General features: G+C 36.7%; 36 protein-coding genes and 1 pseudogene across 58 annotated transcripts; 19 read left to right on the plus strand and 18 right to left on the minus strand.

Moving 5' to 3' along the window:
* Positions 1-9,051: 9,051 nt before the first annotated feature.
* On the plus strand, positions 9,052-19,937 carry LOC120016990 (DNA-binding protein SMUBP-2-like). Its single transcript, XM_038870017.1, has 7 exons — positions 9,052-9,912; positions 10,182-10,490; positions 10,672-10,955; positions 11,496-12,527; positions 13,077-13,245; positions 17,323-17,480; positions 19,428-19,937. Exons 1-7 carry the CDS (start codon positions 9,210-9,212, stop codon positions 19,668-19,670), a joined length of 2,898 nt encoding a protein of 965 aa, XP_038725945.1. The 5' UTR covers positions 9,052-9,209; the 3' UTR covers positions 19,671-19,937.
* Positions 19,938-22,376: 2,439 nt separating this feature from the next.
* On the minus strand, positions 22,377-24,874 carry LOC120016071 (protein BOLA4, chloroplastic/mitochondrial-like). Its single transcript, XM_038868651.1, has 3 exons — positions 24,487-24,874; positions 23,478-23,545; positions 22,377-22,802 (listed from the first exon to the last, which is right to left on the minus strand). The coding sequence occupies exons 1-3, from the start codon at positions 24,841-24,843 to the stop codon at positions 22,649-22,651; spliced, it is 579 nt and encodes a 192-aa protein (XP_038724579.1). The 5' UTR covers positions 24,844-24,874; the 3' UTR covers positions 22,377-22,648.
* Positions 24,875-26,409: 1,535 nt separating this feature from the next.
* On the minus strand, positions 26,410-28,272 carry LOC120016516 (benzyl alcohol O-benzoyltransferase-like). Its single transcript, XM_038869330.1, has 2 exons — positions 27,761-28,272; positions 26,410-27,610 (listed from the first exon to the last, which is right to left on the minus strand). The coding sequence occupies exons 1-2, from the start codon at positions 28,205-28,207 to the stop codon at positions 26,690-26,692; spliced, it is 1,368 nt and encodes a 455-aa protein (XP_038725258.1). The 5' UTR covers positions 28,208-28,272; the 3' UTR covers positions 26,410-26,689.
* A 9,075-nt stretch (positions 28,273-37,347) lies between these two features.
* On the plus strand, positions 37,348-79,498 carry LOC120016513 (dual specificity protein kinase YAK1 homolog). 4 transcript variants are annotated; one of them, XM_038869324.1, is made up of 18 exons: positions 37,348-37,808; positions 70,574-70,773; positions 72,014-72,167; positions 72,250-72,359; positions 72,489-72,558; positions 72,637-72,719; positions 72,840-72,918; positions 73,009-73,049; positions 73,677-73,799; positions 75,111-75,261; positions 75,493-75,607; positions 75,719-75,801; positions 75,915-75,989; positions 76,443-76,517; positions 76,643-77,502; positions 78,154-78,291; positions 78,691-78,998; positions 79,169-79,498. In XM_038869324.1, the coding sequence occupies exons 1-18, from the start codon at positions 37,632-37,634 to the stop codon at positions 79,243-79,245; spliced, it is 2,919 nt and encodes a 972-aa protein (XP_038725252.1). In that variant the 5' UTR covers positions 37,348-37,631; the 3' UTR covers positions 79,246-79,498. The 4 variants fall into 4 exon arrangements, with proteins under 4 accessions (XP_038725252.1, XP_038725255.1, XP_038725251.1 ...); XM_038869323.1 differs by lacking the exon at positions 37,348-37,808 and adding an exon at positions 67,309-67,882; XM_038869325.1 differs by lacking the exon at positions 37,348-37,808 and adding an exon at positions 67,310-67,882 and having other exon boundaries at positions 76,688-77,502.
* Positions 41,536-43,349, minus strand: LOC120016515 (benzyl alcohol O-benzoyltransferase-like). The gene is made up of 2 exons (XM_038869329.1): positions 42,830-43,349; positions 41,536-42,606 (listed from the first exon to the last, which is right to left on the minus strand). Exons 1-2 carry the CDS (start codon positions 43,274-43,276, stop codon positions 41,686-41,688), a joined length of 1,368 nt encoding a protein of 455 aa, XP_038725257.1. The 5' UTR covers positions 43,277-43,349; the 3' UTR covers positions 41,536-41,685.
* LOC120016514 (benzyl alcohol O-benzoyltransferase-like) lies at positions 48,696-50,503 on the minus strand. The gene is made up of 2 exons (XM_038869328.1): positions 49,990-50,503; positions 48,696-49,766 (listed from the first exon to the last, which is right to left on the minus strand). Exons 1-2 carry the CDS (start codon positions 50,434-50,436, stop codon positions 48,846-48,848), a joined length of 1,368 nt encoding a protein of 455 aa, XP_038725256.1. The 5' UTR covers positions 50,437-50,503; the 3' UTR covers positions 48,696-48,845.
* A 538-nt stretch (positions 79,499-80,036) lies between the features above and the next one.
* Positions 80,037-84,335, plus strand: LOC120016040 (RNA polymerase sigma factor sigA-like). Of its 2 annotated transcripts, none has more exons than XM_038868612.1 (10): positions 80,037-80,173; positions 80,837-81,683; positions 81,921-82,119; positions 82,242-82,334; positions 82,884-83,012; positions 83,137-83,190; positions 83,275-83,352; positions 83,485-83,547; positions 83,918-84,030; positions 84,124-84,335. In XM_038868612.1, the coding sequence occupies exons 2-10, from the start codon at positions 80,989-80,991 to the stop codon at positions 84,230-84,232; spliced, it is 1,533 nt and encodes a 510-aa protein (XP_038724540.1). In that variant the 5' UTR covers positions 80,037-80,173; positions 80,837-80,988; the 3' UTR covers positions 84,233-84,335. The 2 variants fall into 2 exon arrangements, with proteins under 2 accessions (XP_038724540.1, XP_038724541.1); XM_038868613.1 differs by having other exon boundaries at positions 80,064-80,237.
* On the minus strand, positions 84,300-85,677 carry LOC120016041 (pentatricopeptide repeat-containing protein At3g14580, mitochondrial-like). The gene has a single exon (XM_038868614.1). It carries the CDS (start codon positions 85,635-85,637, stop codon positions 84,465-84,467), a length of 1,173 nt encoding a protein of 390 aa, XP_038724542.1. The 5' UTR covers positions 85,638-85,677; the 3' UTR covers positions 84,300-84,464.
* Positions 85,678-89,751: 4,074 nt separating this feature from the next.
* LOC120016672 (histone-lysine N-methyltransferase ATXR7-like) lies at positions 89,752-102,147 on the minus strand. Of its 8 annotated transcripts, none has more exons than XM_038869565.1 (20): positions 102,022-102,147; positions 101,793-101,932; positions 101,017-101,554; positions 100,801-100,917; positions 99,109-99,417; positions 98,690-99,025; positions 98,260-98,556; positions 97,644-98,141; positions 97,094-97,508; positions 96,858-96,992; positions 96,318-96,739; positions 96,112-96,234; positions 95,859-95,939; positions 95,219-95,272; positions 94,983-95,134; positions 94,732-94,776; positions 94,588-94,644; positions 92,436-92,492; positions 92,174-92,276; positions 89,752-91,013 (listed from the first exon to the last, which is right to left on the minus strand). In XM_038869565.1, exons 3-16 carry the CDS (start codon positions 101,476-101,478, stop codon positions 94,755-94,757), a joined length of 3,423 nt encoding a protein of 1,140 aa, XP_038725493.1. In that variant the 5' UTR covers positions 101,479-101,554; positions 101,793-101,932; positions 102,022-102,147; the 3' UTR covers positions 89,752-91,013; positions 92,174-92,276; positions 92,436-92,492; positions 94,588-94,644; positions 94,732-94,754. The 8 variants fall into 8 exon arrangements, with proteins under 8 accessions (XP_038725493.1, XP_038725488.1, XP_038725492.1 ...); XM_038869560.1 differs by having other exon boundaries at positions 92,174-92,284; XM_038869564.1 differs by having other exon boundaries at positions 92,174-92,284; positions 92,436-92,552.
* A 926-nt stretch (positions 102,148-103,073) lies between these two features.
* Positions 103,074-107,570, minus strand: LOC120016008 (tyrosine--tRNA ligase 1, cytoplasmic-like). 2 transcript variants are annotated; one of them, XM_038868553.1, is made up of 10 exons: positions 107,380-107,570; positions 107,101-107,269; positions 106,441-106,730; positions 106,248-106,344; positions 104,943-105,048; positions 104,762-104,844; positions 104,498-104,643; positions 104,136-104,241; positions 103,518-103,577; positions 103,074-103,386 (listed from the first exon to the last, which is right to left on the minus strand). In XM_038868553.1, the coding sequence occupies exons 1-10, from the start codon at positions 107,475-107,477 to the stop codon at positions 103,366-103,368; spliced, it is 1,176 nt and encodes a 391-aa protein (XP_038724481.1). In that variant the 5' UTR covers positions 107,478-107,570; the 3' UTR covers positions 103,074-103,365. The 2 variants fall into 2 exon arrangements, with proteins under 2 accessions (XP_038724481.1, XP_038724483.1); XM_038868555.1 differs by having other exon boundaries at positions 107,101-107,279; positions 107,380-107,566.
* Positions 107,571-107,978: 408 nt separating this feature from the next.
* Positions 107,979-115,004, plus strand: LOC120017179. Its single transcript, XM_038870310.1, has 8 exons — positions 107,979-108,589; positions 108,791-109,317; positions 111,397-111,447; positions 111,531-111,638; positions 114,049-114,144; positions 114,254-114,352; positions 114,442-114,501; positions 114,613-115,004. The coding sequence occupies exons 1-8, from the start codon at positions 108,073-108,075 to the stop codon at positions 114,676-114,678; spliced, it is 1,524 nt and encodes a 507-aa protein (XP_038726238.1). The 5' UTR covers positions 107,979-108,072; the 3' UTR covers positions 114,679-115,004.
* A 611-nt stretch (positions 115,005-115,615) lies between these two features.
* LOC119980019 (probable folate-biopterin transporter 7) lies at positions 115,616-119,412 on the plus strand. The gene is made up of 2 exons (XM_038822663.1): positions 115,616-116,128; positions 118,076-119,412. The coding sequence occupies exons 1-2, from the start codon at positions 115,852-115,854 to the stop codon at positions 119,128-119,130; spliced, it is 1,332 nt and encodes a 443-aa protein (XP_038678591.1). The 5' UTR covers positions 115,616-115,851; the 3' UTR covers positions 119,131-119,412.
* A 246-nt stretch (positions 119,413-119,658) lies between these two features.
* On the plus strand, positions 119,659-121,442 carry LOC120017182 (cytochrome P450 89A2-like). Its single transcript, XM_038870313.1, has one exon. It carries the CDS (start codon positions 119,774-119,776, stop codon positions 121,307-121,309), a length of 1,536 nt encoding a protein of 511 aa, XP_038726241.1. The 5' UTR covers positions 119,659-119,773; the 3' UTR covers positions 121,310-121,442.
* Positions 121,443-124,446: 3,004 nt separating this feature from the next.
* Positions 124,447-126,235, plus strand: LOC120017233 (cytochrome P450 89A2-like). The gene has a single exon (XM_038870392.1). It carries the CDS (start codon positions 124,536-124,538, stop codon positions 126,081-126,083), a length of 1,548 nt encoding a protein of 515 aa, XP_038726320.1. The 5' UTR covers positions 124,447-124,535; the 3' UTR covers positions 126,084-126,235.
* Positions 126,236-128,119: 1,884 nt separating this feature from the next.
* On the plus strand, positions 128,120-129,649 carry LOC119980036 (cytochrome P450 89A2-like). The gene has a single exon (XM_038822683.1). It carries the CDS (start codon positions 128,120-128,122, stop codon positions 129,647-129,649), a length of 1,530 nt encoding a protein of 509 aa, XP_038678611.1.
* Positions 129,650-132,836: 3,187 nt separating this feature from the next.
* On the minus strand, positions 132,837-134,825 carry LOC120017100 (cytochrome P450 89A2-like). Its single transcript, XM_038870170.1, has one exon. It carries the CDS (start codon positions 134,770-134,772, stop codon positions 133,210-133,212), a length of 1,563 nt encoding a protein of 520 aa, XP_038726098.1. The 5' UTR covers positions 134,773-134,825; the 3' UTR covers positions 132,837-133,209.
* A 1,369-nt stretch (positions 134,826-136,194) lies between these two features.
* On the minus strand, positions 136,195-138,107 carry LOC120017285 (cytochrome P450 89A2-like). Its single transcript, XM_038870460.1, has one exon. It carries the CDS (start codon positions 138,078-138,080, stop codon positions 136,416-136,418), a length of 1,665 nt encoding a protein of 554 aa, XP_038726388.1. The 5' UTR covers positions 138,081-138,107; the 3' UTR covers positions 136,195-136,415.
* Positions 138,108-141,478: 3,371 nt separating this feature from the next.
* On the minus strand, positions 141,479-143,161 carry LOC120016951 (cytochrome P450 89A2-like). The gene has a single exon (XM_038869965.1). It carries the CDS (start codon positions 143,130-143,132, stop codon positions 141,612-141,614), a length of 1,521 nt encoding a protein of 506 aa, XP_038725893.1. The 5' UTR covers positions 143,133-143,161; the 3' UTR covers positions 141,479-141,611.
* Positions 143,162-148,141: 4,980 nt separating this feature from the next.
* On the minus strand, positions 148,142-150,172 carry LOC120016956 (cytochrome P450 89A2-like). Its single transcript, XM_038869971.1, has one exon. It carries the CDS (start codon positions 149,988-149,990, stop codon positions 148,470-148,472), a length of 1,521 nt encoding a protein of 506 aa, XP_038725899.1. The 5' UTR covers positions 149,991-150,172; the 3' UTR covers positions 148,142-148,469.
* A 4,582-nt stretch (positions 150,173-154,754) lies between these two features.
* Positions 154,755-158,581, plus strand: LOC120016957 (putative mediator of RNA polymerase II transcription subunit 26). 2 transcript variants are annotated; one of them, XM_038869973.1, is made up of 3 exons: positions 154,755-154,988; positions 155,058-155,428; positions 157,738-158,581. In XM_038869973.1, the coding sequence occupies exons 1-3, from the start codon at positions 154,923-154,925 to the stop codon at positions 158,372-158,374; spliced, it is 1,074 nt and encodes a 357-aa protein (XP_038725901.1). In that variant the 5' UTR covers positions 154,755-154,922; the 3' UTR covers positions 158,375-158,581. The 2 variants fall into 2 exon arrangements, with proteins under 2 accessions (XP_038725901.1, XP_038725900.1); XM_038869972.1 differs by having other exon boundaries at positions 154,755-155,428.
* Positions 158,582-159,152: 571 nt separating this feature from the next.
* LOC120016222 (probable tocopherol O-methyltransferase, chloroplastic) lies at positions 159,153-162,135 on the minus strand. Its single transcript, XM_038868883.1, has 6 exons — positions 161,700-162,135; positions 160,841-161,010; positions 160,411-160,515; positions 160,032-160,235; positions 159,747-159,849; positions 159,153-159,569 (listed from the first exon to the last, which is right to left on the minus strand). The coding sequence occupies exons 1-6, from the start codon at positions 162,052-162,054 to the stop codon at positions 159,466-159,468; spliced, it is 1,041 nt and encodes a 346-aa protein (XP_038724811.1). The 5' UTR covers positions 162,055-162,135; the 3' UTR covers positions 159,153-159,465.
* Positions 162,136-166,166: 4,031 nt separating this feature from the next.
* Positions 166,167-168,008, minus strand: LOC119979947 (protein CDI). The gene is made up of 2 exons (XM_038822567.1): positions 167,796-168,008; positions 166,167-167,237 (listed from the first exon to the last, which is right to left on the minus strand). Exon 2 carries the CDS (start codon positions 167,209-167,211, stop codon positions 166,441-166,443), a length of 771 nt encoding a protein of 256 aa, XP_038678495.1. The 5' UTR covers positions 167,212-167,237; positions 167,796-168,008; the 3' UTR covers positions 166,167-166,440.
* Positions 168,009-180,438: 12,430 nt separating this feature from the next.
* LOC120016503 (growth-regulating factor 4-like) lies at positions 180,439-184,968 on the plus strand. Its single transcript, XM_038869312.1, has 4 exons — positions 180,439-180,961; positions 181,934-182,282; positions 183,951-184,361; positions 184,444-184,968. Exons 1-4 carry the CDS (start codon positions 180,736-180,738, stop codon positions 184,445-184,447), a joined length of 990 nt encoding a protein of 329 aa, XP_038725240.1. The 5' UTR covers positions 180,439-180,735; the 3' UTR covers positions 184,448-184,968.
* A 975-nt stretch (positions 184,969-185,943) lies between these two features.
* On the plus strand, positions 185,944-189,683 carry LOC120016375. Its single transcript, XM_038869113.1, has 5 exons — positions 185,944-186,068; positions 187,121-187,256; positions 188,351-188,444; positions 189,158-189,238; positions 189,324-189,683. The coding sequence occupies exons 1-5, from the start codon at positions 186,035-186,037 to the stop codon at positions 189,459-189,461; spliced, it is 483 nt and encodes a 160-aa protein (XP_038725041.1). The 5' UTR covers positions 185,944-186,034; the 3' UTR covers positions 189,462-189,683.
* Positions 189,684-190,499: 816 nt separating this feature from the next.
* On the plus strand, positions 190,500-196,144 carry LOC120015915 (dnAJ-like protein slr0093). Of its 4 annotated transcripts, XM_038868420.1 has the most exons (7): positions 190,522-190,881; positions 192,296-192,457; positions 192,565-192,642; positions 192,769-192,844; positions 193,316-193,389; positions 193,525-193,595; positions 195,838-196,144. In XM_038868420.1, exons 2-7 carry the CDS (start codon positions 192,452-192,454, stop codon positions 195,881-195,883), a joined length of 351 nt encoding a protein of 116 aa, XP_038724348.1. In that variant the 5' UTR covers positions 190,522-190,881; positions 192,296-192,451; the 3' UTR covers positions 195,884-196,144. The 4 variants fall into 4 exon arrangements, with proteins under 4 accessions (XP_038724347.1, XP_038724348.1, XP_038724346.1 ...); XM_038868419.1 differs by lacking the exon at positions 192,296-192,457 and having other exon boundaries at positions 190,500-190,881; positions 192,772-192,844; XM_038868418.1 differs by lacking the exon at positions 192,296-192,457 and having other exon boundaries at positions 190,566-190,881.
* Positions 196,145-197,177: 1,033 nt separating this feature from the next.
* On the minus strand, positions 197,178-197,934 carry LOC120017096 (putative gamma-glutamylcyclotransferase At3g02910). The gene has a single exon (XM_038870163.1). It carries the CDS (start codon positions 197,880-197,882, stop codon positions 197,301-197,303), a length of 582 nt encoding a protein of 193 aa, XP_038726091.1. The 5' UTR covers positions 197,883-197,934; the 3' UTR covers positions 197,178-197,300.
* A 3,136-nt stretch (positions 197,935-201,070) lies between these two features.
* LOC120017018 lies at positions 201,071-203,108 on the plus strand. Its single transcript, XM_038870057.1, has 4 exons — positions 201,071-201,231; positions 201,324-201,539; positions 201,856-202,071; positions 202,531-203,108. The coding sequence occupies exons 1-4, from the start codon at positions 201,184-201,186 to the stop codon at positions 202,738-202,740; spliced, it is 690 nt and encodes a 229-aa protein (XP_038725985.1). The 5' UTR covers positions 201,071-201,183; the 3' UTR covers positions 202,741-203,108.
* A 2,546-nt stretch (positions 203,109-205,654) lies between these two features.
* On the minus strand, positions 205,655-208,498 carry LOC119979786 (annotated as a pseudogene).
* On the plus strand, positions 208,403-218,610 carry LOC119979993 (V-type proton ATPase subunit H-like). Of its 2 annotated transcripts, none has more exons than XM_038822629.1 (12): positions 208,403-208,473; positions 208,940-209,027; positions 213,109-213,234; positions 213,458-213,560; positions 213,642-213,714; positions 214,588-214,653; positions 214,743-214,860; positions 214,953-215,114; positions 215,255-215,380; positions 216,327-216,452; positions 216,590-216,769; positions 218,098-218,610. In XM_038822629.1, the coding sequence occupies exons 2-12, from the start codon at positions 208,998-209,000 to the stop codon at positions 218,344-218,346; spliced, it is 1,359 nt and encodes a 452-aa protein (XP_038678557.1). In that variant the 5' UTR covers positions 208,403-208,473; positions 208,940-208,997; the 3' UTR covers positions 218,347-218,610. The 2 variants fall into 2 exon arrangements, with proteins under 2 accessions (XP_038678557.1, XP_038678558.1); XM_038822630.1 differs by having other exon boundaries at positions 208,409-208,473; positions 208,944-209,027.
* A 6,015-nt stretch (positions 218,611-224,625) lies between these two features.
* LOC120016786 (WEB family protein At3g02930, chloroplastic-like) lies at positions 224,626-228,438 on the plus strand. Its single transcript, XM_038869702.1, has 3 exons — positions 224,626-224,907; positions 225,333-225,564; positions 225,868-228,438. Exons 1-3 carry the CDS (start codon positions 224,891-224,893, stop codon positions 228,181-228,183), a joined length of 2,565 nt encoding a protein of 854 aa, XP_038725630.1. The 5' UTR covers positions 224,626-224,890; the 3' UTR covers positions 228,184-228,438.
* An 876-nt stretch (positions 228,439-229,314) lies between these two features.
* Positions 229,315-234,268, plus strand: LOC120016062. Its single transcript, XM_038868641.1, has 7 exons — positions 229,315-229,578; positions 229,842-229,943; positions 230,050-230,164; positions 231,577-231,692; positions 232,356-232,544; positions 232,777-232,919; positions 233,842-234,268. Exons 1-7 carry the CDS (start codon positions 229,457-229,459, stop codon positions 234,021-234,023), a joined length of 969 nt encoding a protein of 322 aa, XP_038724569.1. The 5' UTR covers positions 229,315-229,456; the 3' UTR covers positions 234,024-234,268.
* Positions 234,269-236,513: 2,245 nt separating this feature from the next.
* Positions 236,514-237,392, plus strand: LOC120016605 (norbelladine synthase-like). Its single transcript, XM_038869452.1, has 2 exons — positions 236,514-236,765; positions 236,858-237,392. The coding sequence occupies exons 1-2, from the start codon at positions 236,582-236,584 to the stop codon at positions 237,130-237,132; spliced, it is 459 nt and encodes a 152-aa protein (XP_038725380.1). The 5' UTR covers positions 236,514-236,581; the 3' UTR covers positions 237,133-237,392.
* A 160-nt stretch (positions 237,393-237,552) lies between these two features.
* LOC120016604 (protein unc-13 homolog) lies at positions 237,553-257,222 on the minus strand. The gene is made up of 27 exons (XM_038869451.1): positions 256,886-257,222; positions 256,565-256,672; positions 256,284-256,459; positions 256,132-256,196; positions 255,507-255,882; positions 254,626-254,692; positions 254,279-254,432; positions 252,183-252,350; positions 251,918-252,028; positions 251,168-251,377; positions 250,734-250,835; positions 248,836-249,054; positions 247,597-247,671; positions 247,328-247,408; positions 246,854-247,036; positions 246,572-246,727; positions 245,656-245,748; positions 245,335-245,406; positions 244,850-244,967; positions 242,835-243,013; positions 241,642-241,723; positions 241,043-241,147; positions 240,159-240,265; positions 239,095-239,172; positions 238,924-239,019; positions 238,479-238,574; positions 237,553-237,948 (listed from the first exon to the last, which is right to left on the minus strand). The coding sequence occupies exons 2-27, from the start codon at positions 256,570-256,572 to the stop codon at positions 237,775-237,777; spliced, it is 3,351 nt and encodes a 1,116-aa protein (XP_038725379.1). The 5' UTR covers positions 256,573-256,672; positions 256,886-257,222; the 3' UTR covers positions 237,553-237,774.
* A 4,073-nt stretch (positions 257,223-261,295) lies between these two features.
* Positions 261,296-262,173, plus strand: LOC120017184 (norbelladine synthase-like). The gene is made up of 2 exons (XM_038870314.1): positions 261,296-261,636; positions 261,725-262,173. The coding sequence occupies exons 1-2, from the start codon at positions 261,456-261,458 to the stop codon at positions 262,012-262,014; spliced, it is 471 nt and encodes a 156-aa protein (XP_038726242.1). The 5' UTR covers positions 261,296-261,455; the 3' UTR covers positions 262,015-262,173.
* Positions 262,174-265,927: 3,754 nt separating this feature from the next.
* LOC120017186 (norbelladine synthase-like) lies at positions 265,928-266,942 on the plus strand. The gene is made up of 2 exons (XM_038870317.1): positions 265,928-266,251; positions 266,340-266,942. Exons 1-2 carry the CDS (start codon positions 266,071-266,073, stop codon positions 266,627-266,629), a joined length of 471 nt encoding a protein of 156 aa, XP_038726245.1. The 5' UTR covers positions 265,928-266,070; the 3' UTR covers positions 266,630-266,942.
* A 399-nt stretch (positions 266,943-267,341) lies between these two features.
* On the minus strand, positions 267,342-271,997 carry LOC120017185 (THO complex subunit 7A-like). Of its 2 annotated transcripts, none has more exons than XM_038870316.1 (3): positions 271,865-271,997; positions 271,153-271,749; positions 267,342-267,744 (listed from the first exon to the last, which is right to left on the minus strand). In XM_038870316.1, the coding sequence occupies exons 2-3, from the start codon at positions 271,744-271,746 to the stop codon at positions 267,613-267,615; spliced, it is 726 nt and encodes a 241-aa protein (XP_038726244.1). In that variant the 5' UTR covers positions 271,747-271,749; positions 271,865-271,997; the 3' UTR covers positions 267,342-267,612. The 2 variants fall into 2 exon arrangements, with proteins under 2 accessions (XP_038726244.1, XP_038726243.1); XM_038870315.1 differs by having other exon boundaries at positions 271,854-271,977.
* Positions 271,998-273,140: 1,143 nt separating this feature from the next.
* Positions 273,141-281,591, minus strand: LOC120016006 (ubiquinone biosynthesis O-methyltransferase, mitochondrial). 5 transcript variants are annotated; one of them, XM_038868548.1, is made up of 11 exons: positions 281,440-281,591; positions 281,091-281,296; positions 277,554-277,935; positions 276,921-277,010; positions 276,699-276,777; positions 276,398-276,475; positions 275,249-275,297; positions 274,511-274,560; positions 274,234-274,383; positions 273,551-273,631; positions 273,141-273,459 (listed from the first exon to the last, which is right to left on the minus strand). In XM_038868548.1, exons 3-11 carry the CDS (start codon positions 277,751-277,753, stop codon positions 273,352-273,354), a joined length of 885 nt encoding a protein of 294 aa, XP_038724476.1. In that variant the 5' UTR covers positions 277,754-277,935; positions 281,091-281,296; positions 281,440-281,591; the 3' UTR covers positions 273,141-273,351. The 5 variants fall into 5 exon arrangements, with proteins under 5 accessions (XP_038724476.1, XP_038724477.1, XP_038724475.1 ...); XM_038868549.1 differs by lacking the exon at positions 281,091-281,296 and having other exon boundaries at positions 277,554-277,665; positions 277,761-277,935; positions 281,440-281,587; XM_038868547.1 differs by lacking the exons at positions 281,091-281,296; positions 281,440-281,591 and adding exons at positions 279,011-279,108; positions 279,200-279,236.
* Positions 281,592-282,044: the final 453 nt, after the last annotated feature.

The following is a 282,044-nucleotide window of genomic DNA, read 5'->3' on the forward strand; positions in this document are numbered from 1 at the left end:
GGCTTTGCTTGATTAGTCTAGAAGAAAGCCCCTGCAATTGGATTGGAAAAGCCAAAGAGCATGATGCTTCGTGGATCCGACATAGACTTGATCGGAGATTGGTTCCCTGCCCCCTATCGATGTGAATGGATTTTTAGACTAAACCCAAGACTATGCTGCTGCACATGAAAAGAATCTGCTCTTAGGTGCCTAGCCCGAAGAAGGGAAGACGAGGCATAGCAAAGGCTAAGGCGATGGAAGCAAGACTGAGTCCCTGTGGAGAAGGCCCATTTTTCTTTGATACGAAGGAGTTCATTAGCTGGTTGGTAGGCTGCTTCTTGTTCAGTATTTGTATTGGATTTTTTTTCTGCTTTGCTTTTTTGGGTCCTCCCCCACTAACCGAGAAAAAGGCTGAAATTTTCTATATACTCCTAGCTGGGGAAGACCTACACCAGACTTTACTAGCTTATAAACGTCCAGTCCAGGGACTGCTCTTGATTTGATAGTCCACTTTCTTGAACTAGCGGAACTGGAACTGGCTTTGGATCCACCATTGCTTCTCCTGCTCTCACGGCAACATTGACGACATCGTGTATATGGAACTTGTAGTTGTTAAAGCATTGATTTTTTGCATCAAACCCTAACCCTAACTCTCTTTTTTTTCGTTAGAGAATTTTGATGTAAACTTAATAGTTGAATTATGTTAATATAATTATTTTTTTAGTTAAGGGCTAATATGTCATTCTAAATAAGGATATTTATGTAAAAAAAATAAAAAATAAAAGTGGTGTAAACTTAGTATATTAGTGGTGTGTAAATAAAATTTCTCAGCACCAAAATAGTCCAGTTATAAAAGGATAATTTTTATTAATTTTAAAAAATATATAGGAAAAGCGTCATGGAACAACATACAATTTTCCTATTTATCCATACACCCATAACACTATTCAACTGTTCTTTTAATATGGCATAAACCAATCAACTAAACTATGATGTTGAGTGACTTTAAAGTCAAATATTGAAAAACTATTATTTTTAGTGAATTTAAAATCAAATATTGGAAAATTATGAATACAGAATACCTCTTGTAGATGGCCCTTTTAGAGTATGTTTGGATTGAGGGATTTGGAGGGGAGGGGAGGGAAGAGAAGTTTCCTTCCAATTCCCTTATTTAGATAGTTTATTAAAAATTAAGGAGAAAGATTTGAGACGATTTGGGAGGAAGATTTTATTAAATTTTTGACAAAATTCTTCCTCCCCAAAATGGAGTCATTTGGAGGGAATGGATGACTAATTAAGTTATTTATAAGTTAGAAGCCTATTTTACCCTTATACATAATACTTAAACATAAAAAGTAAGGATAAATTAGTAAATTAAACCACTTTTCTTTCATTTGTTTTTTATTTATCCAAACATGATAGATGGATTCTTCCTTCACTTCTCTCCAAATCCTTCAATCCAAACACACTTTTAAGGATAAGATTGTGTTGACCTTGAGGCCCAAAGTGCGAAATACATCTACAAGTTGTTTGGTAGTAACAAAATTTAATAAATGTAGTGGCCAAAAATCATCCGTCCCATTTCTATAGGCCCGTGACTACTCGACAAATACGATTCTTGTAACCATGATCCTATTATATTTCTCGGATACGGCCTCTTGATTCACCTTGACATCAACCCACACATCACCTCGACATCGACCTTCTTGTAACCTCGACTCTCGACCCCTCGACCCCTCATCACTTTCAATGGCATACCTGAGTTTTGGGGGGCTCCGGACGAACTCTAAAAAAGTGACCCTCTTGAAAAAATTTAAATGTCGTATATTACTTAAATATGACTATTGTAGAATTTTCAAATGTAAAATAACTAATTTCATTGGCATAATCAACTTTTGTTTGCCAAATCATTTTCAACAGACAAATATAACTAACTCATTTAACATTTCTTCTAACTACTACAATACTAATAGTCTAGTTTTATCAAAAAAAATACTAATAGTCTAATGTTTTTTTTAAAAAAATATGAGGCCCTAAGAATTTGGGGGCCCTGGGCGACGACCCAGCTCTCCCCACCCTAAGGATGCCCCTGATCACTTCGACTTCGGATTCTATTGTCAACCCTTTAGATTGACCCAACATTCATACTACCTCATACATCCCCAAAAGCAACCTTGATACTTAAGTCAATCTCGCCTCTTAAACCAAAAGCCTTTATCCCATATATTTGTAACACCTCAAACTCTTAAGTGTGGTTTAATTAAATGAAAGTATGATATTGTGGAATAAAACAAGTGAGGGTTTATTAGGGATTTCAAATTTATAAGGTGACAATGTTGTAATTGAGTTGAATAAAGTTTTATCTTAAACAAAAGGCCACCTCCTCTCTTGTATGTATATATCAAAGAGTAGAAAATCAAATAAAGGAAAAAAAGAAACAAAAGGAATATGAAATACCTTCTAGTTCTTTCGGGGTGGAAAAAAGAGTCCTGGGTGAGAAAGGTGCCCTTTGTGATATCACACTCTGATTTTCAATCATGGGAAGTCGTGGATTGGAGATGGGCAGTATTTTGGTGTTGGCTACTCAAATGAAAAAGCGGGAGCATTAAGTTTGGGTGGAATCAGATAGTTTTTACACTACCAGGAAGGGCAATCGTCAGTGAACCCTTGGATTTGGTATCTCAGGTAATTACTACTTCAATTTATCATGTATAAATCCAACAGAGCAATTGTACCTAAACCCAAGTGTTGGGTTATGGAGGAAGTTTGGACTTGAGGTTTGTTATTCTGTTAGGTTCAATTTGATTAAGATAACATATTACTTATAAGACAAGTGTAGGTTCTGCAATTTTAGAAGTTTGATAGTTTAAACCCAGAGTATGTATGATGCTTTACATGAGGTTGTAGGATAACAAGGATTTGATTGGGAAGTTCCTGTACTTGGATTTCCGGTGAGGGCCACGAATTGCGTATACGTCCGGAATGAATCTAGTGGAGCTAAGCAAGATTTGGCTTATGGTGAGTTGATACCTAAACTAATATTATTTTCACTGAATGAATGTTTTCAATAGAAAGTGTGTGGCTATTACCAATATTTAAAGATAACTTTCTTATATGAAAAAGATTTGCTTGAAAACATGGTTTGGAAGAGTTTGAACACTGATATTTTACGTGTTGGTATATACTTGGTATTTGAGCATTTTATGGAATGGTTTAATATGAAATGTCTTATATATATTCAAGTATGACATGTTATGGCGGAGTATGGGTTACAAAGGTTTTTGGAACCGCATTTACTGTACAAAGAGCCTTTGTGGCGTACAATGAGTGTTTATGCTGTCTACGCGTGTATGATGAGATTTATGAAATTATATTCGCTCTAGTTTTTGATCCATCAACCCAAATGCGAGAGATTGATATGAGTTGTCCATGGCCAAATTATGGTATTTTGATGTATAATGTATGTTGGAATACTTTTGTAAAGTGACTATGAGATATTTGATCTCATGGATTCTTCATGGAATATTCAATATCATGGTTTTCATTGGAATATGCAGTTTCATGAGTTTTCACTTCGTGTTGCCTATGAAAGGTTTCTATGTTTGAAAATCAACGTGGCAGCACTATAACAGATTTCAAATGCTATACTTAAATTTATCTCAGATTTCAGATATGTTTTTAAATAGTATACATAACTGTCAAAATTGTAATAATGTATTTCACAATTGTACGACGTGTAATTTCTGAATCATTCTATACACAATCCATTCCTCTAATAGCTCCACATCCTGTTTTCTGATCGAGACATCTCACGACTTGTATGCCTAAATCTTCGTTGTGAATCTAATATCTCAACCTTCACTTTGATAGAATCTTGAAGGTTGATATACATATAGATTGGTGGAGACAAATTTAACTTGGCCGTCACAACCTCCAGAACCATCTTTTTAGACACTAACGAGTTCTCTCTCCATGTCAAATTGTTATTCTGGTTTGCTATGAACTCTGAACTGTTACTTTCATGTCAATTTATATAGAAAAGTTGTCGTCAAAATGTAACCTTATCTTTATTCTCACAAAACTAAGCATGTGCCACTACTCCAATTCTTATGACTCTTTCAAATTCATTATCACCAATACTGACACAAGTGTTCAACAACTTGTATGCGCAACTACTTGACACCTTATACATTTAACACATGTCCAACTAATTCATATACTTCCCTATTCATATAAAGCTTTCTCAGCTTTCACATACTGTAATGTATCACCAATGTAACACATATCATTCTTCTTGAAGTTTATCTAATTACTTATAACAATATCAATATGTCTCCCAATTATCTTTAATATAGGATTATCCTCTCAAAACTATAGTTGTTCCCATCAGCAATCATGAAATCACTGTACGCAAGATTGGTAAACATGCGAAGTATACCAATATAGCTATATAAGAATTATATCCAAACTTAATAGATCAACTTCTAAATTAAAGTAAACTTTGTGTACATATAGCATCCTTCTTATTCATATGTACAGTCAGTACACATCCCATACTTCCAAACTCGATACATATATTCACACAATATCTAACAATATCTAACATATTCACATCCAACGCCAATCCCGTGAAACTTATAAACTATTTCAAAAAGATCCAGTACTCGAATCAGTACTCGTTCTGATAACATTCCTTTTTAGGTCATTATACTTTCTTTGTACCTTCTCGAGTTGTTGGATAAGTAATTCATTCTCGTTAAGATAACTACGATTTGTTTCTTCCTTGATCTCCATTTCCCACTGTAAATTTTGAATCTCGATATAAGCTTCTTCCAATCGCAGATTGGCCCTGTCTAATCCGTCATAATAATACATATACCTATCCCTATTGTAGTCGTGAATCTCACAATTGTGCACTATCCGTAGTTTATCTATCATCGCACAGGAGGCTCGTTGCTCTATTAACTCAACAATTTGTTCACTGGGCCTGGATTTCTCATGAACTATATGATGGATCCCTCAATGGTCATCAGTAATCTCTAACATCAGCTTTATTGAGTCACAAAGAGTAGTGTACATAAAGCTAGGTGGAGAAAGGTTTAACTTGGCGACTACATCTTATAGTATCATTCTCTTAGACACTATAACAAACTCCCTCTCCATTTCGATCTTTGATTATATTGTGCTATGAATTTCAGACTATTACCTTATGGCTAATTTATATAGACATGTGCAGACAAAATGCAATCTTATCCTTGTTCCCGCAAATCCAAGCATGTGCCACTACTACAATTCTTACCATGCCCTCTAATTTACCTTTAGAGGGCATGGTAAGAATTGTAGTAGTGGCACATGCTTGGATTCGTGGGAACAAGGATCATATTGCATTTGGTTTGCACTTGTCTATATAAATTAACCATAAGGTACCGGTCTGAAATTCATAACACAATCTAATCAAAGATCAAAATGGGGGAGGGAGTTGTAATAGTGTCTAAGTGGATGATCCTATAAAATGTAGTCGCCGAGTTAAACCTTTCTTCACCTAGCCTTATGTACACTACTCTGCGTGACTCAATAAAGCTTACGTTAGAGATTATTGATGCCCATCGAGGAATCCATCATATAGTTCATGAGAAAACCAGGCCCAGTGAACAAACTATCGAGCTAAAGGAGCAACGAGCCTCTTGTACGATGATAGATAAAGTACGGATAGTGCACAATTATGAGATACATGACTACAATTGGGATAGGTATAAATATTATTACGACGGATTAGAAAGGGCCAATATGCGATTGGAAGAAGCTTATACCGAGATTTAAAATTTACATTGGGAAATGGAGATCAAGGAAGAAACAAATCGCAATTATCTTAACGAGAATGAATCACTTATCCAGCAACTCGAGAAGGTACAAAGAAAGTATAAGGACCTAAAAAGGAATGTCACTGGAACGAGTACTGATTCGAGTACTGGATCTTTTTGAAATGGTTTATACGTTTCACGGGATTGGTGTTGGATGTGAATATGTTATATATAGTGTGAATATTGTGAATATTTGTATCGAGTTTGGAATTATGGGATGCGTATTTAATGTACATATGAATAAGAAGGATGCTATATGTACACAAAGTTTACTTTAATTTAAAAGTTGATCTATTAAGTTTGGATATAATTCTTATATAGCTATATTGGTATACTTCGCATGTTTACCAATCTTGCGTACAATGATTTCATGATTGCTGATGGGAACAACTATAATTTTGAGAGGATAATCCTATATTAAAGATAATTGGGAGACATATTGATATTGTTATAAGTAATTAGATAAACTTCAAGAAGAATGACATGTGTTACATTGGTGATACATTTACAGTATGTGAAAGCTGAGAAAGCTTTATATGAATAGGGAAGTATATGAATTAGTTGGACTTGTGTTAAATGTATAAGGTGTCAAGTAGTTGCGCATACAAGTTGTTGAACACTTGTGTTAGTATTGGTGATAATGAATTTGAAAGTGTCATAAGAACTGGAGTAGTGGCATATGCTTAGTTTTGTGAGAATAAAGATAATGTTACATTTTGATGGCAACTTTTCTGTATAAATGGACATGAAGGTGACAGTTTGAAGTTCATAGCAAACCAAAATAACAATTTGAGATGGAGAGAGAACTCATTATAGTGTCTAAAAGGATCGTTCTTGAGGTTGTCACGGCCAAGTTAAATTTGTCTCCGCTAATCTATATGTATATCAACCTTTAAGATTCTATCAAAGTGAAGGTTGAGATATTAGATTCACAACGAAGATTTAGGCATACAAGTCATGAGATGTCTCAACCAGAAGAACAGGACATCGAGTTATTGGAGGAATGGGTTGCATATAGAATGATTCAAAAATTACACGTCATACAATTGTGAAATACATGATTACAATTTTGATAGTTATGTATACTATTTAAAAACAGATATGAAATATGAGATAAATATAAGTATAGCATCTAACATATGTTATAGTGCTGCCACATTGATTTTCAAACATAGAAACCTTTCATAGGCAACACGAAGTGAAAACTCATGAAACTACATATTCCAATGAAAACCATGATATTGAATATTCCCTGAAGAATCCATGAGATCAAATATCTTATATTCACTATATAAAGAATTGTCTGCAATCTCAAATATTTCAACATACATTATACATCAAAATACCATCATTTGGCCATGGACAACTCATATCAATCTCTCGCATGTAGGTTGACGAATTAGAAGCCATAGCGAATACAATTTCATAAATCTCGTCATACGCGCGTAGGCAACATAAACATTCACTGCACGCCCCAAAGGCTCTATGTACAGTAAATGCGGTCCCAAATACCTCTGTAACCCATACTTCGTCATAACATGCCATACTTGAATATAAGTATCACATAGGCCCAAAACATTTCATAGTAAACCATTCCATAAAATGCTCAAATACCAAGTATAAGCCATCACGTAAAATATCAGTGTTCAAACTCTTCCAAACCATGTTTTCAAGCAAATCTTTTCCATATAAGAAAGTTATCTTTAAATACTGGTAATAGCCATACACTTTTTATTGGAAACATTCATTCAGTGAAAATAATAATAGTTTAGGTATCAACTCACAATAAGCCAAGACTTTTCTAGCGCCCTTAGACCCTTCTAAGCGCGTATATAACACTTGCCCTTCACCTAAAAGAATGGGGTATGTGCATGGTATTCCACCCTTCTGGAATTCAAGGAGCACTGCTTGTCGAGCTGTCCACGTGGAACCAGTAGGATATCTGTAATGTCCTTTTACATTTGTAAATGATGATTTAATTAGCGAAGGTTGGAAATCTGGGGGTAGGTGTTACATATCTCTTGGCCAAACCTGCTACGTCATACCTTACTTTTGACGCACAAAACCGGCCCTCACTTTATCCCTTTCATCAAACTAAGCGATCACCAATGTTTTAAATACCGATCGACACGTACTAGTTCAATTGATTAAGCTGGGTATCGAAACCCTCACTGGCACAATTCAACTTAAAATACTAAGTTGGTCAAAATCGGTTGAATATATCATTTTTATCGGTATTGAACCAGTTTACACATATTTTTAAAAACTAAATTATAATTTTGTTAAAACTAAAATGAATTTTTTTTTTTAGTTTATAGAAATAACAAACATATAACTAATGCTGGAAATATCCAAAAGGAGTCCTCCAATTCATTTTTAAATAATGACTTTTACGAGAATCTAATACTTTATTTACAAGAGTCATAGTTGTCAAATTCTCTCAATTTTTCTATGTGAAATGTTTGTTGTACGAGTTGAAAAAATATGTTAAAAATACTATTAAAAATATGTTAAAAATTGACACTTAAATAAGAAATTATAAGTCTTAATCACTAAATGCAACACAATTTTTGATATCCCTATCCTCAATAGTGTATATATATATACACACACACATATAGGGAAATAATAATGTGTGCACGTAGGACACTAGATAAAAATGAAAAATGTGTGTTGGAATTTGAATATGATATGTATTTTAAGTTTAAAAAATTAGGTGAGAAAATGTACATCACAGATGACATACTTTGATTTGCTTTAGTCAATCTTAACATGTGCTATTAGGACACACTTTATCAATAGCCATATATATGTAGAGAGCGATGCTCTAGTGCAGCATTCCCGCACTTTATTTATCCATCATCATACACGCACGGCCCCATCACATGTGGGCCCACACTTACATCAACGTGTATGATGTGAGATTGAGCAACATTGTCTGTGTATATATATATATATATATATATAATCCTTTTACCGTTTAATCGGTTGAACCGATTGTACCCCACCCCAATCGTCATGATTCTATTTATAGTAAACATTGGGATCACTCCTTTTACCTTGGGGAGAAAATTAAGATTCAAAATTTAATGGCCAGCAATGAGACACGCGTACTCTTCACCGGAACTAGATTCTCCTAGTCACGACATCGAATAGAAATTCGACACGTCAACAACACCCTCAACCTATAATTCCCTTCAAACCCTTCACAGCCAATCACACTCTACGCTCCTCGATCTCCTTGTCCCCACACACTTTGTTACTGAAAACGAGCTTCATTCATTTCATCGTGACTGATTTTTCTCTCAAAATGGCGTCGTCTTCCTCGATTCCTGTTCGTCGCTGAAGAAATCAGAGCCAGACTGCGCGATGGATACGGCGTCGTGCATCTCCGCGGCGACTACATGGACTGTGCCTCGCCTTCGCCGTCGTTCTTCTACTTCTTCGTTCTCCTCGTCCTTTCAGTCTATCCGATGGTCGTACAGTTCTTCTTCTTGCTTGCAATTAGTTTGCAACAACAGCAGCGGCAGCAATACTACGAGGTTCAAGTCTAAGTCCAGTAACAAGAGAAGAACTAGCGGCAAGAATGGTAATACCAGTAATAATCCTACTGGTTCTAGTAGCGGCGGCGGTGGTGGTGTAAAGAGTGTAAAAGAAGAACTGAGACAGATAAAGGAGACTCCGAAGAATGTGCGCACTTTGTATCAGAATGGGGATCCGTTGGGGCGGAGGGATCTCGGGATGAGCGTGGTGAGGTGGATATCACGGGGAATGAAGGCGATGGCAACGGACTTTGCGGAGGCGGAGATGCAGGGGGAGTTCTTAGAGCTCAAGCAACGGATTGAACCGGGCCTCACTTTTGTGATCCAGGCACAGCCTTACCTTAGTGCCATTCCAATGCCACTGGGGCTGGAGGCCATCTGCTTGAAGGCTTGCACTCACTATCCCACCCTCTTTGATCATTTCCAGCGGCAATTGCGGGATGTTCTTCAGGATTTGCAGCACAAAACGGTTCTTGAAGATTGGCGGGCGACAGAGTCTTGGAAGTTACTGAAGGAGCTAGCGAAATCAGGTTATTCGTTGCTCTTCTCTTGTGGATAATTCATTTGTAGTCTGATTAGGTAGTAGAAATAGTTTGGTTCCTTAAGAAAAAGTCAGTTTTTTTCCCCTTTTTAGTAAGTTTAATTTGATTGTTTGTGTAATATGGTTGCAGAGTGTTGGAAATCTAAGAGATTGGTTGGTGATCAATTTTTTAACTCCTCTCAGTAATGGATTTTCTATGTTTGTATAATTTGCTTCAAGAATTGTATGGTGAGTTTGAAAGAGATGTTGTATATGCAGCTCAGCATAAATCTATTGCGAGGAAGGTACCCCAGCCAAAACCTGCGCAAGGTGTTTTAGGTATGGAGTTAGAAAAGGCCAAGGCTATACAAAACAGGATCGACGAGTTTACGAAACAAATGTCAGAGTTGCTTCGTATAGAGAGGGATTCTGAACTAGAGTTTACACAGGAGGAGTTGAATGCCGTCCCTATGGCAGATGAGACCTCCGATCCTTCAAAACCAATTGAGTTTTTGGTTAGTCATGGCCAGGCTCAGCAGGAACTCTGTGATACCATCTGCAATTTGTACGCAGTTAGCACATCAACAGGTTTTTCTCTAATTTATCCTTATATTGAGTTATTTTGTATTTTATTTTCCCCATAACTTGTTTAGATATACATTTGAATTCAAGGATCATTATTCTCCTTCGATTTGTTCTCTTATCACAGTTACATGCTTAATGCCAGTTTAACTTAATGTATGTTACGTGGATCGGGATTTGGACACAGGGTTAGGAGGAATGCATTCAGTATTATTTAGGGTTGAGGGAAATCACAGATTGCCGCCCACTAATCTTTCCCCAGGAGACATGGTCTGTGTGAGGATTTGCGATAGCAGGGGTGCAGGTGCAACTTCTTGCATGCAGGGCTTTGTTAACAACCTTGGGGAAGATGGTTGCAGCATCAGTGTAGCACTAGAATCTCGTCATGGTGATTCCACCTTCTCTAAGCTCTTTGGGAAAAGTGTACGCATTGATCATATACATGGATTGGCCGACACACTCACGTATGAGGTATTTAATAAATATATTTTTCCATGATTAAGTTCTGCATCCGAGTTCATAGTGACAAAGACATTGCATATTCAGCTCAAACAGAATAGGCGCATTCATGTTCCCAAACTCTACACTTGGTACTCTGCACTCTATGGTGGCAGTTATGTGAATCTAGAGACTTCCATGATATGTACTACGAGAAGGGATGTTATGATGACATTAGAAGTTTCGGAAATCTGCAACTTCCTAGCCTTTTGCATAATCTTTTCATCTATTGTCTCAACACTCCCTCATATTCTGAAACTATAACTGCTCTCATGACGTTTCTCAATCAGCCTGTTTATAGCAATACAGGCCGCAGATGCTGAAAAATATTTCTTTGTTGTGGACGCTTCCTACGAATCCTACCTATATATAGACACTATCAGTATGGCCTGATTTGTTATGGTTAAATCTTAATGTGTACCCGAAGTTCTCCTTTCTGTATGTCTATGTTTCTCTTCTAATAGGCTTTGGCGATGTGCGTCATATTTATAGCTTGTCATATTCTTTTTGAAGCGCAATTGTGAAGCCCTGATGCTGCTTCAGAAGAACGGTTTGCAGAAGAAAAATCCTTCAATTGCAGCTGTAGTTACCCTATTTGGAGACAAGGAAGATATTCAGTGGCTGGAGGAGAATCATTTTGTGGACTGGGAAGAAGCAGAGTTGGACGGACTGTTGGGAACTGAAACTTTTGATGATTCACAGCGAAGAGCAATTGCCTTAGGGCTGAATAGAAAACTACCTGTATTGATAGTCCAAGGGCCTCCTGGCACTGGAAAGACAGGTTTGCTGAAGGAACTTATAGTACTTGCTGTTCAACAAGGAGAACGGGTGCTTGTAACAGCACCTACTAATGCTGCTGTTGACAACATGGTTGAAAAACTTTCAAATATTGGGTTAAACATTGTGAGGGTTGGCAATCCAGTTCGTATATCTCCAGCTGTAGCATCAAAGTCTTTGGGTGAAGTAGTGAAGTCTAAACTCGCTGATTTTGTAACAGAGTTTGAAAGGAAGAAGTCTGACCTGAGGAAAGACCTGAGACATTGCTTAAAGGATGACTCATTAGCTGCTGGCATTCGCCAGCTTCTTAAACAGCTCGGAAAGACACTGAAGAAGAAGGAGAAGGAGACAGTGAAGGAAGTTCTATCTAGTGCACAGGTGGTGCTTGCCACTAACACTGGAGCAGCAGATCCATTGATACGGAAACTGGATACTTTTGACCTTGTTGTTGTTGATGAAGCAGCACAGGCAATTGAACCGTCTTGCTGGATTCCAATATTGCAGGGGAAGCGGTGTATTTTTGCTGGTGATCAGTGTCAGCTTGCTCCAGTAATTCTTTCCAGAAGAGCCTTAGAGGGTGGGCTTGGTGTATCTTTGATGGAGAGAGCTGCAACTTTGCATGACGGCATACTTGCAACCAAGTTAATGACACAGTATCGTATGAATGATGCAATAGCTCGGTGGGCATCAAAAGAGATGTATGGAGGATTATTAAAGTCCTCACCGAGTGTTTCTTCTCATCTTCTCGTAGATTCCCCATTTGTCATGGTATTACTACATGTCTAACTAAAATTTATTTATAAGTGGCATCAGGAGTGTTTTCATGTTTTCCTTCAGTGTCATGGGCTTCTTGAGATTCTGTATTATGTTTGACAATTGCCCAAACTTACCGCATTGGCTTATGATTGATTTATTTACTAAAATACTTTAATTTTGAGGAAACTTTTTACCCATGGAAATGCAAATGGCTTGAGTTAAGTATTAGATATACAAGCAGACCCTTAGTAGAATATAAAAATTGAAGTTTTATTAGATCTCATATCTTCAATTAATCTTGTAGGTCTTCTTTCTGTGAGCAAATGCTGTTATTATCTTATCTTGTTAACTTTTAATTCGATGTATGTTCTGATATGTAAAGTGAGTCATGGCTTATAGAATGACCCTGTATAAAATTATAAAACTCATTAAAATTGATACTCTTTGTTTAATGTCTAAATTAATAGATGTATTTCTTGAATTTTTTACCCTTGTGATCTAATCTTAATTTATGGCGTATCTTCAAAGCATCACATACAAATTTCTTTGTTGATACTGCAGCCCACATGGATAACGCAGTGTCCATTGATGTTGCTAGATACAAGAATGCCTTATGGAAGTTTGTCAGTTGGTTGCGAGGAGCATTTAGATCTGTCTGGCACAGGCTCATTTTACAATGAAGGGGAAGCAGATATTGTTGAGCATCTTGTGTTTTCATTGCTTTATGCTGGTAAATCTTCTTGGCCCTTCATTACTGCTATATATTCTTGCATTGCCATTTTTACCATTTTAGATGGATTATCTAGAAAAATGTACAAGGATGTTATGATCATTTTGACAAGCAAATACATTTATAGTTGTTTTGAGTTTGATAATTTTATTGACAATGTGTGTGTGATTGATATTTAGCTTGAAAACTGTTGGAATTATGAGAGAATATTACGTTTCTTGTAATTATGGGTTGTAAATATTCCCTTTAATTACTTTGATTTAGTTTCCTAGAATTAGGTTGATTTGATTGATTTAGTTTCCCTAATTTAGGGCTTTCAATGTAACTATATAATGTACAACCTCACAACATGAATATACAACACAAATTATTCAATTCTTCTTGGTATCGGAGCCTTAGGGTTTTCTTTATCATCACTGTTCACGGCACTGTTCACCGGCACTGTTCATCGGTGCTATTCAGACTGTTCACGGTACTGTTCACGAGTACTGTTCACGGGCAGTTTTCTCGGCTTTTTCTGGCAGCACGTATCTCTTTTGTTTTTCATTGGCTTCGGCAGCTCTTTATCTCAAGCGTGACTCTGTTCGCACCTGTCTCTTTTCGCACACATCTACCTCAAACATATTTGTGTGTATCTGTCTCTGCGCGCACCCGTCTCTTGTCGCGCATGTCTATCAGCTTCTCTTAGTGAGTGTTGCAAGTATCTTTGTTGGGTTATCTTTGGTAAATCTCTGTCTTGGCGTATCTCTGCCAGTCGTGAGCGCGTGTCTATCAGCTTCTCTTAGTGAGTGTTGCAAGTATCTTTGTTGGGTTATCTTTGGTAAATCTCTGTCTTGGCGTATCTCTGCCAGTCGTGATTATTTCACGAATTGATTCGACTACTGCCTAACTTTGGATAAAATTTTGCGATTTCTTGGCTTGTACTGCGGCAATTTATTTTTGCCGAGATGGATTATAGTCATCTTTCACCAGATTTGAGCCAGCTCCAGTCCCAGATTGCTCAACTCCAGTCCCAGATTGCTCAGCTACAGTCATTAGCTGTTATCGCTACAGGTACTCCTACTGCTTTCCATGGTAAGTCAGGGAATCCCACTTGGATTTTGGATTCTGGGGCTAACAACCACATGACTGGTGAGCTTTCCACCTTCACCTCTTTTGTTACTCCTATCAACCAATCTGTCTGTATTGCTGATGGTACTTCTCTCCCAATTCATAGTCAGGGCAGTGCCCGTTTGTCTTCGGATATTACTCTTCCTTCAGTTTATTATGTTCCTAAATTTACATGTAATCTTCTCTCTGTCAGTCGCCTTGCCAAGCACCTGAATTGTGCTGTTGTCTTCTTATCTGACCGTTGTTTTTTACAGGACCTGACATCTCCCACTACTGCTTTTTCTCAACATCGTTATTATGTTACCTTTATTGATGACTACACTCGATGTACTTGGGTTTATCTTATGAAAAACAAATCTGAAGTCTTTGATCATTTCACTAATTTTCTTCACATGGTTAAAACTCAATACAATACTGTTGTTCGTGCCATTCGGTCTGACAATGGCGGTGAATATCTCACCAATGAGTTTCGCACTCAACTTGCTCAAAATGGGATCCTTCAACAGCTCACGTGCCCCTACACACCTGAACAAAATGGTGTCGCGGAACGCAAGAACCGTCACATCATGTCTGTCGTTCGATGTCTTCTTCGAGGTATGAATGTCCCCAAAACTTTCTGGCACTTAGCTGTTCTTACTGCCACGTACCTTATCAATCGTACTCCGAGTCTCCGCTCTCCAGAATCCTAAGTGGGTCTCTGCCATGGAAGCAGAGATGGATGCCCTACAACGTAATCGTACTTGGGACCTTGTTGATCTTCCTTCTGGTGAGAGCACCGTTGGTTGTAAGTGGGTGTTCACTATCAAGTATCAGGCTGATGGTTCGGTTGATCGCTATAAGGCTCGTCTTGTGGCCAAAGGATTCACTCAGATTCCCGGCAAAGACTTTGGAGCCACGTTTGCTCCAGTTGCGAAACTTACTACAGTTCGTCTCCTTGTTTCTCTTGCTGCTACATACTCTTGGCCTCTCCATCAGATGGATGTTAAAAATGCGTTCCTCAATGGGGACCTTTCCGAAACTATCTACATGGATCCTCCACCAGGTTTTCACGGCCAGGGGGAGTATTCGGGGAAAGTATGTCGTCTCCGGAAATCTCTTTATGGCCTTAAGCAGTCTCCTCGGGCATGGTTCGGCCGCTTCAGTGAAGTTGTGCTTGCTATGGGGTTTGTTCAGTGTCACTCGGATCACACATGTTTCATTCGTCGCCAGTCTCAGGGCAAGTGCATTATTATCTCAGTCTATGTTGATGATATCCTTATTACTGGAGATGACTCCCCAGGTATTGTTCAGGTAAAGGATGATCTGCGAAAATCCTTTGATACTAAGGATTTAGGTCCCCTCCGATATTTTCTTGGCATTGAGGTTGCTCGTTCTCGCCGTGGCATATTTTTATCCCAGCGGAAATATGTTCTTGATCTTCTGCAGGATACGGGTATGCTTGGTTGTAAACCTGCCTCTACTCCTATGATTCCTAACCTCAAGCTATCACCAGACTCAGGAGATTGTTTATCAGATCCATCAATGTATCAGCGTCTTGTGGGACGTCTTATTTATTTGACAAACACAAGACCAGATATCACGTTTGCTGTTAGTGTTGTTAGTCAGTACATGCATTCTCCACGCACTTCCCATTTGGATGCTGTTTATCATATTCTCAGTTATCTCAAATCTTGCCCTGGTCTCGGATTATTCTATGCTTGTGGAGAGATGTCAGGTCCACCATCTAGTCTCTCATGCTATATACCATCTGATCTCTCGGGCTACACTGATGCTGATTATGCGGGTTCCATAAGTGATAGGCGTTCTACCTCTGGCTTCTGTACTTTCCGGGGTAATCATCTTATCTCATGGAAAAGTAAGAAGCAAGCAGTTGTTTCTCGATCATCAGCTGAATCTGAATATCGTGCTATGGCTCAAGGTACATGCGAAATCATGTGGCTTCGTTCTCTCCTCACTGAATTGGGTATTTCTGTAACAGACTCGTCCTCTTTATTCTGTGATAACAAGTCTGCCATCATGCTATCATCCGACTCAGTTCTTCACGAAAGAACTAAGCATATAGAAGTTGACATCCATTTCATTCGGGAAAAAGTTCGGTCTGGCATTATCACTCCTAGGTTTGTTCCTTCATCGGCTCAGACTGCGGACATGTTTACTAAACCAATAGGTCCTTCTTTACTTAAGTCATCTCTTGTCAAGCTGGGTCTCGTCAATCTCTTCGCACCAGCTTGAGGGGGAGTGTTGGAATTATGAGAGAATATTACGTTTCTTGTAATTATGGGTTGTAAATATTCCCTTTAATTACTTTGATTTAGTTTCCTAGAATTAGGTTGATTTGATTGATTTAGTTTCCCTAATTTAGGGCTTTCAATGTAACTATATAATGTACAACCTCACAACATGAATATACAACACAAATTATTCAATTCTTCTAAAACTAGTTAAACAAGCTACCAAATTTTATACATGGACAACAACTGTTTGGTGCATTGTTCTACCTTCCAATTTGGTGCATATTCATGCACATAAATTTTTCTTGGAACCATGGGTGTCTGCATATGTAGGAAAGCTATGGTTATTGCTGTTAAAAGAGGATCTAAAGGCGATTAAGAAAATAGATAAAAAAAATTTTCACTGCTAATATCCATCTTTTTCAGTTATATACTGTTGAGACTTGCATTCTTATGTGATTTTGGACCACTGATAACTGTCTCATCTAATGCACAGTGAATATGTAATTAAAAGACCAATATCTAGCCATCTGATGTTATTTATTTTCTGTAAATGATACAAAGAGCCTTGAAGATATTCATACTAACTTTTAACTGATAACTGTCTCATCTAATGCACAGTGAATATATAATTAAAAGACCAATATCTAGCCATCTGATGTTATTTATTTTCTGTAAATGATACAAAGAGCCTTGAAGAAATTCATACTAACTTTAACCGGAGTATGTTACATAGGTGTTCATTCGACAGCAATTGCAGTCCAATCACCATATGTGGCTCAGGTACAGCTCTTGAGGGAAAGGCTGCATGAGCTTCCAGAGGCTGCTGGTGTTGAGGTTGCAACAATTGATAGCTTTCAAGGTCGAGAAGCTGATGCTGTCATTATATCAATGGTATAATTTTAATCTTATAATTCTGCAATTTCATTCAATGTCCAGCAGTTTTCGTTAAACATGCTATATTTTGAGTTTGTGAATTTGGCTTGTGGATCATGAGGGACAAAGGGTGGCCTGTTTAATAAGTGGGTCTAGGGTGGTGGATCTTTTTCATCCCTCTGAACATAGAACAGTAGGCTTCCATCGAGAATCTGTGCATGCTCAAATTCAGTAACAGTGGTAGTGAATTTCATTATGGAGAAGAGATTTGTGCACCATCAGTTCTTACCATTAACGTTTAACTTTCGAACGTTCAGCCCTATGAGTTCTCTACTGCCCTAGAAATCCAACAACCTTGATCAGTACCATATTTAGCAACCGTAACTTTCCTCCAAAGATGGTCTCTCCTTTGGAGAATCTCCACTATGGTTTATCCAACAAAATCAAAACAAGGTTGATGGATTTCATTCCCAAGCCTCCTTTATTTTGGGGGAGCTTTACCAACTCTAAATAAACAATTTGGTACAGCTTTCCCCTTCTAAGTATCCTCAAAGAATATGACATTGAATGCTCTCCATTCTAGAGGCAAGTGAGTTTGGAATGGGAAATGAGACAAAAAGAAATTGGGGGAGCTGAGAGTATACTCTCGAGAAAGGAAGGCTTAGCTATATTTCATATCCACCCCACTAGTCTTCTCTCAAGCCTCTCTATAATGGCTTTTCACGTATATCAAAACTGGTTCCTGGGAGAAGTTGGCTATTTTTGCAATGATTGACATTGAGGCGTGAAATCACTTTAAAGATGTGATTAATGTTTCTCAAAGTTAAAAATTATTTTCACCTCCACCCCACAATAATGTGCAAATAGCAAATCAGATTTTTCACCTCTCTATCATCAACTCCATTTTAGTTTTGAATCTTTCAATGAAACCTACCATAGAAGCACGAGCAAGCATTTTATTTAAAGCATCCATACCCACTATGAAAGAAAGGGAGGAGGGTCGTCTTGGGATATTCCTCTATAAGCATTTTTATTTAGAGTAATGCTATATCCTCCCAAAATAAGATCTTCATTTTACCTCCAAATCTATGTGGCATGTGAAATAGCATTGATTATAATTTATAAACACACATATAGGACACACTTAATATCCAACACGCCACATTAATTGGGCGTTAAATGGGGATCACATTTAGGGTGGATGAAGCATTATTCTTTTATTTAACTCTTTAATAGATTTTACAAGGCTCCCTTTCATGTGAGCTCTTGCTTCAAAACCTTCTGCATTGCCTGCTACATATTTCTTGTCTTTTTTTACAAGAAGTACAATGGGTTAAGTGCTTTGTATTAATTGTCGTAATTTTGTTGATGTAATGTTTTTCATTTTGTTTGACTTGGCTGCAAAATTCTGGGTGTTGAATACATGTTCTTCCCATCAGGGTTCTTTTTTTTTCCATTTCACTTTGTTCTAAGATTGACCAGGGTTTTTGACCTACTCGGAATGTGTATTTCGTCTCTCTCATGATATTTCAGTTACTTTATTATTTGGAAATTAACTTTTGCTATCAGTAACTTTATATTTTTATGTCTGCATGTTTGGCTATCATATCAAACCATCTACTTATTTGGCAGTTTTTATGTCGGATAAAATATATTTAGTGTAATCTGTATGACTGTATGTTCTATACTTTGCTTCTATATTGTTCAAGTATGACTTTAAAATAGAAAACAGAATGTCAAAATTTGGAAACTGTTTTGTGTGCTGCGATTGTGTTACTTGATATATCCCAAATACATCTGTTTGTTAACCTGAAACAAGTTAAACCGTACCGGGTCATTGGTTTATTGAATGGTGGTAAATTATAAATCTTTGATCGGTAAGTCTATGAAGCCCAAAATTCATACATGTTTTGTCTTTCCAGGCTTATGAAGTCATAACTCATAAAAATCTGTTTCCTGTTATAGGTCCGGTCAAACACATTAGGGGCCGTTGGATTCTTGGGGGACAGTAGGCGAATGAATGTTGCCATAACAAGAGCAAGGAAACTTGTTGCAGTTGTCTGTGACAGTTCAACAATATGTCATAACACCTTCCTGGCTAGGCTCTTACGTCATATCCGTTACTTTGGCAGAGTGAAGCATGCGGAGCCTGGTTCCTTTGGGGGATCTGGGATTGGCATGGATCCGATGTTACCTACCATTAGTTAGCATTGGATAAACCATTCAATTATGTAAGTTTCTATTACACGTCCAATGATTGTTTTGGAGGACAACTGTATCTAGCAATATGTTCTCTCCCCCATTTGCTTCTGCAACACTGTATGTACAGCAACAGCAAGCCCTCCCCTTTCTTTTTCTTTTTTTCTTTTTTTTCACATTGTAATAACTGCCTCTCCCAACTATTCTTGAAACTTGTATATAGAATCATGTCATACAGTACATAATTTGAATCTTCTAATGGAAGGTTGGATATAATGCAGTTGATACTTATCAGTAGCATTTCACTTTACAGTCCTGCCTTCTCTTTATATTGTTTTATCTGAACAGATTACATTTATTGCTCCTTGTTCTTACTTTTGTGACTGATGTATGATTGTTACTTAGAAGTTATGCTAGACAGAATGAAGAAAAACCTAGCAACACTCCAGCTAAAGAATTCCAGCTCCTCTTTACTTCTGAAATTGCAACCTAGATGGCCTAGATTAGGGCGGAGAAGGAACGATGAACGCTGGATCTTGGATTCGGTTAGTTCAGTGTCTTCTTCATTTTATTAGAGTTACTAGTAAGTAAATTTTGTCAAGAGATTAATGTAAGTAAATCATGAATATATATTTTTACTCATTCTCAGATTTTATGAAACAGTGGAGGTACCTAATATCGCAAGACCCATGCAGATAATAATTGGACTAGTAAGACCCAGGAGGCTTCACTTGCTTGAGGACTATTACATCACCTAAAAAGTTTAAACGTAAGCAAGCAGGGGGTGTCCATCTTTACTGAAGTCAACACATAGAAATACATGCATGCATACATGTACACATACACATATAAATAAGAGAGGAGAGAAAGTGTCCAATGTCAGGCAACAAACTTATAAATGAGATTCCCTTTACAACTCTCTCTGCCTGCAAAACAAGCACTCCCTGTGGCAAAACCAGTTTGAACCTCATTAATACCCAGTTTGTCTTGTACCACTTATCAGAAAACCACCATTAATTCAACTCCCTCTTCCTCTCTCAGTTTCCGTTACATTGCAAACCCTTTTTGACATTTCCTTCATCTCTTTCTCTATTTATAGTTTTTCTCTTATAACTTTGATCTTTCTGGATTCCATCACTTGTTTGATTTGCTTCTGAACACCACAACAAACAGATACATTCATAACCACAAGAAAACAGAAAGAAAAGGAAAGCACAATATGATCATTCTTTTCTTGCTCATTTTTCTTCTCACATGTCCTGCAAGTAATTCAGTTGTGCATAGGATTCGCGGTGTGAACACCCGAACCGAGCACAATTATAGGTTTTCATCTTTTGGTTACCTTCCTAAAGCTGTAGCAATTCCACCTTCAGGTCCATCAAGGAGACACAATGACTATTTGGAAGGTGAAGGTCCAGTCAGTAACTAAGACTACAGACTACTAAGAAACCGAAGTCTGAAGAGCAGAGGCTGTTGCAGTGTTTGAGGTAGGTAGTATGGTAAGACAAGTCTTAATCTGTTGTTGTATTAATTTAATTAAGCTTTGTGATTTCTTGATTTTACATTGCACGAGTAAAGCAAGTTATGCTTTCTTGAATGGTTTGTACTTAGAATGTTAAAAACATACGTAATTAAAATCTCTGTGTTCTTCTTCTGCTTCTAAATTTGGTTATTTGATTTTTCACTTGTGAGAAACCAATTTTCCATACAATTTGCTGGTTCTAAACTGATTCTACTCTTCTTTTGATGTCAAAAATCTGCATGTTTTGTTTGAAATAGAGTTGTATCTGTGACAAATGGATGGCAGAACCTGCAATGGTGATCCTGAAATCATGCTTAATTACGTAAGAAAATTAATGGAGTTAAATCGTAGAATTAGATTGAAAACAAGCCAAACTAGAGATTCATCTACGGCATGCTTTACAGCTGGGAAGATATCTCTGTGCATGCGTGTGTGTGTGCATATATATATTTGCATATCATCTTTGTCGTTTAATACTTGTTTTAGGTTTGACTACTACTTGTATGATTGAATCTTCAAACACTTCCATGTCCTTCAACTCCCTATCAGCTTCTGTACCTGGGTAAGGAAGGATGTACGAGTACGCAAGTTAGCCAAATGTCTCTTCATAGTTCATACTCTTTCAATAATTCACCTCCTTTTTCTCTCGTCTCCTCAATCTTTCCCTTTGTGGTACCACCTACGCATACATACACATATGGATACATAAATCGTTCATAACTATATCAATAAAGAAGCTTTAGTTGGAACTTGGGATGACGAAGTTGATTGTGTAACTCCTTACAAATGCAGGAGGTCGCAAATTCAACTCCCAATCTCCCACGCTTAGTAGTTTCGGTTTTATTTCCTTGCATGGGCCAAAAGCCCATTAGAGGTTCTCCCCGCACAGGCTTCAACAAGTCTTAACTAACTCCAGCATTAAGCCCATTCTTAACTAACTCCAGCGTGAAGTGGATTGGATTGACAACCCAACTTTAGAGTTGACTCAATTTTTCGACGAACATGTTGGGCTAAAGAATTTTCGGTTACCATAAAAAAAAACAAACATTTCGGTCATTAGTTTGCAAACGACGAATGCACAAATGGTAACAATTAAGTAGCCAATGAAATAAGACAACTCAAATATCCTAATATGTTGTTGAGGCAAAACGATAAAGGTGGGTCAAGATCCAGTTATTTGTGGTGTACTTGCATAATGTCAACCTAAAGAACTGCACATACCCAGAAATTTCTTGAGACAGCTATTCCTATTTGACACAAGCAGACATACAATGGATGGCATAATACTCATATGTCTCTTATTTAGACTCTAGAGTATGAACAAATACTGCTAGGAACAATCTGTTTCAAAAGAATTTAGAGTACCAAATGATATGAAAAACAGTCTAACATGCAAAAGCAGGCTACAGCTTTATTTTGAGACTGCGAGAAAATTTGCAGCCTCTGACATTTTGGCTCGAGTTGTTCACTTCCCTGTTGCCGCTTCAGAGGGGGTTGTAGTAGTCATCTGGTCAACTGCATTCACTACGTTTTCTAGCTCCTCCTGTATTGCTTTGTACACCATCCTCTGCCTATCGACATCTGATTTTCCCTCAAAGGCTGTAGAGACAACATCAATGCTGCAAACACATGAGAGAAGGAAAATAAATTTGTAACCACCCCTTGTCCACAATGATCACCTTATGATCCTAACAAGAAGATTTTAAACATGCATGCATGAACAATACTATGTAAGATGGATCTCATAATGAAGATTTCTTAAGCCAAGTTTACGAGAGGATTTCTGTTTTCCCTCCATTGGTATGCAATGTGGTTGTAAGACTATAGGTCTACGAATATTGGTAGACTTGGATTTCATACTGGAGTCACGGATTCAATTACTGGAAACAGTCTTCCCATATATTATGTGAGGGTGAGATTTGCATACATCCTGCATGTTCCCGACCGCACCCACTGCCGGAGCCTTCAATGCAGGAGTTCTTTACTTACAAACATGTAAAGTGCGTGCTCACAAGTAATGATGTCTGATGTGGAGGACTACCTAATATTCAAGAATAAATGTGGAAACAAAATGATTTAAGACTTTCTAAAAACATCATGTTCGTGACAAGAGTACTGCACAAACATATAATTTTTACAGTTTACATAAAAATATCTATCACTATTCACTGCTGAAACCAAGAATTTATTTCTACCGAAAAAAAGAATTGCTAACAGAAGAAATAAGTTCACAATCCATTTTCCATGTTCTTTTACCAGTTACCAACACATGCCAGAGGAAGATGTGAACTTACGTCACATGTCGGCCATCACCATAAGCATCTATAACAGTGACTGATTCTGCATTTAGTTCTTCCTTGATCTGTGAAAAACACATTAAAATTTTCAAGAAGACAAAAGTAAACATAATCACTTTCATTTAACCTTTTTTCAGTTTAGCATTCCATAACTTGCATAGAATCCCCCAACTTTGAAAAATAAAATAACTAAGATCAATTTTGTTAAAAAGTGTTGATTCTCATAATCATTAAGAACTCTAATCAGTTTCAAATAATTCAACGCAACAACATTCTCCTAGCAATTTTCAATATATATTTCTATCCATTAAGGGTTATGGAAGCCGTTCAATGAAAAACACACAAAAAATGTAACAGAACTCATAAATTGTAAGCATCATAAGCTTATCTTTATTTGGGTTCTTTGAAGTGGAAGATAGAATTAATCCATGACTGAAAATAGCTGTACTATTCTCCTAGTTAAATTTCACATATTTTTTGTTCTCAAATAAAAAATTCAGCAAACAATAGAGCCAGGGGGTGGGCTCTCAAATTTGGGCAAAAAATTAGCAAGTACACTACTGAATATCCAACCCCAAGATAAGCCCGCTTATTCTTAATACAAACCAAGTCCACCTATTTTTAATATAAACTAAACGATATAAATCATACATCTTTCGCAAAATGTTCTTTAAACATTATAAATAGACTATAAAAAGCCTAAACAAATTTCCGACAAACATTGTCCACCTCCTATAATTCCCTGGCTACGGCTTGACCATTTACCAAGCCCCTCAATGGCTCAATCCATTATTTAGATCCGCCCCGTGTAGGAGCAAATAGCAATTCCTACACGATTTTTGGTAACTACACCCCGAATAGAGCAACAATATTGATAAAAGACTTTAACTCGGGTCTCTATTAATACTAATATGAGTATTTGACTAGGAAGTAGGAAGTTTAAGAAAAAAACATTCAGTAGAACCTAGAACCGAAAATTTTGCACAAGAAAGTAACAAAAAGGTACCTTCTTCTCCATGGACTGCATGAGAAGGGAGTCAATGGATCCCGCCTCATTAACATGAGTGGCTCCGGTGGTGAATTTGCGATGACGGACAAGCCCAAACCCTGATCCACTGACGTAATCTGTTTTGATTGGGACTTCGGCTCTCGAGCTGCGCGTATTGCCAGATGAGATTGAGATTGTGGAGAGTGAATCGAAGCGTGTCGTAGGATTTCGTAGAAACGAAGGGAGAGCTTGACGAAGGAGGAGGCGCGTTCTAGACGATCGGTGGACGTACGGACTCATCGCTAGGGTTTTGGTAGCCATTTTTAACGCCGCACGCAGAATGTCGTAGGTATCTGAACGGCGGTGAAGACGCATTGGGCTCTCTTGTTAGAGGCCATTTAAGGGTTTTTTCGAAAAAAAATTTCCTTACGAGGATAAAATCGATATGTTCCTAAAAAAATCCGAATCCTGCAGGTTCTTTCCCCAACTAAACAAAATGTGAAATTGAGCACAATTGTTTTAAAATTTGCATTTTGTACCTTGGAGATATCTCTTAATAAATGTTAAGACCATATGTACCAGATCGGTTGTTGTGTACGTCCCAACTCCCAACCAACTGATATATATTGGTGGGGTAAAATACTAAAATGTAACATTTACTCTCTTAATTATATCACTAGTTTCTCTTTCGTCCTTAATCGTTTTTGCTCTTAACTTAGTGCTTCAACTATTTAAAGGTATCTATTTCATCATTCAATTGAGAGTGTAGCCGAATAAATCCAATGTGTCATCTATTTGGCATACCGAAGTAATTCTAGTTGACAAACTTTGACAAACGTGAATGATATTATCCCTAAATTATTAATGTCTCGCACCTTTAGCGCTTAAATTATACAACAAAATAGTTTGACAATTTTGAAGAGTTAAGTATTCTGGGGATTTTGTGATATGACAGGTGTAAAATCTAAGGCAAGTTGGATGATAGGTGTAAAAATTACACCAACTGAGATGTCACGTATGATTTTTCTAATGTCAGAATCATTTAAGGGACGAATTGGATACCTTTGAATAGTTAAGCGACAATTTTAAGAGCAAAAGAAGTTTAAGGATAAAAATAAAATCAATGGTATAATTGAGGGACCAAATATATATTTTTGCCTATATTGGTAAAACCCCTCCCTTGCACTCAATAGGTATTTTCATGGGTTTAGTGACTTAGACTAAGGCTTAGTTGTTGGGTCTATAAAGAGTAAACCCTTGAGGATAATCTGATGTATATAGGGAAATCAAAACCCCAAAACGAACAATATAGTTTGCATATATACGGGTGTGAATTTCTTATATGGTATCATCGAAAATGATACATTTGAATATTTGATGATAACGATGGCAAACCATAATGTATTTATATAGTTATATATATAATACAGTTCTCATTGTTATATCATTTTATAATCATTTTTTTCATTTTATAATCAATTAATCGTCCTTTCTGTGATATCCGATAAAATTTTATAATAAATTAGTTAACTCTATTTCACCTGTAAATGGAAAAAATCATGATGTATTTGTTGAATTTCATAAGTAAAATTCCAAGTCATCAAGTAATTAACACAGATATTTGTGTTATTGTAAAAGTATAAAATTGTGTCTATGACACAAATAAACAATGCTTAAGTAGGGCAAGTAAGCTGGTACAACTTACACTGTACAACCTAGTCCTACCACAGTATTTGATGGGGTTAATACAGTTTGTGGCCATCAAAAGATAGTATGTGTTCGAATTTGACCATCGAGCTTTTAATTGTTCCAAATTGAACATCGACAGTTCAATTATTCCAATTAAGCCATCCGGGCAGAATTGGGTAATTTCGGTCAGTCAACTTACTGAGGTGACAGTATTTCTCTAATGAATTCAATAATACATGACTTGAAAACAGATTCCCCATGAATGGTTCATTTATTTTTTGCTCATAGCATATATGTTATTTAAAATTATGTGATAAATTACATATAGAGATATTATGCATTTCACTATAATTCATTATAGGATGATTATAATTAGTGCATAATACTCATGTTAATTCTGAAACATATGGATGACACTACAAAATAATTCTCAATGCACTCTCAATCTAGCTCAAATACACATCAACAATTCAACACTACTTCCCCCCCCCCCCCCCCATCCCTTCCCCTACATACCACTAATTTTCTTGACCTAAAGTGCAGAGACAATAAAACTTGATCCGGGGGTATTTTGCTCTTTCAACATGCTGCCCAGTTCTTGGGCAAATCTTTCCATAGCTGGAGCCGGCAAACCTAGTTGGATCACAATCCCATCCTCTCCTTTCTTGTTCTTCAACGGTATATAAAAGCTAATCACACCTGGTATGGGCCCCACCCCTTTTGCGGGCCCACCATACGCGGGCATACCCCACCCTATGTCCACCTCTCGAAACCTGACACGTGTCACATCAGATACCAAATACGACCCCACCACCGTGAAGTTTGGCCTCCCCTTCAGCACCATCAGATTGGCCACAGACTTCATGTATTCTCCGTCTATTTCCGTCTTCACCTTCCTTACTTTCTCTAATGCGAACCCTAGCGGATTCTTGCCGAGTTCTTCAGCGGTCGCGATTGCTGCTGGAATTACGAACGCATTCCCGTAGTATCCCTCCGGCACGGGAGAGTACGACTTGCTGCGTGCGTTGATTATGAGGATCATTCGCATCTCTTGTTTAGGGTCAGGTCGGAGCGCTATGGTGCGTAACCGCCAAATGCAGGCGATTATTATTTCGAAGGTGGAGCAGTGGCGAAGATGAGGCGGGATGAATCTTCGAATCGAAGAGATTTCTGTGGGCCCGAAGGAGAAAGACCGGTAAACCATGTCATCGGGTGGGATGATGGTGCCCTTGGTGTCTGGAACCTCATCGTATTCCCTATGCGTGTGTGTTACGCACGGTGGGTCTCTAGCTTCAAAGATGTGTCGGTTCCAAACTGGCATCACAGATGGAACACTCGCGCCACGCGCCATCTCTCCTACGGCAATCATGAATTGGACGAGGCCTGGTGCGTCTGCCATTGTGTGGTTGAGACGGAGAGCAAGAATGAAACCACCGCATCTTAGTCGCGTCACCTGTCATCGATTTACATTAGCAAAAGCTCTCTATCAGTATACCAACAGTTCATTTACTAATTATAAAATTTCAAGATATTTGGAGAAAATAAATTAAACAACCCAAATATATTCATCAAGAAAATTTTGAAAAATATAAAAAGGAAGTACCTGAACAAGTATCAGGGGGCAGTTGAGAATACCAGAAGAGCCAGGAACATAAAAAAGAAGCTCTTCCAAGCAAGGAAATGGAGGGTGAAGTGCATCGCCAAATTCATCAAGACTAACATCAACATCACCTTCAACAAACATGATACCCTCACCATTACAATCCACCATAAGCTTACGCCCAGGGCCTTCCCTAAGCCTCCCAGCGAGTGGGTAGTAAAAGACTAACGCTTTTGCTATTGCTTCCTTAACGATCTTAGCAGGGTCTTTCCCTTTCATTGAAGGATTGTAACGATAAAATTGTATAGACGGGATCTGGAATCTGAGAGCTTCTTGGTCATCAATGTCCGAAAGCGGCTTTAGCTCACAAGGAGTTGGTTTTGCTGGGGAAATTAGTTCAGGTTCATGTCTATGGACCTTGAACACTAGAGATGTTGGTGCTGATTCCATGCAGGTAAGGGAGGAAGTTTTTTTTTTTTTTTAAAGGGAGTGATTCGGTGGAGTTTGTTCTGGTTGAGGTTGTGTGTGGAGAGCCGTAACATATACATGGGTATTTATAGTGACAGTGATAAAAGTGGGGACTTTCTTTTTTACAAGCGATTGTTGAGGGTGAAGTTGCAATGTGAAGCGCATTCATGGCTGAAAAGTTGTTTAAAGACTACATGCATTTGACTTGTTGAATCTAACTTGATTCACATGATAATATTTGTATTAATTTTATCTTGTCTAGTTGTCTACATGTGAATCACGTTGGTATGCCTGTGTTTTGGAGGTTGAAATGTCAATAAGAATTGTCCTTGTGAATACTGCTTGGTAGTTGTCAAATTATTGGATAAGACTATTACTGTCTTCCACTTGTATGTTGTTACTACTTTTAATTGAATAGTGCTAATTTTTACACATGAACATGAGTAAAAGTTAATGATGTTGGAAATGTCATGCTAAACATATGTATCATGATAAATTAAGAGTAGCTATAGCATTTTATAAAAACCTTGGTATATTATAGTATATATGGCATTATCTATTGTAATTTGGCTATTTCAACTTATTGCTACACCCACAAGAATTGCTTATTCTATCTTTAATTCATGGGTATATAAATTCTTTTTCTTTCTTTAACGGTGACATTACATTGAAATTGTGTCAACTCATTGATTATTCTATTGATTTATAATAATGGATTAGTTAGTCTATTGATTTCAGTACGTCATTTCACTGATTTTAGTGTCAGATATATAATTATTTAATTGTTTTAGAAAATGATTTAGTTATTCCATTGATTCTAGTATGTTATTCCATTAAATTTTTTTTTCAGACATCTGGTTATTCAATTGATAATTGATGTAAACCAATAGATTTAGTTATTCTATAGATTTTGGATGTCATTCCATTCCTTTTATTGTAAGACATATAGTTATTTCATTGATTTAAAAAAATAATTTATTTATTCATTGATTTTAGAAATGACATTACATTGAAATTATGTCAACTCACTGGTTTGGTCCATTGATTTATAACAATGGCTTAGTTATTCCATTCATCTTAATATTTCATTCCATTGAAATTGTGACAAACCTCTGACTATTCCACTGATTTAAAATAACATATTTAATTATTTCAGTGATATGTCATTCCATTAAAATTGTTCCAGAAATGATTATTCCATTTATTTAAAACAATGGATTAAGTATTCCATTGATATTAATATTTCATTGAAATTGAAATTGACAAATTGTATTGGACCTTTGATTACTTCGTTGATTAAAATAATGGATTTAGTTATTTCATTAATATTAATATGTCATTCATTGTTTTAACCATGAATTTAAGCACAAACAATGGAATTAATAAGACAAAAATAATGGATTTCAATTAAAAAAGAATGGATCTTAGTTTACGAAGCAAATGTTTTGAAAACCGTTCATTTTCAAATTTGTCCAATCATGTATGCTTTGAAAACAATTTCTTTTCAAATTTACTTAGTCATTTGCGGAGTCAGTTTACCACTAGATCTCATTCCAATTTCAACTTTTTATATAATTGGCAATGATCAATGTTTTTGGGAAGGACAACGTTAGAGGCCCCCAAAATATGACCCCTAAAAGTCCCTCAAATCTATGTGACATTAAAATGGCCATTGAGTAAAAACACACATGTAGAGCTCACTTCACATCCAACACTCCACATTAAATGGGGGTATTTTGGGGGTCACTTTTTGAGAATTTCAAACATTATACTTTTGGGAATACATATTATAATATTCTTTGAAAACATCTCGGGAACCTAAAATTTTTTCAAAGTCTCAATCTGCTTGACTTTTAAGGTTGACCTACAACAACCCTTTTTTTGGCATGACTTGAGATGAGAGAGTATATTACATTGAGGCCTCAAATAGCTTGATTTTTTGATATATAAATGTTATTAATGTCTGTCCATACATGTAGACTTCAAAACCATATCCCCTAGCTTGGATGATATATATATATATATGTGTGTGTGTAATTGATATATAAATGTTATTAATGTCTGTCCATACATGTAGACTTCAAAACCATATCCCCTAGCTTGGATGGCATATATATATATATATATATGTCTAGTTATCTGAACCAACTTTCCCTTGATATAACATTACCTGTCTTGGACTCTTAGTAAACTGTTGCAAAACAGGTTACTCACAAACAATCACATATTATAGAATAATATAGATAGAGAAACAATCAAAAAGAGAGAGAAAAGAACAACACAAAATTTACGAAGTTCGACAATGTACCTACGTCCTCAGGGTTTGCGGTTGTTTTCAATATATGAAATTCCTTAATACATTCGGCTAGGGTTTTCAACCCTTATTTACCAACGACTTAGGCACCTGAAAATTACAATTTTACCCCTATACAAAAATAATCAACCCACATCAATAATAACGTATCATACCACGAGAACTCCGCACCCCCTGCCCATATTGATAGTAATGAACAACTAGTGACCACAATAGGGTTGTGCTCGAATGGTACTTTACGCTCCTCTCTCACACAACTTTCCTTTTCTTTAAAGCTTTTAAGTGATAGATAATACTTCTTATATGAGCCATTATTTAATACAAACATTAGAGGGCGTCCTCGTTTAAAAGATGTGGAGTTTGATTTTTTGAAAGGCATCCCCATTAGTTTTCCTACCCAAATATGTATACGTGCACGAATTTGACCCTCATGTTTTCCCCCATTTCAATGCATGTATTAATTGCAGCTTGGTTGGTGACACATAAACTTCAAATGTCAGTATTATTGTGTCTTTTCATGTTCATTTTTTTTAATGCTCAAGTTGTAAGCTTCAATGGCCTGAGAGCAGCCACAACAATCTCATTTTATTGGGGCATGAATTAAAATATTGGCACAGCAAGGCCAGTTTGATGGTCTCATTTTGTTGGCAACAACATATAGGCATGGACTCATGTTTGTCCACATGTTAGCTTCATTTGGGATCCACATCTTCTACGACACTCACAAATACACAAAAATTAATATTGGACTCTACCTCTATTACACCAAAAATCAAGTCAACAAATTTACACCATTGTACCAATACATTTTGTTGCCCCAGTCACATCAACAAAACACATTTCCCAACCCATTTTGTTGTCTCGAGCAAAAAACTACCATAGTCCTTTGTGCAAATTCTCTTCTTGTTTATCGAAGGATATAAACACAAAAAAGACTTGTAAAGTCAAAAAAATAATAATAAAACATAAGTTTGACAATTATAAAGTGTATATTTTGAAAAACAAAATTAATAATTTGTCTACTAGAAAAAATTTGGCCAACATATTACAATGGAATTGGAGAAAATTCTCATTTGAATCCTTACATCTATTAAATTATATTCAATGTAATATAAAATAATCTAAATATAAAGAAAAAAATTAGTATTTTTTTATGAGAACGCAGAATAAAGGGAGGATATGAATAAAATTAACCCCAGCAGTTGGAGGCAATATGCAAAATATCTCAAATATAAAGGACTATTAGTGAAAATGATAAAGAAAATAAATACTTTGATGGATAATCCTAAGGTTAATACCACTTTTATACGCCGAAAGATAGTCAGTGTTTCAATTTACACATCATTGTTTAAAATGTTTAAATTTGGTCACCCAATGATAAAATTCTTTCAACTTATTCTCTCGAACAGATTTTCTCACTTTGGGACAGTCAAACTGCACATGTGACATGTTGACTGCCCAAATATTGATTGCCACATATACAGTTTGACTGCCCCAAAGTAGGAAAATTTGTCCTTAAAACAATTTTATCATTGAGTGATCAAACTGAAATACTTTAAACAACGGTGTGTAAATTGAAACACTGACTATCTTTTGGTGTCCAAAAGTTGTATTAACCCAATAATCCTGAGAAAGACGTATGATAGGAATAGGATACATCGTCCTTTTTGATGAACATTATTTGCATCCCATTTTTTATTAAGTACATCCCACTCTAGTGTGTTTTTAAATGGTTAATGGAGTGTACTTAGTAAAAAAATGGGTGCAAATAATATTCATCTCGTTCTTTTGAATCAGACGGAGACAAACAATCCAGACTAATCAACATTAAACTTGAAGATAACATTAGAATCCACTAATAGAGATAAAATATTATCAAGTTTTGATTAATTTTTTCAAAGATAAAAGATAATGAAATCTCCTTAAATTATAAAAAAAATATTCCTAAAATCTTAAAGGCCACTACTTTTATGAAGCCCAGTCTTCAATTTTATTTTTTAAGAGGAATAGTTTTTTTCACATATAAATATAATGGAACTATTCATCTTGGACAAGACCGTCTCTGTTTATTTACAAGATCCCATCACTAGCGATGTCAAAAATACCCGTACCCAACCAGTACCCGCATGACCCGCCTCAAATGAGACAGGTATGCCCCGCTAGTTAATGGGTCAGGGACGGGTATGAGTATTTTGTGAAAAAATAACGGGTATGGATACAGGGATGGGTTTGTCGAAATCCAACCGCCCCACACCGGTATATGTTATTACTTATAATATATATTATTTATAATAATCATTGTTTACTTATTCACTTGACTTAGCTATATATATATTACACACATGTTAGTTGACGGGGACGTGTAAAGGGGTGGGGATTCCCCGCACCGACGGGTATTAGGATGGGGTGAAGATTTAAATACCCAACGAGTGTTTTAGCGAGGATGGGTAAGGATTTTTCTAACGGGTATAAAGACGGGTTAACATCCCTACCCATCACTCTCAACTTTCTAAGAGGAATAGCTTTTTCAATTGCGTGCTAGCTAAAACATCCGTGGAGGTTACAACCACATAAATTTGAATAAAGATAAAACTAGGCTAACAAGTGGTGATTGGAGTCTTGCTAAGTAAAAAAGATAAAATTTGTAGACGCGGAGTCTATATTTGATATGAGGTATGTGTTTGACGAGGGGTCCTTTCAACTTCTGTTTTTGTTTGTTTTTTTATAAGCCTTTGATAAGTGGTGATGTGGTCAACTTCTTCTGTCTTTTAGGCATGCTCTTGGCACGATGTGATGTGGTAGATCATGGATAATACTTAATGACTTTTTCTTCTCTTCAAGTCGCCAATCTAGTCTTCCCTATAACCTTCATGCCTACAAAGTAAGTGGACCAATGTAATTGATTTATATCATGGGTTTCGCTCATTGAGTATTAACTGCCCCTCTACAGAAGGACACGGTATATATGAAGTATAAAATGACTTCATACTTTTATGCTTCATACATCCATTTGTTGGTAACAAGTTGTCCCTCTATAGAAGAACACAGTTTCATAGATAAATTCTTAGATTTTAACCTTCTTAGAAAATTTATCTTTTCATCAGCCTAATCCTAAATTCCAAACTAAACGTTATCGGAATCCTTGCAAAAATAGAGAAACATCATCATCATTATTATTTGAGTCTTTATCCCAAAAGTTTGTCATGTGTCGTCTTATGGTTCGTTGAGAGTATCTATGGTGGGCTTATATTGCCACGTGTCAGAATATGACTATAAGTCATTTTGGTACAAACACTATGATAACATTTTGGACTCTTCATTTTAATTTAAAAATTGAGTGTTAATAAATTTTTTATGCGTAATCAAGGATTAATAATTAATAGTACATAAATGGAGATAGAGAGTGTGGTATTCTTTCGTATAGACAGACAAGGAAGGTAGTGTTTGGTTAAACTTTTGCTGATAACAATTATACTGAGTAGCAATTATACTGTGTAGTATATTGTGACAAATTACATGTAGAAGTATTATGCATTTTAGTTGTAATCTGCATCAGTTTCCCTTAACAGATTCCCTTAACAGATTCCCTAAAATACAAACAAAATGACACTTTCCCATATTTTACAGATTACTTATCTAGCCAACACTGCATCAGATTATCTATTATATTCTCTACATCATTAAAATAATATATTTTTTCTCCTTTGTTAATATAATAAATCTTATTAAAAAAATCTAAAATCATACATATTATCAGAAGGTCTCAATCTCATAATAAATTAATATCATATTATCTAAAATAATAAAAAAAATTAAATAATAAATCAGAACAAATAGAAGGTCCCGATTTCCTTCAACCCTTCCTTCATCTGCTTCAGTCCAAGATCCACATTAAACCCACTGATAATCTCAAGAACATTTAGAAAGCCAAAAAAGTTACCATGAAATTGGTCTCTGCTCCACACCCATCTCATTTGGGCTTGATGACCGTGAAAAATTCTTAGCATTCTCCTGTGGATGATAACGTGCACTCCATCTCTCTCTCTCTTTAGAGATCTCTCTGTGTGCGCATCTCTTAAAGAGAGGAGATGGGACTGCCCTTATTTTTCGATAATCAACATCGAGAGGTACTTATCATTGTTTCTAGTTCAATTTCGTCTTAGATTCTACAATTGCAAAGAGGGGATGAACATCTGCATATACATGGAGGAAGTTCAGTACTCCATTCGATCTCATCAAAATTAGATTTGTGTAGAGGGTAGAATCTATAATTAAAGATTTGTAACGTTGAGCCACCAATAATATGTGAACTGGACAAATGAAACAAGATGAGATTTGAGCACCGGTGAGGTACCTGCCAAAGACATTCCAACGCACAAATTAGTAAGGAAATCAAATGCTCTTTCCAATAAATAAACTAATGTTAGAAGAGTAAATGGGAACTGATCTAGAATGTGGAAGGATGACTAGGATGAGTGCAGTGTCGAAGAGAACTTCAGAGAGTCAACCTTTTTTCCCTAGAAAAGAAGATCCTTACCTTTGGTGAAATTCTGCTATTTAAACTGTAATATTGGGAACACGTGTCCAAATAAGGTCATCCGATCCTTGTTCAGGTTACCGTTAGAGACAAGCTGCCTTCTCCTGCAAATCTCTTGACTCTTCTGACGCCACCCTATGATGTGACGCGAGGCCTCTTCTTGTGTCAGGGGTTAGCTAGGTCATGTCAGCGGAAGAACGAGAAAATCCTTTTGTGTCAGAGACAGATAAATTCAAATGTTTCTCCTATTTTTGTTGTCATATTCAAGTATGTCAGAGATAAAGCAACGATAATTTTGGATTGAATAACAGGGAAGTTTCTTAATTGAGTTTGACATCGGATCTTAGATCCTCGATGGTCGAAGACACGTGTCTTCGACCAAGCTATTTGGCCCGACTTCGACTTGGGCTTTGGAAGTGCCTTCGTTGTTAGGCTCGTGTTATTTTTTGTCACTACAATTTTTTCTCACCAAAGTGGAACTTTTATTAACCAGCTCGAGATGAGGAGCAAGGATATATGTGTTCGGCGAGTGTTGACAATGAACAGAGAAAGAAGAGGATGCCGACGAAAGATCTAGAGAGAAAGAGACGAGAGAGAAGACGATGATTTTGGGTTTCTGACAAAGGTTATTATTTTATTTCATTTTATTTGTACTGAAGAAATAAATAATATTATTTTAATCTTATAGATTGCTATCGTGGTTCTCTAATGTGGGGAACCATTGTACCAAGTTTTTATAATGGGGAAAATTTAGGGAATCTGATGTAGAGTGTTTTTTTGATAAGTTCTCTGTAATTGTTCTCTATACTTGTTCTCTATTTTACAGACGAACTCATGTTTAAGTAATCTGATATTTTTTGACAAGTTCTCTATAATTGTTCTCTATTTTAGAGACAGACTCACGTTTAAGTAATCTGATGCGGATGCTCTAATGGAGACATATAAATGTATTTAAACATAAAAATTAAATATACAAAATAAAGATAATTATTTAAAAAAAAGAGTCAAACAAAGGGAAATTGAGGCACTACAACTATGCAATCACACTAATCCTGAGGCATGTTGAGGCACTAACTGAGGCAAATTGAGGCAAACATGTGAGATATTCTTGTTTTATGCAGGGCATGGGAAGAGTTGAGATTCTTGTGGTTTCATTTTGTAAAATATTTCTGTGGGGGATTTTTCTGGGCCTGGGGATCCATCCAACTCTAGTTGGTAACTTGGGTACTTACTCTCCCAACTCTAAGGAGCCATGGGTTATAGCAGTGAGGGAGGCGAGGATATTAAATTATCTTGAAATAAATGCGTAGGGAATTGATGGGTTGTAGAGGCGTGGACTAGAGTCACGACCTTGCCTAGCCCGGAACGCACAATAACTGGGTGTGGGTTGGATGGGTCCCCAGGCCTAGAAAAATCCCCCACAATTTCTGTATTTCTTTAAACCATAAGCAATCGCTCAAACAAGAACACATGTTTGTCATCTCACCTTCGTACGGTGAAGAGCATAAATTAACCTAGAATCCATGGGGTAATCCACTGTGAAGATAATAAATCAAGAAACATTGCACATAAACCCTAAACGATCAATAAACCCAGATATGTGAAATGGTACAGATTCTAATATCAACCCTAAACTATCGATCAATCTATCCACGGAGAGAGAGAGTAGGAGAGATGGTCGCACATTACCTTTGTTGGTTGGAATTTTCTTCTTCTGGCCGGTTGTATCCTCGGTGGTCATCGCTTTACCAGTTGTCGTTTGAAATAGGCAAAGATGAGCTTCACTCTCCAATACGGCGCAGAGAAGATAACCCTAAAGATTTGTTGTTCTTGCGTTAATAGGTAATAGTTAGGTTATAAAATGAATAAGAACAAAATAATGGGGACAAAATAGACAATATTAGTCAAATGCTACTAAAATACTTTAAATTGTAGTATTTTCAAAAAACAATAATATGCTAGTACAAAATCCTCTTGAATTACGTGCATAAAAAGGTTTGCTTGGATGACTCAATGCTTGTAAAAAACCCTTACCAAAGGGGCCGAAATCAAACAAACGCATGTTTTTATTTTATCTTCTAAATATTATATTATATTTAAATAAAAAAATATCGTCATTCAGCATGAAAAAAACACGAAAACGAAAATAATTTCACAATTTTCTCTTTTCAAAAAAAAAAACTCTCTCTAAAATTCTTCTTCGTCCTTTTGTGTCGCCCGCAATCCTGTCTCTATTCATCTAATCAGATGTACGGATACATAGACGTATATCATACTGGTTGGTCTTCTTTTCAATCCTTTCTGCAGTGAGAGATTGGTTGTTTAGTTGACAGTGATATGATCCATGGGCGGCGATGATTCTTGTAAATGAGCGTAAATGAGATATGGGATTGGAGTCCGTTGGTGAATTTTTTTTTTCATCGCCATCGTCTTCCATAGCAAAATCCGAATCTCGATCCCACCAATCAATTGGGATTTTGGGTTTCTTGGAGTGTTGTTGTTCATGCTGATATTAAATTGTGGTTGTTGTTAGTGGTAGTGGAGGGGTTAGTGTCATGGACGATGCGAGCCCGAGCAACAGAAAAGTAGGCGAAGCTAGAAGAACGACGGAAGTGGGAGCTGAGTCGTCGCGGTGGCTCCCCAAGGAGGTGGCTTTTGCACCGTATTTGCGACAGGAGATTGAGTCCTCGAACGACAAGGCTCAAAATTTGCGCGTAGTTGTTCGAAAACCTGTGAGGATGCTATGTGTTTTCCTTGTAAATTTTAATGCGGATTGAATTGGATAACAAATGCTTGTTGTGGGAATGCTAGTGTTCGGAAGTTTATGTTTTAATGCTGAGAAATGAAGTAGAAAGTCGAAAAATTTTTTAGTGAATCTTATGGGTTTATTCATAGCTAGCTTTCTGTACGAAGCAGAAAAGAGTCACTGGTTCTACATTCATACAGAAAATCTGTTCTTCTTTGCAATGCAAGTTGTTTAAGTGAAGTTTTGAGGACGTATGAAAATTATGTAGTCTGAGGTGTAATGGCAGTAATGCTATAGCTTTCATTATTTGATAGAATTATCATAGCTGGATGAGATTTTCTTCCGTATTTTATCAGCTAGGAGAAGGATTAGATAACTATTATGCTGTGTGAATAATGCTACTTACAGCAAAAGTCAAAATTTGCTAGTTCCTGAAGCTTGTTGGACAATGTCCTTTACTGGAGGTATTTTAGTAGGTATTTGAATTGCGTGCCAGGAGTCTAGACAGTTAACCAGAGTGAGTCCAGAGGATGCCATCTTGGGTGTGGGCATGGTGATGGATGCTTGTGCCATTTCTTGTTGAGAACATTTTGCATATGTGATTGACCACATCTGACAAATTCTATCACCTGTCTGTTGAATTGTTATGCCTTATGTTTCAATTAAGGAACGAAGTTCTTGAATACAAATTGCGTAAATCCCCAACTGTCATGGTGTATAATGAACCTTGATCCCACTAATTATGGATGTTGGATGTAATTAAATTAACAATGCTATAGCAAGAAACTCAATGTAAGTCTTCTTATTAACCTATCATACATTATAAAATGTGAATCTTCTAATGGAAGTTTGGATATAATGCAGTTGATACTTATATCCAAAGGTTAAAAATAACTAAGATCAATTTTGTTAAATAGTGTCAATTCTCATAATCACTAAGAACTGTTGATTAAATCTAATCAGTTTCAAATAATTCAATGCAACAACATTCTCCAAGCAATTTTCAATATATACTTGTGTCCATTAAGGATTATAGAAGCTATTCAACGAAAAACACAAAAAAAAAAATGCAACAGAACTCATAAATTGTAAGCATCACAAGCTATCTTTATTTGGGTTCTTTGAAGTGAAAGATACAATTAATCCATGACTGAAAATAGCTGTACTATTCTCCTACTTAAATTTTCACATATTTTTTGTTCTCAAATAAAAGATTCAGCAAACAATAGAGCCAGGGGTTCTTATTCTTAATACAAACCAAGTCCACGTATTTTTAATATAAATTAAACGATATAAATTATACATCTTTCGAAAAATGTTCTTTAAACATTTTATTTAATTTTTTAATTGTGATGTGTAATTTAATGACGACTATATGAAAAAGCCCAAGAAAATTTCCGACAAACTTTGTCCACCTCCTATAATTCCGTGGCTTGACCATTTACCAAGCCCCTCAATGGCTCAATCAATTGTTTAGATCCGTCCCGTGTAGGAGCAACAATATTGATAAAAGATTTTAATTCGGGTCCCTATTAATATTAATATGAATATTTGAATAGAGAACGGTTATTGGTTATTGTTCTCCTCCTTATGATATAAAATTTTTGGTTTCTTTAAAAAAAATAAAATAATATTTGACTAGGAAGTAGGAAGTTTAAGAAAAAAATTCATTGAGTAGAAGTAGAACCTAGAACCGAAATGTTTGCACAAGAAAGTAACAAAAAGGTACCTTCTTCTTCATGGACTGCATGAGAAGGGAGTCAATGAATCCCGCCTCATTAACATAAGTGGTTCCAGTGGTGAATTTGCGATGGCGGACAAGCCCAAACCCTGATCCACTGACGTAATCGGTTTTGATGGGGACTTCGGTTCTCGAGCTGCGTGTATTTCCAGATGAGATTGAGATTGAGATTGTGGAGAGTGAATCGAAGCGTGTCGGAGGATTTCGTAGAAACGAAGGGAGAGCTTGACGAAGGAGGAGGCGCGTTCTAGACGAGCGGTGTACGGACACATCGCTAGGGTTTTGGTAGCCATTTTTAACGCCGCACGCAGAATATCGTAGGTATCTGAACGGCGGTGAAGACGCATTGGGCTCTCGGTTAGAGATCATTTAAGGGTTTTTTTTCTAAAAAAGATTTACTTACGAGGATAAAGTGGATATGTACCAGATCGGTTGTTGGGTCTGTCGCAACTCCCAACCAAGTGATGTATATTGGTAGGGTAAAATGTTACATTTAGTCTCTAAATTATATCATTAGTTTTGTTTTCGTCCTTAAACGTTTTTGCACGTAACTTCATCCTTCAATTATTTAAAGATATTTATTTCATCCTTCAAGTGAGAGTGTAACCGAATAAATCCAATGCGTCATCTATTTGACATACCGGAGTAATTCTAATTGGTAAACTTTGACAAACGTGAATGATATTGCCCCTAAACTATTAATGTCTCGCACTTTTAGTGATTAAATTATATAACAAAATAGTGTGGCGATTTTAAAGAGTTAGGTATTTTGGGGGATTTTACGATATGATAGGTGTAAAATCTAAGCCAAGTTGGATGGTAGGTGTAAAAATTACGTCAACTGGGATGCCACGTATGATTTTTCTGATATCGGAATCATTTAAGGGACGAACGGGGTACCTTTGAATAGTTAAGCGACGATTTTAAGAGTGCAAAAAGTTTAAGGACAAAAATAAAATCAAGGGTATAGTTGCCTATAATGGTAAAACCCCACCCTTATATTCAATAGGTATTTTCATAGGCTTAGTGACTTAGGTTAAGGCTCAGTTGCTGGGTCTATGAGGAACAAACTCGTGAGGATAATCCGATGTATCTATGGAAATCGAAACCCTAAAACGAACAATATAGTTTGTATATATACGGGTGTGGATTTCTTATATGGTATCATAAAAAATGATACATTTGAATATTTTTTGATGATAAGGATGGCAAACCATAATGTATTTATATGATAATAAATTCAGTTCTCATTGTTGTATCATTTTATAATCAATTAGCTAACTCTATTTCGCCTTTAAATGGAAAAAATCGTGATATATTTGTTGAATTTCATAAGTAAAACTCCAAGTCATCAAGTAATTAACACAGATATTTGTGTTATTGAAAAAGTGTAAAATTGTGTATATGACACAAATAAACAATAGTTAAGTAGGGCAAGTAACCTGGTACAACGTACACTGTACAACCTAGTCCTACCACAGTATTTGATGGGTTAATACTTAATACAACTTGTGGCCACCGAAAGATAGTCTGTATTCCAATTTGGCCACCGAGCTTTCAATTGTGCCAAATCGATCACCAACGGTTCAATTTGTTCCAATTAAGCCATCCGAGCAGAATGGGTAATTTCAGTCAGTCAACTTGCTGAGGTGACCGTATTTCTCTATTGAATTCAACAATACATGACTTGAAAACACATTCCCCATGAATGATTCTTTTTTTTTTTCTCATAGAATACATGTTATTTAAAATGATGTGATAAATTACGTATATGATTATTATGCATTTCACCATAATTCATTATAGGATGATTATAATTAGTGCATAATACTCCTGTTAATTCTGAAACATAAGGATGACACTAAAAAAATAAGTTTGAATGTCATAGATTTATTAACTCTCCAATGTGAGAAGAAAAATAATAACAACATAGACATGTAGAGGATATATCATAAAATGAGTGCATTGTCAATTTTTTTTTTATTCTTGCAGTTTAATACTTAATTGGAGGAGCCATAATTAACAGAAACTCAATTTAGTTTTATTGCCTATGTTTGTATAGTACACTCATTCCAACACTACTTAAGGCCCCCCTTCCCTACATACCACTAATTTTCTTGACCTAAAGTGCAGAGACAAGAGAACTTGGTCTGGGGGTATTTTGGTCTTTCAAGATGCTGTCCAGTTCTTGGGCAAATCTTTCCATAGCTGGAGCCGGCAAACCTAGTTGGATCACAATCCCATCCGTTCCTTTCTTGTTCTTTAATGGTATATAATAGCTAATCACACCTGGAATGGGCCCCACTCCTTTTGCGAGCCCACCATACTCGGGCATACCCCACCCTATGTCCACCTCTCCAAACCCGGCACGTGTCAAGTCAGATACCAAATAGGACCCCACCACCGTGAAGTTTGGCCGCCCCTTCAACACCATCAGATTGGCCACAGACTTCATGTATTCTCCGTCTATTTCCGTCTTCACCTTCCTTACTTTCTCTAACGCGAACCCTAGCGGATTCTTGCTGAGTTCTTTAGCGGTCGCGATTGCCACTGGAAATACGGACGCGTTCCCGTAGTATCCCTCCGGCAAGGGAGAGTACCACTTGCCGCGTGCGTTGATTATGAACATCATCCGCATCTCTTCTTCAGGGTCAGGTCGGAGCGCTATGGTGCGTAACCGCCAAATACAGGCGATTATTATGTCGAAGGTGGAGCAGTGACGAAGATGAGGTGGGATGAATCTTCGAATCGAAGTGATTTCTTTGGGCCCGAAGGAGAAAGACCGGAAAACCATGTCATCGAGTGGGATGATGGTGCCCTTGGTGTCTGGAACCTCATCGTATTCCCTATGCGTATGTGTTACGCATGGTGGGTCTCTAGCTTCAAAGATGTGTCGGTTCCAAACTGGCATCACAGATGGAACATTCGCACCACCCGCCATCTCTCCTACGGCAGACATGAATTGGACGAGGCCTGGTGCATCTGCCATTGTGTGGTTGAGACGGAGAGCGAGAATGAAACCACCGCATCTTAGTCGCGTCACCTGTCATCGATTTACATTAGCAAAAGCTCTCTATGAATGTGATCTAGTAACCTTTAATCATGTCGATGATTCAACGTAAGTTTTACGACGAGTAGGTTATCAGTTATCAGTATACCAACAGTTCATTTACTAATTATAAAATTTCAAGATATTTGGAAAAAATAAATTAAACAACCCAAATATATTCATCAAGGAAATTTTGAAAAATATAAAAGGGAAGTACCTGAACAAGTATCAGGGGGCAGTTGAGAATACCAGAAGAGCCAGGAACATCAAAAAGAAGCTCTTCCAAGCAAGGAAATGGAGGGTGAAGTGCATCGCCAAATTCATCAAGACTAACATCAACATCACCTTCAACAAACATGATACCCTCACCATTACAATCCACCATAAGTTTACGCCCAGGGCCTTCCCTAAGCCTCCCAGCGAGTGGGTAGTAAAAGACTAACGCTTTTGCTATTGCTTCCTTAACGATCTTAGCAGGGTCTTTCCCTTTCATTGAAGGATTGTAACGATAAAATTGTATCACCGGGAAATGGAATCTGAGACATTCCTGGTCATCGATGTCCGAAAGCGGCTTTAGCTCACAAGGAGTTGGTTTTGCTGGGGAAATTAGTTCAGGTTCATGTCTATGGACCTTGAACACTAGAGATGTTGGTGCTAATTTCATGGTAAGGGAGGAAGATTTTTTTTTTTTAAAAGGGAGTGATTCGGTGGAGTTTGTCGTGGTTGAGGTTGTGTGTGGAGAGGCGTAACATATACATGGGTATTTATAGTGAGAATGATAAAAGTGGGGACTTTCTTGTTTACAAGCGATTGTTGAGGGCGAAGTTGCCATGTGAAGCGCATTCATGGTTTATTGATACATAATGCAATCACAAACATGCATGACGTAATGTTTTTGAAATTTCTTGAACATATGAATCACGTTGGTATGCATGTGTTTTGGAGGTTGAAATGTGAATAAGAATCGCCCTTGTGAATAGTGCTTGGTAGTTGTCAAATTATTGGATAAGACTATTATTGTCTTCTACTTGTACGTTGTTTCTACTTTTAATTGAATAGTGCTAATTTTTGCACATGAACATGAGTAAAAGTTAGTGATGTTGGAAATGTCATGCTAAACGTATGTATATCATGATAAATTAAGAGTAGCTATAGCATTTTTTAAAAATCTTGGTATTATAGTATATATGACATTATCTATTGTAATTTGGCTATTTCAACTTATTGCTACACCCACAAGAATTGCTTATTCTATCTTTAATTCATGGGTATATAAATTCTTTTTCTTTCTTTAACGGTGACATTACATTGAAATTGTGTCAACTTATTGATTATTCTATTGATTTATAATAATGGATTAGTTATTCTATTAATTTCAGTACGTCATTTCACTGATTTTAGTGTCAGATATATAATTATTTAATTTTTTTAGAAAATGATTTAGTTATTCCATTGATTCTAGTATGTCATTCCATTGAATTTTTTTTCAGACATCTGATTATTCAATTGATGTAAACCAATAGATTTAGTTATTCTATAGATTTTGGATGTCATTCCATTGCTTTTATTGTAAGACATATAGTTATTTCATTGATTTAAAAAAATAATTTATTTATTCATTGATTTTAGAAATTACATTACATTGAAATTATGTCAACTCACTGGTTTGGTCCATTGATTTATAACAATGGCTTAGTTATTCCATTCATCTTAATATTTCATTCCATTGAAATTGTGACAAACCTCTGACTATTCCACTTATTTAAAATAACATATTTAATTATTTCAGTGATATGTCATTCCATTAAAATTGTTCCAGAAATGATTATTCCATTTATTTAAAACAATGGATTAAGTATTCCATTGATATTAATATTTCATTGAAATTGAAATTGACAAATTGTATTGGACCTTTGATTACTTCGTTGATTAAAATAATGGATTTAGTTATTTCATTAATATTAATATGTCATTCATTGTTTTAACCATGAATTTAAGCACAAACAATGAAATTAATAAGAAAAAAATAATGGATTTCAGTTAAAAAAGAATGGATCTTAGTTTATGAAGCAAATGTTTTGAAAACCGTTCATTTTCAAATTTGTCCAATCATGTATGCTTTGAAAACAATTTCTTTTCAAATTTACTTAGTCATTTGCGGAGTTAGTTTACCACTAGATCCCATTCCAATTTCAACTTTTTATATAATTGGCAATGATCAATGTTTTTGGGAAGTACAATGCTAGAGGCCCCCAAAATATGACCCCCAAAAGTCCCCCAAATCTATGTGACATTAAAATGACCATTGATTAAAAACACACATGTAGAGCTCACTTCACATCCAACACTCCACATTAAATGAGGGTCTTTTGGGGGTCACTTTTTGAGAGTCTCAAACATTATCCTTTTGGGAATACATATTATAATATTCTTTGAAAACATCTCGGAAACCTAAAATTTTTTCAAAGTCTCAATCTGCTTGACTTTTAAGGTTGACCTACAACAACCCTTTTTTTGGCATGACTTGAGATGAGAGAGTATATTACATTGAGGCCTCAAATAGCTTGATTTTTTGATATATAAATGTTATTAATGTCTGTCCATACATGTAGACTTCAAAACCATATCCCCTAGCTTGGATGATATATATATATATATATATATATGTAATTGATATATAAATGTTATTAATGTCTGTCCATACATGTAGACTTCAAAACCATATCCCCTAGCTTGGATGGCATATATATATATATATATGTCTAGTTATCTGAACCAACTTTCCCTTGATATAACATTACCTGTCTTGGACTCTTAGTAAACTGTTGCAAAACAGGTTCCTCACAAACAATCACATATTATAGAATAATATAGATAGAGAAACAATCAAAAAGAGAGAGAAAAGAACAACACAAAATTTACGAAGTTCGACAATGTACCTACGTCCTCAGGGTTTGCGGTTGTTTTCAATATATGAAATTCCTTAATACATTCGGCTAGGGTTTTCAACCCTTATTTACCAACGACTTAGGCACCTGAAAATTACAATTTTACCCCTATACAAAAATAATCAACCCACATCAATAATAACGTATCATACCACGAGAACTCCGCACCCCCTGCCCATATTGATAGTAATGAACAACTAGTGACCACAATAGGGTTGTGCTCGAATGGTACTTTACGCTCCCCTCTCACACAACTTCCCTTTTCTTTAAAGCTTTTAAGTGATAGATAATACTTATTATATGAGCCATTATTTAATACAAACATTAGAGGGCGTCCTCGTTTAAAAGATGTGGAGTTTGATTTTTTGAAAGGCATCCCCATTAGTTTTCCTACCCAAATATGTATACGTGCACGAATTTGACCCTCATGTTTTCCCCCATTTCAATGCATGTATTAATTGCAGCTTGGTTGGTGACACATAAACTTCAAATGTCAGTATTATTGTGTCTTTTCATGTTCATTTTTTTTAATGCTCAAGTTGTAAGCTTCAATGGCCTGAGAGCAACCACAACAATCTCATTTTATTGGGGCATGGGTGTGATTTTATTGGGGTATGAACTAAAATATTGGCACAACAAGGCCAGTTTGATGGTCTCATTTTGTTGGCAACAACATAATGACATATAGGCATGGACTCATGTTTGTCCACATGTTAGCTTCATTTGGGATCCACATCTTCTACGACACTCACAAATACACAAAAATCAATATTGGACTCCACCTCTATTACACCAAAAATCAAGTCAACAAATTTACACCATTGTACCAATACATTTTGTTGCCCCAGTCACATCAACAAATTATACATCTTTCGAAAAATGTTCTTTAAACATTTTATTTAATTTTTTAATTGTGATGTGTAATTTAATGACGACTATATGAAAAAGCCCAAGAAAATTTCCGACAAACTTTGTCCACCTCCTATAATTCCGTGGCTTGACCATTTACCAAGCCCCTCAATGGCTCAATCAATTGTTTAGATCCGTCCCGTGTAGGAGCAACAATATTGATAAAAGATTTTAATTCGGGTCCCTATTAATATTAATATGAATATTTGAATAGAGAACGGTTATTCTTCTCCTCCTTATGATATAAAATTTTTGGTTTCTTTAAAAAAAATAAAATAATATTTGACTAGGAAGTAGGAAGTTTAAGAAAAAAATTCATTGAGTAGAAGTAGAACCTAGAACCGAAATGTTTGCACAAGAAAGTAACAAAAAGGTACCTTCTTCTTCATGGACTGCATGAGAAGGGAGTCAATGAATCCCGCCTCATTAACATAAGTGGTTCCAGTGGTGAATTTGCGATGGCGGACAAGCCCAAACCCTGATCCACTGACGTAATCGGTTTTGATGGGGACTTCGGTTCTCGAGCTGCGTGTATTTCCAGATGAGATTGAGATTGTGGAGAGTGAATCGAAGCGTGTCGGAGGATTTCGTAGAAACGAAGGGAGAGCTTGACGAAGGAGGAGGCGCGTTCTAGACGAGCGGTGGACGTACGGACACATCGCTAGGGTTTTGGTAGCCATTTTTAACGCCGCACGCAGAATATCGTAGGTATCTGAACGGCGGTGAAGACGCATTGGGCTCTCGGTTAGAGATCATTTAAGGGTTTTTTTTCTAAAAAAGATTTACTTACGAGGATAAAGTGGATATGTACCAGATCGGTTGTTGGGTCTGTCGCAACTCCCAACCAAGTGATGTATATTGGTAGGGTAAAATGTTACATTTAGTCTCTAAATTATATCATTAGTTTTGTTTTCGTCCTTAAACGTTTTTGCACGTAACTTCGTCCTTCAATTATTTAAAGGTATTTATTTCATCCTTCAAGTGCGTCATCTATTTGACATACCGGAGTAATTCTAATTGGTAAACTTTGACAAACGTGAATGATAGGTGTAAAATCTAAGCCAAGTTGGATGGTAGGTGTAAAAATTACGTCAACTGGGATGCCACGTATGATTTTTCTGATATCGGAATCATTTAAGGGACGAACGGGGTACCTTTGAATAGTTAAGCGACGATTTTAAGAGTGCAAAAAGTTTAAGGACAAAAATAAAATCAAAGGTATAGTTGCCTATAATGGTAAAACCCCTCCCTTGTATTCAATAGGTATTTTCATAGGCTTAGTGACTTAGGTTAAGGCTCAGTTGCTGGGTCTATGAGGAACAAACTCGTGAGGATAATCCGATTTATCTATGGAAATCGAAACCCTAAAACGAATAATATAGTTTGTATATATACGGGTGTGGATTTCTTATATGGTATCATCAAAAATGATACATTTGAATATTTTTTGATGATAACGATGGCAAACCATAATGTATTTATATGATAATAAATTCAGTTCTCATTGTTGTATCATTTTATAATCAATTAGCTAACTCTATTTCGCCTTTAAATGGAAAAAATCGTGATATATTTGTTGAATTTCATAAGTAAAACTCCAAGTCATCAAGTAATTAACACAGATATTTGTGTTATTGAAAAAGTGTAAAATTGTGTATATGACACAAATAAACAATAGTTAAGTAGGGCAAGTAACCTGGTACAACGTACACTGTACAACCTAGTCCTACCACAGTATTTGATGGGTTAATACTTAATACAACTTGTGGCCACCGAAAGATAGTCCGTATTCCAATTTGGCCACCGAGCTTTCAATTGTGCCAAATCGATCACCAACGGTTCAATTTGTTCCAATTAAGCCATCCGAGTAGAATGGGTAATTTCAGTCAGTCAACTTGCTGAGGTGACCGTATTTCTCTATTGAATTCAACAATACATGACTTGAAAACACATTCCCCATGAATGATTCTTTTTTTTTTTCTCATAGAATACATGTTATTTAAAATGATGTGATAAATTACGTATATGATTATTATGCATTTCACCATAATTCATTATAGGATGATTATAATTAGTGCATAATACTCCTGTTAATTCTGAAACATAAGGATGACACTAAAAAAATAAGTTTGAATGTCATAGATTTATTAACTCTCCAATGTGAGAAGAAAAATAATAACAACATAGACATGTAGAGGATATATCATAAAATGAGTGCATTGTCAATTTTTTTTTTATTCTTGCAGTTTAATACTTAATTGGAGGAGCCATAATTAACAGAAACTCAATTTAGTTTTATTGCCTATGTTTGTATAGTACACTCATTCCAACACTACTTAAGGCCCCCCTTCCCTACATACCACTAATTTTCTTGACCTAAAGTGCAGAGACAAGAGAACTTGGTCTGGGGGTATTTTGGTCTTTCAAGATGCTGTCCAGTTCTTGGGCAAATCTTTCCATAGCTGGAGCCGGCAAACCTAGTTGGATCACAATCCCATCCGTTCCTTTCTTGTTCTTTAATGGTATATAATAGCTAATCACACCTGGAATGGGCCCCACTCCTTTTGCGAGCCCACCATACTCGGGCATACCCCACCCTATGTCCACCTCTCCAAACCCGGCACGTGTCAAGTCAGATACCAAATAGGACCCCACCACCGTGAAGTTTGGCCGCCCCTTCAACACCATCAGATTGGCCACAGACTTCATGTATTCTCCGTCTATTTCCGTCTTCACCTTCCTTACTTTCTCTAACGCGAACCCTAGCGGATTCTTGCTGAGTTCTTTAGCGGTCGCGATTGCCACTGGAAATACGGACGCGTTCCCGTAGTATCCCTCCGGCAAGGGAGAGTACCACTTGCCGCGTGCGTTGATTATGAACATCATCCGCATCTCTTCTTCAGGGTCAGGTCGGAGCGCTATGGTGCGTAACCGCCAAATACAGGCGATTATTATGTCGAAGGTGGAGCAGTGACGAAGATGAGGTGGGATGAATCTTCGAATCGAAGTGATTTCTTTGGGCCCGAAGGAGAAAGACCGGAAAACCATGTCATCGAGTGGGATGATGGTGCCCTTGGTGTCTGGAACCTCATCGTATTCCCTATGCGTATGTGTTACGCATGGTGGGTCTCTAGCTTCAAAGATGTGTCGGTTCCAAACTGGCATCACAGATGGAACATTCGCACCACCCGCCATCTCTCCTACGGCAGACATGAATTGGACGAGGCCTGGTGCATCTGCCATTGTGTGGTTGAGACGGAGAGCGAGAATGAAACCACCGCATCTTAGTCGCGTCACCTGTCATCGATTTACATTAGCAAAAGCTCTCTATGAATGTGATCTAGTAACCTTTAATCATGTCGATGATTCAACGTAAGTTTTACGACGAGTAGGTTATCAGTTATCAGTATACCAACAGTTCATTTACTAATTATAAAATTTCAAGATATTTGGAAAAAATAAATTAAACAACCCAAATATATTCATCAAGGAAATTTTGAAAAATATAAAAGGGAAGTACCTGAACAAGTATCAGGGGGCAGTTGAGAATACCAGAAGAGCCAGGAACATCAAAAAGAAGCTCTTCCAAGCAAGGAAATGGAGGGTGAAGTGCATCGCCAAATTCATCAAGACTAACATCAACATCACCTTCAACAAACATGATACCCTCACCATTACAATCCACCATAAGTTTACGCCCAGGGCCTTCCCTAAGCCTCCCAGCGAGTGGGTAGTAAAAGACTAACGCTTTTGCTATTGCTTCCTTTACGATCTTAGCAGGGTCTTTCCCTTTCATTGAAGGATTGTAACGATAAAATTGTATCACCGGGAAATGGAATCTGAGACATTCCTGGTCATCGATGTCCGAAAGCGGCTTTAGCTCACAAGGAGTTGGTTTTGCTGGGGAAATTAGTTCAGGTTCATGTCTATGGACCTTGAACACTAGAGATGTTGGTGCTAATTTCATGGTAGGGGAGGAAGATTTTTTTTTTTAAAGGGAGTGATTCGGTGGAGTTTGTCGTGGTTGAGGTTGTGTGTGGAGAGCCGTAACATATACATGGGTATTTATAGTGAGAATGATAAAAGTGGGGACTTTCTTGTTTACAAGCGATTGTTGAGGGCGAAGTTGCAATGTGAAGCGCATTCATGGTTTATTGATACATAATGCAATCACAAACATGCATGACGTAATGTTTTTGAAATTTCTTGAACATATGAATCACGTTGGTATGCATGTGTTTTGGAGGTTGAAATGTGAATAAGAATCGCCCTTGTGAATAGTGCTTGGTAGTTGTCAAATTATTGGATAAGACTATTATTGTCTTCTACTTGTACGTTGTTTCTACTTTTAATTGAATAGTGCTAATTTTTGCACATGAACATGAGTAAAAGTTAGTGATGTTGGAAATGTCATGCTAAACGTATGTATATCATGATAAATTAAGAGTAGCTATAGCATTTTTTAAAAATCTTGGTATTATAGTATATATGACATTATCTATTGTAATTTGGCTATTTCAACTTATTGCTACACCCACAAGAATTGCTTCTTCTTTCTTTAACTCATGGGTTTATAAATTTTCTTTCTTTCTTTAACGGTGACATTACATTGAAACTGTGTCAACTCACTGATTATTCCATTGATTTATAATAATGGATTAATTATTCTATTGATTTCAGTACGTCATTCGACTGATTTTAGTGTTAGATATATAATTATTTAATTGTTTTAGAAACAATACGAAACAAATGTTTTAAAAACGTTCCTTTTCAAATTTGCCCAATCATTTATGCTTTGAAAACAATTCATTTTCAAATTTACTTAGTCATTTGGTGAGTCAGCTTACCACCGACTCCCATTCAATTTCAACGTTTTTATATAACCGACAATTGTTTTTGTAAGTCTCAATCCACTTGACTTGTTATTTCTATTTTGCATTGAGAGGTGAACGAACGTTGACCTACAACGACCCTTTTTTTGGCATGACTTGAGCTGGGAGAGCATATTACATTGAGGCCACAAATAGCTTGATTGATATATAAATGTTATTAATGTCTGTCCATACATGTAGACTTCAAAACTATAGCCCCTAGCTTGGATGGCACGTGTATATACATACATGGCTAGTTATCTAGACCAACTTTATGTTGATATAAAATTACATCGTCTTGGACGCTTAGGAAACTGTTGCAAAATAGGTTTCTCACAGCCAATTGACATATTATAAAACAATATAGAGAAACAATCGAAAGGAGAAAGAGATAAGAAGAATACAGGATTTGTGAGGTTCGATAATGTGCCTACATTCTCTGTGTTTGTGACTGTTTTCAATATAAGAAATTCCTTAATACATTTGGTTAGGATTTTCAACCCTTATATACTAACTACTTACGTATCAGAAAAATACAATTTTACTCTCCATACGAAAATAACTAATCCACGTCAGTAATACCATACCATACCACAGAGGCTCCCCTCCCCCGCACCCCTGACACATACTGACAATAATGAACAACTAGTGACCACAATGGAGTTGTGCTCGGCTAGTACACTACACTCCCCTCTCACATAACTTCTCATTTTTTTAGAGCTTTTAAATAATAAATAATACTTTTAATGTCAGTCATCATTTAGCACAAACATTATGAGGGCGTCCTCGTTTAAAAGATGTGGAGATTGATTTTTCAAAGGCACTGCCATTTGTTTTCCTACCCAAATATGTATACGTGCACGAATTTGACCCCCATGTTTTTGGGTGCCCGGGACCTGCTGTAATTTTATTACAGCAGGTCCCGTTGTAATGTATTTTATAGATAATAAAAAATTTTATTTTTATTTTTAAAAATCATAAATATGTAGTATTTTTCATAACGAATCCAACGGTATATTTTTTGTTTGAAACAAAAATCAAATTCATCGTGATCAAAACATTGAATATTTTGAGTTTATATCCGATGGTCTAGAATTGTTGTGTCTTTTTCATGTTGAATTTGATTTTTGTTTCTAACAAAAAATATATCGTTGTGTTCGTTGCGATGAACACTACATATTTATGATTTTTAAAAATAAAAATAAAAATTTTTAATGTCAAAAAAGTACATTACACTGGGGCCTGCTGTAAAAAAATTACAGCAGACCCCGGGCTTCCCATGTTTTTCCCCATTTCAATGCATGCATTAATTGCAGCTTGGTCGGTGACACATAAACTTCTTTTCTTTTCTTTTTTTGAGAAGAAAACTTCCATTAACAAGAAAGAATGAGACAATCAGTCTCAATTACATGACGGAGGAAGGCAGGCTTCTCTCCCAACCACTCATGAGAAACATAATTAGATAAAGCATACTTAGCTAGTGTAAACTTCAAATGTTAGTATTATTGTGTGTCTTTTCATGTTCATTTTTTTTAATGCTCAAGTGTTAAGCTTCAATGGCCTGAGAGCAGCCACAACAATCTCATTTTGTTGGGGTATGGGTGTGATTTTATTGAGGTATTGACTAAAATATTGGTACAACAATGTCATTTTGATGGTCTCATTTTATTGGCAACAACATGTACGCATGGACTCATGTTTGTCCACATGTTGACTTCATTTGGGACCCACATCATCTACTACACTCACAAATATACAAAAATCTGTTTTTTTGTCCCCAACAAAAAACTATCATAGTCCTTTGAGCAAATTCTCGTCTTGTTTATCGAGGGATATAAACACAAAAAAGACTTGTAAGGTCAAAAAAATAATAATAAAACATAAGTTTGAGGCCTTAATTATAAAGGGTATATTTTGAAAAACAAAATTAATAAATTAATAATTTGTCTACTAGAAAAAATTTGGCTAACATATTACAATGGAATTGGAGAAAATTCTCATATGAATTCTTACATCTATTAAATTATATTAAATCTAATATAAAATAATCTAAATATGAAGAAAAAAAATAGTTCTTTTTAATGAGAACGCGGAATAAAGGGAGGACATGAATAAAATTAACACCAGTAGTTGGAGGCAATATGCGAAATATCTCAAATATAAAGGACTATTAGTGAAAATGATAACGAAAATAAATACTTTGATGGATAATCCTAAGAAAGACTCGTACCCAGTGGGTATCTACATAACCCCCAAATGAGACGAGTACACCCGCTAGTTAATGGGTCGAGATCGGGGATGGGTATGAGTATATTTACAAGAACCCTCAACACTAGAAATGTCAAAAATACTCGTACCTGATGAGTACCCGCATGACCTGCCTCAAATGAGATTGGTACGCCCCGCTAGTTAATGGGTCGGGGTACGAGTATTTTTGTGGAAAAAATAACGGGTACGGATGCGGGGATGAGTTTGTCGAAATCCAACCGCCCCACACCGGTATATGTTATTAATTACTTATAATATATATATATATATATGTTAGTTTCACTTATATATTCATATTTTAATTTTCACACTTATTGAAGTTCCCACAATTACAGTTAACGATATTTTACAATTACAAGAATTCTCAAAATTAATGTTGACGGAAACAGGTAAAGGGGTGGGGATTCCCCGCATCGACGGGTACTGGGATGGGGTGAAGATTCAAATACCTAGCGAGTATTTTAGCGAGGACGGGTAAGGATTTTTCTAACGGGTACAGAGACGGGTTAAGATATCCCCGTCCCAAACCCACCCCATTGACATCCCTACCCATCACTCTCAACTTTTTAAGAGGAATAGCTTTTGTCAATTGCATGCTAGCTAAAACATCAGTGGAGGTTACAATCACGTAAACTTGAATAAAGATAAAACTACTTTCTAAGAGGAATAGCTTTTTCAATTGCGTGCTAGCTAAAACATCCGTGGAGGATACAACCACATAAACTTGAATAAAGATAAAAGTAGGCTAACAAGTGTCGACTGGAGTCTTGCTAAGACGTGGAATTTGCTATTTGACATGGGTTATGTGTTTGACGAGGGGTCCTCTCAACTTCTGTTTTTTTTTTTATAATCCTTTGATAAGTGGTGATGTGGTCAACTTCTTCTGTCTTTTAGGCATGCTCTTGGCACAATGTGATGTGGTAGATCATGGATAATACTTAATGACTTTTTCTTCTCTTCAAGTCACTTGTCTAGTCTCCCCTATAACCTTCATGTCTTCAAAGTAAGTGAACCAGTTAATTGATTTATATCATGGGTTTCATACATTCATACTTCATACATCCATTGTTGGTAACAGGTTGTCCCTTTATAGAAGAACACAGTTTCATAAATAAATTCTTAGATTTTAACCTTTCTAGAAAATTTATCTTTAGAAATTTTCATCAGTGTAATCCTAAATTCCAAACTAAACATTATCAGAATTCTTGCAAAAATAGAGAAACATCATCATCATTATTATTCGAGTCTTTATCCCAAAAGTTTATCGTGTGTTGTCTTATGGTTCGTTGAGAGTATTTATGGTGAGCTTATATTGTCACGTGTCAGAATATGACTAGAAGTCATTTTGGTACAGACACTATGATAACATTTTGGAATCTTCATTTTAATTTAAAAATTGAGTGTTAATAAATTTTTTATACGTAATCAAGGATTAATAATTAATAGTATATAAATGGAGATAGAGAGTGTGGTATGCTTTCATATAGACGGACGGACAAGGAAGGTAGTGTTTGGTTAAACTTTTGTTGATAATAATTTTGCTATGTAGCAATTATACTGTGTAGTATATTGTGACAAATTACATGTAGAGGTATTATGCATTTTAGTTGTAACATGTATCAGCTTCCCTTAACAGATTCCCTAAAATACAGACAAAATGTCACTTTCCCATATTTTACAGATTCCCTATCCAACCAACACTGCGTCAGATTACCTATCATATTCTCTACATCATTAAAATAATATATTTTTTTTTCTCTTTCCTTTGTTAATATAATAAATCTTATCAAAAAAATCTAAAATCATAAATATTATCAGAAGGTCCCAATCTCATAATAAATTAATATCATATTATCTAAAATAATAAAAAATAAATAAATAATAAATCAGAACAAATAGAAGGTGCCGATTTCCTTCCATCCTTCCTTCATCTGCTTCAGTCCAAGATCCACATTAAACCCACTGATAATCTCAAGAACATTTAGAAAGCCAAAAAAGTTACCATGAAATTGGGGCTCTGCTCCACACCCATCTCATTTGGGCTTGATGACCGTGAAAAATTCTTAGCATTCTCCTGTGGATGATAACGTGCACTCCATCTCTCTCTCTCTTTAGAGATCTCTGTGTGCGCATCTCTTAAAGAGAGGAGATGGGACTGCCCTTATTTTTCGATAATCAACATCGAGAGGTACTTATCATTGTTTCTAGTTCAATTTCGTCTTAGATTCTACAATTGCAAAGAGGGGATGAACATCTGCATATACATGGAGGAAGTTCAGTACTCCATTCGATCTCATCAAAATTAGATTTGTGTAGAGGGTAGAATCTATAATTAAAGATTTGTAACGTTGAGCCACCAATAATATGTGAACTGGACAGATGAAACAAGATGAGATTTGAGCACCGGTGAGGTACCTGCCAAAGACATTCCGACGCACAAATTAGTAAGGAAATCAAATGCTCTTTCCAATAAAGAAGAGTAAATGGGAATTGATCTAGAATGTGGAAGGATGACTAGGATGGGAGCAGTGTCGAACAGAGATTGTAGAAGAGAACTTCAGAGAGTCAACCTTTTTTCCCCGAGAAAAGAAGATCCTTACCGTTGGTGAAAATTTGCTATTTAAACTGCAATATTGGGAACACGTGTCCAAAAAAGGTCGTCCGATCCTTGTTCATGTTATCGTTAGAGACAAGCTGTCTTCTCCTACAAATCTACTGACTCTTCTGACGCCACCCTATGATGTGACGTGAGGCCTCTTCTTGTGTCAGGGGTTTGCTAGGTCATGTCAGCGGAGGAACGAGAAAATCCTTTTGTGTCAGAGATAGATAAATTCAAATGTTTCTCCTGTTTTTTTTGTCATATTCAAGTATGTCAGAGATAAAGCAACGATAATTTGGGATTGAATAACAGGGAGGTTTCTTAATTGAGTTTGACATTGGATCTTAGATCCTCGATGGTCGAAGACACGTGTCTTCGACCAAGCTGTTTGGCTCGACTTCAACTTGGGCTTTGGAAGTGCCTTTGTTGTTGGGCCCGTGCTATTTTTTGCCATTACAATTTGTTCTCACCAAAGTGGAGCTTTTATTAACAAGCTCGAGATGAGGAGCAAGGATATGTGTTCGGCGAGCGTCGACAATGAACGAAGAAAGAAGAGGATGCCGGCAAAAGATCTGGAGAGAAAGAGATGAGAGAGAAGACGATGATTTTGGGTTTATAACAAAGTTTATTATTTTATTTCATTTTACTTGTACCGAAGAAATAAATAATGTTATTTTAATATTACAAATTGATACCGTGGTTCTCTAATGTGGGGAACCACTGTAGAAAGTTTTTATAATAGGAAAAATTTAGGGAATCTGATGCAGACTGTTTTTTTGATAAGTTCTCTATAATTGTTCTCTATTTTACAGACAAACTCATGTTTAAGTAATCTGATTTTTTTTGACAAGTTCTCTATAATTGTTCTATATTTTAGAGACAGACTCATGTTTAAGTAATCTGATGTGGATGCTCTAATGGAAACATATAAATGTATTTAAACATAAAAATTAAATATATAAAATAAAGATAATTATTTAAAAAAAACAGTGAGTCAAACAGAGGGAAATTGAGGCACTACAGTTATGCAATCACACCAATCCTGAGGCATGTTGAGGCACTAACTGAGGCAAATTGAGGCAAACATGTGAGATATTCTTGTTTTATGCAGGGCATGGGAAGAGTTGAGATTCCTGTGGTTTCATTTTGTAAAATATTTCTGTGGGGGATTTTTCTGGGTATGGCGATCCATCCAACTCTAGTTGGTAACTTGGGTACTCACTCTCCCAACTCTAAGAAGTCATGGGTTATAGTAGTGAGGGAGGCGAGGATATCAAATTATCCTAAAATAAATGCGTAGGGAATTGATGGGCCATAGAGGCGTGGATCAGAGTCGCGACCTTGCCTAGCCCGAAACGCACAATACCTGGGTGTGGGTTGGATGGGTCCCTAGGCCCAGAAAAATCCGCCACAATTTCTGTATTTCTTTAAACCGTAAGCAATTGCTCAAACAAGAACACATGTTTGTCATCTCACATTTGTACAGTGAAGAGCATAAATTAACCTAGAATCCATGGGGTAATCCACTATGAAGAGCATAAATTAACAAACATTGCACATAAACCCTAAACGGTCAATAAACCCAGATATGTGATTGTTGGAGAGTGTGCACTAAAGTCAATCATATGATGATTCTTTAACACATTATATTATCATCAATATTTTATTAATAAAGTTATTTTTAGTTATTGCAATTATTTATATCTGTGTAGTATGAATTATTGTAATAATGTCCCTAGAATATAATGTATATTCTTAAATGTCCTTAGCCAAATATTATTGTTAACAGGGACGACAATAATATGTAGAGGCTAATATGTGGTTGATTAATATATGATATTAAGTCAACACGTAGGTACATAAATTGGAGAATTTATGTACTGGATCGACCCACCATGAAATCATTACATGGATCGTGTTATGGATGTCATCAATAATTTCATAGTGATGATGGTGTTATGTAGTCCTTCGACCTGAGATCACCATTGTTTTCGACATAAGAAATTGTTCATTTTGACACTGTCAAACGTTGCCCTTATAAAGGTGGCTATAAAGGTGGTGATCAGGTGTATAATAAATTATGTAGAGGGATATAAGTGATCAAGATGGAATTTATCCTACTCATAACACGAGATTGATATCTAAGGCCTCTTGAATGAATAGAGCTGATAAATGCATAGCCATGCTTAAATGAGTTGATATAATGATATCAATGTCATTTGTTTTGATTAGCTTATTCGGGAATCAGGAAACATTGATTGAGCTATACGAGGGTGACATATCCATGTCTTGTGTTCAATCAAGATATCGAGGATAAAATGATTTTACAACACGGTAACATTAGTCGCGGTAAAGGTTGAGTCAAAACATTGACTTTCTCGTAATTTGGGTAGCAGTGATATGTTGCTAGACATCACTCACTGCTTGTAATTCTAAAATAGGATTTTATATTTACTACCAACATTACGGGAACCTACAGGGTCACACACTAAGAATGATAAGCAATACGGAACGTAAAATTCAGGAGATAAATTTCATATTTAATGTGAGCATTTTTCGGTCTTAGTTGGACTAGGATATTTTGACTTTGGGATTAATAAATTTCTAGAAACCAAGAGAAGTATTTGAGTAGGACTCAAACATTTTTTGGAATTCTATTTTATCTTATTTTCTTTATATATATAAAGAGATATATATATATATACACACACGTTATATATATAGATATATATATAAACACAAAAGGTTTGAATGTGTTATATATGTATATATATATATATATATATATATATGTTTACAAATATATATAAAGATATATATAATACATATATATAGTACGTTGTATATATATATATATATATAGAAAAAAAAACCACAAAAGTTTTGAACGTGTATATATATTTATGTTTACAAAGAGATAGAATTCTAGGTTGAATTGTCATCCATTCTTAATTATTATTATATATAATAATTTTATTATTAAAAAGAATAGTTTTTGTGAAAAATATAGAAGTCATACGTGAGTTTTTCTAAGAAAAAAGGCTGAGAGTCTTTCGAAAAGAGTTCTCCTATTTTGCTCACTGTACTGATTCAAGGTGTTGCATTGGATTTGAATACGGCGGGTTCGTTTCGGTCTAGCAACCGGAGGGCTCGTGAGTTTCGTTCGTGGACGTGAGACGTACACGAAGATTGCATCGTTCGTGTGGATACCGTAGAGGCACGATCAGAAAGTTCGTGTTCGTTGTATGCTTCGATAGTACGAAAGGCACGCTACAGGGGTAACTATTCTAAACCCATAATCGAATGTTGTTTTTAAACAGATCCTCGGATTAGGAATCGAAAATTTTTATTTTTCTGCTGCTTGATCGTTGTTCGATTCCTTTCAAGTGGTATCGGAGCCATGTTTAAAACATATTCGATTATGTCTGGAGGATTTCATGTGTGCTTTGATTGATTCAAATATATATTAGATATATAATATTTGATTAATTGAATTGGATTATATATTTAATCTAATAGTGCAAAAGTTGCATATGTAAGGATCTGGTAAAATCCAATTGGCCATAAAAGATTATTTTAAAGGTTAAAATGAATTGATTAGTTTATGCATTTTTGTGTGCTTGGTGAAGCATGGTGCATGATTATAGCCCTAAAGACCCTTGTGAATGATTTACTTTATTCAATATATTTTTATGGAAAATACGGCTTGCATGTCGTGCCTTACCTCCTATTTCTCGTTGTAATTCCTTTTCTCATCTCTTCTCCCCTCGAATGTAACTCAAGGTTTTCTATTACATATGATGTAATTAGAATTAAGATTAAAATAGGATTAAAGCAACGGAGAATTCCCTTGGAGGATGGAGCCTTGGAGGATGGAGCGTTTTCTTAACCATATGAAGAAAAGATGACCGAAAGAAAGGACTTGCGAAGTTTTACCTAGGTTGACTTGTCGGTTCTCTCATTGGCTTGGGAGGACTGATGTAGCTAGGCTATAATCATGTCACGTTTAAATTTTATTGTTTTATTATTATTATGTGATAATAGATAATGATAGTGCATGCTAATCCATCTAGTTTAAAGGCCAATTAGGTAATATGGACTAAATTTGTTGAGATCAAATTAATTAGAATTAATGAGATTAATTCATGATATGGTGAGATGAAATCCCTCAATAGAATTATTAAGTTGATGCCTTCCAATGATCAACACTTGTCAAGCTCTCGATCGAACATAAGTAGTTTCCGCCAAAGCGGGGTGCTTTATTCTATCTTGTAGAAGGCATGAAGGAAAAGGTAGAGTCTGCCAAAGCAGGATGCCTTGTTTCGCTTGTTAATCATTGGGTTCAACTTAACTGGGACAAGTCCAATAGGATTGGAAGCCTGGAGGCAAAGAGTTGGGTTTAATCCATAAGATGAGATTAAACAAGAATTGTTTACCCAACTGATCCAAGAATTGCAAGGAGATGCAATTAGCAAAAGTTGCTTACCTAAATAGCTTAGTCTTGGGTTTTTCAACCAAAGCTGTCTCAAGAGTAAGTGAAATATGGATCTTGGCCCACTAGAAAGTTTAGAACTTTCCGAATTAATGTGAGGGTTATTAATTCGAATTAAATAGTGGGAGCATCATTTAATTAAAGTCCTATTAGATGATCTTAAAGCATTATATTTATTTTGCATATTTTCTGTTGTAGATCACTATGGCATCACAAAATCCAAATAATTTATCTCTACGATCTGTCCTTAAGAAGGACAAGCTGAATGGGACAAACTTCATCGATTGGTACAGAAATTTGAGAATTGTTCTCAAACATGAAAAGAAGTTGTCTGTCCTAGAGCGTGTTGTTCCTGAGGAACCTCCAGCTACTGCCCCTAGGGTAGAAAAAGATGTTTATAAGAAGCATCAAGATGATTCCTTGGATGTTGGATGCCTCATGGTGGCTACCATGAACTCTGAGCTTCAAAAGCAACATGAGAACATGGAAGCTTTTGAGATGATCGAGCACCTCAAGAAATTGTTTCAAGAGCAGGCTCGACAGGGGAGGTATGACATTTCCAAGGCATTGTTTCAGTGCAGAATGGCAGAAGGAAGCTCTGTCAATTCTCATGTGCTTAAGATGATTGGGTACATTGAGGATCTTGAGAGATTGGGCTTCAAGCTAAATAAAGATTTAGCCACTGACTTAGTGCTGCAATCGTTGCTGGACAATTATAGTCAGTTTGTTCTAAACTATAACATGAATAGTTTTGAAAAAACTTTGCCAGAGCTTCTAAATATGCTGAAGACAGCTGAGCCTAGCATGAAGAAGCAGAAGCCCGGGTCCATCATGATGGTCCAAAAGGGCAAAGGCAAGGGCAAGAAAATGGATAAGGGCAAAAAGAAAGATAAAAGGTCCAAATCCAAATCTGCTGCACTGAAACCCAAAGGAGGGGTTGCTAAGGATGCAAAATGCTTCCATTGCGGTGAGACTTCTGCAAGAAGTACTTGGAAGATCTTAAGAAGAAAAGAAGTGAGACTTCTGCTACAGGTATTTATATTATTGAGATAAATCTTTCTGCCCCTACATCATGGGTATTAGATACTGCATGTGGTTCTCACATTTGTCAAAATGTGCAGGAACTGAGAAGCAGTAGGATTTTGGGCAAGGGCGAGGTGGACCTACGAGTTGGGAATGAAGCAAAAGTTGTTGCCCTAGCTGTAGGAATTTATCTCTTGTCTTTACTCACTGGGCTTGTTTTAGAACTTAATAATTGTTATTATGTTCCTTCAATTACTAGAAACATTATTTCTATTTCTTGTTTGGACAAGGATGGTTTTTCATTTATAATAAAGAACAAAAGTTGCTCTATTTATTTCAATGAAATGTTTTATGGTAATACTCAACTGTCGAATGGTTTATATGTTCTAGACCTTGACATGCCCATTTATAACATAAATACAAAGAAGGTTAAATTAAAAGATTCAAACCCAACCTACCTTTGGCACTATCGCTTGGGCCATATAAATGAGAAACGTATTTCCAAGCTTCATAAAGATGGATTTTTGGACTCATTTGATTTTGAATCATATGAGACATGCGAATATTGTTTATTGGGAAAAATGACTAAAGTCCCATTCACTGGACACAGTGAACGAGCCACTGACTTATTAGGCTTAGTACATAGTGATGTATGTGGGCCGATGAGTACACAAGCTAGAGGAGGTTATTTGTATTTCATTACATTTACTGATGATTTCAGTAGATATGGGTACGTGTACCTAATGAGGCACAAGTCTGAATCATTTGAAAAATTCAAAGAATTCAGAAATGAAGTACAAAACCAACTTGGCAAAAGTATTTAAGTACTTCGATCAGATCGAGGTGGCGAATACTTGAGCAAAGAGTTTCGTGACTATCTAAAAGATTGTGGGATTGTCCCACAACTCACTCCACCAGCTACACCACAGTTGAATGGTGTATCTGAAAGGAGGAATCAGACCTTGTTAGACATGGTTCGATCCATGATGAGTCATACAGATCTTCCTATCTCTTTTTGGGGATATGCTCTGAACACAGCTGCTTTTATACTGAACCGAGTTCCATCTAAAGCGGTTCAAAAGACGCCATACGAGTTATGGACTGGGAAACGTCCCAGTATGTCTTTCATCAGAATTTGGGGTTGTGAGGCTTATGTAAAACGTCAAGCCTCCGACAAGCTTGCACCCAAATCTGATAAATGTTTTTTTGTAGGATATCGTAAGGAAACCAAAGGATATTATTTCTACAATCCTTCTGAGGGTAAAGTGTTTGTCGCTAGAACTGGAGCCTTTCTAGAGAAACAATTTGTATCTCATGGTAACAGTGGGAGGAGAGTGGAACTTGAAACAGTTCAAGAACCACAAGAAAACAATGAACCATTGATGGAACCTGAGTTAGCTTCACAAATAGTTGTGGAACCTGAGCCTGCTCCACAAGTAGTTGTGGAACCTAAGCTCGCTTCAAGAGTAGTTGTGGAACAGGAAACGTCTCAAGATACACAAGGCTCGCGTAGGTCACGTAGGTTGCCTATGAGATATAATTTTCTCATTACACAACCTGGAGACGTGTTACTCATGGAACAAGATGAGCGTACAACTTACGAATAAGCAATAACAGGCCCGGAGTCTGAGAAATGGCTTGAAGCCATGAAATCCGAAATGGAGTCCTTGTACACCAACCAAGTTTGGTTCTTGGTTGACCCACCTGAAGGAGTAAAACCTATTGGGTGCAAGTGGGTTTTCAAAAAGAAAACCGACATGGACTTAAATGTGCAAACCTACAAAGGGCGATTGGTGGCTAAGGGTTTCAAACAAATTCATGGTATAGACTATGATGAAACTTTTTCATCAGTCGCGATGCTTAAATCCATTCGGATTTTGCTTACTATTACAGCACACCAAGATTATGAAATTTGGCATATGGATGTCAAAACATCTTTTCTTAATGGAAAGCTCCTTGAGGATGTGTACATGACACAACCTGAGGGTTTTGTAGCTCCAGACGCTACTGGAAAGGTGTCAAATTGCAACGATCCATTTATGGATTGAAACAAGCTTCTCGGAGCTGGAATCTTCGTTTTGATGACGCAATCAAAGAGTTTGGTTTCATCAAGAACGAAGATGAACCTTGTGTATATAAGAAGTTCAGTGGGAGTACCATTATATTCCTGGTGTTGTATGTAGATGATATACTGCTCATCGGGAATGATATTCCAGCCTTACAATCTGTTAAGTTTTGGTTAGGGAATTGTTTTTCGATGAAGGACTTAGGAGAGGCTACCTATATTTTAGGTATCAAGATCTATAGAGATAGATCAAGGAGATTGTTGGGCCTCAGTCAAAGTACATACATTGACAAAGTGTTAAATCGGTTTAACATGCAAGAATCCAAGAGAGGACTTCTCCCCATGTCACATGGCATTACTCTCTCAAATGGCATGTGTCCTAAGACACAAGATGAGAGAGAACGCGTGAGTAAGATACCCTATGCGTCAGCTATAGGGTCTATCATGTATGCCATGGTATGTACACGTCCTGATGTCTTGTATGCACTTAGTGTAACGAGTAGGAACCAAGGAAATCCTGGTGAATGTCACTGGATGGCCGTTAAGACAATTCTTAAGTACTTGAGAAGGACTAAGGATATGTTTTTGGTTTATGGAGGTGAGGAAGAGCTCAGGGTAAAGGGTTACACTGATGCCAGCTTCCAGTCTGACAAGGACGACTCCCGATCACAGTCAGGATATGTGTTTTGCCTAAATGGTGGTGCTGTGAGCTGTAAGAGTTCAAAACAAGAGACAGTAGCTGACTCTACAACAGAGTCTGAGTATATAGCAGCTTCCGATGCAGCAAAGGAGGCTGTTTGGATCAAAAAGTTCATAGTTGAACTAGAGGTTGTTCCTAGCATTGCGGATCCGATTGAGCTATATTGTGACAATAATGGAGCAATAGCACAGGCTAAGGAACCCCGATCTCACCAACGATCCAAACATATACTTCGGCGCTTCCATCTTATTCGAGAGATCATTAATCGAGGAGATGTGAAGATATGCAGAGTTTCCACAAATGAAAATATTACCGACCCACTGACCAAGCCTCTGACACAGCAGAAGCATGATCAACACAACAATTCACTAGGTATTAGATACATGAGTGATTGACATTAGTGCAAGTGAGAGTTTGTTGGAGAGTGTGCACTAAAGTCAATCATATGATGATTCTTTAACATATTATATTATCATGGATATTTTATTAATAAAGTTATTTTTAGTTATTGCAATTATTTATATCTGTGTAGTATGAATTATTGTAATAATGTCCCTAGAATATAATGTATATTCTTAAATGTCCTTAGCCAAATATTATTGTTAACAGGGACGAAAATAATATGTAGAGGCTAATATGTGCTTGATTAATATATGATATTAAGTCAACACGTAGGTACATAAATTGGAGAATTTATGTACTGGATCGACCCACCATGAAATCATTACATGGATCGTGTTATGGATGTCATAAATAATTTCATAGTGATGATGGTGTTATGTAGTCCTTCGACCTGAGATCACCATTGTTCCAGACATAAGAAATTGTTCATTTTGACACTGTCAAACGTTGCCCTTATAAAGGTGGCTATAAGGTAGTGATCAGGTGTATAATAAATTATGTAGAGGGATATAAGTGATCAAGATGGAATTTATCATTCTCATAACACGAGATTGATATCTAAGGCCTCTTGATTGAATAGAGCTGATAAATGCATGGCCATGCTTAAATGAGTTGATATAATGATATCAATGTCATTTGTTTTGATTAGCTTATTCGGGAATCAGGAAACATTGATTGAGCTATACGAAGGTGACATATCCATGTCTCGTGTTCAATCAAGATATCGAGGATAAAAGGATTTTACAACACGGTAACATTAGTCGCGGTAAATGTTGAGTCAAAACATTGACTTTCTCGTAATTTGAGTAGCAGTGATATGTTGCTAGACATCACTCACTGCTTGTAATTCTAAAATAGGATTTTATATTTACTACCAACATTACGGGAACCTACAGGGTCACACACTAAGAATGATAAGCAATACGGAACGTAAAATTCATGAGATGAATTTCATATTTAATGTGAGCATTTTTCGGTCGTAGTTGGACTAGGATATTTTGACTTTGGTATTAATAAATTTCTAGAAACCAAGAGAATTATTTGAGTAGGACTCAAACATTTTTTGGAATTCTATTTTATCTTATTTTCTTTATATATATAAAGAGATATATATATATATATACACACACGTTATATATATAAACACAAAAGGTTTGAATGTGTTATATATATATATATATATATATATATATGTATATGTATATGTATATGTTTACAAATATATATAAAGATATATATAATACATATATATATATAGTACGTTGTATATATATATATATATAGAAAAAAAAACCACAAAAGTTTTGAACGTGTATATATATATTTGTTTACAAAGAGATAGAATTCTAGGGTGAATTGTCATCCATTCTTAATTATTATTATATATAATAATTTTATTATTAAAAAGAATAGTTTTTGTGAAAAACATAGAAGTCATACGTGAGTTTTTCTAAGAAAAAGGCTGAGAGTCTCTCGAAAGGAGTTCTCCTATTTTGCTCACTGTACTGATTCGAGGTGTTGAATCGGATTTGAATACGGCGGGTTCGTTTCAGTCTAGCAACCGGAGGGCTCGTGAGTTTCGTTCGTAGACGTGAGACGTACACGAAGATTGCATCGTTCTTGTGGATACCGTAGAGGCACGATCAGAAAGTTCGTGTTCGTTGTATGCTTCGACAGTACGAAAGGCGCACTACAAGGGTAACTATTCTAAACCCATAATCGAATGTTGTTTTTAAACAGATCCTCGGATTAGGAATCGAAAATTTTTATTCTTCCGCTGCTTGATCGTTGTTCGATTCCTTTCAGTGATATGTTTCAGATTCGAATATCAACCCTAAACTATTGATCGATCGATCTATCCACGGTGAGGGAGAGTAGGAGAGATGGTCGCACATTACCTTTGTTGGTCGAAATTTTCTTCTTCTGGCCGGTTGTATCTTCGGTGGTCATCGCTTTGTCGATCGTCATTTGAAATACACAAAGATGAGCTTCACTCTCCAGTACGGCGCAGGGAAGATAACCCCAAAGACCTGTTGTTCTTGCGTTGGCAGGTAATAGTCAGAGTATAATATGGATAAGAACAAAATAATGGGGACAAACTAGACAATATTAATCAAATGCTACTAAAATGCTTCAAATTGTAGCATTTCCAAAAAAACAATAATATGCTAATACAAAATTCTCTTGAATTATGTGCATAAAAAAGCTTGCTTGGATGGCTCAATACTTGTAAAAAACCCTTACCAAACGGAATGCTTGTAAAAAACCCTTATCAAAGGGGTCGAAATCAAACAAACACATGTTTTTATTTTATCTTCTCAATGTTATATTATATTTAAATAAAAAATATAGTCATTCGCATGAAAAAAACTCGAAAACGAAAATAATTTCACAATTTTCTCTTTTCAAAAACAAAAGAAAAAGAAAAAGAAAAAACTCTCTCTAAAAATCTTCTTCCTCCTTCGTGTCGCCCGCAATCCTGTCTCTATTCATCTAATCAGATGTACGGATACATAAACGTATCTCACACTGGTTGGTCGATTTGTCTTCTTTTCAATCCTTTCTGCTGTGAGAGATTGGTTGTTTAGTTGACAGCGATATGATCCATGGGCGGCGATGATTCTTGTAAATGAGCGTAAATGAGATATGGGATTGGAGTCCGTTGGTGAATTTTTTTTTCATCGCCATCATCTTCCATAGCAAAATCCGAATCTCGATCCCACCAATCAATTGGGATTTTGGGTTTCTTGGAGTGTTGTTGTTCATGCTGATATTAAATTGTGGTCGTTGTTAGTGGTGGTGGAGGGGTTAGTGTCATGGACGATGCGAGCCCTAGCAACAGAAAAGTAGGCGAAGCTAGAAGAACGACGGAAGTGGGAGCTGAGTCGTCGCGGTGGCTCCCCAAGGAGGTGGCTTTTGCACCGTATTTGCGGCAGGAGATTGAGTCTTCGAACGACAAGGCTCAAAATTTGCGCGTAGTTGTTCGAAAACCTGTGAGCGTGCTTTGTGTTTTCCTTGTAAATTTTAATGCGGATTGAATTGGATAACAAATGTTTGTCGTGGGAATGCTAGTGTTCGGAAGTTTATGTTTTAATGCTGAGAAATGAAGTAGAAAGTGGAACTTTTTTAGTGAATCTTATCGGTTTATTCATAGCTAGCTTTCTGTATGAAGCAGAAAAGAGTTACTGGTTCTACATTTATACAGAAAATCTGTTCTTCTTTGCAATGCAAGCTGTTTAAGTGAAGGTTTGGGTCTATTAGCTTAGTTAATGGATATAAAACAGAAGTTATGTAATAAGCTACTTCATATCCTATTATGTAGTCCGAGGTGTAATGGCAGTAATGCTATAGCTTTCATTATTTGATGGAATTGTCATAGCTGGATGAGATTTTCTTCCGTATTTTATCAGCTAGGAGAAGGATTAGATAACTATTATGCTGTGTGAATAATGCTACTTACCGCAAAAGTCAAAATTTGCTGTATTATGAACTATTGACAGTTCCTGAAGCTTGTTGGACAATGTACTTACCTGACACAATCCGTTATTGTTCCTAAATTTGTCTTTATGTCCTTTACTGGAGGTATTTTAGTAGGTATTTGAATTGCATGCCAGGAGTGTAGACAGTTAACCAGAGTGAGCCCAGAGGATGCCATCTTGGCCGTGGGCATGGTGATGGATGCTTGTGCCTCTTCTTGTTGAGAACATTTTGCATATGTGATTGACCACATCTGACATATTCTATCACCTGTCTATTGAATCGTTATGCCTTATGTTTCAATTAAGGAACGAAGTTCTTGAATACAAATTGCGTAAATCCCCAACTGCCATGGTGTATAATGAACCTTGATCCCACTAATTATTGATGCTGGATGTAATTAAATTAACAATGCTATAGCAAGAAACTCAATGTAATTCTTCTTATAACCTATTTAGTCAAATAGCAAAGTGATAGCTACAGCTAGCATAAATTTCTCACTCTTTTGGCTTCAACATACGTTTTAAAGCCCATTTTCTAGAACCTTTGGATGACTTGAGAATATACACCACCTTTCCAGGGTTGGAATCCGCCTCAAAATATTTTATTTTCTTGAGTGGAAAAGATTTAGTTAAAAGTTTCATTGAGTGTAGATATCCCCTCACGATTTTTGAAATATGCAATGCTAGATTTCTCAGGTCATCTTCAAGAAAATGCTAAGGTTATTAAAAGATTTCACTGGGTGTAGGTATTCCCTATGGGTTACCCTCGAACAGTAAAAGTTAACCCATAGCCTAGTGGTACGGTTCTGACAAAAACCTAGAGATCAAGGGTTCAAATCCTAGACACAACCTGACGTTGGACAACGTTTGAAGTTGTTATACGATTAATTAAGGCCGGAAGTTTAAGGAAATTTATGGGTTAAAGAATGAAAACAGTTGGCATTCAGATCTCTGTGAACAGTGACATTAATAGTAACTGGGTAATTTTAATGGATTTTGGGTGTTGTATGTAGAGATTGATTAAACCACAAAGTAGAATAACCTTAGAGTTTCTCTAAGGCATATGAATCTCTCCTTGGAAGAAAATTCCTTGGAGTCTGACCACCAAAAATAAAGCACCCTCGCAAGAGAATTGAATCAAAGTCAAAAAAAGCATTCTATTATTTGCTATTACAGGGGTCCCTTACATAGAGAGCGAAATCCTAATTCTATGTGGAAATGTAAAGACTTCTACTTCTTATTGGAGAAGAAAAATAGCAGCCCTAATAAGAATTTGACTTCCTATAATGAAAACTAAGCAGTAATTAAACTTCTAATTACTATAGGAACCTTCTATATTGTGGAGGTAAGACTATGTACATCTTGTCTTTACGTGACCCCCTGTCCATTGCGGGAGCATTGTGCATGTAAGTAGTTTATCCCTTTTAATCACTTATATCCTTGTCAACTCAACCATACTGGGTTCATTAGTAGTTTAGCATTCAAATTTTTTCACCTTGAAATTATGGAAGAAATTCCTGTTTGATATTAGTATTGGCCATTCATGCTTTACCATTTTCTTTCGCATAGTGTAATTTCTTTAGGCTGCCCTCTCCAAACTATTTTGAAGTATCAGACTACATGGAATATGAATGCTTAAATTTCAGATAACTGACTGCCAATCAATGCCCTTTATGTTCATTCCTCTGGGTAGTGTATTTTTCTCGAGTTCTTTTAATATTAGGACTCTTATGTGCAATTACTTTTCTAATATTATATTTTTTCCCCTGTTTTCATTTGCTGTAAGGATTTCTATTAAGGTTTCAAGTTGCTGACCCCTCATATTTGGGATTAAGGGTCTCGTGATAAAGATGATTTTGTTTGACATCTGCTGGAAAAGACATTCTTGGAACTCACCAAAAGTTTGTAGATCTGTAAAGCACTGTATGATACATTGATACTGCATCTCAGGACATCTGAGTTCCTTTTGTTGTGACATATAGGAATTCCAGTCGAATTAAGCAGTTTTATAAACAGTAATAGAGGTGTAGCTTTATGGATACAGGTTATCATCCTTGTTGCAAGACTTGATCTTAACTATCATACAGTTATTGATGTTGTACACCAAACACCATTGTTCCCTTCGATAAACAGTTGAAGCACTCTCTAGATTCTAAACTATTTGAAGTGGATTTTTCTGCTGACTTGCAGCTTTTCTTTTTGCAGCTTTTAGCAAGGCTAACGAAGGACATTGTTGCAACTTACCAAACATGCAATCCACAGTTCAAGTATTCAGAAGAGTTGAATCCAAAAAGATATTTAACCAGTCCTTCAATCAGTGTCTACAATGATGGCTTTGATAATGTGAACTCAGATCTTATTCTGGCTGTGAACTTTGCGTTGGTCAATTCAGATAGGCAGAGAAGGTATTTTGCTGCGGGCCTATTCTTTTCTAAATTTGACTTCTTTTGGTATGATATTGTTTGCTACTGCATTAGATTAGAAAGTCACCGTAAGAGTACATACTTTAGTTTATAGATGTAAGTATTAGCTTGTCTCACTGAATGTGAAAAGTGTTTGTTTAGTATCTCCTGAAATTAGGACACTGATATCCTTAATTTTGTTTTGTTTTAGCTTATACAGAATTCTGTCTCCATCTGACCGCATTTCTCCTAGATATTTCTTTCCTCTTTTAGGCATCCCCAGTAATTTGGGAAACTTTTACTCCTGATTTGAATGCGATGGAACATAAATTTGTACTCATTGCTTGGCCTAGTAATAACGTTGCTTCACCATAACATTGAGATTACGGGTTCAAACCCTAGAAGCAGCCTTTGATAGGCAGGGATAAGGTTGCCTACATCTTATACTTCCCTGACCTCACCTATGCAGGAGCCTTGTGAACGAAAGTTGTTCGACAATTAACCTTTATCATAATGGTTAAAGCAAATATTATTTATGCTGTTTTTTATTACAATATGTACACAATCGTTTACAGCTTTTGGGTTTGTTGTACTAAAATTTACTTTTGCACTAATTTTTTTTCCTCATTAATGGATGGCTGCATGACAATGCAAGTATTTATTTATTTATTTTTGGATGGAAATGCAAGCATTATTACTGTGAGGCGATATTTATCTCTTAATTAATGGGTCTTTCGGGGACAGTTAAAGTGGAACAGAGCCAAGAGGTTATTAGTGCAGTTCTGTTTCTCATATCATTTCTGCGGATGACACAGTTATTTTTTGTGAGCTGGAGGTTGCAAGAGTAGTACTTAAATGCAAAGTTTCATCTTCCATTAGTTTATTTTTTTGGGATAAATGGTTTTTTCACACAGGCGAACATGTGGCTCTGTAATAGTGCTGCAGTGGTGCAACCTAGAGGTGTTGTTTTAAAAAAATGGTTTTTCACAGTATTGGAGCCCATCGCTATTGTCAGGTCTTAGAGTTCAAAGTTGACTCCTCCATGATATATTTAAATATCGCACGTAAGGGTATGAGTTTGCCCACACGTTTCTTTTTGTGAGGAAGGAGGTGTAAAGTTGATAAGTGAATTTTTAGTATCAATGCACATTAATAATGTTAACCTGAATGACTGACTATTACCACCGTTTTGTTTTACCCTCCTATATTAAGTACTTTGTTGGATCTTTTAAATCATTTTCAGGTATGTAGTCAAAGATGTTCTTGGTCATGGGACTTTTGGGCAGGTTGCTAAATGCTGGGTTGCAGAAACAAGCAGCTTTTTTGCGGTGAAGATAATAAAAAACCAGCCTGCATATTATCAACAGGCACTGGTTGAAGTGTCTATTTTGACTACGGTAATCAAGCTTTTGGATAGTCTTAGATCTTCCAGTTGATATTGGTGAAGTATTTCTTCGTTATATCTTTCTCCTTCTGCAGTTGAACAAAAAGTATGATCCTGAGGATAAGCATCACATTGTTCGTATTTATGATTACTTTGTATTTCAACGTCACTTGTGCATATGCTTTGAGCTGCTTGACACAAATCTGTAAGCTACTGGAGCTGCTTTTACTGTCAGTTCCTGTGTGCTTTGACATAGATGTACCTTTTAAAATATATGCGTCTTTTCTGTTAGTTTTTTTTGCAGCATGGTTTTGATATTCATCACTGTATTTAGGTATGAGCTTATCAAGATAAATCATTTTAGGGGATTATCATTGAGCATCGTCCAGTTGTTCTCCAAACAGGTATAGAAACATTTTGTTGGATAGAAAGAAACTGCAACTTTTTTTTCGTGATTATCATGCTTTATATGTTATGGACAGATTTTACTTGGGTTGGCTCTACTAAAGAATGCTGGGATAATCCATTGTGATTTGAAGCCAGAAAACATTCTTTTGTGCACAAGGTAAAATTTTTCTTCATAACGAGTTTTGAAATTTAGTCTGTCCAGTATATATCTTTCCCTGTTCCAACTTGATTGTTAGCTTTTCTATTCAAATTTAACTGTATAACTTTAAATTACCAGTGTGAAACCAGCAGAAATTAAGATAATTGACTTTGGATCAGCATGCATTGAAGATCGTACTGTTTACTCATATATTCAGGTTTGCGTCTATGGTTATTCTTAGGTCTTGTGTTGCATTATTTTGATGTTTTGAGAGGTCTTCTGATCGCGTAAACTCTCTTTTTTACAGAGTCGATACTATAGATCTCCTGAAGTTCTTCTTGGGTATCAGTATCCTTTTAAATGATGTTAAAGCTTTACTATTTTGTGTCTTTTGCCTTTCTGATGATTTTTGCTTTTGCGTGTTCCCTCTTTTGTGATAAGGGCACACTTCGTCTGCTCAGTATTTTATGCTTCACACTGATAAATACATAGTAAATTGAGCTAGATACTTTTATCTTAATTAAAAAATGTTCCATAATTTTACCAAGAATATTAATTTGTTTCTCCGGTTCTATGATTTTTTTTTAATTCTATTTTATTTTTGAGCATGTCGTGATCCTTGAGGTTGTTGATCTGTTGCACTAAATTCATTACTCCTCTAGTCATCTGTCATATTATGTCACTAATTTGTTTGACCTAATTCTGGTGTACTAATAATTTTATTTGGAGTTTGCTTCTCTTTTCCATGTCTTGATTGTCAAAGACTATCTCTCTGTTTCTTTAATAATATTTTTTAAATAATTTACTCTTACCAAAGCTTGATTACTGCAATTTCAATAACTCTGTTTTTGGTGGGGAAATGATTGGCACAGCTACCATGCTTTTAATTATTGTTTTAGTTAATGCATCGGAAAATTAATGATTGCAATCTCCCTAATAATCATCTTTGCATGATTTTGCCTTAATGCTTTCCAGCTACACTACAGCCATTGACATGTGGTCCTTTGGATGCATAGTCGCTGAATTGTTTCTTGGGTTGCCTCTCTTCCCTGGAGCCTCAGAATTTGATCTTCTGAGAAGGATGATTGAAATACTTGGGTATGTCTCTCTCATGTTGCAAGTGGTACATATTTTCAGTTTCTGCGAATCAGTTTGCTTGGATGAGTTAGGGTGAATTTTCTGTGTCTTAAATTATTCGATTGCCCTGTGGATTTGTCCTTTTTTTTTTTCTAGAACAATGAGTGATGAATGAGAAACAAGACAGTTACTTTTTTTAATCTGATGGAAGTCGTTCATTTATCTAATTTTTTGGCTCTGAGTATCCATGAGATTTTGCTCTCACAAATTCTACACATCTGACAGTGACACTAGAGGGATAGTTTTTGAGTTTCAATTTTTAATGTTTAGGTTTCTAGTGAGAGTTGACATGATTTCAAAACATGTCATTTATTGCAAAATTCTGAGATTTCTGGTTTTGGAAGGCATAGTTCAAGAAAGTGGTGAAGAAGTAAAGGCAATTTAACATCAGTAATGATGCTCCTCAGGCATCCAATCAAAACTCATATATGGGGATGAAAGGTTTTGATATATTTTGGTTATGATAGCTAATTGAATTATGATTCTGGGAGTAAAGTCATTTGGGCACCTTCTTTTTATGCCTTGTGCCTTTGCCATTAGATTGGCTTGGCATGTGTCTTTTTCTTGATACTGGGCATTCATAACTGGCGCTGCATCTATATGGCATTACCGTCTGTGGTAATTAGCTAACAATTCTACTTTGTTGTGAAGAAATTTTTGTAATTAAGAATTTTTCTATTTGTTACTCTTCAGAACTTTCTTAACTTGAGTGTTCCCTTGAGAATTTTTTGAGAATCCTTTTGAGGTCTTTAATCAACATTCTCCTTTTAATCTGATCAAACATACCTTTAAGATACTGTGGAGAAGACTTATTACATGTGCTCAACAAGCTTATTAGTTATTAGTATGCAGTTAGGCACTAATGTGTAGGGATTTTAAACCTTGAAATGAAAATCAATTATAAGATAGTTTCACTTTACCCTAAAGGTTAGTTTTGGAGCAAAATTATTTGAGGGGGTATCGGATCATGATGATGATATCCACTCTTTCTTGTTTTGGAAGTTGCTTTCCTGTTTCAAAATTCAAATACAAGCACATAAACAATGGTTATCATAGTTAATTTATTGTGATAGCTTAAACTGGTTTATCCTCGGTTGTTCTTGTCATTGCTTTGTCTCTTTTCTGTTTTTTTCTCCTTAAAAAATTTGATAGTTAGTCATTAAGTTATGCAAGCTGAGTTAAGAAGCAGCTCTTGGTACTCATTACCTATTGGTTGGTTTTCCTTTTGCAATTTGTTTGAACATCCTTTTATGTATGGTTAAAATGTTGTAGAGGACAACCCCCTGATTATGTACTAAAGGAAGCAAAAAACACAAGTAAGTTCTTCAAATGCATCGGGACTGTTCACAATCTAGAGAATGGTGAAATTTCCAGGGAGAGCAGAAGTGCTTACCAAGCATTAACAGTGGAAGAATATGAAGCAGTAAGTTTTCATTTTATGCTTTTCCAGTAAATAGGAATTGATGAAATGAAGAAATTGTTCGACTTGTAGATAGAGGCCTTCAACATATTCGTTGCCAGTCTTGCTTCTAGCACCTGAGTAATTTAACAATATTGCTATCCTTTTTTTCTTTTGTTTAATTTTATTCCCTTCACAATTTCTTATGTTCTTGATAGATATTCTAATTCTAGTGGCTGCTTGTTTTTTGTCCAGAGAGAGTTAAAAAGACCAGTGATTGGAAAAGAGTATTTCAATCATATGAACCTTGAAGCGATTGTCACAAATTATCCTTGCAGAAAAAACTTACCTGAAGAAGATGTCATTAGAGGTTAGATCCTATTCGTTTATTCAAGGTAGTGGATAGGTTCATACGTTCTCTTAATGTATCAGATGTTTTGATGAAGTAATTTACAGCTGCCATATTATTACTTTGTAACAGAAAGTCAAATAAGATTGGCCTTGATTGATTTCTTAAGGGGACTTGTTGAGTTTGATCCTGCCAAACGTTGGTCACCTTTTCAAGTAATAAAATTTGCTCCTGTCAGCAATTTTATTTTCTGAGACTTCATTCTGTATCTATTGAATATAATCTCTTTAAGCTATGGACAATTACATTTTGTACTTTTTTCCTGCAGGCTTCAAAACATCCTTTTGTGACAGGGGAACCCTTCACATGCCCTTACAAGCCTCCCCCAGAGACACCTCACATGGTTAGTGGGGTAGTGTTTGCACTTGTTGAATTGGCTTTTCAACTTCAATATGCATTCTATTGCAACAATTTACAAACCTTATCCCAACTGTTGTTCCATGTGGTGTTTTTGATGAATTTTGGTAATATTAGCAGGACTTTGTTCAAGGCTCCTCTTAATTGTAATAATCTGCTTATGAGACCAAATAACTGGGTTTTGAAATAAAGTATTTCAGTATTGGAAAATATATGTATCCTTATTGCTGTTCTTTAGGCCTTTTTGCTTAGCTTCATATATATATAACTTTTTGATGCCAGTATTTCCTTTAAATTGAAGCCATAAACATAAACATGACAGGTTTTCTTTTGGGTGCGCTTGACGACCATGATCTCAGTTTAAGTTAAATCTTCGTCATTATTAGTTTACCATTCTGACTTACACAGTCCTTTTTCTTCCTCCTAATCCCTTCTGTAGCCTGTAGCTCAAAATCTCAAGGTGGATCATCACCCTGGTGGAGGGCATTGGTTTGCCGCAGGTCTCTCCCCCAATGTGAGTTTAATGTCTTTATAATCCGTGAATTTAATTATTGCAGGTTGAATGCATTTCTGATCAATTTCTTTTTCTTGTAAAACTTACTTAATTATACCCCTGTCCGCTCGAACTTGTGGAAAAAGAAAAAGAAGAGGAAACTCATAGTAGTACCCTTACTTATTATGCAGCTTCTGGGCAGGAGTAGAGTTGCCTTGCATAACAGTCCACATATTCAGATGGGGCCTTATGCACATGCTAACAGTTATGGTAGTATAGGAAGCCATGGTAGCTATAATGATGGTATTGGGTTAGGAAGCAGCTATGGAAGTTATGGGGATGGTAGCAATATGTTTGCATATTATTCACCTGTTGGTCCATCTGGAATGAACATGTGCGCACAGAGTAGCATGTCCATGCTTGGAAGTAGTCCTGATGCAAGACACGGGATTATTTCATACTCTCATGGAAATGGACTAGGTGTTAACCCATCGGCAGGAAGCTTTGCTCGACTACCCCTTGGCACGAGTCCTTCACAGTTCACTCCACCAAGCTCTTACGTTCAAGTTTCAGCTGGCTCTCCTGGACATTATGGACCAACCTCTCCTGCAAGAAGCAGTTGTCATGGGTCACCTTTAGGTAAAATGGCTGCAGTCAGCAATTTTAATAGAAGAAAAAGTTGGGGATATTCTGGTTGTTCTCAAACTAAGGATAGTTCATCGTCAAATTGGCAAGGACAAATTACCGAGCCTGCAAGCTCTAGCCAAGCTGATGGGAATCCTCAAGTACTTGGCGGTTCACCCTCACATCTGCAGTCGAGTTCTGGATCTGCGAGCTTGAAGCTACAGCAAGGTGGCGAAGTTAGTGCGGGTTCCATTCAAAATATGCCAGGTTCCTTTAGACTCGGTTCCAGTATGCAACTTTCTCAAAGCACAGGGGAAAATCATGACAAGCCTGATGTTTCTCAGTCATTGCCGGATCCTGGAGATTGGGATCCGTACTATAGGTAAACCAACAATACCCACCCAAAAATATAAACATGAAAACTTGATTTGAGATGTGCTGGATTCCCGATGTGGTACTGTGCATTGCCGTCTTGTTTGCAAGCACAATTGGCATATAAGGGGTGCAAAATACTGCATTTTTAGTGTTTGGTCAATTAGCAAAAGGCCAAAAAGAAACAGACGATTCTGGATTCTAAATTATCAAATGAAGTATTTGTGAGGGTAGAATATTTTAGCCTAAAACCAGTGTTTCCCACAGGGCATTTTACGACATATAATTGAATGTTATGCATAAGAAATTGAATTTATGAGTTGCTTAATACAACTTGTTGGTAGAGAAAGAGTGTTATGCTGTGATCCTTAGATTATTGAAAGCTTTAGGACTACTTTTCATGGAACTAGCTGTTCCCCCCATAAAATGCATGGGACTTGAAGAAATATAACAAATGGATGGAGAGATTATTAACTAAGTGAATATCAATTTAAGCGCTAGGAATCATATCTTTTCAATTTTTTTAAGCAGGTTTCTGGTCAAATTAACTATGAAGCGGTGTCCAGGATTTAGTCATGAAAGATGAATTAAGGTCTTGATGATTGGTGATAGAAAACCAACAAAATGTATAGTCATTGACACATATCTATATCTTTTCCAGCGAAGAACAACTTCTTCAAAATGATGGCTCAGATGTGAGCTTAAGCTCTGAGTTCAGCAAAGGCATGCACCTTGGTTCTTCTGATCCACTTACTGGATTTGAAAGATTCAGCAGGGCCTCAAATATGAACGCTTACAGGTTTTTTTTCCTTTTACTGGGGTACGGGGTATTGTCTGCGTGTTTTCTCATGCCTCCATATTGGTAACTATACTTGAAATGGTTGGTTTGGTTTTTTCCTTCTCTATAATTGAATCAGCTTGAGAAGTCAGATACAGAGATGCACATGTTGACCGATATGCTCTATGCCAAGAAAATATTAGGATTAATCCTGCCGATATAATGTAGACATGTTTGCTTGTGTGTGTTTAATATTTTGAGTTACAATTTTGAGTTACAATTTTGAGGTTGATTTATATTTTTTTTCCCCGTTTGTTCTTTGTGCAAATGTGGAAGGTATTATGTGTGCTTTACCATAATGGGGTTTCTTTTGGATACTCATTCAATTTCGTTTTCTGGTTTTATATTGTGGGTTTGCAGACAAAATGGACCTATTCAAACATTTTCACATGTTGAGGTGGGTCGTTCAATGGACCTATCCACTCACAATCACGATACTGGATATGGTCATTCAATGTCTAAACATACTCAGTTCATGCCTCATATCTCACAAAATTCTCCAAGCCGTTTTGGACAACAGCCGGTTCAGCGGTTTAACCAAGGGAGACACTCCGCTGTACGGGGTACCGAATGGAATCATATGAAGGTCCAGCTCCCTCCATCTAGCTTCCACTCTGGGGGCCAGCACTCTCCTGGAAGTAATTCATTTAACAATGGCATTTCATGGGGTACTTCCTCGCTAATCACTTGAAAAGATACTCTGATGAAATATTTCTATTTTCCCCTTATTCATTTATGCTTATCTGAGGTTCATGAGTGGATATTAATTTCTGTGTGTGAGTATAGGATGGGAGGCGTAAGCTGGCAATGCTTTAACATGAATGCCATTCTGTTGTAGGGCATAGAGCTAATCATCCAGCCACAAGTATTCCACCTGCATCTCGAGGAAGAAAGGACTATGGCCGGATTTCATAGTGCTGAAAGCAGCTTAATTTTTTTTTTACGGGGAGGGATTGTGTACTGAGTGTTCACAAGAAAGTTGGACTTCAACAGTTAACATGCCTAGTTGGCTTCACGCTAAGAGCTTATAATCTGTCAGGGCATGTCAATTCATTGTGCTTGCTTCAATATAGTTTATGGTTTTGATTTTTTTTTTCTTTTTTATTGCCTCTCTTGGTACACAGTCGATTATTTTTGCTATGAGCAGCTAATATGGCCTTCTATTCAACATTTCTTTTCCTTTGTCCATAATTTCTATTGCATACTCTACTTCTATCAGTGTTGCATATTCCATGTAGAAGCTAACACTCTGAATTGAGGCATGGATTGCAGATGCTGAGCATTTCATGTACGGAAGAGTATAGAGAATGAGATCATCATTTGATCAACAAAAGTGTCGTGGTGTAGTTGGTTCGAGTCCGGGCGACGCCATGTTTTTTGGCACAAAATTAAGATTTAAAAAAAAATAAAAATCAGCAATGGCAAGGTAGCTTATTGCGTGCGCTGTGGCCTTGTGGGGACCCACGCTTTATCGATAGCTCAAATGGCAGTTGTGTTTTGGTTGTGTGTGGTGTGCCCAACCCAACCAAACTACCTGAATCAAAAACATTATTTTAATTTTTACCAAAAAAAGAAAGAAAAAAGGAAAACAGAGAGGGAGTTTGTAGACCACTCAAGTGAGGACCCAATATCTGTTCCAGCCAATCCCATCTCTCCTTCTCATATCTTCTCTACCCATTTTAGGCTTCTTCTTTTTCTTTTTTTCTAGTAAAAAAATAAAAACAAACAAACCATTTTTCTTTGCTTAACAAATTGAGGCCTTCACTTCGATATCACCGTCTTCTCTTCTCCTTATCTTTCATCACATTCTCTCTTTCTTTCTGTTCTGATACCATTTCTTCAGGTACTTGTTCTATAATTGTCAGTCTGAGCTCTTCTTTGATTCTCTCAATATATAAGCACATTTGGTTAGTTGCTTCTTTCTGTTAACTTGTTGATTTTTTCAGTTAATGGGTTTTCTGCATTGATTTGCCTTGAATTTTTTTGATTCTCGATCTGTCTTGACCATCTTATGTAACTTGATGTTGAGTGTCTCAGTAGCAGAAGACCAAGGTTTTCCCAATATGGTTTTAGATTAACTATGTGTTCATTTATTCATTCCAGTGGCAAATGTGTAATGGGTTCCTTGCGAAAATGCTCCTGCTCAATGAAATAATAAGTGGGTCGATCGTTTACAGCTTTAATTCATGGTTTCATTTTAATGTTTTGAAGGTTTCAAGCTTTGTAGTGTAAGACTATATGTCATAGCTATGGAAAATTTATGCTGTAATTACATATTGTTGAATCTGCCATTTGAGTAATTTTCAAGTTAAATTGATACTTTTGTGGTTATTGAATATGCATCTTCTGCCGCTGCATATCTCCCACTAGCTCTGGTGTATGAAATGTTAAGTACCATCACTTCACCTTTGCTATGATATGCTTAAAAATGGGTGTACTTTGCATCGATGAATCGAAATGGGAGAATCCTAAGGTTTCCCTTTTTGCTCTTTTTTTGACCCTGCAGCAAACCGACAAAGTAATCTTAGGGCAAGTTTATAGCAATCTTCTTGGGGCCTAGAAACAATCTACTGTTGAAGCATTACATGATATTGTTTTGATTCATCACTCTTGTTGAAAACGTGTGTGGATAACTGCACCTGTGCTAGAAGAAGCCATATGATGGCCACGGCAGCTGTTATTGGACTTACTGCAGGAAAGAGGCTTTTGAATTCCTCCTCCTATTACTCTGATATTACTGAGAGGCTCTCTTATGTCGGTGATCATGGATTCACGCATTGCCAATCCTGTTCGACAAAGAATGTGATAGTTGCCAAGAGGGATTTGAACTACAGCCCCAGTTTTCCAGCATTGGATCAGAACATACAGACGATTAAGGCCCTTAAAGAGCACGTCGATACTGCTGCTGTCCCTTCAGCTGAGGAGATGTGGTATCAGAGGTCCAATGAGTTTGAAGATGAAATCTCTGATTTTGACTCTTCATTGGAGGCTCTTCTTTTGCTGCAAAAGTCTATGCTGGAAAAACAATGGAACCTTTCATTCGAGAGCGCAGCAATAGCTGAATCACCAAGAGAAAAAACTCACAAGAAGATACCTATCACTTGTTCTGGTATTTCTGCTCGGCAACGGAGAATAAATTTTAGGAGGAAAACTTCAAACCAAAATAAATCATTAGTGCAACCTAATGGCCGTATGCAGCTAAAATCAAGTATCAGTCCAGAGTTGATTCCAAATCGTTCGAAGGGGGGCTATGTGAAGGGTGCAATAAGTGAGCAACTTCTCCCACATGCAGAAGTTGTGCGGCTGTCTGAAATAATTAGAATTGGCCTTTCCTTAGAGGAGCGGAAATCCAGGTAAGCCCTTTTCTATTAGGGATTGAAGATACTATATCATTCAGCAAATTGCTTCCTTGTCAAAAGTTTCTTCCTCAAATCTTATAATTAAAAATATTCTCTTACGAACCAATGACAAGAGGGAAAAAAGAAAATGAGTCTATGATGAATCTCAAGAGATCTCTCATTCTTACCAGCATATTTTTCATGATCTTGTACTAGAAAATTTCTGTTTAATCTTTTGCATTGGGTTTCCAGGCTGAAGGAGAGATTAGGGACTGATCCTACTGATGAACAACTTGCAACTTCCTTGAGAATCTCTCGCTCTGAACTACAATCAAAACTGATGGAGTGTTCTCTGGCAAGGGAGAAGCTGGCAATGAGCAATGTTCGGCTAGTCCTGTCTATTGCACAAAGATACGAGAACATGGGTGCTGAAATGGGAGACCTTGTTCAGGTACTCTCTTTTTGGACAGCGATCATGCCTTAAATTAATCATTGCAACATAGTAACCAACATAAGATAGAGTTTATGGTTCTTTCCTCCCTGATACAAGTAACTTTTATTTTTTCAATACAGGGTGGCCTGATTGGACTATTGCGGGGCATTGAGAAATTCGAATCTTCAAAAGGGTTCAAGATTTCAACTTATGTGTATTGGTGGATACGTCAGGTAAGGATAGTCTTTACATTCTTTCTGGCAACTAACTAAACCCATTTATGATGTGCATTGTCTTTAAAATGATTACATTTTCTCAACCTAGAAACAGGTTTTGATTTGATTAGATCATGAAGGAATTTTCTAGCTTCTTCATTTAGCAATTATAAAAGTTTGTCTGCATTAATATTGAGAACCACCCTTTCTCTACTTATGTTAATAGTCTATACTACTGTTATCGGTGTCTTTATAGATGTCATTTGAATGATCTCCAAATGATCACTTAAGCAATTTGTCTATTACCTCAACTGTGAAATAAATTGCTTCTTACCGTCCTTGTTTGGGATGTGTCGAGTGGTTCTGAACTGATATATCAAAAAAAACTGATATATGAATCTGTAAAGTATCCATTCCCTCAAACCTTTGTCTTAAACATAAATAGAAAAAAAAAAGTATGCTGTTCTTGTCTATAATTTGTAGTAATCTCACAGTGAAATGATTCTGCCCCGTAATCAGCATCAGTGGAGAACTGATCTTTGATATATTTATTTTCTTCTTCACCAGGGTGTTTCAAGAGCATTAATTGACAACTCTAAAACTTTAAGATTGCCAACACATTTACATGAACGGTTAGGACTAATTCGGAATGCTAAGATTAAGCTGCAAGAAGACGGAATAACTCCGTCTATTGATGTAAGTCATTACTTGTACATTTTTGTATATGCTAACTGTCAGTCAGTGCTTCACTAGCTCGTTTTTTTTTCTCTCTCGTTGTTTCTGACGTGTCTGCTCTACTTATTATCTTCTTTTTGTTTAGAGAATTGCAGAATCCTTGAAAATGTCACAAAAGAAAGTTAGGAATGCTACAGAGGTACTGGATTTTGAAATACCTATGTTTCATCATTTCGGGGTTCGTATTTTCTTGTAGCTTACTCTATAACATCCTTGTATGCAGGCAATTAGTAAGGTCTTCTCCCTTGATAGGGATGCATTCCCGTCACTGAATGGTCTTCCTGGAGAGACGCATCATAGTGTAAGTAGGAATTTAATTTACGAAAATCATTCGAGGATGACTCTTTGACCATGCTGGCCTCTTTTCCTTGTTTTCCCCCAACACATGATTAACTATTTGTTTTCTTTATTTGCCTTTCTTTGTTTTCTGAAGTACATTGCAGATAATTGTCTGGAGAACAATCCGTGGCATGGAGTAGATGAGTGGTTGCTTAAGGTAAACCAAATAAATAATATAGAGATAGATAAAAGCTAGAGATGGTATGTTGAATTGAAATGATGTTGTTGTCTGCAACCACTAATTGAGCTTTATTTATGCTTTTCGTCATGTCACTTAAATTTCCGTTACTGATAATATAGGTTTCACCAACATGTGAAATTCTAATAATCCCCATATGGAGTCTTTTACATGACCCAAATTAGTTCAAGTAGTTTATGCTCTTGCATGAACTTATGGTTTTAACAGGTGCATTACCTTGTCTGTATTTGTGATTTGAACTTTGTTTTCTAATGATGTGAACGTCTAAAGATCTAGTGATGTAATGAGCAAGTCAAGAAAAGTAACACTACCAGTGATTTATCTGCAGGAAGAAGTAAACAAGCTCATCAACTCAACACTTCAAGAACGGGAGAGGGACATTATACGTCTTTACCATGGTCTGGACGACAAATGTCTTACATGGGAGGACATTAGTAAACGGTAAGTTGACGAAAGTGCTCGACTTATTTCTTCCCTCAAAACTTCCTTTCTGTTTAAGTTTTGTTGATAATCCCGTCGTATAAACATTTTCAGGATAGGTTTGTCAAGAGAAAGAGTACGGCAAGTTGGACTTGTCGCACTAGAGAAACTAAAAAACGCTGCAAGGAAGAGAAACATGGAGGCTATGCTAATGAAACATTAGTTTTGCGCGTTTCATCGAGGGCTCAACAGTATGATTGTATATAGAGAGAGAACTGAATCTGCATTTCTTTATCAGAAATATTGATACAAGGTATTGAATGATAGATAAAACCAACATTTGATCCGTTTTAACTCAGTAATCCAAAGTTCAAACGTTCTAATCTAGTCACAGAAAATTTCAAAACGTAACTCGGGCAGATTTCTCAGCCCTCCAGGCAAAACAGCAAGGATGATTAGGTACCGCCAGCATAGTTACCGATAATTGTGTCAAAAACAATGCAACTAGCAGTGTCATTCCTTGAAACTGTGCTCCAAAGAATCTGCTTCCACATTCCCATCTTCGGGACAAACCCCTGCTTCACCATTTGCTTCAAAGCCCAATCCACATCTCCTGGCAGCTTTTCTTCACAAAGACCATGAATTAACTTCTTGTATGACACAAAACTAGGACTTGCACCCACCAAAATCATCCTACTCATCAACTCCTTCGCTTCAACAATTTTCTTCGCATCAAGCAAAGTATACAAGACCTCATGATAGGACCCTGCATCCGGTTCACACCCCTTTCGCTTCATCCCATTCAAAAGATTCACCCCTTCTTCGACCCTGCCTTGCTTCCGAAGCCCAGATATCAAAACATTGAATGTAATCGTATCTGCATCAATTCCTTCACTCTCCATTCTATCAAGCAGTTTAATTGCTTCCTCCACCCTCCCATTTTCACACAAACCGCGCATTAACGTTGAGTAAGTCCTAACATTAGGCATACACTTTTGCTTAGGAAATTCGTCGAGCACATAGAATGCAGCATCCATGTTCCCACTCTTACACAACCCTTTAATCAATATGTTGAGGCAACAAGCATCAATCGCAATACCCAGCTTGGGAGCACCCACATAAACCTCATGAACCACATCAAACAGCTGTGCGCACACAAGCAAATTCAATACGAAATTGAAAGTTCTAACAGATGGCCGACACCCAAAGCTTGGCATGTCAAATAAAGTGTCAATTGCAGCCTTGATTCGACCAGCCATGTTTCCATAAACCTTGATTACATTGTAGAAGAACTCATCGGACAAACGGTAGGTTCGTTCAGCCTTGACTCTCTGCATCACAAATGCAACGGCATCGAATTGCTTGGCAATTGCAAGCTTGTTGATGATGAGAGTGTAGAGAGCTTCATTGGGTTTGTAGTCTTTGCGGGTGGAGTACTGGTTCAAGAATGAAATAACGGATTGTGGGTCGTGGAGGTTGTCTAGGATTTTCAAGACTTGATTCGGCGACAACCAGTCTTTGTGGGTGAGTTTGTATTGCTGGTGTTCGAGTGAGGAATGGAGTGAATTGAAGAATGATTGGTGGAATGGCCATCTATAAGCGAGGAGTCGGAGTGAAGGAGAAATCATAGTTTAATTGTCGAGGAAATGGTCATCACCGGAGGATCGTTGCTGCTACTGCTGTGCAAGGAAGCATTGCTTGGTGCAGGTTTCAGTTATAGACGGTAACTTAGATCGTTAATGGGCCTAGCGTTCTCAATAAAAAAAGCCCGTAACATAATTGCCTGATTGGTCATAGGTCATATTAATGCCGTATAGTCGGCCCATTTTTGGGGAGGAAAATGGGATATTATAAATGTGTGGGGATATTGTAAAAATGATTACTAATTTTGAAAAAAATAATAATAATGAATACCAAAATTTTCATGTGAGCAATCTTTAACAGAGAAAGATCATAATAAAAACCATATTCTAGCCGAAATACTTTTACTAATATGTACAACTTCTTTCCGTAGCAATTTACACAAACCTCAATTACATTAGTGAAAATATCTCACTCAAAGTTACGGGTGTAAACGGTCAGATTTTTTTTTCTTCAGTTTTTTGACAAGAATTTAATCGACCGACCAATCAATTATCGACGGTTATTATCGATCCTCATGAGAAGAAACCTACGAAGAATAACAAGGCCCAACTCAACTAGCTAGACTCAGCCCATTAGTCTAGGTCCAATTGATTCTTATTTGAATTAGACAGTTGCCTCAATACTCACATGCTCTTAGACTCTGTCAGTCATGTACCTGGTCTAACTCAGTAGCCTTCTATCCGTTACTCATTACGTTTATATCATTTTCAATTAATGAAAATCATAGATTCAAACGCACATTGGTCAATTCTATTAAAGAGATATGTAAATTTTTTTTTTAATTCAAATCTTCATAGCCCTACTCAGTGTCATATCTTTGGCACAAACTTTTTTCGAGCCCACTCGTAATATTGAGTGTTCGTGCCTGTTTGTTTTATATTTTGCACATTAAAATTGTAGCAGCTATTTATAATAGTATTGGTTCGTAAGATTGGTTAGTTGCCATAACTTTATTCAAACTTGTGCAGCACAAGAACATAGAAATCCATGGACAAATCTCCTTTCATTTAAAGCATGCAAAACTCATATATTTTTTGACTTTGTTGTGCCAATTAAAACATGCCAACTTGTAATCAGTTGGACCAACTCATTTCATGCACATTAAAATGCTATTGCTTGAGATCTATATCTCATTCTCATCTCACAGCCGCCTTTACTAACAACTAAGAGCAAAACAGGTTAAGGTAGTGTCTCTCTCTCTCTCTCTCTCTGTGTATGTTCTTTGTGATCCATTTGTGAGTATCAGAAAGCACTCACTACCACCTCTTCACTGCGACCCTCCTCCCAACCTTAGTTTTAATGTTGTGGGCAATATTGTCAAAAGGACAGATTTGTGTTTTTTTGGTTTGAAATTACTGCAATAAATGACATGATACAGTTCAAGTCAAGTCATATCATCAAACTCTAATTCAAACTTAATACTATATGACACCCAAATAACAAACATGTCAAAAATACATCCTCCAACAAGAGGACCCCCACCCCAACCATGTCACACACACACACACACACGTGTATATATATATATCATCTATTGCAACCCTCCTCCTTTATCCGGGCTTGGGACCGGCTGTGCCAAAAACATAAAAGAAGATAAGCAAAACACAGGCGGAGTTACTTCTGATCGAGTTTACTAAGAGTATATGCATATGATCATGTACATAATTCACAAAAAAAGAGACGGGTGAATTCAAAAATATTTTTATTGTAAATACATCGCATTTCCAATAAAGAGATGAGATTTTTTTATGAAGCCTTCCAATAAAAAGCATTTGGTAAAAAAAAAGATACAAATACATCCACACATTCACTCCTAAATGTGCAAAATTAGAATCAAGATTTCATCTTATAAAATAATGCACGCTAAAAATAACACTCATTAAAAGTATGGCCCTTTAATTAACTTCACATCCTCGGTGAGTCTAAAACTACTCTGACAAATTACAGACTTTTTTTTTTGATAACTAGGGAAATCCCCAACCTGACGACCACTTTGCGAGCCCTGGGCCATATCCAAACCCCGGGCGACACCCCCACCCACTATGCGACAGGCTTGACTGGGCTGAAACCTTGTGAAGAAATACCACAAAGAAATGTACTACCAATTGGAATTGAACTTTGGGCGCAATTGCGCTTGACCTAGCCTACAAAAAACACACTAATCATGACAAATCCAACAATTAGGTCTTTAAAAAATATAACAATAGGAAAAAAGAAAACTCGATTAAAAATTTTTGGTCTTGCTTGGCAATAAGAACATAAGGTGTTAGGTAGGGTTTAGGTCTTGCTTCGCAATAAAAACCTTACACTTTTTTTTTTCTAACGTGGAACCCACCCAGTTGCCCATTAGACAATTGACTGGTAAACTCCAAATCATATGAATATCCAGCAACCCACATGGACCAATTGAGACCTGAACCAAGATCAAGTGTGAGAGATAATGCAAAGTGACATTTGCACACATTGGGCTGAGCAAGAGCCCATCTCACAAATTGTAATAATGGAAACATTAATGTGACTTGAACTCACGACCTCCCGCTTGTGCTAAGAATTACCGGTCAAATTCACCTAAACCCTAAACTTGAAAACCCTAAACCCTAAACAACATACACACTACTAAATTTTACAGAGGCATCCCAACCCACTACTCTCGCAAGCTTTATACTCATAAACTCAACCCCTATGAACCCCACTGCTAAGCGGGCCCTAACCTAAGACTAAACCCCCTACCCGTAAGACCAACAACCTTTTGGTGGTCATGAGTTCGATTCCCCCCAACAACCATAAACACAAATAAAAAAGCATACAACTCGGAAGCCAAAAGAATACCTCTAGAGAATATATAGATGCACAAGGAAAAACTCAATAAAAATCTTATTTGGCACATGTGCTACAGCTAACATCCAAAAAACAAATTCTAGAAAAAGAGAGCACACAAGAGGGAAAATTTAAAACGAAAATAGAAAATTTTTTGTTGTATTTTTCCACCCACAGGATGAAGGCTAATAAGTCTTCCAAGTGTCTAAAAAAGGTCGAAAAGACTATTCACAACCGCTACTTATCTAAATCCCCTACTTGCCTAAAAATGTATTTTTGGCACTTACCAAACTAAAACCAACAAAAATTTAACCAAAAACTTATTTTAGTGGACCCTCCAACCCTGGCACCATTTGTACCTCATTTCAACATCACATCTTATATTTTAATATTTTTCAATATTTATTATTACAAATGTAAGTAATAAAACATTATATGGAAAGGAGGAGGAGAGATTAATTTTAGGGATGATGGTGCATATGCCAACTATGGGATATGCAAGTCACCCATCCCCATTTTAGCTTTTCATCCATTTTTTGGGGTACCTATTGGAAATGTTCTAAAACAAGAATTGACATGACAAAGCAACATTTGACATCTAAGCTTGTACCATCTTCAAGCAAGTGAGCTATTAGTTGAACGGCAATCACATTGCATGTAAGGGACCATCCACTCATTAGGTCGTGAGTTCGAATCATACCCTCTTCCCAAACCCCTGTTTCAAAAGTTGTACAATCTTCAAAATTGCACAATTTTGTGGTCATGCATTAAATACTAGATTGGGCTCCAAAAATCAATGTTATAAAAATCGTGTTGAATATCAACCCAAGCGAGGGATTGAGTTGCTAGTTCAACCAATGGATTATCAATCAAACCGCAAGCTTAATTAAAAAATAAAATATATTAATATTAAAAATAATGCTAAAAATAAATATCATAATAATATCATATGGTCATTCATCATTTTTTTAAGAAATTAAAAAATTAAGTTCACATATCTAATACAGGACAATACACCCAATAAATATAGAAATCAAGTTTCACATCATAAATTAAGAATATATAATAAATAATTCAAAAAACATTTTCTAATATTTTGAAAAATCATCCTGTTTTACCAGCACGGTTCAACAATTTTTATGGAAAATCATCCGCCTTTATCGGTTTTATCTGGGTCACTTGCGTGACTAGTATTTTACCAGAACCCTACCAACTTAGTGACCGATTTTACGGTTCAACCAGCCGGCATGGTCCGATTTTGGAAAGTTTAAGAAGGGGGTCTTTTTTTTTACTCCGAGAATGGAAAAGCACAAACTTGTTGGTAGCTTGCCCCGCCCCTCTACCTTCATTTTGCTTTGTATTTGCCATTTGATAACATGATTGGGCAAGGAGAGTTTCCATAATTATTACAATCCAAGCCAACAAAGTCTAGTCACCTGTGAAGTTGATAAAGAAAGGAGGGGGCAGCGGAAACATACCAGAGGGCCTGGAGACACCTTCCCCCTAGCCCCAGCAGCTAAGACGCTGTTTCTACTTGGTCTATCCCTGCAAACAACGAATTGAACAAATATAGTAAATAACTAGAAGTAATACATACAAGGTACATCCAAACTTTGGAAGACATGATATGCAATCATTCTCATGATGCTGCTGCCTAAAGCCATTGTCAACTTTCAACCGCTAGTTAATGAGTATTTCTCAGTCTCCATAGGTAAATTTGGATTCTTATCAACAAGAAGAATTTTGTTGTCTGAGTCTTGTTGAAGACATTGCAAGTGCTACTTCCTTTATACACATTTTGTAGCCACCGTCATCCTAAAAACAATAAGATAGTATCACCTCATCAACATTGGGCTATTGCTTATATATTTAATCAGCAAGTCCCCCAAAGCCCCATCAGCAAGATGCAACAACAGTCTTTATTTTCACATTTTAAATGGCCACATAATCTACGCAAAAGTAAAACGTAAAAAAGAATTCACCAACAAGCTTGTTAAGTTTAACCGTTATTGTGGGAGCTCATGAAGAATACTTCAATTTCATGGATCAATCAAATCCATTCTGTAAAAACAAATGGTTTGCTACTAGCCCTCTTGATTAAGCCTTGCTGCCGTTTATATTGGTTATGGGACATCGGGGTGAAGATATATCAGATTTCTTCACTCAGATTCAGCACACAGCTTTGAGATTAAGATGTAATGAGTTGCAAGGGTATATAACTCTTCAATATTAATAGAAATTACTTACAGAACCATCAAAGTCATCTGCAAAGTTTTTCAAATTTTTGTTAAAAGTTCATTTATATTGCATAGAGAAATAATGCATGTCTGTACACAAAAATTGGAATTCCAAAAGTCTGACTTTAAGTAAGAAAACCATGAACTGATTTAGAGTTCCCGGGAGAAGAAACTCATCTGCATCAGGAAAAGGCCTACTAGAATGCAGTAGCCTATAAATCACCTCCAACAAGTCGGCTACAAAAATCAAAGCAATAAGATTGCCACTATTAGATACCCGGCCTTTTGACTGATGCAACCAAAAACCTGAAAGAAAAAGCATAATTGCATCAGCGCCCACAGCATTACACAAGATATGCTAACAACTAGGATTTGTCCCTCTTTGATTAACAAATCAAGACGAATAAAAGTAAAAAAAAATGAAAATCAGAAAAACAGAATTCAGCAAGATGATAACTTGATATCATTAAATTCGTCAGGATTTTACACTTCTCAGTAGAACATAATACCACACATACAAAGGGCTTTTTGTGGTTCTATTTTCAAAGATCATAATTTCACAAAGATAACACCACCCAGGGCCCACCCCACGTCTTCGACTTCTAAGTCCATTCTAATTCCCTCATTGTTCATCATTGTTCAATTGTGTCAGAAAGCCAATGAATGAAAAAACATGAGCCACTCAATGACAACAAAGGGGCACTCAAAATGACAACAAAGGGGTGCCTGACAAGTAAATTCAAAGATTATAGAAATCAGGAGTCTTGCCCATTTGAAACTTATGAGTGATTCGCTTCCACAATTTTACTAAACACCAAACCTTAAACATCATTTTACCCTAAGAACTCCAAATTTCCCACATTTTACAGTTGATGAGACCATAAACTCCTTTTCACAGACCCAATCCATCTAAAAACCATATTGTAAGCTAAAAACTCCAATTTTCTCTCACTTTCCTATTGATGATACTGTTCAAGGCAAAGAGTAGACCAAAATACTTTGCATTATTTCATCATTGACTGAAATCAATCTAATGGAAACCATAGAATTCCACGTTTGCTAGCAACCTGGAAGAAACCCCAAGAGATGCATTGTTACTCCTGTTTTATGTCAACTACATAAGACTGGAAAGCAAATGAAGCAATTTCAAAGCAGACAGTTTCAAACTTGTGATGTGTACACTCTGAAGAATCAACTTGTTGAGAGGCTGGATCTGGAGTTCCAACTTGTGATGTCTACACTGTGAAGAATCAACTTTAGTATTATGCTAACTGACCCCATTTCCACGATAAACTATAATACAACTTTCTTTCAAAGTTCCTAAATCCAATGCTAGACAGGTATGGTCCTACAACTAACCAAGCTACCAAGATAAGTGTTAATAATCAAAAACATTGAGGCAATGGAGCTAAACAGAGCAGTAATATGATGTTACTACTTACTATCAGATAAATAGTTAAAAGTACCTATGAGAAACGTGGCTGACGTATTTGCAATCAAGTGTGGAAGTATCATCTACGGTTTCTCACTGCACTTGTAACTACATTTTCTTCTACCAAATTCATGTTCCTATACACCTTCATGCAACCACAAAACAAGTCCAAGTACCCAATCACAAACCCAGAATTAAGTCTAATTACTGTACAAATTTTTCAAACAAAGAAACACATAAATTGATTGCTAAGTACTCAGATTTATTCAAAGAGAGTTTCGTCATCTGGAACATACAAGGAATGAAGAAACCTGGCCATATCCACTCTGAAGCTTACTCGGCAGTCAAGTCATCTGGTTACAACATCCACCAAAATTTCAGAGAACCAGCCAAATTGTTCCAAGTGGATGAAGCTATTATAGAAAGAGCATATGACATCAAAATGCACATTCACCAAAGCTAGCAGCATATGCATAGTCAAACATTTACTGAAAGGTTACAAATGCTAAGGAATTCTTCACCACATTTGCTTCTCTACAAGTCCTTGGTGATCTATGTAATACATTGTTAAATGGGCATCCATAGTGCCAACAAAACATGACCAATCTATGGTGGCTCCAAATCCTCCTTAGCGCTAAAAAGAAATGAGACACGATCTACCAACATGCAACTATATGAGTCACCCCATAGCATGCAAACTTATCCCTGCACACTGCACATGATGCCAAGGTCAAAATGGAGCGAGCTTACCACTGAGTCCAAGGCTTATCTCTATACACACGCAGTGCACAAGAGGAAGGAACACACCGTGTCTCAAGATTCTTGAGAGAACATTTATGTAACTTGAACTCAATAAATCAACGTTATGATATGGAAAACTTACAGCTGATCTAAGCTTATGATCCTCTAAAGACAAACCTAGGGCACATGAAAAGAGATAATTTCCATTATTTAAAGTTATAAACCATTCCCACAATGGAACACAAGCTTAACACTGCACCAGTAATTGCCTTCAAAGACAATAAGTGCAAAATGCTCTCCAATTGTTGCGCCTACGAAAAATAAGCATGCACATGCTTTGGACTATACCACCAAGGTCCCAATGAGAAACTTCACCATCATGTCAAAGCCCGCAAGTAGTTGTATTTTAACTTCATAATTAAGTTGGACATGGACTTAAACTGTAGGAAAAATAACAAAGAATAATAACCAAGAGGCACATGAAAGAGAGAGATTACAAATTGTCTCCAAAACACATATGGCCTTGAAATAACTTAACTTCAAAACACCAAGTGCCATGTACAATCCACTTAACCGCAATTCAGAGCCAGTATTAGATGCAAAAAGAGTCTCTTTTCGTAAGTGACCGGCCCATACAAGTAAAAGGGTCATTTGCAAATTGTATTTGCCCCATGTACAACACATTATATCTATATAAATAACTCTTATACTGACAATGATACAAATCATCTCATCAAAATTCAAATGACCACGTGTGAAGTCAAAACTCATACTTGTTGAGTTGATTATGAGGCTGCACATTTTTAGGGTAAAAGGTAACGGGAGTAAGTTAAATGGATAAAAATTCATAAAAGTAAATGGAAAATCCAAAGTTGCAAGAACTACAGAGGAATCAAGACTATGAGTCGTACATGAAATCTCGGAAAAAGTAGTTAAACGAATATTACACGTCGGAAAAACAAAAGTTAAATCTAATAACAAAAAAAACCTTCGGCGGTTAGTGTATTAATTTGCTTGAGGGCAATGAGCCCTCAGCGAAGCGCCGGTGATTTGCTAGTATTGTAAACAGTGGCAATGGTGGCAAAGCACCAAATGGTTTAATCCTTATAACAACAATCCACAATGGAGGCTACATTGCCACTAAGACAACTAAGGCACCAAGGGGGCGTAATCTAAAAAGACTACAAGGATGAGAGAATCATACTATCAAGAATAAAAAATGAAGGTAAACAATTCCCGTACACAAAGCTCCCTCAGTGGGGGTGGTCGGAGATAGGCAGGATGCATGCATACCTTATCCCCACATAATATGTAGAGAGGCTATTTCAAAAAATTGAACATGTAACCTCTAGGTTGCACCATTTCAACTCTACCATTGGACCACATGTTTGCTTGTAATTATATTATCACGAATATTCTAGAAAAAAGAGGACAGAAACCCACACTAGGATTCTATCAATCTAGAGTCTCTAGAGAAGCTCTGAATAGGAAGTTATCTTTGAATGCAAGTGATCGATGGTTTATGGTGTCACCTAAAATTGTTTTATGCCAGATTGTAAATGTCAACACTAAGAATGCACTTGGAGCTCAGCAACCGCGATACATTGATTGACAGTCACTGAACTTGAATAACTTGCGGGTTAAAGTATGGAAAAGCTACATGGAAGAAATATAAAATGTTAAATGATAAGACACACAATTGCATACCTAAGACACCAATAATTGGCAAAATGGAACACCCGGGGACTGAAACCAAGTCATGGCCTTGCAACAATATTGAACTAAAGTTGGTAAGATACTAAGATATATTTATGGAACTTCAGAAACAATTTTAAGAAAGAATGTACATACCTCAACTTGCAAACCACAATACTCTAATTCAGAGATCCACGACACCTGACGAAAACAAATAATCATCAACATAAATTCATGTTACAAGGATCAACCTTTCCTAGGCTTTATATCTAACCCAGAAATTCATCAAGCCATTCCTCTAGCCTAAATGCAATCAAAGCTATCAAAAAAATGCGAAAAATTAATAATGAATAAATAAATGAAATAGAGAAATTTTTATTTTCAATGTAATATCCATTCCATCTCACCTCCTAGAACCACAGTTGCAGGGTATCTTTTTCTCCTCCAAAGGAAATTTGTAATTATAAGTAATTTCTTCTCCTGCAGCTATATGTCGTTTCGCATAGATGAAAATCTTCTTTTGACTTTCAACGCTTATAACCTTTGTGTAGCAGTTGGGCTGGCATAAACAATAGAAACAAATAATAGGAAACCATAGCCTTTGATTGATATGATGAATCAACATATAATTTCATCCAGATACCTCGCAAGAATGGTTTATAAATCTAGCAATGCCACCACGCTTTGTCGCATCAACCTAAATATTTCATAGATAAGTAATAACGAGTAAGCTATTGTGTCTCCAACAAGCTATCAAACATCATTGAAAAGGCAAGCAAGAGATGCATGGCACTCCCAATGGGTGATAAAAGCACACAATCAAAACTTACAAACCAACCCAACTGCTCAGATAGACAAAAGGCTAACAACTCAATACTACGAATGTTATCCCAAAAAAGGGACTTGATCAAAAGAATAGCACAATGAAACAGGTTTCAAACAAAATGAAGAAAACGAAATTAAGAGGCATCCTAAAATAATTTAGACCTCATTAAAAAACCATTTTGCAGATTAGTTAAAGCAAGGAAAAATCAGGAATTTCATCTGAGGAGATTCGGCAGGGTTTAATAACAAACAAATGGACTTCATAACTGTAGTTTAATTTCTTAACTTCAAGACTGAAAGCTGAAAGACATCTATCCAACCATAAGGGCAAAAGGGAGTATACAGCTCGGTTTCACATCAGCAGCACAGCTTCTTTAATGCATACCCGAAAATGGAGGCCAAATAAAGGCCAAAAAATAAATGTTGATTGAACAGAACAATGAAGTTTTTTTACTGACCACGTAACCATCATCAAGTCTAAAAAGATAACTGCTGCCAATACCCATCTTCTCATAAAGACGTTCACGTATATCGGATATCTGCAAAAATAAAGAAACCTTATTATTACTCTAGAAACAACTAGGGATTGCATATAAGATTTTTTTTGTGAAATGAAATCGTTACAAAGAATGAAATGAAGCTAAAACAAATATATTATAAAGCCATGCAGCATGCTGCAACCAGCAAGCAAAATAACTAGGTCAAACTCACTCGCGGACGAATTAATTCCCCGACGTACTCAATGACAAAGTCCTCAGCCTCAATTGGCTCTAGCGCAACAAGACCCCAATCGTGTATCTTGCTCTGCTGGAAACGCAAGCGCTTTTTTCTCGCCTGACAAAGAAAAACATAAACACTCCAATAACAACAAAAGGTAGTATGAAGACTTTGAAACATTAACTTTGTTTTCCAATCACCTTCAATTGAGTGGCTTTCAAAAGGTCAGCTCCTTCAGCAGCAGCAAGAAGATTGCGCATTTTGACCCTGTTTGTTCTTGCAGAAAGAGACTTGCTATTTGACAACTGAGATGAACTAGCCTCAGAACCAAAATTCTTGCCATAAATGTACTGAATTCCTCTAATGCGAGCTCTTTCAGCAGGACTTGCTTTTATTGACCATTTACGCCACTCCCAGCCATTAATTGAAGACCTTGCACATCCATCAGACCTAGGGCAAATATTTGGTTTTTTCAATTTATCGGACTTGATTTTCCCTAACGCAAACTTTTTACCAGCTGCTTGTTTAGTAGCCCCATTCACTGCTTTAAAAACCTTTGCAGGATAATGACCCAGCGAACCATCCATTGCCCGCTTCCGTTTCAGCTTTGGTAATTTAGTTGCTTTACAAGAACAAAATGATCCAAGCAAGTACAAATCAAGAAAAAAAATCTTTCAACCATAGCAATGTAGTTGTTAACTTGTTATTAAAGGCAAGTCTGGATATCATACGATTCATACCATTTAGTTTCTTTTCTGATTGCTCATGAGTACCCAATTCATCATTTCTGAGATCATGGTTATGACTCTCAAAGTCACTGTCCTTTGGAACACTCTTCCGAAAGCGTTTCACTGCATCTTCTTTTATCTCATCCCCTGGATACATATGGATCCAAATTACACTCAGAGTTACCTCCATATAATCAAATATCAAAACTAGAGTACAGATACATATATCAATGGCAAAAATGACATACTTTGAACTGAATGAGAAAACTTGATAATTTTTCGGAAACCAACATTTCTGAGTACTGGGCGATCACTTTGTGAACTACTTTTAACAGTGGTTTTCAAAGGCCAGGCACTAAGAGATGGATCAGTACAGCCATTTCGTGTTTCAGTCCTCCTTGGACTTGCATCTCTCATAACATCCAGCTCCCTCGACCTCTCCACAGATAGATTTTGTAACGTATTGCCACATGGAGTAGTGCACAAGGAAGATGATCCTACCTTCTTCAATGATGACTTTTTCTTGCGGTAATATGTATATTTCCCAGTAGTAGTGAGAGACCCTTCTGAACAACCTGAACTGTAAACTTTCTTTGATCTTTCCCTTACTTTCTCCGGTACACTAAGAATATCACCATGATGCTCTTTGTTGCAAGTTATTTCCTTTTAGGGAAAAAAAAACTCAAGACTCAATGAGAACAAGGAACTGAATATTTCCATTGATTCGAAGATACTAGAACAACATGAGCAAATAAGTCATCACAAAACCTTCTATAACAAAGATTAATAAATCCATACCTGACTGAAATAGAGATCATGGCACTTTCTAGAAGTATGCCAAGATACTAGATATTGATGAAGAGCACCACCAAGGAACAATGATTTGCATTCTTCAAGAACACAATCATGCAATTTAAGTCGGCACATTGCCATGGCAAAATATGCTCCAATCTTAGGAGCACACTCATTTGATCTTGAAGGGCAGACTTTAGCAAGTGATGGTGCAATAGTCATATTATCGTTTTCCAAACCTGGTGGTGGTGGTTCATCACCTTTTGCATTGTAAACCACTTTGTCTACATGCATCTGTGATTTTCTAAACGCACTTTCCAAAATGTTAGACATAGAGCTTTCAGGTACAATTTGATGCACGGGATCATGAAATCCACTTAGAGAATTATTGGTAAAATTTGCCTCCAAACCCAATCCGTCAGAATCAATCGTTAATTCATCATGCATGCTTAAAGAACTGGGGTCACTAGCATTCAGACCATGAATTGAAGACTTGACAGTGTCCTGCGATCATAGAACAGATAAACAATTTGGTACACAGACACAAAACATATGCAATAGCGAGCAATTTTCACCTCATTTGAAAAATATAAATGAAAGGGAACAAAAGCTCTTCCGTTACCTTATTCAGATTCTCATCTTGTGAAATATTTGTTACTTTCATTACTTCTTCCTCAACAAGAATTTCAACAAACTCAGGTATGAAAACCTTTGCAGACAGATGGAGCTCCTCTTCAAGACTCTCAAAAATGGATATTACATCGTCATACACAATGTTCTTGTGCATGCTACTCCAGTTAGGAGACTTTTCTTCCACAAGCGTAGATGAAGCCATGACAGATGACTCTGCGTTATTATCTCTTTCAATTGTCATTGGCTCAAAACCAGGTGGGCAATCAATATCAGAAGCAGAGGACTCCTGCCCAAATAGTAATTGTTAGATCAATGGACATGACTCATTTTGTTCATAGATAACATACCTCCAATATTACCCGGAGCATAAAAAAAATTTAAAAACAAAAGTTTAAAACTCCAAATGAATGGTCACTTACTGCTTCGTCAAGGAGTTTATTGATGCCATAACATCCACTATCAGAAGGTAAACTAATATTCGAAGGACCAAACCAAATCTTTCTCCTCCTCCAAGAAGAGGAAAACTCAGCGATAGTATCATAAAAGACAGCATTCCACATCACTTGAGAGCAGTAATCAAAAAGCATTCTACAAACAACAGCACAAGACCCCAAGAGGTTGTCAAAACTTCCAACAGATTTTGTGATGGATGGAGACCACGAAGATGTCTCATTAACACATGTCTGATCATAAACAGAGGGACAGGCTGTGTCAGACCCAGCAGATTTACATATCCTTTGACCAGCAGTTTCTGACTATTAAACAAAAAAAAAACCATAAATTTCAGAGGCATGTGTGATAATCACATAAGCAACACTTCAGCAATTTTAAGCATTACCTTTCTGATGACAGGAGAGCTAATAATTGCAGGCAGATGATCCAGTTTTCTCTGTGCTTTCCTTGCAACAATAAACTCTGAAATTATAGTGCCAAAGACCTCATCCAATACAACTCTACGAGCTGCTTTCATTATTCCAGAATAAAGATGACAAGAAACTTCCTCAGAAATTTCATCTATGAAGCTCATCGAAGAGCCAAAATTGTTTTCAGCATCAGAAGCAGATGGAAAATCAGGTTTACTTTTCTCCCACGCATTTACGACGGATTGCAACATAGAGGGCTTAAACTTATTCTCAGCATGGTATAACTGAAAAGAAAATTGTAAGCCCAGAGTGTGAAGCAGCATAACAATAGGACAGCAAATAAATAGCATGCGCTAAAAGTAGACAACAAAGAAGTCAAATGGCCCATTAGCACAACAAAATCAAAACTAATATAAGAAACATTAATGTGGGTAAGCCAACTATCAAACAGGTTCCTAGTCACTTGAGCTGACAATGGAGGTGATGACCTGAAACGTATGGAAAATAAACTAGGAAATGTTCATAAAATAGGCTGCTCTGAACTGTATTGGAATGCACATAAGATTGAGATGGAAAACTACAATAATCAGAGTTAAGTAAAATTAGTGAATTAATAATCCGTAATCATTTCCCGAAACTTACTGACTCGACTGAAGTACCAAAAGTCTAATTACACTCTCCATTTCATTTCTGCTTGCCCGCTTAATTGCCACTTTGCCACGTTAAATTAGAGTAATAATGTAATATAATATATTAATATCATGTTTGATTATTCCTTGAATGTAATTATCATGTTTAATATTAGAATGACAAGATTATCTATAGAAAAACACAGAAAAGTGATATCTTCATTCCAGAAAAGGAAAGTCAACTCATTAAATAATATGCCACAAGTGATTTTCTTTGGTTTTTTTTACATTCTTTTTAAAAATCAAGATTAAATGTCATATATATCTTAGTAGATGCTCAAATGACATTACCAATGAACCTCCTATAAAATAGCGGTGACAAAAAAAGGAGTATACCCCAAAAAATGTAAAGGTAACATACACCATGGTAAGAATCTTATTTTCCTTAATATGTGACTGTTGGTGGGGCATCCCCTTCAACAATATTAAGAGGACGAGAAACAATAAAGGAGAAGACTAAGCTTCAACTCTCCAAATAGTTAAATGATCAAAGATGAAGCTGCTTCATTTCTTTGACGCCACTAGTCTAGTTGCTTGCAGGTCCTTAGTGCCTCAATAAACTTAATTTCCACTCAAAAAAGATAGAAAAAAAATAAAGCAGCTTACACATCAAATCAGAAAAACCATACTTATGTGATGATTATATGATACCCGAATTTATAGCAACTGTGGAAGCACTATTTGAAATAACAAAGACGACTATAACATTACTTCATTGAAACGAGTAAGGCTTCCAGATCAAGATTCAACACACGTTCTTTTTATGCACATAGAGTCAAAAACAAACACATGTCCAGGTGCAACCACAACTTAACAAGAGTTGAACTCCCTAAACCCCAGAAGATGTATAACCATTAATATCAAAAATCCCTACGCCTGCTCTTTCCAGAGGAACCACACTGCCACAAAATTCTACACAACGTAACTGGCAACAGTATTGAGTACATCCATTTTCACACATTAATAAATAGAAATTACCATTACTAAGTCAGATAGATATCCATAGTGATGCCAAGAATAAATTTCTAGAAGAGAATGCGGTCCATGTTTCCTCCCCTCATCATCCTCAAACAACCAACAACGATCTTCACCAGACTGAAACACAAGATAAGAGTAAGCAGAAAAAAAAAACTACCCATGACTCAAGAGACGCTTTCAAAAGAAGGAAAGGCAGAAAATAGAAGGCAATAATACCAGCAGCGAAAGTTCTATGCTTTGGTTAGCTGCCTCAGGGTTTGACTTAGACTGGTGCAGATTCTTGTAGTTGCCAAGCAAGTCGGGTACTAAATCTGAGTTCTGATGAACAGAAGATTTAGGTGAGATCATAGTTGAGGTGCTGGACCTCAGATATGCAAACCCTGTGGCAACATGATCAGGGAACTGCTTGAAGTACTTCAGTGGGATGGGGTTGATTAATGTTCCATTAACCACAGGATACACGGGCAGCTCATCAGGAAGGAAACCAGTCAATAAACCTTCATATAACTGCTGCTGAATATAAGGACCACACATTTGGCCACTTTCATTAACATACATCCATCCACTAACAAAAACAGGTGATGCATAACCAGAGCAACCTTTGTCCTCCGATAAAGTCCCCCCATTATTCAAAGACTCTGGAGCATCACCACTACTGCCACTCAACTGGCAGCTCATCTCTAATGCAGAATTGGAACAGATGCTTTCATCAAAGTTGAAGCAAGATGAAGAAGACTGACCAGTACTAAAGCATCTGTGGAAACATACAAGCTTGCATTTAAAAGGGGCAATTAAAACTGGGGACAAGGTAGTAAAAAAGTATGCATTAACCATGAGTCGAACACCCTTCAACCCGCACGTAAAACCAGTAATACATAATGTCCATGGCCAAAGAACCCCAAAAACCATAGCAATATAAAGCAAGATATGAGAACAGAACATACAATAACATCAACATCAACATCAATGGAAAAAAGAAAGAAAAGAAATACCATAAAGAGATAAAGATTGGGGCAAATTAGCAATAGAAACTGATTTTCGCTTGTGGAAGCCGATTGAGATCAGAAGCAAATGAACCCACCAGAGAAACCGATTTTTCAATCCAATAATCAAAAACGGATTAAGGTGAAATCTGCAGTAAAGAGTCCTCGATTCAACCAAAATATAGGGATAAAATTAAATTAAATCACATGTATGAAAAGCGATAGGCATGAAAATTACCCGTTCTCGGGCACTCCACGGTCGAAAAGGCTAAAGGGTTCGATACCTCCGCGAGAGAGAGAGAGAGAGAGAGAGAGAGTTATCTTGGCGTGGAGGAAACAACTGAAAGGCGGAAGGAGGTCGTGGCCGTCGTGCGGCCTGCGAGGACTGACTTATTCTTGCTGGGGGGTTCTCATTGGGCTTGAAGTTGACAACCACCATCGGCCCATCGCACTGCTTCGGCCATGTAGCCCAATTACTTCATGATGAATTTACCACAGAGCCCATATATTGGACTCTTTTTTTGTTTTTTTTTTTTTTGGGAAAATTTCAGTTAACTCAAAACTTATCAAAAAATTGTCTATTTAATTGTACAAATTTGTACGTTTGGCTAAAACACATAAATATTTGTACATTTTTGTTTCTAAACTTGTATATACAACAATAGACGAAGATGTACATGTATTCTATCTAATGTACGAGTCACTTGATATTAAACTTTTTCAAAATTTAGGAATCTAAAACATTGTCAAATCAAATACACTAATTTATAAATATTTTTTATGGAGGCAAAATAAAATTAATTTCCTTTTTTTTTTTTTTTTTGTGTATTGGCCTCTACATTAGTATTAGAATACGTTGAAGTTAAGTTAATAGTTAATGCAACAAGACAAAATACACCCATCCAAGAATAACCCCAGCCAAGAACCACGAATAGCTTATATGATAGTTATTATGTGTGTGATATCTCCTAGAGGTCTCGAGTTCGTACCTCCCCTCCCCCTCCCTGTATGCAGAAAAATAATAACCCCACCTAAGATTCACCTCTGCCACAACTGCATACTCAATTCATCACTTACTCTAATAAGTCATTACAAAGGAGGCTTTGAGCAAGAAGAGACATGGCAGCTTGAAAATGCTCCCATCACAATGGCCATATTTCTATGAGATTGTTCTACCTTGTAGTTTCTTTCCCAATCCCTTCATTTAGATGTTAAGTTCACAAGCTGTTGCAGTACCTATCCGAACATTGCAACTCCGGTTTACTGGCTAAAATATAAGGAAAAGTAAAGTACAATAAAATCCACTGTTATTGATAATGCACTTCCGTTGAGAAAAATTCACAATCTGACATGATATATCTCAGTACCATTAGCAACATGAACTAAGTTTATCTCCGTAACCTCTTTTCATGTAATCAGCAAAGTTCATCTCAATATAGAAGTTTAAAAAAAAAAAAAGTTAACCACTTGAACAAAGGAAAACTTTCACCATTTAATTTGCCTTCAACATCTAAACATATGTAGTAATAGGCATTCGTTTGAGCAGAAATCAGTGAAGGAAGAAAACAAATCTTCTTCATAATCACCTGGTTAGCCTATAACCCTGCATACCAATAAAGCAGAAGGAAATCAGATTTGCTGAAGAAAAGGATACGGCATTATAAGAAGTAAAGAAAAGGTGTTTATCTAATCTTATTCTTAGACAAAATAACAAAGCATTACAAATGCACAAACCTTGACCCGTATCAAAAGATCCTTAGCATTAGCATCGCATTTGAAATGATCACGTACAGGCTGCAAGAAACATAAGAATTATGATTAGCTAACAAAATACAGAAAATTGGAAGGTTAACATGTGCCATCAAAATATCAAATTGGCCAACTATGTTTCACCAAATAAAAGTCATCCCCGTAAATCAACAACCTCTAAACTAGTCCACCTTTGGTTTGAGAATGTACTTTGACCTATTGAGGTGAAAAGATACCAAGCTTGGGGGTGATCCTCTGATGCTTTTCCGGAAGTTTCATGGCCAAGAGCAAATCTTGGGTACAATAATTTGATTCCAATTAGATATGGCTTTGATCCCACTATCATGGGTTGTAATGTTGTGTCTTCCCCCCCATTCAAGAAAGGAAAAAAACACTCAATGGATTCTCTATAAAATTTTCGAACATTCAATTCTTTACATCAGCACACAATTCAAGTCAAAGTAATTTGATATGCTTTATTTCTAACACAATATCCACGAATCTAACTTTTTTTTAACGCAGAGAAGAATTTAAAGGTCTGAGACTTTGCACAGCAATTGATTACTCCGTGATTAGTCATAAAAGGGTATTAGAAATGCTTACTTGCAAAATCCTGTTTAAAGCACCTTGCAAAGCAATTTTCAGGTCAGCTGGATGTAATTGACCCTTTTCATAGTCAGCAACAAGTTCTTCATAGATATTGTAGGTCCTGAGTTTATACAATATCACATGAACTCATTAGATTATCCATCTTCATAGCACCATTGCATCAGCATTGTCAGAACAGATGGCACATGAAGAAAAATGATTAGAAATACTAGAAACTATATCAAGTCTTGAGAGTTTAGATAAGTGAATGAGATCGAAGAATTGCACACAATGGTCCTGACTCTATCCAAGAGAAAATAACTAATAAGATATAAAGTAGAGGCACCTAATTTAGTTCAGAATTCAACACAACTCACTTGTTTCCACCATTTTCTACACTACGCTTCACGCTGAACTCATGAAACCATGGAAAGATGATGTATTTGATATACTCCAGACAAGGATTTCCTTCAACAATCATTGGCGGACAGTACGCTTTCTTTATCTTCGCATTTACTTCTGCCTATGACATCAATAAAAAGAAGAATCACAGTCACAACATCCAAAATGAAACATGATATCAAATTATCAATTACGAAAATTGGCAAACAAAAATTCCCTAGCGCAAAACAACCATATACCTCCTCATCTTCCATGTAGATGGAAGAGGATGGGTCACTTTTTGACATCTTTTCTTGCCCTTGCTGCAATCCCGGTAGCATGTCTGCATTCACAATAACCAAGTCCATAAACGTTTCCATAAAGAACCTACAGAATTCACAATGTATTTTCGACAAATTAGCATGAAGTATTGAACCATACGATGGGATAAGATTATAGGCTTGTTTTTTCTCTTTATGTCATCACAGTACTCTCTTGCAAGTACATTAACTTTTCTTTGATCCATGCCCAACTGGCATATATCAGCCTGTAGGTCAAATCAATTCGATGATGAGTACAATAAAACAACAGCAGATATATACCACAAAAGCACATAAAAAAGAATATAAAAGAATAAAATGCATTCACGGGTTATATATTATGGGCCAACATAAAATTTCATCCATCGCATGCAGTCAATCAGTCTTTCTACAAAGCCGTAATGATTTTATAACAAAGTCATAGACGGTACCATCACATGATTGACTTGAGAAACAATGGATATCTTGTATTTTCTCTATGCCGAGCCACCCCCACCAATGTAAATGTAAATTCGGGATTAGCATGATATGCCCATATTTATGCAGGGAAGCAACCTAGAGGTTATGGGTTCAATTCCTGTAACCAACCTCTCCATATATTATGTTGGGTAAGTCTACATACATCCTATATGTCATTGACCCTGCCCACTGCGGGAACCTTGTGCACAGGAATTGTTTAACCTTTTTTTTTGAATGTAAATCCAACCTTAAACTAAATATCAAGAAAATTTTCCTGCCCTAGTTTAGTAACCATGCCTATATTTGCACAAATATTTTCCAGATTTTATACTATCACATCAACTACTATTATTATTACTTGGAAAAGAAAAGGAATACACATTGCTGGCCAACAGAAAATTGATTATCATGTAGAATGAAACATTTTGTGCAGGTTTTAAAGTTATATGCCCAATTGCCCATCCATATTCACCATAAAGTTGATCACTATAATATGACTGGGGAAAGCTGCAGCATCTCAAGTTATAATGGTCATATCACCACTGACAGAAAATAAAGTTAATAACGAGTAAAGATCAAATCACAATCACCACACTTAGCAAAGACTGGTATTAGGTTTGTGCAAAAATAACAATTAAATTGGAAGGTCCAAAAAAATAAAGAAAATAGAAAAGAAAAAAAAACCTTCGAAAAGTGTATCAAATATTACTGAGCCATGTTTGAAAGAGGTTGTCGGGTAGATTATAGAAGCAATGGTAAATAACAAGAAAGAGAAAACCTCATAGAATGCATGAGATGAGTTGTGTGACAGCACATGAATTTCAAAAAGTTTCTCTGCTTTATGCATTTACGCAATCTCAGAAGTCAGAATAACACCTATTGCTAAAATCCAAACGATTTCATCGAAATATTACCATGCTAGCAAGCAAACTGACATCCACCAGATCATCACAAAAACTACTTGTACCTTGAGGAAAAATATGTCGGCACACTGCATGCAAGGGTAGAATATCTGGCTTGCTGCCAACTCATCTGTTTCGCTGCGACCCATAATTTGACAACACCTAGGATAGGACATAATCATACTTTGAGTTCAAGCTTCATGGATATTTTGGGGAAACTGAAAAAGATAGGGGAAAATAGGAATCTTAACCCTACACCTCATAATTCTAGGAAGCTTATTCCTGCGAGCTATATCCATAACTAGAGGCCAGTACTCAGCTGCCCTGGAGTTGATTTCTTCAGAAGACCACAAGAATTCAACTTTACCATCCTCAAGTTTCATGCCAACAGCTTTCCAAATCTCAATCAAATAACGACCAACTGTTTGAATCTTCTTTAAGTCGCCCCCCACTTTGTTGTTTAGCTGTGCAAACCAATCTGCAATCCATATTTTCACTTTGCAACCAGCACCGGTCAGTTTATTTACATTAATTGCCTTCATTACTCCCTGTTCAGTAAATAAAAACAGCATTAAGGAAAGAAAAAATATACACTCAAAAATATTTAGGGAAAGATTCAAACTCATTGGCATGTACGACTACCCAACTAACAAGCATAGTCTTAAAATCGACGTTAAAGGATCATATTTCAATGATCAAACCATTGAACCCATTTTGAAATGTTCCAATTGCTTTTATTTCAATCAAATCTTGCAGCAACATTTTTTTCCATTTCGTTTTTTTAATTAAATACGCGATTTAATGATCTCTGGCACAAAAACTTGATCTCTACTGTGCAAAAGCTAAGCTATGTAAGCCAATGCGAAGATAAAACGAGAATGAGAACTTTCAAATACATACAGAGTAATGACGACATACCTGGGCAATATGCATTCTTCCGGACGGCTCAAATCCGTCATAACAGATTGGTTGATCTTTCTTGGCAAGAAGATTGAAGAGCTCGTAATCCTGAATACACTCCTCACCTACGCTAAATACCTGATCAAACCTCCTCTCTCCTCTTGCTCTCTCCTCCTCAGTCAACGACCTGATCATCACTAAACCATCGTCAAACCCTAAATTCAATTCAAAACCCCTCCAAGCCACAACAACAACACATTCATTACAAAGATTATAAGTTTACAGAATACAGCTTACAGAGTAGGGAATCTTGGAGCCTGTTCATTGATGGCGAGAGACTGCACTTCCTGCGTCGGCGGGGTTCCATCGGAGATCTTCTGCTCCTCCGACGACATTTTCCTCTCCCCGACTGCAGAGTATAAACACAGCTAATCCAATTTTTACGCAATATGTTGGTGTTAGGGTTTGCTGTCCTTCCCTTACTCGCTTACTTTACTCAGGCCCAGCCTATTGTAGTATTGTCCATAAATGGGCCGGGTTTGACCTGTAGGGTCGTTGAAATTTTTCTCGAGACAAGATCCGGTCCACCGGCGTTTCTTCTTCTTCATTAAATATCTTCACAAGATCACGTGCATACTGCATACATGTGCCACCTAAAAGAGATTCGGTGCGGTTATCTAGAATGATGAACTCGGGAGATGGGCAAACAATGGACTTGTGATGGGCCGTGACTCATCATAGGCCCAAATGAAGAGTCTGCCCATTGGGTCACTTTAGACAACTATACTAAATGGTCCAGAACTCCAGGGGCTTGACCGAGAGAAACCTAAACGGTGTCGTATTTTGGGAAATAAAAGCCTAAAACCCACAAGGTTAAAACCCTGCGTACCCTAGAGGGTGCAAGTGTGCAACTTCCTGTTAGAACTTTCCCACAGTCTCAAATTTTCTTTGTTTTTCTGTCTAGGTTGAAATGAGCACGAGCAGATAGCAATGCCTCCCAAGTCCCATCCTTTCACTTGGTCCCGCCTTCTCCTCCACCACCATTTTGTTCTCAAGAGACACCCGAAACCCTCAGTTCCAATCCCCACCTTATTGTCGCGTCAATGGTCCGCTTTCACTCACTTTCCTTCCCTCCAAACACCTGGATTCTCCAAATCATTCTCCATGTCTTCGGCTGCATCATCCCGTGTTGTCCAGGACCTGTTGGCGGAGGTTGAGCGCGACAGGCAGCGTGAGCGCGAGTCCAGGGTAAGAGCTGGTTTGGACACCACGGACATTGATAAAGAAGATGAGGAGGATTACATGGGGGTGGGACCCTTGATAGAGAAGCTGGAGAAGGAGAAACTCAAGGAGACTGGTGATTTGAATCAATATGAGGAGCCTACAGATTCGGATAGCGATGATGACGATGAGAGGTTCTCCAGGGAAGCTGTGCAAAAGCGGCGCGAGCAATTTGAAAAGAAGTTTAAGCGTCACGAGGATTTGCTCAAGCACTTCGCTGATGCTGGTACGTTCAGAGAAATTTTTTTTCTTCTGACTCAACTATGTCTATATGTATATTTGTATGTATTTATTTGTGTATAAGAAGAATGTCTGTGATGCTCTTATTTTTGTTTGATGATTGTAGCATTGCTTCTTTTCCCTGTTCTTTGACTAATTTCTGTTGTGCTTGAAATGAATTATATTCCACTTGGATGCTTTTTGACAGAAACACTTGATGATGCTTTCAAATGGATGAATAAAATTGACAAATTTGAGGAGAAACATTTTCCACTTCGCCCGGAGTACAGGGTAATTGGTGACCTGATGAATCGCTTAAAAGTTGCAGAAGGAAAGGATAAATTCATCCTTCAACAGAAACTGAATAGGGCAATGAGATTAGTGGAATGGAAGGAAGCCTACGATCCCAATAACCCTGCCAATTTTGGACTTATACAGCATGAGCAAGGTGGCCCTGATGCCGATATGTCAGAGAATGCTGGATTTGAAAAGGAAAAGCTAATGATACGAGGGGCAGCTGATGAAGATGAGGATGAGGAGTTTGATGATATGAAAGAGAAGGATGACATATTGCTCGAGAAACTCTATCGTATTGACAAGAAACTTGAGGAGAAGCTAGCAGAGTTGGATCATACATTTGGAAAGAAGGGAAAGCTTCTGGAAGAGGAGATCAGAGACCTTGCAGAGGAGAGGAATGAATTGACAGAGAAGAAAAGAAGACCTATGTACAGAAAAGTAAGTACATGCGCCATCATGCTATGTACACAGCTGTTTCCTAAACTTACTCTCTACTTCCTAGTTATTCTAGGTGCAAGACAAGGACCATATTGCCATATTCTTTATTTATTGAGTCCTGTATTAGAATAACGTTTGACATAACTGTTCGAAATTAGGGTGAGTTTGCCACTCCCGTCTCCTTCTATTTCTTAGCTTTCACTGGCCTTACTCAACTATCAGGAAATGAAGGAATTCCTAAACAACCAGTGGGAGTTATGATAAGCTGGGATGTTTTAATGCAACAGGGACATGGCTTATTGTACTTACAAAATTTTAAAGATTTAGGTCCTATAGGATGTGAAATTGATAGATGTGTGATATGTGCGCCTGAAGATAGATGTGTTGCTTTCTATTGCTTCATGTGAGTATTGATTTTTTTTTTTAAATCTCCCGAAATACCAAGGTGGAGTCATTGAAGTTGCCTAACCTACCACCCAAAAGAAATTTTATACTGATAGAATAATCTTCATGTGCATTTATGTGCGATTATACCCGATAAATATGGTGTATTTGAGAAATATAACTTCAATATGAGTGATCCTGTAAGTACATGAAGCCATACAAATGCACTGAAAAAGTGAAAAGTTTCTTACCATCAATTAGGAGAGTATCATGTGGGTCATAGAAAGATTCTGTGAGACCTGCAATTGCTTACTTATATGTTTAGTTGTGAAAATGTAGCTCCTGTGCTAATGGGCTAAATATATTTGAGACAATAAACTATCAATGATGCAGATAGACCTTAAAAATAGCTTTTAGATGATATTTTTCTAAATGCAAGTTACTATGAGGCAATGATGTATTGTGAGGCTAGGGAATAATAAGTTCAAATGGGTCTATCCTTGGGTTCCTTCCTGGAAAATGGTGGGAAAGAATTAAAAGTTTATTTGTTATTTGGAGATTCAGTTAGTAAAAGCTTTGGATGAATTTTTTTTACAACTTTTGAAATTGTAATTAGGTTCCTCGTGAAAGTAAGGTTTCCGATGCCCTATAATACCATGATGTATCTTAGTTTTGTTTTTTCTTACCGACTTGCACTTTTAGGGTGGTATACTGGCACCCCCCCCCCCCCCTTGATGCCCGGCAATAAATTTCCATCTTCATTCAAAAGTTCAAATGTAGTGAAGGGCATGCATCTAACCTGTCGTTGAAAAGTACTCTACATGTTGGTTTGTTTAATAGAGTTGAGGGATGAGAACTTGATAACCTTGCTGTTTGCATGCTGCTGGATGAATTGCCTTTCCAAGGATTGATTTTTCTTCTAGGCAGGTTTCCTAGATCTGTCCTCTTCACAATCATTTAACTTGAATAATGTTTTCTTCTTGGCACTTCTCCTGTTGGTGCATTGAGGAAAATTGCAATTTTAAATGCATTTAACAATTTCATCTATAGTCTTAGACTCTTAGTTGATTAATTTGTCTCTAATGTTGCCAAGTGATAACTAATTCAATGGGTGATTTATTGAAAATTATTTTCTTAGATACATGGAGCCATGTATACAGATAAACTTACCATGACCTTTTATATCATGGTCTTTGTAAAACACCTAATGGCATGGAATCCCCCATCGCTGTTGAACAGTAGAAGAAAAGTGAAAAGGAGAACATTTTTTCTTCCGAATGATGAGATAGCCACATAAACATAATGTTTGATGGAATACGTAGTAACTTTTTTAGATTATGCTTTTTAGGGGAGTTTAATGACAAGGAGTATGGTCGGCTAAATTTCTTTCTTTATGTTGGATATCTCAACTGTATGAACTGTTGAACTTCAAATGATGGCCATGCAGAGGTAACTTGTACCTCTAGTAGTCTAGTTGATAAAAATTCTCAGGCATCAGCATTATGTTGATGTCTATGCCTAATTGCCTTTTACTTGACCTCTTCTTTCACATTCTGGATCATATTTTATCAGAATTTTTCTTTGTTTAAAATGGTTCCCTTATTTAGTATATTGTTGGGCTTTCTTCATTCTAGTTTTCTGCATCTTCGTAACTCAATTGTATAGATAATTCAAGTTGCGGTTGATTATTGCCAGGGGTTTGATGTGAAACCGATAGATGTCATGCGAACCTGTAAAGTCACCAAGGTATTGTCCTATTACCTTTCATCTCTCTCTCTTTCTCCAGAAAAAAAAAAGGTTGATTCTAAGTTCTCTCGTATATTTTCCAGGGTGCGAGAATATTCAAGTATACTGTTTTGTTGGCTTGTGGTAACTATAACGGGGTTGTTGGTTTTGCAAAAGCCAAAGGCCCAGCAAGTCCTATCGCTCTACAGAAGGTATCATATTTAGGCTCTGAGGCCCGCATATTTTCCGATTGTTTTGTAGGTTATGATGTGCATGATAGCCAGTGCCAGGCTCTTAAACCAATCATTGAATTATCCAATCACTATTTGTTCATATACATTTGGCTGCATATTGTTTGATCTTTTCATCCATACCTGAAGCATATGTTGTTGTTAGCCTTATGTGTATTACATACGCTGCTTCTGGGACGTACTGCACTTAATATGTATTTTTCAAAATAAAAAGTTAGAGTTTTCTTTTCAATTCCCTGGATACTCCTAGATCAGTGTTGGACTTTGCTTGTAGCATGTAATTTAATAGGTTCAGTATGTGACTGGATGACAAGATAATAAGAAAAACAACTTAAATACATGCAATGTGACCCTTTTGGGGTGCAAATGATCCTTCTCTTGTGATTATGGCAATCTTAATTAAATTAGCTGTATTAACAGCTTGACTCCTCATCTCTCTCTCTTCTGGTCTCTCTCTTCTGGTCTTACTTACCTATCCTACATGAGTGTGCCTGTCCATGGACAGACAATCTTTTGTGTGTGTTTGAGATGTATATGATATGAAACTTTCTTGTGTCTGTACCAAGGAATTCTGTTAATATTAATATTCAATACTGGTGAGTGAGAGTATTTCGCAATCAAAAAAGGAGGAAACGTATCTGTGTAAATGGAAAGAAGTATTTGAATTATCTGTAAACAGATTTTAAGATAGCATTTATAAAACTACTAGGATTAAACTGGGGGAAGCTGACTAGGCTGGCTTGCAAAACCTTCATTAGTAGCAGATAGATCTAGTTGCACTTGTAAGGAAAGAAAGCATTAATGGTTGGTGTTGTAAATTCGCAGAAGGGCCAATCTATTTATTGATGATTCACATAGTTATGCTTTATCTATGGTGCAGAAGCATAAGTGAGACAGCATTAATATTATTTTTAATCTCTGAAGTCAGTCCTTTAATTTAGTTTAGCAGCTCTGATATAAGTCATTGTCAAATTGTTTCCAGTCAAAAATCCAGATAATCCATGTGGATTTTGTGCAAAAGGCTGATGTTTTTCTAGGCCCTCTCATATCTTGATGCTTGAAAAAAGCTTGGATTCTCAATAACATTTCTCAGTTTGTCTGCTTTTAAAAAGAAAAAAATAGTAGAATCAGATATTCTGATATAGTATATTTTAACAAAATTGCTTTCCCAAATGTTGGTAGACCATTGAAGATGGTGCATCTGTTTCGGTTGATTTTTCACTATTACAACTGGAATAATTATGTTGGTACAACGTGATTCATAATATTTTTGCATGCTCTCAAACTTGTACATTTGTATTTGCTTACTCACCTGCACACATAGGAAGGTGGAAAAAGATTGCATCTATGGCTTATGAAATGAATTGTTCAAACAGCAAATAGTCATTAAACTAATCAACTCATCGAGTTTTTTATGTTAATTTTCATTGCAAACATCTTTATAATGTAAGTTCACATAGAGTAGTTATAATGTCAAATCTATTCTCACTTTTTTCCTCCTAATTTTTAATCATTGATGTTATTGTATTGCATTAAAGTTTGCTTTTAGAATGTTGGGCGGAGTGGGAGTTTTGAAACCTCTTTACGAGATATGTTTTTCTTGAAAAAAATGATTGCATCTGATCAATTAATTTTGCTGTATTAGCTACATATATTCTCTTGTGCAACCTCTAATAATGCCCTAATATCTTGATTCAGTTAAGGCAGAAGCCTGTCATTTGCGGAAATTGAAAAGAAACATGACAAAAATTTTAATTGCAATCGGAAATGAGAATATTTTTGAGTATGGAACTTCAGGGATTATGAAATCCACAGTGTTTTAGAAACCAGCCAACTACTGGGTGGATTAGGTCTAGCATATGTTCTCTCATTTGTGGGTCCATATGAGTATGTCAAGTGGGTTCTTTCTTAGTTTCTTGTTGATATGTTTTGAAAGATGAAAAAATAGCTTAATGTTTGCTGCTGTGAACACATGACGGAGACAAATTAATTTCAAAAACTTATTGTCTTCATGCAAATTAAGGTTCTAAGTTGGGGTTTCAACCATAGTTCTCTAGACCTAGGTCATCCTGTAAACAGCCCGCCATTTGATCTTGTTGCTGAAATCTTGTAAAAGGACGGGTTTTGTGTTTAAATAAGCTTGTCTACTCCATCTATTGCATGTTTGCACAAGATATGACCTTTCCTCCACTGGTAATTCTGGGCCATGTTAGATTTTGTGCTTTAATGAGCATTTCCCAATTACTGAGTGTGTCATTTACCTGGAATCTACTGACTTCTTGTTTGACCATGTGCTCTCCAGTTGTCTTCATTTTAGTTTTATTAGCAAAGTTATTGTTTACATTTGCTGATTTGATTCAACAACAAACAGGCCTATGAGAAATGTTTTCAGAACCTCCACTATGTAGAACGGCATGAGAACCACACAATTGCACATGCAGTACAAACTGAATATAAGAAAACTAAGGTATTCGCTTAATCTCACTGATCTCTTCGTGCCTTTCCCTTCTCCCTCCCTGCTTCAAAAGTCGTTTTCGGCTCCTTTTAGTTTGGTTTGAACTTTGTACTTTCCTCAGGTTTATCTCTGGCCAGCCTCAACCACGACAGGTATGAAAGCTGGAAGAATTGTCCAAACTATTCTGCATTTGGCTGGTTTCAAAAATGTAAAATCAAAGGTAATGGCTCGATGATCTGAATCTCGATTACTTGGTTGTTTGCTATTGCTTGCATTATTCTCTTTTTCTTACCTCAACCTTCTTGCTAGGTTGTCGGCTCAAGAAATCCTCATAACACAGTTAAGGCAGTCTTTAAAGCGTTGAATGCTGTAAGTGCCTGGACTTATAATTCCACGAGTGTCATTTCCTTCCATCCGCGTTTACTTTTCCACAGAATTTCATGCTGAACAATTTTACTTTTTTTTTTTTGAAATTTTCAGATTGAAACTCCAAAGGATGTTCAAGAGAAGTTTGGTCGTACTGTCGTTGAGAAATACTTGCTGTAATATTTTTGCAGGTTTATGCTTAAATTTTTCATGGGTTGAATCTTCATTCACAAATTAAAATAAGGGGAAAATGGAAAACTTTGCTCTGATAGCCGGATTTAGTTATAATTTATTTTAATCCTCGCTATTACGTTGATTTTGCTTTGTTGGCTGTTTTGGCGTCGCGATTATACAAAGGAAAGCAATATTTTTTGGGGAACAATTTGTACCCTATTATGTTATGTTTGTGCTTGTGACATCCTCTGGATCATTGTTGATTCCTTGTGAAACGGTTTGTAATATATTTTGTACCTTCCACATATTCATCAATCAGTTTTTACTCCCTATTTTTGAAAGTTTGATGGTGGGAATGTTCCTGCAAATTGTCTGGTTAAGGGAGTGAGTAGGCATGCAAGTCACATTGTGGTCTTTCCTCTAGAGAGAGACCACCAAAGCAAAGAATCTCCAGACCTTCATAGCCAAACTCAATGTGTAAATTTATTTTTCTATATTTCTTTTTCCTCAAAATCAGCAGATGTTGTAATGATATTTATAAATTATAGTGACCCTGTGGAACTTTTTACCCTTCTCTTTTCTTTTTCATTCTATGGTGGTTCATTATTTTAAGATATAAAAATGTTGCTAAAGTTTTGGATAAGTTCAATCATTTTTATTCTTATTTTTGATAAATTCCAGTAATGAAGGCTCCATTTTCCTTCAACTTTCGGCAAAGCTACTTTGTATTGTTCCATTCTCTTTGGACATTACCATAAAGTACAATTAAAGTTGATCAAAGTCTTTATTGATCTATTTCACTATACTAAGTAGACTGTTTTGTGGGCTAAGTTGTGGTAGTCAATGTTACTGCAAAGAAACCATAGGCTGAAACCAGTCTTTCTAATTGCGAGATCAAACTCTAATTCTCCATACTTTAAGTCTTTAACACCATACTTGTCTATCTCATTGGGTTTAAAGGCGGTGACACATCACCGCCGCCACGTGTCGTCACCATAGACCGCCACTAACCTTCCAAAAATATAAATAAAAGCGCCACGCACCACCTTATCAGATAACCTCTCTTTCATTCTTACAAACCTTCCAAAAAAATTGGGGCAAAACCAAACCACCGGCAGCAATACCATCTCTGATTCTGTAGTACAATTTTTTATTTTTTTTTTACGAAATTAAAGAAAAATGGTATCGACTTCTGGTGCAACCGACCGTAAAGGAAGCACCGAGATTCCGATCCGGAGGCTTCTCGGGTTCGGATTCTGGGTTCAGGGGTTCAGGTGCTTTCCATGGATGGCTGTTAACTTTTTCTTGAAGGATGGTCTCAATGTGGACCCCTCGACTCTGCAGATCCTCCAGAACTCCGCAAATCTCCCCATGGTCGGCAAGCCCCTATACGGCGTCGTCTCTGATGCCGTCTACATCTCAGGCCAGCACCGGGTTCCTTATATCGCAATTGGAGGTGACTAGAATCATTGAATTTCTTTTTTGATTTCTATGCATATTTTTCTTTTTCACTTGTTGTCAATCTTGAATTGAATTTCGCATGATTTTGATTCATTTCGGTGGTTACTTTTATTTGGTCGTATAAATTGATGGCAACAGCGATGCCTATATTAGTGATTGTTTTATATATTCTTTAATTGGGAAGTCAGTGTGTACATGCTACTTTAGCAGAGATTCAATTCCTCTAAAAATGTTTTAATTACTCGCAAATCATAGGAAAGCCAGGAATTTTAGGTGCTGGAAGGAAGATGTATGGTCTTGACCCCAATATTAATGAGTTTCTTAGCTTCTAAAATTCTTGTTAAATTTAGGGCAAAATGAAAATCTTAGTGAAGCTTTGGAAACCCTAATCTTTGTGTATTAGAATCTAGTTGACATTATCGCGGAAGGTCTTGGCATCCCATAGCAACTTTGGATACGAGTGAGTTCATCACCTCCTGTATTCCATATTGTGGGAAGCTCCTTTGCTGGTTTTCATACAATGATGCTTGCTCGTTGATGAATTGAGGGAAATGGCTCTCTTCTTTGTGGGATATGATTTGCTTAGAAAGATACATGTGTTGATGAGAGTCTGTGATAGAAGTTTTTAAGTGTTCAATTTAGAAGTCCCAAAGATTGAGATTAATGCCCTTACCTACTTGATTGGAGACATTTATTTATTTGTGATTTCAGCACGACAAGCAAAGACACTTTTTTTTTTCGAACTACACCAAATCTACTTAAAATTATATTTTTCGTACAATAAATCAATATCTCTTGGCTTAATAGGTTTTGCAGTCACGCTTTCACCATGTTCTGGTATCTTGGCCTTTCGCTGTTCTTAGTATTAGCTATATCTTTTACTTAGTTATGTCTTTCCACAATTAGGTTTCTTTGTCCCATCTCTCTTTACATATCATTGTCTGCATAATTTGTTGTGTGGAAGTTGGTTATCTTGTCTTTGGGATTGGCTTTGGACCAGTTTCACTGATGTCATAGTATATGATACCATTATACCAAGACAACATAGAAGGAGATTTAATTTGATGTTGTCTTCTTCTCTTCTTCTTTCCTTTTTTGTTTTAAGTTTCCTTTCTTGTCAAATAGGATACCACTTACCAGGATAACAAAGAAGCAGATTCAATTCTACTTCGTCGCCTTCTCCTTTCCTTTTCTTTTTTCTCCTTTTGGGAGGCTGTCTATCCTTCTGTCATTATTTTTTTGGCAAGAATTTCTTTTTGGTTCTTTTTATGTTGAGACTACTTCATAGTAGAAATACTTTAGCCTTCAGCGGTTTTTTATTTAGATAATGCTGGATCATAATGCCATCCTGGACTGCATGTGGAGAAACATAAGCCTTTAGGAGCAGCTTCTTCTTGTGATTTGCATACCCTGCCCATTTAACCTTTTTTTTTACTACTGGTAACTGGACATTTGTTAGGAATACTGAAGAGAAGATGACTAGTATCAGGCATTTGTGTTAAGTGATTTGTATATGTGGCCTTAGAAACATTTTGAGGTTCTTTCCTTGGTCATTATATGGGATGTGACTTGTGAGTTAGAGAAATAATGTGCTTTTTAATAACACGATTCATGAGTTAGCAGAAACGAGCATGGTTTGAGGATCTGAGAGTCACTTCCAGATAAAACAGTCTAGTGTCTTCTGAATGTTTTAAGAATTTTTATTTACCTACAGACACACAGTTTTTTTAGTGCCAGTATCCACAGTCGTACTGAATCTTGCTTCCCCTTGGTACTGACCTATCTGGCAAATATGTGCTCACTCGGAATTAGTTTTCTGAAACGATGCCTTTGAATTTTTAGTCCAATTATGAGCTAGCTGGTTGAGATTCCTCCAGATGTGTATTTTGTATTTTATTGTATATTTCCCACTCCTAATTGTTACTGCTCATTGTTGCTGCAGCTTTGTTACAAGCAGTGTCATGGCTCGCTATAGCAGTCCTTCCAACCTCAGGCATTTCCATCTCCACCATGAGCTTGTATCTCCTCCTTAGTAACCTGGGTGCTTCAATAGCGGAGGTTGCAAATGATGCAATTGTTGCTGAGATGGGAAAAGAAGGTGGTGCATCATCTGGAAAGTCTCAGTCATCTTCTTCAGGTGAGCTTCAGTCATTTGTTTGGATGGCATCCTCTATTGGTGGAGTTATTGGAAACCTAGTAGTTGGTGTTGCCATTTCGAGATTCTCTCCTCGTTCAATGTTCCTCTTTTTTGGTCTTCTTGTTGCAATCCAATTTTTCATAACAATCACTGTTAGTGAAAGCTCCCTTGGCCTCCCAAAAAGTTCATCTAAGGTTGGGATTAGAAAACAACTTTCAGAGCTGTCAGTTGTGCTAAGAAAACCTGAGATTGCATACGCAATAGGATGGTTTGCTGCATCTTTTGCAATAATTCCAGTACTGACGGGCACAATGTTTTTTTACCAAACGCAACACTTAAAGATTGATTCCACAATACTGGGGATTTCCAAGGTGTTTGGCCAGGCAGCAATGCTTCTGTGGAGCATCATTTATAATGGTCGCTTAAAATCAGTCCCACAACGGAAACTAATTGCAGCTATCCAGGTACTGATGGCAGTATTCATGGTTTCAGATGTGTTGTTTGTGAGGGGAATTTATCGGGAGATGGGGGTGCCAGACTCATTCTACGTTGTCATTTTTTCAAGCCTTTTAGAGGTTCTGTTCTTCTTCAAGATCCTTCCATTTAGTGTTTTGATGGCACAGCTCTGCCCACCAGGTTGTGAGGGATCCCTCATGGCATTTGTAATGTCTGCGATAGCCCTGGCGTTTATAGTAAGCGGATACCTTGGTGTTGCACTTGCATCTTATCTTGGGATCACGGAGAATGATTTTTCTGGCTTTCCGCTTGCCCTTCTGATACAGGCAGCATGCACCCTTGTGCCACTTTATTGGTCATCTTGTATTCCGGACGATAAAAAGCCCAAAACAAGGAAGGAGTAGTAGCAGCAGCAGTTTGGGAGCAGAAGAACTGGGATTTGGACTTGTTTCAACATTCTTTTAGATTCTACATATATATATTACATATAATTTAGAAAAAGGGTTTTGAAATGTTATCTATGGTGCTGAAGAGTAGAGGAACAAATAAATCAGTGGTCAGTTTGTAGGAATTGTTACGTAAGATTCAATTCTTGAAAATAGTCTTGCAGTATTATCGGAGCCTTTTATTAATATATGTTTTAAGAAAAAGAAATAATTGAATTTTGAAATTTGTTCATTGGGTCCCATCATGTTATGTTCTAACTTCTAATGTTAATTTTTTTTCTTTTAAGGAAAATCTGAGATTTTTTTTCCCCTTCAGAAATAGCAATTTTAGAAATACGTAATATATATATATATATATATATATATATAGGTTTTATTACCAAACTTGACATATGTGTTATCTTGATTTTTAAAATTGTGTTAGTTCAGAAAAAACATAAATAAAATCTAATGGTGTGATTTAATCACATACCACAACTCACAAATCACTCTTCCACACGTAACACACTCTCATGCCTTGACGACCACACAAAAACATCTGCATAAAATCCAATATCAAGCCTTGACAATCACTCACACTCACCCAGTCTCTGCGCAAAAAATGAATTTCTGGTTTGTTGTTTTGATTTCATTCTCCGTTGCTGTTCTTCTCAAAGCTTTCATCAGCCTCTTGTCCCCCAATCACAAACTCCCTCCTGGCCCTCGGAGGATTCCCATCATCGGCGGCCTCTTCTGGCTTCGCAAAACTTCAACAGACGTCGAATCAATTCTCCGGTCACTCCATGCCAAGCTCGGTCCAATAGTCACTCTCAGAATCAGGTCTCGCCCCGCCATCTTCATCGCCGACCGCTACCTCGCTCACCAAGCTTTGGTCCACAACGGTGCCGTTTTTGCGGACCGTCCACCGGCTCTCACCACGGGGAAGATACTCAGTCGCAATCAGTGTAACATCAACTCCGCTTTCTACGGCCCTAATTGGCGTCTCCTCCGGCGTAATCTCACTGCAGAGATTCTCAATCCGTCTCGCGTGAGAACTTATTCTCACGCCCGCAAGTGGGTTTTGCAAATCCTGATGGATCGGCTTGTCTCGGATTCCAAAACTGGTGAGCCAATTCGTGTGATGGAGCATTTTCAATTCGCAATGTTTTGCTTGTTGGTGCTTATGTGTTTTGGTGACAAGCTTAGCGAAAGCAAGATTAAGGAAATCGAGGAGGTCCAGCGACGCTTGATCTTGAATTTGGGTATATTCAATGTATTGAATTTCTGGCCTAGTGTGACTAAGTTTCTGCTTCGGAAGCGGTGGGAGGAGTTCTTGAAGCTCTGTAAAGATCAAGAAGGAATACTGATTCCTCTAATTCGGGCACGAAAGACTGTAAAGCAAGAGAGTTTGAGTAAGTCAAAGGAGGACAAAGAAGAGTATGTGTTGTCGTATGTCGATACATTGTTCGATCTGGAGCTTCCGCAAGAGAAGAGAAAGCTTGATGAAGGGGAAATGATAGCTCTGTGCTCGGAGTTCTTGAATGGAGGCACCGATACTACTTCGACTGCATTGCAATGGATTATGGCTAATTTGGTGAAATACCAACACATACAAGAGAAGCTATTCAGAGAAATTAAAGGGGTTGTGGGAGATGGTGAAGGAGATGTGGTGGTAAAAGAAGATGACTTGCAGAAGATGCCATACCTTAAAGCAGTGGTTTTGGAGGGCTTGAGACGTCACCCTCCCGGACATTTTGTGCTGCCTCATGCGGTGACAGAGGATGTGGTGCTGGATACATACTTGATACCCAAAAAAGGAACTGTCAATTTCATGGTAGCAGAGATGGGTTGGGACCCAAAGGTGTGGGAAGATCCTATGGAGTTCAGGCCAGAGAGGTTTTTGAGTAGTGATGGTGAAGTGGTGTTTGATATAACAGGAAGTAAAGAGATTAAGATGATGCCATTTGGGGCTGGGAGGAGGATGTGTCCTGGATTTGGATTGGCAATGCTTCATTTGGAGTATTTTGTGGCAAATTTGGTTTGGAATTTTGAGTGGAAAGCTAAAGATGGAGATGATGTTGATTTATCTGAGAAGCAGGAGTTCACTATTGTGATGAAGAATCCATTGCAAGCACTTATATTGCAGAGGTCAAAATAGCTGTTGCTTAAATGCTTATCTTAGTATAATAAATGTTGTTTATTCTCTCTATAGCTACAAACAACATGCCTGGTTTGTTCTTTGTTGTGGTGGAATGTTTATAGAGCAATATTATGGGGCAATTATAAGACTTTTTTTTCTTTTTTTTAAAGATCCACCGGTCACACACACGCTAAGCCACCACAACACATGGAAAACTAATCAAATCCCAAACCCCCTGATGAGAATAGAACCCCCGCCACCACAACACATGGAAAACTAATCAAATCTCAAACCCCCTTGATGAGAATAGAACCCTGCTATCCAAATCCCAAACCCCCCTGATGAGAATAGAACTCTAGATCTCAAGGTTCTGGGCAGATAACCTGACCAACTAAGCTATCTTTCATTCTCGGGCAATTATAAGACTTATTCCAACAAGAATGGCTAGAACAAACTTATTCCAATAACAACGGTTAGGAAAAAAATTCAAGAATAAGGATAGAAATTACAAAGTTATATATATATGCCCTTTTCATTTAAAAGAATTACAACATATGCATCGGTGCCTCACATTTTTCTCATGGCATTTGTTAGGTGTGTGTTTGACAAAGCGAATGTGTTGATTTTCAACGCTAACTGTTAAGTTGTGGAAAATAGTTGAGCTTAAAGCTATGAAATAAGTTGTGAAGTGTTTGCTAGAACGATGAACTGTTGATAGTCGTTAAGTTGTGTAAAATGTATTTTGTTTGTATTTTTTAATTTTAAATATTTTTTAGACAAATTTAATTTACTAAAAATTACAAATAAGTAATTTATAATTTTATTTTTTGAATTAATTAATTTTGTGAACAATATTTATAATATTTGTATACAATATGTATAATATTAATATACTAAAATGAATAAAATAATATGCGTTATAATATTTGTATATAAATATAAAAGAACGAATGTAAAAACTTTAATTTACATTAAGTAATATTTTTATTTTTTAATTACTTAAATATGTGGGGTCCACGCCCAAAAATATTAAATTAATAAAAAATTGTAGCTTTTGGACGTAGGAGCCACGACCAAAAGCTATACGCTTCGCAACAAACTCCTAATGGGAGCTTGTTTTTGTTGGACGGTACCATCCGCTTATGCGGGTGGTATCACCCAGTTTATTGGGTCATTTGGCGAAACGGTCCCGCAAAGTGAGTTCGCTAGCGGTACCGCTGGACAGACTGCCTCACCAAACATAGTCTAGGTCATTGATAAGAGCAAGTTTCAATTCTAAATTTTGAAGAAAGAGAGAAGATTTATTGGAGACGAAGCTTTCGGAGAGTTTACCAACTATTACTTTCACTAGAAGAAGAAGAAAAAGTATCACATATCGTTCGTTCAGTGGTTTGTGCGCATCACAGCAGCTGAATGATGTGGTGTGTACAAACCACTTAATATTTTCTCTTTTATTGGTCATCTTGTACTCCTGACGACAAATACCCCAAAACAAGGAAGGAAGGAGTAGAAGCAGCAGCAGTTTGGGACCAGAAGAAGTGGGATTTGGACTTGTTATAAAATTATTTTATATTCTAAATATATTACATTTACCTTAGAAAAGGGTTTTGAAGAATTATCTATGGTACTAAAGAGTAGAGAAATAGTCTTTCCACATTATCCGAGTTGTTTGAGAACTTTTAGCCATTTGGTTATTAGATGTTTTAAGAAAATCTGAGTTTTTTTAGAAATAACACAATTTCAAAAAATAAATACGTAAATAACATATCTATCTATACTTATATCTATAATTGTAAGTTTATGCGTGATTCCGTGACGATATATATCATCATCAATCTATCTATCTATATCTATATATCTATATATATATATATAATAGAGGATCCAAAAGGCTTCTCCTTGGTGCCACGTGGATGCCTATAAAAAAATCTACACAAAAAATTTATATATATATAATGGAGGATCCAAAAGGCTTCTCCTTAGTGCCATGTGGATGCCTCTAAAAAAACCTACACAAAAAACAAAAAAAAAATAAATATATTGAATAACTTGGACCCACAAACACCTACAATTAATAATATACAAATAATTTTAAAATCGTATTTAATAATACAACAAATAGTCATATCAATTATCACCTATTAATTGCATATAAAAACAAAAAGATAAAAGCTTAAATGAAACATATTCATAATATAGGTATAAAATAACACACAAAAACATACAAGATCACAATAAAGTTCTAAGAGATACTACAAAAACTTCATAGGAAAAATGAACAATTTCAACAAAATTCTTAACGATATATATGACCCTACAAATCATGGAATTAGTTGTCAAACGACCACCAATGATGATGAAAAAGATCCAGTTTAGGATGCATTCTTAGGAGATTTCATAGAGGATGATCCCAATGATCCCGTATAAGATAATCCCTTAGTGGATGATCGTACAAATAAAGAATTTAATCAAATGTGAGATACAGAGTACAACAAATTATATATTATATATGCTTATTGACATAGTATGAAAAATTGTGGCTTGCTGACATAAGAAACAATAATAAATTAGGTGTAAAAACTAGGAGACAAAAGAGGTGCACTATATTTTCTATAGAATTTAGAATTTATGAGATGTTTTTTAGTTATTTTACAACTTTGTTCAAAAAATCAACGCAAACAATAATTGTTAAACTCTTAGCATATTTTTTCCGTATGAATCAAATTTTTCGCTCACTCTTAGAAAATTATTTATTAACATATTGAAAAAAAGGTATTGTAGTTATTTGTTTATCTCATAATTATTTTCATTTTCCATAATTCAAGCTCTGTTATTCATTATGATAATAAAGTATCGAAAAATTATCAAAAATTTTTATTTTTTAAATTAATTATATGTCGCGAAACGCGAGCATGCAACTAGTATATATATATATCCAATACCCTTGTTCAATCAGGACTCTATATCCAATACCCTGTTTAATTAGATAAGATTCTCCTGTATGCATATATATCCAATACCCCTGATTAATTAGATAAGATTCGATTATCTCAATATTTAATTTTATCTTAATAAACATTAATTAAATTCTTTACAATATTATTTTGGTAATAAAAATTACAAATCGCTCTTCCACTTCCACACGTGACACTATCATGCCTTGCGGATCATACAAAAACATCTGCATAAAATCCAATATCAAGCCTTGGCAATCACTCACACTCACAAAGTCTCTGCGCAAAAAATGGATTTCTGGTTTGTTGCTTTGATTTCAATCTCCATTGCTGTTCTTCTCAAAGCTCTCATCAACCTCTTGTCCCACAATAAAAACCCGAATCACAAACTCCCTCCTGGCCCTCGGAGGATTCCCATCATCGGCGGCCTCTTCTGGCTTCGCAAAACTTCGACAGACGTCGAATCAATTCTCCGGTCACTCCATGCCAAGCTCGGTCCAATAGTCACTCTCGGAATCAGGTCTCGCCCTGCCATCTTCATCGCCGACCGCTACCTAGCTCACCAAGCTCTGGTCCACGACGGTGCCGTTTTTGCGGACCGTCCACCGGCTCTCACCACGGGGAAGATACTCAGTCGCAATCAGTGTAACATCAGCTCCGCTTTCTACGGCCCTAATTGGCGTCTCCTCCGGCGTAATCTCTCTGCAGAGATTCTCAATCCGTCTCGCGTGAGAACTTATTCTCACGCCCGCAAGTGGGTTTTGCAAATCCTGATGGATCGGCTTGTCTCGGATTCCAAAACTGGTGAGCCAATTCGTGTGATGGAGCATTTTCAATTCGCAATGTTTTGCTTGTTGGTGCTTATGTGTTTTGGTGACAAGCTTAGCGAAAGCAAGATTAAGGAAATCGAGGAGGTCCAGCGACGCTTGATCTTGAATTTGGGTATATTCAATGTATTGAATTTCTGGCCTAGTGTGACTAAGTTTCTGCTTCGGAAGCGGTGGGAGGAGTTCTTGAAGCTCTGTAAAGATCAAGAAGGAATACTGATTCCTCTAATTCGGGCACGAAAGACTGTAAAGCAAGAGAGTTTGAGTAAGTCAAAGGAGGACAAAGAAGAGTATGTGTTGTCGTATGTCGATACATTGTTCGATCTGGAGCTTCCGCAAGAGAAGAGAAAGGTTGATGAAGGGGAAATGATGGCTTTGTGCTCGGAGTTCTTGAATGGAGGCACCGATACTACTTCGACTGCATTGCAATGGATTATGGCTAATTTGGTGAAATACCAACACATACAAGAGAAGCTATTCAGAGAGATTAAAGGGGTTGTGGGAGATGGTGAAGGAGATGTGGTGGTGAAAGAAGATGACTTGCAGAAGATGTCATACCTTAAAGCAGTGGTTTTGGAGGGCTTGAGACGTCACCCTCCCGGACATTTTGTGCTGCCTCATGCGGTGACAGAGGATGTGGTGCTGGATACATACTTGATACCCAAAAAAGGAACTGTCAATTTCATGGTAGCAGAGATGGGTTGGGACCCAAAGGTGTGGGAAGATCCTATGGAGTTCAGGCCAGAGAGGTTTTTGAGTAGTGATGGTGAAGTGGTGTTTGATATAACAGGAAGTAAAGAGATTAAGATGATGCCATTTGGGGCTGGGAGGAGGATGTGTCCTGGATTTGGATTGGCAATGCTTCATTTGGAGTATTTTGTGGCAAATTTGGTTTGGAATTTTGAGTGGAAAGCTAAAGATGGAGATGATGTTGATTTATCAGAGAAGCAGGAGTTCACTATTGTGATGAAGAATCCATTGCAAGCACTTATTTTGCAGAGGTCAAAATAAGGGTTATGGCTGCTGTTGCTAAAATGCTTATCTTAGTATAATAAATGTTGTTTATTCTCTCTATAGCTACAAACAACATGCCTGGTTTGTTCTTTGTTGTGGTGGAATGTTTATAGAGCAATATTATGAGTCAAATACCAATGACAACAAAATCAACAAAACTTATTCCAATAAGAACGGTTAGAAAAAAAATTAAGAATAAAGATAAAAATTATAAAATTACATATATGCATCTTTTCATTTAAAATAATTACAACATATACATTGATGCAAAAGAATTACAGCATATGCATCGACGCCTCTGACATTTTTTTTTTCAATGCATACATTTTTTTCCAATGCATGACATCATCTGTTGTTACTTTTTTTTTAATTTTCTTAAACGAAAATTTAAAATGATTTATTTTTTAAAATACATGATGGAAGTTGAAAAAATATATTATATATTCTCATTTTGAAAAACATTACTCATCGATATATTCTGACATGAAAAACTCGTCGATATATTATAACATGGAAAAAAAATCTTGCATGTAAATTTAATTTATTTGCACTACAACAAATTTATCTTATTTGCACTGTAATAAATTTATCTGCACTGTATATCGATATATTTTGCGATGAAAAAAAATATCGCATAAATTTAATTTATTTGCACTGCATATAAATTTGATTTATATGCACTGCATTACAACTATTTATCTGATATAATTTATCTATCGTGCATGTAATTTATCTGCATAGCCTATAATTTATCTGATATAATTTATCTAGTGTGACTATGATTGTGCTTCGGAAGGGGCGGGAGGAGTTCTGGAAGCTTTGTAAAGATCTAGAAGGAATACTGATTCCTCTAATTCGGGCACCAAAGACTGTATAGCAAGAGAGTTTGAGTAAAACAAAGGAGGACAAAGAAGAGTATATGTTGTCGTATGTCGATACATTGTTCGATCTGGAGCTTCCGCAAGAGAAGAGAAAGCTTGATGAAGGGGAAATAAGAGCTTTGTAATCGGAGTTCTTGAATATTTTGTGGGATAAGTATGGAAATGGTCAAAAAAAAATGATGGATCAAGCCCCTTCACTTTGTTTCGGGTTAAACAAACTCTTGTATTTTGAATGTTGTTATGTTGGGCTAAACAAAACCTCTGACGTGGTCATTAAATATATGAAATGTATTTTTTTGTTTTTTTATTTATTATTAATGACGTGACAGGCACATGTCATTGATCAATAATTTCACGATACATGTCATTAATTAATATAATTTTTATACTTATATTTTTTACACATCATTGAAGTTTTTTAACTTGTTATTTTAAGAGTGTACAAGTCCTTGTACTTAAAATGGTACAATTAAACCCTTATACTTTAAAGAGTAGAATGACTTGTTTAGCCCGAAACAAAGTAGAGAAACTTGATCGACCATTTTTCTAAAGTACATGAATTATTTTGATCCAAGTAGGAGGGTCCGCCCAATTAAAAAAAGCCTGGTCTGGCAAACAAGAAATTGACATTCCCTCTAATTTTAATAAAATTATTAACCGGAACGTGAAAGATGTTTTTGCCTTTTGGCATGGTTCCTTATAAATTAATCCCAAATTGGCTTTCTCCACGTCAGTGCTTAAAATGTCAAAAGTCCAGTTCGTAGTGGGAATCCAACGAAGACTTTCTAAATCCATATCATTTGTCCCTTTTTGACATGGTTGCGAATAAAGTAATCCCAAATTGGCTTTATCCAGGTCAGTGCTTAACACACGCCACTTGATTTGATTAAATGTTAGCCTCGTTATCAATCTTTGACCTCCATTAATTAAAATGTAGGCTGTGACAAAATGACAATGTTGTGCCAGTTAAATAGTGTTGGTCAACTTTCCTGTCAAAGAAGAGCATCTAGCCTTCTGCAAAAACACACAAACCAGAAACAAACAGATGTTGTCTGCATACACAAGCATCTGCACATAACTACACCAAGTACAAGGCTCAAGGAAGACTGCTTATTTATACAACATTTCATTACTTCTCTGAGAAAAATAAACATGGAGGCCTGGTTCATGCTACTTGTCTCCCTCTCCATAGCTGCCATTCTCAAAGCCTTCTTCAAGATCTTAATTCCCACTAAACAACAAATCCTCAACCTCCCTCCAAGCCCTTCTACCATTCCCATCATCACTGATATCCTATGGCTTTTCAAATCATTGACTGGGTTAGAGTCGATTCTCAAGTCTATCATTGCCAAGTTAGGCCCTATTGTAACCCTCGACATTGGTTTTCGCCGTATAATCTTCGTCGAGGACCACTCCATTGCCCACCAGGCTTTAGTTCGAAACGGAGCAGTTTTCGCCAGTCGTCCTCCCAGTCTTGCCACCACCAAGATAGTCAATAGCAATCAGAGCACTATCAACACGTCTTTATACGGCCCAACATGGCGCCTTCTGCGGCGTAATCTCACTTCACAGATTCTTCATCCTACGCGCTCGAGAAGTTACTCTCATGCGCGCAAGTGGGTGATCCAAATCCTCATGGATCGTCTTCTTTCAGAGTCTCAATCCGGTGAGCCAGTTCTAGTCAAGGAACATTTTCAATTCGCAATGTTTTGCTTGTTAGTGCTCATGTGTTTTGGCGACAAGCTTAGTGAGAAACAGATCAAAGAAGTCGAGGAGGTTCAGCGCCGCTTCGCTCTAAACCTGCTTAGATTCAATGTGTTCAATATTTGGCCAAGCGTGACAAAGATTTTGCTCCGCAAGCGATGGCAGCAGATGCTGAGTCTTCGTCGAGACCAAGAAGCTGTACTGATTCCTTTAATCGAGGCACGCAAGAAGGCAAACAGAGAGGGTATCAACAAGGTGGAAGATGAAGACTATGTCCTGTCGTACGTCGATACTTTGTTAGATTTAGAAATTCCTCATGAGAATAGAAAGCTTGATGAAGGGGAAATGGTTAGCTTGTGCAATGAGTTTCTAAATGGTGGCACCGATACTACTTCGACTGCCTTGCAATGGATCATGGCTAATTTGGTGAAGTATCCACATATACAAGAGAAGTTATTCAGAGAAATTAAAGGGGTTGTCGGAGAAGGAGAAGTCGTCGTCAAAGAAGATGAGTTGCAGAGAATGCCATATCTCAAAGCAGTAGTTTTGGAAGGCTTGAGGCGTCACCCTCCTGGACATTTTGTGTTGCCACATGCGGTTACAGAGGAGGTAATGCTGGATCAATATTTGATACCCAAGAATTCAACTGTCAATTTCATGGTAGCACAGATGGGTTGGGACCCAAAGGTGTGGGAAGATCCAATGGGGTTCAAGCCAGAGAGGTTTATGAGTAGTGATGGTGAGGTGGTGTTTGATATAACAGGGAATAAAGAGATTAAGATGATGCCATTTGGGGTTGGTAGGAGGATTTGTCCTGGACTTGGATTGGCAATGCTTCATTTGGAGTATTTTGTGGCAAATTTGGTTTGGAATTTAGAATGGAAAGCTAAAGATGGAGATGAAGTTGATTTGTCTGAGAAACAAGAGCTAACAACTGTGATGAAGACTTCATTGGAGGTCCACGTTTTCCCAAGATAAACGTAAGTAAGAGTCAGGATGTATAATAAATTATGTAATGGAAAACTTCAGTCCTCCTTGCTTTTTACCTTTGAAGTGTGCCAGCAGCTGTAAATGTATTTCTATCTTGTCTAATAATAAAGCTCCTACCATATATAGTATCATTCAACTTATCTCAACAACAGTATCATTCAACTTATCTCAACGAGGCGCATCTTCCTCAACCAATTTTTGACAGAAATATGGTTGTCGGAATTCAAAGAAGAAGTGAGTTTGACCATGGGTGTAAACGGTTGGTCACAACTGATTTTTTAGACATTAATTTAACTGATCAATCAATCAGTTATTGGTGAGTTTTCTATTGCTCCTCCGAACTCATGGACCGACAATATTGCTTGTCAGTATAATCCATTTGCAAAAATTCACATTAAACACTTTTTTTTTGAATTCTTTGAATCTAAGATCTATATTGGACACTTGAATGTTTTTCAAAATCCGTTGTTTTGATAATTTTTTTAAATGAGTCGAAATAAACCATTATTATCTAGGGTTAATTAGCAATAGTCAATCAAAATAATTTTTTTATTCCAATAGGTCTATTCTAATTTATTTTAACTCATAAGATACATAAAAAAAAAATTATTCCATTAAGGATAAATTATTTAAAATATCTTTTTTCTTGACTATCGTCTAAATCAACCCTTGTTTTACTCTTAAATTTCACCAATCAAAGATATTTTCTGATGTCAGTGTGATCAGACAACCATAACTTACTTGTTTAAGCTTTGATTTAGATGACTTTTATGGTGTTCGAAAGAAAACTCGAAGACCCACAATAAATTTTTGGAGATTCAAACATTTTAAAGGTCAAATCTAGACCCAACATTTGCACATAGGAGTTGTATTTCTGACATTAGTGTGTTCGACGTCATTATAATCAGATAGCCATAACTCATTCGTTTGAGCTCCGATTGAGACTATGTTTGTGGCTTTCAAAATAAGACTCTAAGACCCACAAAAATATTTTTAATATATATTAGAGATTCGAACATTTTAGAGGTCAAATAGAGGCTCAACGTTTACGTATCTGAGCTTTGTTTTTGACGTTAGTTTTGAGGTCAATATGTTCGGACAACCATAACTCATGGGTTTGAGCTTTAATTGAGACAATTTTTAATGCTTTCAAAAGAAGAATCTAAGAACCACATAATTGTATCTAATATATTTTTTGAGATTATAACGTTTTAAAGGTCAAATCAAGGTTCAAAGTTTGCATATTAGAGTTGTGAATTATATAGACATAATTTTGCACTAAATTTATCTACACTATTTGTTGTGGTTTTGTTATTGTTAGTACATATTGAAATTTATCTGTGTTTGTTGATTTGCATTATTTGTTGTGATATTGTGTCATGGTTGTTACTATATATTGAAATTTATCTACACCTAAAGATAAATTATATACACTGCAGATAAATTATATGCAATGCAAATAAATTATATGTGATATTTTTCTCATCTCAGATCGACAATGGACCTAGCTTATTTGAAAGAGTTTTTCACGCTGATTTAGTATATATATATATATTTTTTCAAATTTCGTCATATATTTTAAGAGATAAATCGTTTTGAAGTTTCATTTGATGATGTCATGTGTGTGTAGAGAAAATGTAGAAGAGAAAGACTGGAAAAGCGTCGATTGCAATTTTATTAAATGAAAAAGGTATATACGTACTTTAATGAATTGTGTCCTTATTAATAATTTTTTTTGATTGTCCTTATTGGAATATATCTTTTCAATTATGTCATTATTGATAATTGCCCCATTCTTTATTACCTATCAAAAATGGGTTGGTCGATAATAATAAGGAGTTGGTAATACATATAGGGATTTAAAGAAAACCAACAATATGAATATTTTGAGTAGTGTTTTAAGATTCATTGAATAACCTTTTTACTCAACAAATCATCCCACTAGAAGCATTTTATAAGTGATTTCCACTGAAAAAGAACCGGAAAAGGATTACTATGTTGGAAGCTTTCTGGAAGGACTCACCGAAAGAGATGTTTTCTCCATGATTGTTTCTAAAATAATCCCAATTGATGGCTTCGTCTTCAAGGGTTAATTTACTTCACTTAATTAAAATGTTTGTTTCCTTATCAAGTGTTAATGAAGGGTTTGTCTTGATTCAATGTCCTTTTACCCGTATCAATTTCAAATCGAGTATATTAAATGTGATGATGATTAAACACTGATAACAGCCCGTAAACCACGCTTGTCAGGCAAACACATGATATTTCTTATACGAGCTAGTCGTAAGAGCATCCCAACAGCTATTGTAAACTGATACTGAATCCTCTTTTATAGGATTAAAAGTAAAGAAAAGTCGAAAAATTCACCCCAGAAGCTCCTGTAAACTTCCGCTAAAATGAAGTTGTATTATAGTGATCCGCTAAGTTTGGCAAACCACTGTAGTAAAATGAAGTTGTACTACAGTGATCCGATAAAGTTATGAGCTATAAACACACCTCATTGGTACTATGTATTTAAGTATGAGTTTGAGTCAAATTAAGAGTAGATCTAGTTGTGGCCCGTAATGGGGCCCATATAAAGTTTATTAAAGGGGTAGGTTCCCTCTCCACTCTAACACTCAGACATCGTGCCCAAAGGGGTTAGAGAAGCAGAGGAAGACCACCCACTATTTTGTTTGTTTTGTTCTCTGGTTTTGTAGGTTGTTGATCAAGAACAAATCCATAGCTGAAAGTAGTATGTAGTAGATTATAGCTTTTGAATGTTGATCATGCTTTCAAGTTGTGGTTTAAATTCTTTGATCTAGCTAAAGTTCTTATACTATATACATTTTTCCTTCCAATTTATAACTTATAATACTATCACCATGAATATGAATCTTCTTGGCGTGCCGCTCAAACTGAATGATTCAATCAATAGAAGTGTCATTTACAATCAAACAAAGAACTATAGTCAATTACACTGTTCATCATCAGTTACCAGGAAATGAAGAGCAACCATTAATCCTTATATTAATAGTCAATTAGAAACTTCCTTTAAGGAAGCTTCCCTTTCATTTCTTCAAGTGGGTACATACTTTTTTAACTTTTTATACTGTGCATGATGTCTATGGTTTGATTATCCTCCCTCAAAAAATTGATCATATATATAACTCAACAATTATATCAAGCAAAAGTCTCAAGCAAGTACAGTAATATAATATGCTGAAAGTAGATCACAGTATTCAATACATAAGAACTTTCGAAAAATTACTCAATGATTCTGGTACATCATGTTATATGCTAATGTGCATACGAGAATCAATAGGATAATGTCAATTCACGAGCGGTTGATGACAATTCATGAGTAGTTAAAAATGAAGATAGTTACTTTGTAATTCAAATTTCAAGAATACACCAAATGCATATGAGTTGACATCGTCCCGTTGATTATGGTGCACCACATCAACGTATATATGGCGTGGTATGCCAAAACCATTGAATAGTTACTCAGAAACTTCGATCCAACGCAAAAGGAAATTTCAACCACAATACTTAGTAAGATCCACAAATTAAGGTAGATATTTTGACCTAGGAGAAATGCATGCCTGCAATGGATTCTTCATCACCACCGTGAACTCGAACTTCTCGGACAAATCAACACAGTCTCCATCTTTAGCTTTCCACTCGAAATTCCAAACCAAATTCGCCACAAAATACTCCAAATGAAGCATTCCCAATCCATAAGCAGGACACATCCTCCTACCAACCCCGAATGGCATCATCTTAATCTCTTTACTCCCCGTTATATCAAATCCTTCTCCTGCTCTGCAACCATCGCTACTCATGAACCTCTCCGGCTTGAATGACATCGGGTCTTCCCACACCTTGGGATCCCATCCCATCTCCGCCACAGCGAAATTGATAACCCCATTCTTGGGTATCAAGTAATTATCCAGCGTTGTATCCTCTGTAACTGCATGTGTCAACAAAAAATGTCCAGGAGGATGACGCCTTAAGCCTTCCAAGATCACAGCTTTTAGATATGGCATCCTCTGCAAGTCGTCTTCTTTGATCAAAAATACCTCCCCATCTCCAACAACCCCTTTGATTTCTCTAAATAGCTTCTCTTGTATTTGTGGGTACTTCACCAAATTAGCCATAATCCATTGCAGTGCAGTCGAAGTAGTATCTGTTCCTCCATTTAAGAACTCAGAGCACAAAGTCATCAGTTCCCCTTCATCAAGCTTTCTCTTTTCTTCCGGAAGCTCTAAATCGAGCAAAGTATCGACATACGACACCACATACTCTTCTTTGCCTTCCTTAAATTTACTCAAACTCTCTTCCTTCGCCTTCTTTCGCGCTCTTATCAAAGGAATCAACACATCCTTTTGTTCTTGGTGAAGCTTATAGAACTCTTGCCACCACTTATGCAGCAAAATCTTTGTCGCAGTCGGCCAGAAATTTAGCACGTTGAATTTTGTGAAACGCACAAGCAAGTTTCGCTGAACAGACCCAATTTCTTTAATCTGATTTTCACTAAGCTTGTCCCCAAAACACATAAGCACTAACAAGCAAAACATAGCGTAATGAAACTCGTCCACCACACGGATTGCCTCACCGGGTTCAGACTTTGATCTTAACCTATCAAGTAGAATTTGCAGCACCCATTTGCGCGCGTGCGAGTAGGATCTCACTCGCGAAGGATGGAGAATCTCTGCAGACATGTTACGCCTCAGGATGCGCCATGTCAGGCCATAGGAAGCAGAGTTGATGTTGTGTTGATTGCAAGTGAGTATCTGTTCAGCAGCACCAGCGGGTGGACGGTCAGCGAAGACTGCACCGTTCTGGACTAATGCTTGGTGGGTGAGTAAGCGATCAGAGACAAATATGGCGGTGCTAGGGCCGATGTGGAGAGTGACCACAGGGCCTAATTTGGCGTAGAGAGAGCGAAGAATTGGCTCGAGGTCTAAAAATGATTTGCGAAGCCATAGGATGTTGGAGATGATAGGAATGGTAAAAGGAGAGGGAGGGAGTTTGTTGGTTGGTTTGTTAGTAGGAATTGCGAAGTTGATGAGAGCTTTGAGAAGGGCAGCTATGGAGATGGAGATGAGGATGATGAACCAGAATTCCATTCTTTTAGCAGATGACAAAATGGTTTGGGTAGTGGAGTTGGTAATTGAGGACATAAAATAAATACTTGTCCATTTTTGTCATTTATTGACCATTTTCGTAAACAAATCGCAAAGCAAACAAAAGGTCATCTAACGGTTATGGTCATCTAACCGTTATTGTCTTGAATTTGATCACAAATTCCACCTAGGATGATGATCTTTCAACACATCCAGGTGCTAAGAAAGGTATTTATGATGCAGATGTACAATGTATTAAAAAAAAAAACAGAGAGAAATTTTATTTGCACAAGTACTAATTTTATACCACTTATAAATTTTTTAAATTTTACATAAATATCTTTATTTAGAATGACATATTAACCCTTAAATTAAAAATAAAAAAATAAATTTATATTTACGTGTTAAATTAGAAAATATTAAGTTCATCCTATAATTCTCCTAAAAAAAAGTAGAGTTTAGAGAGGTCAAGAAACTTTGAATACCAAGATCGATTTCATTGGAAAATCGTAGAAGATGACGAGCTACATAAGGATTATAAAAAAGGAACTTTCCTAAAAAAATTTATAAATATTGTATGTTACTTAAATGAGTTTGGGTCTACTATAACACTAATAGACAATTTATCATTCTCATTTTATCTTCAATCTTATGTGGCATGTGTCATAGTCATTGATTAAAAATACACATATATGACCTACTTAACATCCAACATTGCATATGTATTGTAGATAAAATGAGGGTTATAAATTGGGGGTCTTAATCATTTTTCACAAGAGGATTACTTTTTTTGGGGTTTTTAATACACATGGGGTGTTCAATAGAATGACTATAAAGAGCATTGTGTTTTTTTTTAAATACCATTGAAAAATTTGTTTCTCATTGAAATCGAACATTAGGTACACATATGTCCATCCATTCCCAAACCCTGTTTCAAAAAAATCAATTTAGAAAAAAATTATTCAAGTGATTATAATTTATAATACTATCACCATCAATATAATAATCTTCTTGGCGTGCCGATCACTTTGAATTATTCAATCAATAAAACTGACTTTTACAAGTAAACAAAGAACAAATTAAAATAGAAGTCAATTACACTATTCATCAATATCACTTACCAGGAAATGAAGGATGAGTTCATTATATTAATATTAAACTTCCTTTTTGTCTGCACTTGAATCAATTAGTCAGGAGCAAGAGTTGGTCAAGTGGTGACACACTTTTGCATTATGTATATGGTTTAATTATCCTCTATCAAAAAATTAATAATATATCTTTATTATATCAAGAAGAAAAGTCGGATTTGGCTTGTCAAGCAACTATAGTTATATAATATGCTCAAAGTAGATCACATTATTCAATACATGATAAAGAAACAAAATGATAATGTCAATTCACGAGAAGTATAGTGATATGTTGATCTGATGTACCAAAATCAATAGCATAATTTCAATTAACAAACCGTTGTTGGCAATACATGAGTGGTTCAGAATGAAGATAGGTACTTTGTAATTCAAATCATATACACCAACATGTATATGATGTGGTGTGCCAACACCACTAAATAGCTACTCAAAAACTTCAATCAAAAGCAAAAGGAAATTTCTACCACAATACTTACTAAGATCCACAACTTCAGGCAATTAAGCTAATTTTGACCTGGGGGAAATGTATGCGTGCAATGGATTCTTCATCACCACCGTGAACTCCAACTTCTCAGACAAATCAACACCATCTCCATCCTTAGCTTTCCACTCGAAATTCCAAACCAAATTCGCAACAAAATACTCCAAATGAAGCATTCCCAATCCATAACCAGGACACATCCTCCTACCAGCCCCAAATGGCATCATCTTAATCTCTTTACTCCCCGTTATATCGAATGCTTCTCCAGCTCCACCATCATCGCTACTCATGAACCTCTCCGGCTTGAATGACATCGGGTCTTCCCACACCTTGGGATCCCATCCCATCTCCGCCACCGCGAAATTGATAACCCCATTCTTGGGTATCAAGTAATTATCCAGCATTGTATCCTCTGTAACCGCATGTGGCAGCACAAAATGTGCAGGAGGATGACGCCTTAAGCCTTCCAAGATCACAGCTTTTAGATATGGCATCCTCTGCAAGTCGTCTTCATTGATCAAAAATACCTCCCCATCTCCAACAACCCCTTTTATTTCTCGAAATAGCTTCTCTTGTATTTGTGGATACTTCACCAAATTAGCCATAATCCATTGCAGGGCAGTCGAAGTAGTATCTGTGCCTGCATTTAAGAACTCAGAGCACAAAGCCTTCATTTCCCCTTCGTCAAGCTTTCTCTTTTCTTCCGGAAGCTCTAAATCGAGCAAAGTATCGACATACGACACCACATACTCTCCTTTGTCTTTACTCAAACTCTCTTCCTTCACCATCTTTCGCGCTCTTATCAGAGGAATCAACACATCCTTTTGTTCTTGGTGAAGCTTATGGAACTCTTGCCACCACTTATGCAGCAAAATCTTTGTCGCAGTCGGCCAGAAATTTAGCACGTTGAATTTTGTGAAACGCAGAAGCAAGTTTCGCTGAACAGACCCAATTTCTTTAATCTGATTTTCACTAAGCTTGTCCCCAAAACACATAAGCACTAACAAGCAAAACATAGCGTACTGAAACTCGTCCACCACGCGAACTGCCTCTCCGGGTTCAGACTTTGATCTTAACCGATCAAGTAGAATTTGCAGCACCCATTTGCGAGCATTCGAGTACGATCTCACCCGCGAAGGATGGAGAATCTCCGCAGATATGTTACGCCTCAGGATGCGCCATGTCGGGCCGTAGGAAGCAGAGTTGATATTGTGTTGATTGCAATGGAGGATTTGGTCAAAAGCACCAGGAGGTGGACGGTCAGCAAAAACTACACCGTTTTGGACTAATGCTTGGTGGGTGAGGAAGCGATCGGAGACAAAGATGGCGGTGCGCGGGCCGATGTGGAGAGTGACCACAGGGCCTAATTTGGCGTAGAGAGAGCGAAGAATTGGCTCGAGGTCTGAAAATGATTTGCCAAGCCATAGGATGTTGGTGATGATAGGAATAGTAAAAGGAGAGGGAGGGAGTTTGTTGGTTGGTTTGGTAGTGGGAATTGCGAAGTTGATGAGAACTTTGAGAAGGGCAGCTATGGAGATGGAGATTAGGATGATGAACCAGAACTCCATTTCTTTTAGCAGATGACAAAATGATTTTGAGTAGTGGAGTTGGTGATTGAGGATGGCACATGATAATGTGAAACCTGCCAACCTGAGACATAAAAAAATATTTGTCCATTCCATCAATTCTTGACTTTCGTATTGTAAATCGTAAGCAAAAGATTATTTAAAGCTAATTGTATTGATTACAAAATCCAGGTAGGATGATAATCTTTCAAGACGTCCAAGTGGCTAACAAAGGATTATGGGTAGTTATATACAAACCCCCTCCCATGTAAAGTAGTACAAACCCCCCTATATGGCTATATAAGGTACAAATCAGGGGAGACATAGATTCATTTCATTCATTGATTGACTTGTCTCTTAAAAAAAATTAAAGGTTCATTTTTCGAAGTCTGTTCCAATTTGTGGATGATATAAAAAAAATAATCTCATTACCCACATAAATAATATAACACTTATAACATGTGTGGCATTTTTGTTGTGTGATGCCCAATAAATGTGAGATTCCTTTGCTTCAATTCAGGTGATATCATTTCACATATACAGGTGCAACTATAGTTGATTCCGAAGGAACTAAAAGCTAGCTAGCTATGGCTACTATACAAGCTCCATTATAGTGCAACCCACACCTCCCATATACACCTATATATATCTCCCATTTTTCCTTGCATCTCTTGGAATTTCTCTTGTAACCCAACCTCGTCATTCCTGCTGAAATCTCTTCCCAAAGTGGGCCTTTAGGACCCATCTCTTGTTACCGATCTTACCTTGTTACTTTATTTTTCAATAACTGGTCTTATATATGCAGAGTTTTGGGTAGTCCATTGGAACCTATTAAGTGCAGTTGAAATCTATTATGGATATGAATTACTTCAGCGATCTTTTCGACTATCATTTGCCAAGCAGTTTAAGTGAACATGTAAATACGTATACTGATTTAATATTTTTAAGTAAATATTTTTTATTTAGTGCAATTGTTATTTAGTGTATTTTTTATTTGATAGGGTGATTTTATCTCAGCCGAAATAAAGCAAGAAGACGAACAAGCGGACGAGATGACAGATAATATCAAAGTTGATGATAGATGTGAATTTGAAACTGATATGGTATAATGTTTTAGTCAATCAAAATATGAGCTCTTTTGTTATGTTGAATGAATATTCTCTATAGGGCACGTAAATGGTAATCACTATGTCAAAGTTGGTTTGACAAGGGATTATCCAATGCCTGTTATCACACCTTAATGGGTTCACTATAGGCATACTTGCACAGCAGCATAAGCTACTTCGTATACGGAACGATTCGATACGTACATGCATTCATATGGATTCATCAAATCTTCTTTCAAAACTTTTGTTTATGTGCTTGAAAATATAAATTATTGTCTATCTTGAAAAACTATCAAATTAATATCAAAAAATATAATTTATCTTTTATTTATAGAAAAATTAAAAAGGAAAATGATAATTTGAAAAATTAATAAAAACCAAAAATATTAATCAAAATAAATAAAAAAATGGGTGAAAAAATATGAAAAAGATACAATTAAGAATGTGATTTTTTTTAATCTATATATGTTTTGTGTGTGTGTGTGTGTTTAGTGTATATATACATATATATATATATATATATGTAATAATATATGTTTAGTATATATATATGTGACAAGAAATGAAATGAAAAGAATATAAGACACGGAGGGAGGTTTAAAATAAGGGGTTTAAATATCCTAAACTAACAATTATTTATGATGCAGATCTCTTAAATTTGGATCTTTCAGCTAATGTGTCCTATGTGCAATAAGAATGGAGAAAATATCCAGTGGGAAGCGCACACCAAAGCTGATTTGGTGCGGCGCATATCCCGCTGTAGTTATATTTGCTATAGTTGGTTGTATTTTTTTAATCCTAGTCATTCATCAAATCTGATGGCTGAGATCAAAAACAACTCATCACCATTAACTCTGGGTTTCTCTTCTTCCCTCCTAAAATTGATATTCTCCGACTTAAAAGGCTAAAATTTTGAGAGACCGCCCACGAACCAGCTCTTTTGAAAATTGGTACTCTCGCATCAAACAACCTGGGAGCGACAGCAGGACAGGACAAACAACTCTTGCCATGGTCGACATCTCTCACGTCCCTCCTCATACTGCTCTTCTGATGTGCTATTCTTGTATTCGATTTCAGGCTTCTTTGTTTAGGCTCCTAAACCTTGCTCTTTAAGCGTCATAGTGATCTAACCGAATGGGTATTCTATAGTTTGCTTTGTCGCAAATAAATTTGCGAAATTTTTGAAATTTGTTGAATTGGAACATCAAAATTGGGAGAGAAAAACAAGCATGGGTAGAGAGAGAAAGATGTGAGACAAGAATCGATCGGAGAAGGGTCTCTATACGGAGAAGAAACGAAAGGGGAGAGAGGCGTGATCTTAACAAGGAAAAAACTCAAAGTTGATGGTGATGAGCTGTTTTTTCTTATCTCAGCCATCAGATTTGATGAATGGTTGGGATTAAAAACACTACAGCCAATTGTAGCAAATATAACCACAGCGCCCCCATTCCCACTAAATGCATGACATGTGTCTATAAGGGCCCCACAAAAAAGGCCAGAAGAAAGTGGACGAAGACTGCAAGTCTGCAATTACTGTGGCATAAGAAACTCACCTAAAAAACCAATTCCAACCCCCCCGATCTAAGGGCAAATGCAATGGTGAAGTGGTATTGGGCCAACAAAGATATTGTATTTTACTGATGTGACTGTATTGTAAAATGTGTTTTGCTTATGTGGTTGTATTGGGATAAGTGTTTTGCTAATGTGGATGTATTGATATTTGATGTTTTGATGTAGTTTTGTTGTGGATAATATGGAGGAATGGAATGTTGTTGGGTTGGGTGGAAAGAGAAAGCGTGTGGGAAGAAAAACTTTAAAGAAATTTGTGTTTTGCTGATGTGGCTGTATTAGAATTCGTGTTTGACTTGACTTTTTGTGTAATAGAGATGAGACCAGCAAATTAATTCCCATTGCATTTGCCCTAATCGGGAATCTTTCCTTCATTGCTCTAATCTCCATCATGGAGAACAGCTTTTATAACTCCCTATCTTTCCTTCATTGCTCTAATCTCCATCATGGAGAACAGCTTTTATAACTCCCTACTTATTGACTTTGCAAATTTATGATCTGAAATAGTAGTGCTAGATAATCCAATCTTGGTAGCCCATTTAGACAAAACTGTTTGGTTTTATAAGTTCAAGTCTAGCTCTTCCCAATCGTAACCTCGTAGACAACCCTTTTAAGGACAAAATCGTTTGAGTTACCTGTTATTGGGAGTTTAAGTTTATGACATCGTGAGGATATTTTTCATGACAATTTTTCCGGTTAGCTTTCCTTTCTCTGTTTGAATTCTCCACGTGAGGACATTTTTTACACACTAGAAGTTCTGCGTAGGCCAAAAGAGGTACTCGGAGCATTTTGTGTCAAAAGCACAGAAAGCCCAAGATGGATAGGTTTTGTTTCACATGATTACAGAAGTAGTTTTCTATCATTGATTCATCGTCATGAACTCATTACAATACACACACTAATTGAAGTTGTAGCACAATTTCAAACAAGATAGTTCAATAAATTTGAACTTTAAAAACTTGTACTTTTATCTTTATTTTGACCTTGGGGAAATGTAGGCTTGCAATGGATTCTTCATCACCATTATGAACTCTTGCTTCTCAGACAAATCAACATCATCTCCATCTTTAGCTTTCCACTCAAAATTCAAAACCAAATTTGCCACAAAATACTCCAAATGAAGCATTGCCAATCCAAATCCAGGACACATCCTCCTCCCAACCCCAAATGGCATCATCTTAATCTCTTTACTCCCCGTTATATCAAACACCACCTCACCATCACTACTCATAAACCTCTCTGGCTTGAACCCCATTGGATCTTCCCACACCTTTGGGTCCAAACCCATCTCTGCTACCATGAAATTCACAATCGCATTCTTGGGTATCACATATTTATCAATCACTACATCCTCTGTAACTGCATGTGGCACTACAAAATGTGAAGGTGGGTGACGCCTCAACCCTTCCAAAATCACTGCTTTAAGATACGGCATCCTCTGCAATTCATCTTCTCCGATCTCCACCGCACCTTCTCCCACGACTCCTTTAATTTCCATAAACAATTTCTCTTGTACATCTGGGTACTTGACCAAATTAGCCATTACCCACTGCAGGGCAGCGGCAGTAGTATCGGTTCCTGCATCAAGAAACTCAGAGCACAGACTCACCATTTCCTTTTCATTTACCTTTCTTTTCTCTTCTGGCAGCTCTAAATCCAATAAGGTATCCACATAAGATAAGACTGCATCTTTTAAACCCTCTTCTTTCGCCTTTTTTCGCGCCCTTATCAGAGGAACCAACACAGCTTCTTTGTCCTGTTGAAGCTTCAAAAACAGCTGCCATCGCTTGCGTAACACAATCTTCATCAGACTTGGCCAGAAATTTAGTACTTGAAACTTACTATCATTGAAAAGAAAGCGAAGCTCAACGTCCTCGATTTCCTTTATCTGATTCTCATTTAGCTTGTCCCCAAAACACATTAGCACTAACAAGCAAAACATTCCATACCGAAAATGGTCCATGACGATAACAGGATTACCTGATTTTGCTGCCTCGGACTTCAGCCTATCCATCAGAATGTTCAGAACCCAACTCCGGGCGTGTGAATACGATTTCACACGCGAAGGGTGGAGGATCTCAGCGGTGAGATTACGGCGCAGGAGACGCCACGTCGGGCCGTAGGCAGCCGAGTTAATATTATGCTGATTACTATTATTTATCCTGGCTACAGGGCCAGATCGCGGACGATCGGAGAAAACTGCACCATTTTGGACCAAAGTTTGGTATGCAAGAGCGCGATCAGAAACAAAGATGGCGATGCCTGAGCCGATGTGAAGTGTTACTAAAGGACCCAACTTGGCGTGGAGTGGCCGAAGAATGAGCTCGACGTCTGGACCTGCTTTGAAAAGCCATAAAATGTTGCTGATGATGGGAATTGTAAAAGGGCCCGGGGGGAGGTTGTTGGGGAGCTTTTTGGGAATCAAGAGGTTGATGAGGGCTTTGAGAAGAGCAGCCGTGGAAAGAGTGACAAGAAGGATGCACCAGACCTCCATGATTTTTGTCTTCTTTCTTTTGGTTCAAATTGATTGCGGATGATGTCTGGATATGTATAGACGTGCTTCTGAGGTTTACGTAGGCAATGACGATGTTGTGGAAAACTTTTGTTGCACTTGATTGGATTATTGTTTCTTCTTTGACAAGGATAATAACTTTTAAAAGTGTTGACTGAAAGGAAGTCTTGGCCTTTGGATTTTTTATACCCGATGTGATAAAGATAAAAAGAACTCTATCACTAAGGCGATCCACAGCAGAAGCGGGATACCGAAACTGGACTCCAAATTTAGAGTCTCACTTTTGTCCTTTAGTGAAAATTACTTCACACCAGTGACTGAAAATGGAACTGCAAATTTCTTGTGTGCTATGTTGACAAATGAGTTGTAATATACTTCGTATATGGCAAGTGTATCGTTGATTGATGGAGTATTTTGTTGTGTAATTAGGACTCAAATTAGGAGAGAAATTCAGAGATTGTATATTGTAATTGATTTGTATACCTAGAAATAAAGTAATCGTTATAAATATATATTAGACTTCTCAATGAAATACAAATATTCTCTACATTCACCATTTTCAACATTCTACAGTAAAACTCTACATTCATTGTGCACCTATAGCAAACGGAAGGTTATTTGAGAATTTTTTATTGATGTGGGTCCCGCAACAATTAAAGTTTTTAACTCTTTTATAGTTGTTTTATACTTTATTTTTTTCCTTCCATATATTTTACCTCTTTGGTAGCACGCTGCCACACTCAATTACTTTATTTTTTGTTCATTTTTTTTTAATTTAATGATTTCAACAAATTACAGATTAAATCTTCTTGACACAAAAAAATAAAAAAAAATATTGAATAAAATAAATACTGTAACTATTTACGTGATATATAGTTTTAGAAAAATATTAATGTTAAATCATAAAAAGTGTTATAGAAATGAATATTTAAATTATTTAGAATATGATTTAGAGTTTCTGTTGCGTGATGGTACTGTTAAAGAAACTGTAAATCTGTGAAAAATATATTTTTACTGTAAATTTAGAGTCACTGTTGTGGATGGTCTAATACCAAAGAAACTACGCATGTCACATGCTGATGTGGTGTGTCATGGCTAAAAAAAATTAAGACACGCTAACAGCTCATGTGTCACACGATAAATGATTTCACACTCTATTTTCAAAAATCAAAAAACAAAAATGACGAAAATCAAGCGGAGACTATTCATTTTTAGTTCGTGAAGTCCACCGAAAATCCTCTTCTCCTTCTCTTCCTATCTCCCTTTCCAATGCTTCGCTCCAATCGCTAGCTACTCAATGTCCTAATTCGCGCCTTGGCCAGATCACTGTGACGTTGATGGGATTTGGGGGCTCCGCAATATTCTAGAGTTTACAATTCATATATAATGGTGGAGAAAAAGTCGCACCAGTTTTAAAAATAGAAAAACAAAAGGTGGGGGCTAGTTGCAACCCTCATTTCCCCATCTACACCCCTTTACTAGAAAACTCCATTAACAATTCACTTGTTTCTAAGTCCATCCCTTTTTCATGGTTTTTCAAAAAAAACTAAAGACACCCCTTGACAGAAATCTGCATATGCAAGAACATAACCTTAAAACTTGAGATCACAAGACTAGAAGTCACAATACTTGAAGAGAATTCTACGATTAATGAGGAATTCAAGAAATTACTCTCAACATAAGCAAGAGAGAAGGAAGAAAGTGAACTCCAATCACTTGTTTCAATTTCATGAATTCTCTCACTCTCCCATGACTTCACCGTACCATTTTCAAACTCAAACTCTGAGACCCTCCACTTCCCTATAGCAACATCATGAATAATCTCGAAGAAGAACTGAAGTCCTCATGCCTGAAAATCTCAAAAACATGTGGACGAAAGGAAGAAAGGGCTGACCAAGAGAGAACAGGGTCAACGACGCGATCGACGATAAGAGCAGAGTCGACAACGCGGGCAGCGAAGCTCAGGAAAAGGATGAGCTGGAAGGGACAAAGACTTCGTTGGGCGGCGCGGGAAAGAAAGGAATGAGAAGAGGTTGGCGGCTTGGGGTGTTATTCAGACTAGAGGGTTTTTTGTGTTTTTAAGGGTGTAGATGGGAAAAAGTGTAGTGTAAATAGTTCCCATCATGCAAATATGATATGATGTGGCGCACCCCCCAAAACCATTAAATTCAAATTACAGACTCTATAATTTTAAACAAATTAGAGAGCCATCAAATCCGATGTGATGTGCCCAAACCACCAAATAATTTATGATAAGATCTTTCCTTTGCAGTCTATTACAACATGGATTGCTGGAACTAATTACGTGTCCGCACTTCTTTAGACCATAAAGTGTTGGTAGTTATTCTTGTAAACTAGGAGTCTTTAGCTAGGCATTATCAGTTGCTCAAGGCTTATTTGTAGCTAATTGCCAAGCTCTCGTACTGCCATCAAAGCATATATCTTATATGGAAGATAATATGCAATCTTCCAGTCACATTCATTTTTGAATCGATTAGGAGGATAAACCAAATTCTCAGTAAAATATCGTTTGTGACGTTTAATAAAGTCTAGATCGATGTACAATTATGAAGTACGTGATGCTGAATGTCTCACCATTTCCAGCCATTGTTAGTTTGTTTTGAATACAAGCAACTCTTCTATCTTTTCATCAGAGAAAGTGACGAAAACATATTTTTGTAACAATGTTTTAAAAGATGAACTCGGAAGGATTATAGAGAATGCAATAAAATTGAAATTAGAGAGTGAAAATGAAGAAAACAATTGTTGTAGATAGGCAACACAACAACAGAACATCTATGTATAAATTTAAAAATATAATCGTTAGAAATATTTAATTTATAAATATAGTCGTTAGAAATCTGTGCTTTATAAATATATAGTTATTGGGAATTTTAACTTTAGAAATATAACCATTGGTAATTTTGATTTTTGAAAAATAGTCGTTGAAAACATTTTGTTCTAAATTCATAGTTTATTATTAATTAATTTTTTATTCATAATTAATACTAATTTTTTTATAAAAGTAATATACAAAAATGTGAAGTAATTAGTAGATAATTTCATTTTTATTTAAAACTAAAGAATGAATAATAACTAAATCGATTAATATTCCAATGCTGTAGAGATTAAAATATAGGCTCTAATGCCTAATTAAAGAGGTTGCTCTTATAGAAAGATGTTATAAATTATTAAAAGGTCGTATCTGAATAGATGAAATAGAGATTCGTTATAGATACACTAATATGAGTGCTCTTACACTATGACGAAACCTGAGAAAACCTTAGAAGAATTCCTTGTCTAAACTCACGTCAAAGCAAAGGAGAGTCAAGATGAAAATCTCGGTGATTTGTTATTAATCAAAATAGTTAACTTCCTTCTAATTACAACCTAGCTTTTATAGCTTCCCAAACAAAACTACTCGTAATAGTTGTAGTATACTTATTGAAGTCTACTCCTAAAGATCAGCCTCCCTCTCAGTCTCAGCTGTTATTGACAATAATTGAAACTACATATTTTCCTACTATATTAGTAATATAGTAACTCCAGTAAAATTAAGATATATCTATCTCCTTGAAGTATATGGACTCTAGTCGTACTCTCCAAATCAGCTCTGTATCCGGTTTGCCTGGCCTCAGGTCCACAATCTGCATGGCTTGACTGGGCTCGGTCGATCTTCATCTTATAACAGTGAAACCGGTTGTATGTGTTTTTTAACCTGGGTTCTTGGTTCTCATCACACTATAAAACCTCTGAACAGTGTTAAATATACACTTATAAATTGAGAGTGTTTTACGAAAAGAGATGATATTATGTTTTGTGCAAATCCCTAATTACATACTTTAGAATTCATATCCTTCTCCTCTTCTAAAATATAGGTTAGCAGACTATGGGGACGGTAGAGGGATGGGCTAAAACCCCTTTTACTGAGATTTCTGAAATATTTTTAATCTCAACCGTTTGTTTCATCAAGTGGTCATCTTAATTGCCACGTGTTTCTTTCATTTACTCTCTCCCTCAGCGAAGTCTCTCTCTTGAAAAATGGCTTCACACGCTACACAGATCGACCATAACTCCAGCATCGAGGTTTCGTCACCTTCTTCATGTCATCAGTGATGAAGACCAAAAGCCACTTAACAATCACTGACCAAGTGAACTGGCAAGGTCGACGGATCTCGATAAGTAAACGGAGTTGGATTGACGGATCTCGACGGGCAATGCCAAATCATATGCTGCTAAAGCCAAGTAGTCCTCCGCCCCCCATCTGCTGGATCTAATTATGTTGTAAATCAATCAACTCTTTCAAATGAGGAAGATGGCCCCATTGAACTGAATTCACGGATTTGAAGAGAGAATCATTAATGTTATTATTTTCTTAATCTTGACAGTGAAATCTTGGTTGATTGTTGACAGTGAGAAATGGAAGAAGCCAACGCGAAGGCATTGCATCAACAACAGTTAGTTCTACAACAGCAGCAGCAGTAGCAAGCACAAAATCAACAGCGGCAACAACAACAATTTCTCCTCTTACAACAGCAGAAACAAGCGCAGCAACAACAACAAAAGCAGCATCAATTTCGCGTTTCCCTTCAAACATCACGCCCATTTGTGCACGTCGGGCCTGCTTCACTGACCCTTCAATCTCCAACAACAAACCACCAGTACTAGCCCTAACCCTAGCCCTTATTTGGGTACTGCTGTCCCCAATTCTCAGTAACCACAACAGCAAGAACAACAACAACAGAACCCTAATTTAGAGCAGCACAATCCGAAACAAGGGCAACCACAGCAACAGCAGTAGCAGAAGGCAATTCGGAGCCCACTGGAGCTTCAAATGGCATACCACAACGCATGGCGGGTATGCCACCCTGACTTCAAGCGTCCCTTCTCTTCCCTCGAAGATGCTTGCGAGAGGTTAGTTAACTTTGTTTGGATCTTCATTACATAACAAAAATGCTTGCTTCTATTTGGTGGTTGTAGAATATTGGCCGTATTTGGTGGGTATGCCATAAATTAGAAGAAGAAGTCAAATCGCTTGTTGAGAATCAGGCGTTGAGGGCCTTCTGGAATCGGCGTTATCTTTCAATTTCCAGTTAGCTTTCCTTTCTCTGTTTATCATCCAACAAGCGATTTGAATTCTCCATGTGAGGACATTTTTTACGCACTAGAAGTTCTGCATATGCCCAACAGCACAGAAAGTCCAAGATTGATTGCTTTTACTTCACATGATTACAAAAGTAGTTTTCTGTCATTGATTCATTATTAAGTTAAATTCTACAAATTCAAACAAGATAGTTCAATAAATATGTGCTTTTACCTTTATTTTGACCTTGGGGAAATGTAGGCTTGCAATGGATTCTTCATCACCATTGTGAACTCTTGCTTCTCAGACAAATCAACATCATCTCCATCTTTAGCTTTCCACTCAAAATTCAAAACCAAATTTGCCACAAAATACTCCAAATGAAGCATTGCCAATCCAAATCCAGGGCACATCCTCCTACCAACCCCAAATGGCATCATCTTAATCTCTTTACTCCCTGTTATGTCAAACACCACCTCCCCATTACTACTCACAAACCTCTCTGGCTTGAACCCCATTGGATCTTCCCACACCTTTGGGTCCCAACCCATCTCTGCTACCATGAAATTCACAGCCGCATTCTTGGGTATCACATATTTGTCAATCACTACTTCCTCTGTAACTGCATGTGGCACTACAAAATGTCCAGGAGGGTGACGCCTCAACCCTTCCAAAATCACTGCTTTAAGATACGGCATCCTCTGCAATTCATCTTCTCCAACCTCCATCGCACCATCTCCAACAACTCCTTTGATTTCCATAAACAATTTCTCTTGTACATGTGGGTACTTGACCAAATTAGCCATTACCCACTGCAAGGCAGTGGAAGTAGTATCGGTTCCTGCAATAAGAAACTCAGAGCACAAACTCACCATTTCCTTTTCATTGACCTTTCTTCTCTCTTCTGGAAGCTCCAAATCCATTAAGGTATCAACATAAGATAAGACTACATCTCTTAAACCCCCTTCTTTCGCCTTCTTTCGCGCCCTTATTAGACGAACTAGCACGGTTTCTTTGTCCTGTTGAAGCTTCAAAAACTCCTGCCATCGCTTATGGAACACAATCTTTGTCACACTTGGCCAGAAATTTAGTACTTGGAGCTTACTAGAATTGAAAAGAAAGCGAAGCTCAACATCCTGGATTTCCTTTATCTCGTTCTCATTTAGCTTGTCCCCAAAACACATGAGCACTAACAAGCAAAACATCCCATACCGAAAATGATCCATAACAATTACTGGTTTACCTGATTTTGCTGCCTCGGACTTCAGCCTATCCATTAGAATATTCAGAACCCAACTCCGTGCGTGTGAATATGCTTTCACACGCGAAGGGTGGAGGATCTGAGCAGTGAGATTACGCCGCAGAAGGCGCCACGTGGGGCCGTAGGCAGCCGAGTTAATATTATGCTGATTACTACTAACTATCCTGCCTGCAGGGCCAGCTTCTGGACGATCAGAGAAAACTGCACCGTTTTGGACCAAAGTTTGGTATGCGAGACCACGATCAGAAACAAAGATGGCAATGCGTGGGCCGAAGTGAAGTGTTACCAAAGGACCCAACTTGGCGTGGAGGGACTGGAGAATGAGCTCGAGGTCTTGACCTGACTTGAAGAGCCATAAAATGTTGCTGATGATAGGAATTGTAAAAGGGCCTGGGGGGAGGTTGTGTACAAGTTTTTTGGGAATCAAGAGGTTGATGAGGGCTTTGAGAAGAGCAGCCATGGAGAGAGTGACAAGAATGATGAACCAGATCTCCATGGTTTTTCTCTTCTTTCTTATGGTTCAAATTGATATTTGTGGAGGATGTTTGGATATGTATAGGCGTGCGTATGAGGTTTACATTGGCAATGACGATAGATATTATGGAAAACTTTTGTTGTACTTGATTGAATTCTTCTTGTTTCTTCTTTCACAAGGATAATGACATATAATTCTGTTGTGGTCGTAAATTTCATATATAAGACTGATCTAGAACAAACAAACTACTAACAGGTGAATGTCTCTCTTGGAAATCTCAATCAAAGAAAGCTGCAATGCTAGGAAGTTCTGTCCTTTGGACATTTCATACCAAACATAAGGTGAAGATAAAAAAGAACTCTACCATTTGTAGCTAATACCAAAGAAACTACAGAAAGATCTTTCATTTCACTATATTACAACATCGATTTCTGCAACTAAATTGTCCGCACTTCTTTAAAAGTATTGGTATTTTGTTTGTTTGTTGTACGGTTGGAGTCTTTAGCTTAGTCATTACCAATTGTCGAAGCTTTATTTGTAGCTTATTGTTAAGCTCGTGTAGTGTCATCAAAGCATATAATCTTATATTGCTCTGTTCTTGTGGTTACATAATGGCCCATATTAAAAGAATTACTTAATTCTTAAAAGCTCTAGGGAAGGGAAAGTTGTATGAGAGGGGAGCCTAGCGTAGGTATGATACGGTATTAATGATGTGATTTGGTTATTTTTAGTATTGGGGTATAATTGTATTTTTGGGTACGTAGTATAAAATGATATAAACCCCAACCGAATGTACTGCTTGAATTTCTATATTTAAAACGATCGTAGACTCCATGGATGTAGGCTTTCTTGGCCGAATCACGTAAACCTATGTTCTTCTTTTCTCTTTACTGTTTTGATTGTTCTGTATGTTACTATATTATCTGATTGTTTGTGAGGACATGTTTTACAACATTTGTATGAGGCACACAACTATTCTATAAATCGTGCAGCTTCGTTCATGTAAACTTTAATATCAGTTTCAATTATAAATTACAATGTCAATGAGTAAGAACAAAAAATTATAGCAACATTTTGTTGTATCAACTAAATTTTCAAGACGATCAATGGACTCTCATTTTTGTCCTTGAGATAATGTGGGCTTGCAATGGATTCTTCATCACCATAGTTAACTCTCACTTCGCTGACATATCAACATCCTTCCCAGCTTTCCATCCAAATTTTAAAACCAAATTCGCAACGAAATACTCCAGATGAAGCGTTGCCAAAGCATTGTTCATACTTGTATCCCATATCAGCAAGTTGTAAGCCACCGATGTAGTTTACAAGTAAAGATCTAATCTCTCTCAACTAAGATGCTACTTTTAAGGACAAAATTGTGCGGGGCTTAAGAAAAGAGTGGACAATATCTTCGAGTTGTTTGGGTTGGATTTATATAGTACTCTTCCGAGTATTTGATACTCATCCAAGAGATTGGTGGAGACACCATACGCAAGCATTGTAAACGTAATCGTAATTTTTTTAAAGTGAAGATAACCCCAACCTTCCAAATGCATTTATTGCTCATGAGTTTCTACTGTAGACTAGATGCAACGAAATAGATGACATCGAATTCAAAATCTACTTATGAATAGATAAGGAGGGTAAACTAGATTCTCGACAAAATAATTATTGAAAAGTCGTTTGTGCTCATTAATAAAGCCATGATCGATGTACAATTGTGGAGTACATGATGCTGAAACCCTCATTCTCTCCAACCTTGTTGTTCTGTTTTTAATATGAGCATCTCTTCTATCTCTTCATCGGAAGAAGAGTCAAAAACATATTATTGGAACAAATTTTTGAAAAATGAACCCAGAAGGATGATAACAAATGCAATGGAGTTGAAGTTCTAGAGTGTAAATGAACAAAACAATTGTTGTAGAAAACACAATAACATTACCTAATTACCTTCATCGGTAGTGCTAGACTCCCTAAGGATTTCATTCACAATCTTACATAACCTAGGTGGCATGCCACCTATAATTTCAAAAAAAATTGGAACAGCTAAACTTTACGGTTATATAGAACCTGATAAAGCAAAAGTAAATAACATTTCTCTCTCTTCATCTCTCTCTTTGTTCTCTTCCCTCCTTCACTTATCCCCTCATTCTCTCTCTACCCTCTCCAACCCTCCCACTCCTACTCACAACCCATGCATTGATGACCTTCGTAAAGGCCTCATCGTTGTGACTCACAACCTCATCAAACTCTTCCTTTCGATTTGGATTTCCACCTATTTTTCTCCATCCTTCACCATTAATGGCGTCCACCAACAGATCAGAGCTTCCAACAATGCCGTCTAAGGGAGATTTGGATTTCAGTTTTGAAGTTCTAGCTATAGAGGAGGAGAATAAGAGAGAGATGGTACAAATCTGGATTTTGATTTTTATGCACCAACGTCGAGCCCCGCCTCTAAAGCCAGCGCCTTCTCGCTCTCCTTCAAATCTACTGACTTCCTTTGGTATTAGTGGTGATGGAATTTGAAGTCGAAGATCTTGAGTCGCTTGAGTGTTCTACCATGGGAACGCAGGAGGAGCCGTGAGTAGTGAATGTAGGTCCAATTGTGACTGAACCACTCTAAACTTGTTTGCATGCTCTTTTAATGTAATAAATCTTATCTACTTATGTGGTAAAACAAATTAACGTGTACCTATTAGAATAAAAATTTATTTTTAGAAACCTATTGTTAATTAATAAAAAAAATTATTTGAGTAGACAAAATAGACAATCACTAAGAGAGGCTAATATGTGCTCTCACTATGAAACCTCTAAAAAGTGTTAAAACTTAAAAATATAATTCTGAAATGAGAGTGTTTTTACCAAAAGAGATGAGATGATGTTTTGTGCAAATATTAGGTTAGCAGGCGCCACATATTAATTAACCTAACGACTATGGAGCCTCAATTAATTAACCAGTTGTCGAAGCTTTATTTGTAGCTTATTGTCAAGCTCGTGTACTGTCATCAAAGCATATAATCTTATATTGCTCTGTTCTTGTTGTTACATAATGGCTCATATTAGAAGAATTACTTAATTCCTAAAAGCTCTAAGGAAATGGAAAGTTGTATGAAAGGGGAGCCTAGCGTAGTTGTTACATAATGGCTCATATTAGAAGAATTACTTAATTCCTAAAAGCTCTAAGGAAATGGAAAGTTGTATGAAAGGGGAGCCTAGCGTAGGTATGGTACGGTATTATTGATGTGAGTTGGTTATTTTTAGTATAGGCGTATAATTGTATTTTCAGGTACCTAGTATAAAATGATATAAACCCCAACCGAATGTTCTACTTGAATTCTTATATTGAAAACAGTCATAGACTCCATGGACGTAGGCTTTCTTGATTGAATCACGTAAACCTATGTTCTTCTTCTTTTCTCTTTACTGCTTTGATTGTTCTGTATGTTGCTCTATTATCTGATTGTTTGCGAGGACACATTTTACAACATTTGTATGAGGCACAAAACTATTCTATTAATCGTGCAGCTTCGTTCATGTAAACTTTAATATCAGGTTCAATGATAAATTACAATGTCAATGAGCAAGGACAAAAAATTATAGCAACATTTTGTTGTATCAACTAAATTTTCAAGACGATCAATGGACTCTCATTTTTACCTTGACATAATGTGGGCTTGCACTTATCGCTTATCTAGGACCTGACAAAGCAAAAGTAAAAAAACATTTCTCTCTCTTTGTTCTCTTCCCTCCTGCACTCATCCCCTCATTCTCTCTCTACCCTCTCCAGCCCTCCCTTCCTACTCACAACCCATGGCATTGATGACCCTCGTAGGGGTCTCGACGTTGTGACTCACAACCTCATCAAACTCTTCCTTTCGATTTGGATTTCCACCTATTTTTCTCCATCCTTCACCATTAATGGCGTCCACCAGTAGATCGGAGCCTCCAATGATGTCTCTTTGTTCTCTTCCCTCCTGCACTCATCCCCTCATTCTCTCTCTACCCTCTCCAGCCCTCCCTTCCTACTCACAACCCATGGCATTGATGACCTTCGTAGGGGTCTCGACGTTGTGACTCACAACCTCATCAAACTCTTTCTTTCGATTTGGATTTCCACCTATTTTTCTCCATCCTTCACCATTAATGGCGTCCACCAGCAGATCGGAGCCTCCAACGATGTCATCTAAGGGAGATTTGGATTTTGGTTTTGAAGTTCTAACTGTAGAGGAGGAGAATAAGAGAGAGATGATACAGATCTAGATTTTGATTTTTATACTCCAACGTCGAGCCCCGCCTCTAGAGCCAGCGCCCTCTCGCTCTCCTTCAAATCTACTGGCTTCCTTTGGTATTAGGGGTGATGGAATTTGAAGTCGAAGATCTTGGGTCGCTTGAGTGTTCTACCACGGTAACGTAGGAGGAGCCTTAAGTAGTGAATGTAGGTCCAATTGTGACTAAACCACTCTAAACTTGTTTGTAATCTCTTATTGTAATGAATCTTATCTATCTCTTAATGTAATGATGAATCTTATCTATTTATGTGTTAAAACAAACCCCTCTGGTGAGAATATAACCCTGAACCTCAAGGTTCTGGATAGATAACCTGACCAACCAGGCTATCTCACATTCTCACCCTATTGTTAATTAATAAAAAAAATTATTTGAGTAGAGAAAATAGACAATCGCTAAGAGAGGCTAATACGTGCTCTCACTATGAAACTTCTAGAAAGTGTTAAAAATATAATTCTGAATTGAGAGTGTTTTTACCAAAAGGGATGAGATGATGCTTTGTGGGCATATTAGGTTAGCAGGCGTCACGCATTAATTAACCTAACGACTATGGAGCCTCAACTAATTGGATCATCGGATGCGGATGGGCTCTGCGTAACCATTGTTACTGTTTTCTTAATCTTATTTGACAGTGGAGTGCTTGGTTGATTGGTGACACAGTGAGAAATGGAAGAAGCCAACGCGAAGGCATTGCATCAACAGCAGTTACTTCTACAACAGCAGCAGCAGCAGTCACAAAATCAACAGCGGCAACAACAACAATTTCTACTCTTACAACAGATCCATAAACAAGCCCAGCAACAGCAACAGCAGCAAGCTGCGGCGATTTCGCGTTTCCCTTCAAACATCGATGCCCATTTGCGCCCGCCGGGCCTTCTTCACCGACCCCTCAATGTCCAACAACAAACCACTAGTACTAGCCCTAGCCCTAACCCTAATTCGGGTCCTGCTGTCCCCAATTCTCAGCAACCGCAGCAGCAGCAGCAACAACAACAACAACAGAGCCCTAATTTACAGCAGCAAAATCCGCAACAAGGGCAACCACAGCAACAGCAGCAGCAGAAGGCGATTCGGAGCCCAGTGGAGCTTCAGATGGCATACCACGACGCATGGCGGGTATGCCACCCAGACTTCAAGCGCCCCTTCTCTTCCCTCGAAGATGCTTGCGAGAGGTTAGTTAATTTGTTTGGATCTTCATTACATAACAAAAAAGCTTGCTTCTGTTTGGTTGTTGTAGAATATCGCGCATTTTTTAATTTTAATGAATTTATTTACGCTATATTTTGTCTTTTATCGCTGTTTCTATCATGGAACTTTTACTGGTGCACCCTGCCATACGTGAGAAGTTGAAATCGTAATCGGGTTCATTGGGGACGCATAGAATTTTCAGTTTTCTCTTTGGTACTAGATTGATATGTCTGCTGTGATGCTTCAGTTACATTTTTTGGTGCATGGTGTATTGGTTTAGGTGACATGATCTGAGAATGGTGGGTTGGGTTAGGTGACTAATTAATGTGGGATTTGATTGGGGTTATAGTTTAGTACTATCTGATATATGTAGACAACAGAAGAAACTGATATTGTGTTATGCAATATGGCACTGTGGTGGAGGTAAATTAGCTGTTGGTAGTTTACTCTCTCTGTTTTTTTCCCCCAGTTACTCCCCAATGTATGTGCTTATGCTAGAGCCATGGGAATTTATGGGATTTCCAGCTCGTAGGATACAGACTCAGTTCAAGCTACACTGAGGAATAGGCGGTTCAATTTGTGTCATTTATGTAAAACTAATTAGGTAGCCAGATTTCTTAATAGAGAGAATTCTCATCTGTTGTCTTATTATTTTGCATGTTATGTATTGCCGTACGTTGGAAAAGTTCCACGTCATAAAAATAAGGTTTTATATATATGACACACAAAGAAAGAACATGCAAAGAAAGAATCCACCTTCTATAAGGTTTGAAATCCTAAAATAAGACATTAACTAAAAGTGGAGTCATTAAGGGCCGCAGGAGTTTATTTTTCTTGTAAGAATGGACTGTAATATCTGAAGGCAAACAGTTTTGACAAAATCATTGGGACATATGTATATATTGTTTTTATATTATGAACCGATGCATGTAATTACTTGCAGATTTCAGCATATATATGCATGTATTCTTTGCTCTTTAGCGATGTCAACTTGTGTGCTATTTCCGCATTTTTGTCCATGGCCTTCTACGTAATTTTTAACTAATCCTAACATTAAGTGAAATTTTGCTTAGCGTGGATCTGTTGTGGTCGATAATGTATTTTGCACATACTTCTGAGACAACTATGCTGATGTATATAGTAACTTTTTAAATGAATTGGCTTTTTGGTTTTTAGACATGATTTTGTAGTTGCTGTTTTACTGTAAACGTCAATTCAAACTTACCAAAAAAAAATAGAGTAAATGTCAATTCAATCCTTTCCTTTGATGAAAAAAATCTCAGATCAAAATGTTTAACCAGAGAGCAACTCCAGTAGGTTATGGGAGTATCAAAGGAAGCATTTATATTTCAAGCATGTTATCAGTTTACATTTGGCTATGTGATGAAGAATTGAAGGCACGTGTGCATGAAGTAATGGTAGCTGTTTTTTAGTATTGATATTTTATATTAGTATGTAGTTGCTGCTTATGGGTTATCATACATTCATGATTTTGAGATTACTTATATCAAGGTCTGAGAAGCATTCTTTGTGAGATGACGTATCTTCTCGACATTCCATGCCATGTATCCAAAGTCTTCAATTGCATAATGTATTTTTTTGGTTGTTTATCTCAAACTTTTTTTCGTCGTACTTGTTTGGGCGTTCTGGTGTGAAAAGGGGAGTAAATTCAAGTCGTAGATGTACGAAAAGGAGGAGGTTGAAAAATACATGGGGTGAAGTTAGAAGAAAATAAGCTGGACTCTAATGCAATCCAAAGTTCCAAATAATTTGTGCATGGATTCATGTGGTCAAAATTCATCATCAACTCCGGAATGTTTGGTGCAAAGCTTTGATGATGGTGATCACGATATCAATCTCTTTCTAGTCAACAGTATCAATTATCTTGTTTCAGTCTTTTCCTTTTTATTCTGGTTCCTGTGACTTCAGATATATTGGTTTAGTTAGTCATACAGCGGTCATTTTATGTTGTTAATTCATCTCTGTGAACATGGGAAATCTACACTAATTATTGAATATCATGTCAATGGTTTGTCACTATTGATTGATCGCCTAGAATCAGGACTCAGGAGTGTATTAAATGCACTTTTGTGGTTTATTTGTTCACCCTATCTGCATTAGAGATGGGGGCATGCAGAGAAGGCTCTTCTTCCTCCTCTTGTTAACTACTATTTAGTTAAATTATTTGACCACTGTATAAAGGAGTAATCTTTATACGGCTTGCACCTTTACATCTCAAATTTTTTACTTCTCACGTTCTTTCTTTTATCCTCTTTACCTTAAAATTATGCAGGTTACTACCTTACCATGTTGTAGCTGACTACGAAGCAGAGGAGGATGATAGAATCCTTGATTCTGACACAACAGGACAGATGCTATCTCGTTCCCAGCAGTGGGATAACAACATTGCAGCCAAAGTTGCAGAATTCACTGCCATGTTTGAGAAACAGGCCCTTGCTTTCAACATTATAAACAAGAAGCGAGCAGTTGGTGAATTTCGAGCTGAGGAGAGATTAATGGTTGAGCAGGCTCTTCTCCAAGACGAGAGACGAGTGATGGCAGAATTGAAAGCACAAATAGAATCAAGGGAAAAATCTGGTCGCGAGGCTCAGTTGCGAATGGCAGCCATGGTACAGGCAGAACAAGCTCGAGCTGAGTCACAGGCTCATGCTGAATTGATGACTCGAGCACCAATAAGACCAGGTGTCCTTGGTTCGCAAGCAAACAATCTTCAGATTGGTCACGATATGGCAGAGCAGGAACAGTGTATTAACCCAGAAGAGATGATGAATGGATGGGGAAACAACAGTCAGAGAGACGAGAAAGAACCATCTGAAGATTTTTTGAATGATGAAGAAAATGAAAATGGAGATACAGGCACGCAAGACGAGTGGCGTGAAGGTGGGGAATTTGATTTGAACACTAGATGAACCTTGTGAGCAGGATGAAAGGCTTGATGACAAGGTTGCCATTTGCATTGGATTAGCAAGTGTTGGTAACAAGAAAAGCGTGTAGAGGTGTAAATGAATTCATTTTCTCATTGAGTTAATATCTTTAATTATGTATCTTCTCTTGTACCAAGTATGCTAAAACAGTTACTTTGAAATTCTCCTCTTCCTTATTTGTGTTTTTTTTTAGATGGGTCAGATTTTGCTGCTGAATCTCTTGATATGCTTCAAACTATTAATGATTCTCTCTTGTGTCTTCTTAGACTCTCTTGTATCTTCTCAAGACTGCTTTCACCGTGTCTTGTCCCAACACCGATTCCGGTAGCTAAAAACTTGCAAGGCTTTCGACTGATTCATTGAATGTCCCTAATGCTTTTTCTATTTTCTTCTCTGTTCGAAGCATTAATTTGAACAACTTGGCGTTTGCCTAGTGGTTATATTGTTGGGCTTAGTGGTGAAAAATTCCTCAAGTCAGATGTACAAGCCTGTGGGATGTAATTCACTGGGGTTTCTTGAGTTCCATGGGCTGATAGCACAGGCCTGTTTCTTGGAGGGGTTAGAACCTTATTCTGACCATCAGTACACTCCTACTCGCGCACTGAACTTCAACTCAGGACTAAATTGGTGCCCTGCTCTTCTCACGGGATGGTCATCCCGAGTTTAAAACGGGCATCTTACAAAGTGACCGTTGGACTAGGTCTTCCCGGTCACCAAAAAAAAAGTCTAATTAATTTAAATGGTTTGATTTTATAATTCTATATTTCAAACAACTGTGCAGTCTGTGCTGATTATTAATTAATCCAGTAATTGAAAAAACGTACAATGGATAGTAGTAGTATATTCAAAATCTCAGACGATAGATTAAAAGGCAAGAACTTGTGCCTCAAAATCTACTCTCATGCAGATAAAATTTACCTACATTAACACCATTATTGAAAAATCTACCAGTACAGGACTAATAAGCTGCTTCAACTGGGAACCTGGAAGGAGAGATCTGATTTTAGAACATATGAAATAACAAAAAGTGGAATAACACTGGGTAGCAAACGCCAAAGCCTGCTCCCTCTGTTGATTTATTCTGGTTTTCTGCATGTAAGGATGGCAAACTTGATTAAACCCTTCTTGTATCCTTCAATCATTAAAGGCATTGCCAATGCTCCTTTTATTGTCTTGAAACCTGTTGAACACCAAATAAGGCACACTTTATTATCAATGGAAATCATTAGATGGACTTAACTTTTAAGTTCAAAGAGAGCTTCTGCTGTGAATTGTGTCCAAAATTGGAAAAAAAGACGCCCGGTGGATACAGAAGAATTGATAGTAAGTACCAGAAAGTAATGTTAAGCTTAATTACCAGCACGCAGCAGCGATGTGAAGCCTTTCCAGGTCAGAGCGGAGCGTATAACTGCTGGCCAAAATGGGGCAACATACTGAGACCAATCTGCTGTTTTAATATCCTGTCATGGTAATTTGTGAGGTTTATTTTATGTTCTTGTATAAACACCAAGAATATACCGAATATGACTCAGAATCGGTAGGAGAAGACTCAGCGAAACAAGGTTTCGGGTAGTTCTTTCTTTTCCCAAAACTATTATTTCACTTCATTCATTACAGAAACTAGAATCCATGACATGATTACCTGAAGTGAACTGGACTGAAGTAATTCAACATAATTAGCTGTGGAACACCAGTCAGGAAGATAAAAAGCATTACATATCTTGCGCAAGAGCTCTTTCTCCCATGGCTCCAAGGACTGTTCAGAAGGGGCAAGATCCCTATGGCACCAAGTTACAATTATTATAGTTCCTCCCGGGGCTGCAACTCGAGCCAACTCTTGAACAAACTGCAGTCAAATTGAAGGAGAAAAGGAAAGAAGAACTTGAGATGATCTAAACATTACGACAAACGAAAATCGGAGAATGGAAGTCTGAAGGACATCAATTTTTTTAGCTCAACAACTCAAATTGGAGATTGACATTGAACAAAATAAACCAGCTGTAATGTAGAGATCAAGCAACCTTCCTTTTGTCAGGCATGTGTTCTCCACTCTCCATGGACCAAACAAGATCAAATTGTCCATCTGGAAAAGGTTGCTCCAAAGCATCTGCAACTTCAAAGGAAACCTGCCAATTCTGCATATTAGTACTCCTACCCAAACATCCCCATGGACAAGTAGAGACATGGGCCGAGGAATGCAGGGTGACATTCGCACATGCTTGGCAGAGTAAATGTCCATCTCGCAAATTGCAATAATCGAAACACCTATGGGATTTGAAATCACGACCTCCACCATGCGCTAAGAGTTATTGTGGTCAAGTTCACCATCTCATAGGTGCTAACATCAGAACATATAATTGGTAACATCTATGTTACACAAGTCACCAAGAACTAAATCATCGTAATAAAGACTAGTTTCTTCTACTAGAGATGAAAATGGAGCTCAAATACCTCGCCAGATAAACCTTGAGCAGCAGCAAGAGCATTGGCCCTTTGTGCCTGAACAGGACTGAGGGTAATACCTTGGCATTTCGCCCCATATTTCTTAGCCAGGTATCGAGAGCTTCCTCCAATCCCACAACCAACATCAACTACACTCTTAGGCTTTTTTTCAGCGTCCTCTGAAAACCCACCATTTGCAACCAGCAGTTAGATCCTCACTCATACATAAACACACTGTCACACAAGCTCTAGTGTTCACTGACAGTGAAAGAAAATAATCTACAAACCAAACACACACTTATCTGTAATTTAATCACCTGTTATTGCTTACATTGATTCCTACAGCATATGTGAGCAGGAAACCAAAAACTAAAGAACAAATCAAACAAATTCACATCAAAAAATCCCCAACCCCTTGACATTACCATGAAACTATTTGGTTTTACCACTAATCAATAATGAGTTACCGGTTCCTCGTAAATACATCGGCCCACACAGCTTTGTTCGTCCTAGCCACCTCACTCAATGGTAATTAGGATCAAGGAAAAAGCCTCGTTGAGTGGTAGAGGTTTTCGGTTTTCTTATAAACCCAAATCACTTGGGTTATCCAAGCCATGTGGGATACTACAAGTTGTTCGATGTAAGTCCCCTGAAGAATAGCAACTAATGCAGAGAACAGAACACTATATGTATTGAGATGTACAGTGAGTTACTAAAATCAGAACACTATTGCAGAAATCCAATACATTCAATGAAAAACAACACAAATCATTTACAGCTGCATAGCGATAGTGTATATTCATAGGAACTGAATTATATGGAATTGGGTTCTTTGGTTATCGATGAGAGTATAAGAGTAGGAGCGAACCACTGACACCGGCGAAACGGAGCGCCTCCTCAATCATGCGGAGCTGGGCCGTACGGTGGTCAGAGATGGAGGCCTCAGCATTAGGGTCATAGAATCCATGGTGCATGTGGTCACCCCATATATTCTCCCACAACCCGGATGACTCGTCGTAGAACTCTGCTATTCCTTTCCGAAGCTCAACAGTGGTCAACGCCGCCTTGGTCGTCATCGCCTTGGTCCTCAGTGTAGGTGTAGCAGGGGACGCGAGAAGCCGGAGAGAAGAAGGAAGAGAAGGAGTCGGTCCTGTATGGCACTTTCCGAGCAGAGGAGACGGAATAATGCGCAAGGCGCGATGATTATATGAAGAAGACAACATCTTTTTTATATAATCTTTTCGTCTTCCCAAGATTGGAGGGTACTGCCCAATGCAATGAACTGAAGGAACAAATGATAGTGGTTGGACACTTGGATGGAATATTAAATTATTAATATGATAGTAATAATTTAAAGAATTAGGAATTTAAAAAGGGTGGGGGGGGGAGGTTAATGATAGGACACGACAGTGAACTTCAACTCCCCCACATGAATATCTGTAGTTCTGTGCAGGACGAAAAAAAAAATATCTGTAATTCTGTACGAGAAAATATGCAGCGTGTTCCCACACGTTTTATTTCTATTTTGGGTGGGCTGACGCACAGTGGACCTGGACTACATCTAAATGTGAGTGGGCCGACACTTGACACTGGACTGGATGAGATCTAAGAGCAACTCCAGTGGTAAAAACTATATCAAGCACTTCAAAATCATTCTCTCTCTTCTACTCTCTCCTACGTGACATAACTTAATTGGGTGAGTGGGTCCCACAATATATACTATTCATCAACACTTCATACTTTTCAACACTTCATACTCATTTTCTCTCTCTTACTTTTCATCACCTCTCTCTTCCTTTTCTTCACCTCTCTCTTCACTATTCATCAACTATATACATACTTCATATTTCAAGTTTCATTTTCCACAACAACCTATAAAACAAGTGTCATTATCAAGAAAGTGTGTTTTCAATTGTTTATTTTCATCCATTGTAGAACTCTAACACTCTAAATTTTCCATAAAGTTCACTTTTGAACACTTGAAAACTATGTTTCAAGTGTCCATTGGACATGCTCTAACTGTGTGTGAGGAAGTCATATCATATCCACCCACATCACATCACATCATATCATATGAAGTAGTCATTAAATTTCCTTTATTGAATAGAAAAAAAAATTATTAACCGAGAACAAACCAAAGTTACACTATAAAAAGGATTTGAAATTATCAAAAATATTAGCACAAATCTCACTGAATCGAACACTCTAAGTCATTTGCATGAATCTTGTGAGTAGATCGATGGAGTACAAATACAATTTTAAGGGACAGAATACGAGTTTTTTACCAATATAGAAATATATACCCATATAACACTCACATCAAATGATATATAAGGCACTCCATGCTATCCTGAATAGAGTGATTCATTTTTCACAATCATGCCATCTATGATGACGTGACTCGTAATAATAGGAGAGTCACGTCATCATAGATGGCGTGATTGTTTTGGTTACAATAGTCACGTCGTTTAAAACGGCATTACTTAAATTCGTACATAAATCACGTCATTTTAAAAACGGCGTGATTTATCCTTACCCATCCAACGCCGCAAAAAAAAATCTTATCACATTCTCTCTCCCCCACAGCCCATTCTCTCTAACCCGTGTCGCTGCACTCTCCCAGCCCCCTTCTCTCTATCTCCCCCGAGCTTCCCAGCAAGTCTAACATCCTCTAACGCTGTAGCCTAGAATAATAGTGCTCCATCGACAGTAAGGCATGAACCAAATTTGGAGTATGCGCCACGGGGAAGTTGGTTACAACGAATGGTAAATAATTACTTTTTCATTTATACTATTTTAATTATATTGTAAAGTAAAATATATTAATGCAAGATGCTCTGTCAATAGCGGGAGCGAAAAGAGTTGATGTTGCGTTGTGTGATGCAATTAATGACTCCGCTTCAACCATTGCAACTAATTGGTTAGGCAATTGTCGCGACGCTCTCAAAGAGGTTGGTAAGGGACACCAATTTGATGAGGTTATAGGAACTGATGTGGAAGCTACGCCTCAGCTTGTTCGTAGGTATCCAGGAGATACATCGCATAGACGCAATCACGTTTCCCGTGCACCTGAATTTACAAAGCATCCCTCCCAATTGACGCAAGATGAGATTGGTCCATCTACTATTCCCGTCACATGGACTAGGCACAGGACCATATGATATTTAGTATGTTTATGTTTTTATTGATTTTGGAACCCTATGACATTATGTATGTCTTTCTATTTCGAAGGTTCGGTTTGTATGGTTGGAGAAAAGCAAGACTGTCTTGATACGTTGCGTTTTGCATATCTTTTGTTGGTTTTGTTGAGGAGTTGATTGTTGTTTTGCTACGTATATTTTTTGTTGGTTGTGTCATGGATGTATTTTACTTGGTTTGTGTTGGTGTTGATTATTTTGCTGGGTGTGATATTTATTTTCAACAATTACGCCAACATAATTGGCGTGATTAAATAAATTATTTGAGTCACATCGTTGAACCAAAACAATCACGTCATCTATGATGGTGTGACTCTTCTATTATTACTAGTAACGTCATCCATGATGACGTGATTGTGGAAAAATGAATCACACCTCTAATCACGTCATTCAGTATGTTGTGGAGTGTTATATGGATAATAGTTTTGGTGTGAGTGATATATGTGTACCTATTTCTATCAATAGTGCTAATTGGTCAAAAACTCGACAAAACACTACAAAGTCCCTAGACCCAAGACTGACAACAAGTGATAGAGCATCTTACCAAATAATTTGGGAATTGGGATCACTTTGGACTGATTCAATAATCACATTTTTCTAAAAAAAGGTGTCATAAGTCAAGTGACCAGCTCTTTTGTAACCTATTGATGTGGTTAAGTCGACTGCTCACAGATCATCCCGGAGAATTCAAATTCGATAAACTTATTACCGAAGTGTATAGTTATGCAGAGCCTCACTCTACGGTCAAGTTGCGAGCCCTTGCTTTGATCTAACATACACATACATTTGACAGTTTTGCGATAATGTATGGTTATGAACATTGAGATATTAAGAATACATTCAAAAAATACATGTTTTAGAAATACAAATGTTTTGTTTGGGAGTGTAGCCGCACGAGGTAAGATAGGATAAAAAAAATGAGATTATTATATTTAAAGTAGGAGTAGCACCAATTGACGATAAGTTGTGAGAAAAACGTTTATTGTAGAGATAACGGTGGACCAATAAGGAGAATCGAAGAGAGGGTATGAAATAAAGGCAAAGACCTTAAAAAAACATGACTTTAAGTGGTAAGAAAGAATATGAATTCAATAAGAGTTGATCAAAATATGATTATAAATAGAATTTAATCGCAGAAAGTTGGAGACGAATACTTCTGGTGGATTACTTTGATTTTTTCAAAAATTCATATACCTTGGTATTACTAGTTTCTGTTTGGCTGAGACACCATATAATTTTGCTAGCACGGGTCGACTTCAGTATGCTTACTTCAAGCCCGTAATCACATTATGCCATATGTGAAACAACAGTAACTTGGCCGTTCAGACATTTCGTCGAACATTTGATGTGCCTAACAACCGTAAGAGATTTACTTAACAAACACACGAACTAATAGCAAACCCAATCCACACCAGCAAACAATTCACAACACAAAACACAGATCTGTCGAAAGCAGCAGTCTTGAACTACAGAAAATGATCGAGTTATCTAAGACGATTCACAACAATATACAAGCTAAACTGATACCAATAAATTATCACAGCAAAACCCCAACTTCCTTCCACCGCCCACAAAATAGGTTCACCAAAATCACCCAAACTCCGCATTCCGCAAAAATGCTTCAAAGTAGGCTCCACTATTCTCCTAAGGAGAAACCCTTAATCCCACCACCAAAGCCACACCTGCATACTCTTTCATTCATTTCTTTTGTGGGTGGCCGTTGGAGAAACCCAGCACCAAAAGCAAAGAAGCACCATCTTAAAACTGCTGGCCGGCAAATTGCAGAAAATGAAGTACAGAAGCTGTGCATATCTGCTTCCAAATAAGTAATGAAATGCATTTACAAAAACTACTAGTATGTAACTTAGCAGAAGTTCCTAATTTGAAGCAAATCTCACATCAACTTTTGATAGAACATGCATCATTGGACTTCAGGGAAAAATGGGAATATGATTTGTAAAGGTATTCTACTGTTCATGAATAAAACTAAAAATTTCTCTTCCCAGATATTGTTTAACACAAAAGCCAATTCCAATGTTTGGTCACCGGCCATCCAATATCCCATCGGGCTCTTACCCGTAGCCACAAGCTGTATCAAAGTATCATAGCCATTAAGAAAGACAGAAGAAAAGGCTAGGTGCTATAGAAACAATTGGATAATATTTCATTATTGGCCGGCTTGTTACACTCTAATTGCTCAATAAGCAATGAACAATCAAACAACACATATTAAAGGTAACGTACATACGTGTAATTACCATCTAAAGTCAATAGAATCATATATCACTCCAACAAATAGTATCATAATCTAGACTGCATGACTAATTATTCAACAAAACGAATAGAGAAGAAACAATGAACCATGCTAATAAGCAATAACCTAAACCTTTGGCTGCCACAAGCTGATGCAAATTAGTTTTCAGCTTTCTTCTTGGCTTCCTTGATGTACTCCTCCATCTCATTCAACCACAAATCTGCAAAATCACAGTTCTTCCAAGCGTCAAACCAGGGCCCTCCGCGAGTATAATGTATTGCTTTGGGAAATGTTGTAGCATCATTCTCAACAACCTTGTTATGCCCCTCAAGAAAATTCCAAACAAATGGAATAGTCCCAATGTCATCATCCTCAAGCCACTGAAACCTGTGAAGAAAGGCACCTGTCTGCGTATTCACAACTTCAGGAGTCAACACCTTGTTCTTTGGATGCCCACAATTGTACAAAACCATTGATGACCAATTCTTCCTAGGGTAAATTGTTTGTACTGCCCCATCCATTTTTGTAGTCTCCTTTGGGGTGTAATCATGTTGAACACACATTATTGCATACTTATCATCAATCAGATCCGTCAATTCCTTCAAATCAGCCAGGTAAAGGAAATCACAGTCGACAAACATTGCCCAACCCTCATAATTTGCCACGTATGGGGTCAAGAAACGAGTAAAAGAGAACTCAGTGCTCTCTAATTGGCCTCTTTCGCGCCAATACAGCCCTTCCTTTCTAAGATCTGATTGTACAATTGGCGAGATCTCAATGGGGACTGAGGCTCGCTTCAAGAGGGAACGGCGACAAACCTGATACGCAATGTCTTCACGTGGATCATAACCCACAAAGATCTTGAAGGGTTTTTGGACATCTCCATTAGCATCCACGGAGTGAACCTTGCCATTGCTGCTCAAACTCATCTTTAAAGGAGACTACCTTGATTTTTCTGTGAAAAATCCAAATTGTGGATATGTCAGCAAAGCAGCCAAGAATACAAATAGAATCATTCAGCATTGTTGAAGATAACCCACAAAACAATTTATGAGAAAGAAAAAGAACAAACAACAAGGTAGCCAATCTTAGATTGTGATCATCTCCATTTCGTTCCTTAACGTTGAGAAAATCCAATCTAGGTCAGCAAAGCACACAAGATTACAAATGAAACTAATTGATGATTCAGCGTTATTGAGAACGCATAAAACAATTCATATAAAAAACAACAAATGACAAGGCACCGCAATTGCTTCATCGTGTTTTGACGCCCAAGCAAGCTAAATATCACATCCAGGGAATCGCATAAGCGAAAAGATTTGAGTTTCAAATCTTGATTTCTTTCCCTGGTTGATTGAATTAGGACAAAAATCGGAGATCTATGCAAGCAAACTTAATAATCTGATAACATAGAAACAGAGGAGATCCGTATAGAATTTGCAAAATTCACCAAATCAACAAAAACCAAAATGCAGAAAATAAAATTAGAGCAGCGAATGGTTGAAGCGATCACCTGGAGATTAGAAATGCAGATCTTGAAAGGACTCAGAAGTGCGAATCCGGGCTTGTTTGGAATCAAAGACGATTCTTGCCGTGTGAATGGACTTTCTTGGACTACAATTGGGAAAAGAAAAACCCAATTCAATAGAGAGAGAGAGACAGAGCGAGACATTAAAGCGCGAACATGGTTTGTGACTGACAAAGCGTGAGTTGCGCTGTAAAAACATACAGAGAGAAAACACGTCTACAGCTAGATATTCATATTGGAGGACATCTATCAGCGGTCTCAGGTCCATGTCGACCGACAAATATCAATTATCCTACTTTCTGAAAAAAAAAATATAAATTAACACTTGATATTATTTCTTTTTTAAATTTCAAAAATATTTTTTTTTCCTTTTTTTTTTATGATGACTATATGACATCGGATTAATCGTATTTATTTTTGCTTCTTTTCGTTTTTTTTTTTTTTTTTTACATTTAGCATCTTCACTTTGATTATTTCTGCAATTTTGTCATGATTTGGGTGTGGGGGAGTTTTAAACAAAGACTCGTCGGAGTTTTCAACTAGAATTTTATGAAATCAACTCTGAATCATACAGTACATGGTAATGGTTTGCTTAAATCTAAGCAGAGAATACTCATGCCAGGAAAGAGAGGGAATCAAAGGAAAAAAGAGAGGTATAAATATTCAGAAAATCCAACAGGTTCTGTCTAAAGCTGCAACAAGTGACTAGTTAGTTACACATGCATTCCACATGTGTGTAAAATTTTCCACTTGGATTTGGTTGTTCACCTCCTTCCTCGGTTACAGACCTTCTTCATGACAACACAGGGAGAGCTTCTGGGCATCTTCTTCCACCCTGCTTGTTAGATGAGTTGCATGGTGCGTTATATTTTCCTCTGTATTCTCCTTCTTGTTTCCTTCCACCGACATTGCTCATCTCTTTGCTAGGTCAAAGTTTGAAAGAGGCCATCACCATGTCAACTAAGGCCCTCAACCGATGGGCTCGCCTTTTTAAGTTGGATATGCGCATGTACAAAGAGGTTTAGGCCTAAAGGCTTTTTTTCCAGGACAATTAAGCCCAGACACTAGAATAAAGATTTTCAAAAGAAATAATAATGTCCATCTTTCTTCACGTACTGTATCCGTCGTATTCATATATAATTTTTGTTTCAGCTTCTATTTTATAATTTTTTTCTCTCTAAATATTAAGCTTAAAATAACCAAAAGAAGAACCGACGAGAGTTAGGTATACGTGTGCTTAATTTTTCGATTCCAACCATAAATGTAATTCTTTGTGATATTTTTAAAAAAAGCCAAAAGAAAATAAACTTATTACGTTTTAAATCACATGATTCACCGTTGCATTATTAAATTTCTGGCAAACTCTAATTTATTTCTAGTTACTTTCCCAGATCATATAATTCATTGATTTCGATGTATAAGAATCCTTGATGGCCAATTTTATGTGAATTTATTCTTAATAACGTAGATTTCTTTTGGTCATAAATTATTCCATATATATTTCAAATCAATGGTAAAAAAAAAATTCATCTTATTTTATGTCTTTACGGGAGAATTTCTGTTCTTTTGGTTTCATGGGAATTATCTGGGAATCTGCAGTAACTATTTATTCGAGGACTAGTTGATCTACGCTAAGTGAGATTCTAATCAATAAATTTCCTAGATATTTCACCAAGACAAGACAAAAACACTGACCGAGACAGGAGCATTATACCCATGCAAGACTAATTGGTTTTCCTAGATATTTCACCAAGACAAGACAAAAACACTGACCAAGACAGGAGCATTATATTTATGCCCATGCAAGACTCATTGGTTTTCCTAGATATTTCACCAGGACAAGACAAAAACACTGACCAAGACAAGAGCATTATATTTATATATACCCATGCAAGACTCATTGGTTTTCCTAGATATTTCACCAAGACAAGACAAAAAAAACTGACCAAGACACCATAGCATTTACCCATGCAAGACTAACTGGTTATACTAAGACTAATACAAGTCAAGCCATTGGACCCTGTGTTGTAAATTCTTTTTCTGGATATTCCTCAATGTCCCGACTGTAGAAAAGCCCACGATGGCACAACCCAGAGCCAGCCTCCCCACCATCTCAGCCCATTGGGCCGTGGCAGTTCCCAGCCCACCTTCCTGGAAAAGGCTGGACAATTGGTTGAAGACTTGGGCAATCTTATAAACTAGACACCAAGCCCCTCAACAATCGATGTGGGATTTTTTATCCCTTTAACACCTTTTCAACACTCCCCCGCACTCGTGGACTGGGTATCAAAGCCCAAGGCCCAACGAGTGGACTTTTTCATCGGGGACGAGCACACCTGCTTCGATACCATGTAGAAAAGCCCACGATGGCACAACCCAGAGCCAGCCTCCCCACCATCTCAGCCCATTGGGCCGTGGCAGTTCCCAGCCCACCTTCCTGGAAAAGGCTGGACAATTGGTTGAAGACTTGGGCAATCTTATAAACTAGACACCAAGCCCCTCAACAATCGATGTGGGATTTTTTATCCCTTTAACACCTTTTCAACACTCCCCCGCACTCGTGGACTGGGTATCAAAGCCCAAGGCCCAACGAGTGGACTTTTTCATCGGGGACGAGCACACCTGCTTCGATACCATGTAGAAAAGCCCACGATGGCACAACCCAGAGCCAGCCTCCCCACCATCTCAGCCCATTGGGCCGTGGCAGTTCCCAGCCCACCTTCCTGAAAAAGGCTGGACAATTGGTTGAAGACTTGGGCAATCTTATAAACTAGACACCAAGCCCCTCAACAATCGATGTGGGATTTTTTATCCCTTTAACACCTTTTCAATGAAGAATTGTTGGTTTTTGGTAATTCTCAATCGTAGTTTATTACCTTTTCATTAGTTCATATATATACATGAATGGAGCATAAATGCTAACTCCTATAATCACGTAAATGAAATAACAATATGCTAAGACATCTCTTTGTCTCCTGACTTCTCGTGATGCATATCTCCATTAGCTTTATCACTGGCATGATTTGAGGAATGGGCATAATCAACTCCATTGGCTTGATCTCCTGATTTAGTGGAATATACATTTGCATGATTAATGGGATTAGCATTGCTGTGCAGTCCTCCTGACTTTGCGTGATGCATATCTTCATTATCTTTATCAGGCCCCCTCAAGGTGGAGGCGGAATGAAGATGGAGTCCCAACTTGTTGCGTAGAAACATGAAAGTTGCACGTGGTAAAGGCTTGGTGAAAATATCAGCAAGTTGGAGAGACGACGGCACATACCGAGTGATGAGTGTGCCCATAGCCACCTTTTCACGAACGAAATGATAATCAATTTCGATGTGCTTAGTGCGAGCATGAAATACTGGATTGGTAGACATGTGAAGAGCACTGAGATTATCACAGAAGAGTTGAGGAGGGTTGTGTAATGAAATCCCAATGTCTCGAAGTAAGAATGTGAGCCAAGTAAGCTCAGCTGTGGTAGAGGCCATAGAGCGGTACTCAGCTTCAGAGCTAGAACGAGCAACTGTGGGTTGCTTTTTAGAGCACCAGGAGATGCAATTTGCCCCTAAAAACACACAAAAACCAGTGGTGCTCCTTCGAGTATTTGGACAACCAGCCCAATCGGCATCGGAAAATCCATACAATGACAGTGGACTTTGAGAGACAAAACGTAGACCATATTCTTGGGTGCCCTTGAGATAACGGAGAATTCGCTTAACAGCCTTAAGATGTAACATGGTAGGATTAGCGAAGAATTGGCAAACCCTATTGACAGCATGAATAATGTCAGGCCTAGTGAAAGTTAAATATTGGAGAGCACCAACCATACTTCGATAAATAGTAGCATCTACAGGAGTATCATCAGATAAATGCGGCTTGTCCTTAAGAGCCATAGGAGTTGCATTTAGATTACTTTCAGTCATACCTGTCCGGTGTAGCAAGTCTCTAATATATTTTGCTTGAGAGAGGAAAATTCCACCATCAATGGTTTTAACCTCAACCCCCAAAAAGTAGTGCAAAGCTCCCAGGTCTTTTATAGCAAATTCAAACCCCAATTGCTGGATGAGGGTTGTGATAAAGGAAACATTGTTGCCGGTGACCAAGATATCATCAACATAGATAAGAAGCAAAATAGTGGTTGAGTGTTGCTGAAAAATAAAGAGAGAGGGATCTGCTTTGCTGCAAGAAAAGCCGAGGTGAAGCAAGAAACGAGAAAGTCGATCGAACCATGCACGAGGAGCTTGCTTGAGGCCATAAAGAGACTTGCGGAGGTGACATACATGATTTGGATGGTGAGGATCCACAAAGCCGGGGGGTTGTTCCATGTACACAGTTTCCTTGAGATAACCATGTAAAAATGCATTTTTGACGTCAAGTTGCCTCACATGCCAATTGAGGGATGTGGAAAGTGCAATGACCAGTCGAAGAGTGGTATGACGAATGACAGGACTGTAAGTCTCATCATAATCCACACCTGAAATTTGAGTAAAGCCACGGGCAACAAGGCGAGCCTTAAAACGATCAATGGATCCATCTTCCCGTTGCTTGATTCGATACACCCATTTTGAGCCAACTACATTAACATTGGACGGACGAGGCACTAGACACCAGGTATTATTTGACTGGAGAGCTTGAAGTTCTTCTTTCATTGCATCCACCCACCGAGAGTCTTTAAGTGCAGAGCGAAGAGTGCGAGGTTCAATAGGAGAATCAGTGTCAGCAAGATTGCAAATATAATCATTTAAGTGAGCTGGAGGGCGCCGATCACGTGTAGGTCGGGACAATACTTCTTCAATGTTGGCATTTGGTACTACAACATCTGAAGAAAGCATGTGAGTGGAGTTGATATCAGTGAAGGCCTCGGTAACAACTTGAGAAGATACCTCTTCGATATTGGTATTAGTGTAGGCCTTGTTGTGATCATCAATACCTGTAGCATCACAAACATTAGTGGAAATTGACATGTCATTATTAGAAGTCCTTATCTCATCCATTGTTGGCTCTATATGATCATCTGTAGAATAATCATAATCGGTGCAAATAACATGTGACAAGTGCATGGCAGAGTCTGACTTGGAACTTGTTTCATGAGCTCTTGATACATGTGCTGTAGAATTTTCTGTAATAGGTGCTGGCCCAAGCCATTCATCTGAGGAAGGAAATTCTATGAGCTCAACAGAAGAGGGACGTGACTTGGAATGAACTGATACAAACGGAAATTGTGCCTCATCAAAGACCACATGGCGTGAGATATATACTCGCTTGGTTCGAGTATCATAACAGCGATAGCCCTTGTGAAGTGGACTGTAGCCAATGAAAACACACGGATAAGTTTTCTTGGTGAATTTGTTACCTCCTTGATGACGAAGAGACGGAAAACATAAACAGCCGAACACCCGCAAGCAGCCATAGTCGGGTTCCTTTTGATACAATTTGAAGTATGGAGTATCATTGTGTAGAACTGCAGAAGGCATTCTGTTAATCAAATAAGTGGCAGCAAGAAAGGATTCAACCCACAAATATAAGGGCAGATTAGCATGAAACATCATCGTGAGGCCCGTTTCAACAATATGACGATGTTTGCGTTCAGCAACACCATTTTGTTCGGGCGTACCAGGACAAGAAATTTGCAATTGAATTCCACAATTTTGAATGTGGTTAAGAAAGATAGACGATGTGAATTCTCCACCACCATCACATTGAAAAATTTTAATTTTCCTATCAAATTGATTTTCTACAAGTCGCTGAAACTTGAGAAAACAATTGAAAAAATCTGATTTCCGCCGCAAGGGATAAAACCAAGTGAAGCGAGAAAAATCATCGATGAAGACAACATAGAATCTGAATGCCTGGTTAGAATTCACTGGGGCGGGTCCCCATAGATCACAATGCACCTTTAAAAGAGGCAAATCTGAAATTTTATTATGTAAGGAAAATGATAGCTTACAACTCTTCCCCGATTGACAACTAACACAGATAGGTGGTTTAGTTTTCCAATTAGTGACATCAATGACTCGTCTTCCTTTCAATATGGATAAGATCCTTGAACTTGGATGACCAAGTCGTTGGTGCCACAATGAAGATGAGCCGCTACTCTTTATTGCTGTAAATGCCTCTTGAAGACCCGGATCTAGTGCATAAAGTTGACCTCGTTTATGCCCCTTCACCATTATTTTCTGGTTTTGATCCTTGACAACAAAATCCGAAGATGTGAATTCAACAGTGCAAGCATTATCAGAAGTAAATTTGCTGACGGACATTAAATTCCTTTTCAAGTGAGGAACTACTAGAACGTCTTTAAGGTCCACTTTTCCCACATGAGCATCTCCAATATGTGTAATAGACATTTTGTTTCCATTACCAACATAAATAGCATCATTTCCTCTATAAGGTTTCAGATGAGACAATATACCTGCATCATTGGTCATATGTGCAGTTGCACCTGAGTCAACAACAAATGAGGAGTCACTCTTGTTTAGAGTGAGAGCAGCCAAAGCTTGGGGAAAATCCTCAGATTGATGTGAGTAGTCAAACCTGTACCAACAATCAAGAGCCATATGGTTATTTTTACCACAGATTTGACAAACTACCTGCTCATCCCTTTCAGGTGCTTGATGTTTTCCAGTTTGTTGTTGGTTCTTGGAGGTGGATCCAGGGCTGTTGTTGATTCGATTCTGAGTATTGTAACGACCAGCTGGAGTGAATCCCCTTCCTCTTGAATTAAAACCATTGCGACCACCTCTACCACTACTCCCACGGCCTCGTTGGCTGAGAAAGGCCTGAGCGTGTTCAATATAGACTTTTTCTTCCTCTGTTTGAGCAGCAATAGTTTGTTCATGCCCTTGAAGAGCAAGAAGAAATTGATTGAAGGTAGGATATGGAGGCTTTGTCACCATAGCTAGCCGAAAGTTCTCATATTTTGGGCCTAGTCCACGAGCAAACTGGAACACCTTATCAAGATCAGAAGCAGGTTTCTTGATCGCAGCAAGATTGTCACATATGGACTTGAATTCTTTTACATATTCATCAAGAGAGCGTGACCCCTTTTTGATGGTCATGAGCATATTTTTGAGAAGCCCTTCTTTCTCAATAGTTGTTGGAAGCAGTTGATCTTCCAACGAACTCCAGAGAATATACGCCGTGGCATCTTCATCAAAGGATGGTTGGGCCTCTTCTTTTATTGTACCAAGAAGCCATGAAATGAGTAAACCATCATTGGTTATCCATTGTGCATGGGCTGGATTCACACACTTATCTTCCAAGAAAGCTGCTGGTTTTTCCCCATCATTCTTGAGATGATGAAGAACTCTAAGACTGCGAGTAAGATGAAGAATTTGTGAACGCCACATGAGATAGTTGTTGGAGCCTAGTTTGATAGACACCAAACTTGCACACTGGTGAAAAGACTGGATTGTGAGTTTGGGTTCTTCCATGAGAGACAAATATGAAGGCTGTAATAAAATTGTTTTACACTGCTTGTGGGATTAAGCCTCTGATACCATGAAGAATTGTTGGTTTTTGGTAATTCTCAATCGTAGTTTATTACCTTTTCATTAGTTCATATATATACATGAATGGAGCATAAATGCTAACTCCTATAATCACGTAAATGAAATAACAATATGCTAAGACATCTCTTTGTCTCCTGACTTCTCGTGATGCATATCTCCATTAGCTTTATCACTGGCATGATTTGAGGAATGGGCATAATCAACTCCATTGGCTTGATCTCCTGATTTAGTGGAAGATACATTTGCATGATTAATGGGATTAGCATTGCTGTGCAGTCCTCCTGACTTTGCGTGATGCATATCTTTATTATCTTTATCACCGACTTCGCGGAACGTGAGAAGGAGATGAATAATAACTAAGAAATTGGCAAGGTTTGTCAATAATTTTACTCTTTGCGGAAGAACTGGTTTTCGACTACGTACGTCAACATGTCTTCCATTTCTCTCTAGTTTAATTGACAAATCAATCTCCCCATTTCTTTCTTTTGACATGTCTTAGTCTCGACGGATGTAAGTTGCGAGGGGAGTTCCCGAACAATGTTCTTCTCCACCTACCAAACCTCTGCTTGCAATTGACTCTACTTCAGAGGAGGAGAACCATATGTACTGAGTCTACTTTTGCAAGCCATGATTGTTTTCGTTTGTTGTTTGGGTATTTGAACTGGATTGATTAGGGTTCTGAAATTCTTTTGACTGGGGACTATTATAACTAAACCTATATACCCTACTAAAGAAAGGCCATTGGGGCTCTACCCCCCATGCGGTGATGTCCTCCATGCGTACACGACGATCTTCATAAGCAATCAATCGACGACGAAAGTCTTCATACAAGAGATCACTGTCAAGATTAGAGATCATAGTGACAAAATCTTTGTAGGCAAGATCCAGCCCAGCTAAACCCTGAGCAATAATATCTGTGTCAGTGACAGAAATGTCGAGGTCACGTAGTTGATCAGCAAGGATTTTGAGTTCCCTGCAGTAGACATCGGCTGTTTTGATGTCTTTGCGAAAAGTGTGAAATTTTTGGCGAAGCTCCAATTTACGAGCCATAGATATGTCACGATAGCGGCGGTGAAGAATGACCCATAAGTCTCGTGCGGTGGAAAGCATATGAACATCGGCAAGAACAGATCGAGAGAGTGTAGCATGGATCCAATTGCGAACAGTCTGATCCATTCGTTGCCATACAGAATAAGAGGGGTTTGGCAAAACCTGGTTGTTAAAGGAAGTTAAAGTTGCTGAGGGACAAGGAATGGTCCCTTCAATGAAACCCAGAAGATCGTGTTGAATAAGTAGTCCACGAATTTGAGTTCGCCATAGTGAGTAGTCATCTGATGTTTCTAATTTGGTGGAGACAATGTGAGTGACATTAGGAGAAGAAGTAGAAGAGGGAATATAGGATGAAGTAGTGTCAAATGGAGGTACGGAAGTAGTGGTGGGAAATAGAGAAGGAAAACCAGGAGATGGGGCTGAGAGAGGTGAAGATAAGTACCCAAGAGGAGATCGAGTAAGCGACGGCAAGGAGAAGGATGAAGAAAAAGGTGGAGGGAGAGTAGTAGAGAAAGGTGGAGGGGGAGTAGATCGAGTCAAATTGGGACTTCCAATGTCTGTAGTAGTTAGAGAAGGTGATCCCGTTGAAGAAGACGAGATCTGAGAGGCGGCGGAAGCCATAGTTATAGGAACCCTAATGAACCTCCGATACCATGAAGATTGAGTATAATATTGACTTGTTGAAATTGAACAATACAGAAAGTATCTTACTTATACAGACCAAAGACAGCTGGTGTACAGCTGGTAAACTAATAGCAAAAAGTATCTTACTTCTACAGACCAAAGACAGCTGGTGTACAGCTGGTAAACTAATAGCAAGTATACACAGTAAATACAGATTATAAGATAATATATCTAATACACCTCCCGTACATTGATATATTGGGAGAATAGTACATTAGTACATCGAAAACCCAATTTTGGGAGAAAAGTCAAGACCTCATTTTAAGATCTCATAGGAGAATTCCTATATATATCTATATTATATATTTATATATAATATAAGTTTGATAAGAAAAGCATTTTGTAAATTTGAGAATCTATCTATATAAAAAAATGTTACAGAAACCTTCATTCAAGTCTGGAATGCATTTGTAACTAACTAGTCGATTGAATCCACCTCCCGTATATTGATACATTGGGAGAAAAGTCAGGACCTCATTTTAGTACCAATATATATATATATATATATATGAACATGAAGTGCACCAAAACCGGAATTTGTCTGCTATCAATTTGTACACATGCCATCATTATTGCACTCTCCAAGCCAAGTGTTTGTAATTTTTTTTGGCACCTTCTTCTTCCATGGTAACTTACACTATGATCCTTCCAAACCCGCTACCTCTCATTTTCATATAAGTTAATAAATTTGTGTAGTAATCATTCATGCATGTAGTAGTCTTTCATTTGTCATATCCACATCAAAGTTAGGCATTTTACATACTTCATCTTTTTCACACATTTTTACATGGAATGTTGTACAATTTGGTGAAAATGTTTGTTAATTTAGCACATGAATGCTGGGGCCAACTCATTTGAAAGCAATTTTTTTTTTTTTTTAATCTTGAGTTTGTACATTTGGTAGGCTATTTCTCTTTTAATTTATTGGAAAAATAGCAACCATGATATTACGTCATGGATATTTTCAGTTAAAAGATCATACGTTTAATTCTCTATATTAACATGTTGTGAATCTCACATGAGATCGCGAGTTCGATTCTAAGCTGACGTCACTATTTCCATGTGGTTTGTGCTGGGTCGAGGCACAACTAATTTATCGGGCGAATTTGTATGTGCATAGTCTTGCTCGAGTTTGGGTTTAGTGGGTTATCCATTAGACACGCCTATCGAGTTGTCTATATGTATGCATATATTAATTTATTAGAAAGAATTAGGGCTTGCAAGTTTGAGGTGTTCAGGGGTGTTGGGTTGAGAGGGGTTGGGATTTTTAAATATAACATTTGTTATGAGATGTAGAGAGGTTTTGTCCCAACAGTCCTGAACACTTGAAACAGTCAAGAGTTTAGAGGTGTTCGAGATGAACTCAACCCTTCCTAACACCCCTAAACACCTCAAACGGGCCGGGCAAGCCGTTAAAGAAGTTGTATTATATTCCATTGTTATAAGGTTCTAAAAGCCTTTTTTCACAAAGAAGATATATGTGGTGCCAAATTCAAGAATTGTGGTCCAACATACTGTATATATGCAGCATATGAGACCATAAGCCCCACTTGTACCACAATACAATCATGCAAACACGACGCTCAATGTAACCAAAATCCACTGAATGTTACCTGCATTCCGGCAACCCAACCGGTAGCTTCATTCCTTGTTTACTAGTTATAGTAGGTTGCCGGTAAGCGATTCTTGGGCCTATAGGGGACTAAATATCAGTCCAGCCCATCATGAGAGGTCCACGATAAGGCGTTACAAATGGGTTGTTGAGAGGGGATCGGAAGCTCCGCAATTCATTTAGAATATGAGAGTATACAATTTTAATAAAATTATTTGAAAGATGTGTCACATCACAGTCTTATATTTTTTTCTCCATCATTAGATGTGAATTTTAAACTTTAAGAAATTATAGAACTTCAAAACCGTTGGAATCGGCCAAATTTGAGAATGAAATTCTTGATCTAACGTGATTATCGCACATTAACTATACATGTTTCATTTCAAGGATAATAAATTAGTTGAATATGAATCATTCTAGCTAGAAGATCTAAATTCAACTCTACACATTGACGATGATTGAGGATTTGTCTAATATTTGGGATAAATAGTCAATCCAGCCAACTCAATTACCTTTTATACATTCAACTTGGAGGAATATATTTTATATTTTTATATATTTGTTTTCTTAAAAAAATATTTTTTTACTATTGGTATATTTATTTAGGCTTTTAACCCATTTTGCCCACCCTAGATTCTATTTTTTGTCCACACTATGACACTAATATGTTTGGCCTAACCCAATCCAGCCCAGTCGATTAATTGATCTTGCTTAACAAATTATCAATACTAGAAGACTTAAAGGATACACATTGGTTTATAGACTTCTAAGGTCATCATGAAACGATTTCAAAATACGAAAAATTATCGAGGACATTTATATATTGACTTTCAACTATTATTTATTGTTATTATATGATTTTAGTGTTATTTTTTTATAATTTTGAAGACATAAAAAACCCAAAAAAAAAAATTTAAGGGCGCTGTTCCTAAACCTCTACTTAATTTTGTCCATCCTCACATAAATTCCTGACTCGGCCCTACTTTAGAGTTTAGAGAATTTGAATAAATGCCAAAATCAACAAAAAAATCTTGGATTGAGAGGTTGTAATAATTCAAAATCTCTATGAATTTGGGATACTTTGCTGCTTTTGCAAGGACAGAGAAGATATATTCAAGATTGAGGGAGGGTCCAATTAAATAAGCTTATGCCCTGCCAACCACTTAAAACTTTATGTGGGTCCAAACCCATTACACCACATTCTGACAAGTAAAAACAAAATATACCTACTTTTATTGGGTTGATACAATTTTGTGGTCATTGAAAAAGTTATCAATTTTTAACTTCATCATCATAGAATGTTTACACGTTTCAATTAGAAAACCAAAGTTGAAAATTATTCTTATTTGAACGCATGAACAATTTTTTACTATTCAAATAGATTTTTTATATTGATTTTTTATGCCACATCAGTAGTTTGATAACTTGAATAGTCAAAAATTTATTCGAGTATGCATATTGCAACAATTTTCTACTTTGGAGTTATTCGGTGATCGAGTTACATCTGATCAACTCTTTCAGTTATCAAAAATTACATTACCCCACTTTTATAGTTTTATTTGCACTTACTCTTACACCGGTTACTATTCAAAAGGTTAAAAAAAATCAACCCAAAAGGAAAACACAAAAAGCAGATTAGACACATCACTTGACAGTAACAAAATCTCTAATAAAACACTATACAAAGAACCCAAGCGCATCTCACCCAATGATAAACACACAGTCACCAAAGAAAACATTATTGTTAAGATGCTCAAGAAGTCCACTTTATTATTATTAAAGAATTAATGCAAAATGCTTCCCCCAATAAAATCAGACCAAACTTGGCCTTAGAGGTTTCCTCCTCAGAGACACTGCTGCTCATTCCCAACATAAACAAAGCTACTACAGTCGGTCGAATAGATAGAGACACTACTAAGATGGTTCAGACAGGGGCTGATCTGTGTCCCTTGTTCCTCTTCCATGTCGTTGGCCATGTTTAGGCTTCTAGGTCTAGCTGCAGAGAGAGTGATTATTTAGATAAAGATCGAGTATTTTTGTTGTTGTGGGTTGGGTGGGGGGGAGATGAATAGTGGTGGAGAGGGTGGGGGTGGGGGTGGTGGGTCAGGGATGTCTACAGGGGTGATGGCAATGAGGTCTCCTTTTACAGTGTCTCAGTGGCAGGAACTGGAACACCAAGCTTTGATCTTTAAGTACATGATGGCAGGTTTGCCTGTGCCACCTGATCTTATGCTTCCCATTCAGAAGAGCTTCGAGTCTATTTCTCATAGGTTCTTCCACCATCCCACCAGTAAGCCCAACTTTACCTAAACCCATCTTCTCTCTTTCTCTCTCTATTTATGTTTGTCTGTGTACCCAGTCTGTTCTTATTTTTCTCTCTTTTCCTTTATCTGCAGACTTGGGGTTGGTTTAATGTTTTTATTTATTTTTTCCCCTTTCTGGGTTTGATTTGATTTGGGGGAATCTTATTTATTTGGTTTTTTTTTTATTTCTTCAAAAAATGGATGTTGATTCTTTTCACTTATATCCACATAGAAGTATTGTCAATGTTTTCTTGTGTATCCTTATCTTTGGTACTTTTTCTATTGATGTTGTTTTTGGGGGAAATAGCAATACCTTCCTTACCTTTTGATTGATGGAGATTTGGGATCTTCTATTGGTCTTTATTCCCCCATAAGAGAGACATCCTTCAACAAGTTTTGAATAATAGTTGGTTGGAATTTGGGGATGTTATACTACTTGGAAATTAAAAAATCAGATGGGCTTCTAGATTTTGAGTTAACATGGTAAGCAAAGATTTGCCATGTTTTTGGAAAAATTGTGATCTCTTGAAGTAATATTTAAAAGAAATATTCAATTTAAAATTTGTTATCAAAAAACTTGTCTTGATGAGGCAATCAGTGATTTCATGGTTTATATTTATTCTTTATTAAAAGTATCTTATGTCTTCATGCTCTTTTTGGTTTATTTATGTTGTATCAATGATGTTTTTTTGTCTGATACCATTCTTTTCTTAAGTTGTTCTTTAGTAATCCATGTGATATTACTTAATTTCTTGATGAAGACATGTCACTTTTAGCATGGTTTATTTATTCATAGCCATTTTATCCTGAAGTGTCATTCCATTCTTATAATAGACTAATAGTGAACGTATCATTATGTATTATTTTACATGCAAACAGTAATCTTTTCAAGCTACATATTATTATTGTGACTTTTGATGGTGAATTCTTGTATGTCACATTGGACTGTGATTATGCAGTGGGTTATTGTGCTTACTACGGGAAGAAGGTGGACCCTGAGCCGGGACGATGCAGGAGGACTGATGGAAAGAAATGGAGGTGCTCCAAAGACGCGTACCCGGACTCTAAGTACTGTGAGCGCCACATGCACCGTGGCCGCAATCGTTCAAGAAAGCCTGTGGAATCACAATCCATGACACCATCAACACCGACTGTGACATCACTGACTGTTCCTGGAGCAACCGCAGGAGCTGGAAGCTTCCAAAATCTTCCGCTACATTCATTTGGTAATCTACAAGGATCTGGCTCTGGATCCAGCTTATCTAATGTGGATTCCATTCCCTTTGGAATCCCAAGCAAAGATTACAGGTATACTGGTTTTGCAATTACTGGTTTCCACTTTGATATTACGAGAATGTGGGCTAAAGATTTAAATCTCTAATCCTGTTAGTTCCTTATATTTGAGAGATATATCTGCAGTTTGAGAGGTTGAATCCCTTTTAGGGGTTTCTATAGTGGGGGGCAAGTTACTAAGCTGGAAGGCTTTGGTGGTAAGGAGAGAGTTCCTCCTGTTGATTTATAAAATTGTGCTTTTGGTGTTTTCATTTACAGCTGTTACACTAATCTGAAACATTAATATTCTCTCTTTCGTGACAATCTCTTCGAGGCCATAAATCTGCCTTTTCTGTAATTTTTTTGCACCTCCTTGCTGCTTCAGTAAACTCGTTTTTTCATTTGAAAAAATTGAATTATGAATTCTTTAGTTGTATTTCTTTTGAATCTTTTCTTTTTGGATGGTTCATACTGACAGACTATTTCATAGGAACAAAGTCATCTGGGTAGTGGAAATCTTGCAGTTGGATAAACTTTTTCAGTTTCTGTTTGATCAGGGTTTGAGATTCTTTCCTTTCTTCATTTGTCACTTTGCATTGTGTTTCTTCTGTAAAGGCAGCCCAGGAAGAATCGTTAATTACATGTGGAAAATTCGGCACTCTTACCATTTTATTTATTTATTATTGTATGTTTGAACTTTTTAATCATTGTCCATGGCCTTTTGTTCTCTTGGTGTGTCAAGTATTCTGCAGTGTAATTTGACTTGTCAATAACTTTAGCTGCTCAGTCAAATTTTTTGCGGCTGGCCTGGGCCCATAGTTGAGATTTTTGTTATTGGATATGGAAGAACTCTTGCCATCTGGGCAATGGATAACTGCATGAACTTCTTCATTTTTTTTAAGTCTCAAGGCTTCTGGGCCCTGATGTCTGTGATGAATGTAACTGAAATCCTTGTCTTTTCAGAGTATGTTTCACTGTCCACTTTTTGCTCGCTTATTCACCTTTTCATCTGGTTTTTTTGTGTGAATATGTCTGACGAGCATCTTCTTAGCATGCCAGTCGGCGGCAATTCAGTTGACATTTCTTAGTCAGAAACATAAATATGGGAAGGGTTGGCTTACTGGTCTTACAGAAATTCTGTTTAAAAGCTGTGTTTGGTCTCATTATGGGAAGGAAAACAACGGATAAAAGGGTGTCATCCTGCATATGTTGTCTTAAAAGGGAGACATAACATGCCATTCTTGTTTACATCTTGATGTCGAGCTTGGCGACTGCCATTTTATGCTTTCTTGTCCTTGCGCTCTGTTCAATGCTCCCTTTGTTGATTCATAACTTGATTATATCATGACATGATCGTTGTTGTTAAACGTGGAGCTTTAGTATGTCTGGTGCTGTTTTGGAACATGTTATTCAAATGGTATATGAAATAAACATACTTTTTTCTTTAAGTTAATGTCAAATTTTCTGGTACCATTACGGCTATCATTAATGATAGAAACCTTACTGGCATGTTGTGTACTCCAATACCTGCTATTATCTGATCCCTCAAGAATTTATTGCTTTCAAATGTTTCTTTTATCTTCTTCTGGTAGAGTTCCAGGGACCACTTCATAGATATTGTCTTCAAAGTTCTTCTCTTTCCAAATATCGACTACATTGAAATTGTTCTCCGAATCTCCATTAAATGACTGGTGGAATATGCAGGTATCTTCAAGGACTTAAACCTGAGGTTGGTGAGCGTAGCTTCTTCACCGAAAATTCAGGAAGCAATAGGGGTCTCCAGATGGACTCAACAGTAGACAATTCATGGTCAGTGATGCCGTCAACAGTTCCTTCATTTCCTTCTTCAAAATCAAGTGGCAACCCGATGATGCACCTCGATTATCCACAGTACTCGTTTTTCGGCAGTGAAATTGCGTCGGGAGAGACTCTCAAACAACCGGAGGGCCATTGTCTTCGACCTTTCTTCGATGAGTGGCCTAAGACTCGGGATTCTTGGTCTGGTCTTGATGGGGAGAGATCCAACAATGCCTCATTCTCGACGACCCAGCTCTCGATATCCATTCCAATGTCCTCGTCTGACTTCTCCACTACGAGTTCTCGATCCTCCACAGGGTAAGTTTGATATTAAGTTTGTCCAATTTTGCTAGTCCCCTTCACTAGTTGAATACTGTCCGTGTTTGATATTTTGCTGCAGATAATATGGCATATCTTAACCAAACCTTTTGCATGGGCTCGCCTTGCGCTTGTATGGTCTGGAAGAGTAAGATCTTGTGCATTAGGAATTTCAACAGCTATATTGCAGAAATCTTTACCAAGTCATCACATTTTGAGTTTTATGTCCGAAAAAAACGGATCCCTTGGACATGTTTCTATTTTATTCCAAAACTCGGGTTATCTATGTAGTTGGTTGTGTGTAATTCATTATACTATAGATTCTGAAGCTGGGGATTTCGATTTCTAATAAAACGAACTCTATCTGGTGGTTTAGAGATTCAGAAAATTGTGTTTAGGTTGGATGAAAGAGAGAGATAAGAGTTGTTTTCATAGTTGTGCTTGTTTCTTGATGAATCGCCTGCTAAATATAGTTGCTCAACTTAGGCAATGTTTGTGTTTGTGTTTCTGTAATGTGATTGTGTTGTAAACTGTGTATGCAGACACAAATTTTCAGAAGCATGATGTTACTAAAATTAATATGTAAGTGTGGTTTGTTGGGTTTGAACTGCTGTGGTCAGCATGAGTTTTTTTGCACAAAGTTCCCGGTGATGTTTTCATAGATTTATGTGGCCGATCCTAAATTTTTCGGATAAAGACTTGGTTGATGGCGATGAAAGTGATTGACTGGTAGACCAAATAATCAAGATTCAATTTGGCATTGTGTTTGTTGATTGAATTATCAAGAATTCAGTGTGCTTATTGATTTACTTGTCTTACTTCTCTACGAGCTTTTGCTATTAAAGCATTCTAAAAGTGTCAGCCCTAATGACATTTATTGCTTGCTCCACTTACATTCCACCCCATGTGTGGGCTGGGCATCTGAATGGCCCAATTTTATGTTGGCCCATCTAATGGCCTAACACATGAGGTACCCATCATCAAGTCCTAGTCAAAATAATTAAAAAATAATTTTTCATAAAAATTGATAAAATAAAAAAATAATTAAAAAATAGTAATTGTTTTAGTTGAGGGTAATTTAGACATATTACCCAATATCTTAAACTATATAAGCCTAATATCAATTTTTTTCCAAACAGTAAATATGATTAAATTATACATGCACTTATCCCATGATTAACTTATTGGATAATAAAATTATACTATCCTATACGAAGCTCCAAAGGGAGCCTAATAAATAAACCAACGAAAGATTACTCGATTGATAATGAGTGATTCTCAACTTGTGTAATACATTTTTAACATCTCCACCTAAATTTTCTACTTTACCCAAAGTAAATCACCATTTTAACCAAAGCCCTTCATGATTTTTAAATTTTAAAATCCTTGATAAAATATAGAAAATCGAAGATCTAATATATTATTTGATTAGAGGTGTCTGGATAGATTACGATTCTAACCACAAACATAATTTTCAATGGTATTTTAAAAAAGGAAAAAGGAGAAAAAGACTTTGCCAAATATTTATCATGCCAGGTTCCTCCTTTTGTAGTTTATTGTAAACGTAGGGGTAGTGAGGGAATCACAAGAACAAAAAGCCCATTTTTTCTTCTTCTGAGAGCTTTTCACAGCATCGACACTCGCTCATTCGAACTTTATCAGTCTTTCCTCTCATGGCGACCGCTTTCGCTCCCGTTTCGTTCTCAGGTAAAAATTATGTATGTGATTCGTTTGTGTTGTGTATTTACGAAATCTGATTCTGTGATTTGGTTGCTGCTGCTTTGATATATGTACATGGAATTTTATACTGTGATATACTCTGCGGTGCTCGTGTTATCGAATCTCTGGTTTGCTGAGATTTCAGTACCTCCTCCCCGTGAGAGTTTTTTTCCCCCCTTTTTGAATATGCAAGTCACGTTGTATTTTCTCTATGGTAGAATAGAAGGATTAGGTTGTGGATCAATGAAGTATTGGAATACGACTGAAAACACAGTTCTATTTTATTTTGGATAAAAATGATGAGATTCTGAGACTGTTTGTAGATTCTTGATTCTTCTCTAGTTACAGTCTTCCTTCATATGGAGACGCTAAATCTTTTATCTTCTTGTCGTATAGGAAAATGAAGAAAATCAAATAAGCTGATTCAGTTGCTAAATTAACAATGTTCTATCTCAGTTCTTACGTTTTTTTTTTTTACTTTTATTGACTACACGTGTTCATCTCGTTGGGTTATTTGGTTCGTTTTTGAGTTAATGCCTATTTCAGCGCAGCGCTCCCTGCCTTTTGCTATTGCTATTGTTGTATGATAATTGATGCACATTAAAAAGGGTCAGGCGGTGAGCCAAAGTGGGTAAAAAGTCTAATTCAGATAAATTTCCAGAATTCCTAGGACTACCGTAGGTCCATAGCTTTTAACTACTTTTTCCTTTGTGTTATGTCACTGCTTTGCAGCATGCAATTGAGTGATTTTTGCTTAAGTTTGAAATGAAAGTGAAAATGCAGATGTATTCATGTGCAATAGAAGAGAAAATTGTTACTACTTTCAAAAGGAGAAAATACATTAATCTTTCAGTTTCCACTTACAGAAAAAGGGAAAAAGAAAAAGGTCAAACTTGAGATTGGTATAAAAGAATGAACGAGGATTCCTTGCTTCCTCAACAATGTGTGATTTTCATTACATGTAGCATGGTTTTTAATCAGCAGTCCTTTGTTAGAAGAAAATTCTTATACTTGGGAAATTGCTATTTCCTTTTATATAGGTGGATCTCAGCTCAAAGTATGTGAGCATTGGTCCACAAAGTCAAATTCATTTCAGAGGCCCTCAAGACTGATAGTTCAGAGGAAATCATGTAAAATGGGAAGCAAGCGCAACTTATCAGTTCAAGCAGAATACAGGTTATTTCTTTTATTTTTTCTTTTTTTTTGAATGCTTTACTAAGGGCACCAAGGGAATGCGACCCAAAGAAGAAGAGCACATAGATAGAAACAATACAGGCGTTTCTTTCTGGTGGAGAAATCAAACTTTGTAAGACATGGGGAACTGATTTTTCTTTTGGCTTTGACAAGTAAGAACGCATGTCAAGTTGTGTTTTATGTGGTGAATTATATTTAAATGCCATAAGAAACACCAGTGTTGTCAAATGCGCATGAGGCACGCTTAAAGCAAGAAGTGAGGCAGAGCGCACGGCTCACGCCTCGCTTCACATAAGTTGCAGAAGCGCAAGGCGGGAAGAAGCGCTCACCTTTCACGCTTCTCGTATGTTGGGCATTTTTTTGGTTTGATTGTTACTAAATTTAGAAACCCAGATACGAAATTGAAAAGCTTCTCCGTCTTCTTCTTCCTTCCTCAGTTGATCGCGTATTTTTATTTCTTTCTCCTTCCTTCCTTTGTCAGAGTCAAGACCTTTTTTTCCCCCTCTGAGTGGTAGAAGTTCATTAAGTTGAAAGGCGGAAAGGGCATGCCTCTCGAGGCAAAATGTCAATTACATGACGAAGGTGTTTTTGTGAAGTATTTCTACCGTGATAGAATCTTGTCTTTGGCAATTACGAAAAATTAGTCACCCACATGGCCCTTTTCCCTTTCCTTCGCATGATCCATCATATTGATAGAGAAATGAGAGCATTTAAACTTTTGTCAATAGAATCTGGTATGTGCTTCAGCCAGCCTGACTTGGGTAAGAGAAAAGAGATGAAATCTTGGATTTTGAGAAGTGTGTGATACTCTAATATGAGATTAAATATTCTTATTAACTAGAGTACTCTAATATTTTATTCAATAAAATCTGGCGCTTGCTCCAGCCAGCATGACATAACATTGGAGAGATAGTCGCATGTAGTGTTTTATTTATACGTATGCAGCTTCTATTAGTTTTTTTTTACTCTTGCTGCTAAGTTGGTAATCTCCTTAAATTAATCTATTTTTTCTGTAAATCAAGATTATTCCATATCTATTTGTTATCGTTTTATTATATCAATCCTGTTATGTGCAGTGATGGTAGTAGAGGTGGAGGCGGTGATTTTATTGCTGGTTTTCTCCTTGGAGGTGCTGTTTTTGGAACTTTAGCTTATGTATTTGCTCCCCAGGTGATTGAATCGCTCACTCAAAGTAATTACAACATCATGCTATAAGTAGTTAATTTATTCTAATTTTGATTGCTCTTTACATAAGAGAGGTTGTCATGGCCTCTGTGAAGACTTAATCCAATTGATTTGCATGTCCATGAGTATGAGGATGTGCATTCTTGATTTTCACACATTGCTCTAGTTTTGTTTGTGTTGCTAGGGCTGCAAGATTTGAAGCCATGCAAGACCAATCCGTTGATTGCTGGGTTGATAAATTTCGAATTACCAAATGAAAGAATATAAGCCCAGACCAATCTAACCCGTTGAATTTCTGGTTGGTTTTGTTTGTAAAAATTAAATGCTTGTTTGACATCTACGAATGAGTTAATTTAAAGATGAAATTATATAATACTATAATAGTAATGTACAAAGGTTTTTTCTAGGCATTTTCTTTTCTAAGATAAAATTGGCACATATTGATTATAACTAGATTAAATGTGTGCGTGGTTCTCTAAATTTGCTAGCGCTTGGATTACATTTGTTTCAGTGACCCATCATTGAAAATCTCAAACTTTCACCTTTGCATGAGGAAAGAAAGGCTGTTGATGTTTGTCAGTTTTCCAGTGTGGTTGAGATTTGTATATCTATATGCTATATATTACTTGTTTTAAAGTCTGGTTTATGCTGTAGTGTAAGGTTTAACTATGCATGTGGTCTTCTTCTATTTATTTCAGATAAGAAGATCACTGCTTAATGAAGATGAATATGGGTTTCGTAAGGCCAGGAGGCCGATATACTATGATGAAGGTCTCGAGGTAATTACCATTGGATTTATTTTTGTACTTCATGTTTGTCATTTTTACTTCCCTGTTTATATATTTGCCTTCTATTTGAATGCAGAGAACCCGCCAGACTTTGAACGAGAAAATCAGCCAGCTAAATTCTGCTATTGACAATGTATCTTCACGATTAAGAGGTGGCAACAATTCGCCTACTGTACCTATTGAAACTGATACCGAGGCGGAAGCTACCATGTGATGTTATGGTGGGTTATCATGATCTGAGGGACGGTACCAGCTTAATCTTTACTTGAAAAAGTGACATATGAACCACTGAACCTACATAATGGTTTGTGCTATTGGTTTTTGTTCACTGGAAGTTGTTGAGTTGCACCGTAAATTTACCTTTTGTTTCTCCCTTCAATGAAAAACTTCATTTTTAATGTGATTTTTGGCTTCCTGTAAATGGTTTCACACTGAATTCGTCTTCAGATCAAGGTTAATCAAGCTCTTTTATCAAAAATAATTAATTTTAAGTTGAACCGATAAAGCCTTGTTTTTAAACAAGCATGGATGAGAGAATTCATATGTTTGGCATGCTGCCATGCCATGCTATTCATCTGGCTTGGAGAAATCCCGCAGGATTCCTCTATTCCCAGGGTTGGTATTATTACGCGAATAGGTGGCGTGTCTTTGGTACGAGAAATGCTGCTCTTCTTGTCGTCGATGTTCTATCCTAAAGAACTCCCTAAGAACGTAGAGTTGTGTGGGTTGTGTTGTGTTATTTTTAGAGATTTTAGGCACATAAGCATCGTTTGACACATAGGATAGAACGTTTGTCGCATGGTGATATTTAACTTCCCATCAGCGGTAGGTTGACTAATTGAAATTAATAAATTCTATTTAGGTGATTAAATTGACACAAATTAAACTTTCACAGTCAAGGATTAAATTGGAACACGGACGAGTTGTGAGTGACCACAAATTCTATTAACTCTATATCTATGATTTTTGAAGCAAAAAAATTTAGCCCAAAATGGGATAACGAGTTTGCTGTTTTAACATTGAAATCCCCGGCAACCCCATGAAAAGCTGTTTCATAACTCCACAACACCCGTTTAAATAAATGTTTATAATCTACGAAAAGCTGTCTCTTTATTACCAGCGTATATATATGTTGATTTGAACATTGAAAATCTTCTAAAAAAGTGGCTTAAAAATAGTTTTCTAATTTGCTGGTCAAAAAATTACAGCAAAATCATTTTTTAGGCTAAATTGAATTGGACTAGAACTGAAGATGATTGGACTGCAACTTTTCTCAGAGAATAGCTTGTGCCAGCCAAGTTTTTTTCTTTCTTAATACAGAATTTCTTTTTAGTTTTTTTTTTTTTGTTTGTTCTCCTGACCAGATAAATCCCGAAAACCAGACTGTTGTGGCATCCAAAGCTCCTCTTCTTTCTTTTTCTTTTCTTTTCTTTTCCTCTCCATAAATCCACCACACAATTCTCTGGATTGATTCTCTCCCAATTTTGGAACCTAAATATGTATTGGAACCTGATTCTGATTCAATCCTCCTGAGCTCTGTCTGGGTTTTGTCTCAAATGAAGGATGCGCATAAACCCAATACAGAAATCACGTCAACGTAGCAGATGGAAACCAATGATAGCATCGCAGCCAAGGTACCCATCAATCCCTTCAAACTCTGGTTTTCTTTTTAACCAGTTTGTTAATCTTGCAAAGATTCGGAATTTATTGTCTCAGGTGCGAGCTTAGGGTTTTATTTTTAGTTTCAGGGACCTTTGTTTCGCAACACTGTTGATTTCTTTTGGACGTTAAGTAAATACAGGAAATGATATATAAACACATGATATGGCTTTCATCGTATGTTCTCATCAGTTGCTAGCTAGTTGTTTTAGCTGAAAGTTGATTTCCATGGCTTCTGTTTTGTCTAAAAAGTCTTATGGTTTAGGACATGGAGGCTAAATTTCTGATTGGATGGGAAAGTCTTATGGAATGGGGCCTTGGAAAGCTACACGAAATAATTGGGAAACTTGGTGATCTCATAGTTATTTTAAAATGGGTAATTTGTGATTCTATTCGCTTTTGGCATGACACTAGGCTTAATTTCTTTCCTTTAAAACCCCTTTTCCCCATGATCTTTACAAAAAATTTCATTTGAAAGATAAAATGATCAGCTCTCTCAATTCCCATAGTGGTGCACTGGTGCTACTCCTGGAATATAGTGTTTTCTAGACATGCAATGGATTGTGAGTTGGAGACTTATATCACCTTTTTGGGGCCCCTATAAAATTAAACTTGGCTGAAAAAAGTCACGTGGAGTAATTCCAAGGACAACTCCTTCTTGGTCAAATCCTACTACAGAGTCCTTAGAGAGAGGCATGACGGATCAAGGAAGAGTGGAATGGTGGATATCCTTGGAGAAGTATTTTTAAAACCAAAGCTTATAAAAAAGGAGCCTTTTTTTCAATTGAGAGGGCACTTGGAGTAATATCTTAACTGTTGATAACTTATGTAAGAAGGGCCAGACTAAGGCCAATGGATGTTATCTTTGCCTGCCCTAAAGAATAGACGTTATCGTCACAAAAAAAAAAGAAAGAAGAGAAATTAGTGGATCACCTTCTTTACTGCAGCTGATATAGGATTCTCAGGGAAATTGCTTTCAAAATCATGGTGGTTGTGATGTGCGATACATTAGAGGATCTGAGGATGAATTAAATGCTTGGGAATTTTTGGTTGCTGATAGGAGGAAAACATCAGCTATAAAATCTCATCTATCTTGCTACATGCTGGCCAATTTGGAAGGGACAAAACAATAGAACTTTTGACAATGGTGAATCATCTATTAAGTAAAACATGGATATCTGACTTTCTTTAATCATATCTGAAGCTTTAATCTTCTGCGGATTGTTATTATAGCACTTGAAACTTCCTACTGGAGTTTAATCTTGCCTCCTCTTGTGCTATAGTTGGCGGCATCCCCTTCGTGCCCTTCCTGATGAGTATTTAGTGGAATTCTAAAAGAGGATATGTAAGATATGATTTTTTCTAATGGCTGCCTGTGATTTCATATAGAAAACTTGTGATGATATTTTCTGCTCACAAAAAACCAACTCAATACACACACGTGAGAAAAAGAGTTCTCCTCAATGAAGTTATACTCTGGGATGCTACTTGCTAATTTTTTCTGCTCTACTCCTGTTGTATAAATTTTCTTTCAGGACCTATCTAATGGTGGCTAGAAATTCTCATTTTTCTAGATTTTAATATTTTAGTTCCCCCTTTTCTGTTTAAAAAAGAATAGTTGAATTGTTGTCTATCTGATGAGGAACTCTTTATTCTAGGATTACTACAAAATTTTGGAGGTCGATTATGATGCAACTGATGAGAATATCAGATTGAATTATCTCAAACTTGCACTGGTTTGTGGTTCATCTGTTCTCGGTAGTTTCTTGGTTTGGCTTTTGCATTTCTTGATTGTTATAATTTTACCCTTGATAGCAATGGGATTGATTGAGGGCATTTTCATGATATTGCTGTCCATCTAGAAGTGGCATCCTGATAAGCACAAGAGTGATAGCGCCGTTACTGCAAAATTTCAAGAGATCAATGAAGCCTACAGAGGTAATCTCTTTTTATGACAAGCAGAAAAACAGGCATACCTCCTGCCAGATTCCGAATGTAAATTAAGTAGTTCAATTGTGGACATGTGAACTAGTCAGTTTTTCTGTTGTAATTCTTCTATTGTTGCATCCTGACATTCTTCATGGCATGGCAGTATGTTTAGCCACTGTGTATCTCTGGTTTGCACCAGCTTGGTGCCGCAATAAAATTGAATTGAGAAAAAAAAAATTCAAGTCAGTGAAACTATGATGCGAAGGCTTCTGACATTTATTAAACTCGTCAATGGTTTCTAAGAATCAAATTTGGTTCATGCATATACATGTAGGCATACAACTGAGCTATAGGTGTTGTCACTTTAGGTGCCCATGTGGTATGAAGTACTTTTGTAGACAGATTTTTTGTTATTGTGAAATGTGGTGACTTCGTGGACTTTCGCTCATTTCCCTCTCTCCTTTTACATATATGCTGCAGTGTTGAGTGATCCAGATAAACGGCTTGACTATGATTTTACCGGAATTTATGAGATTGATAAGTATAGTTTACGGGTAAGGCTCTGTGGCCTCATTTATTTTCAAAACTGTGAACTTACACTTCTCTTGATAGGTGTCATAATACCCTAATGTGTATTTCATAAATACTGCATCCGTATAATTTTGTAATATTTTGCCATTGGAATGCAGGAATATCTTTCTAGATTTAAAGGAATGATTCTCACCTGCAATGGACTGGGAATTAGTCATGCACCAATGGGGTAACTCTTTTCATCTTGTTTTCTGTTGGATTTGTCTACATGAATCAGTTCAATAACTAAACGACTTCAATGAGCTATCTTCTTAGATAGATTATGCTTTGCTGCTTCATTAAAATGTTATTATTCTGGTTGATTAGCCATAATATGAGCAATAACCCAGTAAGCTGCTTTTTGTTGTTTTTGTGTGTGTGAGGGTTGGGTGCCTGGGGCTTGTTCAAATTAGGTGCAAATTGTAGACTAGGGGAAATACAAATAATTTTTTCCCCACAAATCTTCGGAGATGCTATTGTCAGTTTATGTTTTTCTTTTAAATGCAAAAGAATTTATTAAGAGAAGCACCAAGGATTGCAACCACAGGAATTATTGCAATCTAGTTTGATTGATTTCCTCCAAGAAATTAGTAGAAAGGTCTGACATCTAAAACTAAATATCTCTAGCCATATATCCGTAAAAGGATCGGGATAAGTTTGTAAATCAGTGAAACCTCTGTCAGTTCTCTCTTTCAAAATCAGCCAAGAAGCTACGAACAGGATGCATTAAGGATGTTCCTATTGAAGCTGCTTTTACCCAACTGATTATCGGCTCTTAGTTCTAATGCCAAACTACAGACTATTGTCAATAGTTAATACACTTGTTTGGATTAAATTTTGAATAAGAGGATTTGAATTGGATGCCTTTTAGCCACAATTTTCAGTGGTGCATTTAGGTTAAAAATCCAACAAGAAAATTGTAGGTAGGGTTTTCTGTAAACTATCAATGGCGTGGACGGTAAAAGTAGTGTCTGTAGAATGAAATTGCCTTGACAGATGCTTACAAATAGCAGAACAAACATGAGACCTCATTATGGTTCAGAGTCGATGGAAGTTGTGACAAGATGACTTTGACTCATCTTGGATGCATGTTATACGAAATTCATGGTCAATTTGGCTTCAATTTATGTGGGTGCCCTAATCCAAATCCACTTTTTTTTAAAAAAAATCGTTGACTAGTTGCTACTTCTAGGAGCCCAAGTCAGAAAGGAACCTTGTGTTGCTTGGGGTCTAGTCAAAGGGATAGAATGTGATTGATAAGGATGGAATGACAATGGTGCACGTAATATTGTTGACCAATAGCAACAGAACTGTGATGCTTTTGGTAGCTGAGGTTTTGAATGTGCAAACACATCAATTTGTGTTTTTTGTTTCTTTTTTACCCATAAGAAAAGGCCAGGAGGATTTAGTAATAACTAGATAAGACTGCACATAAAAATTGTTTAAACTTTTCTGCATTTTGGTAACACTTAGGGTTGCTTCATTGTAATCTAGAGTAGTGGGTTCAATCCTGGAAATAGCCTGTCCTCAAGGCCGCATACTTTTTGCCCTTCCCTGATTGCATCTCCATTGCATGGGGATTGTTTACCTGTCTACCTTTCTGCATGTTGCTTCATCATATAAAATGTGACTTCACGTACAATAGTGGTAGACATGCAGAGACGGAAAAGATGTAGGTTAGGGTGCTTAATTGGAGAACTACATTTTATGGCATGTTTTCCCCTCTGACCTGACATACTATTTGGGGCGGTGCTTGCTATATGAACACGGTTTGCTTCAACTGCAATCGATGTGGAGCCAGGCAGTTTATTAAATAATTTTTTTTTATCTTCCTAGGATCACCTTTTAATGGTAGCAAACATGATGTTGAACCTTGTTTTATATTAAGGATTTATATTGTCTTGACAGATCCTTTGGGTTGATGATGTGAGTTTGAGAGTAAACCACAGTAGTGAATTTTTTTTTTTTTGGCAGTGTATTTATTTGTTGCTTTTCTTTATGGTTGGACCTGTGAGCATAAGTGGCCTAATGTTAAATCACAAAGTAGTTGCATTAATTTGTCTTTTACATTAGTTCATCTTTTGTACACTTTTCTTTTGCTAAATGCCCGCTGAAACCTCGGCTTGCAAGTTGAGTTATGACTGGAACCTTAGTTACAGATATTTTCCCATGTGAGGTGCTGTTTCATAGATTATCTGATTCTTTTTTTGAGGATGGAATTGGATGTCCCCAGTGATAGTATTTTGTCGGAAAAGGAAATGTCGAACCCTATCTTCTAGATTGAGTCACATGCCTTTAAAATTTCCCATCATTCACAGAAATGGTCTATAGATAATATCTAGCACCAAGAGAAGCTTGTGGTAGAGGTTTTTTTACCCTTGAATTGCGTTGTTGGACTTGGGTTACATATGTTGTTTCGTGTAACAATGCAGGACTCAACAACTGAAGGAAACCAAGGAGTTTGGGGAGGAAAAATGAGGTATGGACGTGCTTTTCGACTCATTATCGGTCCCTTGTCTGCAGATGTGAACGTAATACATTTATATTTGGTAACAAGGATATTATATGAACATGAGACAGGAATAGAGAAGGATGTGTACCATAAATCATAATCTCCTTGTAACTTTGTATCACATGCTAGTGGCCGATTTAGATCCTTGGCCTGGATCAGTTGAGCCTCGTATAATATTGCAATAAAATTATTGTTTCGTATGGATTTGATGAAAATCCAACATGTGATTTTGCTGTGGATTATCCAATTGAAGGAAGAAAATAGTTGGGATTTGGGAGTTGCAGTAACCATAGTGCCATGGTGTAAGTATTTGCTGCGTTCATCAACTACAACTTGTTTGGAACTTGGTGCCATCGAATTCTTTTGTAAAATATATCATGGTGTCTGTAGGCAGTGCTTGTAAGAATGGAATACTCGAAACCTTGCTTTTAAGGGATTCCATGAACTGCATATTGGAAGAGTTTGATGAAGAAGAAGAAGAGTTATTTAAAATGCATGTTGAAAGTGACCAAATAATGATATTCTGCTGCATGTCTCTGTATATGGAGCTTGACAAACCTTCCTGATCAGATTGAAAATGATTGCCAATCAGTGGAGATGGTCCTTCACACAAATGCCGGAGATTTAAGACACTGAAGAAGAAGAATATGTACTAAATTTAAGCTTTCAAAAATCAAAACTACTAGCATCACAATGACCCCCCCCCCCCCCCCTCCCATCATGATGTATAGTTGTCCTTGATGAGCTATTGCTATCTTTGGGAACGCCAGACTCCCCTATGATCTTCTCACCATACATACCTTGGACCTGTAGAACCGATAGCCGCCAAAGTGTCATACCATCGAGATGTATTGGTTCCATTGCCAATATCATGTCTAATATATCTTCTAGCCAACCCTCTCACAGGTAAAAGTTTCCTACTGTTGGAATCCACACATTGGTCTCACATTAAAAAAATAGAAAGAAAGTGTGTGGTTGAAGGAGATTCAACTCATTAGTTTAAGCTTTTGAGTTACATGGATTTTTCTCCATTATCAAATTTTCCCACATGTGTGAGGCTCACCCTCAGAGTCTAAATTTCTAACACCTACAAACCCAACTACCATTATTCCACTCCATCAATTAAGCCCCTAAACCACCTTCTTCTAATTTCTAACACCTGCAAACCCAGCTACCATTATTCCACATTAATCGGGATACCAACTGTCAATATAATTGGGATACCAACTGCTGGTTTAGGATAATTGAGATATCAACTACTACTGAGATAAGCAATCTAATGTGAGCTTACATCAATTGTATTCAGTTATTCACATATTCATAATTGAAGAAAACACAAAAACTACAAAATACAGAAAAGAAAAAAAAAGTAATTCAAAGAAATTAATAATCAACAGAAGAAGAAGTGGAGGATGTGACGAAGACATGAATCTGGTCCAGGAAGCTCACATGCTGTGGTCTATCTTTCCTCTTTACATACCCCTTTGCTTCCTTATCAGAATACTCCCCAAGCCCTCTGTTCCCGTTCTTCCTCCACATCTCCGCCGCGTAATTCCCGTGCGCGTAATAAGCCTCTGCCCACACCCTTTTTTCTCCACCATCATCATTGGGCCCCACCACCACCACCTCGATGGGCAATCGCTCGTAGTGGCCCTGCGTGGTGCCTTCCAGCTCGTCGATTGGGACGAGGCCGCGGGCGGAGACGGCGTAGAGCTCGCCGGAGACAGTGCGGGAACCAGGGACGCCCGGGAAATTGAGTAGAAAAGGGACCATGTATGGCCCGCACACGAGGGGATATTTCTGTACTGTTTGGTATGTGCCCTTGAAGACGGCGTCCCCGGTTCGCATGAGATCCTGTAAAAGCGAATGATTCCCGAAGCCTCGCTTTAAGGTCCCGTACGTGAACACCAGATGAATCTTTGTTGTGGCGTCTTCGGATTCGGATCCTCCATTCTCAATGCCCATCTCGGATCTGACGAAGAAGAAGAAGAGTTGTCTAGAGAGAGGACGAGTGTGTGCTTACACAAGTATATATATAGATAGGAGACCTGCAGATACGGGGTTCAGATTCACATGCAATTTCAAAATCTAATTTTATTTTGTTTTCTAAGAGCCGATACATATCAACAATATTATTTGTGTTGGATTGTTCAATTTCCATAAATACATTGACCAATTTTTATTTTGTTTTCTAATTATTAAAATTTTTAGTCCATACACATCAATAATATTGTCTCTCGTAAAAACACGCTTGTGTCTCGTAGAAATACGCTTAACTGCGGAATTACATACACATCAACAATATTGTTCGGTTCACGTGGATATATTGAGTCCGCAAGGCTTTGCCTTCACATGAGGTCACTCATCCTAATAGTGTTCTTGCAGAAGCACGCTTAACTGTAGAGTTATTACGGGATGTGGTTCATCTCTTCTAAAAATATGCATTGTTTTTTTTTTATTTTTATAAAAACTGATTTTATCTATATATGTTAACAATAATAATTCGACTAGATAAAAGGGATGTAGCCCAAAATGGTAGAGCAACCACTTGCGAGAGACATGGAAACAATTTTGTTAGAGTAGGAAGCGAAGAAGAAAATTTTTAAAAGCATGACTTAAAATAGTAAGGAAATATATAAATTTAATAAGAGTTTATGCAATTATAATCTTGAATATAAATAAATGGCAAAAGCCAAAATATATGCAGTGGATTTTCATTGATTTTGTAGTGGATTAATGTTGATTCTCTCTTATGGGAATGAGGTTCGATCCCCCACATCTTCATCTTTTTTATTTTACAATGTATAGATAGCGATACAGTGATGAAGAGAAACGAGATAATTTATATAAAAAAGCGTAGTAAATAAAGAGAAAAACCTAAAAATACATTACTTGAAGTAGTAAGAAAAATATATGTTTTTCAAAAAAAAAGAAAAATATATGTATTTAAAAAGAAATTAAATTTCAAAGGACCTGAATGAATGCATATTATCCTATTTGATAATATATAAGTGAACAACAAAAATTGTAATGCCAAAGCCAGAAACATGCCATATCTTTTTTCTTTTTTTCTTTTTTTTTTTTTTTTTTCTGTTTACAAAAAACAAGAAAACATGCCACACCATTATTTTTTTGGCTTTTATTTTGTTATGTAGTGTGTGGTCCAAATTAAACCTACACGCAACAGGATTGTGGACTTCATTAGTAATATTGGTGGCCCAAGCCCATGACTCGAAAAGGCCCATGGGAAGTTTGAGCAAGAGCTTCGGACTTGCTCTTTATCAAACCTCAAATAAAGAAGAAAAAGACAAACGATCATCCACATATTGACAGAGAAGAAGCCGTGGAGTGTTCTCGAGTTGTGACGAATGAAAATCAATCGAGGGTTTGAAGGACTTAATTGGAATAAATAATTCGAGTGAGGGCCTAATTTGAAAAGGCGATAAATTTCGACGTCGAAAACACAGACGATCCATGCGTCGCGTTCATTTGCAAAAGCTCCATGGTTTTGCTTTCACGACTATCATATACTGGTGCAATCGTAACCTGATGAATATCCATCACAAGAGATGGGAGCCCAAGTCTAGTATCACAAGTTTGAGTTTAACTCTTTATTGAAAACCTAAGTTGATAATAGGAGGTTTAGTTTGAGTTTAACTCTTTATTGAAAACCTAAGTTGATAATAGGAGGTTTACCCTCTCTTATAAGATAGACTCCAAACACACCATCTTTCGATATTGGATTCTCATCATAACCTAACGACACTTCATGTGGGCTTCTTGATTGCAATGTTATTTGAGAGAACTTCCCATGCAATGGGTCAAAATATTTCTTTTCATGACCATTTTTATTTAATATGATGATAAAGCTAGTGATCGGAATGATTGTTCGAGAAAAGTAGACCTTTCTATGCCATGAATTATATGAGACAAATACATTAAAAGATTTCCATGAAGCAGCCAAGTGAACGAATCCATCCAAATTTAATCTTGCTTTATGAGCTAGCTTTGCTTTTTAGTTTGGCAATCCAACATCCCTCAATAATTGCACATATACAACACACACACATATTTATATATATCAACGTTGGCACATATATATATATATAGCATAGTTTTAAAATGAGAAAGTGAGTATCAAAGTAACCACTCTGTCTAAATACGTCACTAATGGATGTCTTCATGGGTAGGACCAATTACCACCACTACGTGTGTACATGCGACACTTTTGTTTATAGACAAAAAATTAATATTTCTTTACAAGTGCGGTTACTGATTTTATATTAAAAAATAACTACAAAGGGAAGTAAGGAGAGAGGTAGTGTTATAAAAACCGTGTCGTACTAGTTGACGGAACCGTAAAATGGGTGAACCAATCATCAGGCTGACACGGTTCAATTAAAATACCATTCAAGTAATTGAATAGGAAAACCCATTAAAACCGTACGGTTTTATGAAATATTAGTTGACCCGTTCGGGTTAAACCGGATAATTTTCAAAACATTGTTTGAACTTTGAACTCCGTGTTACATATTGTTAACTTATGATGTGAAATTTGATTTCCATATGTAGTAGGTGTATTGTTCTATTCTAGATATATGATGTGAACTTGAATTTTTAATTTATTATATTTTTTTACGGATAATCATATGATATTTTTTGGTATTTATTTTTAATATTAATGCTTGAAACTCCCAATTTATGACCCACTTTTACTCCTAATCTATGTGACGTATTGGATATTATGTAAATTCTACATGCGTATTTATAATCAATGACCATAAGACATGTCATATAAAATTCCTTGTTCTATAGTATTCATGTTTGTACTACGAACTTGATTGACATGACACGACTCAACATGTGTCAGTATTAGGATCCAACATCTGTGAAAAGACTTCAAAATGCTATTATAATGTTTTTTTATGTTTACAAATGCTATTAACAAATTTAGAAAAACTTGGTCCAACCAAATTAATAACAATAAATAAATATATATATATATATATATATTTGTAATAATCATAAGGAAAGTTGAGAAGGGAAGGCCAAAATAAGTTCCTTGAAACAAACGCATCTTATGTGGGTTCAGGTTCGGAGTGAGGTTCGGTTTTGTAGACTTTTTTTAAGCTCAAGATAAGTAAGCACCTTCCTCCCCCATCCACCGCTACAAAGTAGTCCTCTCCCCACTCTCCTTTCTCCTCTCTCTCTCTCTCAAAAAGTTTTCAAAGAAAGTTTCACTTTCTTCCACCAAAACTGTCAATAAATGATCAGTATTGATCAAGAAATCAAACCCATAAGCAGAAGAATCATGGTTAGTCCTCCCCCAATCGAAAAAACTTGTTTTCTTTTAAACCCAATTTTTAGTTTTCTGCAAAATTTTGATTGTGTTTGTGATTGAATTAGGGAGAAGGCCCAGATGATGATGATGATGATGATAGAGGACATGATATAAAGTGGCCACTATGGTTGAGTCCACTTCTTCAGACGAGATTCTTTGTTCAATGCAAATCACATGCTGATGCACACAAAAATGAATGCAATATGTATTGCTTGGATTGTTTGAATGGCGCCCTTTGTTCTCTCTGTTTATCATCCCACAAAGATCATAGAGTTATTCAGGTACTGATTTCAATTTGTGGGTTCTTTGTTCTTCACTGCCTGAAATTGATTTTGAGGGAACTGCAATGGCATTCAGGGAACCTAATTGTGTAATTTCCTCTGTTAAATTATATACCCAATCACTTGAATTTTACATTGGTTTCATCAATCAATCACATGTTTTTTGTGGGTTCTTGAGCTTAATCAACTGTGGATTGGACAAAAAGGGCATATGGGTTTCATTGACTTTTCTATTCACTTTTTTAGGGGCAATATAATAGTTTTTGTTTGTTTTTCTGGTAATTGAATCTTTTTTTTTTTTGTTGATTTTAAGCAGATAAGGAGATCATCATACCATGATGTAATAAGGGTTTCGGAGATTCAGAAGTTCTTGGACATAACAGGGGTTCAGACCTATATAATCAATAGTGCCAGAATTGTGTTCTTGAATGAAAGGCCTCAGCCTAGGCGTGGTAAAGGTGTCACCAATACTTGCCAAGTCTGTGAGCGCAGTTTGCTTGATTCCTTCAGTTTCTGCTCACTTGGTTGCAAGGTATATTGCCATTTGTTTCAAAATCATCATCATTGCTTCATTTTTATATGTTATTTATGGGATTTCTCCAATTTTGGGCTAGAAATTGAAATGGGTTTTGTCCTTTGTATATGTTTTAAACCCCTAATGATCATAATTGTTTCACTTTCAGAAGCTAATTTTGGGATTTCTTCAATTTTAGTTAGGCAGGCAATTGAAATGGGTTTTGTCCCCTTGTTTCATTTTCATAAGCTAATTTAGGGATTAATCCAATATTAGGCAAGAAATTGAAATGGGTTTTTTCCTTTCTAGATTCTCTGTTTCTTGCCCTGTTAGTTTTTTTCATTGTCGAACTATCCAATTTAATTCCTGAATATCAATTACATTCTGTTTTTTCCCCTTTTGAATTGCTTGACATTTGATATATTTTGGTCAAGAAAGAAAGTTATTTTACATTGGTTGGTATTGAAACTTTGTTAGATTGTTGGGACATCAAAGAACTTCATGAATAGGAAAATGTGCAAGAAGTTGGATGGTTCAGACACTGAGGAATCACTGAATCGTAGCGCTCAGAGAAGACGACGAAGCTTTACACCGCCCCCAACCACCATGAGCTACAGAACTGGCGGCAAGAGGAGGAAGGGAGTTCCACACAGATCTCCAATGGGAGGATTTATCATAGAATACTAATAAAGACAGCACTGGTCATAGATAGATATTATACCCATAAATATACAGGTATAGTATGAAAAAATAATTTCACCACTACATATATGTATCTTGTTTCATGTATGTTATTACAGCATCTGAGCCTTTGTGCCCGGAGGCCGATGTTGGGGAACTGAAGTATAAGCTCCAATGTAGATAAAAGAAATGAATAGTGAAACAGTATGTAGATGGGTGATGCACTATGTGTTAAGTCTTGTTAGGATTAGTTATAGGGGATGAAGGATATAATGTCTAAATGTGTATATATTATAAGCTTGTTGGGATATGTTGTACTGTGAAAAATGAATAAAATGGTTAGTAAATTTGAAGTTTGGTGTTATAGCTTGTAACATTTCCCTTTTTAGGTTGGTTGGTTTGTTTTTTGTGTTGTACGAGTGCAAGTAACTTAGGCTCGTTTGATGGAGAATTCTCCGTCATTTGGAGCGAAATGTTGAAGAGGGTTTTGGTCGAGCAACATTCAACATCCGTTTTCTTACACCAAAACCATTAGTTGGAGTGGTAAAGATTGTGTGCATCACGTTGATGATAAGGGTTCGAATTCCCCCTCCTCGATTTAAAAATAAATGAACGAATTTATTAGAGTATAAAATTCATATAGATGAAAAACAAAGAGTTTTAAAAGTAGAAAAATAAAAATGTGGTATGATGTGACATTGACAAGTTGGGTTTAGAGTGTGGATAGATTCGACATAGTCCACAAACCCAACAATAGTATGATATTGTCTGTTTTGAGCCAAAGCCCTCACGGATTTGCTCTTCTAGGCCCATCGTACTTGCTTAAGCCCAGAAAATCAATCATATTGTGTTAGATAGTGGGAACTCTTTATCTACTAGCCTCTCCTTCCTTCTTTAACCGATGTGGGATTTCATCAAACACACCTTACAAAACATTATATTCAAATTGTAGATTTTTCTATTCTAAATGAATTACGAAATCCCCGAATTCCAAGTAAACACATGGTAATTCCGTATATGACACAATACAAATTGAACCCATGATTTCCAAAGAGGACTCTTGTGAAAATAGAATCGAGCTCATAACTTCCAGAATAGCTTTCTCTTGTGAAAATAGAATCGAACTCATAACTTCAAAAGTAGCTTTCTCTTGAACAATCTTGAACAATTTTGTATTTTGGGTATAAGATACTTTGTACACTATTGGGTCCACAAAAAATAAACAAATAAAAAGTAAAATTACACTTTCAATGTATGAGGTGTGTATTGATGGTATACCGTGTAGTGTGTACAGAATCCAGAGGGACTAAAATGTATTTATAGTAATCTGGAAGGTCTTCCATTGAGATGAATTATATATAGTTAGTCCAAATTGACCGGTAATACCGGTAATGAAATTGTTTTTTAAAAAGATTTATTAATTGTTTTATTGTTGAGAAAATAACGGCATACATGCCGCCACTTAAAAAGTCAGGCGTATCTGAAAATTGGCGTGAATGTCATGCTACTTTCTATTTATTCAATGCCCACGTCAGCCATTACTTCAATAATTGTCTCCTTTTTTTATTTTTTGTTTCTATTTCGCATCACATACCATCTTGCTTATAAAAAAATGTTAAGAATTCCAATAAATAGGATATCAGTCGTTCTAGTAATCAATCATGATCACTGATTGATATAAATGTAGAGGTCCATAAAACCTAACTTATATCAATCAAAGGACATAATTGATTACTGAAATAACTGAGATCTCTATCACTTCTGTTTACTTATTCTTCATACTAGTACTACCGTTTGGATGTCCTGAATAAATTTTTTGGGATTCTACTATTATAAATAGTCTAGTCTTTTTGACGGTTCCTATCAGTACAGGGGCGGGGCCGCTACATTAAACCCACACCTTATCTCACTACAAAAGCTGAATACCAACACCTCTATCTCATGTATTGTGTCCTTAGGCCAGGTATTATAAACATATCTTATGGATACTATACTAAAAAACTGTATAATTTTGTTTCTGTCTGTATTTGGTCCACTAGCTTCACGGTGAAATGAAACTTTGGGTGGTGGTGTCACTCAAGGATAGAGTTTCATCTAACTTGCCTCATCCATGATGTCAAATTACTTCACAATCATGAATCATCATATATATATATATATATGCTCATAAATAAATGCAAACTAGTCTTCTCTTGGCGGCCATTTTCTATCACCTATTTAATTAACTGGTACACGGCCTGGGGGTTGACAATTGCCAGTTTAGCTAGACAACATTTGTGTTAGTTATGGACACATTACTATCATGCTCTCACTAAGGGACCGACCTGTGATTAATGATACCCACAAAAAGTCTTATTAGTAAATTGACACCATAGATTATTTGGCATGAGTAATGTTACATCCACCCAAAATATGACTCTCATTTTATCATTCATTACACAAACACACATGTAAAACTCATTTAACATCCAACGCTCAAAATTAAGGGGTTAAATGAGAGTCTCACGCATTATTCATTTAGCATTTAGCATAGAGGAAACACATATGTAGATGTCACCTACCTTTGATTAACGATACCCACTCAAAAAATAAAGGAAATGCACTAGCCCAACAAATGCTGGTCTGACTAACAGTCCAACAACCCTTTTTATACCTCACAATATTTTCCTAGGTTAGGACATATATTTCAAATACTGGACTACAATTAATTTTTCTCACAGATTTGGTTAGTCAATCCCAGAAGTAAGGCTTTGAAGATGATACAAGCCAATAAATCTCCCTTTTATCTGGTCAAAGAATGGAAAGAAACGTCAATGTTTTTGGCCAATATTTCAGTTCAACATGTACACCTGCAAAGAAATATCACATTTAAAAAAAAAAAAATCAACTCAGATGGACCTTTGAATATTAGCTTGACTGACAGAAATAATACCAGCAAAGAAATATTCTGCCTTGGCACTAGGATTCAATAATATAATGGCAAGACTATAATCTCTGATCAAGAATTCTTTTTTCAGGCATGGGACAAAGAAAATATAGTATGTAACAGACTAACAGCATATTTTTTTTAGCTCAACAGCATCGATCGTGCACTCTGAGTCGAGTCCCCGGCCTGTTGGCCAACAACGGTGGCTGCAACTCTTGCTGCCAATGTACCCATTCCTTTTAAATCTGATACACCACAAAGTAAACCATACAGAATGCCGGATGCATATGCATCACCAGCTCTGCAAGTGTCAACCGGTACACAAGGAGAAGGGGGAATATATACAGCTTCTCCTTTTACACCAATGTGAGAGCCTTTTGGCCCATCAGTAACCGAGACTAGAGGAACAAAGTGGCTTAGATACCTAGTTGCTGAAATTGTGCTTTCCTTGGGGGCAAAAAATCTCGGCATAGTTCCCAATAATTTCCCTGAGCAATAAAAGAAAGAAGGGCATTTTAGATCAGTGAATTTGTCCAGGAGTACTTAGCAATACCAATAACTATAGCAAGTGTGACAAACTGAAGAAATTAATCCATTCTGGAGGGCGGATATGACAATTGTATTGGTCTTCAAATCACAATGGAAAGACTGAGATTGTAAAAAATTCTGTGCAAGTTACTAATAAACTCCAGCATAAATATGCAGGTTCCTCGGCAATGCTCGCTAGAGAGTTCTCTGAAATTGCAACACAATCCCAAAACTTCAGAATTTTGCGAGCTACCAAGGCTCAAAAAAGATAAACAACTCTCGTGCACAAAACAAAGGCGAAAGTAAATTAAGAAACTGAAAAGTTTTATTGGAATAACTTCATTTGCTTTGCATAGGAACAAAAGCCATATGAGATACCAAGGCATTGGGTATTCTTTTTCTTTCAGAAACAGGGACTAAGAGATGCTGCATAATTAGTTGCATTACGCCTTCTAATACCAACGGGGGAATATAGAGCAAGCATGGGGGAAAACATAATTAGTCGCATTGCGGTCATTTTCTGCTGTAAACATCCTCTCTAGAGCTAGTTAAAACTAGAGCAACATATTTTGCAAAATATCAATCATCTTCAAGCCAAGATAATGGGTAAAAGTAAAACAACTTCCTTAACGGGGTCTTTCTTTTGTTCAAGTCATGTAGGTAGATATATGACTCATGAGAAGCATGAACAGAACAATAAGCAAATTTTCTAAATAGCACAGCAATGCTGTGACTAATAGAGTGGGAATAACAAACAAAGGCAAAGAAAAACAATCAAAGAGAAAATCCTAGTGAACTCAAATTAGGATGTACAATGACTTTCACTCAAACTAGGTCATACCTGATATGCAAGCATCGTACGCTGAGCACCTGGAGTTGTGAGAACTATTACAGTTCTTGTCATCCCATCCTTGACGGGATCCGATAGAAAATTCACATTTGCCCGACGAAGTTTTGACCTATGGAACACATCAAAATTAAATATTTCAAGTAACCACGGTAGCTGAAATTCATGTGAAAAATAGTACAATTTGCATCAGGGAAAAAAAAAATTCTCAAAGAAACAAAGAAGGATTACCTAGTCAAGTTTTGTCAATAGGTATACTTCCTATTTGCAGACGGGTATACAAGTGATGTGGATAGTTATGTCATTGGTGTCTTATCCCTTAGAATTCAATCGCTAAGAGTTTGACAGGCAAGAAGTCCTCTCATCTGCACCTTAATGACTAAACAAGCTAAAATAATAAATGAAAACTAAGCGAGAAGCCGTGAACAACATAGCATGGAGTCGGACCTGTAAAATCCACCTAGTGGATCGCTCCCCACACTGCCTGCCATGGCTATATTCAAGACAGGCCCTCTGATGGGTTTACCATCCAAGCCTTGCCAAGGCCACGAGCGTGTTTGAAAGTGATCCACCGGTAGGCGGCCTTGTAGCTGCAACCATCCATAGCCTGCAAGACTCTACCCCTCTCCAAAAATTCAGCATCAACCATACCAGAAAAGTCTACCTGTGACATATAGTAACAGAGAGCAAATGAAAGGTTAAATCTTGCTTGCAAACCAGAAAAGCACTTTAGGTGAATAATGTAAATATAGTAAAGCAACCTCCAAAGCTTCATACAGCAAGAAAAGGTCAAATAACGTTGGTACACAATCTGGTGCTGTTGGAACACATATAAGTTATAACTGCTTACAAGGATCCCATCCGTGGTATGTTACAGGTTAACGAAGCGTAGAGATCTTATCTTGCCACACTATTGGTGAAGGGAAGATGAAAGATTTCATATACTAAAGGGATTGGACATGGTGAGTGAAATTGAATGATTTCTAATCATCATATTCTTTAAAACTTTAAATATATATTTAGGAGGACAAATGATTAAAATTTTACCGCGCATAGCACGGGCATTGCACTAGTTGAAAAGTATAGTGAGAGTTTTAATATATTGGAGAGGAAGAGGTGGAGATCTTCTCCTATCAATAATAATTTTGAAATCCATTACGATAGGTCTTAACTTAATAAAAAACCGTCCGTATCTAGAATTTCCCAATAAGCTAAGGTATTGGAATCGAAGGATTTACAAAAAAAGAAAAAAATTTAGACAAAGGACATTGTTGTCGAGTTCTGACCCACCCACGTGTACGCTTTGGATCCAAAGCAAACGGAGTCCATGATACGAGTAGGTGTAACGGATCATATCTCTTCAATCAAAATCGCGTTGTGCTTCCTCAACGATCACAGAACAGAACAACAATAGCGGAGCCAGAAATTACATTCCCAGGTACGCGATCGACCATCACCACCATCATTGCTTTTCATTTCTTCCTCTCTCTTGAAGTTTTCTTTTTCTCGCAGTAATTGTTCCGACTCTACTGTAAATCTGCAGAGTCATCATTCTCGCTCTGATTTTCTAGCTATCTATGTTTTTTTCCCGTAATTTTTTTAAAGGTTGCACTCTTTCGTTAAATGAAAACTTTCACTCATTTTCACTGATTTTAAGGGTTTCACTTTATCTTTTGATCCAATTTGATTTTTCCTGATGTAAAGCTGTGATCTTCAGTGAGTTTGTACTGTTATTGACGGAGAATTGGGTTGAATTTCTAGATTTCTAGATCTGGATTTTAATTTCGGAACGGAAATCCGAGTTAAGCACTGACACACTCATACACTCTCTCCCTTAGACTTGTGAAATTTTGTACTGAACTGTTGGGGCGTTCAGTGGGATTCATTGGTTTTTTATTGTGCAGCCAGGTATTTGAATTGGTGGAGAAAACTGATAAGAGCATTTAGGGATTTCCGTTATCAATGGACCAAGCTGAACTGACAACAGAACAGGTCAGTGATCTGATCACTTTATTTCATATATGTATGCAGATGTATTTATGCATATTTATCCTCAAAATGATCAATTGTTGTGGTTTGTGTCTTTGAATTTTCCTTTGGAAATCAAACTGAAAAGGCTGTGAAGCTTTTCTAAGGGGACATGAGAAAGGTGGTGAATTTTGGGGTTTGAAAGGTTGATGCCTCAGGATTGTTGAGTTCATTTACTAGTTCTATTCTTTTTACCAGAATTTTTATTATTTTTACTACTTAAATATGCATATGCTATAGAATTGATAATGAGGTATCTCGTCTTATGTGCCTGTTCTTTGATAGGGGAAATTAGCGATTTTTCCTGTGCATAATGAGTACGAAGAATCTCTTTTAGACATTAGAATGTTGAGGAATATACTTATCACAATGGACCCCAAGCCTTTAACCCTATGGTCTGTTGTTGGCTTTACAAATTTTTGCCATGAGTATTATGGTGGATTTAGTGTTCACAAATAACATATGCACATGTTATGCTCTACATTGCACATTATTATGTGTCAAACATAGATAAGTTTCATGTGCTCTTGAAATATAAATTATAAAGGTTACGCCAACAGTGTCTAGCTCTCTTGTCTACCTTCCCATGGATGCTGCCATATCTCCTGCAATACTGAAAATGGGTAGCCGGTTAGATTTCAATGTGGAGAACCTATTTGAAATGGTTAACGGTTTGATTTCTTTTTACATAACTTAAATATGCTTGAGATCTTTTATTGATATATTTTTTAAGTCCTTCCATTACTCCTTTGGTGTACTGTTCTAGTTTTGGAAATGTTTTGGAATGCAAATCACGACTTGGTCCGCGGGCATTGTGATAAGTCCTTTGGATTCAAGGGAAAGCGAAACACACAGTACTACCCATGGTTGTCAAAATCACAGTATTCAAAATCGCAAAATTGGTAAGATCGTACGATCTTACCGATTTTAACGTTACTGGGCTTATGGGCTGGGCACAGAACAAGACGCATGAGCCTGCAAATTGAAGCCACCTGATCTTCTCCTCTTCTTCCGCCACTTAGGTTCTGTAATTAGATATATATTTATGTGATTACTTATAAGTAGTGCGATTTCAATTATGCAATATGAGAATGGAAATAAGCACCTGTGATAATGCTTACGTTTTAGTCTTTTTTGATTGGCTGCCATTACGTGCGAGTTTGGAAACTCAATCACATGTGAAAGGTTGTTTCAATTAAATTTTCAACTGTTTTGATTGAATCATGTGAAACGCTGCGATTGGATGTGCAATCGGCCAATCGCTAATTGCTCGCACGACGCATGCTCAAACATAACTAAGAATTGAATTTTGAGAGGGTTAGAACTATATGAGGCACCTGATCTGAATAAGCTTCTTCTTTTTCAGTAGAAAGTGCAACAAATTGTACCAATTTCACGGTGGTTATCTTACTTGTGTATGATTCTCATCAACATTATCCATCACATGCATATAATTGAATAACATTGATAACTAAGGCAAAAGTATCCAATAAAAAAGTACTTAAAAATTTCAAAGAAAACCCACTGTGGCAGGAGGAATTTAGTCAAGAAAAATTCAAAGGAGTAGTGTAATCCTCATTTATATGAGGCGCTTGCAATGGTCAATGTGAAAGTGCGCACGAGTTTGGGTGTTAGTTTTTATGGCTAATTATGTTTAACACCATTGCACGATCTGGGCTTGACCTGGATATACTTCTACAATCAACAATCATAAGTTCAACCGGTTTTCTTTTTAATTTTTTTAGTAATTGTATTTTAATTTTTTAATAGAATATTATATTATGTTAATTATTTGTATATAAATAAGTTATTGTATTATTTTATATTTATTTTTCATTTTTGTAAAATCTTACGATTTTACGATTTGATCTTGTTGGTCTTCCATAAATCTTATATAAGATCCCGATTTTGACAACCTTGGCACTACCTTTCAATGTAAATTAGCAATGAGCATTAGTTCAAAATTGAAATTCTAAACTACTGTGGCTGGTTCAAAGTTAGCAAACCTTCTTGTTGTTTTTGGTTGCTAGAAATTTTGATATGTTCTAGTTTTTTTTTTGGGTTTATTGATTTTTTCATACGAACATGTGGCCCAATGATAGAGTTGTAATGGTGAAACCTAGAGGTCACATGTTCAATTCCTGGAAACTGTCTCACGATATATTATGTGGGAGTAACGCATGCGTGCATCCTGCTTGTCCCCAATCCCGTGCACTGCGGGAACATGTGCACATGAGTTGTTTACCTTTTACAAGCGAACATGTGGCCGAGTGGCAGAGTTTCAGGGGTGGAACCTAGAGCTCACAAGTTCAATTCTTGTCTTCACATATTATGTGAGGGTAACATCTGCGTAGATCCTGCCTGTCCCCTACCCTGCCCACTGCGGGGGCCTTATGCATGGGAGTTGTTTATCTTTTTTTTACCTTTCTTGATTTTTTTACAATACTACTTTGAACTTCCTTAATTTTATTGTTAAAAGTTTGTAAATTAATGAATCTGAATTTATTCAAACGAGTTCTGTTTCTTTTGAGAAGCTTAAGAACACAAATATGAATGCTAAATCCCCTGTCTGGAAAATAATGTATGATCTTCATTTCCATGTAATTTCCTGTTAATGCTTTCTTAGTCTTTGTGTGCAGAGAAGTTCAAATTTTCATATTCTACGATGTAGAAAATTCTGTTAGGAAAGCTAATGTTGGTTGTAATTTTGTGTGGATTTTGGTGTGGAAAGGCTAGGAAAGAATGTGATATTGAAGGGGAATGTAAGGGAATGGTTTTAGAAGAAAGTTTAGAGGTAAAAAGGAAGGAAAAGTAGAAGTTGTGATTACCGTGGACAGTGCTATCAACAGTAACAAGAATACTGTAGCAAGAAAGAAAGAAGAGAGTAAGAGAAGTAGAGAGAGAAACCTGAGCCCTTAATCCTCGGTTAAACCGAAAACTCAAAATTCCATTATCAAATTCATCTATTCCATCAGAGATGTAGACATATTTATAGACTCAAGGTTTCCTAAGCCTAGAGCTCCTAATTGTAATATGACTATATTTCCTAAGCTCCTTAAATGGGAACTTATTGGAAGACTATTTGAAGTTAAAATACTTCAAAAGCAACCAACTAAAGGCCTAACATAAAAGACTCATTAAGTAAATAAGACTGCACTATGAACTTGCATGTTGAACTAAATACTGGTGCTGGAAATTATGAAATTATAGATCTGCCCCTGATATAAAAGTACTTATACATGCACAGATAAGTGAATAAAATTGAAGCACAGATTCAAGCTTCTCATTCATCTTAAAAACCTTTCTAGTCAAGATAAGTTTATCCGCGATGGGCTGGTTGAATGAGGTGGAAGATTTTATTTGGGGTTTTTGGGACCAAAAAATACCCTTGAAGCTTTAAACTTTATAGTATTATTGGAATCATATATGTTGCGCAATGCACAGCAGTGTTTGGGCCATTAAAGGACGAAAAAAAAAAAAAACTCAGAAATGAGATTGTGCATTTGATATATGGCAATATAAGGAAGGATAGGCTAAGAAATAAAGTATTAGATTCAGGGTAGGCCAGTAGGGTAGTGGCGATTCGTAGATAGTATGTGAGAAATTTGTCTTAAGATATTTTGGGTATGTATAACATATAGATGAGGGTGTGACATTGCTAAAAGTTGATAAAATTAAAGTTGGGGATGCTAGAAAGAATAAGAGGAAGGCCAAAAAAGACATGGATGAAAGCGATAAGAAAGGAAATGGACACCCTATAGGATCACTTGATAACGTATCTTTAGATTGGATGGTATATTCCAACCAATTTCTCTTATGGATCTATCTAGCTGACTGTAAATTGAGTGGGATTTAAGCTTTGATAATGATGTTGAGTAGGCTACTATGTTTATATAGTAACTAGTGTTTATACTCCTAAAGTAATATTACTTTATTATCATCTGTTAGGACATAAGTAAATTGTGTTATATTGAAGTGTGAGGTTTTTTTTACTCTGTAAGTTTTGTATGTTTTTTTTTGAATTGCATTTTCTTCCATTTTGAAGGTTCTAAGAAGAGACATCCCATGGGAGGCTTACATGACAACTAAGCTGATTTCGGGAACAGGTCTTCAGCTGTTAAGACGTTATGATAAAAAACCTGAAAGTTACAAGGCACAGTTGCTGGAAGATGTAAGATTTGCTTTCTGTTTTAATTTATTAGTGCTTGAAATGTTCTATGTTTTTACATCGGGTCTTAACCTCTAAGCGAGGCTTTGTTCTTTTATTTATGATAGAAGAATGCATCAAGGGGCTACTCTTGATGAGTAACGACCATTGTACTCAAAATCTGTTGATTTTGAGAAGAATTGTATTACATCCTAATGATAGTGACATTCGGAATTAACTGTGGCAGGATGGTCCGGCTTATGTTCGGGTATTTGTTAGCATTTTGCGGGATATATTCAAAGAGGAAACGGTAGAATATGTTCTAGCTTTAATTGATGAAATGCTCACAGGTAAGTGGAACTCCGTCGCTATTCACTTTTATTTGAACATGCATTGTGAGATATTAACATCCTGTTGACCTGCTTTGACAGCAAACCCAAAAAGAGCCAGACTTTTCCACGAAAAATCTCTCACCAATGAAGATACTTATGAACCTTTCTTAAGTTAAGTATATATGTGTGATAGTTATACACTTGACTTGTAATGAACCAGTTGATTTTCTTGGTGCTAAAGAGATGTTTTCTCTACTTTGTTGTGAGGTAGAAAAGGTTTCTATGCTTGATTCAGCTTATTAAAGGACAGATTAGTCCATGTGGTTATATCAATGATGTGGATTTATCTGCACATTGTTCAACTTCTTTCTTTTGACTGCATTATCTTTCTTTTCCTAGTTGATCTTTAGTGGTTTATGGTGTAAGGCAAAGTTTTTCCTTGAATGCTTTATTTGCCTGAACCTCTGGCGGTCTTTTAATTTTTTATTGTCATATCAAACTGAACGTTTGTTTTGGATGCATTAAATGCTGGTCGCGGTTGTTGTTTTACTTGCTTTGTTTTTCTTTTTTCGGGGGGGGATGACCGAGTGAGTCTTGGTAGTTATTACAGATCCTTGCTTGTTTCATTTTGTTTCATTTTTCCGTTAATTATTTGTAGTTTAACTGGATGAGCAGTATAGATAACAGTATAAAATTTTTGGCACATAACTTCATTTTACTTGCTTCATGGCATACTAGATAATCTCCAAACTTGATAAGATCCTAAAGATTGGTGAAGCATATTTGACACTGTGACCATTTAAGTAGTTGACCAAGTTTTTTTCTTGACTGGATCTCCTGTATGGTAGTTCAGCAGGCATGGTATGCATCTAACAAACAAATTATTCCTTATGAAAAGCTCCACCCCTTTGCCTTCTCCAATCTTTAGGATTTGTAAAAGCAACCATTCTTTTCATAAGAACTATGATTAGTAGTTTTGCAGTAGTTTGTCAGTTTATTCCATTCAATTTATGAAAACTAAATCAATAGACTATTCGGTTCTCAGATTGCTTTGGAAAGGTAATTGGTTCGTACAAGAAAAGAGCTGCAAGATTCTTGCTTTGATAGTAAGGTAATTAACTTGATCTGTTCATGGACTAAAAGCTCAAGGTCTAATCAAAATATTCAAGCGGTGGGCTTAATGTCATACTTTCTAAACAGTGCTAGGCCAAAACACCATGGTGGTGCTGTTTCAAATGGGGAAGTTGCCAGTTCTAAAAGTAAAGTCACTAGCATCGATGATGTGTTGAAAGGATTAGTTGAATGGCTCTGTGTGCAGGTTGGTCTCGCCATTGGAAGGTCAACCGATGGGTATTGTTATTAGATGATACTGTTATTGTTCCTAGTCTTGATTCCCTTTGACATGTGCAGCTAAAGAATCCTTCTCATCCTAGTCGGGGCATTCCAGCAGCTATTAGTTGTCTTGCAACATTGCTTAAGGAACCCATTGTTAGGTCTTCCTTTGTTCAAGCAGATGGGGTGAAGTTGCTGATCCCTTTTATCTCTCCGGCATCAACCCAACAATCTATTCAGGTAAAATTTTCATTTGTGTAAATGGGTATTAATTTCTCACCCAAGCCAATACAACTTTACCCTGTCTGCGAGTGGGCTGAACTAGTTTGCTTGAAGCTCAAAGTTTTAAGTCAAGGATGACCTTTTTCTCTTTGGAACAGCTTCTTTATGAAACATGTCTCTGTATCTGGCTCTTATCTTACTATGAACCTGCATTTGAATACTTGGCTACCTCTAGAACCCTTCCGCGTCTGCTAGAGGTTGTTAAGAGTTCCACAAAAGAGAAGGTGAGATTTTACTTTTTACTCCTGTTGAGTTTGCTTAATTTCTTTCAGCACTAATATTATGTAACTGTAACGGCCCATCCCGCAGGATCCAGCCGGGCCCATAGACCGCTACCCCCAACCCATCACCACACTAGAGCGGACGCACCGAATTCTAGTACCTGGTAGGTTGTTGGTGAGAGTCGTACCCACGACCTCCCCCACCCTTTGACATAAGTTCCTATACAAGGCAACTCATGCCACCAACTAAGCCATGGCTTAGTTGGTGACATAGGTTGCCTTGGGCATTATGTTAAAGGGAGGTGAGGAGTTCGATTCCTACCTTCAACAACCTACCTGCCTTGCGAGGGGGTGAGGGGTTGGGCTGTCTGGGCCATGGCCCAGGGAAGTACCTACGGCATGCCTACTGGGCTGAGGTCCAGGGAGGTGGGTGGGGAAACTTGTAAAAAGACAGTTTTTATGTAACGGCCCATCCCGCAGGATCCAGCCGGGCTCATGTACCGCTACCCCCAACCCATCACCACACTAGAGCGGACGCACCGAAGCTTAGTTGGTGGCATGAGTTGCCTTGTATAGGAACTTATGTCAAAGGGTGGGGGAGGTCGTGGGTACGACTCTCACCAACAACCTACCAGGTACTAGAATTCGGTGCGTCCGCTCTAGTGTGGTGATGGGTTGGGGGTAGCGGTACATGGGCCCGGCTGGATCCTGCGGGATGGGCCGTTACAGTAACTCTTTGTTATTATTGACAAAATTATTGTTCAGTAGAATATACTTTTTTCCTATTTCTGTAATCCACTAATTCTGCATGAACTGCGGTAACCATTCTTTAATTCCATTAAAAGGATTATTGACTAAGTTTTAATTTCTGTTCACTTATACCTGCTGGGGGGAAAGGAACGAAAGGTTTTGCGGAATTTTAATTGGTTTGTGCTGCTAATGTTGCTAGGTGGTCAGGGTGGTTGTCTTGACCTTCAGGAACTTGCTCCACAAAGGAACGTTTGGTGCTCAGATGGTGGACCTTGGACTGCCACAAATTGTTCAGAGTTTGAAAACACAAGCATGGAGCGATGAGGTAAGTGATATGGAAGGTTCATACATGAATTCCAAATGATGGTTCATACATCATCGCATGGTTTTGTCTAACTGCTACATTTCTAATGTGGTCACCATTCTTTGATTAGTATCTGTTGACTTTTGTTTATTTCTTAGGACCTGTTGGAAGCTCTGAACCAACTGGAAGAAGGGTTGAAGGATAACATTAAGAAGTTAAGTTCTTTTGACAAGTACAAGCAAGAAGTGTTCCTTGGCCATCTTGACTGGTCTCCTATGCACAAAGACCCTATGTTTTGGCGTGAGAATATTAAAATTTTCGAGGAGAATGATTTTCAGGTCTCTCTCTCTCTCTCTCAAAATCATGCTTCCTCTTCTTTTTCTTTTTCTTTTTCAGTTTTTCTGCTATAACTTATAAGCATTATGGTTCACTCTAGTCTTATTTCCATGAGTGATTTTGCAATTGGAATATGATGCCAGTGTCCAAGCCCACCCTACACTATATGAATATGCTCAATAAATGAATTTCATGGACTGATAGATCCAATGCAAGTTTGCTTGGAGAATACATAGCCCACTTGGTGTTGATAGGCCAATTTGATTGTGGCAGGTTTACACTAATAAATTTTAGTGTCTTTGATTTTGATATCTCATGCAGACATAGTTTGGTGTGAATGTGAACATGCTGGCTATTCTTTTTTATCTTGGAAAAACTTCAAAAGAATTTAGAAAATCGTCCGTTAGATTTATCATAAATGTATCTGCATTTGGTTTTGCATGTGTCACTGAAGATCTTTACAGCAGGTATCTTGATAAAAACTAAAAGTAAGCTGTAGCATAAAACTTCAGGGAGGAGATTGGCCTCACATCCTAATTATATTCTTGGAGTTATCTTTTTTCTACTCATCCTCGTTTATATGTATGTTTCTAGCCATTAGGGGGCAGATCCCTGCAGGGATCAAGTGTCTGGAGGTAATTACCATCCTTTTTTTTAATGCAAAAGAATAATTTTATTAATAAAGCACCAATATGGCGACAGTACAAAACACTAAATGGTTACAAAGAACCTTCAAGGCCTCAACACTGCTATTACCATCCTTGAAGGAAAGTTGTAGTTTAAAAGCCAATAGTCAAATAGATTGGGAATTTTGACCATGAGGGGCAAACAGGGATGTTCAAAAACTGCTTACTGCAACACAATGTGGAATTTTTATTTCACTTCTATTTAATTTTGGATGTAGTGCTTTCGCAAAATATGATATTGGAAAGCCATTGTCAGGCATGTTAAGGCGGTAATTGCATTCATTCATCTCACTTTCTACATGGGCTCGAGTAACAACGCCAACTTGAGGTGGAAAATTTGGCTTATTAATGACATTTAGGGGATGGGTTATTTTTTCTTTATTAGAATTTAAGAGAAGTTTAGGGAGCTTGATGCTGATTTTCAAAGTAAGGGCCCTAAAAACTGGATATCCTGATTTGTTCTCGTTGGTTTGCCTGTTTCTCTGTTCTCTGCTTGGTATCACAGACTAGCAGCAGTACATATAATCTGCTTGTTTTATACTGTTGAAAGTTTAAATTATGGTTACTGCTGTGATTTTGTTCGGTTTCAACCCAACCCTTCATTTTGTTGCAGACTAATACTAACATGTGATTTTATGCCTCAGATTCTTAGGGTCCTTATCACAATTTTGGACACCTCGAGTGATCCAAGAGCCCTGGCTGTTGCTTGCTTTGACCTCTCCCGGTTTGTCCAGCACCATCCAGCTGGTCGCGTCATATTGACAGACCTCAGGGCCAAGGAACGGGTTATGAAACTGATGAACCATGAAAATGCCGAAGTTACCAAAAATGCTCTTGTATGCATTCAGAGGCTTTTCCTTGGTGCAAAATATGCGAGCTTTTTGCAAGCTTGATTCCATCCCATTTGTGTTTGTAATGGTAAATCGTTCATACATTCTACATTTGATCGGTACACGGGACTTTGTCATTTCAATCAGCTTATAATGTTTGTGATTAAATCTTTTGAAGAGTGAATTGTTATTTCTTTTAAGGAATAATTAGTTCAGATTATGGGCTGCGGAATAAAATATGCACAAGTGTGCTGCTTGATATTTGTATGCGTACTACCTGTCTATTGATAGACAGTTAAACATTGAACCGTGTCAGACTTTGTTTCATTTGCTTTCTTCCTTGTGATTAATCCGCATTAGGTTAAATTTTGACAAACCAAAGATGGCTTTGCTGCTTCTTGTTTGACAGTTTGTATGGGTAACGCCAAAAACAATTAATATGAAAATCAAATAAATAATTGGCATTGCAGATGGTTTAATCCATGACGTAGCTGCTGCTGCTAACATCCATGACAATTATGGAGCAATAGATGGGAATACTGATTATCGTCGTGAAGTCAAAGAAGAAGGTGGTGTAAAGTAGAATACAAATGAAGGAGGAGGTGGTACAAACCCTTGAAATCGATCAATTATTGTCATTCACATAAACCAACCCAAGAAAATACAAAACATGGAAATCAAATGAGAAGATGCAAAACATAGCTAGCATCATATCAGCTCAATTCGTTCACATAAACCCTTGAAATCATTTCAAAACATAAACCCTTGAGAATCAGTATCTTCGTAGCCGGAATAGAGTAGACGGTGAGGAACGATGCTGAAGTAGCATGTTTCGTCTTTGAAGAGAGAGAGTATTGACGTGGGACCTATGGTGGAGAAAAAGTTTGACAAGTTTTAAAAGTAGAAAAACAAAAATGTGATATGATATGGTGTGACACACCTACAAAACCATTGTATTAAAATTGTAGAGTATTTTTTTTTTTCATCATTAGATGTAAAATGTAGAATCTAGCAAGATAATTGCGGAGCCCCAAATCTGTTTGCATACGTGTGTATGGATGGATAGACTGTGGCTTCAATAGCATCTAGGGGAGCGACCTAATTATATTTGGGACATTGTGTAAAATTGTTCTTGTTGATGTATTTTTGTCCACATGAAATGGATGGTAATTAGCTTTATTCTGCATTTTTTTTTTTTTTATGAATTGGGTCCAGATCCAAGTTCTATGACTGTTGCGAGGCACAAGAACCTGAGGCATCTGGTTACTATGACGACTGATGCAACTCTTTCTTCATCATTAAATCTTGCATGTAATAATAAATGAAAGTGGATCTCCATCCCAATGCTCTTGGTTATTTAGATCGCTCCAGTCTGTTTTTCATTTTTTGTTTTCTATTTTTTAGTGATTTTCTATTTACTGTAATTTTTTAAAAATGGACACTCAAAAACAATATTTTACATGAAATTTTGTGCGTATTTTTTGTTTATCGAAAAAAAAAACAGAGATGGCCATTGGCATGAGCTGCCCATGCAAGCCAAACTGAAGTAATATTCATATCCTCTTTGACGTGAAACAGCGATTCTGGTTGGATGAATGATGATGATGATGGCGCTGTCAAGGGAAATGAATAATAAAGTCTGAGGTGTGGGCGCATATTTGTCTCTCATTGACAGTTCTTTTTCTTTCTTTTCTCTGCAACTTCTCTGTCACTATATACATACATATATATATATAATCAGCCTCCTCAACTCAACTCCATGTGCAAGGGTTGCTTCTTTAGAATAATATTTGACTGACTGACTGTACGATTCATCATTCAAGTGATTATTATAGCTACTTCAATGGCATGCAACTAAAAGAGACCAACTTCCATTTAAACATGCCATGTGAACTAACATGTGGATTTGCTTTGTGTACTGCTGTGCGTCTAAGTAATCTTGGGAAAAACCTGTAAAGTTAAATTTGATTGAGTTTGTAAGGTTGAATCAGGGTTGGATTGGGTTCAAATATGTTCAACATAATAAATTATTAAATATATTTTTTTTGGTTGAATATAAATAATAATTTAAAAAGTTTCATACTTCATAATAATCACAATAATATAGAAATTCTTGAACAGATGTACTAATACATGTGTTGCTTTTCTCGTTAAAAGAAAGAAAGTCATGTAGGCTATAAAGTATAGCTATAATTCAATGTCCACAGGGTGTAGATCTTTTATTAATGGATTTTTCTTTAGTATTAGTTTTATGGACACTTCTCGTATATTGCACAGACGAGTCTAACTAGTTAAATTAGGAAAAAATAGAAGAAGGGGGGAAAAGGACATATATATATATATATACACACACGTTGTGTGTGTGGATGATATAAATCATGGTAAAGTTGTGTATGGTCATGAGAAGCACTACTACAATCACATGCCTCCATTTTTGTTTTCTTATCTAATGCTGGAACACTCACACGTTCACCCCTTTAATCAAATCATCCTTGTCTTTTCCTTTTCAATTACTAAGTGATGCTCAACACCCTCTTCCTATATATATATATATGAAAATTATCAAGTGAGTGATCCCTCACTTTATTTAAAATGAAAGATCCATCTAATACCATTTATTATGTGTAAGTGTGGCCTCACACGTTATGGGGCCTGCACGTGAATAGTATTAGATGGATCTCGCACTTTAAATAAAGTGTGGGATCTCGCACATGAGAAGCCCTATATATATATATAATAGAACGTATATTCAAACACAAACAAGAAACAACAACAAAGCATCAGATGGGATAACTTGAAGACGACAAACTAAAAACAAACGAGGAAAGAAGCAAAAAGGAAGAGAAAAAACAGACATGATATATATATATATATATATATATATATATATACGAATTATATTATGCGGATGTAAAATGAGAAACACTTTTTAAGAATAAAAAGTGTGGATAAGTGAAATGATAAGTGGGGTTCATTACTTTGAGAATCACATGTTCCAAATTAACGGTGAAAGAGTGGTCTATATTTTACAACTGCATAGAATAATTCTTTTAAATATATATATGTATAATGAAATCAATGTGAACCCACAACATATTAGGAGTGCACATGGTTTTCCAGGTGAATTGATGGAATATTATTCCTGTCACGCAGGATTTTCGTACCCTAAACATGCCTTCTGCACTTGATAAATAAGTTCACATTTTCTCAAATGTGATATTATTGTTTACATATCATATATATGTGACTTTGATTCTATGTAAATTTCTTGTCTCCTTCTTTTTAAAGATCTTGGCAACTCACATAATGTCAATATAAATAATTGAATTTCAGTCCCTAAATTGAAGAATTCATTCTTAATCAACTCGGTCATTCTTGAATGATTACATAAAATTTAGTTCCCACTCATAGTATAAGCAAACATTCCTTCATTTTTAAGCTAACAATATTTTTATTTTGATGTCAATAATGGGAGAATATTAATTGAATATTTCGTTAAAAATTAATTTGAGGTTCGATCATGAGATTGATTGGGATTAATAGGAATACATTTCAAGCTTTCTTTAACTTGATTCCGCGTAAATATATGGGTATTTGAATCGTGTCACTCTTTTAAGATATCTTTAATATAAAGAGTTGAATTTGAATCCCCAAGATTAAAAGATTCATTATTTTATCTTCTTTTTTAGGCTAACAATATGTTGATATATGTAATATAATAATGACATATTTGGTTAAAGAATGTCAAGACTTTTTCCCACATTGCTTGGATAAGTCCAAGTGGTATGACTTATAAATAAAGATTCACACCTTCTCATAAAACCAAGTCGTTTTTTCTTGAGTCTAAGTACCATTAAGTGAGATGACTCAGGAAGAATAAAGCTGTGCGGGTTCGATGTATATCCACGAGAACGAGATAACCCAAATGAAGCAGACAATATTATTAATTATTAACTTGATGTTCATGAGATTGATTGGGATTAATATTTGGATGATATTTTCAAGTTTCTTTGGTGTGTATATATATATATATATATCCAAAACTAACAGCAACTAACTAACTAACTAACAAGCGATCAAATGGTGGCGTGTGATTATGGATATATCAAAGAATGATTGCTATAGTTTTTGTCAAATTTAATATCCTATTAAAGATTCTTTTTGGCCCCCCATATTTGGTAGCTTCATTCAATATCTAGTTGTCCTACTAGCGTTGTCTAACACAACTAATTCTCCTAATTAAGCAACTATATGGACACCGTATGACTTGTCAATCTAAGTCTTTGGAGAGTTATGCAAAGTCAAAGGTGCATACTTATTTTGCATTTTGTTACGAGTCATTTCTGGTTAACCGATCGATCTCGAGTCTATATTACTCTTTAACACATACTATTGGGTATACACATATAATTAGAAATCATGTAAATGGTTAATATATGTATACAAATGAACATATGATCTCATTGTGATTGGACAGTTATAACTCACTCGTTTGATCTCCGATTGAAACGATTTTTATGGCGTTTGAAAGAAGACTTAAAGACCCATATAATTATTTCTAATACGTTTTTGGAGATTCAAACATTCTAAAGGTAATCGAAGACTCAAAGTTTGCGCATCAGAGCTATGCTTTTGACATCAGTGTGTTTGGACTGTCATAACTCACCTGTTTGAGCTCTTATTGAGAAGATTTTTATGGAGTTCGAAAGGAGACTCTAATACCCATAGAAATGTGTCTAATAAATATTTGGAGTTTCAAACATTTTAGAGGTCAAATTGGGGCTCGAAATTTACATATTGGAGCTGTGTTTCAGACTTTAGTGTGTTCAGACAACCATAACTCACTGGTTTGAGTTTCGATTGAGATGATTGATTTTTAAGACATTCGAAAGAAAACTCTAAAACCCAAAGTATTGTGTCTAAATTTATAAGTGTAATTTTTTCAGTCCAGATAAATTATATGCACTACAGATAAATTTATATGCGGGATTTTTTCATCTTAGAATATATCGATTGATATTATTTGAAAGAGTTTTTCATGCTGATTTAGAATATATAATTATTTTTTTTTCCAAATTCCTATTTTGGGAGATAACTAGTTTTGAAGTTTCGTTTGGTAAAAGAAAAAAGTCAAAACAGATGATGTCATACACATATGTGTTGCAGCAAAAGTGGGAGAGGGCAAATGACGGCTTTTTTTTCGGTTCAATGATTATTGGTATGTTTTTTTTACAACCTTGTATTAATTTCATGTATGGAGCAAATTATCAATGATTAATACTATGTAGTTGTATCTTATTTCACCTAATTATAGGATATGAGCTCATTATTTCCAATCACAATATATACGTGTGTGTGTGTGTATATACACATATGAGCACACACAAAAGGAAGAGTTGGAAGTCTAGTTTGGTTGCAAGTCAGCCTCTCTCAACCTACAAACTGCTTTTAATTTGATTGGATTTAAATAGTGTTTGTTAAGTCATGTGAGGGCAAATATCTACCATTGATTTCACATTTAATTTTTGATTTTATATGAGGTGTCCTTGTTAAGCTAGTGGGCTTTACTAGATTTTGACAATATAGAAAGAAAAAAAAAACAGTTCTTATTAGTTTTTTTTTAATATGCTTTAATGTTGACATTTAATCAAACAACAATTGATTGTGAATGACCAAATTAGCCTTTTTTGTATTGTCAAATTTGTGTTCTAAAATAATCTCTCTGTGTGTACTTTTTTTGAATACCACTGAGAAATTTCTCATTAAAATTGAATATTGAGCACACATATATCTAACCTAGCCGATAGTCAATCGAGCCACGTCTCATTGCTATACTTAGCATTCTATATAAGTACATATATCTCTTGGAGGGGAGGTTACTAGGCAATAACCTAAGAAGTCATTTATATTTTTGTTTTGGAGCCGTTAAAGGTCAACTAAGGCATACTATTCCAATTCATTCAAAAATTGTGAATTTTTTTTCCCTTTTTCTTATATATTTTTGACATGATTTCATTTACCTTGAATAAAAGAGTGCTGTTTTTTTTTTTTTTTTGTAAAAAAAAATCAGACCCACCTATTCCCTTTTCCTGAAAAGCAGGGTCGGCTTCTTTGGTATCAGAAATCACAGGTCTCTCTTGGTCTTTCTTCCCTTCCAAAAGAACAAGTTACCAGCCTTTGACAAAGCACAAACAAGACACACACACACACAAGGGGTATCTTTGTACTTACAGTCTCTCATAAAATAAAAAACTAAGAAAAAGAAAATTACAGAACTCACAGAAAGGAAAAAGACAATACAGCTACTGCTACTTGAGTCCTGTATGTATGTCTCTGTGTATATTATGTTTGATGTTTTGAACAACCAACCTAAAAGAATTATTTTGGGGTTTTTTTTTTTCCTTCTTATCTTGTCCACTTTTTAGATACAAAACACTGTATTACTTCCTGATCTTCAGAAGAAGAAAACAAGTCCTTCAGTCGGTTTTCTCAAATTACATTCTCTTTCTGTTTTAGAATGTCTGCAATTTAGCACACTCATTTACTCAACATCCCATTCAACAAACAAACACAAAGTTTGGTGCTTTCTTTCTTCAACATCAGCAACATGTCCTCCAAATCAAAGTAAGCACTTTCTCTCTTTAGATCTGATCTGGGTTTTGTTTCTGCAAGATTTTTAGTTGGTGAATCAGTCATGTGAATTTGATAGATTTTTTTTACATTGCTCATGATTTTATCTGAGCACAGTCTTGATTTAGTTTCTTTTGATTCTTTACGGGTGGGTTTTACTTGAGATTTTTGGGTCTGAATCCTGGTTCTTGTTTGTTAATGATTCTCTTTTGGATCTGTTCTCATACCATATTTTGCCACAATTTTGATGGGTATTTGCTCTCACAAATTAAATTGATGCACTAAATGAGTTTGATCTGCTTGCGAAGTTGTGATTCTTTCTGCAATTTTGTGTTTTTAAGTTGACATATTTGAAACAGATCCCATCTAGTGGGTATTGTTGTCTGGATGTAGTTATTGACATTTTGTCTACTTAACAGAACTAGTTTGTCGTCTGAAACTCCAAACAAAGCACCACCAGCAGCTCCAAACAAAGCATCACCAGCAACTCCAAGAATCAGTAGAATAAGCAGGGGAGCAAGTGCTAAATCAGAACCTGATTCACACTCTCCCCTGCAAAATTCACGCCTTTCCATTGATCGGTCCCCGAGATCTGTTACCTCGAAGCCAACTGTTGATCGTCGAACACCAAAGGTTTCCACCCCACCTGAGGTAAGTTGTTGTCATTGCTCATCAAATTATGCTGCCTTTTTTCTTTCAGCTTTTTAATGGTCTGCTAGATTTCATTATTGAGGAACTTATAATGAAAGAAATGACCAGTAGAATGACGATGCTGTCAAGCTATTTGGGTTACCAAGAAAACAAACAGTAAAAGCATGTGAAAACTCTCCATGGATTATCTTGAAAGTAGAATTATATATGTTCTCAATACATGTTCTTGTGAATCTGTCCCAATTTGGGGGATTTTTTTTCTTCCAATTTTGATATATATTGTCAATTTATTTTGAATTTCAGAAACCGCAGACACGGGTTGTGAAGGGATTGGAATTACAAGCTCAGTTGAATCTTGTTCAGGAAGATCTGAAGAAAGCAAATGAACAGATAGCATCCATCAAAAAGGAGAAAGCACAAGCTATTGATGATCTGAAAGAAGCTCAGAGAGTGGCCCAAGAGGCCAATGAGAAGCTCCAGGAGGCATTGGTGGCTCAAAAGCGAGCTGAGGATGATTCAGAGGTTGAAAAGTTTCGGGCTGTTGAGTTGGAACAAGCTGGTATTGAGGCAGCTCAAAAGAAGGAAGAGGAATGGCAGAAAGAGCTAGAAGCTGTGAGGAGCCAACATGCTTTGGATGTTGCCGCCCTTCTTTCTACTACTCAGGAGATTCAAAGGGTGAAGCAAGAATTGGCCATGACTTGTGATGCAAAAAACCAAGCACTCAGCCATGCAGATGATGCCACTAAGATTGCCGAGATTCATGCTGATAAGGTGGAGATTCTCTCGGGTGAATTGACTCGGTTGAGGGCCTTGCTTGATTCAAAGGTTGAAACTGAGTCCAGTGAAAGTAACAGGATGATCCTGAAACTCGAGGAGGAGATAGACTTTTTAAAACAAGAACTTGAGAAAGCGACCAGTTTTGAGGGGAAGTTGGTGGAAAAGGAGGCCTCTATTGAACAGCTTAATGTTGAGCTAGAAGCTGCTAAGATGGCTGAATCATACGCACAGAATTTCGCAGAGGAGTGGAAAAACAAGGTTGAGGAATTAGAGAGCCAGCTTGAAAAGGCAAATAAGTTAGAAAGGTCTGCGTCAGAATCTTTGGAGTCGGTCATGAAACAACTAGAAGGAAACAATGACTTATTGCATGATGCAGAATCTGAAATTGCTGCTCTAAAAGAGAAGGTAGGGTTGTTGGAAATGACAATTGGAAGACAGAGAGGGGATCTTCAGGAATCAGAGCATCGTCTTGACAAGGCAAAGGTCGAAAGTTCTGAAATGGCAAAGAAGGTAGAGTCTCTAAAATCTGAGCTGGAAACATTCAAGGAGGAGAAAGTCCAGGCTTTGAACAATGAAAAGCTAGCAGCTTCTAGTGTTCAAACCCTCTTAGAAGAAAAACATAAACTCATAAATGAGTTGGAAAATTCCAGGGATGAAGAGGAGAAGAGCAAGAAGGCAATGGAAAGCTTGGCATCAGCCTTACATGAAGTCTCGGCAGAGGCAAGGGAAGCTAAAGAAAAACTTTTGTCCAGTCAAGTTGAGCAGGCCAATTATGAGGCCCAAATAGACGATCTAAAGTTGGTAATTAAAGCAACAAATGAGAAATATGAGAGCATGCTTGAAGATGCAAAACATGAGACTGATGTTCTCACGAAAACTATTGAACAATCACGGGATGAATTGCAGAAGTCCAAGGCTGCGTGGGAGAAAAAAGAGCTTCATTTGATGAGTTCTGTAAAGAAATCTGAAGAAGAAAGCTCTTCACTAGGAAGAGAAGTTGATAGGCTACTAAATTTGCACAAGCAAACGGAGGAAGAAACTTGTGCCGCTAAGGAGGTTGAGGCTCAGCTGAAGGATAGCCTAAAAGAAGTTGAATCTGAGGTAATTTGTTTACAGGAAGCTCTATCGCAAGCAAAGGCTGAAAACATGAAACTTAAAGAAAATTTGTTGGACAAAGAAAATGAGTTGCAGGGTATTATCCAAGAAAATGATGATGTCCGAAATAGGGAAGCTATTTCTCTGGAGAAGGTGGAGGTGTTGTCTAAATTGCTTGAGGAAGCCACATCCAAGAAGGAAACCGAGGAGAATGGTGAGCTTACAGACAGTGAAAAAGACTATGATTTACTTCCAAAGGTGGTTGAATTTTCTGAAGAAAATGGGCATGCAATAGAAGAGAAGCCAAAAGTTGACCTTCCTGCACAGCAACACAAGGAAACCCAAAAAGATGTTGCGAAGGAAGAGAACAACGGTGTGCACAACGAGGATGTTCCAATTGAAGCTGTTAGAGTTGAGAATGTGAATGGAAAGCCAAAGGAAGACAACATCAAAGAAAAAGAAGATGACACCGTTGAAGTTGAGTTTAAGATGTGGGAGAGTTGCAAGATCGAAAAGAAAGAGTTTTCTCCTGAAAGAGAACCGGAGCAGGAATCCTTGGAGGAGGAAGTAGACTCAAAGGTCGATGGTGGGGAGAACTTGGATCAGATAAATGGGTTATCTTCTGCAGAAAATGGTGATGATGGTGGAAGCTCGCCGTCGAAGCAGCAGCAGCCGAAGAAGAAGAAGCCTTTGTTTCGTAAGTTTGGAGGCTTACTAAAGAAAAAGGGTACTAGCAACCAGAAGTAGGGGAAAAAGGACATTTGTGGATTGAGCTATTGCTTGACTAGCATGCATGCAACTACATGATACTCTATATTGCATTCAAAGGTGTTTGCTTTATTTTTTTTTTTTGCATATTCTCATTATAGATTCTGATTCAAAACGAATACCCATGTATTTGATTAAGTTTTCTTCATCCCCTTTCGATGTGATTACCCATTTTTACTGGAGTGTCTTGTATGTGATGGAGTTTCTTCTTTAACATTCATTATTCCTTTTTCACTTCCCTGTGTTCAAATTGTATTTACTGAGTGCTGCCTTTCAAATTGTATTTTGAAGCTTTTCTTTTAAAAATTTATTGCAAATGTGGCGACCAGATCCAAAATTTCTTCAACCCATTCCAACCAAAATAGTTAATGGGCATTAGATGGGGAATGGTGTATGCAACCAAACATGGGAACGGTCGGCCCTAACCAATCCAGGAATGATTAGGGGTGGCAAAACTTTGTTGGGTACGGATAATTGAATTTGTCTGACTCAAATTAAATCAAGTGTTGTTATATGTTTGAAATTTGGATCTAAATACAAAAATTTTGTTGGGTCTAATACTGAGTCTAAGTCCAAACATTAAAATCTTGTTCGATTTACTTGTCTAGATTTAGATTAATCCGGGTATGATCAATTAAGTACGTCTGAAATCTAATCCAGATTAGTGTTTATTCATGTAAATATTTTGTGAACACATGCTAATATTTCGTAAATACATACTATTGTCCGATCTGAAAACTGATCTGAAATTGATTTTTTTTCACCCCTACTTATGGTGATGATGAACATTATTTGCACTCCATTTTTTACTACGTACATCTCATTATCCCTTTAAAAACACATTAGAGTGGAATATACTTAGTAAAAAAGGGATGCAAATAATATTCATTTATGTGATTCGCATTCCATTCTTGGTCAAACACCTCAACCTAAGATGCTCTTGAATCATTATGTATTTACTGCTACCAATTGAAATCCGACGGATGCTCTTGAATCATTTTGTATTTACTGCTACCAATTGAAATCCAACGGTTTGAAAAGCGAAGCCACATCTATGAAATCCTATGATTTCGATTGAGCCACGTCCTAAGTTAGAGAGTGGAGAGCAGTATTAGTCTGAAAAAGTTTGCTTGGTAGTTAAGCTTGTTCTCCCCACACGGCGGTCCACGCGGCGTCGCTCTTCCAAACCTATAAACAGAGAGAGGTGAAGCGGAGTTTCTCATTTGATTCTTTGTCGTCTGTGCAACGAACGATGTGGGTGGAGATTTTCTGTGGACTCATCATATACAAATTGGTCAGGCGTTTCTTCGTTGACGACGATCTGTTGGATGTTGAAACTTCTGATTCCAATGCCATCTTCTCGGTGGCTAATAGGTATCAAGCACTGTTATCATCCCAAATTTTCTACCTTTGGTTCGACAAGTAAAATTATTGGTTTAAATTTCTATTTTTGGAGATGTTCTCATGATTCCAATTGCATAGTCCGTTTTGTTACCCAAAAAACGAATTGGAAAGTTTGGTATTTGAAGATTTCGCTTAATGTGCAAAATGTTTTCTGGGAAAAAGCAAGAATGTGGTGTTATAGGTGGATATATGTCCATTAGCATCCTCATGATTATCATGATATGATTTTGTAGACTGGAAAAGCTATATGGAGGAAAGGCATATGTGGGACTTCGGATTCCGGATCCTGATACTGGTTCGCGGCAGAATATAGATATGGTTCTTGTCACCAAAGGGTATAATTTTTAGCACTTTCTGCCTTCTGGACTAGCAAACATAATATAGTTTGTGATTGCTAGATATTCAATATGTTTGCTTCACTCCTTCCTTCTCTTTTTACAGGGAGGCAGTGGTAATTTCGGTCAAGAATTTAGCAGGATTTGTGTCAGTAAATGGAGATGGGAGCTGGGTTTGTGAAGGAGATGGTAGACACAGGGCAGAGCGTTATCCTGATCCCGTAAGTCGCCGTTAAATATCCACTTCTTTGTTGTTTGCTTTAGAACCTATGATGGAATGCCATAGAAGTTTCATGTTTTAACAAAAATGAAGACAAAAAGGGACGAAAGGCATGCCATAAAGCATAGGTAAATTTGAAGCTATAATTCTGAATAGCAGTTCTCTTCCTACATATAGCATATTAAACAATGTAAATTACTATTGATCCTCTCCTGTTTCATGGGCATTTAGCAACAGTGTTATGTGCGTGTATGGGTTATTACCCATTGTCATTATTATCATAATATATTTTATTGTAGAACATGTTTCTCACTGATCCATAATCTAATCTCAGTTGTCCAGATTATGTGGATAGATGTATTGTTAGTCGTTGCTTGGCTAAATCATTATGTTACTTAGTGTTGGTTGCTGATGTTGTGAAGAATAGATGTCTTAAGTTGGTTTCCTGAATTCCTCGGTTATACGTAGATACACCATATATTGTACCATAGGTGGTTCTTCTGGCTCTGGCCTACTATTAATATCCAACTTCATGTATTTTTTAGTTTGTAATGACTACTTGACCAGTTGATTGCAAGTTTGACATTAGTAGCTGAAGTTGTCGTCCAATCAATGCCTCCCAAGTCCCAAATCTTTAGGAAGTTCAGCAATGTTCCACTTTACAAGATGAAATCTTCTTTTTCCCAAGGAGTATCCCCAAAGAAACCTGCATTGGATAGCTTGAATTCTGGCATTCCTAAGCAACAGAAAGAGGAATGAGATATTTGGTGTACACGGGATAGGTGGAGAGCGTGCTCTTGATTAGGATCAGTCTACATGCTTTTGAGATGCAGATAATCTTTTTATTAAACTTGGCCACAGTGTCATTCCAAATACCAAGACCCTCATGTTTGGCACCTAGTAGCAGTCTCCTATTGGTTAGGCAGAGTGCATACCCCACATTCTAAGACAACAGCAAGTGATTCTATGTCATCAGTAAACTTTTGTCAGTATTAGTTATTCAGGATGAATGTATTGTTATTTTGAGAATTTCTTGAGGGTTATCAACATGTCTACCCACAAGAAGATGTTTGGGCATTACTTTTTGGTACTTGAAAGTGTGTGCTTCTGTTACTTCACACGTTCCAAAAATATTTAATACTTTTAAAATTATGTAATATTTTGTCCAATGCTCTTTTTCCATGAGTTTTCTGCAAGGGAATACCAATGTATGTAAGCATGTTCATATTTATCTGGTATTTAGGTACATATCTTTGTATCTGTATGGAAACACATTCTTGTTCAGTTGTTCCTTCAAGGAGTTTTCTAGAACTACAATCACTGCAAATTTAATTATCAATTTAAAGATGTTTTTAATTAGTGGTTTTTCCACATCTTTTTATGAGGTTTGTTTAGTAAATATCTTTGTTTCAGGTGGCAGAGGCTAAAAGACAGGCTTCAATTCTTGAAGCGTATCTTGAACAAAGGGGAGTTGCTCTACCAGAAGGCTATTTCTCTTACAAAATTATACTTCCTAACCCAAAAGTTCGGTATGCATTAACTCTTCCTACTATGTATTTAGACAATCTAAAACTAATAATGTGGCCAACTTCTCTTATCCCCTTTACTTTTATCTATGTAGTTGATAATATCACCTCTCCAATTCTCTAAAAAGTTCCTGTTAACACCTTGTTCAATTGACTATTGAAACCCATAGAGTTCCAAGAAATAAGTTTCATTAACTTATCCCTTGAACATAGAATAAGCTTCTCTCTGCTTCATTCATAGTTGACATTGAACTCTAATCTATTTAACTCCCTACTAGAAGCTTGCTGAATTCTTTTGAGTATTTCATAGGGCTATGCAATTTACAAGATGACAAATGTTAGTTGGCTCTCATTAGCACATCATTTGATCATTTCGGGGTTGAGAATATTTGTAAACTATTTTCAAATATGCATGCAGTTATATTGATAGCATTTAGTTAGTTAGATTGAAACAATAACAAATAGAAGATTGAAGTTACATTAAGGTTGAAGTGTATGGAAGGGCTTGTATTTGAAGATTGAATATTGACCTTAGTGGGTATTTATAATTATATCGAAGTTAACTATATTGCATCATCTGAGTTTTATGTGGTGGTTGTTAGCTTACCTTTTCCTTTTTCCTCCTGTACCCTTGGCACTTATAGATGTCATTTTTTATTCTTGTAGTACGATACATTCAGGTTCTTTTCCACCTGAAGTCATTGCCTATGATCAGTGGATACAACTGAAACCAGAAGTGAAGAGTATGTTTAGCGGCTGGATTAAGGATGCCTTACGTGGTGGAAAGAAAGAGATGCAAGAATCTATGCATCAAAAGGTCAATTTCATTCTGAACACAGCGCCAATGTGGGATAGGTTGGTTACTATCTGCACCTAGAGCTTTAATATTTTGTTTTCTGCATTTCATTTTTTTTTCTGCATCAAATAGTTTGTCGTGTTATAAAAATATGTTTGGAGATACTGAGAGAAGGTGGTTTTCTCTGGATTTCAATCATTCAAGCAATGTAGAGAGTTTTATATGATTGTAAGTTTCCTTGTATTTGATATTCACTTGAAAACTTTATCCAGTTATTTTATCATTATGCAGGTTGGAGCTTAAAGGCAATAAATATGTGCTCGGAGATTTTTTAGAATTCAAAGGGAAACAAGAGGATACATTGGCATTGAGAAATATAAAAAGATCGAAAGTTAGTCGTGTTGTTGTCCAGAAGACGAGCATGTTTGGATTAGGTAAGCTCCCATATACCACTAACTGCTTTTGCGATGGTAATTTTTTTTTTCCACCTAATCTTCTGGATGAAGAGAGTTTTAACTTTTACTTGAATGACAAAGGTGTCGTTGAACCTGAGACGGGGCCATATTGTTGAAGGTTTGGGAACTTGAGGTTGAACTTGTAATACACAAATCCAAGAAAAAATATTGACTAAACACCTTGCAATATTTTTCAAATTCATTTTGGAACGTCTGGTACTATTCCTTTAATTTTATCCACTTACAAATTTCGGAAAAAAAAGTTCAATAAAGGAATCTGGTCCATTCCTGTAGGTGCCATGTGCTTGAAATCAGAGGGAGTTCCGAAGGGAGAAATTTATTTATATTCAATATTCAAGAAGATTTCGAAACACTCTGTTGTCAGTTGATGGGGATGCCTTAGTTGTATGAGATTTAAGGTGTTACTCTTTAATGCACCTGTTCCAGTTACATGCAACATGATCTCTGTGACCGGCTTTAAATCATGAAACATGCTAGTTAGTGATATTACTGGAGAAACAAAATCAGAAAGAGAATTTAATTCGCTTGCAGTCTCTGAAGGAATTTTTTTCTCTCTGTTACATCTCTTGTTATGAACCAGATTTGCAGTGGTGTATCACTGTTATTTTGGCTTTACTAGCAGTTTGAAAGTCATGTAATATCTGAAATGGCATGGCTGTGGCCATGTCCACCTGAAACCATTGGTGGTTCTGTTGTTAGAGTAACTTGATTTTTGGCTTCCCATATAGATTTGCTTCCTGTTAATAGATTTTCTCATATTAACACTGTAGTTCACTTGTGTTGTTAAAGAACATGCACACAAAGACATGCATTCCCTATCCTTAATTGACTTATTTCTGTTTTGTTCATCCTTTTTGTGCATGTTTGTGGTCGATTGAAGCCCATTCGAAGCTCCAAGTTCTGTATTCTCCTCGCGATTATCGAAGTGAAGGGACTTCTTCTTCAGAGTGGAAGGAAACAACAGTGAGATCAAGCACAGATGTTCTTTTTCAGCCTGAAAACTCCGGTAAAGTCAGGAAATTTAAACTATCTTCAGTTGTCTCTATGTCTCTCAGTGCTTGAGAATGGGCCTCTTCGGAGTTGCTAACGACATGACGTTATTGTAAATTATGGAAGAAAATATTAATGAAGCTGCATAATAGGTATCATGGCCATAATGCACCATCAATTTGCTTTCAGTTTCTTGTTTAAGGCAAAGAATTTTTGTTTGTTGGACTGACCATTACTTGTTATAATAAGTAAATGATTGAATATTGGTCGGCTACACAGAACTGGTGGTTTAGTTTTATGTTATTGCCCTTCTTGAATCATAATTTCTTGATCTTGGCTTTCTGTGACCCAAAAACAAGAGGGGCTGGTTTACAAGGTAGTGTACAATATTGTGTTCTTTGTGTTCCAAGATTAGTGCACATTAGATGTGGTCAATTTTGATGAACGCTTATCCAACAGACAATTGTTAATGTAAAGTTTTTTTTGAGAGCATTGTTAATGTAAAGCTCTCTGCCCACTAAAGTAAAAGCAGGAAACATTGAAAGAAAGTCATTCATGATGCTCCTGATTTAGCCACTTATGGAAATATAAATGTGATATGAAATCATGAAATTTGTACGAAACTTTCTATGGAACCTAAACTAGTAAAGCTAGACATTTAAAAACAAAAAATAGAGTACAATCGCTTGGTTACCATAGGTAATGAAAATGGCAATGAGAACGAGAATGTGAATGACCATTACAATGAATATGTTTGGGTGTATTAGTAATGAAAATAGTAATGATGAATTGGAATTACAACATTTGACAGTCAGAATATTTGTGAGAATGGTGTATTTATTGACTTTAATATCCTTATGAGAATTGAAAGAGCATGAGATATTTTATTATTTGAGGGTAAAAAAGAAATTTTATTAAATGTTGATGATTCCCTAATGCAAGGGAATGGGCATTCATGGGATTACCATAAGGAATGATCATTACGTTACTCTTTGTAATGACTATTACGATTATAATGACTAACTTTCTCACCAAACATGTGCATTATAATAAACTATTGTACTAGTCCTTCTCATCCCTTATCAAAGGGATATATATATATATATATATATTTTTTTTTTGGGGTACTGTACTAATGTATTATCGTCACTGATAATGAACTAATTTATTACCTTCGTGGACCTAACCTATTCTTTGGTGAATAAATAAATATGTATTCATGTATTGTTCTTGTGGTATTATTCTAAAACGAAAATGACATGTAACCCATCAGTTTGATAGTTCATGGGAGTCCAACAGGTTTATTCCACTCTTTTATCCCAGAATTCATTGTCCAAAATTTATTGTTTTAATATAGATTTCATTATTTTTTAAAACGTAATCTAGAATTCATTATTTTAGTTCTGAATCCATTGTTTTTGAAAATTCATTGAAAAAAACAATGAAATTAATATTTACCTTATAAAACTCATCGACAATGGATCTTGTTAGAAAGAGTCTTATGAGCTGATTTTGAATATGTAATTTTTTAAAAAAATCTAATATGTATTTTATGAGTTAAAACGTTTTCAAAATTTCGTTTAATAGACTTGTTCTACCTAGCACTATTGATTCCCAAAACATAAGTGACGTACAATTTTATACATGTTAGATTTTTAAAAAAAATTACATATTCGGAATCAGCACATAAAACTTTTTCTAACAATATCCATTGTCAGAGAGTTTTATCAGGTAAAAATCTTAATTCCATCGGTTTTGTTTAATGAAATTTCAAAAAAACAATAAATTCAGAACTAAAACAGTGAATTCTAGAATGTGATTCAAAAAACAATGGAATCTATATTAAAACAATAAATTTTGGATAATGAATTCTGGGATAAAATAGTTGAATAAAGTTATTCCATTGATTAAATCAATGGAATAAATCTGTTGAGCTTTCATGGGATACCAAATTGATGGGGTTTACGTGTCATTGTTGCACTTTTAGATGTATGTGATGGGACATACCATGAAAACCGTTAAGTATTTATTTGGCATATGACGTGACGTTGCATTATAAACTTCATACAATTCAACGATACCTAATTGGTATGGTAAGGTAAGGTAAGGTGTCTAACCCCCTTCCATATATTATTAAGTTTTGTATTTAATATTAATGAGTGTCTTCTTAGACCAAATTTATTTGATTGGTGAATAATAATACCTTAACAATGTTGATGGGGCCATGTTAATGTTAGGTACTACAAACTAACACATCCCATTGGGGACTGATTTGACAGACAAACGAAATGTCATGTCATCTCCACAAGTAAACCACATAAACGAAAACACAACACATTGATAAAATAAATATCTATAAATATGTGGAATGTCAATGTGATTTTTTTTAATAAAGTTTGTTTGTTTTTTTTATTAATCTATTGTGACATGCCTATCTGACTTATCACCCAAATTATGTAAGTTTATGGATGGAAAAATTATGGGCATATATCATTTTGGCCACAGAAAAGAAAGAAACAAGGCCGGCCATAGATTCTGAAGTCTATAAAAACTTAATACATCAAAGGAAAGAAGAGCGCAAAGATTGATAGATTAAGCCTGCAAATACCAAGAAGAAGAAGACAAAAAAAATGCGTGGGAGAATATCACAAGACACACCTGTAGGAGTTCCAGCCAAAATGGTGTGGGAAGTGTATAGAGGGCTTGAACTTTCAAGGCTTGTTGGTGAATATCTTGCTGATGTTATTGGGAAGCCACAAGTTCTTGAAGGAGATGGAGGTGTTGGCACACTCATCAAGCTTAATTATCCACCAGGTCTACTGCAGATCATATCATATCAATGCTTATAATTATTTACCACACCATCATGTTTGAATTCGATTCTAATGAATGGTTTATCCTTGCAGGAACTCCTGGAATCAGATACATGATAGAACGATTTACAAAGATCGACCATGAAAACCGCGTGAAGGTAACAGAGAACGTTGAAGGAGGATTCAAAGGGCTCGGATTTGATTACTACGGTTTTCGCTTGGAGATCATAGAGAAAGACAGTGAATCTGCTATTATTAGATCATCCATTGAGTACGACGCTGATGACAAGCTAGCAGATGTTGCCGCCTCCATCACCACCAGGCCATTAGAGATTATAGCAGAATTTGTCGGCGAACACCTCTCGTAGAAGAAAGGCAGCACTTGATTTAGAATCCGCCATATCCCTTTTACATTTTCTTCGTTGCTCTTGAATAATACATACCCATCAAAACGGGTGTTCTTCGTTGCTCTTGAATAATACATACCCATCAAAACGGGTGTTCTTCGTTGCTCTTGAATAATACATACCCATCAAAACGGGTATTCTTGAATAATATATACCCATCAAAACGGGTATTCTTCGTTGCTCTTGAATAATACATACCCATCACAACGTATTTGGGGCCTTGTGCTTGGAATGATCACTATTTTTTCTTTCTCTTGCTCATGCTTTATCTGCGCAAGACAAGAGTCTTAAGACCATATACTGTTTCACTAAGAGGAGTGTTTATACATATATATAATCTACATTAATAGCAGTCGGAAGTCTGCTCTAGAACAAAACTGATGCATGCCCAATTATAGGAGAGATTGCAGAAGTTATTATTACAATACAAAAGAATAATCAATGCTTAGTACTGTGTCTAATTAGTTTTAAATGCTTGTTAACAAACCCACATTAGTTGAAAGATATAAACTTATATTCACATGAACGATAAAGTTACTATGATACACTTTTACCCCTAGTTGGTCGTTCAGGTGGATTGTCGAGCGACAGACAGTAACCACACTAAGCGGAAGATTTGGGTATTCTGAATTGTTTCTTGAGGAACAGGGAGGCCTCTGAGTCACCCCTGTGGCATAGTATTCTCAACAGAGTGTTTGTATCAGCACCTAGTTTGCCTTTGCCGCCCCGTGTGCCCATGCTGCTAGTTGATTTCAGGTCGTCTATTATTTCTCGGGTCTACAAACAAAAAATGGAGAAGTAAAAATTAATCCATGCAAGCTTAAATTAGCATTTCACTTGGCCATGAAAATGAGTTGAGAAGTTTCCCTCCCTCTGCTTCCTCCGGGAAAGGAAAATGTGACGGATGAACATAGGTGCAAAGACACAAGTATATTAAACTGTCGCACACTACGAAAAGGATACCAGAATTTTTTTAACCACCAATAAGTATTTCATTCACTTGGATTACATCTTGAAACACACCCAAACTATATGACTCAAATATTTAATTGTGGGAAAACACATAGAAAATTTAGTTCATTCGTCTTCAAAATGTAGCCAAGAAATTTCACGTACCCAGAAAATTCGTATGACATATAATTTAGTCAGATGTCCAACAGCAAAACCCCAATGAGTTTTGCGGCATTATTTTTTTTATTCAGCCATCAGTTTTCTGATAAAATTGTAGTTATGCAAATTTTGAAGATACTATCATATCCTAATTCAAAACAAAAAATGTAAAAGTTACTTTCATGATACATCAATACCTCATAGCCATGCAACTTTATTACATCACGAATACGTGTGACTTGATTTTCCACCACTCCACGAGGAAGCCCATCTCCCCCAGATATAAAGAACTCCTACATAAGCGACACAATCACAATATAGTAGTTATTGCAAAAGTTTAACACCACTAGCTATTTATAATGGATAAAACTTGATCAGCAGTTCTAAGAAAAGCAATTAAATCTTCTAGGAACTCGACTAACTCTTACATCCTTCAAATACAATGCTTTCAGCGCTTAATAGAAAGCAGCTAAAATAGAATGTTACCCTTCATTTCAAGTTAGTTCCCCAACCACCAAAGTGAAACACAAACTTATGGCCACAAAATCCCCCATTTCATAGCATGCTAATCCTTTTTCTTTTTTTTTTGTGAACTAAATTTCACAGAGAAGAACTATTTTCTGATGTTCAAACTTCACTTACCTTTAAAACCTCCAAATCTTCTTCTAACAGTTTTGCATCACTAGGGGAGAAAAGTCGTGATGGTCCTCCATCCAATATAACTCGTAGTAAGCCATCCTGAGAAAATAAAAACTTCATAAAATAATTAAAGTATTTGCAGTATAATCGTTCAAACAAAGAATGGAGACACACCAGTGAGGCTTGAAGAAGACTAGTCACAATCCGGTCCCTGAGTGGTTCCACGATAATATCACAGAGTCTATTTAGCTCCTATTGCAGTTTAAAGTGACAATCAGCTATGATCTCAAATTCAACAAAGATGACATGAAATGATTCACCCAAAATTATTGAAAGCTCATTATGTTTTAATTAAAACTTCTTTAATCTGAAGCAGTTGCTGCAATCAATAGGTGTAATGACATAAACCAACATTCCCGAATTTCCCTGAACAAGTGATTAAGATTTTCCCAGTGTACAATAAGGAACAGGTATGAGGTGTCTGTCAGTCTTTAGCATATTTGAAACATAAATGAAGCAAGAGATTAGAAAGACATCAACAATTGAAGAGTTGAAGTGCATTGTAGGGTGGGAGTGTGGTCCACAATGTTTCTACTCAAATAAAATGTTTAACCTTGACTAGTGAAACCACACGGTTGAAAAATCTTGATTTCTCTTTGACCCAGAAATTCTTTTGGAGTCCGATTCAGATTCTTAAAAAGTAGTGCTACTACTGCAGCAGTACACTATAGAGGAATTTTTGTTTCCCTTTCATTCTTGGTTAAACCACTCTCATAATACCCTTATCCAAGATGAAGATATTACCCAATTCACGGTATATTGAAAAATTCAGATGACTTCTTCTAAAGGTTAGCTTCGAAGTTCGAACTTCAGAAGTTAATTTCTGAAGGATATTAAACCACAAGAGAAATTAACTTGTGTAGGATATTTAATTACAAATGTGAAACAAGAAACTCATTTTTGAATCGCACAATTTTTCTCCACAAGGGAACATGTGGCCCAGTGGTAGAGTTGCAGTGGTGCAACTTAGAGGTCACATGTTCAATTATTGGAAACAACCTCTCCACGTATTATGTGTGGGTAAGGTCTACATATATCCTGCCTGTCCCCGACCTTGCCCGCTGCGTGAGCCTTGTTCACGGGAGTTGTTTACCTTTTTTTTACCATTTTCCCCTCAAGCAAAGATGGGTGAAAAAGGTATTGATAAAAATATTAAATGCATAATACAAGAAACATACCACATCAAGTGGTTCAATCAGTGCTTCCAGCCGAGAAACAGAAACATTAGTTTTATACAAGTTTTCGATGAATGGCCCCCTTAAATCACAGAAAATAATTTTTGTTCCTGCAACATACAAAATTAATGTGTGATCATTAATAATAATAGGCGAAGTATATACTGCTAAGACACCAAGCTTTTGCCAATAAAGGTTAATCCACTCCCAAGAAATTAAATGGATGACTGCACAAAGTGGACACTTACTAATATCATTATAACACAAATACCAAAAACTAAACTACAACCCAGCTATCAAGAACCCCAACAAAGATCGATTACCATGAAAGATTTAGCCTCTAACCCTAACAAATCTTCCAAGCAGCAATTAAGGGGATCAATGGGACCAGATTTCTCTACTCCCTGTTGAGATACTTTACAGATCAATGATTTAGTTTCTTCTCCAAGGAATAGGACATAAAATGATCCCATCAAATTGAAAACAACATGTCATAATCTTCTGCACCATTTAAAACGAAAAAGATGTCGTCCATGACCTGCCTCTTTACAAACATTGCATCTATGTACGGTTATTTTTTCTTTTCTTTTTCCATTCAATGTATCCGTCGCAGTCTTGCAGAGATCCTTTCTAAGAAATTTCCAAATAAAGTGAGGGATCCAAGTCAAAACTTTAGTCTTCTAAATGCTTCTAGTCCAGCAAAACATATTCTTTCCATTCCTTCTATTTCCTGTAAATGTGCCTCATAATAAATAGGTCTTAACCTCCTCAGAAACCTCTTATCTTTGAGTATACATTGTATTGATTTTCATGGAACTTAATCAATTTTGATTACTTCATACAAAGAAAAAAGTTAAAGAACCAGGAAAAAGCACAATAGTTCTCACCAGTATACTCACAAATGCGATCAATAGCAGCATTTATATCTGTTCTACTTCCATTAAACATGTCCTTCGGTGCGAAACTCTTGGACTTCTCATCTATGGACTTCCCTGAAAAATAAAAGACAAAGGAACAGCTAACAACCATCACCAAAATTGTAATTTTGGAGGCATTTCAAGAGTTCTGGTCCTTCCCAACTGTATAACAGAATGCAACGAGTGACTAAAAAACCGAAACTTTGAGTTCAAATACGATAAGAAATGAAAACAAAAGCACTGTGATGGTAAGATGGATGAAAAAAAAAGTTCAAAACGGTTTTCATGGTTAGTTTTACTTTACTTTGTAGATATCTACTTGCCATTAGGATTAATGAATCACGCTATAGAAATTTACCTATGTTACATAGCAAACTACCCATCTAAAAAATGCCATATGTAAACAATCAGCTATACCAAATGCAGCTTATTGCTCTGTTCTATTTGGTTAAAATGAATAATAAAAAATTCAAAAAAAACGGTTGATAGGATGTTAATTTGGGAGGCAAAACTTATTTTCCAATAGAATACATATAAAAAAAAAGGAACATCCAAAGCTCGTTACATACTTAAAAAGTTTTCATGGGGTGTTTTCCTTGTCCATCGTTCCCAAATGCTGTCTTCCAACTTATTCAGCTGACTGACTGCATACTGTCAATATGAAGGCAAGAAGAGGAAGAAAAAAAGCTATATCAATCATCAAACACCTTCTCAGGTAAAGACAAACAAATATATAGCTCTACATAAACAGGTATTAGAGAGGCAGCACAACCAAGAATATCACTTTTCCAATTGTTGCCACTACTAAGTGATGCTATCATCAAAAATAAAAAGGCATTATAATCAGTGTTAAGTACCTACAAATAATGCCAGGCATCAAGGAAGCAGCATGAGCAAGAATTGAATTTAAGAACTTTTTCTCGAAATGGTTGGCAGTGGCGGATAAAATCATTGTTACAAACAATTCTAAATTGGTATTGATAATTTGACGACAAAATAAAAACTTCCCAAAACAATATACTTAAAAGCCTTATAATAATTCAACTCAAGCAATAATCTTCACAAGAAGCACACAAAAATTTCAGTAACAATAATCATCAGACTGATTTTTGCAGTTTTACTTGATCGTCTGTACTACAAGTTGGAATCCTGAATTCCAAACGTTCACCTTCATTATTCTAAGTATTTATTACATCCTTCATGAAATTGAGGACTTATTCCAGTATGATCTGACACTTTTGGATGCACTTACATCTAAGAGGTAATAATGGGCATAAGAAAGTAATATATATAAATACATCCATAACTACATATATATACACTTGTGCACCCTTTCCACTTTTTTTGCTCTTTGTTTCAATGAGCTTGCTGCATTATTCTCAGTGATTACTCTGTGACAAAATGTTTCAAGATTATTTCATTGTATGGAGGACGACACAAACAGAAATATTTTTAACATATCCTCTGTCAAGGATTGCAACAGATAGAGAGTAGCTTTCTTGTTAACTTCCAACCCATACGTTTAAGTGAACTCATTGGAATATAACAAAAATAATCACCTAACCATTATTTAGCACTTCTATTATCATAAAGAATAGGTAGGCTAGAGCATCATCAAGATAACCGCACAGGATCGAAGGCTTTTGCATCATTAAAAAGAAAAACACCTCAGCATCAACAGTGCAAGGGGGCAATCATTAAAACAAGCATAAAAAGGTGATATAAGTAATTTGAGCCAAATTCTTCTTATCTTCGAACTCACATGTAGACTATTTGTCTGAACACAAAGGGTTGAAGTAGTCAACTGATTAACTTCAGAAGAACTTCTCTCATCAGCCTGCTTAGAGTCAAATAGTTCTTTCTTCACAAAAGCCTTTAATCCAACTTCCCTCTTGTGTCGCGTAAGAACAGGCACAGGCGGAATTAAATCCTCCTTGGCAGCTGCATGGCCAAAACTACAGTTTGTCGTCACTGCATAGACTCAACAGGCTAAAACAGAAAAGAAAGAGAGAGAGAGCACTAGAAATGGGTTTTCTAGAAACTAGACGACAATACTTGCATCCATGTCCTTTCTGGTGACCTGCATACACATTACGTCTTCTCGGGCTTTCACTAACAGGTATCTTTCCCAAGAGAAATCATAACTCATAACACCAATGTTACATGTGAAACACACATTCCATTTCGTACAACACATACAATACATAGAACATGCATATAAATAGCTTACTCATGTTATTTCAAGTTAGGTAATCCTGAGATTTTACTATTATTGGAGTCAATAACTTTTAACGTTATATGGCCTATTCCAACATAAAGGTGAACATCCCCAAGAATGAAATGCATTCGATGAATTAAGTACCAAATTGTCCAGGTAATGAAAATTAGTTGCCAATGAGTTAGTTCGATGCATACTGACCCATCAAGAACAGCCACTAAAAGTTCGCCAAACAGTCAACATAGAAAGCTAACAAGAACAATAACAATTTGAGAGAGAACATTTTAAGCGCAATACATGGTTCCCAACCAAGATTACGGGGCCAACATCGTGCTTCCATATAAGAAGTACTTCAATAAGGAGCAAGAAAGAAACAATACTTGAGGTTGAGGGTCATATATTTGAAACGACGACACCAAAACCAACTTGACACCAGCCAACCTTGAACTCAGAAAGGAGATAGCTAAGCCTCACCATGAATCAGTGCTCTCTCACAAGGCAGGCACACTGCACACCAATTGATGTTGCAGTATAAAAACTGGCAAAAGCTTGCAAGAAGGCTCAAATTTGAGAGACAGAATTTAACTCTACAGAACCACTAGTCTAGTAACAAATAAAAGACAATTGAGGTTGCGAGCAACCTAAGTTTTTGTGCTTTGAGCCCAACATCATCTTAAAGGGAATGGATTGGGACAGTAAACAGATGAACGTTTAAATTACTTTTCCGCACAGGACCAGGATGTTGATAGACTCTATCAAAGGAAGTAACTACCAGATTTTTATTAATAACTTGGAGTTCTTTGGACCATAAACTTTATGAGACAACCTCGATGAAAAGGGGATGAGCTTTGACAATGTGATCACACAAACATTGTCATGATATATCGAGGTACAGTTAATAATGTTTGCAAGAGAGGCTATTGACAATACATCCTAGATTTCTGGGTGTAGTCTTTGCTAGTTAGCTTGAATGGCGCACTAGATACCCGTGTCATGCTTAACATATGTTTCCAACAATTCAGAAACTAAATAAGAAACTCCATTCACAGAAAGACCTCCCGAGTCCCACCCCAACATCCAAAAACACTCCACTACAAAGGAGCCAAACATTTGGGCGTAGTCTTCGTTTGTTAAGTGCTTCTGGGATGAGCATGGATAAATGGCATATCCGAGTTTCAAATTTTTCATTGAATCCATTATTTTCTCTGGGAGAAATATAAGGAATAAGTTTTCTACTGGCAGCCTAGTCATATGTCATTAAGAAATTTACGAAGACAAATAAAGCATTTGATGCACTTGCATTTGACAGATTCATCGTGAGATAGGATGAGTCAAGATTGTAATTTTATATGAAATGAAATGGGAAGGAGAATTCACATAGTCGATTCATACTAATTTCTCATATATCACATGTAGCCGACCTTTGACAATGACAACAACGAGAATTAGTTTGAAGACATGCACCGATCTGTAAACAGAGTAGTTGCCAAAGGAAGTGTCTAATTTCTACATAAAGACACAAATCATCAACAAAGAATTAGGATGCAGCACATACTTACCCAACATGCCAATGACATGATTTGCATACACTTGAAATGCATTGTCAATGCCACGAAATAGACTATTCAATTCTGAAGACCTCATAGGAACCTTAAGTGCAAAAAATTGATCAACCGTCTGCAAAATATTCATGATAGGCATTAGTAATAATGGCATAAACACATCAGTGATTACACGAGTAGAAGCACACGATGATACCAGCAGTGATCTCTATAAATAATTCAAAAGCTGCATGATCTAGCAAGCTTTATAACAACTGCCTTTTGCAGTGAAAAAGAAATGAAATTTGCTTTATAACACTCATTAAACCCTCGCCAATGAAATGCTTTATGTAATTCATTAAACCCTCAGCAAGAAACTTCAATTCAAAATTGAATCACGTTTTTCATGAATGTGCCTCTTACCCACAATCTTCTTCTTTCAAGGATCCTAATACTTAACTACGCGATTGAAAAAGGGAAAAGGAAATATAACATCATCATACCTCCTCGACGATCCTATAGACTTCAACAATTGAATTCCCATGCCGTTGTTGAGGTGATATTGGTTCCCAGTGCTGTTAACAATTGTTTACACGAAAATTAAGTTGTATAGCTTAAAATGGATTAAGATGAAGACAGTGAGATCAAACTATTCACACTGCCACCACCCTGCCCACAAAAATGATTTAAAAAAGGCCTAGAGAGAGAGAGAGAGAGAGAGAGCTCTTCAATGAATAGAGAATAACAACAGGGGATGCAAGGGACATTGCGGGAGGGAGGGGGACAGAGGATGGCATGGCATGTAACAAACTGAATGTATATACCTCCTGTTGCAAAGCCCGCTCAATCCAACCTAAAATTCTTCCAAGCTGAGCATTAAGCCACCGCATCACCAATGTCCCAGATACAGACAATACCTAATGCAAATAAGAATTTAAGAAAAAAAAAGTTTAAAGAAGCGACATTGGGAAAGGAGGCAACAAAAAATCATGCCCCAAAACCTGAGTAAATAAAAGTCATGAAAACTATTATATATTTATTCAGCATGAATCAAGCAAATGGAAACAAATATTTCAAATCAGCCAATAAACGAAATGATTGACAGGGGGAAACAGAAAACCATGGATCAAACCCTGATTATAGGTTACCAAAACAATTTGAAATATAAATGTACTCTTCACACCATGCTGCAAATGAAAGATATTCCACATGAAACATATTATGCCCCTGAGTAGGCAACGAGGCACTTCATGCAGTGAAGAGGAAAATAAATTCCTGTCAGCAATCTCTAGTTTGGAAGAGGGAACTGGTCAAAATTTCTCAGTTAAAGCTTATAAGTTGATGCACAGGCAAGGAAGCACACTAAAGGATATTAGGAAATGATGCAACTCAGATGTTGAGGAAGTAGATAAAAAAAAGGTCAGGTAGCATTCTGAATTGTTGTTTAAAAAAATGTATTCCAATTTATCCACCTTGACATCTAATTAAATTAAGTGTCTTAGAAAAAAAAATTATCAGATCCATTGTCATTAATACAGAGCTCGATATTATAGTTCTAAAATTCCTCAGCATCTTTAACTTAATAAAAACAAAGCTCTCTAAGCCAATATCTCTTCACACAATTTCGAAATGAATCTAAAATATTGATAAAATGAATTATGTAAAAGAAAGACATCAGCATTAATAGATATTATATTTTACTGAATTTTGTTTTCTAGCAATAACATCAAACCACCAAACCTGGTACTGAGTTAGTTTCCGGCAGTAGATTTCTGCACTCCCTTCTCCACATACAGAAATAATAACTGACACCATATACTGCTCAAGGCTATCAGCTGCCGGAAATACAGATACAACATCCTCAGTCAAATGTTCAGCACCATCAAGAAAAGGTTTCTGAAAATTAGAAGTTCAAATAAGCTCCCATAAATCCAAAGAATGCAAAGATTGTCTAAGGGTCTCATGGTAAACATCGGCTCATATGCCAGCCAAGTCAGCTAAAGCAACTAGATATAAGCTTACCAACTTGATTCCATACAGCTTGTGAAGAAGTGAAGCAGAAACAACAGCAGCTTGTGGATGCCTCTGAGACAAAACAGGTGTAAATATGGTTGAATCTTTTTTCAGAAGTTTTTTGGTCTCCTCTGCAAGTATGGCCAGGGGATGTCCATCCATCGTTTCTGATTTTTCAACTGACTGCAATATCTGAGAAAGAGAAGAGTTGGAGAATCATCGTATTTAGAAATTGACTGATTTTCATCCTTTCGTTTCACACGACGACTAACTGCTCACTGAAGTGGTAAAATTTGAATTCTGAGTGACTGAAGATTTATTTGAAATTTTCAATGTGTCACTCTGACTGTGAAATACATGTTTATGATCTTGCAAGTGTCTAGACATCTGTCCTATTTGGCAAAGTCTAGTTACTTGGCAGCTAACCAAATCAACAATTTAGTATAAAATATCAAGCAGAATATTACACACCAGAGAACTTACCCTTGCAAAAGCGTTCTTAATGGACAATGATATATATGATTCTATTTGATCTCGATCAGTGTCAGATGTAGATTTTGTAGCCTATAGGAAGCATGGAAAAGCAGCATTCAACACATTGCAAACAAAACAAGAACAAAGATGAACTGTGCAAACCAAAAATAAAGTTTTGAAAGCGGAAACCATCTTGACGAAGTCTTTTGCTGTCCAGAAAGGCTCATCATAACTTATAAATGCAAATGAGAAAAATTAAACCCAAAGAATCCACATACTAATTCAAAATCTTCCAAAAGAAGCCTCCGAGTAAGCATTGCGACTAATAATATATTCTCCATAACCATTGACCCCTACAATTGTTACACAAAATTGTGAGTTGCAAACCTACTGAAACAACTGCAGCTGAAAAAGTGTGTGAAGAAAAAGAGTAACCTGGGTATAAATAAATTAAAAAAGTTAAAAAAAGAATACGACCTTTTCCATATTTATCAAAGAAGAAACTTCTGAAATATCACCTTCAAGAATAGAATATGCATATGATAATATAAATGGCTATTATGAGTATGCCTTGGTTGTTTCCACTAAGTTTCGTTCCCGCTTTAACCTAACTTACATTGCAAGTAATTACTTTTCCACTCCTATATAACCCAAATCCCATTGACTTTTACAACAGTTCCAATACCTGTGGCATCAAGCAGATACCAATGACCAGAAATACTTATTCCATCGTCTCCAGAACTAATGATTATGGAAGTGGCAAAACAACTATGGCACCAACAGGATGAGTACCTTCCTGATGTGTGACTTCCAAAAAACAAGTTCTTTAAGCAATCAGATGTAAATTCTTACATTGATGGAGGGACAATTGTTACTTTAGAACGCCGTTTAAGTGACTTTGAGTCATGCATTTTGATACTGAAAACTATGCATCCGTAAAGAATTCTAGACACTTCTACAATTAATGCTAAACAAGAGGGAAAAAACGTAGTACAATGGCTCTCTCTAGTAGTTGACGGCACCTAAAAAATGTATGATCTTCGATACCACAGATATTAGAAATCTTAGAATCTATTAAAAAATGTAGATTTAGTTGACACTTTTCATTGCAGTAAGACAGCAGGTCTGATGATATCAAGCATATGCTATGAATGAAGTACATTTCTTTTGCAAGATTTTGCAAAATGTCTCTAATTCTAATTATGTACTGAAAAATCTACGTTTGGCACATATCATTGAAAAAGATAGTATTAGCAGCACCATCCACAGAAAATCAAAAGATAAACAAATTATACAAATCGTAGAAGGTTTTTAACACACTGCCACATAAGATATATATAAATATGAATATGCAATGTGACATTTCTTCAGATGCGAAAATGAAAACCGCAGATATGTACAGAAGTCAATAGCATAATTCAATTAGGTATGAACATACGAACGAGTATAGTAAACTAGTTGATAACTAGCACACACTATATAAGACATTGAAGTGTACACGTAACAATCTTCCAAACCTCAGCAAAGTGCAAATGGTAATCTCCAAGCCGCTTATCTGCCCATTTCTGAATCGGCGATAAAAAGGACCGTAAGAAAGAAAACTCTTCACCTTCAACTTTGGAATGCAGACTTTTCAAGTGTAGCCTCTCTTGTGGGCCCCTTAGTTCCCATGATGGTATTTTCTTTAGCTGCTCGATGGCATGTTGCAACATTCCTCGCTCACTTGTAATGATATACTGCCATAGTGAACTAAATGTTTATGTCAAATGAAAAAATAACAATTTGAACACCTAAAACAAGAATCAGATTTTGCATGGACTATAATAGATAACTATCAAAAACTGAATGCGAAACTTGTAGGACACACCATTAACATAAGAAACAAGGAAGGAACATATGGGATGAAATCTCACTATTTCAATAAGGCAACGACAAAAAATGCACAAGTAAGTACACAACGCACGCGCACGCGCACGCACACAAACAATATGTGCCATATCTCTTAACCAAAAGTGTCATATCAATTGCAAAGTACATGTTAAGATTTGTTACTTTACCATTCAACCCAATAAGTTAACTTGTTGTGTTGGGGACTTTCACATCATTTATACATATTCTAACAGTACATATAATGTTTGAACCTCGAATTGAAGTATAATCCTTAAAACACCCGGAAAAAAAAAAAAACAGTTTGAATGCCAAATCACAATGGCCTTGGAGAGATATCAATTGCGACCAATACATAATAGATAGAAAATTTCTTTTGTGAATGAATACTACAATTAAAATTTTCTTTATCATTATAGTTGAAACATCAATAACAAAACAAGTCATAGTTTTCCCTTTTATTGGAAAAATGACTCTTGTTGATGTTGGCACAAAGGGAATGAAATCATTACAAATTAAAAAGCTTAAAAAAAGAAGAAGATAAACAATGGCAATCACATCTCGAAATACATTTTCACTTAAGTGTCATTTTATAAAAGCATGATTCAAGGTTTACTCACATGCAAATGTATAAAGAAAATTTCCCTTAAAACTTATTATATTTCTGAATGGTCCTTGTTAGAGTAATAGGTCACTAAGTAACATATATCAAAAGGTGGCAGTTCTTTCTTTTAGCATACATAACCTGCTTTAGGGATGTACAATGTCATTTCAAGCATCGGCTCATTGTTTTGCTGTCATTTTAAAGTTTAAGTTATCGAATGACATCAAAAAAGAAATCACATTCGTCTCATGCACTGTAAATGAGTAAAAAAAATGACAAAACCTCCCCGGTCCCCCTCCCCGTCAATTCATACTCATCGCATTCCAACTCAGTCAATAATGCATTCTTGAGTTCTTCGTTTTCTTCTCATTTTCCCCTCAAAGAGTCAAAAAATAGTGTTAGATCTGTACTTCCTCTGAAAATTTCTTGTTATGGGTCATTTGATTGGTTTGTACAACATTTCACCATTGCCACTGATATGGTTAAAAAAAAAATGGTATGAGGTTGGTATCATCCGAATTTCCCATCTCACGATACACTTGCAATACACATGAAATCCTTAGTACTTGATACATTTTGTTTATCATACATTTTTAACAATAATAATGTTACAGATACATATTGTATGCCATGTGTTATGTATCATAAATTTTTAACAATGATGATATACAGATACAATCAAATCTGGCAGCAGTGAAGTTAAAATGAGAGACTCAGCAGAGGGAAAGTTCAATTAATCTCCCTTGTCTTAAATGTAAAAAGGAGAGCCCATTTTAGATTCTCAATTGATACTCACAAAAATTGAAAGCAACATCAGAAGATATCCTATTGAGACAAAATGTAAACAGAAATATTTGATGATATCAGTAAAGACAGGAGGAAAATGAAAGACTAGTGGCCTAGTGCAAGTCTGCAAGATGATACCTGTCGAAATAACAACCACGCATAGCAAGTGTAGTGGATGGTCTCTGTAATTCCCAAGACACGCCAGGTTGACTTCAAGAGCTCAAGAATTTCTTCCACTTCCTGAAAATTAAGATAACTCATACTTATCCAACTCAGGTGAACCAAAAAAGATGTACATAAAATGAATAATTAGCCAAACTAAATAAAACAGTAGTTAATTGACAATTTGTCTTTGATTAATAGCCCAACTTAAAATTCCGGAACTTAGTGAGGCACTAGACTGGTTTCGCATCAGATTCAACTTACAATGCTATAGAAGTTAGAAAGAAAACTATACTGTAGTTCAGAAAAAAGTCTGCCCAACAACTGAATCAGAAAATAACAAGAAAATAAAAAAACAAACACAAGAATTTTTGCAAAGTCACATGTTCTTGAACTTCAGAATTACAAACCTCTGTCAGCTTTCCCTCATCTAACATGTCAAAAACACTGAGAAGCAGTTTCTCATATAGTCTAACATTGAGGTGATATCCATCTGCCCAGTGGCAAATTTCACCAGTTAAGTCACCCCGAGCTGGCCTCTCAGCAAGTGGAATGCCAATCTCTCGGAGAGACCTCAGGCAATCAGTCCGTTGGAGTTCACCAGTAGAAGATGGAAGAAACTGTAATCCAAGAAGAAAACCAGAAAAAACCATACCAAAGGGCTGAGGAAACTAGTCTAATAAACAAGCAAATAAAACTTAAACAATTTTTTTGAGTGGAAAAATAAATTGCAGACAAAGGAAGCATGCTAGACTTCAGACCAAAAGAGAGATGACACTAAAATTGACCCAAGTAACTGAATTATTTTTACGGGATAAAAGTAACTGACCTAGAAAGCATCACAACAGTACATCAGAGAGAGAAACTGCCACAAATTTTTTGAATATAAAACACAACGATATCCAACATCAAAGAATATAGTTTAATCATAGTGGTCCTACATTGAGAAGAGAAATACATCAATCGACAGCGTGGTCTCAACCAGTATTATACAAAGAATAGGGATGAAAAAGGATCAAAGATAAAAGGAATTAAGATTTATAAGCCAATAACTTCAACAGTAAATCACGAAAGTTACATAATGGTACGTTACAAAGTGGCATCTCTGGTGCTTAAAAGAATGTAGCACATAATGTCATTTAGATCCACAAAGCACCAACCTCAGACTCCTCGATCTTTGCCAAAAGAATCCTCAGTTCATTGGCTTTGCGCCCAGATTCACCAAACCCGACAACAGGGTGGTTAATAAGCCCTTCCTCTAGCATTTTTAACTGCAGCGACGTAAAGTTCAAAATGACCATAATTACTATCATTAAAATTTCTCAGGTGAGACCAGTTTTTAGCACATTAAGGTAAAATGGCTAAAATAATACATAGGAGTAGAAAAAGGAAAGAAAATGATAGAGAATGGATGACAAAACACACCTGCCTCTTTTGCCACCGTATATATGCTTTCTTGTCAGAAAATTCTGAGCGAGAAATACAACCCAACAACTCTAGAGGAATCAATAAAGTATCCAATCTCTTTCCAACTTTTCCCACAAGAGCATTAAGCAGTCCTTGCCTTGTTCTAATATCCATTGCTTCAGATATCTGTCATCAGATGCAGTAAAGATACATTCAGCATTGTACATGCGGTAAGGAAGATATACGGTAGGAGATGAATCAAAAGTTTAACTTATAGGAACAGAGGCATAACATAAAGAAATGATCAAATCACTACCCATTAGTACGTTAAAATGCAATTACCATGCTTGCCAACACATATGCGCATTTCCATTCACTTGGAGACAACAAAAAGCAGTGACACTAAAGCACATACCATCTTGCTGCATACCTTAGATGCAGCATATGTCCTCTTTCATTTCAATATCTTGGATTATTCCTCGTTGCCAGATTCAAAGACCCTGTCAAGACTCCCATCATCTCTAAATTTGATAAAAGGTTGGCTGGGTGGAAGAGAAACTGTCTCTCTAAGGCCAGCAGGCTAACACTGATTAAAAGCACTCTATCCAACTTACCAGTGTACCAAATATTTTTATTTCCTATGCCTGTCTACATTGTGGATATACTAGAATAGGTTCAGTGAAGATTTTATGGGGAGACACCAATGATACAGTAACAAAAAAAAAATTTAGCTCCACAATTAGGAATCCATCAACCCCCCAAGGATTTGGGTGAGGTGACCTCTCGGGCTGCTTTTAACAAAGGTCCTTTTTTTATATTAAATCATAACTTGCTTTTTCTCAAAAAAAATTCCTAACATAGCATAACTTACAAAGCTCATCTTGGCAAGTGGTTATGGAATATCTGCACCAACAAAGGTCATTTGTGGAGCACCAACAGAGGTCATTTGTGGAGTTCAGGTGACCTCTCGGGCTGCTTTTAACAAAGCTCCTTTTTTTATATTAAATCATAACTTGCTTTTTCTCAAAAAAATTCCTAACATAGCATTACTTACAAAGCTTGTCTTGGCAAGTGGTTATGGAATATCTGCATCGCAATGGCAGTTCATTGTGGCAAAGAATGGAACCTTTACCCATCAACAGATCTCTAAAATCAAAAGGGAGTCTTATGGTTCGGCGGTGTAGAAATTCATTAATCGGTAAGGAAGACTGGAATGGTTTCACTTTTCTCAAAGTAGGGAAGGAAACTTTATTAGTTTTTGGAACGATCAGCGGATTCGTAGTTCCTCTCTTAAAAGGCAATTCCAGGATCTGTATGGTATAGTCTCTCAATAAGATGCTTGCATGATAAACTTAATCAACTTTTCCCCTACTGGTGTTAGCTGGAGTATCACTATCACTTTAGAAGCTCAAGACTGGGAATTGGAATCCTTCCTCAACATTTGGAACCTAGTTTACAGTGTGAAGACCAATCCTACTGTGAAGGAATGAAGGATAGCTTATGCTTGTTGCCCTCAAAGGAGAATCACATAACGTGCATAACGTAAGATCCTATTATAAAGTGCTCCTAAGAGCAAGCCATCACAATGATAACGATAACTTAAACTTAGTACTGCATCTAGAAGCGTAAAGCTAAAAAGTGGCCTTTTCTTTTGCTGGGAGCCTAGAAGTAGCATGGAATAGAATTCTGACCATGGACAACTTCGGAAAAAAGGGGGCTACAGTTTGGCCTTTATCCCAGTGACAAACCCTCTAATAGTTTCACCCAGAAAAGGTTTTATGAAACTCACTAGCAAATCTGAAAATCATGCAGAAAAAAAAAATTATGGATGTAAACCGCTGACAAAATGGAAAAACTACCTAATTCAAAATGGAAGACGCGTAATAAAACGAAACTCCTAGAAAAAATCAAAACGATTGGATTGAAATGACTCAATAGTCAATACTACCTTCCTACTAGCTAAAGAACTTGTTACTTAAAAGCTAAACAAATCCCAGGATTGCAAAATCCTCAACACCTCAAAGGAAACAAAAATTAGTTTACTAGCTTCCTTCCATTACAGAAAGTTCAACGAAAAAAAATAAATAGGTGATGAAAAAAAATTCTTGAAGTACCTCCATCTGCACACGCATGGTCTCTAACAAACCAACCAACCCCGTTGCATGTTGAGACTGAGTCACGATATTTTCACTTTTACTGCGTCCAAGCTTTCTCATTAACCTGGACCTCTTGTCTTTCTTCTTTTCCTTTGAAGGTACAATAAGGCCCCTGTGACGTGCATAATGTTCAAATGAAGAGAGATTAACAACCAATCTAAGAATTCAGGGTGACATCGAAATTTTTCACTTCCTTCTTTTTTTTTGTCTAAGTGGGATTCTTAAACTAAACAGAAAAACCAAATCACACTTTTACTAATTTAAACAAAGAAAAATAAGATCACCAAATACGATTAGGCACGTACCCTGATGCCCCAGCACATGCCAAGAGGACTTCATATGCAGTTTCACGAAGGTCATCATCTGTAACACCTGAGAAAATAAAGACATGCAATGAACATCATAGAAGCATGAGCTTCACTTTCAATGGCAGCATTGAGGTACAAAATATTATGTAGGAAGTCTAATGTCCCAATAGTCAGAGGGGTGAAGGCAACTAACCACATAGAGAACACGATTTTGGTACTAGTAATAGCATCAAAAGGTAATTCAACACTTAACATCCATGATCCATCACAACATATATCGTAATACTTATAAATGTATTTGAAGCATTTTCATCCATGCTCTTTAAATATCAAAGGTGACCCCATGTGGTTTTGATAACACACATTTTGCATCAAACGAGAATTAACTGGAAGGAACCATATAGAATGTGGTGGTAAGGTTTGTTAGGACCCTTCAACAGTTATGCATATTACAATGACCTAACTTATATTAGAAGTATTTATTACCTTGTTTCCTTTAGAGATCTTGTGCTTTTAAATTTTAATAATGAAAAGCAAAGGGTCTAATACATAACCAAGCATCTTCACAGTTTTTCACTCTGTTTTATTGAATTCCACACTTTATTTGAGTATGAAGGCAATGCTATCAAAAGTTTTCTCTTTGCATATATCAATAAGTTATTTCCCATAAATCCTAATCGTAGAAACACTAGGAAATTTTCTTGAATCTGGTTCTGAGTAGATGAGCCAAACAAGACCAATAAAAAAGACTTCATTTAGCTAGATCCATCTATAGAACAACACAAGCACAGATGCAAACGGAACTTTCAAGGATCAGATTGAGCTTTGGTTCTTATAATACTTTCACAATGATAGAAAGAATTTGTTAAGGTTGTTACCAGTATCAAACGAAGGCAATTTCAATACAAGTTCTGCTGCATCATTTGGATTACGTCTTGAAACCCTGATGCTGTCAACTTCCTCAGCATCATCATCATCCTCAAAATCGTCAATGTCATCCACAGTCAGTTCTTGAACATTGGTGGAGTCAACAGACAGTTCTTGAACATTGGTGGAGTCCACAGACAGTTCCTGAACATGCGTGGAGTCAAAGGAATCTGACCTGGAAACATTTTCCGTTGACACAATAGGTGATGGCGCAAAAACATGAGGTAATGTAGAAACAGGAATCGATGGTGGTGCCCTTTTAGGAGGTGAGCCTGAAGCTTCGGGATCAGTGACCAAGAAGAATTCACCAATCGCGCCATTATTATTCTGGAATACATAAAAGGAGAAAAATGAACTTTGAACAATCATCTTGATAAACAAGCTCAGTACAATTTTATTAGCAGAAAATCAGCTATTGGGAATGACATCACAACCCAAACCAAGGAAAGGTGCAGTGCAAAGTGCAAACAGACATCAATACATCAATTATAAGTAACAATCAGGGGTTGAGACAATAACTAACAAAGAAATAAAACTATAATCAAACTTGTGAAATGCATATCATTTCTAACAGACCATTTGGGGCAACCCTGCATTATCATGATAATCTCTAATAGCATCTGATAGCTCGAGCATTCCACCTACATTAAAAATGCCGGAGATAATAAGAAAAGCAAAATCCCAATAAAACTGCAACTCGAGTCTTATGATACAAACTTGGCAGCTACCTTTTTTAGCACAATTGAGAACATAATCAACACTGACTTGATCTAGATCCACATCATCCAATGTAACTGCTCCTGGTGGCATTATAACCTTTTTTATCAAGCTTCCAGAAAGTAAAAAATCCAAAAGGATACGCCTGTCTCGCCGATACCGCTGTAGAAGCTCTACAACACTTTCCCTGTGATCATTAAATTTCAAAGTATTATGTGTATTAAATAAAGTCTCAAATACTTCAGAATTAAAAAATAAAATGATTGAAATCAAAGCATTATGGATAACATACTCCTCCATGGAAAATACAAGCAATAAATGAAATCAATCTGTGAATTGTGAAGTCTGAGAGTAGTAAATCAATAATTCTCCTTCCTCAACACTACGTTATCTCCACAACCTGGAAAAAAAAGTAAGCGAAAACTGCAGCAGATCAGCACAAAGCAATAAATACGAAATCAATCATTCTCCTTCCTCAACACTTCATTATTTACCATTCAACTCCACTAGATGCAGAAAACAACACAAGCAATCAGATCCGTACAAACGAGCTCAGTATTTGCTAAAACTCTTCGATCACAGGCAAAAAGAAATAAAAACTGGTAAAACTTACCGGGGAAGAAAACAGGAAGATTTGGAGTTTAGTTATCGAATCTAACATGACACTTCAAGCTTCGAACTTGTCGGCCGCTGAGCAAACGGAGGAGATGCATTGTTTTTCGTTTAGCCTAAAACGAACAAAGTTCAGTTGAATCAGGAGATTCTCGAAAGCTTGAAGGGAATGGCGGTGTAATGGAACAGAGAAAGTGAAGTGAATGCCAATTGAAGTCAAAGGCGTGAATGAAGTGCTGAAACGAAACCACAGAGAAGCTGGAGTGAATTTCTTAAGGTCAGTTTAGATTTGCTTGTCTCTCTTAAACCCAAACAAACAAACAAACAAACAAAAGAAAAGGAGAAATCTAAATCTAAGAAGATGAACAGATTACCTGTACTGCACCTCTGATGAGAACCACACCGGCCCACAGCCACAGAGACCAACCCCCCTTGCCAACCAAAGCCCAACTGACGCCCTTACGGGCCGGCTGTAACCAAGGCCCATGGGCTGAATCCCATGAAAACCTTGGCTGGTAGGTTGAGAGGACCCTGCGCTTATAAGCTAGGTTTGGTCCTCCTATTTTTCCGATGTGGGATCTCAACATTCCTTCCCCCTTGGGGGCCGACGTCCACGGCGGCTACGCTCGCCTGGCGGCTGCACTCGCCTGGCGGCTACGCTCGCCCTTCAGACGGCAGCCCTCTCCCGGACGGTAGCCCTTTCCCGGGCGGCAGCCCTCTCCGTCAACGGACACTCTCAACGAGAGCACCAATGATGAGAACCACACCGGCCCACAGCCACAGAGACCAACCCCCCTTGCCAACCAAAGCCCAACTGACGCCCTTACGGGCCGGCTGTAACCAAGGCCCATGGGCTGAATCCCATGAAAACCTTGGCTGGTAGGTTGAGAGGACCCTGCGCTTATAAGCTAGGTTTGGTCCTCCTATTTTTCCGATGTGGGATCTCAACAACCTCTCCCGGCCTCAGCACCAGCAACTCAGTAAGTATGAATCGTATGATCTCAAGCCCAAACACAGCCCGGAATTCAAATGGAGCCAGTTCCTCAACTCAAGTCCGCGGCCCACAATCCTAACAAAACTATCCAAGCCCAGCCCAAACTTTTACCGAGCTGGACCGGGCAGGTTGGGCAAGTGATCAACTCTAACAGAAATGATATCCTATGGCTATGTCAAAAACAAGATTAAGGTGACAACCTGCAGGTATCCCAACTTGCATTAAAAACCGTATTTTTTTTGCGTGCTCGTCTAGAAGAAGATTCTAAAAATGTCTCAAGTATAAATATGTTGGTTTAGGTTTCACCATTATATACTATTATTATGTCTTGTATTCTTGTTTTGAGTCGGTGGCGGATTTAGAAAATGGATTGATGATGCTCTCGGCTGTTGAAAATTTTTCAAACGTTCAATAAATCTTTTTCAAAAGTTCATGATTAGCCCAATTTATCGTCGTCACTGCGTGTGGACTGTTTTATTGGACATAAATGTCATCTACAAAAAGACAAATAATCCACACCCCTAACTATCACCTTATCCCATCATTATAGGAATAGAACTCAAGACCTCAATGTCCATATCTAAAGGCTTTCGCGACAAGTCAGTTTTCCATTTCCTGGGGCCTATTATTAGAGACCGAGACCACCCTCATTATGCTGGCTAAAGGTGGAAGTAGAAATATATAATTAGCTCTATGACATTTTACCAACTTGTATTAAATTATTGTGCTTCTCCATTTGTTTTCTATTTTCAGGATATTCTGTTTCTTTTTCAAATCTCCCACTTGTAATATGGTTCAAAGGAGGGACAGGATGTAAAGGTACCAAGCTTTTATTTATGAAAATGAATATGATCACAGTTGGGACAAGGTATTTTGTCTAAGAATTATAGAATTCCCCATAATTCACAATTCTCATCTAATGGTAGAGGATAAATTTAATGAAAAAAACACAAAAGTGTGGTTTGATTTGGCACACCTTTCAAACTATTAAATGATAATTGTACACTCTAGGAATTTCGTAACCCCCAAATCTATATTGCATTTTGCGTTGATTAGACAATGTAAAACAACCATTAACTCAATGCCTTGATAGCAAAATACGTATATACATGTATATATATAGAAGTATCCATTACCGTAAGAGTTCATGGCACTACCAAATACATAGTAGTAATCTTTTGGTTTATGATCATAGAGACAATAAATATGGTTTAAAATGTTTTGATATAGGAATCAATTCTAACCTAATTGGTTAGGAGGAAGTCTTCCCCTTTTAAATGTTATGGGTTCGATTCATACCAAATGCGTACATAAAATTATCGTGTGTTTATCTCACACGCTTGGTTTATGGATTGAAACTAATCGGAGCTATTATTATTTTTAAATTATCTCTTTTGTTTAACCACGCACTGCATCAGTTAATAACAGAACTTAGCACGTTCTTCAATCATGCCACCAAAGAGACAAGTCTCAAGATAGCAAACGACTTTGGAGGAGGTGCGCGCAAGGGCTTTTGCAACTGGTAAAGGACTTAGTAACCTTGTGTGGGGCACTTATTCTTTCTTTCTTTTTTTTTTCTTTCACCTTTCTTTGGTACAATTGTTTGGTTATATTGCAAAATCTATCCACATCTTTATGCAAAATTTTGATTTCTCCTTTTGGTTTCATACAAGTCACAGGTGGAAAAGTTGTTTGTCTCCCTAATTGAACTCATAATGAATAGGAAACTCATTCATTATGAGTTCATGCAATGGAATGGTCCAGTAAAAGACATTTTGAAAGAGCTCTGAAAACTCCTTTTATTTGTCAATCATTGGATCATTCAACAGTAGGAGTATTAAAAGTCACGGAACCATTGAGTGTGTTTGGTAGAGCGATTTGATTGATTTTCGATGCTAGAAGAAAAATTGGGGGAAAAAATTATGTAACATACTATGAGATGTTTGACAAATTAAAAGTCAATTCAATTAAAGTATTATAATATTAGATTTTATGATTTTTATATTAAAATTTGTTATTCAATTTAATCTAATAAATATAATTTGAATTAAAATTAATTTAACTATATATCAAATTAATATGATTATTTTAAATATTAATAAAATGATAATAATAATAATAATTATTATTATTTTTGAAGTAAAATTAATAAAGAAATTATAAGTAAAAAATTGTCAAGTAAAACAATATAAAATTGTATATTATAATGTTTACATTAATGAAAAATATTGTTTGATAAAAGTGAGACCCACGTTTTATATAAAATAATTATTAAATCTAAAAAAATTTACAATGACCCCACATTTAAAAAAAAAACAAAAAAACAAAAACGCTCTCACTGTGAAAAGAGCCTCCCATCCGCTTGCATTTAGTCAGCGGATTCACTAGTTGGTGCAGCTTGAACCGCATCAAACACACCCTAGCTTATCTCTTTTTAAAATCAAGTGGCAGGGACAAGAAATGACCAAAAAAAAAAAAGAAGGTTATTGAAATCTTATAATTTTGGGAAGTGGTATTCCCAAATTTGGTTATCCCATCCCCTAATAATTGATTTTAATTTTTTTTTATTATTTTATATATGTAAGCAAGTAAAAGATAATTTACATGTTTCACGTGCTTGTCAGTTTGATTTGATTTGTCTCTCTCTATTATTTGCCTTTGTCTTCTATCTCTATATCTGATTCATCAGAGAATCCCATCAACGGTAATGATGGCAATTAGACTAAAGTATCACGAGATATACTATAGTATATCATGATGACATTTGGCTGCTACCTTTTAAAAGTCCACTTCTTCACTCAACTTCCCTTGTGGTCCGTTTGATTGCATTTCCGTGTTCGATTGAGCTACTTTTTAAGGTTGCCTCTGTCTTCTATCTACGTTTGATTGCATTTCCCCATGACATTAGTTGCAGCATATGGGTCAATGTCGTATGTGGGTCACTTGATTGCTTCTAAGTATAATTTGGTTTTACACGTTCTTAGTTATGAACAGTGCTCGACATTTTTGCCTCTGCGTTTTATATCTCCACCTCAACATGAACGTATTACTATCATAATAGGATGGTAATCACTTCGTTCAATTGACATTGACAGATGGTTACCCGATACCTCTTATTATGATTAAATGGTTTAAATACATGTATGATCATGCAAATGAATGAGTCACTCCATACAGAGAACAACTTGCAGCATACATTAGATATATCCGCTAATCTACATTGATGTAATGTAATAAGTTTGCTTTAATTAATTGATGGGGGTGGGAAAACCAAAAAAGGAGTGGGAAAACTAATTTCTTGAATAAGAATTAAATGTCAAATCGAATGTAATTCAAAATATTTAAATATTAAATCATATATAAAATAATAAAAAAAAAATTAAAATCAATCATTAGCAGGTGGGATAACCAAATTAGGGGATGAGAATACTTTTTCTCTATAATTTTATATATACACCACATGGAATCTCTGCAGGCCAGACTTCCAAAGATTTCATAAACTACGAACTTTGTCCTTTCCTAGCATTTTGTGCATAACTACAGAGGCAGTATCAGCAGAACCCAGATAGGGATCAAAATGGACGGCCAACTCTCACACGAACTGGAGTTGAACGTGCCGGCAAGCGAAGCGTGGGAGTTTTACAGCACGCTTAAGCTGGCAAAACTTGTCGAAGAACAGTTTGATTTCATTGAGAAAGCTGAAGTTCTTGAAGGCGATGGCGGTGTTGGAACAATTATCGGGCTTACTTTTGCTCCAGGTTCTCACTCTTTACTCCAACTAGTTTCTGATTCTAGCATTTTCAGCAAAATCTTAAGCTCTGGATGTAAACTTGTTTGCTGGATTAGGCATTCCAGGGCCGGTTGGTTACAAAGAGAAGTTCACCAAGCTCGACAACGAGAATCGTGTGAAAGAGGCAGAGGTGGTTGAAGGTGGTTATCTGGATTTGGGATTCACTCTGTATAGGGTCCGGTTTGAGGTCATAGAGAAAGGGGAAGACTCTTCCATCATCAGAAACACAATTGAGTATACTGTCAAGGAAGAGGCTGCTGCTAATGCTTCGTTTGTCAGTATCGAGCCACTCGCAGACATTGCTGAACTTGTCAAAAACCACCTCGCCAAGAACAAAACAAGTTGAAAAAAACTGTGTTATATTTGTAATATGAAAATTGTACTAATAAGGTTGTGTTTAGCTGCCTAAGGGAACGGGAACGGGAGCGGGAACGGGAAAGGGGAGAAGGGTGATTCTGTAAGCATTACCTTATATCTAAACACACAGTTCATCAAGACTTATTGCAAGTGATGTTTTACCATTTGTTGCGAAGAAAGAGTGCACATAATCCCGATTCTCAGCTGCTAGGCAGTACAATTGTTCAGAAGAGAGATTCAACCAAAAATAAATAAAAAGAGAAAATTCTCATCACAATCATAACAAAGAAAAATCTCTACAAGAATACCAGGATTTGACTCCACATTTACAAGCTTGGATGGACTCATCTCCGAGATCAAGTATGATTTTTCTCAAATTTGAGCAGATTTTCATCATTTTCCTGCTTGATCAAGATTCAAGACGTTGTGCTTCCCAAATAAAGTCGAAAGAAGATGTTTAAATCATAGCTAATCCAACTCGAACTTGTTCGGAAAAGTCAGAGCCTCAGAGGCGAAGTCAGGCAAACCCTCTATCAAAATTTCAATTGAAACAAGCAAGACCACAACCTTTATAATGGCTTCAAGACAGTTCATCTAATTGCCATGATAAAATACAGCTTCTTACAACTTCTCATTAATGTTTTTGTCAAAATTTGTTGTCTAAACACCAAGTAAAGTGATAATGTAATACAAAGAACAAACTACAAAGTTTATATCAAAGCAGTAAGCAATGATTATGTATATTGCAACTACAAGAGTGGCATGCAACATACATATTACATACCACTAATCAACAACCATCACCTCTGAGCCACCACTAGCATCCTCCATCCCACCCTTCAGCTCTTCAGCTGCCACTCCCATTTCCTCAATCAAATTCTTCTGATCTTCCTCTATAGTATTTTTGCAACTCATCCACCTGCAGCCAAGTTGCATAAAACTAAGATGAGAAAAGTTTGAGAGCACTGATCTGAAAAGTAGTAAGTAATCTTACAAGGCAGTCTAACAGTAGAATCTGCAAATTCAAATTTCAGTGCCTTGCCAAATCAAACAGGAAAATAACAACTATCGTTTAAAATAGTGAGATGTAATTTTGAGGACATCAGTAACTGTTAGAAAATTGCCGGAACCATCCATATCAAGAATACTAAGAAAATTATAATCATCAAATACTTTTTAAAGATAACAATCCTATGCTGGACACCAGTCATTGACCATGACGACGAAAGAAAAAATGAGTAGAGTGTTCACCCAATACAGTCGTAAACCAATGAAAATTCAACAGCTTCAAAAGAGCAACAAAAGTGCCTCAAAAATGCTAATGATTTCGAATTATTAACTCAGACGTGTTCAAATTATTACATGCAGATGCACGATGGGAAGTTCTTTGACGTAGGCAGCCCTATCTGTAGAAAAATTGCTTCTGGAGGCCTAGTAATGGTTTATCAGTAAAATAACAAAGAAAATACCAGCAGAGAACCATGTAAAAAATGACGAAGAAAAGAGGAGCTTTTGAAAACCATGAAAACTACCCAAAGCCCTGTTTCTAGACCTTCATGATTTTGGCTTGAATTTTCAATGCAATACAGCAATAGATACAGTAATTCCAAAAAAATAATTGTAAAACTTAACTTTGATGTCTATGTGAGATACATAACTATGATATAATAAAGAAGTGTGTGCGTGCTCTATGCAATGACTTTTTAAAGTTGGAGAAGTTTCTTAATATGATATCAGTAAAGAAGGCTCTAGGTGTAGTAAAGAATGCTCCTCTGGGAGTGAGATACGATGAAGCATAGAAAACTCCATCTTCTCAATGACAGTATCAGACTCCTTGTCTATGCTGGAGATCAAGATCTAGTATGTAATTGGCATGGTAAGCCTGCATTGATAGAATAATTACATCAAAAAAATATCAAACGCTTCAGCTTGAATTGTAAATAGTTCTTCCACATGATTTTAAGGTTGTCAGTAAATGATAGTTTTTGAGTTTCTATGTTTGGTATTTTCCTGCTCGAGCAGGAAACTCATTATGGGTTCATGCAATGGAATGGTCCGGCAAAAGAAATTTTGAAAGACCTCTGAAAACTCCTTTTATTGACAAATGACAATGTGCATGTTTGGTAAAGCGACCACGTTAGTTAGCGGAATAGCTGTACAAACGACAATGATTCTTAAATAATATTTTTCATTTTTTTATATTATGGAACCCACGTAATTATTAAAGTTTTTTTTGTCTTTTCTTAAAGGTTGTCTGATGGGTCCCATTATTTATACATAAATAATATTTTTTAAAATCATGGGGCCCCTTTATAATACTTTCTTTACTAATATAATGCATTAAAAAATTTCTTTATTAATTTCTTTATACATTTATTGCATATATCAATTTCTTTATTAATTTTACTTAAAAGAATTTATATTATTATTTTATTAACATTTCCTTATCAATTTTAATTAAAAATATATTTATATTACTTTTTTACTTAACAATTTTTAATCTCATATTACATAAAAAAATAATATTTTTAATTTTAAAATATTTATTAGATTAAACTTAATAACAAAATGATTAAAAAATGATTAAATTTATTATTAAATTCATTATAATACTTTCACTCAATAACTTTTCCGTTAACGTATATTTTTAATTCACCAAACAACTCACAACATATTTAATAGTTTTAAGCTCAGTTTTTTTTTTTACAATATTTCCGCTAGCATTGAAAATCACACTTTCCACTATATCAAATGGACCCAATGATTCAACAGTACTAGAATTAAAAGTCCAAGAACCCTCATCTCTTCTAGCAGTCAGTGCCAAGTCAGGCGGCAGTGACGAGAAATGACAAAAAGAAAAACTTGGGTCATTGAAATCTTATAAATCATCAATCAATCTATATATATATATATATAATGGAGGATCCAAAAGGCTTCTCCTTAGTGCCACGTGGATGCCTCTAAAAAAACCTACACAAAAAACAAAAGAAAAAATTAAATATATTAAATAACTTTAAGACTCAGAAGCACATACAATTAATAATATACAAATAATTTTAAAATGATATTTAATAATACAACAAATAGTCATATCAATTATCACATATTAATTGCATATAAAAACAAAAAGATAAAAGCTTAAATGAAACATATTCACAATATAAATTTAAAATAACACATAAAAACATATAATATCACAATAAAGTTCTAAGACATACTACAAAAACTTCATGGGAAAAATGAACAATTTCAACAAAATTCCTAACAATGTCCCTACAAATCATGGAATTAGTTGTCAAACAACAACCAATGATGATGGAAAAGATCCAGTTTAGGATGCATTCTTAGAAGATTTCATAGAGGATGATCCCAATGATCCCGTATAAGATAATCCCTTAGTGGATGATCATACAAATGAAGAATTTAATCAAATGTGAGATACATAGTACAACAAATTATATATTATATATGCTTATTGACATAGTATGAAAAATTGTGGCTTGCTGACATAAAAAACAATAATAAATGAGATGTAAAAATTAGGAGATAAAGAAGATGCGCTATATTTTCTATAGAATTTATAATTTATGAGATGTTTTTAGTTATTTTACAACTTTGTTAAAAAAACCAACGCAAAAAATAATTGTTAAACTCTGAGCATATTTTTTCTTTATGCATCAAATTTTTCGCTCATTCTTAGAAAATTATTTATTAACATATTGAGAAAAATGTATTGTAGTTATTTGTTCATCTCATAATTATTTTCATTTTCTATAATTCAAGCTTTGTTATTCATTATGGTAATAAAATATCGAAAAATTATCAAAAATATTTATTTTTTAAATTAATTATGTGTCGCGCGAAGCGCGAGCATGCAACTAGTTTATATATACACCACACGTTTGTTTGTATGCCTCAGCTAGATATATAAGATAGAATCTCTGCAGGCCAAACTTGCAAAGATGCCATGACCTAACTTTGTCCTATCCTAGAATTTTGTGCATAACTACAGAGGCAGCATCAGCAGAAGCCAGAGAGGATCAAAATGGATGGCCAACTCTCACACGAACTGGAGTTGAACGTGCCGGCAAGTGAAGCGTGGGAGGTTTATAGCACGCTTAAGCTGGCAAAACTTGTTGAAGAACAGCTTGATGCCATTGAGAAAGCTGAAGTTCTTGAAGGCGATGGCGGTGTTGGAACAATTATCAGGCTTACTTTTGCTCCAGGTACTCACTATTTACTCCAATTAGTTCCTGATTCGAGCATTTTCAGCAAAATCTTAAGCTCTAGATGTGAACTTGTTTGCTGGGTTAGGCATTCAAGGGCCGGTTGGTTACAAAGAGAAGTTCACCAAGGTCGACAACGAGAATCGCGTGAAAGAAACAGAAGTGGTTGAAGGTGGGTTTCTGGAGTTGGGATTCACTCTGTACAGGGTCCGGTTTGAGGTCATAGAGAAAGGAAAAGACTCTTCCATCATCAGAAGCACAATCGAGTATACTGTCAAGGAAGAGGCAGCTGCTAATGCTTCGTTTGTCAGTATCGAGCCACTCGCAGACATTGCTGAACTTGTCAAAAGCCACCTCGCCAAGAACAAAACAAGTTAAAAAAGCAGTGTTATGTATGTAATCTGACAATTGTACTAAATAAGGTTGTGTTTAGCCACCAAAGGGAACGAGAACCGGAAAGGGGAGAAGGCCGGAAATAGGAGAAGGATGATCCTGTAAGCATTACCTTATATATATCTAAACACATTGTTTATCAAGACTCATTGCAAGTGATGTTTTACCATTTGTTGTGAAGAAAAAGTGCACATAATCCCGATTCTCAGCTGCTATACTTTCGGCAGTACAATTGTGCAGAAGAGATCACAAAAAAGAAAAATCTCTACAAGACCACCAGGATTTGACTCCACATTTACAAGCTTGGACTTATCTCTGAGATCAAGTATGATTTTTCTCAAATTTGAGCAGATTTTCATCATTTTCCTGCTATATCAAGACGTTGAGCTTCCCAAATAAAGTCGAAAGAACATGTTTGAATCATAGCTCCTCGAACTTGTTCGGAAAAGTGAGAGCCTCAGAGGAGAAGTCAGGCAAACCCTCTATCAAAATTTCAATTGAAACAAACAAGACCACAACCTCTATAATAGCTTCAAGACAGTTCATCTAATGAAAAAATATAGCTTCTTACAACTTCCCATTAATGTTTTTGTCAAAATTTCTATAAACACCTAGTCAAGTGATAATGTAATACAAAGAACAAATTACAAAGTTTATATCACAGCAGTAAGCAATGATAATGTGCTGGACCTGCTAGTAATCTAAATGCGACACTTTAAAATTCTCACAATTTCTATGATTAGCAGTTTCTTTACTTAATAACCTCATCCTTTCTTACTTCGACAATTAGCATCACATTTGCAAAACAATCCTTCAGACCTACGAGCATTGCATTTACAGCAATAGTGAAATTTCTACTGACATTGAAAGTCTGAAAGAAAGCCCTTACAGAATAAGTAGAAAAGGAATAGATAGCTTGAAAATACCACGTATTGTAACTACAAGACTGGCATGCAACATACATACCACTACTCAACAACCATCGCCTCTGAGCCACCACTAGCATCCTCCATCCCACTCTTCAGATCTTCAGCTGCCACTCTCATTTCCTCAATCAAATTCTTTTGATCTTCCTCTATAGTATTTTGCAACTCATCCACCTGCAGCCAAGTTGCATAAAGTAGGATAAGAAAAATTTGAGAGCACTGATCTGAAAAGTAGTAAGTCATCTTATAAGGCAGTCTAACTGTAGAATCTGGCAATCTGCAAATACAAATTTCAGTGCCTTGCCAAATCAAACAGGAAAATAACAACCATGACTATCATTTTACAATAGTGAGCTGTAATTTGAGGACGTCGGTAACTGTAAGAGAATTAACGGAACCATCGACATCAAGAATACTAGGAAAATTATAATAATCAAATACTTATATAGATAACAACGTTGGACACCTGTCATTGACCAGAAGACGGCTATTCCTTGCTCATTATTAGACAATCACTTATTCACAAATCGTGTGGGCCAATAGTTTTCATTTCCCATCTCATGGAAAACCCTTTTCGCTTCGCGTAGCCCTAGTAATAACCAAAGTGTAAAAGTGCCCCAAAAATGCTATGATTTCGAATCACTAACTCAGATGTGTTCAAATATAGTACTACAGTCAGATGCATGATGGGAAGTTCTTTGATGTAAGCCCTATCTGTAGAGAATTGCTTCTGGAGGCCTATTAATGGTTTATCTGTAAAATAACAAAGAAAATACCAGCAGAAAACTACGTAAAAAAATGATGAAGAAAAGAGGAGCTTTTGGGTTCCTATTAAGGGCCGGCATATGGCTTGTAAGCCATTTGTGAACTTAAAAACGGGGGCCTTGTGAGATAGAACTAGTGTGAATTACTTTGAAACTGGGCTGTTCAAGGGTAATATATACCACGAAAAGTACCACTGCCCTGTTTCTGGACTTCCATGATTTTGGCTTGAATTTTCAATGCAATACAGCAATAGATCACAGTAATTCTAAAATAATTTTTGTCAGGATTTCCTACAGACTTAATTAGCACAATCAAAACAAAAGAAAGAGAAAAAAATTTGGAAAAAACAAAGTCTCTGCACTTTTTCTTATGAACACTGAACTATACTGATATGATGGATGGATACCAAGAAGGTAATACCTTAATTACAAGTACTTGCAAAGCAGATCTATTATGTGCAAAATGTTTTAACTGATGATACTGTTATCACCAAACTAATTGCAAAGGGCACAATCACTTTGACAACGATCAACGATCATTAGAAACTAAATTATTCATTTACTTTGAAAGAAGGGAACCCCCAATGTTTTGCACAGGTGAACCTTGGTCTTTCGAAGTAGCCAAACCACAAGCATCAGTAAAATCACAGGTTTATTCTTGCTGCTGACTCAAACCATCTCCTAGCTGGAAGCTTTTAAACTAAGCCAACTCATTCGCAACCCACCTTGGCACCGGTACTTAAGATGATTACGAGCTACAGATGTGTGCTTAGTGCTTACAAAAGTTGAGCCACAATCAATGTGGATAAGGTTTTTATCAGCCTATGAACAACTTAACAGCTTATTTGAAGAAATGAAAAGCAGAATATGAAGACCTCAGATGTTGGTGGATGTAACCACCCTAACATAGGCCAATGAAACTATGTAGTCTTTTAAGTTGTTAATGGAAGGAGTACTTAATATCACTAGAGAGAGAGATAGATTACAAATCGTGGAAATCAAAACTGTTCTGAAGTAGATATCGGAAAGATCCTAGTACAAGTAGCCCTTTCAATTCATACTTAATTAACACTAATCTGAGTACAATATTACCTAGAAATAAGTGTAATACTGTAATATCAACACTAGAAAAAACTAGTTACCTACAAAATCACATCAAGACCAAGACATGACCATAATTAAAACAATACCACAAGGACAATGCAAGTAGAAGGATTTTAGATGCTTGTTTAGTAGTGTGTTGTGTTGATGGAGACGCGCCCCCTTTTTCATTTTCTTTTTAAAATGCAAAAGACACTTTGTTAAAGGCCACCAAGTAGGTGAACTGTGAACCCACATGAACCAGATACCAAGAACAAAAGGAAACAAACGCCTAGAAACAAAGTGCAGCAACTAATTTACAGCAAGGCTAATTGTTCCTGGGAAGGCATTACAATGCCTAGAAAGCTAGAGTTTTGTAGTTGACAGCCAATGGTGAATGAAAACATTTTTTTGGGTAAGTAAGCGGAATAAGGGATTTGAACTTGGGTACCACCAAATCGAGTATATGCCTTAACCACCTCGGCTGACGGGTTATTGGCTAAAAATGTCTAAGTCAGTCTCCACTCAAAATAAAATCCTTCTATTCCTCTCTGGCCTCCAACAAGTGATCATCGGAATGTTTTGCAGGATCTCCCTTTTTGCATTGTCTTTGCATGGTAGTCACCAAGTAATTAACTTCGAAGCTGTACTACCACAGATCACCCCATCACGTCAACGATGATACAGATTGTAGTCTGTGTTTATCTTGTGCAGGTGCAGAGAAAGAAGGTATATTGATAGATTCTTCTTCTTTAATGCATCTGTTGGTGAGACTTAGTCCTCTCTTTTGCAAATATTCTCTAGTGAGGATTTTGCTCCAAAGAGCTTTCTCCAAAAAATAAAAACCTATGGTGGTATCTTGACCTTCCAAATCTGAAGTTCTAAGTGCTAACCATAATATTGACAAGGTCTATCACCAAAATTACAAACCCACATTAACTTAAGAATCATAAAATACTCATAATGAAATCCTAAGAGTATTACTTTGTCGCCAGCTTCAAAAACTTAACCTCAAGTATTAACGTGTCAAAGTTGTATCAATATTTTCTTTTCCCCATTTGCTAGCAATCAGACCATCAATTGTAACAATTTTCCAAGGGTAAGCCTGTAGCTTAATCTTGATCAGGAATTACAATGGATTGCCTATAAACCTCTATCTTCATCTCAAGTCCTTTAAGTGTCACAAAAAATGAGAGCCATACTGACAGCTATTCACAATTTTAGCATTGCAAAGATTATAATGGCTAGTTTCTTTTGATTGATTAGATGGCTAACTTTCCTCCTCTCTGACCTCCTCCTATTCCCTTAGAGCTGCAATCATTTAAAGCATAACCAACATGCTAGACAATTAGATTAGTGTGACCCCCCCAACATCTATGCAGAATCTCAATGCAAACCTTCATGAAGAAATAAAATCACTGCAACATCACTTAAGAATTGTGTTAATTGATGAGAACCTTCATTTATTATGTATTACTTTAACCATTGTCTCTTTGCATAAAAAAAAGATTCTTCAATGTTCAGATTTCATCCTCACGGACCTCACATACTGAAATTGGAATATGGTACCTAATGAAATATTACCGGCTATCACAAAAGGGAAGAACATTTTCATCAGTTCCTAATACAGTCTATTGACTAAATTGAACAGCATATGAAACAAGCGTGAAACCATAGTGACTATGCTTACTGATGATCACTCTCAAGCAAGTCTGTAATAAAATCATAATGAACATACCACATGAAGCAAGAGAGCGAATTGTTTCTTTCGAAGCTCGAGCAACCTGGAGGTAGCAGTATTCTCAGCCTCTAATGCCGCAATCTCTTTCTCGAGCTCTGTTATAGACTTGTGTGTCTCCGACCTCGGTGGCTGCATCGCAATCAATCTCCTGATAGCCTCGCACTCCTCCTTGTGCTGCCTCTCAATCTTACTCTCCTCCAGCTGCTTCTTTAGGTCTTGAATGTCAACCTGCGCCTGCAAAATCTGCTTATCAATCTCGTCCTTGAGCTCGTCGAAGTTCTCCTTCTCTCTAACATTAGCATCAATGACGACTCTACTCTTGAGGAGCGGGATCTCGAAAGTGTACAGCTCCTGCAAGAACGCCTTGGCCAGTTTTGCGCAGTCGGAGTAGTTGTCCTCTTCCTTGTTCGTCTCAACTGCGAAGGACGTGAACTTCTTTTGAATCTTCTTCAATGGCGGTTCGCCTCTGGTGGTGGTGGTGCGTGTGAGAAGCCTCTGTTTTATAATTATGTCATCCTCGAGGGGTCCAAAGGCGTAGTTTGCCGCCGTCGTTTCAACCCTACCGGAGACTCTTCTTCCCCTTATCGACATCTCCTGCGACAAAATATCATCAAAATCAATTTGAAACCTAATAAACAAATTGAAATTCAACTTCGAAGGGTCCGTTTTAACAGTATGTGAACGCAAAGAGTGGATACCGTCGACTAACCGATGGACGCAGAGGATATGAAGAGCAAATGGGCCGTCGACTCCGATTTAGGCGAGGAGGGGGGACAGGGAAAATTAGAGGGTGGCCATAGAAGGTTTTAATTTGGCCACCGAGTTTTCAATTGTTTTGAATTGATCACCCAAAGTTTAATTTATTCTAATTTAAGCATCCGAGCAGAATTTTGTTATTTCCATCAATCAGTCTGTTCAGGTAACGTGGTTAACAGTTAATGTATGAGTTTGGCAGTGTGTTGCAACTGTGTTCAGTTGCAACACACCTCACAGCACCACAGTTTTTTGTGACATACCAAACGGTTTTTGCGTTCTAACTCACCTCACAGCACCACAGCTTTCTACCTCACCACACCTCACCACACTCCCAAACACTTACAATATTTGTTGACTTGTCCTATATAATCAAATTAGGTCAATTATTGTATTTTAGATTAATGTACAAGGTAAACCTTGAGTAATTTTATATTAATATTATTAGTCATCTAATATAAGTGTAATTTTGATACGTCAAACGCACCTCACAGCACAGCACCGCACCACAGTTTTAAAAGTTATGCGCCAAACAGCTTTTTGCTTTTCAACTCACCTCACAGCACCACAGTTTTATCATCTGACATACTCGGTTCTCAAGTGAACTTTATGTTGAGATGGGAAAAAACAAGTTAAAAATAATTTTCGGCCCTCAAGTTTTATTTTCGTTCTTAAACTATTTTTATTTCTAATTTCATCCATCAATTATGACAAAGTACACCATTCATCCTCAAGAAATTCCGACATCGAAAATTTTTTATATGACATCCCACTCCACTGACATAATTTGTATATAGTGTATTACACGTAGAGTGTACATCAAACAAACTCAGAACTTCTCGTCCCTCAATTTACAAATGGTTTCATTTTTATTCTTAAACTAATTTTTTTCTCAATTTCATCCTTTAAAAGTGATTTTTTGATATTAACTTAACCTACTAGATAGAATATTATCAATAATCGATCAATTTTTCAGTTGACTATTTTTAAAAAATATAATTTTTTTGAAAATAATCGATAGATCAATCAATTATATCAACAATTTTGATACAGCTCTAGTTAAAAGTTGGAACTGTTATTCAGAAAAATATAATTTTTTTATCAACAATTTTAATACAGCCCTAGTTAGAAGTTGGAACTGTTATTTAAAAAAATATAATTTTTTTTGAAAATAACCGATGAGTCAATGACTGGCCGTTTCTTGTTACTGCTTTGAGAAAATACTGAACATATACAGATAAACAAATAAATTAAATTAATACAACAAATATATCCACAATGGGGATTTTGTTTTACAGAATTTTCCAATCGCTCCTTATCAGAATAGATTTTGTTTGACCCTTCATACCCATTGCCTCGACCGAAAGAATGGGTCAACACACCCTTAAAAAGAGATTTTTATGAAAATATCTTTTAAAAGCAGCAAAATTTTCACAACTGTATTCACTGGCAGTTTTTCGTTCCAAAGGCAATGAAATTCACGCTAATATCATCAGATAATGACCACCTTCCGCTCAAAGGATTGTACACAAATCCAGCCATATCTCTAACCTGCATAAAGTCCCATCACAGAAGCCTAAAAAAAATCAGGGTTCCATCATAGCGGCACCAATTTTAGAGAGAATATTTAAATTTCGCTTACATCCACAGAAGCACGTTGAAGGATCAGGACCAGTTCTTCAGGAGTAAGGAATTTCGACCACTGATGTGTGCCTTTAGGAAGCTGTATCACGTCATATAGTCAATTAGACATGTCAACAAATGCAATAATCCACGAAGGAAAAAGAAAATTTAAGTCTCGAGCAAAAACACATATTGAGGACTTGCTTAGGTTAATATTTTAGAGATTTAAGTGATAAAGGTTAAGGAGGGAGGAGTATTAAGTGGGGTGGAGGAGAGGGAAAGTTCTCTTCACTGAACTCTCAAACTCTACATTTTGTAACCCCTCAATTTGGGGTTTATGAAGTGAAAGAAAAGTTTGTTTATTATTCTAAAATCATCCATAAAAGTTTTTCTTAACTAAGGAACTCTATCTTCTATACAAGTGAGGGTGAGTAAAGGTAGTCCCCCTCCTATAACTCTCCCTCACTTAACTCACCCTCCATTAATTCTACCATACTCTTCATTTTTCAATCAAGCAAAGCCTGAGAGATAGAAAACTCAAAGATGAATCATGCAAAAAGAAAGATTAATGTTGTTCAAGGCAAATCAGTTCCAATATTGAAGTAGCGGCCACAAGGGAAATTGACAACATGATTATTTACTTCTATCCCAAGAGGACAACAGCAGAAGGTGAAATTACAAAATGAGCGCCAACAAGCATACCCAGTGAAGAAGGTACTCCGCTGCAATGATGGCAGACGCATATGACCTCATGGTACGGTTGATTGTCGAAATCACAGTAGCTCCATTAGGAACAGTTAATGCTGAAAGAGACTTGCAAAATTCAGCAGGATCTGCTACGTGCTCAACCACCTAAGTAAAAATTATCAATTCAAATAGCAAGTAGGATCCAAATCCAAAACTGATTGAATATGGCTTCAGGAAAGCCTCGCAGAAAGTAAGTCACAACGATCAGAAACAGAGCACACCAGACACATACCTCCAGAGAAATTACAGCGTCAAATTCCCTCCGTTCCTCAACCAGTTTCTCTGTCCATCAAATAATATGCATATGATAAATACACTTTGTTGCATGAGGATTCTATAAAACGTATTAGAATAAAGCAAAGTTCACATCCAAAATCAGAATTTCATAAATGATCCATTACCATTACATACGAATTCTCACCACTAGGAATTTAGCGTATCTTAGACTACTTCATTTAACATCATCATCACAGTCAACAACCATAATCATCACAAACAATTGGCATGATCACCCTTCAAATAGTTAAAACATCACCATAGTCAAGGACTTTCATTTATGAAACATTAGCTTGAATTAGCTAAAGCTAAAATCATAGGATGTATAGAATATCATTCTTACACAGGAGTGCAAAAAAAAATCAAACAATCAGTTGTATCATGCTGCAAACAGAAGTAAATGCCAATTTCGCTAGCTCCCTTATCTCAGCAAAATTTTAATGAAGTGACATGAGGAAAAAAATCGACATTGAAAGAAGTTTAATCGTCACAAATAGACTGTTTTGCTCCCAATCACAACGGCATGTCACCACCACTTTGAGTTATGTAACACTTGCAAAAACAAAAAGGGTTTTAAATACCATGCTTAAAGAAGCAACGAGCTATATCACTTACAAGAAGAAGCAATGCCAATTTGAATACATGATAAAAGCAAGAGTAACACTATGAGATACAACAAAAACAAGGAACATACCAGCTGTTGTGCAACAGTATTCAATAGGTGCAGTAACTGGATCAAAATCCTGTGCATACAAATTATACAATAATTTTTAAATATCAAACTACTAGGAAGAAATAAACTTCAGCATCCTGGCAACAATCGACTTGTAATTTATCATGACAAGAGCTTAGGGACAGACTACTCATTTAAATACAATCCGTGGAAGAACTTTAATGAGCATGATGGCAAATGAAATAAAGAGACCAATTTGAGCTTGTAGATTATTAAACTGTGAACTAATTAGGAAGCTAAAAAACCTAGATGTTTTCATAAAACTCAATTAAACAAAAGTTACTACTTGTTATCTTAATCTGAGTAGAAAGAAGCTGATATCTAGGAAGGAGTAAGGAAAATAAAATAAAAATTGATGATAACATGACATAGTACAGAACAATTTTGCAACAGTGTTAATACATTAGAAATCATTCCAACAGAAAATAATAACTGTCAATCTTGATAGAGAATGATTTTGCAACAGAGGGAGTGATTGAGAAATCATTTCAGTGGTATCAACACTCAAAGAAACTAAGGTCAAAAAGGTAAACAACTCCCACGCACAAGGATCCCACAATCGATGGGGTCAAGGGCAAGCATGATGTACACAGATCTTACCCTCATATTATATGTGAAGAGGCTGTTTCTAGTAGTTGAATTTGTGACCTCTAGGTTGAAAAAATCAATTTGAACATATGCAACATGAAAATGTTGCACCTATGCTCATAAATTAAATTAGCAAGATGTTCAAACTTCATCAAAGTGATAGATAACGTAGAAATCTTAAACCACAAAGAGGATATGACATAGCAGCAATAGCATGCGGTTATTTTTTTTTTTTTTTGGGGATAGGAGACCCGAAGCAACCCTTGCCAAATACCACAGACGAAATTGGGGATGGTAAATCCTTGTTTACCACTTTACGTTATCTAGTAGGAACGTAGGATTATAAATCCACCAATGGGCAGTAGATCATCCCAGAGGGAACATGTTAGGACCATATTTTATTTATGAAAAAATGATGCACAAATTCTAGCATGTTGTGCTTCATATGTGTGATTCAAAAAGACTAAGTAAACAGTAAAGTACTAGTAAAATCTATAATGATCTAAACAAGAGGAGACATACAGCATGCAAGCGTGCGATCTTGATATTCTTTTCTACTGCATCAACTCCAGTAACAGTAGCTCCCATTCGAGCCAATGGCTGAAGAAACAAAGGGATTAAGCCCACTTAGACAGAGATATATATGAGGGACAAAAATAGTGTCATGCATCTTACTAACTGTGCTGCAAGTAATAAGCATATTATAACGGTAATGCAACAATGAAGGAGCTAATATGACTTATTGAAGAAAGTCAAGAAACTTTTGAGTTTTGAGGTAAAGCCAAAGAAAAAAACAAGGCATGGTAGAGCAAAGATGACTTACCTCGGAAAGTATTCCACCTCCACATCCAACATCAACAATTTTAAGCCCTTCAAAAGGTTTGGCACAATAAGGATCCTTCCTGAAACAAGGAAACTATATAGAATCAAAACAATATGCAGGATCCTTACTATGACCCCCAGAAAATATTCACGCATGCCATATACCCGTCATTTTTTTTACAGAAGGAGCAAAGAAAATAAGGGAGAAGCAAAGAAAGTCAACCTGAAATGCTGACAAAGCATAGAGCGGATGAAAGCAAGTCTTGTAGGATTCATTACATGCAAAGGTTTGAATGGCCCTTCAGAATCCCACCTAATGAGAGCATGAAACAGAAAATAAAAGAAAAAGGTCATATAAGAGTAAGCGCTTCATACAAATATCAAGGTTTTGAATGGTATACAGGTACACAAATTATCTGTTTTATATGGCTGTCTAAGCCATATAGCCTTTGAAATGGCCACTTGAAGGAGGAGATGATGCACAATATATCATCTGATAAGGAATACCAGCAGTCCACCTTGAAGAATTCAACTACTGGAACTAAGAGAGTCAATGAAATGCCTCAATACAGACTAGTCAACCATGAACATATTGAAATTTTGCCTTGTGTTAGGAAATCGTGCTTAAGGAACATGTAGACTCTCTCTCTCTGTCCCTCATAGTCCGATTCGTGAGAACCAAAAATCAACGATTAGATTCATTCTTAGAGACGTGAACACTTGGAGTTGGCATTGAAACAAGACTGAACATCTGTAAAAGAGGAATCTTTCCATTCTCTAAGCAACAACAGCTACAACAATCAATCACTTAATAAGTAAAATTTTGAGTATATCGAGCAAGTTAAAGAGAACTGACCACGTATCGGCAATAGCAGCGAATTTAGCGAGCTCATGCTGATTCAAAGAAGATGGATTGGATGTCTTCCGGTGATTTGTGGAGGCCTTGGGAGAGAGATCAGTAGTGGCGGCTGCGGAGGTGGAAGAGAAGAGTCTTAGATTGAAATTGAGTGGAGAAGGACAACGAAGTCTAAGCCTTGAAATTGAGATGGAAGCCATTATTAACTTTTCCTCTTCCGCGTCGTTTATTGATCGAACGGCAAGGCCCCTTCAAAGTTTTCGGTTATGGCTAATGACGGAGTTGGACTGAATCTTTAAGTTCTACTCGAAGTACTTGCTGAGTAGAGGCCATTAGGTATTTACATAATCAAAGCCTATATTTCCTGCAGTGTCATTAAACCCTGGAAGCCAAAAGCAAAAAAATATACAGAGTATTAATGTCGGGCACAAAAAGGAGGACTGGAATATATTTGAAGAGAATAAAGTTATAAATAGCTCTATTTTTCATACAAGATTGATGAAACAATGCCAAAGGAGCCAAAGTCAAAACAACCATGGATATGCAGAAACCCTAATAAGGTCTTTAGAACACAGAAAATCTATGCACTATGATTGAAAATGCCAAAGATAACATTTATGAATTCATGCTCTGTTTGTTTGGAGGAAAATCAACATCTCAAGGAAAAACAACTAATTTCTAGTGTTTGGACAAATATTTTCCATTGTTTATTTGGTGAAAAACATAAATTTTGGTACATTATTCTTATTATTGTGATGATATAATGTGTACATATATTTATCAATGTGTCAATACATGGTAACAATAATAATAATAATAATTTTGACATATACATATGCCAATTAATAGGGGCTGAATACTAAAAACTATTTTAGGACAATAGGCAACAAGTCAATTATGAAACTTAACAAAGAGAATCCAATAGAATACAAAATAATTGTATCAAAAATGATAATAAAAGATGGTTAATCATTCCTAAATTAAAATTAATGTCGAACATCATAAAAATAAACAAAAAAATTCCTATTAACATAATTAATTAACTTCTCAAATTCAAATTTAAGGAACTTCAAGGAACAAACGATCCAGCTAACTCGTCACCTAACTTCCTTACCACTAGAATCCTTTTTGCTTCATTTTACCATCCTTTTGATCATATTTCTCAAAACAAAAAAGTCATATAAACACCTTTTCAATATTCAGGAAAATGAGAATCACCAGAATAGAGGATGGTACTCAGACCCATAAATGATCAGAAGCTGCACTTCTTTCACAAAGAAAAACAGGATTTAAGGAAAGAACACATTTGACAGAGAAGACACATGCAGGAACATTGGTATCCAGCACTCAACAAAACTCTTCTATTATTTAGGTGAGCATGAGCAAGTCAGAAGAAGCAGGAACATCCAACCATTCAATGTGCAACAAAAACCACAGATTCAAGACAAAGAGGCTACCAATTTTCACGGCCCCTTGGAAGGTGAATGGCCAGCTTAAAAGAACCAAAAATAGGAGCTCCGCAGGGAAGTGTAAGCCCATACCAACTGCAATCTAACTGCTGTTCCACCATGCTAAGAGAATTAAAACTTCAAATTCAACACAACCCACAAATCACTTCTTGCTGAAAAGTTTCAAACCTTTCTTACCCTAAGAATAACTAACATCAGCTAATCTGGGATTCTGGGTGCATGCAGGATCAAAGCAAAATCTTCATGGGTAAAAATGGTCACCAGGATCAAGAATTTGCTAGAGATTGAGTTACCCCCAAGATACATTTATCATCAGAAATCAAATGCAATCACAACAAGCTAAAATTAAATACATTTATCATCAGACATCAAATGCAATCACAACAAGCTACATTTATCCATGCTTGACTAATAAGCTACTCAAGCAGCAACTTCGCTCTCCATTGTAATCTGAAAAGGCCAGTTCAGAATATGAAGACTTAGGTTCAACAAGTGCAACCTAGAAAATCCAAAGCAACAATAAGAAGCCTCGGCTGTATTGCAACCAGAGTGTATGAGTTCCACGGAGGATAGTGGCATCTGACAACGGGTAGCTCGGCACATCTCCTGGTCTACTTAACTTTACAATTAAGGGACAATTGAGGGACCAACCATTTGGCTCCAGAAAACCTAGGAAAGCCAAATAAACCAAATTGACGACATGCACACAATGTCTAAACTCTAAATATCACCTGGGATTCTTAATATTTGGTTTCTATTTAAATGAGGGTGCGGGAAACACACGTAAAAACAGGTATTGGCAATGTTTTAGAAGGCGGGTTCGGAAACCGAGGCGCTCAGGTATTGGCAATGTTTTAGAAGGCGGGTTCGGAAACCGAGGCGCTCGACTTATATGAGGCGAGACTTACGCCTCGGTAAGAATTAATCTAAAATGTATATGTACACATTCAAATAATATAATCAATATATAATATGTATATACAGTTATACACATATGAGTGTATTTGAATATTTGATTGAACTAATTAGATAATGCAACCATGCAAGTAGCCAAGTACATAATACAGAAGTACAGAACACAACACAGAGAGCACAAGAGCAGAGACTCTTCAAAGGATTGAATCGAAGAGCACAACAGCAGAAGCAGACAGATTACAGAACACAATGGTACCAGAATATTAGATAGAATAAAGAACCTGAGTCGACCAGCAGACTAGAACAACCGAGTCACAGGAACACCTCTAGAACCAATGAAAGAGAACACAGAATAGCTCCAGCAGAGAGTAGAACAAGAGACGGCAAAGAATAGAACAAATAAATAGCACAGAACCGAGTCAAATCCCAGCGCAACAAGCGAAGAACATTCGTATGTGAATTTTAGGGTTCAAGCATCTGCAATTGCAAGGTGAAGTCGCGCAGCAGAGGACTAGAAGAGGATGTTACTGGGCTGTTGTGATTGGGCCAAAAGAAGAAAATTGGGCCAAAATAAAGAAATTGGGCCAAAAACTAAACTGGGCCGAAATATCTCCCACCTCTTACAGGCTTAGCTCCTTGAAGCGTCCGCCTTATGCGACTGAGGCGCACGCCTCTCCGACCTCCGTTAGGGGCATACGCCCGGAGGCAGCTCGATTGCGCCTCGCCTTGAGGCGGGTCTCAGGGCGTATGCCCCAATCGCCTTTCAAAACACCGTATTGGGAAGAATGCATTACATTGAACTTCTATCATGTCTAAGATGACGAAAGCAAATACACCACAAAATAACCCAAAGTAGCTAATCAAGTAATAACACTTTCTCAACCCCAAAAAAATGAGCATACCATCAATGGGATTCAGGACTTTCCATTCACTAAAGAATGCTTTTAACACATCGGCATGTTCAGAGGTCACATCTTACTTTACACTAATACATCACAGAAACTAATGATAACTGAAAATACAAAACAAGTGATAGAAACCTCAAAATGGAGGTTCCTACAAAACCAGCATTTGAAAATTTCCAAATTACTCTTAAAACCAGTGTATGAATGAAACATTTTATTAAATTTTTCTAATCAAAAGGCACAATTACCACGAGAAATTTCCACTTCTTAATGCTCCAGTATCTCATTGCAGCACTATCCAATGCCCACATGTCAAACAAAAAATACTAAACTAAAGGTGATTCTAGAGAGCCTGACCGGAGCAACCAAACACTAGTTCTGAAAATTCAATGCATAAAGTCCATCAATAAAGCCTAATTTCAAGCGCAGCCAGCCCAGGAAAACCCAAAATATCCTGAAATCCAATGAAATTGTAGAGAAAGGTAGAATCGCGTAGCAAGGGTAATCATACATACACGAGATATTCAATATTATTGATTCCAAAAAAAATCCACTGATGACAGCGAAAGAGAGACACGTTTACGAGAAGGAACAAACCTGAGTAATCTCTCGGCTGCGAAGCAAAACCTAGAAACAGCGAACGATAGACCGAAGCAGAGACCAGAGAGAAGAATGGGATGCGGGAGAAAAGAACAGCCGCTTTGAAGACTGAAGAGCAAGAGAATGAGAAGTCAGAGAGAGAGAAGAATGAGATGCGGGAGAACACAACGGCTGCTCTTTTCCTCCAATTACATTAGGTTTTTTCAGTTAAGACTTCTTTTTTTTGTTGACTTCTTAATTTCACCCCAACAAACACCGGAAACAGATATTTTGATTTTCCAGGAAGTTAGGGTGACATCAATGTCTATTACACCATCTCCAACCAACCGAAGTGGTATATGGAGATGTATTCTTCCTAACTTCTAAAATAGCATTTTTAGAAGAAAATTTTCTTCTCTAACCCAAGTGATATATGTGATTGTATTATACAATTTCTCATTATGAAGTGTCAAATATAGCTTCCAAATGAGGAGATGAAAAATTTTGGAGGGAAATAAAGTTTGGTGGTTAAGAGAGAGTTTCACATTAAAAAAAATTCAAAAATATAAAGAAATCACTTTGCATCCCCATTTTCCACCCACCATTGAAATAAATGAATTATA

This window comes from Tripterygium wilfordii, chromosome 15, assembly GCF_013401445.1.
Source record: "Tripterygium wilfordii isolate XIE 37 chromosome 15, ASM1340144v1, whole genome shotgun sequence".
Taxonomy (NCBI): Eukaryota; Viridiplantae; Streptophyta; class Magnoliopsida; order Celastrales; family Celastraceae; genus Tripterygium; species Tripterygium wilfordii.

Coding starts and splice junctions, on each gene's coding strand:
- LOC120016990 (XM_038870017.1), top strand. CDS start 9,210: ATGGATACGGCGTCGTGCATCTCCGCGGCGACTACATGGACTGTGCCT. Junction 13,246..17,322: donor GTTTTCATTGCTTTATGCTG/GTAAATCTTCTT, acceptor TATGTTACATAG/GTGTTCATTCGACAGCAATT. Junction 17,481..19,427: donor ATGCTGTCATTATATCAATG/GTATAATTTTAA, acceptor TTCCTGTTATAG/GTCCGGTCAAACACATTAGG.
- LOC120016071 (XM_038868651.1), bottom strand. CDS start 24,843: ATGCGTCTTCACCGCCGTTCAGATACCTACGACATTCTGCGTGCGGCG. Junction 23,546..24,486: donor TGCAGTCCATGGAGAAGAAG/GTACCTTTTTGT, acceptor TGTTTTTCACAG/ATCAAGGAAGAACTAAATGC. Junction 22,803..23,477: donor GGTGATGGCCGACATGTGAC/GTAAGTTCACAT, acceptor ATGTGTTTGCAG/CATTGATGTTGTCTCTACAG.
- LOC120016516 (XM_038869330.1), bottom strand. CDS start 28,207: ATGGAATCAGCACCAACATCTCTAGTGTTCAAGGTCCATAGACATGAA. Junction 27,611..27,760: donor GCCCCCTGATACTTGTTCAG/GTACTTCCTTTT, acceptor AATCGATGACAG/GTGACGCGACTAAGATGCGG.
- LOC120016513 (XM_038869324.1), top strand. CDS start 37,632: ATGGACGATGCGAGCCCGAGCAACAGAAAAGTAGGCGAAGCTAGAAGA. Junction 73,050..73,676: donor GAAGTTCTTCTTGGGTATCA/GTATCCTTTTAA, acceptor AATGCTTTCCAG/CTACACTACAGCCATTGACA. Junction 76,518..76,642: donor CCGCAGGTCTCTCCCCCAAT/GTGAGTTTAATG, acceptor TTGTGGAAAAAG/AAAAAGAAGAGGAAACTCAT.
- LOC120016515 (XM_038869329.1), bottom strand. CDS start 43,276: ATGAAATTAGCACCAACATCTCTAGTGTTCAAGGTCCATAGACATGAA. Junction 42,607..42,829: donor GCCCCCTGATACTTGTTCAG/GTACTTCCCTTT, acceptor AATCGATGACAG/GTGACGCGACTAAGATGCGG.
- LOC120016514 (XM_038869328.1), bottom strand. CDS start 50,436: ATGAAATTAGCACCAACATCTCTAGTGTTCAAGGTCCATAGACATGAA. Junction 49,767..49,989: donor GCCCCCTGATACTTGTTCAG/GTACTTCCCTTT, acceptor AATCGATGACAG/GTGACGCGACTAAGATGCGG.
- LOC120016040 (XM_038868612.1), top strand. CDS start 80,989: ATGATGGCCACGGCAGCTGTTATTGGACTTACTGCAGGAAAGAGGCTT. Junction 82,335..82,883: donor TGTATTGGTGGATACGTCAG/GTAAGGATAGTC, acceptor CTTCTTCACCAG/GGTGTTTCAAGAGCATTAAT. Junction 83,353..83,484: donor CTGGAGAGACGCATCATAGT/GTAAGTAGGAAT, acceptor TGTTTTCTGAAG/TACATTGCAGATAATTGTCT.
- LOC120016041 (XM_038868614.1), bottom strand. CDS start 85,637: ATGATTTCTCCTTCACTCCGACTCCTCGCTTATAGATGGCCATTCCAC.
- LOC120016672 (XM_038869568.1), bottom strand. CDS start 101,478: ATGAGCTGCCAGTTGAGTGGCAGTAGTGGTGATGCTCCAGAGTCTTTG. Junction 96,235..96,317: donor TGAAAGCCACTCAATTGAAG/GTGATTGGAAAA, acceptor TTTCTTTGTCAG/GCGAGAAAAAAGCGCTTGCG. Junction 95,940..96,111: donor GGGAATTAATTCGTCCGCGA/GTGAGTTTGACC, acceptor TTATTTTTGCAG/ATATCCGATATACGTGAACG.
- LOC120016008 (XM_038868553.1), bottom strand. CDS start 107,477: ATGTCGTCGGAGGAGCAGAAGATCTCCGATGGAACCCCGCCGACGCAG. Junction 104,242..104,497: donor GTAGAAAATGGTGGAAACAA/GTGAGTTGTGTT, acceptor GTATAAACTCAG/GACCTACAATATCTATGAAG. Junction 103,387..103,517: donor ATCTTTTGATACGGGTCAAG/GTTTGTGCATTT, acceptor ATTGGTATGCAG/GGTTATAGGCTAACCAGGTG.
- LOC120017179 (XM_038870310.1), top strand. CDS start 108,073: ATGCCTCCCAAGTCCCATCCTTTCACTTGGTCCCGCCTTCTCCTCCAC. Junction 108,590..108,790: donor CAAGCACTTCGCTGATGCTG/GTACGTTCAGAG, acceptor GCTTTTTGACAG/AAACACTTGATGATGCTTTC. Junction 111,639..114,048: donor GTCCTATCGCTCTACAGAAG/GTATCATATTTA, acceptor AACAACAAACAG/GCCTATGAGAAATGTTTTCA.
- LOC119980019 (XM_038822663.1), top strand. CDS start 115,852: ATGGTATCGACTTCTGGTGCAACCGACCGTAAAGGAAGCACCGAGATT. Junction 116,129..118,075: donor TCCTTATATCGCAATTGGAG/GTGACTAGAATC, acceptor TTGTTGCTGCAG/CTTTGTTACAAGCAGTGTCA.
- LOC120017182 (XM_038870313.1), top strand. CDS start 119,774: ATGAATTTCTGGTTTGTTGTTTTGATTTCATTCTCCGTTGCTGTTCTT.
- LOC120017233 (XM_038870392.1), top strand. CDS start 124,536: ATGGATTTCTGGTTTGTTGCTTTGATTTCAATCTCCATTGCTGTTCTT.
- LOC119980036 (XM_038822683.1), top strand. CDS start 128,120: ATGGAGGCCTGGTTCATGCTACTTGTCTCCCTCTCCATAGCTGCCATT.
- LOC120017100 (XM_038870170.1), bottom strand. CDS start 134,772: ATGGAATTCTGGTTCATCATCCTCATCTCCATCTCCATAGCTGCCCTT.
- LOC120017285 (XM_038870460.1), bottom strand. CDS start 138,080: ATGGAATGGACAAATATTTTTTTATGTCTCAGGTTGGCAGGTTTCACA.
- LOC120016951 (XM_038869965.1), bottom strand. CDS start 143,132: ATGGAGGTCTGGTGCATCCTTCTTGTCACTCTTTCCACGGCTGCTCTT.
- LOC120016956 (XM_038869971.1), bottom strand. CDS start 149,990: ATGGAGATCTGGTTCATCATTCTTGTCACTCTCTCCATGGCTGCTCTT.
- LOC120016957 (XM_038869972.1), top strand. CDS start 154,923: ATGGAAGAAGCCAACGCGAAGGCATTGCATCAACAGCAGTTACTTCTA. Junction 155,429..157,737: donor CTCGAAGATGCTTGCGAGAG/GTTAGTTAATTT, acceptor AAAATTATGCAG/GTTACTACCTTACCATGTTG.
- LOC120016222 (XM_038868883.1), bottom strand. CDS start 162,054: ATGTTGTCTTCTTCATATAATCATCGCGCCTTGCGCATTATTCCGTCT. Junction 160,516..160,840: donor CTCAAGGTTTATCTGGCGAG/GTATTTGAGCTC, acceptor CAGAATTGGCAG/GTTTCCTTTGAAGTTGCAGA. Junction 159,850..160,031: donor TTCAGTCCAGTTCACTTCAG/GTAATCATGTCA, acceptor TTACCATGACAG/GATATTAAAACAGCAGATTG.
- LOC119979947 (XM_038822567.1), bottom strand. CDS start 167,211: ATGAGTTTGAGCAGCAATGGCAAGGTTCACTCCGTGGATGCTAATGGA.
- LOC120016503 (XM_038869312.1), top strand. CDS start 180,736: ATGAATAGTGGTGGAGAGGGTGGGGGTGGGGGTGGTGGGTCAGGGATG. Junction 180,962..181,933: donor GTTCTTCCACCATCCCACCA/GTAAGCCCAACT, acceptor GTGATTATGCAG/TGGGTTATTGTGCTTACTAC. Junction 182,283..183,950: donor ATCCCAAGCAAAGATTACAG/GTATACTGGTTT, acceptor TGGAATATGCAG/GTATCTTCAAGGACTTAAAC.
- LOC120016375 (XM_038869113.1), top strand. CDS start 186,035: ATGGCGACCGCTTTCGCTCCCGTTTCGTTCTCAG. Junction 188,445..189,157: donor CTTATGTATTTGCTCCCCAG/GTGATTGAATCG, acceptor TATTTATTTCAG/ATAAGAAGATCACTGCTTAA. Junction 189,239..189,323: donor ACTATGATGAAGGTCTCGAG/GTAATTACCATT, acceptor ATTTGAATGCAG/AGAACCCGCCAGACTTTGAA.
- LOC120015915 (XM_038868418.1), top strand. CDS start 190,852: ATGGAAACCAATGATAGCATCGCAGCCAAG. Junction 193,390..193,524: donor TTGATAAGTATAGTTTACGG/GTAAGGCTCTGT, acceptor ATTGGAATGCAG/GAATATCTTTCTAGATTTAA. Junction 193,596..195,837: donor ATTAGTCATGCACCAATGGG/GTAACTCTTTTC, acceptor GTAACAATGCAG/GACTCAACAACTGAAGGAAA.
- LOC120017096 (XM_038870163.1), bottom strand. CDS start 197,882: ATGGGCATTGAGAATGGAGGATCCGAATCCGAAGACGCCACAACAAAG.
- LOC120017018 (XM_038870057.1), top strand. CDS start 201,184: ATGATCAGTATTGATCAAGAAATCAAACCCATAAGCAGAAGAATCATG. Junction 201,540..201,855: donor AAGATCATAGAGTTATTCAG/GTACTGATTTCA, acceptor GATTTTAAGCAG/ATAAGGAGATCATCATACCA. Junction 202,072..202,530: donor TCTGCTCACTTGGTTGCAAG/GTATATTGCCAT, acceptor AAACTTTGTTAG/ATTGTTGGGACATCAAAGAA.
- LOC119979993 (XM_038822629.1), top strand. CDS start 208,998: ATGGACCAAGCTGAACTGACAACAGAACAG. Junction 209,028..213,108: donor CTGAACTGACAACAGAACAG/GTCAGTGATCTG, acceptor TCCATTTTGAAG/GTTCTAAGAAGAGACATCCC. Junction 215,381..216,326: donor AGAGTTCCACAAAAGAGAAG/GTGAGATTTTAC, acceptor TAATGTTGCTAG/GTGGTCAGGGTGGTTGTCTT.
- LOC120016786 (XM_038869702.1), top strand. Junction 225,565..225,867: donor AGGTTTCCACCCCACCTGAG/GTAAGTTGTTGT, acceptor TTTGAATTTCAG/AAACCGCAGACACGGGTTGT.
- LOC120016062 (XM_038868641.1), top strand. CDS start 229,457: ATGTGGGTGGAGATTTTCTGTGGACTCATCATATACAAATTGGTCAGG. Junction 229,944..230,049: donor ATGGTTCTTGTCACCAAAGG/GTATAATTTTTA, acceptor CTCTTTTTACAG/GGAGGCAGTGGTAATTTCGG. Junction 230,165..231,576: donor CAGAGCGTTATCCTGATCCC/GTAAGTCGCCGT, acceptor TCTTTGTTTCAG/GTGGCAGAGGCTAAAAGACA.
- LOC120016605 (XM_038869452.1), top strand. CDS start 236,582: ATGCGTGGGAGAATATCACAAGACACACCTGTAGGAGTTCCAGCCAAA. Junction 236,766..236,857: donor CAAGCTTAATTATCCACCAG/GTCTACTGCAGA, acceptor TTATCCTTGCAG/GAACTCCTGGAATCAGATAC.
- LOC120016604 (XM_038869451.1), bottom strand. Junction 252,029..252,182: donor TACGGTGGCAAAAGAGGCAG/GTGTGTTTTGTC, acceptor ACGTCGCTGCAG/TTAAAAATGCTAGAGGAAGG. Junction 247,672..248,835: donor ACCATTTGCACTTTGCTGAG/GTTTGGAAGATT, acceptor TAACAATTGTAG/GGGTCAATGGTTATGGAGAA.
- LOC120017184 (XM_038870314.1), top strand. CDS start 261,456: ATGGACGGCCAACTCTCACACGAACTGGAGTTGAACGTGCCGGCAAGC. Junction 261,637..261,724: donor CGGGCTTACTTTTGCTCCAG/GTTCTCACTCTT, acceptor TTGCTGGATTAG/GCATTCCAGGGCCGGTTGGT.
- LOC120017186 (XM_038870317.1), top strand. CDS start 266,071: ATGGATGGCCAACTCTCACACGAACTGGAGTTGAACGTGCCGGCAAGT. Junction 266,252..266,339: donor CAGGCTTACTTTTGCTCCAG/GTACTCACTATT, acceptor TTGCTGGGTTAG/GCATTCAAGGGCCGGTTGGT.
- LOC120017185 (XM_038870316.1), bottom strand. CDS start 271,746: ATGTCGATAAGGGGAAGAAGAGTCTCCGGTAGGGTTGAAACGACGGCG. Junction 267,745..271,152: donor TCGCTCTCTTGCTTCATGTG/GTATGTTCATTA, acceptor ACTTGGCTGCAG/GTGGATGAGTTGCAAAATAC.
- LOC120016006 (XM_038868545.1), bottom strand. CDS start 277,753: ATGGCTTCCATCTCAATTTCAAGGCTTAGACTTCGTTGTCCTTCTCCA. Junction 277,011..277,553: donor GCTGCTATTGCCGATACGTG/GTCAGTTCTCTT, acceptor TGCTCTCATTAG/GTGGGATTCTGAAGGGCCAT. Junction 274,384..274,510: donor ACGCTGTAATTTCTCTGGAG/GTATGTGTCTGG, acceptor ATTTTTACTTAG/GTGGTTGAGCACGTAGCAGA.